At 37.9% G+C, this 236,093-nt stretch overlaps 11 protein-coding genes across 18 annotated transcripts; 5 read left to right on the top strand and 6 right to left on the bottom strand.

Annotated features, from left to right (window-relative positions):
- Positions 1-9,114: 9,114 nt before the first annotated feature.
- LOC119784956 (rasGAP-activating-like protein 1) lies at positions 9,115-42,501 on the bottom strand. 4 transcript variants are annotated; one of them, XM_038287279.1, is made up of 22 exons: positions 42,261-42,501; positions 41,965-42,021; positions 35,697-35,810; positions 35,396-35,457; positions 30,907-31,036; positions 30,381-30,462; positions 28,800-28,940; positions 25,611-25,702; positions 25,280-25,303; positions 25,051-25,150; positions 24,722-24,875; positions 20,610-20,674; positions 19,818-19,930; positions 19,078-19,270; positions 18,858-18,995; positions 17,249-17,393; positions 16,605-16,777; positions 13,220-13,357; positions 12,908-13,043; positions 10,522-10,642; positions 10,258-10,337; positions 9,115-10,099 (listed from the first exon to the last, which is right to left on the bottom strand). In XM_038287279.1, the coding sequence occupies exons 1-22, from the start codon at positions 42,338-42,340 to the stop codon at positions 9,951-9,953; spliced, it is 2,487 nt and encodes an 828-aa protein (XP_038143207.1). In that variant the 5' UTR covers positions 42,341-42,501; the 3' UTR covers positions 9,115-9,950. The 4 variants fall into 4 exon arrangements, with proteins under 4 accessions (XP_038143207.1, XP_038143206.1, XP_038143210.1 ...); XM_038287278.1 differs by having other exon boundaries at positions 25,033-25,150; XM_038287282.1 differs by lacking the exon at positions 25,280-25,303 and having other exon boundaries at positions 42,261-42,500.
- Positions 42,502-48,267: 5,766 nt separating this feature from the next.
- Positions 48,268-50,818, top strand: dgcr6 (DiGeorge syndrome critical region gene 6). Its single transcript, XM_038287287.1, has 6 exons — positions 48,268-48,286; positions 48,521-48,632; positions 49,540-49,700; positions 49,858-49,958; positions 50,034-50,174; positions 50,304-50,818. Exons 2-6 carry the CDS (start codon positions 48,529-48,531, stop codon positions 50,379-50,381), a joined length of 585 nt encoding a protein of 194 aa, XP_038143215.1. The 5' UTR covers positions 48,268-48,286; positions 48,521-48,528; the 3' UTR covers positions 50,382-50,818.
- A 3,466-nt stretch (positions 50,819-54,284) lies between these two features.
- On the top strand, positions 54,285-64,908 carry LOC119784961 (E3 ubiquitin-protein ligase RNF34-like). Of its 3 annotated transcripts, XM_038287289.1 has the most exons (7): positions 54,285-54,461; positions 54,857-55,075; positions 57,012-57,443; positions 60,051-60,116; positions 60,320-60,521; positions 60,932-60,973; positions 63,319-64,908. In XM_038287289.1, exons 1-7 carry the CDS (start codon positions 54,456-54,458, stop codon positions 63,504-63,506), a joined length of 1,155 nt encoding a protein of 384 aa, XP_038143217.1. In that variant the 5' UTR covers positions 54,285-54,455; the 3' UTR covers positions 63,507-64,908. The 3 variants fall into 3 exon arrangements, with proteins under 3 accessions (XP_038143217.1, XP_038143216.1, XP_038143218.1); XM_038287288.1 differs by lacking the exon at positions 54,285-54,461 and having other exon boundaries at positions 54,848-55,075; XM_038287290.1 differs by lacking the exons at positions 54,285-54,461; positions 60,932-60,973 and having other exon boundaries at positions 54,848-55,075.
- Positions 64,909-70,404: 5,496 nt separating this feature from the next.
- On the bottom strand, positions 70,405-83,834 carry kdm2ba (lysine (K)-specific demethylase 2Ba). Of its 3 annotated transcripts, none has more exons than XM_038287271.1 (10): positions 83,727-83,834; positions 78,501-78,722; positions 78,162-78,305; positions 77,105-77,191; positions 76,478-76,765; positions 75,367-76,178; positions 73,969-74,132; positions 73,712-73,873; positions 73,301-73,519; positions 70,405-71,523 (listed from the first exon to the last, which is right to left on the bottom strand). In XM_038287271.1, exons 1-10 carry the CDS (start codon positions 83,778-83,780, stop codon positions 71,342-71,344), a joined length of 2,334 nt encoding a protein of 777 aa, XP_038143199.1. In that variant the 5' UTR covers positions 83,781-83,834; the 3' UTR covers positions 70,405-71,341. The 3 variants fall into 3 exon arrangements, with proteins under 3 accessions (XP_038143199.1, XP_038143200.1, XP_038143198.1); XM_038287272.1 differs by having other exon boundaries at positions 76,478-76,756; positions 78,501-78,725; XM_038287270.1 differs by having other exon boundaries at positions 78,501-78,725.
- Positions 83,835-93,318: 9,484 nt separating this feature from the next.
- LOC119784951 (calcium release-activated calcium channel protein 1-like) lies at positions 93,319-95,787 on the top strand. The gene is made up of 2 exons (XM_038287269.1): positions 93,319-93,623; positions 94,822-95,787. The coding sequence occupies exons 1-2, from the start codon at positions 93,510-93,512 to the stop codon at positions 95,374-95,376; spliced, it is 669 nt and encodes a 222-aa protein (XP_038143197.1). The 5' UTR covers positions 93,319-93,509; the 3' UTR covers positions 95,377-95,787.
- Positions 95,788-103,497: 7,710 nt separating this feature from the next.
- Positions 103,498-118,614, top strand: LOC119784954 (histone-lysine N-methyltransferase SETD1B-A-like). Its single transcript, XM_038287274.1, has 16 exons — positions 103,498-103,698; positions 103,820-103,924; positions 104,737-105,007; positions 105,097-105,209; positions 105,303-106,289; positions 108,041-108,724; positions 108,812-108,928; positions 109,015-109,075; positions 109,162-109,260; positions 110,852-111,235; positions 111,346-112,325; positions 115,796-115,942; positions 116,015-116,140; positions 116,973-117,092; positions 117,285-117,422; positions 117,542-118,614. The coding sequence occupies exons 1-16, from the start codon at positions 103,519-103,521 to the stop codon at positions 117,713-117,715; spliced, it is 4,686 nt and encodes a 1,561-aa protein (XP_038143202.1). The 5' UTR covers positions 103,498-103,518; the 3' UTR covers positions 117,716-118,614.
- Positions 117,982-122,690, bottom strand: hpdb (4-hydroxyphenylpyruvate dioxygenase b). The gene is made up of 14 exons (XM_038287268.1): positions 122,560-122,690; positions 122,418-122,444; positions 122,192-122,254; positions 121,786-121,890; positions 121,519-121,561; positions 120,399-120,481; positions 120,223-120,312; positions 120,021-120,124; positions 119,857-119,934; positions 119,194-119,356; positions 119,049-119,120; positions 118,844-118,966; positions 118,641-118,757; positions 117,982-118,565 (listed from the first exon to the last, which is right to left on the bottom strand). Exons 1-14 carry the CDS (start codon positions 122,560-122,562, stop codon positions 118,455-118,457), a joined length of 1,182 nt encoding a protein of 393 aa, XP_038143196.1. The 5' UTR covers positions 122,563-122,690; the 3' UTR covers positions 117,982-118,454.
- A 20,718-nt stretch (positions 122,691-143,408) lies between these two features.
- aplnra (apelin receptor a) lies at positions 143,409-145,173 on the bottom strand. The gene has a single exon (XM_038287299.1). It carries the CDS (start codon positions 145,039-145,041, stop codon positions 143,953-143,955), a length of 1,089 nt encoding a protein of 362 aa, XP_038143227.1. The 5' UTR covers positions 145,042-145,173; the 3' UTR covers positions 143,409-143,952.
- Positions 145,174-198,325: 53,152 nt separating this feature from the next.
- On the bottom strand, positions 198,326-211,899 carry LOC119784953 (TBC1 domain family member 10A-like). The gene is made up of 9 exons (XM_038287273.1): positions 211,718-211,899; positions 208,123-208,222; positions 205,963-206,070; positions 205,595-205,701; positions 205,381-205,495; positions 203,637-203,702; positions 203,246-203,435; positions 203,014-203,168; positions 198,326-200,590 (listed from the first exon to the last, which is right to left on the bottom strand). The coding sequence occupies exons 1-9, from the start codon at positions 211,897-211,899 to the stop codon at positions 200,081-200,083; spliced, it is 1,533 nt and encodes a 510-aa protein (XP_038143201.1). The 3' UTR covers positions 198,326-200,080.
- A 4,574-nt stretch (positions 211,900-216,473) lies between these two features.
- On the bottom strand, positions 216,474-225,358 carry sf3a1 (splicing factor 3a, subunit 1). Its single transcript, XM_038287284.1, has 16 exons — positions 225,220-225,358; positions 225,023-225,104; positions 223,266-223,378; positions 222,958-223,165; positions 222,612-222,863; positions 222,444-222,518; positions 222,211-222,361; positions 221,925-222,121; positions 221,623-221,740; positions 220,205-220,512; positions 219,846-220,094; positions 218,913-219,117; positions 218,681-218,835; positions 217,077-217,178; positions 216,918-216,989; positions 216,474-216,832 (listed from the first exon to the last, which is right to left on the bottom strand). Exons 2-16 carry the CDS (start codon positions 225,068-225,070, stop codon positions 216,731-216,733), a joined length of 2,355 nt encoding a protein of 784 aa, XP_038143212.1. The 5' UTR covers positions 225,071-225,104; positions 225,220-225,358; the 3' UTR covers positions 216,474-216,730.
- A 745-nt stretch (positions 225,359-226,103) lies between these two features.
- ccdc157 (coiled-coil domain containing 157) lies at positions 226,104-234,847 on the top strand. The gene is made up of 9 exons (XM_038287245.1): positions 226,104-226,442; positions 228,711-228,861; positions 228,936-229,632; positions 231,030-231,107; positions 231,193-231,338; positions 231,409-231,585; positions 231,660-231,828; positions 232,283-232,422; positions 232,789-234,847. Exons 1-9 carry the CDS (start codon positions 226,195-226,197, stop codon positions 232,813-232,815), a joined length of 1,833 nt encoding a protein of 610 aa, XP_038143173.1. The 5' UTR covers positions 226,104-226,194; the 3' UTR covers positions 232,816-234,847.
- The last annotated feature ends 1,246 nt before the right edge of the window (positions 234,848-236,093 follow it).

Here is a 236,093-nt window from a genome sequence, read left to right on the forward strand (position 1 = left end):
TTAAATCTGTATAACGCAACAGGATGCTCAAAAAAGTCAATTAAAGCCATGGTCCACACCCAACAAGAAGTCAGCCATTTTGGATCAAAGTTACCATTTTCTTTTTTTAAGTCATGACATATCTGAGTGAAGGGCTCTTGGTTTTTTTTTAGTTAGAGACTTCAAATTAACTTTACATGGACTATAGTCATAGCAGTTTAAAAGTTATCAAAATTATTATTCTACATGGAAGCATGTGGGCGTGGCTAAGCATCAAACTGTTAACTCCAGTCATACAAAGCCATGCTTTTAGGAGGAGGAGAAGGATGATGAGGATGAGAAACAAACAGCAGTAGGAGACACAGTGAGAGCAGCAGCAGGAAGAGGAATATGAAGAGAAGGAGCACAGGGGGAGGAGGATGATTAGGATGATAATAAGGAGAAGTAGAAGGAAGGGGAGGATTTAGAAAAGCAGCAGAAGGAGGGGAAGGATGAAGATAGGCAGGAGCAACAGGAGGATGAGGAGAATGAGCAACACAAGGAGGAGGAGGGTGGTAAGGAAGAGAAACAGCAGAAGGAGAATGGGGGAGGATGAAAAGAAGCAGGATAAGGAGGATGAAGAGGATCAGGAGAAGCAGCAGCAGGCAGGGGATGAAGAGAAACAGCAGCAGCAGGATGAGGAGAAGGAGATGCAGCAAGAGCAGCAGCAGGATGAGGAGAAGGAGATACAGCAAGAGCAACAGCAGGAGGAGGAGAAGGAGACGCAGCAAGATAAGCAGCGGCAGGAGGATGATGAGGAGAAGCTGCATTAGCAGGAGGATGAGTAAGAGGAGGAGAGGCTGCAGGTGGAGGAGAAACAGTGGCAGCAGCAGAATAAGAAGGAGGGGGAGGATAAAGAGAAGCAGCAGCAGGTATAGGCTGAAGAGCAGGAGCACAGGCTGGGAAGGAGCATGGAGGTGGAGGTCGCTTGGTTCCAGCGATCGCAACATACCAGGCGGTGCGAGCTGCGAGGGCCGCACAATGCCACTTGTGGCTTTAATTTTACTTGTATTCTCTAATTGGTAAGAATCCAGCAATTATTTAGATTCCCACCAACTAAAGACTTGAATGTATATTTTGGATGTTGATTTTGGGCGGAAGGGTGACGCAGAAAGGGGGCTGGGAGCCCAGAAGCTGAGAGGGAGCAGCAGGATTTGCTCGAAGGTTAAACTCATTCGTTTTGTTGGCATGTCGACCAGACTGACCTCTGCGAACAGAAAGCCTGCTTTATTATTCTCCACTGTTGAAAGTTTCTAAGCCTTTGGCTCAATCCATCATACCAACCATGCAGGAGCGAGTGCCTGATCCCTTGCTTGAGGTGTTGCAGGGCTAGTTTTAAGTCTCAGAAAGGAACAGCTGAGTGCCCAGATGGACATTTCTGTCTCTGACACCAATTTATTTATTTTTTTTCCAGCACTTGTGAACCCTGTTTGCTGTTGGGCAGCTTACGTAGCTCATCAGCCTGTACAGTGAGCAGTGAAACATTTTATCTCCTGATTGGGCTCCTACAGAGTTCTTGAGCCTGATCCTGACAAATGGCCTCACTTCCTCTCAGCTGTAGTGCTTTATTCAAAGAGAGGAGCAACATTTCATCTTGAATATTGGCAGAAAAGGCATTTTTTCCTCAGATTTAAATTCTGTGAGCTTGAGATTTTCAAGGTCCTTTAAAGCTTTCCCTCAGCCTATTGGTTGATGAATACCGTGACTACATCTGATCAATTTTAATGAGTGGGGCCACTAGTAAGAGTTTTTTTAAGAGGGGGGTTTGGAGTGAGGTGCATCAAGCTGTGGGCTGAATCATAGTCTTCCATAGCACCTTGAGGCAACTTTTCTGTTCTGTTGAGTCTGTTTATTTTTTCTAGAAGATGTCAACACTTGCTATTAATTGTCTTTTTTATGTTGATGTTTATAAACTGGCTTGCAATGCTTTAAAAAAAATATATAGGTATATATGATATATAATTGCAGATGTTATATACCTTTAACTTTAAGCTGAATTTGAGTCGGTGGTGTGAGTTTAGTTTATTTTTATACTCTTCTATATTATATATACATATAATATACAAAAAAAGATTGTCCTGCATATTTATACAGAGGCACATGTCAACATGGATTCTGGCAAAGTTAGTCAGGGACTGAACGTGTGACGTGTCATGAATGTTGTATATTACTTTTTTTTTTTTTTTTTGTATATTACAAGTATTGTTGAGGTGAGGCTATGTTTACCCTCGTATAGAATCTGCGTTTCCAATTGCCTGTTGGACATCAGTAATTTTGCTAAATGGATTTTTGTTATGGGTGACGGAAAAGTAGCAGCATGGAAATGAGTCTTCTTTCAAGCATATAGGCCAATTTCTATTTTATTTTATTTTTAACCATCTGTCCAAAACTTGATAACACCCTTTGTGAAGTTTAAAAGTAAAAAAAAAAATCCTGGGTTAAACTAGATTCCAGGTCTATATTGAAGAGTTCTTTTCTTTCTTTCTTTTTCTTTTTTTTTTTTAGCAAGGGAAAATATAACATAGGTAGATTCAATACCAAAACTTAATTAGATACCATTCAAAAATATATCACCACTTTTATCTGTCATTATATGCATTAAAGTGATAAGGAAATGAAATGCTTCTAAAAACACCTATAATCCAAAAGGATAACTTCGATAAAACATGCCTATTGTATATGTTACAACTCAATATATCAGGTTGTGTTAAGACAGAAATAAATATAGAAATCTTTGCATGGAAGCAGTAATATTTTCATAGTTTAAAATAATACTGAAATAACCAAACAAATGTTAATGGGGTAAAAAGCGAATTATGAAGTCAGTAATTTCTATTTTTTTTTTTTTTTTTTTTTTTTTTGCATATGCATACCGCATAATATTATTATTTTTTTCTTTTAGCTGATATAAAACTGTTTAGGAACTGTTTTTGTATTACAGTTATTGGCACTCCTTGCAGATGTTAAGCTAACTTTAATGCCTAAGACCTATTGTAATCCTTGACCTCTTGTTTTCCTGTTGTGACACAGAGACCAAGCCACTTTTCTAATTAGAACACGCCATTTCATTAATGCAGCAGTTTGTCAGATTTTTTTTTTTCCATTTACATTTCAAAGATAATGGGAACCCTGTTAGTGTGCATCTCATCATGATGCTGATGACATACCAGGAAATTTTAAATGAAAAAGTAATTGACACTGATAGAAATTAGACAATGAATCTCATTTGGATCAGTGATGCACCAAAGTAATATAATACAAATAAAATCATCTTCCATGTCAGTTTCACTCACTAGATCTAAATGATGGGAACCTTGTGCAAAGTGGAGTGGTAAATGATCCTTCCCTCTGCAGGCTCCCACTTTGGTAAATGTTAGCAGTGGATAATTTGACAAAAGGTTTGCGTATGTGTTTTTCTTCAAATTTACATTTTTGAAATTTACTCATTCTGAAATTAATCAAAGATGTAACTTTACCAAGGTCTCCAGTGAGTTGGTAGGGTTCTTCAGTGACACAAATGGTGGGTACTTTTTAATGCAAGTAATGCAAAGTTGCAACTTCTCTGCAAAAGTTTCAAGCAGCACTGAAAAACTTTTGCACCTGCATTGAGCATCAGTGCATCAGAGCATCAGTGCTCAATGCAGGTTGTTCTACTCAAAAGTTCGCCTATGTAACCTGAGAGAATTGGCTCCATTCATGAAGGAGTCATGTGACCCAGAATGCTACTTTACAGCAGCCTTGGCTAAAAGATGGGAGCCAATTAAGATTGGAGTTGCTTTTAGGAAAACAGGCATGATACCTGATCAGGCATCTTTTTGGTTTTCTTATGCAGGATTTAATCTGGTTGAGTAAATGTGGCTTTGAATTTACAATTAACTCCATGATTTTTTAATCTGCTGATCCAAAATTGTCATTTATCCAAAACATGGATGGAGACTGTGTAATTGCTGTGTTGCCTACAGGTAGCACCTAGTGGCTAAAGTTACAGTGTTGCTGTAAATGTTGGGATTTTTTTATCTGCATGACAAGAGGTTTGGTCATTTTGCACCTAATATTTTCCCTGTCATCGTGCAGGACCTAATAATAAATAAAACAAAATAACCTTCAAATTACAGAACAGAACAAAAATACACAGCAGCTGCAATCCTCTGTCAGTTTTCCGTACAATAAGACTCCCTTAAAATTGCTTTTAATAAGTTTAAGTGATTAATCTGGAAACACTTTGTTTTGTGTTAATTAGGGGCAAGCAAAAGACAAAACTTATTTCTTTTTTTGCAAAATAGTGGTCCTAATCGGTTCATCTATGTATTTTATTTAGCATTGCTTATATTCAACATTTCAGATTAAGTTCCCATGTGAGCAGAATAATCATTCATAAACATTGTTTTAGCATGCATATGTCGAATGCATAATAAACACTAATAAATTCATTCTAAAGTGTTTAGAGATAAATTAATGACATTTCCATGAATTATTTATTAGCCATCTAAAACAGGAGCCTTGTTGTTATCGCGGTACCCCTAAATCTGCAGCATTAGGCGTCAATTATCAGTGAATTCCTAGCAGTGACTGTACAACACACCTCTAATGTGGTCATAAGCAGGAGCTGAGACAGTTGCTTAAGTTTAAAGTTATGCTCCTGTGTGCAGATACAGCAGGATAAAGATCCCTCTTCCAAGTTATTAGCTAGAAAACATGCATACGGGCTCCTAGAGATCACATAATCTATAGGTCCTGCAATCAAACCAAAAACATTAACCATCAAACATTTATTTCCCTTCAGTCACTATTTTACTAAACTGTCTTATCATATTTGGTGTTATCTGTTTTTCTCTAATTATTCTTGACAGAAATGGTTAAAATAACTTCCAAATGATTAACATGTAATGTCTTACCCAAGCGTTAAATACAGTCACCACTGCGTCCGATCCAGGTGTGATTTTCACCTTTCTGACATCCGCTTTTAAAAATGGGACGGCGGTGGACAAAACTTTGAATCAGGGATTTTCTTTTTTAATGTTGGATAAAGTTTCAGGTAGAAAAGTGAATAAAGAAGAAAGAGAAGGCTTTTATGCAATTTCCTATTTTGAAGCTCTCGTACATGGCTTGTTTGTAGCAGGAAGGCAGATTTTTTTTTTTTGTTTGTTGTTTTTTTTTTATGACGGTAGATGTTTCCGTTATAGTTCGCCTACCTCCTTGTTAACGAGCAGAGGGGGGGTGCAGTTTGAGGATGTTAATATGCTATGTATTTGAAAACGTATATTTTTATGTATTTTTAATGATTGTCTTTGAAAAGAAAAGATGTAACATTACTGCTTCATGCTGTTTTTCCATTACATCGTTCTGCTTTTGTCTAGAGCTGGGATAAGTGATCAAATCTATTTGCTATGATATATATTTACAGCTGTACTCTCTTGTAGTGTCTGCTGCAAACTGTTGAGATATAGTTTCAGTCTTTCTATGTATGTGATGTGAGGGTTTGTGTGTGTATGAGAGAGATGTGAGTGTATGAGGATGACCAGTGGACAAAGCTTAGGTTCATGTCAAGATGCAGTAATGTTCTTCTAGAGGTGCATGCATAGCACTCTTTGTATGAAAACATCGTGTATTTTGAAAGAATACCACTTTTTTTTCTGGTGATTAATTTCTTTATTTAGAAAGATCCTATAGCCCATATTAGTATTTATTTTAGATTGAAATGTTATTAAAATTACATTTTATTTTATTAGCAAGTTAAACACATATATTGTTTCATTGCACTCTGTCTGGTATATTTTGAGTGTGAATATCTCTGTTACTTTTTCATCATTTTAGCTTATAATGGATGAAAATGTCACATTTGATTTCTCAGAGAGTAAATATTACACAAGACCCAATTAGAAATGGTATTTCGTATAGAAATAAAACAGGTTCTGGCCTACACAGTCATGGAGCGGACTGCTTGTTTTACGGTTGTCCAGCAGGTTGTCTTTAACACACAAAAAGCTCAGTGTAATCATCCCACTTTTTATGTCCTTTCAACTCTACATTAGCTCACATTGTAAACAGGCAGCATCTATAGCAATGATCTGTTGCTTATGCACTTTACAGGTTTTTTCCCCTAACTTTCCATTAGCTTTCCTTAGCTTATGTTATAGTTTTGTTGCTTATGAACCTTTCTTTTACAGTTTTCCTTCCATTTAACTTTCCAACAAAATACTTTCACACTGCACTCTTTGAAAAGCGTCTTTACCAATTATCCCTCTTCCGTTTTCTTGTTGTTGCTGTTTTTTTTTCCTTCCACCAAACTTTCCATTAAAATGCTTTACTACAGTACATTCTGAACAATAACCTCTTTCATTTGAAATGTGTCACTGATTTTCTAATATCAGTTGCTTATCCATGACTCTATGGGCCAAAACCTAAGATTTTCTGTTCAATGCAAGCTAAGGATTTTACTCTTGGATTTTATTACAAGTAATAGTGATTTATTGATTTATTGAGATGCTGAGACAGCATTGACATTCACTTCTCCACTCTACAAACCCCATAAAACATCAGATTTTCGTAAGGCATTTATGTGCGCCATTGTACTAAATATTTTTGGATGACTCTTAATTGTGGTTTAAATAAACTTTAAGCAGTGTGACAATAACAAAATGCAAGCTATAGAGAGACACTGATTAAACTATAAAGGGCTTCTTAATCAAACAGTCTTTATTGAATCGTGATGACCTTGTTGCATGTTTGTGTGTTCCTTGTGGAAAAAAATAAATAAATGTGCCCTTTGGGGCTCTGGGGATTTTCTCACCTCGACTCTGCCTCATTTTTTCCCCCCATTTCTGAATTACCACTGGGAGGTGTGAGGTGCTCTTGTTTGTACTGCTCCACAGACAGCTCTCTGCTCTGCTCCTCGTTCCATGGATCAAAATGAGCTTCGGGGGAGCTGCACGGAGGCTTTTCACTGGCAGTAAATCTGCTTTATGGTCATTTTTGTTACCGACTGTTGGAGCTGTGGTTGGGGGAAATAAAACTGAGCTCTGGGATCTGCTGGTGTCTGGATTCATTCAACCCACCCATCCAACACCGGCTTTCATTAGCACAGACCCAGAAGCTTCTGGATCAGCTCCTCCCTGGTTCATGGTTTTAACTGGTGGAGAAGTGTGGAATCTATAAATAAAGCATTCATGGGTTAGCATTACGGCAGCAACTTCACATTATTTGTTAATTCACAGATGAATAGATGTGGTTACATTTAATTAGATCAGTAGCCTGTGGACTAATTTCAGGGGCCGCTTTATTTCTTTTGTATCACAATGGGCGAAGTGATTAAATAAAAGTGTCATAGTTACAAATTCACCTAGCATGAATCAGTACTGCGTGCTTCAAAAAAAAAAAAAAAAAACATATCAAGCTAGGTGTTTTGTCCTTCCAGTAATGTTTTATTATGGTTTATTTTTTTTAAAAAGCATCAAGTGGCAAATAAATACTTTCATTTTTACAAAGGCAGACGATTCAGTCAAAGCAGGATAAATAAAAAAACGGAAAGAAAAAAGGTCTGTTATGTTTATTCGTTAAGAAAAGACAATCAACTGATCATCAAAAGGCATCATGTTTATGTCATTTTAAGTTCTTTTCTACTCTCCAGCCACAGGAATAAAAACCTCGGCATATGTGCTTGAATTTCTTTGAAAATATGGCTTTTTATGATATGCAAATCTGAAAATCTTGTTAAATCCATTTCCCAATGGACAGACTTTAAAAAAATCCAAGTAATACTTTATTTATGATACTCGGCTCTCTCTGTGTTCAAATGCAAAATAAAATAATTATCTTTAAAAAATCTTAAAATGTCACATAACCTCTATTTTTCTTATTGTTTTAGATAACGTGACCTAGAACATTTTATGCACTCTTGGAAATATGACAGTGTACGCATGATGTCCTGCAAAAACATTCGTGCCCAAAAACCTTTCCACATTTTTATCACAGTAAAACCACAAACTTCATTGTCAATTGTAACCTTAAAACCACAAACTAGATAGCAACTTGGATTCTGGAAATAGGCTTCATTGCAACAAAAGACAATCTATTCTCAGTTTAAAGCCAGTTATTTTTGAAGGCCTTAGAGATTTGTCAAAAAAAGGAACAGGAATATTGAGAGTTTGGCACGTCTGCCAACCTACAGAGACATGGCCATCTAAACTGACAGGTCAGACAAGGATCAAAGAAGCATCCAAGAGCTCCATGGTGTTAAAGAGCAGCAGAGATTCACAGTTTAGATGTGCGAATCTGTTGACAGGACAGCTATTAGTTGGCAATCTAACAAAGTTTTAATTTAATAGCCAAATTAAGTCCCATTTTGCCACATAAAGAACACAAAATTCAGGGGGAAAACGAAGGAGAACAGATTTCAAAATGCAATGTTATCCAGAAAGCCAACCCTGCATATCACCTCTTTTTAAAAGACGCCAATTGCTTACTGAAACATGGCAATGGCAGCATGATGCTGCAGGCGATGCTATTCTTAATCAATGAAAGAAAAGCTTCTTAGAGTGTTTGGCAAAATGGAGTTAAATCCTTGACTTTTGTGAAAGAAAATCAATAAAAGCTTGCAAAGAGTTTGAGACAGATGGAGGTTGACCTTCCAGCAGGAAAGCAGCTCAAAAAACGTAACCAGAGGTACAATGGAGTGGTTTAAATCAAAGCATGACTGTGTGGTAAAATGCCCCAGTGACAGTCCAGACCTGAAAACAACTGAAAATATGAGAATAGATTCTAAATCTGATGTTCACACATTATTCCCACAGAGCTTAAAGGCTTTTTGCAAAGAATGAACAAAAATGTTTGTGTCAATATAAAGCTAATAAAAGCAGAGATTCTGGGGGCTGGCAATCATGAGTCAACGTGTTGTTCAGCCTAAGAGAATCACAATCAAAAACAATAAGGTTTGTGCTTGTAATGAGGGAAAATTTCTTTTCTACATTTTTTTCTTGGTATAACCAGAAACTTCAATATATAAGGATATAAAAACTCAGACATGGTACCACCTGTTTGGCAGAAAATCAAATCAAATTGTAAATTTTCTAAAACCTGGTGAGTTTTTTTCCCAATCAAATATCTGATCATGGCTGCTCCTCAAACAGTAAATCTGCAGAAATCTTTTTCTCAGTTAAGCGGTTCAGGTTTGTCAAACCCAATTTGGCATCTCTAACATGTCTGAGCCTTGTCACTTCAATTATAACTCATGTAAATTTCAAAATGGCTACATCAAATGTACGGACAAGAAACTAAAAATGCAAATAAAAAAAAATACATCACGGCTCAATTTATATCATTAAATGGCTACAGCACCAAACAAAAGCTTGTTGTTTTGTAAAATGGGTCCAAGGTAACATGAAAGCAGTACTTATCCTGCTCCCTTTAGACTCAAAAATAAAATAATCTTGTAGTGGAATGACCTGTGATTGTAAATTAACTGCTACAGAGTTGCCTCGGCGATGAATCCCTCAGTCAGTGTACAAAACACAAGACATAAATCACCTTACATTTAGGTACTGTACATTACACTATAATGAGCCTTTTGCATAAAAATAAAAAGTCCTGTACAATATCTGGAAATATAAAGTTTTCCATATTTCACAAGTAGGGGGCAAGCCATGCAACAGAGTGCTTCTTATCTATAGAAACAATATCACATTAGATCATGCTGCAAAGTCCCCCTCCTGTTTATTATCGTGTGGCTTCATCTTCCTCATCTGTGACCTTGAGACAGAACAGACGATTAAAAAGCGTAAGACTCTCCACTGCTCCTTATAGCCGGGAAAAAGCTGGACAGGGCCGCGGCTTCTCCTCTGCGACAGTCTGGAGAGTGTTTAGCTAAAACTTCCTCCTCCTCCTCCACCCGCCCTACACTCCTTTCAGGCGTTAATAGATCAGAGGCCGCGTGCAGCCTAGGGATTGAGGATGACTCTAGTGGCGTCCTCTTTTTCTCTCAGTTGGAAGGTGGCATGAGCTTGCTCCAGATCCTCTATCACCACCAGCAGCCGAGCAGCGACACTCTGACCAGGCTTCATCTGCTGAGCGTTGCATTCAGCACCATCTAGGAGATGGAAAGTAATGCAATTAGCCTTCCTTAAGAATGCAAAAATAAAAAAACTCAAAAAGCTAAATATAGATTTTTTTCTATAAAAACAGTGAAAATAAACTATCGAAACACTCATCTCTAATCATTCTTTTGTCATTCAAGTCTAATGTTACCTGGGTGAATATCAGGGTTTATCCTCTTTTCCTTATTGCTTGATGTCTGATCTGCTTCTTCCTGCTCCAGGTATTTTTTCCTGCAAAATAATGGAGTTGTGTTACCTTATTTTCACCTCTGTAAAGTTCTGATATTCTTGGACAGACAGACATCTCCCTGCTAATCTCAATACAGTCAGCAGAGGCTGAGCAGTGCAATCCTGTGTTGCAACATAGACCTCTAGTGACCGGAATATGAGCTGCATCCATGCTGAAGAAACTGACCTGAGTTTGTCTCTGCCCTGGAGAAGCTGCTTGAATATCATCTGAGTCTCCACATCTGGGTCCAGCGGGTCGCTCCAGTCGCCCAGAGTTACGGCCGAGTGGGTTCTGCTGCAGCCTGTAACTAAAATGCCGCCTTTTATTAAAGAGCAGCTTCTCAGCAAGAAATCTAACCAGCAGTTCATCGTGGTGAAAATAACCTGTAGGAGAGTTGATGACGTGGCTTTAATTTTGTGAAGCGCTTTTAAATGTCCGTTAATAGATCTGAGCATATCTATGTAGAGTTAACAGGCAGGTAACAGACACTAACAGGTCATGTGACAAAAACGCTGCCAGAAATAGCTCAAGAATTAAGCAGCAAAACCACAAAGGCTATAAGTTGAGATGACTGATTTAGTAAATACAAAACTCACTGACCTCAGGGAGTAAGTGAAAATGGATTTTACCTTTCACCAAAATTACCAAAGACAGAACATGTCATTTCCTGACAGTGGGTGATACAGAGCTTTCCGTAGTATTCTTACTCCTTCGCCTTTTCAACCTTATATTACTACAAGCATAAATTGGGGGTTTAAGTTCAACACAAGGTGTATAAATGTAAAAGTGGAGGGAAATCTTTTATCAGTATTATCTTTTATAAAATAAACAGCTTAAAATTATAGATGGTATTCTTAATTAGATGTTTTGTTTTTTTGTTTTTTTTTTACAAAACGAGTAACATAATTTGAAAGACTTGTGTGTGATTTGTTCTGTTATGTGACAGCTTTCGCGAAAACTAAAGCAAACAAAACTCCAGAATCTTAAAGCAGAGTTAGGATAGACAATAATCCTGCAAGCTTTGGATTTCCCAGAGAGCACTAGTCAACCCATCATCAGGAAGTTGGAAGACAATGGCAAGAGGAGAGCTGGAGATCCTCAGCTCAAAAACAGAAGGAGAACTAGTAGTGAACGCATATTCAGTGTGAATTGAAAGGTAACAAGAAGGAGAAAGCAATTGCTAAAGGGAAGTCACAGAAAGAGCCCACAGCAAAGTTATTTTTAGGTTATTTAAGCTATTCAGGTTATTTTAAGTAATTTATTTTTTTATTTATTTAATAATTAATCTAAAAAGTAGTTTTAGTAAAACAAATATTTAAAATATAGAGAAAAAAAACTTTATTTTGCTTTATAAATGATTATAAATGGTTTTATATAGCATATATAATACGTATACATAGGGATGGGAATCGAAAACCGGTTCCTGTTCAGAACCGGTTCCGTATTTTCCGATTCCATGGCATCGTTTGGCAGCTCGCTGAACGATTCTTTTTTCGATTCCCGCAGCACCAGAGCCTAGAGCGCCGGCTCTGGGGAGCACGACTTACGTCACGTTTTTTAGGTACGTCACGTAAGTTACGTAAGTTACGCAAGTTACGCAAGTTACGCAAGTTGGAAGAACTATTCGAGGAGGAAGACAACGAGCTGCGGTCACTTTGTGAATCAAAGCCCCGTCTTTCCTTAGCCCAGAGGGTAGATCAGGAAATCCAGCTCTATAAAAGCTTGCCCTCCATCCCCTGCAGGGATAGCGCCACACTGTGGTGGTGGAACAAGCAAGATACGCTGCCCTTGCTATCTGGACTGGCTGAAAACTACCTCTGTGTGCAGGCTTCCTCCACCCCATCTGAGAGGGTGTCCTCCATGGCTGGAGACACCATAAGCCCTGAAAGATCCTGTATCCTTCCAGAAAAAGCAGATATGCTCATCTTTCTGCAAAATAACTGTTAATTTTCCCTACTACTGTTTTATAATTAGTATTTTTTGTTATTTAAAATAGGTTATCATCCCATCATTTGTTATTAGACATTGTTGGTTATTAAGTTTGTTCTTGTATTCATTTTTCATTTAAACACGGATGTTACTCCAGTTTCACATTTCCTGTGGACATCTTGATCTTGTTGATTTTGTAAGATTGTGCAATAGTTAAGTAAACAAAGTTGATTCTGATAATCAAACTGTTTGTTCTCCTTTTTTCCCCAAATTGGAATCGAAAAAAGAATCGATAAAGAATCGAATCGTTTCATAGAATCGAAAAGGGAATCGGAATCGTGAAAATCTTTTCAATTCCCAACCCTACGTATACATATATGTATGTATTAAAAATGATAAATGGTCAAAGATATAGTGCATATATATATATATATATATATATATATATATATATATATATATATATATATATGCACTATATCCTTGACCATATATCATTTTGAATCCACCTCAAAATAAGGTTACTTATTATAATCCTAATAAAATAAATGAAGTTCTGTGGTTGTAATGTGAACAAATGTGAAAACGGCTAAAGTAGTATGAATCCTTTGACAGCAATAGGAATTGAAATATTGGGATTCACCAGCGCGGTCCGCCTGCAGGCAGCAGGTCCACTTGCTGCTGCGATGAACGCCCGGGTGAAAAGAAGGCAGCATCCTCTCATTGTAGATGCTGACTTTCCTTATGGCAGACAGCCACTGGTTCAGCTCATTCACATTCTGTTAACACAAGGAAAAGCCATCTCTCAGTAAAAAGAAACAGATTGACTTAAATTCCTTTATGCTATAGAACAAGGCTGATTAATATTTGAACTGTCAACTAATAAGTGGATCACTGAGGTTAAAAAACATATAAAAGGTGATGAACTGGAAGGGGTGAACAATCACTAGCGCACCTTGCACTGGATGTACATGGTGTTCATCTTTCCTTCGTTGTCCTGTGTAATGACCTGCATTACATTCTGCTGCTGAAAGGCATTTTCATCCACCCTCTCCACGGCACACACACGCTGAATAGGTATTGAGGAGCGCACCTGCAACAGTTCAGCAACAACACCACTGCAACAATCAACACATGCCAATAATAACGTGTCACTCTTCTTCACATTTTTTTTTTTTTTTTGCTTTTTGTATGATAAAAAAAAAAAAAACCTAGAATCGGTTGTGTTTTGGAGAGCAGAAAAGCTCAGAGGAAGGCCGTGAAGACGAGATTGGCGTAAAAGCGAAGGCTACTTTTAAGTGTAAATCAGCCATTTCCAGCGGGAGCTCAGCTCACTGCGAATGGAGTGCTCCAACCATGGAGGAAAGGAGCTAGGACATTGTCTGCAATCTGATTTGCAATGTTAGCATGAATATCCAGAGCCTTCAATTAACCCTCGCCTTTTATTCCGATCACACAAAGCAGGAACTGGCTCAAAGAGAGGGCTTTTAAGGAGGCAGGCCGGGTTCTCCCCAGCCATGTTTCCCTCTCTCTCTTATAGCCTGTGGATAATAAATAAGAGGAGATCATTATTGCAAGATTAGACTCTGCATGGTAATTACTCTGATGATGATCTCACTAAAACATCAAAACACGAAGGGAATGACTAAAAGGTTTCTTCATTTTCTCGTTTCCTCAATACTGATAAATTTGCGTTCAAAGCTACAACCTGAAAGCATTTGATGATAAGACAGCGAGCCAGCTTCTGAAATCAATTACTCAGTCTCGCTTGACTTTGATCTGGCCGATGAATAACAGTTTTTTCATTGCTAATTCATCAAAGTGTCACAGTTAGAAACTTGAAGAAACTGTTCTCTATTCCAGCTGCTGTTCAGGGTGTCCCTGAAGGGAAACCCTTCAACAGAAAACAAAGGGAAAATAACAGCCTATGGTTGGATTCAAAAACAGTCAGCAACACAATCGCCTATTGTTTAACCCATATAGTCTAACAGAAGTATTCATACCCTTTCAACCTTTCCCCAATTTATCACGTTACAATATAAAACTTGTCTTTACATTTTTTTATGAAACTTATTGCCATTTTTTATATATATTTACTGCCACATTTTTCTTAGCAAATTACAAATCTGTTACAAAAAGTATATGGTGTCAATTTGTACTCTGCTCATTTTGATCAACATTTTGTAGAACCTCCTATCTTTGCTAATATATCTGCAAGTGCTTTGGGGTAAGTCTCTTTCAGTTTTGCACATCTAGAGATTAAACATTTTCCCAATGTTTTTTTTTCTGTAAAATAGCTCAGATTCAGTGCTAGTAGATGAAGATCATCTATGGACATCTATTTTTAAGTCCAGACACATATTCTCAGCAACTATGACTAAGCCAACATATAAATATTTACTTTGATCTAAATCCAGCTGTTAGCTTTATGTTAGGTTAACTCTTTAGAGCCTAGATCACAAAGTAATTGGCTGAACATTAATTTCTTTTAAACTAGAGTTTTCATTGAAAATGTGTCAATAGTTAGTTAAATTAGGTAAGTGATCTGCATCATTTATGATACATTTGGCATTTCTGTACAATTTGTCATATATTTTTCTGGATATTACAGAGTCCTTTCCAAGAGCAAAAATATCACTCATGATTTATTCTGTAAAAATTCAAAAAATATCCACTGGACTTGGTTTCCAAGATTTGAAGACGTTTCGCCACCTCTCCAGGAAGCTTTCTCTGAGATTGAGTCTTATATAGACAAAGCCTTGTATCGTTTGGAAACATGCAAATGGTAAACGATGAATGGGTCGTTTGGTTCCATCGTCAGCCTGTAATATCTGAAACCTGTCTATGATTCTAGGGGTCGGTCGTTAAAAGGGGGGGGGGGGGGGGGGGGGTTGCCGTTAAGGGGGGGATTGTCTGAAACCTGTCTATGATTGTTAAGAGTCGGTCGTTATTGTTCACCGGCTGGAGCGGGTAGGTCCCTCGTTCCTCTGTGATGGGGTGGGGGGTTTGGTGATATCTGGAAGGGATCATGTCTATGATTGAATTGTATGTTTTTGGAAGCTGGAATCTGAGTCCACCTCCTCTGTTTAAAGTTGGTTTTTCTCTCTTAACATAGATGGCTTCCTTCACGCCCCTCTCAAACCACCTATTTTCTTTATCCAGAATGTGAACATTCTGGTCCTCAAAAGAATATCCTTACTCACTCATGATTTAGAAGTCTAAAGAACTCTTGTATCAAATATGATACACTTTTTGTTTGAAGGTTAATCACAGCCTCCAGTCTTTGGCAAAGTCTTATAAGCTTTTATCAACTTGTCCAGCAGTTCGCTCTGCTGTCCCATCAATTCTGACCCATGTCCCTGAAAAAATGCACGTCCACAGTATGATGCTCCCACCACCAAGTCTCTGTTTTAGGACAGTATTTTCAGGGTTCAAGTGTTTCAGCACAAACTAAAGTTTGTATTATTAATTTAATCTGTTCAGAGGATGACCTTCCAAATGTTTTCTTTGTTCCCTATATGGTCTTTGGCTCACTGTAAAGCCTGTCTACAAGAAAGGACAGAGTAGACTTCACTTCCTGAAGAAGATTCAGTGTTTGTAGCAAAAGTCTGCATATCTTTTATAAGTCTATTGAGGAGAGTTTGAGCTCTTCTGCCATCAGAGAGGCAGGACAAACTCCTGAAAGAAGTTGTTCTGTTCTAGAAAGACCTCTTGAAACTCTGGAGATGATTTAACAAAGAAGAGTTTTCATAAAGTAAATGTTTCAAAATACCCTGAGCATCTTCTTCAGAAGCCTGTTAAACAACAGTGTGTTCTGTCAGAGGTTTCTCCAGACTCAGTACAATACAGATACTACAGAAGATCCTCCCTGCTTAGAACGATCAGAATATACAACAATATGTAGAAAAAATTCCAATGAGTTACTCCAACATTTAATTTCCCTTTAGGATAAATAATGGATTTAGGAATTGAATCATCCCTTTAGACTTTACAGTCTTTCAGCTTTAAACTTCTCCACAACTTTATCCCTGACTATCCTGTTTATTGGTCTTCATGATGCTGTTTGTTCACTAATGTTCTCTGTCAAACTAAGGTTTTTGATTATAGTGACCTTTATTTAAAGTCATCCAACTAAACAGGCTTGAATAACATATCTACACCATCTTTTCAGAATGCTTTTTTTTATATCCTTCCCTTTCACAATTAATGGCTACTTTATGTTGGTTTTAATGCAGAACATTGAAAGTTAGGACATCCTTTTTAATTTAGGAGTTGAACAGGACAAGATTGGTAATAATGGATACATTTGCAGTCAGTGTATGTTGATAGATTTCACCAACCTGCCAATCAGATGTCTTGGCGTAGGACAGGGTCTCGCTGGTCAGCCAGAAGTAGCGTTTCTTGAAGGCAAAGCGGGACAGCAGCTGTGGCCCCTCTGCTTTGTGTTTGTGTAGATATCCCTCCTTCACTGTCACTGAGGGCATGAACACAGCCCTCTGAGGCACTGCAGACACTGTGGAGAGGAGAGAGAAACAACATGCTCAACTCGACGGACACAAGGTGGTGCTAAGTCATTAAACAGATAAGAATCGGATTGCCTGGTGAATGTTAACGTCTACAAAAAGGATAACCTCATAAAAGGAGTGAGCACTTCCATCTGTTATATCTCCACATCTCCACCTAAGGAGCATTAAAAGTCAAACTGGCACTGGAAGAAAAAGAGGAGCTGTGAAAAATAACTTTCCTGTAGCATAACTGTAACAACAACCTTACCGCTTGGCAAAGAGCAGCCAAGACCTGGCAGGTATCGAGAATTGTGTATACAGGTAATATACCCTTTCCAGACTTCCAGCCAGTGATAAATATTTCACGACAACAGAGCAACAGTATAATGGTCATATCAGATGTGAGATGCACATCTGACAGCTGGCCTGCTGCTGGTTGGTTACAGGCATAGTGTGACACTCAGTTAGGCCTTCATTACCGATATCATGATCGATGTCGATCAGCTTATCCAGAAAGTCCTTGACGGAGGCCACGCTGCGGAGGATGATCGGATGAAGAGGTGCCATCCACTGCTCCTTCCCATGACCCAGCTGAAGGCCCAGGTTGCCCATACTCTGCAGTGCCTGAGGACCATAAACACATTCAATCTGCTTTCTACCAATATCTTTCATCCCATCAGAAACCTGCCCACTGGCAGCAGGTCTCAAAGTCAAAGATCAAAAGGGTCCCTGAGGCCCAACATGCTGTGAGGCCCTTTGTGTGGCCCACACCTTGCCTGGGGCCACAAGGAAGCCCCTCTCTAAGGCCCCCTCTGATGCTCGGCTTTGAACCGCAGACTGGTTGGTCGCAGACTGGTTGGAGGTAAATATAGCTCTCTGTAGCAGACTCATGGCAACAGCACTTCAGCACCACGGACAGCAACCACATTAGCCCATGTCGGAGAGAACATGAGGTTTCAACAACTAACAAGTGATCTTGACAGGGGGTCCCTATTTTTAAAGATATGGTGGGTGTTGAGTAAAGCGACGCTGGTTGGTCTCCTTCATTTAAAGGTGTGGTTAGCTCACTCTCACAGTCTGCTAATGGTTTTCTACGGCTGGGGGTTTGTCACAAAATCTATTAACAAAGCATGATGCGACGCTGCTTTATTTAAACCACTGCTGTCTTATCTGTAGTATTCTCACTCCTTTAAATTTTTCCAACTTTTTTCATATTATAGTCCAGAACTACAATAAATATTCTTGGGGTCATGGTTGACAGATGACCAAAAAAAGAAGTGTGCTTTTGGAATTTAGCTTGTTGTATCGGAGTGAAGCGGATTAATAAAAACGCGTTTGGTTTTTTTTTTTTTAGGAATCAATCCATCAAATTCATTTTCTGTGAAGCTTATCCCAAGCAGGGTCATGAGGGGTGCTGGTGCCTTTCTCCTCCGCTGTCTACGGGTGAGAGGCGGGGTACACCCTGGACAGGTCTGCAGTCCATCGCAGTGCAACAGAGAGACAAACAGGACAAACAACCATTCACACACACACTCACACCTAAGGAGAATTTAGAGAAGCCAATTAACCTAACAGTCATGTTTTTGGACTGTGGGAGGAAGCCAGAGTACCTGGAAAGAACCCATGCATGCTCAAGGAGAACATGCAAACTCCATGCAGAAAGACCGATCGAACCCGGAACCTTCTTGCAGCAAGGCAGCAGTGCTAACCACTGCGCCACTGAGCCGCCCGAAAAAGAAGGACTATTTTCACCATTTTACTTTCACTGCCCAGGCTTGTTGTTGGTCTATAACATAAATTTCCAATAAAATACATTCATTTTGTGATTTTATTGTGAGAAAATGGGAAAATGTTTGATTGATATGAATACTTTTCTAAAAGAATGGCTCTCGTGTCTCTCAGTTAAAAAGTTAAAAAGTGATACTACTCCAGATAATGTGCATTTTTTAGCCTCTCCTCCCTGCAGACGTCTAGGAAACCAACACTTTACTGTTTGCTTTTTTCTCACTTAAGTGTGATGTCTGGATATATTCTAAATATGCTACAAAATATTCATGTCCGTCCATATGTCAGTGCTCGCACTCCTACCTTGGCGAGTAGTAACAACGTTCTGCTTGTGCGTGTGTCAGCGTGCTGGTCTCTCAGCTGGAACAGCTTTGGCGTCAGGATAGCAGGAGCAAAGAAACGCAGGAAGAAGAACCCGCTGATGGCCAGGTATTTTACATCCTGGGTTTAGAAGAAAACATGTAGTGAGAATGATTTCCCAGAGGATCTCTCCCAGCGTTTCAATGCTTGGCTCCACACTGACCTCATTTTCAGGCTCTGTGAATTGTTCCTCGACTCTCTTGTGAAGTTGTTTGAAGGCCACTCTCATGACCGAAGGACACTGATCGACGGAGTTGACGATCGATTCGATGATGCTGCTTAAATAGGTCTGCAGCATCTCGACGCTGTAGTCCCGAACCTCTGCTTCTGACACTCCACTCTTAAATGAAATCCGTCTTCAGACCAAAAAGATTTGTTACAGAAAACAGACAGATTTATTTTTTATTAGAGTTGGTTGCAACACAAAGGAACTAAAGGCCTGTATCCCCTCTGTACACAAAACAGATGACCTCCTAGTTCTGGATAATTTCAACAGATGAAAGCAGCAGATATTAGAAAGATTCAGGAACACAGCTAGTTTGTGTCACACGGAAAATGTTAAACAGGATATAAATCAGGATGGAAAATGGGAAAAAAAGATTAGGGTAGGCATTCAATGCAGCCACAGAAGATGTTACATCCTGGATATCTCTCTCTCTCTCTCTCTCTTCAAATCAGAAATAGAGAGACATCTCTGGGGGATCATGGCTGTTGCCAAGCAACAATCCCTCCCTGTTTATAAAGTTCTTTTTTTAATTTAATGTATTTTAACTTTAATTTATACATCTTACTCATTAAAAACAACCTTTTAAACAGACGTTTGGCCCTATGAATCAGTTCCACAATTAGATTTTGGCATTAACAGTGTGATCCAGTATAATGTTTTACAGTAGATCTGTTTACCTTGTGCGGTTCAGGTCAATCTTACATGGGTCCAGCTCAATGTACTTCCTTTCATCAAAGATGCGATTGATGATGGGTTTCAACACTTCATGCAGATACAGCATGCCAACGGCCTGGCAGCAAGACAGTATAATTTACTCAGCGCTTTACATTTATATCACTGGAACAGGGTTCGTTCTAACTATGAGGAAGTCCTACAGATTCTCCAAAGTGCAGAAAGTTAACAGCATACATTGGGATGCAATAAATGTGCAATTACATTGCAGAGCCCAGCAAGAGCATTAAAACACCTTAAGCTTTTTTTTTATGGTCACAAAACAAAACAAACAAAAAAATATCTATATATATCTATATATATTATATATATATAGATATATATATAGATATATATCTATATATATCTATATATATATATATATTTTTATGTATGTGGTAGATAGACCAATGCAAATATGTTTTTTCAGGTTATGTACATTCCGCATCAATGGACAGAATTTTTACCAACTTCCAAATCTAAATAAACATTATGCAAACTTATTCAGCTTTGGATGGATGAACAATGGAGAGAAAACATGGTCTCATTGCAGTTCTGATGCAGTTCTGATTTTTCTCATTTTGAAAGTTTTAAGGTGTTATTAAGACTTTAAAAGGGCACTGCAATTTAGATAATAAATACCAAAACTGCAAACAGGGACTATAGTGTTGTTGTCATTAATCAAACACAAATATTGCATTCCAAACAAAATACAAAAGAAAAACTTTTGCATAAATAAAAAAAAAGGTTTTTCACACCTTCATGAATTGTTCCATGGCTTTGGAGGCAAGTGAGTTGGAGCGAAACAGGGTGTTTGGATCAGCTGTCAAAACAAAACAGAAAGGAAATTACTAAAGCAAAAATAGAAAGTATGTTGGACAGTTAATGAAGCAGTTGATTTGAGCCTAAAAAAATTAACAAAGGTTAGATTTGATTTTTGTTTCTCTTTTCCTCATCATTCACCTTTTTATACAAATCATGTTTTAGCTATTGGCTTGTATTTTTGCAAACTCGAAATTGTGTCCGTATAAAAAGAAAATCAGGTGTTCAGTGATACATTGAGGGACCATAGTGCAAGTAATAGCTGCACAATCTTTCAACAGGAACATGATAGAGCTGAAATAAAACCATCAAAAATAAAAAAAATTAAATCAAGAGCACAGCAAATTGCATGTCATTTCTAAATGTTTCTGTAGAAATAAAACCTCCTCATTCATTAATTGGCAAACAAAGAAAACAGCATGGTGTAATGAAGGACAGCAGCCTGACTTTGCTGCTTCATCTCTGTAAATCTTTTTAAGCTGCAGTAGTAAAACAGGAGTGACTGGAGTGTGTGTGGTCGTATAAAACATTTGAACCTACAAGAATGGCAGCACTGAATTTATTCCCACACCAAAGAGGTATAAAATATGCCTTTCTCACTTTGCCCCTAATTTTAATGTCTGCCTGTTTGCAGCATCTATTCCGGATCAAGCAGTGGCCAATTGAATCATGTGCAGTTGCTATGGAAACTTGGGTACTACACTTATTATCTTGAACTACACTGGCAGAGCTTGAAATCCAGAACACAACTCTGTGTGAAAATATCTCTGGGGTTTACAGTGCGGAGGCGAAAACATGACTAAACCAGACGTTGGACAAGCCACCAAAAGACTGTTGGGGTGTGTAAATGATTGCCATCAGGGTGGTAAATATAGTGCTGGTGGGCTTTTTACCGCCCACACGCAGACAATAACTGTGTTGTTCAGAGACCTTGATGTCAACCGGAGCAGCCTTTAGAGAGTCTGAGGAGCGAGAAGCACTAACAGTAAAAACACATTTTTCAGTCTGTGACCGAAAATGAAATACATTTAGAACAACAATTTGGAGGAGCATCGTTGAGATACAGTGCCAAGCTCGTTTCTTGGCACCATGGGAAAAAAACCTCACAATGAAATCATCTTTTATCTTAGTTGCATTAAACATTAAAAAATAATAAATCCTTTAAACACAACTACTTTTAGTTTAGTCTTTTCCCATAATGTTAAAGGCCCTTCTAGGGACGAGCATTTCAAATTAGCAACAGCTACAAATAGTCTTTGACATGTTAAATGTATATACTTGCTTCTATTAAATACATAAACAGAAGCACAGAGGGTGAAAAAATGAGAACTGAGTTTCAGAATACCGGTTGTTCAATACATTTCTTTTCTAAATCACCTGGTATTTCAGAAAGTTTATAACACCCTGCTCTTCAGCAAGGTGCCCAATGCTTTTGGAAAAGCAACAGGCTCACCAAATCACAGACCCTCCATCATACTTACAAGGGCCTAATCACCTATTTTGACCTTATAATTTTTTTAATCAGTAGTTCACTTATTAAATTATTGCGCCCTTTTGACAAATTGTACTTTATTAATATGTTTTGCACCTCGTTTTTCCCTAATATCTCCTAGACTAGAATAGCCAAGAGACTTAACAGCGAATCTATCTTGTGTGTTTTTTTCATAGTCATAGCATGTGATTAGGTCCCTTTAAAGTGGAATTTCCTGCCATGGTAACACTTATCTTTAATGCAAAATTAACCTTGTGTGTTTGTTAAATGTTCACTTCATCTGAAGAAAGCGTTGAGTCCCAGAAAAAAAAAAAAAAGATAAACTCAACATGTTTACATTAATGTGATGGTAGCAAAGGACAGGCTCTATTCCCGCCATCACTCCCATCCAGCAGGTTAGTGCGTCTGTCAAGTGTCAGGTTTCTCTTTTTAAGTTTGGCTGAGGGCCTGAGTGTGTCTGCCAGTTGTTGTTTGCTATGCTTATTTAATTAAAAAATACGACTATAGAAAACAGGCAGAAAAAACTGGAGGATATCAGAAAGGAACAGCAGGGATAAAGTGAAAGGAAAAGGGTGAGGGACAAGAGGACAAAGTGACACGGTGAGTAACCAAGGGAACAGATGGATGTTGGAGAAAACTGATTGGCTTAAAACTGCTGGGTAGGCGATCAACGACACAGGAACTCAAATAATAAAGAGCATTGCAGCTGGGTGAGGACCTGAAGTCAGGACCTGAGGGAACATCACTAATTAAGAAAGAAATGAACACACAGGGATCTAGACAGGACACCAGGGGAACAGTATTAGACAAAAGCTAATGACTGAAGCTAAAGAAGAATCTGAACCAATGATCTAAGAACGGAGCACAAGAACTAATAATCCGACATTAACATCTGAACAATGTACAATACACCATAGATTACAAGGAAAGTTTATAAAAACTTAAGATGATCTAAATTATATCAAGCTCTGCTGTCAGTCTAGTTCACTAACAAACAAAATGTTAGTTCCTGATTATCCTGGCACTTCTAATGGTTTTTATGGAAACTGATGGTACTCTTTGCTGCGCTTTTTTTCTATAAAGAAGCCATTGCCCAGAAATCTGACCTTTTATGTTAAAACGTGTGTGTTGGGATTTAGCTAAAACTAAAAGCTGCTGGGAAATCCGGTGTGAAAATTATCTTTTTTTCAGGTGTGTTTTTTGCCCGAACTAGAAAAGCCAACAAGAGTGAGCTCTTCCCAAAGCACTATCATCGTCGCCCTTTACACGTCGTTTGTAAAAGCCCACCTCATTTTTCCTTCCTCTTTTCCACCAAAAGAGGCGATTCCATCTATCATTCAAAAATAAATAAATAAATACTGCTGTTGAAAAATTTGCTAATAAATATTTTATTACATAAATAAATATCCCCATTAAATAAAACAAAATAAAAATGTTAAATTGTTTTTATCTTATTTTAATTACCGGTATATTATATTTCAAATAATTTTATTAATTCAAAGATTAATTAATTACATAATTTAATTCTTTATTTCATCATTTATCTCATAATGGAGTATTATTTTGTGACACTTTTTCTGTAAAGCTACTTTATGTATTCAGTGACTGTTATTTTTTAACTCCGTTTTTCATGTTAGGCTCCTGCAGGCCGTCAGTAAGTGTTGCTGCTTGTGTAACTTTTACCTTTTTTTAAGACACCAGGAACCAATGGTAAATGAACCACGGCCAACTGCTAATGTTGCTAAAGCTACAGCCACGTGAATGTGCAAATAAACATGTCAAATTCTTGAGTGTACACATAGGAGAAAAAAAAGAACTATGAAAAGGGGTCAGAATGATCTTTATATAGTTGATTTTTCTTCTAAAAATCATTTATTATCATTTCAAAGAAAATTTCAGAAGGACTGTATAAGTATATTACCAATTACTTCTCCTTTAAAAGTGACATTTTCTAGATTAAATTTTACCTCTACTAGACATTCTGCTCATTCTTCATGGTAAAATTCACTTGGCACCCCAAATCCAGCCTAGTGGCATTTGGATAAAAGCAAAGTGGGCCTCTGTTTACTGCATATTTTTACAACAGAAAAAAAAAAAGAAAGACATGGATCACTACGCAGAAGTGTCTAGAAACTACAATCCAGAGTAAACAGGGAAAAAATGCTTTATTTACATCAATTAAAGTCTTAGAGGTTCCAAAATTCTGCTAGTGGTCATTTAAAAACATTTAACATGTTTCTTTCCTTTCTAAATTAGTTGAAATTTGTTCTTGTGTAATATTTTTTTGCCGCTAAAAAAAATGTATGTATATATTGGCTTGAGGAACAAATAAATGTGACCAGTACATGTTATGTGTCTAAAGCCTAAATATGTATGTCTGAAAATACAGTTCAACCATAAAACAACAATCAAAAGACTGACTCATCCAAAGATTTTTCCAAAAATGAGTCAAAGCTGAGGATGTATAAAATATAACCCATTAATAGTGTTTGTTTGTGCTATTTCCCTGAAAACATATCCCTGACTATGAGATGTTTTCAACCAGTTTGTCCTTACTCGTATGGTTGACCTCTCTGGTATTTAGATAATCAAGGAACGGCACCACCAGTCCTTGTCCAAGGTAGATCTTCACCAGAGTCATTGCGACATCCTGCCTGCTCTCCACAGTGGTCACCTCCTCCAGCATGGTCAGGGCACTACTGTCTTCCACCTGATGAAAGGAAAACCTTCATTAAACACTGAGAAACACACCTTTGGGGGGAAAAAAACAGACGGAGGAACGAAATGCAACGCATGGAGAAGTGTCTTTGGTCATGATGGGGGTGAACGAATGAATATCCGTGATGAGGACGAGCTGCGATGCTGACCTCTGTGGGGGAGATTACCGACTCAACCAGCAGTTCAATGAGTGGCTGGTAGTATGTAGACGGCAGGATCCGGTCCTCCACCAGACGCACCTTCAGGCGCAGCGCTCCCAGCTTGCCGCTGAGAACAAATGAGAGCAAAAGATTTAACTCAACAACTGGGAATAATCTCTTGCACTTACCCCAAACTAAATCAAGTCTCTTTATTGAATATATTTAAATTCGTAGATGAATTTTCCTTTTATCATACCTGTACAGAGAACCGTAAGACACCCTAAACAAAGCCAAAGAAATCATGAGACAACTCTTAATAAGTCTGCAAATTTCACCTAATGTGACATCTCTTCTGCATTTTATTACGCCCTTTGTTCTTAAATGATCTTAAGGAACACATGCTGTCCGAGACCTGACCCTCCGCCTGTGACTCTTCATTTAAATGCATGAAAGAAAGCATGGAAGTGAGCAACCATCTGTCCTTCTGTGCATGTAAAATAAAAAAAAAAGCATACTAAAAGCTAAATACTTTAGGTGTGCACACATAAAATAGCCTCATTGCAATAAAACACGCCCATAATTCTCACCCAGCATCAGCCTCATTGTTTCCCAGGGGCAGCAAACGAAACCAGCCCTCCAGCAGAGGTGTCTTGTGCAAACAAGCAAAAGGGATTTCCACCTGTGAAGAGAGAGAGAACAAACAGGGATGCGACTTCTGCCTAGAACACAGGTTGCAGTGTTGTGATGAGAAATTTCTAAGATTTGACACGTTACAAAGACAAACTTCAGTGTGGGATCGACAGACCAATAGAAGTGCATACTGTAGTGGGAGGAAAAGAATATTTTAAAAAGTCTTTTGATTAAAAAGTTTTAATCAAAAAAATACAACAAAATACTGACCCAAGAGGATGTGGAGTACTTCAAGCAAAATGTGACTATAAGCTGCAAAATCTGATTCACATATTTTAGAGCCAATGAGAAAAGAAAAAAAAGCACATGAAACAGCTGCAAACCCATTAAGACATGACCTTGTTCCAAAACTAACAGATTAGGCAAGGAAAACATTATTTAGAGAAGTGACTCTTTGGTCCTAGTGAATAATGAAGCAGCTGCAGGGATTGAGAACTGAAGGAATCAGATGGGAGCGCACCCACAAGACTCACTATATAATTCTGATTATAAAAGCAAAGTGGCAAGTAGAAAGCTTTTAGTCAAATAAAGCTTTACACAGTCCATTTTGTAAAAACCTACCCATTGTGAAACATGGCGATAACAGCATTTTGCTGTGGAGATGCTTATTTGAACATGGACATTGAGTTGGTCAATGGGAAGAGGGAGAGAGCTAAAAAGTAGACATTTTAGAGCAGATATGTCAAGCTGGGGTCCGTTTCATAAAGCAGGTTTAACAAACTCAGACTCAAATCTTCAACTCTGAATTGGTTTAGCCTAAAGTCGGGAACTCTGAGTTTTCGATTTCACAAAAGCTGCTATAAGTTAGTTTAATCAACTGTGAGTAGGTCCACTCAGAGGTGAACACCTGCGTAACAAGTATGAAAAGCCATTATCAGTGGAGCACCAATTCAATTAGTCACCATGGCAACAGAAATTTGCAATTTCCAACCACTAGAACTAGAGGTTTTAGTGCAAAAATGAAAAAATAAATGGGGAATGTGTTAAAAAGAACAAGCAACAGTGCTACAGCTGCAAAGGAGAGGAAGATGGCGAAGAAGAATATTGTAGGTTTATATGAAGTTTACTATGGCAGGCCGTTTTTACATTTATTAAAAGCACTCTCCTCCCTGTTGTTCCATTTGTAGATCACTTAAAAGGAATTATTTCTGGTCAAAATGACATTCGTAGTCAGAACTAGAGGTGGATAGTTAATAATTACATTAATTCAGTTACATTTGTTGAGTTACTTTGAAAAAAAAAAATACTTTTAGGAGTAGTTTTACACCCTTGTACTTTTAACTCTTACTTGATAAAATATCAGTAAAATTTCTGGCTACCCCATCCATTGGCAGTAACTTTAGTTAATGAAAACAAGCTTGTTCTAAATAAATATGCACCATTAAAGGACAGATGTTCCTATTATTTTGTACTAAAGGCTTAATGATTTGTTTGTTTTTTATTTCATCTTCTGAATCTGCTGTTATGTGGAGCTTAAGTGAAAATACAGTAAACAGTATCCCTTTTGTTACATATTACAATTACTGATTTTTTTAAGTTTTATAACTAAAAAAATATAAAATCACTTTTTATGATCATGGTTATGAGTAGATCAGTTACTTTAGTAGCTTTTTATTAGGTTTTTGTTCTTACTTTTGTAATTTCTTCAAATGTTACTTTTTACTTTTACCTGAGTAAACATCTGATGAAGTCTTGATAGTCTTACCATTTTTGGTAAGTGTACTCACTGCTTGTCAGAACTGTGATAAAAGATTTTCTAAACTAGATTTTTCCCGGAAAAACTGAATTTCAGAAAGTAAAAGACAACATTCTATTAGTAAGAATTAAGTTTTATATATGTAGAAATGTTTACATATTTTAAGTGGCCATTTTGACATTTATCAGCTTGACTGTTTATGGAATAATTTATTATTTAAATGGCCCTTCCCAGTCAAATGCTACCAGAATGGCAGCCCACTTCCCTGCGACTCCCAGCAAAATCCCCTCCAACTTCTAGCCACTGGTCTTCTCCTTGCCGTGCATTTTTTTTCACTCTGACTGGACCCTTTCATTGAATTACAGGGTCTGACCAGGAGATGACGCTTCTCTTTAGATCTTAATATCCACAAATCATGACTGAAAGAATATTTTATTACAAAGATTGATGTTTAAAAATGAATTGTAGGGGACCAGCCAAGGGTCCATCAAGGAGAGTGGGGAAATTTTGAATGGCTACTAATGTATGATATCTGAAATACATTTCTTCCTAAATAAAATAATACAAGTTATGACCGGTACTCTGAGTTTACTGAAAGAAACTGTTATCTTGGGGGAGAATGTTACTATGGTAACAGAAACAGGTTGAAGAAACTCCCTTGGAAAAACTGAAAACTCAGAGTTTACCTGATTTCAGGTTTAAAAAACTGAGTTTTCAATAAACCTGTTTTGTGAAACAGACACCTGAAAGCCTGCAAAACCCAAGCAGCGGGCAAAATAATTTAATATTTCTGTTACCACTCTGGCTGGGTGAACCAGTAAACTACACAGCCCTCACATAAATGACAAAACATATCCTATTATCCAACGTAGCAGACGGTAGTGTTGATGTTTGCAGAAGTTGAATGCAGCAAACAAATTCATGGTGCTTTTGGTTAAATCATGTAGCACAGAGTCAGCCTTACAAGGTAACATAGTTTAATTTTGCTCCTAGAGTCCTCCAGAGCTTTGGTGATACAGACCTGAAGAAAAACCTATTTTGAGTGATGAAGATGAGTCAGACGATGCACAGAGGCTGTCTTGACTCATTGAGCTCCCATTGCTCAAGATATAACACCAAACTTTAATAAACATGTTGCCAGGAAACAATGGTAAGCATGCACCACAAATAAAACAGCATGAAGTGTAGGGTAAAAGAATAAAACTATATGTGTGATATATTCATTTTCTTCCATTATACAAGTATGCATTCTTTTTTCTTGGTCTAATCCAAAAAAATATATTACAACACACTGAGATTTGTGGTTGTAATACCTAAAAATGTAATAAGGTTCAGCCGTAATGGATTTAGTGACATAGTGGATTTTTTTTAAAAATCAACATATCCTAACCTTTCCCAGAAAGTCATTTTTTCCCACCATGTCCCAGTCCCAGACCTCCACAGTCACAGTCCCCTCCTCACTCAGCTCCTCTGCATCCAGCTCCAGCTCCAAGGTTTCTCCCCAGTGAGGGAAACGGGTCTTCTTGATAATCTATAACCAGGATTTGGAAAAACTGTAAGAAATCCCAGCGTGGAGGTTGATAGGAGAAAATCTACAAAATTGAAATGACAAATTTCAACAAACTGTTTGTATCAGTAGATATTTTAATTTTAATTTTTCTGACAGAGAGCAGATTTTTTTGTTCCATTTTCTTACAGCAAAGTCCTGAAGCAGCAAAGCAGCCCCTTGACCATCACACTACCACCAACATGTTTCATCTTGAATATGATGGGGGTATTTTTTAAATCCTATTTTTTTTTTTGTAAGGGACAAGATATTAACCAAAGTTCTGCTTCTGTCTTTTCAGTTCATAACAATTTCTTAAATGTTGAAAGAATCATCATGATCTGCAGTTGTTGTTTTTCATGCTTTTAGACACCATTTTTGCCCAGTCTTCTTAATTCTGGATTATAAATGTTCAAATTAACTTAAGTAAATAATTTGAAAATAAAACGTTAAACGTAATTTTATTTATAACTTAAATTAAATGCACATTCACAACCCTGTACCCATTTCTCCTCGTGCACACTCTGTTTAATAGTTGCTGTTTACATCACTCATAAAAGCTTACTTTCCCCCCCAACACATTTAACATTTTCCACCATGTCAGACTCTCCAGACTTAGTGAAAATGGGTATGAGCACGTAGGACGGCCTGACGTAAACATATCACCAGAATGATTGACAATTAGGAGGACCACTTATTTTGATGATTCACCCAGAAAAAGAACATCCTCCACTATATCTATATAGCAACAAAATGAGCAACCTCAGGTCCTTAATGTTATGTCAAAAAATCCAGTTCTGACTTTTAAATTAAAGTATTTTTGTGAATGCTTTTAATGTAGAAATCTGACATTGCAAAATTGATTTCAGAAGCTTTTACTAAAGTAAAAGAAAAAACAGTCTTGGAGATCTAATAGTAATTTTATTCATGAGTCAAAAGATGCAGCTGAGATCTCTCTCAAAACTACAATGTTAAACTTTATTTAATTTAACATTTAAAAAATTTACTAATTGAGCAAGTTTGGAAAAGAAAATGTAGTTTGACAGGTTTATTTTCAATATTATTGAAAAGTCAAAAATCAAGCTTTAACTGAATATAAAAAAAAAATATCAATCAATTTTGATAAGAAAAAAACTAGGACGCATTTGCTTCCATAGATGTGAGAATTTCTCTGTTAAACATTTAAATGTGATTGATTATCCATCTTATTATTGTGAAAAACTGGTGACAACTGTAATAAGGCAACTACTTGTTCAAAGGGGTCTGCTGTTGATCCTTTATCTATAACTTTAATCATGTATAAAAGTGTGTCATGTGATCCTTTACCATGTAAAAATAAAATTTCTAATGGATTATTAACCCGATATAAAACCTTTTGGTTTAGTGAATTTCATGTTTCATGTTCATGGCAGATGATGAGCTCACCGAGGTCTCTGCACTGTGGTTGTTGAATATAACTCTTCCAAAAGGATCCGATGTTCCAGAAATGTCTCTTGGAGCCAAGTCTCTGTGGATATCAGCATACCAGAACAGCACTAGTGAAGAAAACTCTCAATCTAAACCAATTATCCTTTTTTATTCTAATCATCTTGGTTCATTTAGTGGTAAGTTGTTTTTTCAGACTACACTAAGAGCTACTGTATCTGAGCTTGGTGGAAAACCAGTGTCAAATCCTGATTGACAGATTTATTAGCGTCTGAGAGATTGGGACGCAGATGGGGCAGTGAGTGGGGTGATGGTGGCAGAGTGATTCAGAATGAAGTGAGTGTGATGGTGAGAAGGTTTTATCACAAGATGAGTGGTGCTTTAGCAAGACACTTTGCCCCAGAAACCAACTATGGTGAAGATTATATGGCTTTTCTTTTACAAATTATTGCATAAAGTTACATTTTGTCAATTGAGATCCTTCTGCTGACATTAGCATCCTCACAATTAATAGTTTTTATTTTACCTGGCTTCGATGACCTGGCACCGTAAGCTGCTCTTCTTAGTGTCCCTGAGGAGCTCTAGACTCAGGTGGATCTCTCCTTGAACTTCCTCATCGGGATCAACCCTCGTCAGGTTCATCCAACTATCGAGCCCTGAAAAGAGCAAACAGACAGATGCTGATTTTTACAGAAATCTGCAGCAAGGCAGCAGACGGATGTAAAAAAATATCCATAAAGTCTTTTGCAAAAGTATGAATACTTTTTAAATATGTTACAGCTACACAGGAAATTGATATGCCAGAGCAACACAGAGTAATGTACAATTAGGTCTAAATTTGAACAAAGGAAAGAAAATGTTTGCTCGTTAATATTATATCATTAGTCTTAAGCAATTTCTTCCTTTCAAGCCTTGAAGATCTAGAGACATAACTGTTGCCCCTCTTTAACAAAACAGCTAAAACTTCACTGTAATTGTTGTACAGAAGTATTACCACAGGATCACACTGCTCTCACTATGTTTTACAGTGGGGAATGTGTCTCATGGGGAATCATATCCTGCCCCATATGGTGTATGTATACCTTTAACAATTCCAAATTAAGATTTTGTAAACAGAATAGCTTGCAAATAGCAAACATGGCATGTACAATCAGCAGGTGTGTTGTAGGTGATCTATAGTGGTTAAAACATGCACAACCGGATTGACCCGGTTGAATGAGGAAATTGCGCGTTCTACTGGCAGTTTGGAGGAGCAGTGTTGCTAAAAAAGAAAACTGTTGTTTGAAGCCAAGGAGTTGGAGCTAATTATGATCATTACAAACAAAACTAATAATAAAGTATAATATTTATAATAGGCTTAACATACAAAAATTGTTGCACAAAGTAAAAAAAAAGAAAAGATTTAAAACATTAAAACAAAAAAAAGTTTAAGTATGATTTACGTTAATGTATTATAAAACCTGGAAATGCTGATTTTATCAGCTTCCCCTCCAATCCCAGTCTGCAAAACAGCTCAGGAAGGAGTAACAGCTTAGGAGGTTAAGCTCTAAACAGCTGAAATTATCCTCACTAAATGCTCACAACAGCAGCTTCATCCGAAATATTGCAAACTAACATTCAATGCAATCCTTAGACTTGTATTCCAAATTACAAAAAAGTACCTTAACTTTTGATGCTGAACTTATCACTATTTAGGTATTGTCCAAAGCAGATCAAGTATTTTAGATATGAGGAAATAAAGTCACTGGTGGAGGTTACATTACATTGCTTTCTGTTTTGTTGAGCTGTTGACAGGTCTGATAATAGAACTATGATCCTGTAGCATCTCATACACACACACACACACACACACACACACACACACACACACACACATACATACATACATATATATATATTTTTTATTTTATTTTCTTCTGCTTTTCATTTGTTTTCATTTTAAATGCAAGTTTCATAAAAACAATGTTTCATTCTGGCACAAAATCTTGTTCCAGAACTTGTTTTACATGTTTCCTCAGAGAGCCATATCTGGGACATCAGCCAGACCAAGAGATAAAAGAACTTCCCCGACAGAGCACTAGTCTGTGTTTCACTGTGAAAACAAACAAATGCCTTCTGGCCTAAACAAAACTAGTGTTAGAATGAAAAAACATTTTCACAAACTGACATGCCTTCATTTTCACGTCATGGGGTTTAAAGGAAGCAACTTTCTTCTGTATAGTACTTCCCACTTCCTGTTGCAGAGCCAGGTCCCCTTTTACTGCTTTGCTTGTTTCTTTACATCTTAGCTAGGCTCCATTTACTACATCTGTAAAATAAAATATATTGTTTCATTATTCCAGTAGTGTGTTTTAAGACCTTGCTTTGTTCTTGTTGTTTGTCTAGACATTGTTTGCATTCATTTTTGTACCTTATCTTAAAATTGTGTGTTTTTTCTGCCACTGTAGCACCATGAGCTATGTTTTTGGTATCAGATCTCTATTTTCCTTTCAGTCTGTTATCTACCTGCGAACTATAAATTCCAGACTGGAGCTGCTTTAAGTAATGATGTTGGTGAATATCGCCACATGCTTGACTCCACATTATCAATGTCATTCTACCGTGTTTGTTGCAAACAAATGGTAAGTTTCTATACAGCTGTCATGCTAATTTTGAGCAAACTTTTAAAATGTTTTTAAAAGAAAAAAAATAGGGCCTTTCCAATCTACTGTTGTTTAAGTGAATAAACTAAGCTACGCAAACCGTAATCCCTTCAGAAGTTGCGTTTGCACATGGGAGGAATAAACTGGAAGCACAGGTTGAAAACAAGCATTATTAGGACATCTGGGAAAAACTGAGAGAGGTTTTCAGGAATGTGCATTGTTAAATGTTTTGTCATTTCAACTAGCACTAGCAATGTTGCATGGTGTCAGGAGACATACAGAATATCAAGAAATATGCTGACAGCGGAAACAGTTTATTAGGCATTTCAGGAACACCTTCGCGACTTCTGTTTCCATGTCCCATTTCAAGCTTTAACTATTTTTTGGAAGAGCAAAACAAGACAAAAAAATCCACCTTAAGCTAGTATAAAGACTTTATTAAGGAAGTTATTTAACATCTGCCATTTTAATCAACATTTTCGAATGTTTTTCCTCAAAGTGTGCAGAAAAAAACCTTAATAGAAATATAATTAGGGATGTTTGAATCTGATTTCAATATCAGATATCAGTCTGATATCAGGCAAAAAAGGAATATCGAAATATATCAGTCTTGCCCTAAAAGCTCCAATATTGGCAGACTGATAAAAACACAATGCTTCTGTCTAAGGTTTGTAGCCTGTTGGATTACAAAAATTGAAAAGGCTTGTGGGGACATCTCTGAACAACTGTTGATGCCAACTATCTATCCGTCTACTGGAAGTATAGCCAGTTTTGAAACAATGGTATTTTTATACTGAAGTTGAACTGACACCCTCGACTGGACTGTAAACACCTCCTCACTGAAAAGGGCACAGAAGCTCATCTACTTCCTGCGGAGGATGAGGAGAGCCCACCTGCCCCCACCCATCCTCACCACCTTCTACAGAAGCACCATAGAGAGCTTTCTGACCAGCTGTCTCACTGTGTGGTGTGGAGGCTGTAGCGCCTCAGACTGGAAGAAGGTGAGAAGAGTGGTGAGAACAGCAGAGAGGATCATGGGGGCTCCTCTTCCCTCCATTAAAGACATTTCATCCCATCACTGCGTATTCCGAGCCGTTAACATCATCAATGACCCCTCACCCCCCACTATGGACTGTTCTCCCTGCTGCCTTCAGGGAAGAAACTTCAAAGCATCCGATGCAGGTCCAGCAGATTCCAGAATAGTTTCTTCCCTGCTGCCATTAGACTGCTGAATGTTGTATAAATTAGGTTATAAAAGAAAAAAAAAAGGTGGGGGTTGCAATGATAGCGTTTTCAAAGTTGGAAAGAAAGTCCTGTGGATTGTTTTTTAACTTTTTCGGAAAATCTTGGAATTTGCTCCATACCGTGCATCAGGGAAACCATGACACTGTAGGTTTATCATTGATCCTTAAAGAACAACTAAGACAGACACCAACTGCTGCAGAATATAAAAAAAAAATTCAAACTGTCTATGCATGCCTTGTCTTTACTTTTCTTCATTTATTTTGTATAAAGCAGGTGATGCATGAATAAATAGTGATATACCAACAGTGGCCATCATGCTGACTCAAATTCTACCAACTTCCTCATTTCCTTGCTTCTGATACATCTTTGTTCACATTGGTTTCACCTGTCAGTGGTCATAATGCTTCGCCTGATTGATGTTTGTGGGGTGATGGATGGAAACAAAATTATGAAGCGGCTCTAGCAGCTACCCTATCACCTGTCAGGTTAGTTGGTTGTGTTGAGATTGATTTTCAATTATTCGGAAACATAAAAACAAGAGAAAAACCAATGAAATCAAGGCCAGGCTGTGAGAAAAATCCAGCGAGGGAGTCAGTGACTCACAGCCGCCATGTAGCAATGACTCACTGGAACGAAGGCCATGCCAGGTGGCTCTCAACAGCACCGTTTCTGTATGCAGCAAACATAACATGATAAACTAAAGCATTACAGAGAAACTACTGCGCTATCAAAGGGTTTCATGTTTATATGCCATATGGTTAGCCAAGACGTTACAGAAGGTGCAAGAGTTGACGCTGGGTAAACCCTGGGACTTCAAAGGGAAGATTTTCTGACAGGGAACCAGGCCTTTTACGGCATAAGGCGGTTTGAATGCAATTGCTGGTCTATTGGTTTATGATGCAAAAAAATAAATAAAACCCAACGGCTGCAGAGGCCATATATTAGAGTGATTAATCAACATGAATAAATGAAATTAACTGTGGGAGGGTACACCAATAAACATTCCCAGACTAAAAACCGACATTTGACTCCTCAGTATCTTGGGAAATCCATGTATGTTTAACCTTTGACCTCTAATCATGTTCTACACTGATTCCAGGATGAGGCTTATTATGTTATCAGTCATACCTTTAGCTTGAGATCCGATAGCTTCTTTGCTCAGTGTGATTTTTCCAATAACATCATCGTGTCTGCAAAGCAGGAATAAAAATTACATAATGAAATAAAATTACAATTAATCAAAGCTGTAAGGTAAATAAAAATCCCAGCCCTAATAGTCCAAAAGAAATGATTACAAAAACATAAGCTTGATCTACAAAACCTTTGCCTGATGTTTAATCATTCAGAAGTTTATCTAAACTTGCATTTCATGATTAAACCCTGCCTGACATGAGGATACTTAAGAATGAACTATATCTAAAGCTGTTACCCAATAGTGTCTTCGTCCATTACAAGAAACGACAGTGAATGAAAGCCCATTGGGAGGTGCAACGTGTACTCTTCACCCCAGAAAGGATTGAGATTCTTCCACACTGTTGCCGTCCTGCAAAGAGAGGTTCAAAACATCTGCTGAGAAATTAACACTGAAATCTTTTACATTAATGTCTGAATATTGTAACTCTAACTTCTAAAGTACTGTTCAAATATATTCACATTCCTTAAACCACGATCTTGGATGTATTTGATTGTATTGTTGAAGCAGAAGGAAAATAACATATGGCCTTCTATGCTTTACAAAAATGAAATCTGCAACCTAGCTTTCTTGGGCTGTGATTGCAGCTACAAGTCATTTGGATCATTTGCAAATTTTCACATTTAGAGCTTAATTTATTTGCCAATTATTAAAAAAATTATATAATCATTACTAAGATTTTGAGGATTTGATGGAGAGGATCTGAGGACATCAAGTTCCAAGGCACATTTTCTCAGCTGGTTTTAGATCAAGACTTTGTCGTTTAAATCTTAGAGGAACTAAAAGTAGATGTAATAATAATTTATTTAGCATATTATTTTTAAATAATTTATACCATCAAACTGTACAATTGATAATTAAATCATATATTGTCTATGTAGCTTCAAGAATGGCTCTTAATAGTGACAAATATCACTTTTAGAAGCTTTTGAGTAGTTTTTTTAATGTGTATTTGATGGAATTTAAAGAACAATAGAAATGTTTTTTGTATCCACTTTTTTATCATTAGCTTAGAAATTATTCTTTTATTTTTTCGTTATTTTTTTTTTTACATCAAATAATATCCTATGGAAGAAAATGTATGCTTCATCTTTATTAAATATTTTATGTTTTTCTTTAGCTTAAAATACAAAACCTGTTGCTTGTTTGAAACGGCAACAGATTTCAGCTCTAAATGACCTTTTCTCAGCCAGACATGGGGCAAAATGGATGTTTGGATTTTAAAGGTTGCAGACCCCCGGTTTAGATAAAAGAATATGGATATTAGATTTCCTCCATTCCATAAAAAAGAGAACCTCCATCTTAGTCTTATGTCTTCTTGAACCTATATAAGCTTGTCTTTCAAGATTGCTCTCTGTGCAGCTCAACTCTTACCAACTTCCTTATATATTGAAGAAAAGCATCCATGCAGTGACAGCATGATGCTGCCACCACCATGTTTCACTGGGGAGTGAGTATGTTCAGGTTAATGTACAGTGTTATTTATACACCATACAGACCATTTAGGATGTGAAGTTAAATAATATTCTCATCTGACCAGAGTAATTTTTAAACATGTTTTCAGTGTCCTCCACATAGCTTGTAGCAAACAGCACACTAGATCTCTCCTAGCTTTCTTTGAAAAAGCTCTTTGTTTAGGCCACACTTCAAAATTAGTTTTGCTGTCATCAGCTTAAGCTGTAGATCTCTACAGTTTCTTCAGACTTACCCACGACCTCTTGGCTACTTCTCTGAGTAATGTTCTCTTTACTGAGCCTTTCAGTTCAGGTTAAAGGTCATGTCTTGGTATATTTGCACTCCATTTTTTCATTTATCAGATGATAGATTGAACAACGCTCTATCATGAGATTTTCAAAGTTAAGAATATTGTTTTTTTAGCCAAACCCTGACATAATAATGATCCAAGAGAAGCCAACAGCAGAAATTATGTAGAGGAAAAATACAAAAAAGGCTTTACGAGAGAACTGAAGTAACAATTTCAAGAAACACAATATCCCGTTAAAGATGAAATAACAGGTTAAAATCAGCCGCAAGCAGGAACTTGACAAAGCTGGATGGAATGATCTGACAAAGAGCACTTAAGAGTATAGACAGGAGTCTTTGCAGAATAAGAACCATGTGGGAGGTGTGAGAAGCAAAAAAATTACTGGCTGAGAGACACTGAATTATAAACACAATAAATATATAAGGATCTAGGGAAGAAAAGTTACAGATGCAGGGAAAGTCTACAAACTGAAAACAGAACAAAACATAATGAAACTAAATACTGTACAACTAGTGGGTTGTAAAAAAAAAAAAAAAAAAAAAAAAAACAGGAACAACATAAAGCAAACAGAACACAGACCTCAATGAAAGATTGATTTTCTCTATAAAATACATTTTTTTAAAGCCTGCACACTAAAAACGGCACCTGAAGATTGCAGCTAAGAACCAAATTCAAATGCATGAAAATGAAATGAAAAAATTTCCAAAAAGGGACTAAATATGGAATTCCCAAAGCGACAAAATCACAAATCAAAAGAACAAAATAACCAATTACCAGGCCAATGGAGAGTCATCTCTCTGCTGTGTTCCTTGGTCTCAATAATGCTGATTACATTTTTTTTGTCAATTTTCCCTAATAAACCTTTGAGACCAACTACATCCGTACTGAGACTAAATTAAACACAGGTCTATTTATTACTAGAGATATTCTGATGCCATGTTGGTATGAGAAATATTTTTGAAAACAGCTAAAAATGATTACCAGTCTAAAATCCCTGCTTTAAGCACACTGATAGAATCACTTCAATCCAACATTTAATCCACTTTTCCCTCACATAGAGCTCAAGTGGTCACAGCAACAGCAGCTGACTGCAAAAACTCATCAAACACAAGGTTCCAGTTTTTTTATTTATAATTTAGTTTAAATATATAATATGTAATATGTAATATGTATGTAATATGTATATAATATTATGTGTAAGAATACTTAGACGTTTAGCTTAATGAACTAAATGTCTAAGTAAACCACTGGTTACTAATAAATGGCTCAGTTGTTCTTATACCTATTGTTGCCAACTATGGTTCTGTGTTTAACCAATGCTACCTAAAAACAAGCCTTTCCTAATATTACACTGTGCAAAATAGGAATTTAAAATAATAATGATTTTTGCGTATATATTTTATCACGTAAATGTTAATATAAGTAAATATTCAAATCCTGGCATTGTGTCAGATAAAGGAAAATGTTTTGGTACACCCCAAAAATTAATTAATAAATTTGTCAAATTGTTTCCCTTCTGAAGGCAGATAAATACACTGGATTTAATAATGGGTTGTGGAGGTGAGGAGGTGTGGCATATACTGATTAGCCTGACGTAGTCCTACTCAATTCTAGTCAGAATATGAGTCTGATGCTGCTCCATAGAGCTGTGATTATGGGGCGTGTTTTGAACAAACCAGGAAAAAAAATGCCTCTGCACTCAATTGGACAGACATACAACCAATAAGAGCAACGGAGTGCGTGACGTATGTTAAGCAACGCATAGTTGTTGTCAACAAAAATCAAAGCGTGCAGTTTCACGCCTAGAATAAGAAGATGAGCCTTGATCGCGTTTCTCTGTTCCTCTTTTAAAATTAAATTGCTGTCGATATCTTCTAGAACAGACCTAATAGCAGAATCTACTCACCTCAACTCTCCGGCGGCAGCCATTGTTGTTGTCACCCAAGCGCGCATTGGTCACGTGGTTGATTATGTTACTGTTGATCATCTGTCCATCATAGTATAAAGCCCGCCCTGACAATTTGATTGGATCGCCTGACAGTGGGCGATAATACTCGCGCTACTATGGAGCAGAGCCAGACCGAACTTCCCGACCTCAAACCTTGTGGGCGGGACTAAGTTGGGAATGGCACCCAGGCTATATACTGATGGCAAATGAAAGAAAAATGTCCTTTCAATGCTGCTTGGTGGTCTGTAGTAAGAATCCCAACATAATACTATGCAATTTTGAATAATTTGATATAACGTACAACATTTCTCAAGTTATGAATATTTATTTTTAAATGTTACCTGGTAATGTGGAACAGATATATATATAAAAATTACAATAGTTATTTATGACAGCAATACATATACATGTATCATATTTTAAGTCTAGATCAACAATATTATGTGATCTTCTGTGCATTTTTTATACTAATTATGAAAATGTATGAGTGGGAGCCCAGATATATAAACAGCTTTCAAAATAACCTCCCAAACATGATTGAGAGCGCACTGAGGCATGCATAAAGAGGTGATCTAGTATGTTCAAAGAAGCAGTTTCAGATGCTTTTTAGAGGCTGACAAATGTCTCTGTAAGACACATTGCTGCATATCTGCAGTTTGATAGACACGCATGAACGAAGGCTATATTTAATTAGACCAAAAGGTAATTTCAGGTTTCCAAGTAGAGTATATAAAAAGAAGTATCTATTTTTCTTCTATCAGTCAAATATGCCCCCTGAGTGTGTGGTGGTAGGGGGGATGGTTTAAGGGGCTGGTGTTTATCACCATTACAGAGACACACAGGACAAACAGCCATCCACAACCTTAAAGACCTGAAGGTGATACAGAGAGACAGATTTTTGCGACACTAAATAGTTTTGGACTGTGGTAAAAAGCTGAATTATGTGGAGGGAAACCTGCAACGTCCTTGCAGAAAAACCACAGCTTCAGATTATAGCCCAGCACCTTCTTTCTGCTCAGTAATGGTGCTAACGATCACATCACCGTGCAGTCTACAGCATAACTATGCAGCTTATTTATTTATTTTATTTTTTTAATACAAGAGGTCATCTATCACTATGAAAGCAATCTGCTACTCTGCAAACAGTGTAATTCATGTAAACCTGTTTAATTCCACAATAATCAACCTATAATTGTCTTAGTGCTGCCCAGTATGGGTTCAAAACTGTCTTTTGCAGCTGAATTTTCCAATACGGTAAGTTTAAACCAGGGTTCCCACAGTAGTGGTCAGTAGCCCCTCTGCGAATGGGGGAGTTACAATATGGTTTTCACAATCATTGAAATATTATGATCTTGGCGCAGACTGAACTATAAAACCAGGTTAGTGACTCACGTTCAAAATCATCCTCTGTCAGATTAACGTGGTCACTAACCTGACTTTTCCTCCTGGAGAGGTTCCTGCCTTAGAAGCCCTCGCTGTTATTGCAGATCCAGTGTTTTTTAAATAAACGCTTTTGAATCATCTGACTGTCTGTCTTGAATACTTGGTCCCCTGTTCTGAGCCTTGACAGGAAATGTGATCTCTGACATATACGGTGAGCAAAAATATATCTTGTAAAAGGGCCCATTAAATAAATGAATGCACTATGAAATAAATAGATGTAACATCTTTTTATTTATTTGTCTAACACATTTGAATATTAAATATACCATTAAATTGCAAAATGCACAAATTAATAATATAATGCCCTATTAAATACTTAAACTTAAAATAATAGAGACATTTCCCAAAATAAGGTGACATGAGGATAAAAAATATAGAGTAAAATATATTTCTACAATATAGCTCTGTGTTTGGGGATAACTGGGCCTTGGATTTACTGCCGTATCTAGGGTAACGTAATTTGTCCAGTGGTGAGGGTTATGCTTTCACAGATAAAGAAAATAAAAAGCATGTGTTTTAATGGCCTCAAAATTTCAGACTTAATTATTTTAGTTTGATTGTCAGGATTTCAGTTTTTAGAATTTAACTTTACTCTGATTGCGTCTATTGTTTATTGACAACAATTTCATTAACTTCAATGTTTTAAACATCTTATTTATATTTAATGCAAAGGGATCAAATATAGTAGTTTTTGATATATTATCATTGTTAATCCCCAATAAATAAACACAAAACAATACAAAGGGTTAACAGAAATGTCATCCCCTGACTCTGTCATGATGAGTGCATTAAAAGCCTTGTGTACTCATAATTTCTCAGCACAACCGATCAGACTCATCATCATCCATGAACATCACACTCAAAAGGCAACTGACAATAACACAGCAAGTGAGGAGTAAAACAGTGAGAGTGCCTGCAGTGAAACACTAAGCAGTTTTACACACTCCAGATGGAACAACTCAACTCATACTTCCTTTATTCTTTCTAAGATTTCTGCATTTTTTTTTATGTATTCATCTTTTAAGATTTTGAGAGCAATCAACCTCAGAGACATCTATGAACAGATATAATTCTCCTCACCTCACTAGAAAGCTCTTTTCTTACAGGTGCTCCCTGCAATAATTGATGCATGTTCACCATGGTTACCTGAGGGTGTTTAAATGCCAGACCAGTATCAGGTTCTTGGTGTTGAGGGGGCCATGATGTGGGCGTTTGAGCACACCTTCCAGATGTGTAGAATACTGTATAATAATCAGAGCCTATCTCTAATAAACTGAACATCTGGACTAGGTTGCTGCTGTTTGTAACCCTCAATGATTTAAATACTGATTGAAAAAAACATAACTCACCTGACTACAACTTCATTGTCAACTTTAACGATGCAGTAAGGATCACTCGTCCCAGACCTAAAAATTGGAGAATAAAATATGGTAGAATAAAGACATGTTAATTTATTGAAATATAGCCTATTTCCTTCTTTTTTTATGATGATGTTGGGCTCAGTTCCTGCAGGTTTCTCACGTGGATTTAGAATTATTCAAATGAGAAACAAAAATAGAGTTAAAAATAAAGGCAGATATCAGACGCAGGTTGTTATCAGGTGGGGCTGCAACACAGAAGCGCATGCCATTCAGAAATTACTTACACGTCTTTGGCCGGGAGGTTCCTACCCTCGACAATCCGAAAATAAAGAGACGTGTTTTGGGCCATTTTCGCGACAATCATTTATTTATCCAGCGGGTGTCTGTTATGTTGCCATGCGAGCTGGTATAAATAGCCCTCTGCTTTCCTGGGAGTGAGTTTTCTCCGTTTCATTACACCTTCAGCTCGTGACGGCGCTCTGCCCACCAGCAGCGCGCGACCCAGGCGCGCGTCACAGTCCAGTCAGCGGAGCGGAGCGGAGCGCGTTAAAGCCGCGAGCCCAATGCAGAGGCGTAGCCAGAACATTTTTAGAAGGGTGGCCAGGCAATAACCAATGTACACTGAGGGGTGTCCGAAAGCGCATAGGTGCCAGAACCTCAGGGTCAACCTATGCTGTTCCTACAGGGAAATTAACAACACAATATCCATATTTTCTAAATAAAGACCACCTACACTTTCCTACAGCCTTGCTAACAAATAAAGGCATATATCTAAACATCCGTGCTTTCTAGATAAAAGGTATAGTGGAAATAATTCTTTAAGGTTTGAGTTCTGGGGCGAACATCTTTTCCATTGTCATTACCCACCTACTTTTATCAACAATCATTCTGCATATTATTGATATTTAAAAGCACTAATATCTACATAAATTGATTATTTAATAAGTTTTTATCAAAATAGTTTTTATCTATGATTTCACTGAAGATCCTGGATGACTTACAGAGACATAATTTTCTCTTTACCCCATACAACACAAAATCTAGTTCTGAAAATTGTCAGGATTTGGTGTTGGATTGAGGACCCAAATGCAGAGGCAAGTAGGTAGAGGTGAATATAGGTGGGTTTAATGAGGTTTACAGGAACTGAGGCAGGAATCAAAAATCCAACAGAAATAACAGACGAACCAGAACCAGAGAGACATCAGGGGAAAACCAAACTCTAGGAGCCAGGGAGAGACGAGGTACGCAGACAGATGTTAGACGAGGATCCAGCAAACAGGAACTGAAGAGGGAGGCTTTTAAAGGGGACAGAGACAAAGAGAGGGCTAACGAGGGGATTGAAAACAGTTGAGGGCAGAGCAGAAAACAGAGCTAGGGAAAAGAGGACACAAGAGGGCAGCAGAGGACAACAAATGGAAAACCAAGACTGTGACAAAAATAGCATGATTTCTGTACTTATCATCTTTAATTAACCACAGAGTTTTTGTTGTCAAGTAACTGTTGATATGTGAAAATTTAAATGTCTGAATATTCCACTTGAGAGTAGTACTGCTGCCACCATCTGTATCAGAGGGAAGAAAATGGTAGGGGTGGCAATGGGATGGCCAATAAGTGCCCAAGAGTGGCCATGGCCACCCCTGGCCCCCCATCTAGCTCCGCCACTGGCCCAATGTAAACACACCATCATATGGTCGCCTCTACAAACACTTGTTTTATACCAAATCATTTCGTCTCAAAAGGGTAAACACTCTAACCATCTTTCTTGTTTGGTTTTTAATTTAATGTTGATGAGGAGGGAAAAAATAAAGATAAAAAAAACAATAAATTAAACTGTAATGGCTGCATGTTTACAAAACAACAATGCTAGGTTCTTCGTCTTTTTCAATTTAAAAACTATTTAATGTCTTCTGAATAGAAATGTAGCTTTATTGAGAAAACACTTGTAGTAGTATAGATCAGAGGTCTTCAACAGGGAGTCTGTGACCACTGGGGGGTCCAAGGAGGTGCTGGATGGTTGATTAGACTTTTTTTTATATATATTCCCCCCTGCAATCTTTTTTTTTCCACTAAGTGAAATGTCTTTAAATACACATTAACATGAATTCAACACACTGTAGTAAGATAAATTGAGGCAGAAGATGTCTTTCAGTCATCAATGCAGATCTGTGTTTCTGAGCAAATATAAGTCAAAAATCTGACAAGAGTGGAAATGAGAAGATATAAAAAAACATTTCTTGTCATTGTTGTTCCAATAAGTTTAATAGTAAGAACAGAAACTGACTAGATTTTTTTAGTTCTTCAAAATTTCAAAGAAAGAATATCAAGATTTGAAGCATAAAATATCTAATCTTAAAAAGTTTTTTTCTTCTTTTTGGAAATATGAATGAACAATATAACATTGTTTAAAGTTCTAAAAAAATATGTTATATTTTCAGATAGTCTTCAACATAAATGACAAATTAGCCAGAGAAAAGATGTCAAACAGGTATAGGATAGGTGTAACCTAAAATATTTTTTTATATATTCCCCCCTTCAATTTTTCCACTTATTGAAATGTCTTTAAATACCGGTATACATGAACATGAATTCAACACACTGTAGTAAACAGATAAAAGGAGGCAGAAGATGTCTTTCAGTCATCAATGCACACATTCAGCGACACACAGGAGCTCTTTCAAGCTGGACACCGTTTCATTCACAACACGTGTCCCATCAACCAGGAATCAGAATCAGAAATACTTTAATAATCCCAGGGAGAAATGACTTTCGTTATTATTCCATCTATAATACAGTGACTATAGGACCAGTTTGATATAAAATAATTTTAAACAATATATATAATTAGGGGGGCCCCACTCCATTTGGCTATCAGTTTGGGGGTCCTTGCCCTGGAAAACATTGAAAACTCCTGTTATAGATGTTTCATTTTGTCACTCCCTTATTTTGGTATACAGCGCCATCTGTCTGTGATATGTATTAAGTACCAAAGCAGACAAAAGTATCTTTAACTGCTAAAGTGCACTGTTAGGAAGCCAGCAAAAATGAAATATAAATGGTCCCATATCTTGGAAGCTGTAGTAAGAAAATGTGACTTTTCTTCAGCTTAAATGTATAGATACTCTTTATCCTATAGTGTAATAATTTACTGTGACTACACTCACAAATATATTTCTTCCTAATTTCAAGATGTATGTACCATAATTCACAAATTCCCTTTTACCTTTTTTCCAACATTTTAACACACACTTATTTTATAAACCTTACACGATGCAAATGTATTCATTTGATATGGTTTATCTATTTAAAATACATACAACTGTCAGGATATGTATTTAGAATAAATAAAGTAGCCTATACTTAGTCAAAATTAATAATGATTAGTTACTTATTTCAAATATATAGAGTTTATTTGTTTGAATTGCATAATAATCAAGTTAATTCTATCCAATTCAAACAATAAATTTAAAATAAATACAAACTATAGTATTACTTTTGAGTAAACATGTTTTATTAGTACTGAATACATAAACCTGATGATACTATTTTTTAAATACATAAGCTTTATTATACAAATAAATATGCATCATATAAGGTTTATTTAATAGGTTTGAGTTTAAATCTTCTAAAAAAATTTAATTTGTTATGTAATAAATTTACATAAATCTTAAAATTTGAATGAAATATTTCTGTAAGTGCTCACTTTCATCTCTTTGACATGGAAACCAACTCAGAGTTTATCTAGTTTACTATTCTAGTTTATCGTTACATGTTCTAGCATAGAAAGGTTTTATAGATCAGTGCTTCTATGTTCCCTCTCTATGTCTTCTTCTGTCTCCTTGAACCCTGAGTCGACCTGTGCAGAAGGTCGTTTAACTGGGCCTGGTTCTGCTCCTGACTAGAAATTCTAAATATGCCATAAATGAAGCGGTCAAATAGGTTAAAAAAATAATAATAATAATAAATAAAAGAGAAAAAGGATCAACATTAATAGATTTGGATGATACAAGATGTGTAGGATTCACCATAAATCTTTAATTCTATACTGTCATAATACAACTATTAGTTTAGACATTTTACTATAAACTCATTACCTTCAACTTTGATAAATATGGACATTACTAATAAGTAAGATCAACATTTCTTAAAAGGGACTGGAGCCATCAAATTTTCTATATTCCATTCCTTATTTTGAAAACCGATTGCCTTGATACCACTTCTATAATTTTTTTTAAATAAAACTTTTTTCCAAATATAGTGAAGCTAATTTTTCCAAATGAGATTTAAATAGATCTTGTTAATCTCCTCAACATCTCTTAGGGGCAGCTAGTGATTGGCAGGATATGTCAGCCTGGATAAAGATTCCGTTTTTAACAAACAATGTCAGTATTTTAGAAACTTTTTATTCATTGTCTTCATCAAAATTGTAATCATATCAAGAAACCTTTTACCAAATCCAAAATGTCTCATGAGTGGAAAGTACATATTTGTTTTGCAGTATTAAATGAGTTATGAAAATCTAAAAAATGAAATAATGCCAGCATTCTGTCTTAGATGGCTTTAATCATGAAGGCCCTTAACCTTTAATCTTTGTTATGGATGGAAGTCCCTGTTAAAAAACACAGATTGTGTGGAAATAATCAGTTAAGAAGAGCCAGATTTGAACATTTTTGCCAAAACTGTTGGGAGGATCTTGAAGTTTGTATTTCGAAAGTGTAATACATCTGAAGTTAAGGTTTTTCTAATACTTTCTAGGTTTTGGATTAGTTTTATAAGGCCTTGTTTAATTTAGGGTTGAAACAATTAATTGGATTAATAGTGATTAATTGTAATTGAAATAGTGGTCAACTAATTACGTAATCGATTAATCGTTAACTCGAGTTTAGAGACTCTAAAACATGCCTTTAGCTGACAGAATAAATCCACCTTGAGCAGCAATTATACCAAAGTTGTAAAAAAAGATATGCAAACATTTTGCATTTAAGATAAAAATCTTTTTCTTCTGTCAATACGCTCTATCCAGAACTCCCCAAGTGGAAAAGATTTATTTTCACCTGGTTTCATTTTGCAAAAAGAATGTTCTTTAGAGAACATTTTGCTATCCAATTATTATTTGAAAAAACAATCCGCAGATTAATCGATTTGCAAAATAATCGTTAGTTGCAGCCCTAGTTTCATGTTTCCTTCCTGGTAACATGTTTAGGTCATAAATCCACCTGAAATATCTATAGAAGTGAGCTTTTCATACATTCAACCCAGGTGAGCTTTCACACACCTCATTTCTCACTGCAAAGTCAGTAATTCTTAACTTTTCCTCTGTTTTTTTTTTTCTAATCTAAAAAAAATTATAATTTTTTTCTCTATCTGTGGAGATATGTAAAGAGGATTGTTAAATTTGAATACATCTTTTGTAAATTTAAGTCCATTGAATCCCAATCCTTTCTAGGTTTTTCTAATGTACAAAAGAAAGCCATATTTCCTCTGCTCTTCAATCCGACTGACTCTAGATCGTACATAGGTATCTTTTGCCTTATCCATGTACACCGCATCTCTCTTATAAAATATCATAAAGTATCATAAGACTACCATTGTTTCTTCTGCTTTTGTTTTTTTCTTTCAATTAAAATAAACTAGTATGGGTCAGGTTTTATTTCACATTAGGTTTATAGATCAGAAAAAATGTAGTAAAAAGCATTGATGTGGAATTAAATGTAAAAGTTTGTAAAACTGAAGTTAAGAGTGGGCAGAGAGTTAAGCTTTAGGTTACGAAATGGTGAGAGAAATAGGAAAACGCGGGAATGCAAAGTTAAATATAAAAGTATCTAAAGTAAAAAGGGTAAATATATAATACAATATATTAATAAATATAATATAATAAAGAAACAAGAAAACATTTTAAATTTGAGTTTTTTTTCATATGGGGTTAAATAGTACACCCAAATAAAATAACGACAGGAAACATTTGTGCATATCTTTTTTAGAATATACCAATATGGATACAGTAAGAATATGTTTTATTTATAGTTATAGGAAAAAATGTATTACTTTAAAGATTTTATAGAGATATAGTTTGTGTTTAAATACATATATTTAAGTTTTCTTATTATAACTAGAATTTTTAAAGTAATAAAATTTATAACTTAAATCCTGATCAGTACTCCAGTCAATAGGTGACGGTAATGCACCTTTAGGTTTTTTGTCAACTGGCTTTAAAAACACAGAAGAAGAAAATCTCAACATTACAGACAGGCAGGTTATTAGTCCGCTACTTTGGGGTCCTTTTAGCTTGAGCAGAACACGAACGAATCCCCGGGTAAAGCTATCAGTCTGTTGTGGTGTTTAGTTTTATGGGTTTTATAGCAAGTGTTCAATTTTGGTCACGTAAGAAATTAATAATTCGTTTTAAACGTTGCTTAAATTCCCTCAGCGACGTTTCTTTAAAAAAAAAAAATTAAGACTAACTCAGTTAAATGAGGCTAACTGAATATGTAACGTTTGGTAACTGAATGTTTTGACCAACATCTGACACCGGGGGTGACACTTTCAGTGGGAGACATGGACGATTATCCCGGAGTCACCGACAGTGATCCAACAAAACTGCAGGAAAGACATTATTACCTCCTATCTGAACTGCAAACTTTAGTCAAAGACTTGCCGAGGTATGGTCACCCCTTCAGAACATCTCTTCCTCACTTCTGAGTCATGTCAACAGCTGATATAGTGTTCTTTGTTACTTTCACATATTGTTCATTCAATCACATTGGAAATGGTCATTTATAAGTAAGCACATCAGTAATTTCCATATAGTTTTTTTTTATTTTGTTTATACATGTGTTACCTTTGACTTAAATTCAAACTGTTTGCATTCCTTAAAGCTGCAGCAACAACATTAAAAATACCAGTGAAATATAAACATAACTGTCTACATGCAGAAGATAATGCAATAGAAGTGTCTTATAACAAGGGAGAAAGCTGTGCAAAGTAGTAAATGCAAGCTGAGATAGTAGATATATAGTCTGCAGCAATGTTTTAATTTGTTGGGCACATCCAACTAATTTTAAATTTACTCTCCCACGGCACAATTTTCCTGATCAGCATCTTTAAACATGAATTCCTATTGAAGAATTTAGATTGAGAAAGCCAGTTGGAATTGAAAACTTGTATTAAATAGTGTTGCACTGATAGCAGTATCGGGCAGGGCCTGATCCACCTTCACAAAGGTAGGCAGCAGCTTGACAAAGCCATGATGGTAATTATTTTACTTCCAAGTAGTATGCAGTTCTTCATATATACACACACATCAATTTCAAACAGATGGTATCGGACGATACTGCATAGCCAGGTATAGGGGCCAAAAAATGGCATTGGCGCAACACTAGTTTTAAACACTCTTTTTTTGTGAAAGCTGCAAATCTGTTAATAACTTTTGTACTATTAACAGATCACATTTATCAATAGTAGAAAATATGACAGCTACGTTTCTTTAAAGCTCCTCATGTTTAAAATTGAATATCAGTTATCAGGTTGTTTGTTTTTCTTATTTGCTCTTTTTGTTTCCACGATCAGCTCCTTCCAGCAGCGCCTGTCCTACAACACGCTGAGCGACCTGGCGTTGGCCCTCATTGATGGGACAGTCTATGAAATTGTGCAGGGCCTTCTGGATATTCAACATCTCACGGAAAAAAATCTATACAACCAAAGGCAGAAGCTGCACTGCGAACATCAAGGTCTGTGGCAGTCCTACCTAAAAACAGAATATCCTCGAATCTGCATATGAATCGTCTTCATGCCTGTGTGTTTATAAAGATCTGCGCTCTTCTTAAATGAAGCTTAGTGCTTAGAATTTAGCATTACCAATGAAATATCATTCTTTGTATTCTTTAGCTCTAAAGCAAGATCTGGTCCGAAAACACAAGGAGGCTATACAGTCATGCAAGTCGCACAACCTTGCACTTCTCAAATCAACCCAGCAATCTGAAGTTGAGGTAAGAAATATCACCTCTTTTTAGGATGTTTACACAGAGGGAAGTCGGGCTGCCTTCATTGCTGGTGTGTTGCAGGCTTTGGAAGCTCGGGTTCGCGAGGAGCAAAAGATGATGGACAAGAAGATTGTATCAGAAATCGATCAAAAAGTGACTGACCAGCAGAACACGTTGGAGAAGGCAGGCGTTCCAGGCTTTTACATCACCACTAATCCTCAGGTTAATGTTCTCATGTCTATTCATCTTTACAGGCCACAATGGAAAACATTACTTTTTAAGGAGTCAGTCATTCATCAGATTCACAGATCTATCCTCTCTAACTGCTCTTTAATCAATTGTGTAATGCAGGAGCTGACGATGCAGATGAACCTGCTTGAACTGATTCTCAAGCTTCAACAGAAGGATCCGCAGGCTGGACTGCTGTGAGAAGGATTACAGGGTCATGGCTGTTCATAAAGAGCCGATATTTATTTTTCACACACAGAGGATTTAAAGAAAGCTTATTGTTTTTCCTTCCATGGCCAATGCTGCTGTTCCACACCTGAAAGAAATCCTTAACGCCTGAAGGAGAACATTGAGCCCACTCCCAGCTGATATACTGTAAACTTTCTTTGGGACTATTTGCCTGTTCCAATTTTTTTTGTGACTTTACAGCCAGCGGTATTGTTCAAAAGGTATTTATTATTTTCATTTTGAGAGATAAGGAGAATGTTTGACTTTTTATTTTAAAATTCTTTCTTTCTGTCACATTCCCTGTGCGCATAAAGTAAAATCTGTTTTTTAATTTATAGTCTGATTATATTGAGTTTACTGAAAGATATGATACTGTATTAGTTCATTAAAAAAATTTGGTTTAAAACTTATTTCTGGTGTGTTACTCTATTAAAACTGACTAATACCGGTACGTCTTTCTGTTAAAAGTATTTTTTTCCTTATTGTGTTAGTTAAGAGGGGTCTGTGAAAGGCAATAAAAGGAAACACCCTGAAGAAAAAGGGTCTACCTAAAATCAACATGTTGCATGAAGCCATAAATTACACAACTTAAGGTATATAAATTAATTCCATTCCCTGTATAAGAGTTGCACAAGAATCTGCCTGAATCAGAATAATTTTATTAATCCTTTGCAGGAAATTATTTTCTTGCAGTGCAACTGTTAACAGAAGAGAGGTGAAAATAAGATTATACATACAATAGAGCAAAAATAAAATATGACTGAATAAAATAAATAAAATTACAACCCACATAGTACAATTAAACCCTTCAAATATAAGCAGTGTAAAATACACTATATTGCCAAAAGTATTTGCTCACCCATCCAAATTATTGGAATCAGGTGTTCCAATCACTTCCATGGCCACAGGTGTATAAATTCAAGCACCTAGGCATGCAGACTGTTTTTACAAACATTTGTGAAAGAATGGGTCGCTCTCAGGAGCTCAGTGAATCCCAGCGTGGAACTGTGATAGGATGCCACCTGTGCAACAAATCCAGTCGTGAAATTTCCTCGCTCCTAAATATTCCACAGTCAACTGTCAGCTGTATTATAAGAAAATGGAAGTGTTTGGGAACGACAGCAACTCAGCCACGAAGTGGTAGGCCACGTAAACTGACGGAGCGGGGTCAGCGGATGCTGACGCGCATAGTGCGAAGAGGTCGCCAACTTTCTGCAGAGTCAATCACTACAGACCTCCAAACTTCATGTGGCCTTCAGATTAGCTCAAGAACAGTGCGCAGAGAGCTTCATGGAATGGGTTTCCATGGTCGAGCAGCTGCATCCAAGCCATACATCACCAAGTGCAATGCAAAGCGTCGGATGCGGTGGTGTAAAGCACGCCGCCACTGGACTCTAGAGCAGTGGAGACGCGTTCTCTGGAGTGACGAATCGCGCTTCTCCATCTGGCAATCTGATGGACGGGTCTGGGTTTGGCGGTTGCCAGGAGAACGGTACTTGTCTGACTGCATTGTGCCAAGTGTAAAGTTTGGTGGAGGGGGGATTATGGTGTGGGGTTGTTTTTCAGGAGCTGGGCTTGGCCCCTTAGTTCCAGTGAAAGGAACTCTGAATGCTTCAGCATACCAAGACATTTTGGACAATTCCATGCTCCCAACTTTGTGGGAACAGTTTGGAGCTGGCCCCTTCCTCTTCCAACATGACTGTGCACCAGTGCACAAAGCAAGGTCCATAAAGACATGGATGACAGAGTCTGGTGTGGATGAACTTGACTGGCCTGCACAGAGTCCTGACCTCAACCCGATAGAACACCTTTGGGATGAATTAGAGCGGAGACTGAGAGCCAGGCCTTCTCGTCCAACATCAGTGTGCGACCTCACAAATGCGCTTCTGGAAGAATGGTCAAAAATTCCCATAAACACACTCCTAAACCTTGTGGACAGCCTTCCCAGAAGAGTTGAAGCTGTTCTAGCTGCAAAGGGTGGACCGACGTCATATTGAACCCTATGGATTAGGAACGGGATGTCACTTAAGCTCATATGTGAGTCAAGGCAGGTGAGCAAATACTTTTGGCAATATAGTGTAAGATATAAGGATACAAATAAACTATACATATAACTGAAATATACAGTTAAGCCTTAAATTCATACTAGTGATGCGTTTCTTTTGATTAGAGAGGAGATGTCTCACATGATATGACGTCAGCAAGAGATTTCACATTATTTGGACTCTGCTACTTTAGCTTTTAAAGGTCTTCTAAGTAAAATGTTTTTTTTTTTTTTTTTTATTGACCTGTATTCTCCAACCATTCATACCATGCTAGTCTGTCAGGGGTGTTTAAAAAGGGATGGGAGGAACCTCTTCATTGTTTTCTACATTTCCTGTTATACATTTTTGTAAATATCGCCATACTCTTTAGGGTTTGTTTTGGTTTTCACCCTGCATAGGCAGGGGCAGTTCCAGACAAAAATTGAAATGTAAGTAAATAATTTTCTTTATAGTTGAGTCTATTTTCCCTTGATCTGAGTTACTGGGTAAGGCAACTTTCCAATGGAAAAGCTGATGTATGATTAAGATAAAAAAAATTAAAAAAACTTCACTGACACAAGCTATCAATAATCACTGCTGCCACCCTCTGGTTTAGAGGGACCTGCTTGTTTCCTCATTAAATCACCATCTCAATGGTAAAAATTCATTTTAAAAAGTCCTTTATCCAGATTATAAACTGGACTCTCACCTAAATGTCATAGATTGTTTCTTGGCATGAAGCGCACCTCTGGTAAAGATTTCATTAAAATCGTTAACTTTTTGAAGTTATCTTGTACACAGACAGATGGACAAACACACAAACTCATCCCTTGGTCAGATCATTGTATTTCCCTACTCAAATTAACGGCACTTATTTCAAAAAATGTTTTACTTACCTGGATCAGTTTTTGCAGTCTAATGCTAAATCAATTTTATAATGACATGGGCTGACAGAGGGAACCATAACAGATTGTCCCTTGGAGCAATGCAATATTTGGCCTTTATAATTTACATTATCAGTTATTTTTAAATTACAGTCAACTTTAAGATTCAACCGTATTAAGATCACATTTGTCATCTGGTAGATGCAAAGGGGTACTCAACCTTAGCTTTGTGGCTTGCCTAATATTCAAAACAATGTGCTCTTGCCCTTTTTTGTTTGTTTTTGTGTGTTTTTTATACTTTTATTCTATGAAAAAACACTTGCGCCACCTTATTTTTGCACCACTCTTGTAAATCTAGAATCGCCACAGCCCTTGGGATTAATAATCTGAGGTTATCAATTTATGCAGGGGTCTTCAACGTTTCCCAGTCCAAGAACCCCCAAACTAATGGCGAGATGAAGAGGGGAACCCCTAATTATATATATTTAATGAAATTGTGTTATATCAAACTGGTCCTATAGTCCCTCTGTTACATATGGAGTAATGTAACGACAGTAATTTCTCCCTAGGATAATTAAAGTATTTCTGTTTCTGGTTCTGTTTCCTGGTTGATGGGACAGGTGTTGTGAATGAAACGGTGTCCAGCTTAAAAGAGCTCCTGTGTGTCGCTGAATGTTTGCATTGATGACTGAAAGACATCTTCTTCCTCCATTTATCTGTTTACTGCAGTGTGTTGAACCATAATTTCAATTAGTGGAAAAATTATAATATATAAATGTATAAAATATAATATAAAATATATATTTTTTTAAAGTCTAATCAACCAAAACTTTCGCGACCCCCATGCAGTACTACCGTGGATCCCCTAGGGGTCGCTGACCCCTGTTGAAGACCTCCAAACTAACGTATTCGAGGGAATCTTGCGTGTTTCCTTTCTTCCGGATGGTGGCGCTAATGCGCTACTCAGCTGGTTTTACAGCAGCTAAAGCCGCCCCAAGCAGCTGCAGTAGCGGCATCATAGCAGCTGTACTGAGTAGTTTTCTGCCATTGAAAGTGCTGGATTGTTTTGCTTAAAAAGTGACATACCTCTTTGCGATGAAAACACCGGGTGAAGGGTCTGTTACCGAACCGGAGCTGCAATGAAGGTGCATTGTTTTAAAATGTGTCTGTTTTCCATAGTAACAACTAGCTAATCCTGGCTAACATAATGGTGCTAACGGGATATTAGCCATTAAAATGCTTCGCTGGTTTATGGATACGTTTTTGGTGATTTTTTTTATTAATACTTGTTATCATTTTTGTTGTGTTATTATAACAATACGCAATTGTTTCGGCTATCTTTGGCGTTTTACTAAAAAAAAATGTCACTATAATTTATAATAATAATTTTCTTTTTTGTTGTTATTGTGATTGCTCTGTTTAGAAATCATCGTATTTTAATAGCCGCTCATTTTTGACGGTGTTGCTTACATTTAGGAAGATTATGTTCAACGTGGACTTGAGTTGACACCTTTATAATAAGTCTGCTGTCATGTTTCAGGCCGAGGCTTCTTCATTGTGGGCTTCATGCTGTGGTCTGCTGAATGAAGTCATGGGTACAGGGGCCGTCAGGGGCCAGCAGCCAGGGTTTGGGGCAGGTGCAGGGCCCTTCAGGTTCGCCCCCAGTGCGGGATATTCCACCTACCCGCCCAACAGCTCAGGGAACCCCAGCCTTGTTTGCAAAGCTTGTGGACAGACCTTCTCAGTCTTCAGGAGGAAGGTGAGTCTTCTGGGTTAATTTAAGGACATGGTGTAGATATATTCCAACTTTTTATCAACATATAAAAAATAAAACTGAACTCTTTAAACTTAAAGAGTCGGAGGGGGGGGGGGGGGGGGGGGGGGTTCTAGGTACATGTATACAATATATCAAAAAGAGTTGTCAAGCATTCAATAGGAAATAGAAATATCTTAAAATAAGATCATAGGTGTAAGAAAGGTAGTTTGTTTTTTCTTGATCTACATTAATAATTTTGGAAATTGTGACAAAGAGATTTGTTGCTTCAGATTTCTCCATTAAACACATCATTTTGTCTTACTTGATATATTAAATACTGTTAATATATTTGTAACTGCCCCTTTTTGCATCAAAACTGTCAAGTTCTTTTACTATGGAAATGTTTATTACCAAAAATGCAAAACAGAGATCATTTAACTTCAGGCAGAAATATACTCTGCTTAAAGTCGTAGGGATGTCATATTTAAATGTCGAATCATTCTGGCTTAAACATGTATATAAATGTACTCTTTATCAGATGATATTGTCCCGAAAGTTAGAAAATTCATATAAAAAAAAAAATCCTGTCCTAAAATATGTGTTTTTTTCCCATTATTTTATGCAGACCAGTTAGTTATACGTCAGTCTGTAAACCTAAATTCGGCCAATCATATATCAACGGTCATCTGTCGGTCTATTTTTTCGGTCATAGCATCTTGATTCATATGTCGCAGCTAATATACGCAACGGTTGAAAAAAGAAATACGAATAATTTCCTTTCCCATGGAGTTCCATCCCAGACGTCTGTGTCTCCGGCAGGCGTAGAGCTAACAGATGTGGCAGCGTTGCGAGGCAAGGGCTCAAACATGTACGGCTGTAAGCCTTCTACACCAAACCAAGCTTCTGCCACCCTGGCATCCTTTTCCACAACATCTTCGTCCCCACTTTCCTCCTTTTAATAAAAAATGTAGAACGGATGAGACACATCTACTGCCTCCGACACTAAACTCTGCTCCTCTTGCATATTTCTGCTGTCCATAGCGTTCCTTCACAGTGTCGTTGCTAAGTCAGCAATTTAGTGCTACTTGGTCCCAATGTAATTTCCCATTGGGAACCTACTAGCACTAAGTTGCTAACTGGTTAGCAAGATGCTTCCGACAAACTGGCTATAATCAAAATGCTTGGCAACCTCCCACCCCCTTGATAAATGACCAATGACATTCACTTTATTCACTCTTGTAAAGTCGGGCACCACTCGGGAGAATTTGGAACTGCAACGGTTGGAACAGCCGCTTCCCTACGACATTAAACCATTTTAAGAAGTAAACAGAGTAAATTTTGAATTTTAGATCAAAGTTATTACCCATTTTAAATAAAATCAGGATGTTTTATCTTCTCTTTCTTCAAATTTGGATTTTTCTAATATAGACATTGGAATATAATAACTACCCGACTATTTTTCTCATTTCACTAGCTACGTCGACATGCACAAAATTTCTCGGATCCGATCTAAATCTTGGGTTGATACCAAAATTTCTGCACTGTTTAGAACGATCCGAGATGTAACGTTTGTTTAACATGAAAATGTTTGTGTGGCAGAAGAGTAACACTTGACATCATTATCTTGAACCTACCATCCCTACTGCCTAACTCGGTGGTGGCAGTATTATGTTGTGTTGAAACTCTTCTTCAGCAATATAGCGGTGCTTTATTCTGTTGAACCACATCAACCGTCAATAAAGTTTGCAAAGTATTGTATTCCTCAGTAGGTTCAGGTAAAGTTGTTCTAAAATTGCTGAATGGTCTTTCCCCCCGGTTCTTTTTTTTTTTTTTTCTTTTTTTTTACCTGGTATTGATGTACAGGCTGTATCCCATTGAATGCAGAAGGTCTGTGTCGTCTACGTCCCCTCAGATTGTCTTCATTTTCTTTCCATTCCAGTACAACTGCTCTGACTGCAAGAAGAGCTTCTGCTCTCTGTGCTCCGTGGTCCAGGAGAACCTACGCGTTTGTACCACCTGCCATCTGCTGAAGGCCACAGCGTTCCACCGGCCGCGGCTCATGCGCCTACGAGTGAGGGACCTGCGTCAGTACCTGATGCTGCGCAACATCTCCACTGACACCTGCAGGGAAAAGGACGACCTGGTCGATCTGGTTCTTTGTCATCGGGGCATCGAGGAGGATGACGAAGATGATGGGGAGGAGGAGGAGGAAGAAGAGGATGAGGAGGATATGGAGGACCCTAACACAGCCAGCCTCCTCTTTCATACCCATCGCGCATCAGCCGCTTTCAATGAACAGCCTGCCTCTGAGCGGCCTGCTGCCTCTCAGGAGGAATCCCACAGCAGGAGCGAAAGCTCCGATACCAGCCAGGTTAGAATCTGAAGCTTCTCACATTATTCCAGCTCTATCACATTATGATCTTTACAACTGGTTATGGTAATGGAAAAGCTTGGAAACTGACATTGAAAGTACTTGAGTTTCACCACTAAAAAGGTGTTTGAACCCAGTATATTTTATATGCAATTAATTTGTCTGCTCTAGATTCAATATTGATGGATGAAATCATTCCGACATCAGCCAAACAATCTAAGCAAGCTGATAAAAAGACTTCTTCTATTTAAAGTTTAATAAACAGTTGGTTAATAATAGATAGGTGAGTTGTTCTAATTTTCTGTTTGAGTAATATCACTTGATTAAGCCTTTTCTATTACGCCACGCTAAAAATCAGTGATAGAGTAATTCGTGCAGATATAGCATCGGGTCGTATCAGCTGCAGTGGCGTCATGACAACATAATGTTTTTATAAGGACACCCATAATAAAAAAGACAGGACTATGTATGGCTCCAGTGGCAGTTCCAGACCAAATGTACCAGGGGGCCAGGAGGGGGCCATCGTGTTTTCATGGGGGACACAGAAAAGCATGAAATAAAAAACAGAGCAAAGGATTCAAATATATTAAGATAGCTGCATGAAGTGACATTTTATTCAATTAGGTTCAATTAAAGTTCTATGTCTTATTAGGTCAATATATATATTCAGAATTTAGGAATTTTACATATTTTTGAGTTGATGTAAGTTTAGGGCTGCAACTAACGATTATTTTAAAAATCGATGAATCGGCCGATTATTTTTTCGATTAATCGATGAATCGGACAAAAAATATTTTTTATACTAACCTCTTTATTCCAAAATAAACATTTTAGCAGAACAAACAAGCACACAAGTACAGGTTGCTCATTAACTGTCCTGGTGCAATATGAAAAATAAATGTTTGTGTTAAAACTACGCAAATTTACATGAGAAATGTGGCTGTACATCCACAAAATATAGGCTACTTTGTTTCATAAAGCGCAAAAAAAGACATTTTTGTTTTTAAAAGCCCCTAAGGGGTTCAAACAATAGGTCCCCCCATTTCATCAAATGAGTTTTTTTAGACTAGAAAAGTTCTGCCTTTTAAGACAGGAAAGTATAGCAGTTAAAGTTGCTACTTGAGAAAATACTGAACCATAGAGATAAAAATAGCCCTGTGATTCAAATTATAAATTGTATTTGGAATAAAAATGAGAGAACTAGGGGTGGAAAAAAACACATCCACCAAAGACAGATATTTACATGGGAATGTGGCGTATAATTAATTGACATATTACTGATCTTGCTGGATTTTATGCTTTACTTCCATAAATTGCAGGATCTTCTTTATCTTTGCCAGAAGATTTAAACTTCAAAAGCCTTGCCCTCATAATTTGCAAGCTAATTTATTTATAAAGGCTATTTTAATTATTGTGATCAATTTGCGCCGTCAATCCCGGTGCATGCGCGCTTCATTTGCAGTCTGGACGCTGAAACATCCTGCAGCTCTGACTGCAGCGCTGAGAGGGATTCCTGCGGGAGAACGGGGTTGGGATGAGGGAGGCGCCTCACGGCAGCAGCTGCTGCTGCAGGATAAGAGTAGGAACGATGCATGCTTTCACGTAAGAGTCTCCAAAAGCCGCCAGTGACACCGTAAAAAGTCGCCAGATTTGTCGCTAGTCGCTTTTTAAAAAAAATAGTCGCTGGAGGGGTCTGAAAAGTCGCTAAATATAGCGACAAAGTCGCTGAGTTGGCAACACTGCGCACCTGCAGCGCTGGTTCGCTCTGCCGTAATTTTTTTTCTTCCCCCGTTTCAGTCAAGTGGCAGTGATGACGGCGGATGACGCATTAATCGCGCGACACAACTAATCGATGATGAAATTCGTTGCCAACGCTTTTAAAAGTCGATTTTTATCGATTCGTTGTTGCAGCCCTATGTAAGTTAAAATAACCCTTTTCTAAAAAAAATCTGTATTAGAACTCAAGAAAAACTGATAAATTAAGCTGTAAAATTTTATATATATTTTTTTTGGTTTTGAAAAAAAAATTTATCAGAAGAAAACTGGGATTCTATCTCGATACCACTGAAGTCATCACCTTATTGTTTTTAAATAATTAGAAGAACAGAATTTACAAAGAAAAAAATTAAATAGATCCAAAGGGCCTATCGGTAACCGTGTCTGTTCATATCATCGTTAGAACTTCTTTGAGTATTATGTCTTCAGTACAGGGGCCAGGACATGATCTACTGGGTCACTGGCCCCCGTTGGCCTTGTCTAGAACCGCCCATGTATGGCTCTGTACCTCATCACCTAATAGGACACTTGAACTCTTGCAAGATGTCGACGTTGTGACATTTCTGACCCTTAACGGTGCTCCTCAGCTGTTTGTAATTCTTTTAGCGCATCAGTAGATGGGATTACATTTTAAAGCCATGTGAAATGGCTTTAGAAACGAGGCCAAACAAAGCTTACCTCTGACCTGTCAGGATACCCTGTAAAAACCTCACATGACCTGTTTATGTTGTCATGACTTTTTCTGTTAATGGAAAGTTCACATTTCAACAACGACTCTACCAAATCAACTGTAATCTGTCATATTCCTCACAAACTATTGTTTTCCCGCAGGATTCGAGCGATTTCACACCGGCGTCTCTCCTTAACTCGGATTCCAGTGAACAATCTGGTGATCAGGTGATCCACATCCTGCTGTTTTTCCGTGTCAAAGTTTAGGTAGCTACGGCTTTTTACAGTGGTAAAAAAATAGCCTGGATATTTTTTTATCTAAATTGAAACTTGGATGAACTAGAAAATGTCTTTGTTTGTCCATTAAGCAGAATTTAACTTGCATTTAATCTTTTTTATTCATGTAAATATGTATGTTTTTGTTGTTGTAGATGAGTCCTCAGACTGGGCATGCAGCCAGAGCATCCCTCTCTGACATCTCCAGTGTGAGGGACATTAAGGGCCTGTCCGTCAGGCAGCTGAAGGAGATCCTGGCGAGGAATTTTGTCAATTACTCCGGTTGTTGTGAGAAGTGGGAGCTTGTGGAGCGTGTCAACAGGCTGTACAGAGAGAAGGAGAAGAACACTAAATCATGTATGTACTTATATCTCTGGTATCGGAAACAAAACAGCCCATTTTCATTTTACCATCATGACTTCAATAACATCTAATTTAAACCAGAAAGCAACACTTGATAATATGAATCGGCTTTTGTTTTGTTCTAAATAACATTCATGTTTAAAGAGTTGATGAGTTACTGAGTTTTAAATTTACCAAATAGGGGAGGAAATGATGTCAAATCTAAATTAAAAATGTTCAGTGTTTATATTAAACCAATAGGGGATCCTGTTTTTAACAGAAACTAAATCACTTTTATTTTCCTTACTTTATATCCTGTAGGTAATGATATTAATTTATTATAAGTTAATCAGATGCCATAAAAGGTTATTATTTTGAAATGATGATGAAGTATCTCATGCCTGCTTTACTCCTCCTCTATAAAGTGATGGCCTTCCCCTCTTCTATCTGCAACGGTTCCATCAGAGGTAAGGTTCTGGATTCTTACCGTGGTCAGATCTTCTCCCATCATATGAGCAAAACCCCTAACTCAGCAAACATGTGTCCATTGTGAGCCAGTTGTGATCCTGTTCTCATCTGCTATATCATCTATGCTTTTAGAAAATGACTGTGCCTCGTTCTGTATTTACTAAGTTCAACGTTTCATTGTGGATGAAAGCCATTATTCATTTGTCTTTTATTATAAAGGCAAATATAGATGCAAACAGGTCATTTTTGTTAGCTGCATGTTTTTTTTTGTTTTTTTGTCTTGATTTTTAGGCATTAGTAGAATAAATGATTTGCAGAAGATTTTGACATGACTGTACATGAAAGTATAGACATGCAGAACTTTGGAAAATATTCATAGCTCTTATATTTTAGCCGGGTTTCAACTTCAACTATAAATGTTTTTGAAGATTTTACTCAATGAACAAAGTATTGCACAATTTTTAAGTAGAAGCGAAATAATAGATTTAATCCGTCTTTCTAAATGTTGGGACTTTTTGGTGACCAATTTTATCCATATAATTCTCAGAGAGCTTATTTAGTTATTTATTTCAAACAGCATAAAAAAGACACTGACTTATAAGGGAAAAACACGGAGCAGGTAATCCTTTCAGACATAAAGCTCCTGTGGATCTGGTTGTGCACAGATTGCTAATCGTGCCTGCAGGTTGAATTCTTGTGGCATTTGTGAGTTTACAAAAACATGAGATTTATGTACAGTTTGAGGCAGACCCGAAGCGGGTCAGGCAATCACATTGCATTATGGTCAAAGGAGACGTATGCTGTGATGAAACCAAGAGCTACCAAGCCCTCAGCCTTACCAAGATAAACATGGCAGCGCAGAAGGACGCACGCGCAGCTGCTGCTACCACATCTGTTTTATCAGGATCTGCGATTTCAATCTTTGAAAGCGGAACAGCGAGATAACTCCAAGCATACATCTTCTCATGCCTTCTGCTGCTTTAGATATTTTATTTGCTACCTTGATTGGCTAAAACCAAACTGAAAGGCGAACACTAGATGTCTTTTTGCAGAATCAGCTGGAAAGTTCTGCTTTTCCCAAACAGATTCAATGAGAGCAGTCTTGGATTGATAATGTGTAGAAGTAAACCGAGGGTACCAGAGATTATCAATCTGGCTCAGCGGGCGGCATGAGGTCCAGAGTGACAGGCATGCAAAAATTTCACACAAATACATTTCTTCTTCAGTTTTAGTTTGTTGTTAGTTTTAATCTTTGCAAGAAAGAGTTTCAGGTTGATGAGAATTATTTTTGATGGTGCACACATCAGTGGGGTTATTGTACTACAGTTAGTGGAGGCTCTACTTTTTGTTTCTGAAAATTCTGAACAAACGTCAGCATGAAGTTCAGGTTTGTGTGCCGTCCAACTATAACTGAGCCTTAATCCTGTGTGCCAAACATCTTTTGGAGGAGGTAGTGTGATGGTATAAGGAAGAATATCCATTACCATTAAAGGTGACATGGAGCCTGTTAATTCTCGCTACTAAACGCCTGGGGTTGATCCAAGACGACCTCTAAAGGTTCAGCATTAAAAAAGTGTGAATTCCTGCAGTCTTGAACAAAAAGGAACCACACTGGCTGACTTACAACTGGTGGTATAAATGGGTTCAGCAGCAGTATGTGAACAACTACTGACAAACGTGTCTACAGTTCCTCCAGGTGCTACCTCTATTTGTTTTACTAAACTGTTAAAGAGCTATTTGGTGTCGTTCTTTAGACTCCAAGCATCCAGTCCAGGAAGTGGCTCCAAATAAGAGAAAGCTCTTAGGAATTGGTAGACAGGATCTTCATGGGCACTACTACTGAAACCAAACTTGTGTTTGCCTTAGAGATGTGTGTTAAAAATAAAGGGTAAATAAGCAGACTTTGCAACAAGAGCGACCACACATTTATTAATTTTTTTTTTTTTTTTTGTGGCGTTATGATCCAGTTGAGTCTTAGTCGCTTTCAGATTCCAATGCATGCAGAACAGTTCATCATAACTATCTAATTTACCATAGATGGAAAAACTTTGAACCAATCTGCCTGATCTAGTTGAACTGTCTCTGTAAAGTGCCTTGAGATGACATGCTGTGAATTGGCGCTATATACGGTAAGTAAACTGAGTTAAAATAGAATTCACACATAATGACTTTTGCCCAAAAAAAGGTGATGCTTGCGATGCTAAAAGAAGTGGAAAACTACTTCTGCAGGTTACTGAAACACAGTTCTCTGCATGAGACGCTTCCTGTAACTTGAAGGTATTTTATGTGCTTTTGGTTGTTGGCTTTGGCCTCACATTTACCCTCCTCTGTCTCCACCTTGCAGATGGGGAGAAATGTCCGCTAAAGCTTCAGGACGACAACCTCTGCAGGATCTGTATGGACGCCGTGATCGACTGCGTTCTGTTGGAGTGTGGTCACCTGGTCACCTGCACCAACTGCGGCAAGAGGATGAACCACTGTCCAATATGCAGGCAGTTCGTCGTGAGGGCCGTGCACGTTTTTAAATGCTAACGCACCACTTGGCCTGAATCAAGAGCTTCTCTCCAAGGAAGCTCATACATTTACAAATCTTACAATCCTCACTTTCAGATGTTTGGATTTACTGGGTCTTTGTATCATTTGCACACAAAAATATTTTTAAGACTGAAGGGTTAACAGATGAGGACAATGCTTTTGTTTCAGATATTCCTTCTCTTTGTCTTGGTTTTCTACTGTTTCTCAAAGCAAAGAATGTCAGGTCCACTCGGACGCAAACTGGTTAACACACAATCTTCATCTCTGCCTGTAAACTGTAGCTCTTCTTCAGATCTACTCTCCTTGCCTACTTCTGCAAGTCAATACATATCTTAGTAAAGACCTTGCACTGAAATCTCAGCAGATGTGGAAAATGTAGGTGCCAAACGGTCACTGTCTTGCTTAATGCTCATATTCTTCCCTCAGCTGGAGGAGGACAGCATCACGTCCGCCTTTCAGCAGGTTGGATCACAAAGCACTTTGTTCATCTTCCACGTTAATGCAGCACCACTCACAACCCACCGCACCTCATGACAGTTAATAATGGCTAAGATAATGTGCGCTTCTTCCTGAATGCTTGATGAGAGATGCTAATTAGGATTTGTTGAGCTTTGCTGTGTAAATGTTGTGCTGCACATAGGAGCAGATGCTCTGCAGTTATCTTACATGCAACTGATTGATGGTTCTGTATTACGAGATGCATTATTAATTATATTGATTTAGTTTTTCATAAAATAAGTGCTTGTTTTAATGTGTTTCATTTAGGTCACAGCAATAGTCGGGTCTTCGCACCAAACAGGAGGCTCGAATTAAACCGGTGCTAACTCATCCAATCTTCCCTGTTTCTTTTGGGAGTTTTTTTTTTACTGAATTTTGATGTAAAACTTACATTTTATTAGGTTGTTGGATCAAAAATGTCATGCTTTTTTAAGTTGGTGATATATAAGACATGATAAATGAAACTATTTACTCAAAGATGTTAATGTGAGGTTACAGACAGCTGAGTGAAGTGAAAGTATATTACCATAATGACTAACTGTACATATATCAGCCTGTATAGGATGTATATAGCTATATTTTTCCATTTGATTTGAATCGTGTGTTTATTGATTGCAAAAATGTTTATTTTTTAAATATTGTTTTATTTTTTTTTATGTGGCTTGAATCTATGTTCATCGCTTGCCGTTCCACTGGACCACAGCAAAACAGGTAGTTTTACATCATTCCCTCGGTACGAAGCATGCTGCAGTCACGGTACTGATGTCCTCTACCATCACAAAGAGCAGCAGAGCAAACCAGACTTTTCATTTAGAGAGGGTGGATTCGTGTGCAACATGTGGTCTTTGTATTTGCAGATGTTGAACTTTGTATTATGGGTTAAATTAAAGATTTTAATTAATGTTTCTCTTTTTACTGTCATACATATTCCAAATTGATGCTAAAGAAAGATCTTAATATACAGTATGCCCCCCACCCACCACTTTTTCTTACAAAATAGAGAAATCTCTAACGCTTTCTTTTACAGTACATCATTAACCATGTAATAAATAATATGGTAACACACTATTTTACTTGATTTGGTAATCACCCCAAAATTAAGTAATTACTGGCATTTTTCTATTACAAATGTATGTCACTATGAAACAATGGAGACATTTGGTGGGTAATTACCATTAGGTTACAACATAACGGTTTCTATTATTGGCCACTAACTACTACCAGATTACGCACTAAATTGTAACTCATGATCAGGTAAATAAAGCATAACACATAAAACTGATCTCGAGTTACATATAAATAAGAGTTTAGTTTTCAAGTTTGGCTTGCTGTCTTCTAGGTTTGTTTTTTTTCTGTTATATGCCAAGTAATAAACTGCATTTTACTACATAACTGATTTATTGCTGTAGGTGAAATGAAAGGAAAATTAGTTACTTGGTAATAAAAGTCTGAAATCTAAGTAGCCTGAGCTTGTTTGCCAAAAATTTGAATTTCAGTACTTACTAAAATTCTACATAAAGTTTTTCTTGTTACCTAGTAATATAGTATAACTTGCGATGTGATTACCATCTCATTACATGTTATTGAAGTACTGTAAAAGAGAGCGTTACCAAAAAATCATGTGTGATGAAGAACTAGGAAAATTAGGCAAGGCAAGGCAAATTTATTTGTATAGCACAATTCAGTACAAAGACAATGCAAAGTGCTTTACATGATTAAAATAGAGGAAGATAAAACAGAATCAAAGCAAGTAGGAAAAAATAAAAAAATAAAATAAAGGCAGAAACAAAAAAAGAATATTAAAAACTGTTGGATTAAAGAAAACATGTTTTTGTTGAACCGTTTAACTAGAATAGTCGAAGGCAATCCTAAACAAATGTGTTTTTAGTCTTGATTTAAAGGATCTCAGGCTTTCCGCACTTTTACAGTTTTCTGGAAGTTTGTTCCAGATTAGTGGAGCATAGGAACTAAATGCTGCTTCTCCATGTTTAGTTCTGGTTCTAGGTATGCAGAGCAGGCTGGAGCAAGAAGACCTGAGTGGTCTGGAGGGTTGATACACTGATAGCAAGTCTGTGATGTATTTAGGTGCTAAGCCATTCAGAGATTTATAGACTAACAGAAGTATTTTGAAGTCTATTCTCTGAGATACAGGGAGCCAGTGTAAGGACTTTAGAACTGGGGTGATGTGTTCTACTTTCTTAGTCTTAGTGAGGACATGGGCAGCAGCGTGCTGGATCAGCTGCAGCTGTCTGATCCACTTTTTAGGCAGACCTGTGAAAACACCGTTGCAGTAATCAATTTGACTAAAAATAAACGCATGGATTAGTTTTTCCAGATCATGCTGAGACATTAGTCCTTTAATCCTGGAAATGTTCTTCAGGTGATAGAAAGCCGACCTTGTAATTGTCTTTAAATGCTTTTGGAGGTTCAAGTCTGAATCCAGCACTACACCTAGACTTCGGGCCTGATCAGTGGTTACTAGCTGAAGCGACTGAAGCTGTGTGCTAACTTTAGATCTCTCCTCTATTGGTCCAAAGATTATTACTTCCGTTTTGTTTTTATTCAGTTGAAGAAAATTATGGCACATCCAGGCATTGATTTCTTCTAAGCATTTACTCACTGCTTGAATTGGTTCATGGTCACCTGGTGACAATTAGAGCACAGTTCTGGGATGAATCAGTTCTATCACCTTAAAGCCAGATTGTACAAAAAAAAAAAAAAAAAAATCCGCTACTGAGCTGATGGAGGCATGAAAGGAGAAAAAACAGACACTTTAGGAAAAGAATTACAGTAATTAAAAAAAGTCATTGCAACCAATCAAGCTTTTTTTATGAGAAAAGAACTGGGAATCATGTTTTTTGATCAAAAACCTTATTAGAGTAATTTACTTACAAATGAAAAATGAAGTTTGATGTCTGGGAAAATGCTGAAGAATAATGATAAATGCTGATTTTTTAACAGATGAAAAATAAAGTTCCAACACACTGATTTCGAAACAGATGTTGGAATAGATACAGGTCACAATTAAACCGATGAAAATACCCCAAAATAAACCAGAAGTGGGTAGTAACTAGATCTGCAAATAACGATTAATTTTACAAATCCATTAATCTGTCGATAATTTTTTCGATTGATAATCAGATAGCCAAAGATTCCTTAAAGAAAATTGTTTACTAAATTAAAGTGAAACTCAAACTTTTCCAGTTGATAGACCATATTGACAAAAAAAATTATTTTTCTTCATTTTAAATGCAAAATTTTAATAAACATTTTTCAACCATTTTGATATAATTAGTGCTCTAAGAGGGTTGTTCTGTAAACTTAAGGCTTGTTTTAGAGCCTCTATAATCCAGTGAATTGATTGGTTACAAAATTTGTTGACGACTATTTATATAATGAATTAATCGCGATTAATCGTTTCAACACTAATAGTAACTAATTTAACTTGTTATAATTAGTTGAGTAATATCTTGACAAGTAAATTTTTACAAGTAGATTTACAGCAGCATATATAATAATACGTTTGAGTACTATTTTAAAATATCATTACTCTTACTTGAATAAAATGTTTGTCCATTTTTAATAGTGTCACTTATTTTTATTTTGAGTGATTTAGACAAAGATACACAGCTGAATATTATGTTAAATTTAGTCAGGGGGGTTGTATGCAGGCATATTTAAACCTACAATGACATTTAAGTTAATATTCAAGAAGTAGTAAATATTAGAGCTACTGGAAAATGTATTCAGAAAATGTGTTTTCAACAGTGTGGGCTTATTTTTCTATTATTATTTTATTATAGTTGTTAAAATGCTGGAATTTCTACAGACCTTCACATTTTGGTCTGTCTCTTTTAATGATTTGTAATATCACATGTTATGAGTAACTCAGTAACAGAGCAGCCTTTTTACAGAGTACTTTTCCCTCCTGAATAATTAATCGGGCTGATACTTTTTACTCTATGATAGTGTTGCACTTAATCAGGTATATTTTTGGGCATTCTACCAACCTCTGGAAGGAGGTGATTAAAAGGTCAGATCAGGGATCTCGAAAGCCACTTTAAATAGTTCTGCCAAAAACTGCCAGAAGATGGTTGCAGACTGCTGTAACAGATTTTAGCCTATATACACTCACCGGACACTTTATTAGGTACACCTGTCCAACTGCTCGTTAACACTTAATTTCTAAGCAGCCAATCACATGGCGGCAACTCAGTGCATTTAGGCATGTAGACATGGTCAAGACAATCTCCTGCAGTTCAAACCGAGCATCAGTATGGGGAAGAAAGGTGATTTGAGTGACTTTGAACGTGGCATGATTGTTGGTGCCAGAAGGGCTGGTCTGAGTATTTCAGAAACTGCTGATCTACTGGGATTTTCACGCACAACCATCTCTAGGGTTTACAGAGAATGGTCCAAAAAAGAAAAAAACATCCAGTGAGCGGCAGTTCTGTGGGTGGAAGTGCCTTGTTGATGCCAGAGGTCAGAGGAGAATGGCCAGACTGGTTCGAGCTGATAGAAGGGCAACAGTGACTCAAATAACCACCCGTTACAACCAAGGTGGGCAGAAGAGCATCTCTGAACGCACAGTACGTGGAACTTTGAGGCAGATGGGCTACAGCAGCAGAAGACCACACCGGGTGCCACTCATTTCAGCTAAGAACAGGAAACTGAGGCTACAATTTGCAAAAACTCATCGAAATTGGACAATAGAAGATTGGAAAAACATTGCCTGGTCTGATGAGTCTCGATTTCTGCTGCGACATTCGGATGGTAGGGTCAGAATTTGGCGTCTACAACATGAAAGCATGGATCCATCCTGCCGTGTATCAACGGTTCAGGCTGGTGGTGGTGGTGTCATGGTGTGGGGAATATTTTCTTGGCACTCTTTGGGCCCCTTGGTACCAATTGAGCATCGTTGCAACGCCACAGCCTACCTGAGTATTGTTGCTGACCATGTCCATCCCTTTATGACCACAATGTACCCAACTTCTGATGGCTACTTTCAGCAGGATAATGCGCCATGTCATAAAGCTGGAATCATCTCAGACTGGTTTCTTGAACATGACAATGAGTTCACTGTACTCAAATGGCCTCCCCAGTCACCAGATCTCAATCCAATAGAGCATCTTTGGGATGTGGTGGAACGGGAGATTCGCATCATGGATGTGCAGCCGACAAATCTGCGGCAACTGTGTGATGCCATCATGTCAATATGGACCAAACTCCCTGAGGAATGCTTCCAGCACCTTGTTGAATCTATGCTACGAAGAATTGAGGCAGTTCTGAAGGCAAAAGGGGGTCCAACCCGTTACTAGCATGGGGTACCTAATAAAGTGGCCGGTGAGTGTATAACATTAAGGACAGTCAATAAATACTATGAGGATCCATGCTGAGGAGTGTGTAGTACTGTATAGTATAGTGAATGGTAGTAGAAAGCATATCGTAGACTCTTAGTCATCCAGGTCACAGTCATGAGGTTCTGAGTCTGAGCCCCACTTCCACAGACTGCCACTCTGAGCAAGACCTTTAACCCCTAAATGTGCTCCGAGAGCGCCGCAAGATGGCAGCTCACTGCTCCCTGAGGACATGGGTTAAATGCAGAGGTAAATTTCTCCAATGTGGGATCAATAAAGTTCAATTATCAATTAATTATTCCAACAAAGTTAAAAAAGTCTTGGTGAAAAAAAAAGTAAAAAACAAAGTGTTTTTTTTTCTTTTACTCTAACTAGGTGAATTTTCAAATCCCTTTAAATAGAACTCAGCTAAGTGTTCGACTGCATTCTGCACCATATTTTTTTTCACTGCTATAAACCTTTCTACAATTAGTGCCTTTTGCACTATGACTTTAAACTGTTTTTCCTTTTCTCTTCTACACAGTTTAGATTTAATCATTGCTGTACTTTATAAATGGAAATTTCACTGCTAAGCTGCTCATTCACTGCTGAAAAGCTGTACGCATTACAAATTTCGTTTTATATGCACCATGTTTTTTCTCCCAAACTGTTTACATTTGATCACTGCTGCGCTTTATGGAATGGAAATGTTCATTTACTGTCTGAAAAGCTGTACTGAATAAAATTTCATTTTTTTTAATATACATTCCATGTTTACAAAATGACAATAAAAGTTGTCCAAGTGTACACTAAATGACAAGTTTGTCTAAGTTCTCTCAAAATTATAACGGTAAAAACTTTGAACACGTCCCCATTAAACACAGATCTGGAGCTGAAAAACTACGAAGCTTTTGAAGTAAAAAAAAAAATATATTTTAGTTAAAAGCTGTGATTCTGCTCCTGATGACCAAGAAAGGGTCAAAAACCCACAGTGAAAGCAGCAGTAATTGTTTACATATAGACAGACAACGTGCATTTAAAGGAATTAAAAAAAGTCTGACTGATGGTACAAATTAAAGTTCTTTTAATGCAAATGAGCACTTTTTTTGATTTACATGTATAAACATAATCACATTCACCTGAGGCGAGAAATTTACAGCACAAAGAAAAAAAACCCTACTGTATGAAGTATAATTTTAAATGAATGCAAATACTTGCAGAGGTCATAATTAGTTGCCCATATAGTTGTGTGAGGTTATCTGCCTTAAAGTCGTTAATCGATTCGCTGTAAATGACTTTTAGACAAAAACACACAAACTGGAGGGTTGGGACAAAACACACCAACCACCCTGATAAATTACTCACACACACCATTTGAACCAAGCATGTAAGACACCTATGTCAAGTCACTGAATAAACCAATAAATACAAACTGTAATAAAAAAATATAAAATAAAAAAAAAATCAATAAATTAATATTGAAATATTGCTGAAAAACCTGTGGAAAGCCCTCAGCAGTTTGACATGGTTCGTGTAAAACATGAGGGTGTAACAGAAATTTCTAATTTATCCATTTAATGTAGATATGGTCATTTAAAAACACAGCACATGCATGTTTTTTTTCTTTTCGATATACTGAAGCTTTAACGTCAAACAGAATTTGGCACACGGGGAAAAAAAATAAAAAGAAGCAGTTTTGTTTATAACGACGGAAGAGTCTACTATATTTTAGCTCCAGAAACAGAAAACCTTTTCAATGCTCGTACAAAAATATGCTGGAAATGAAAACAAAACCGATAAAATAACTCAAATACAACCACATATTTATAAAAGTAAGAATACAAAAAGAAATACATGCAGTCTTTTCCCCTCTTCTTCTGTCCAGTGAATATCACCTCACAGAAACTTCCCTCTGTTTATTCCATGACAACAGTGATTCAGAGACTTAAGTGCAATTTAAGTGCAGTCTGAAAACGTTGGTTTTTGTCCCGTTAGAAGCTAGCTTATCTTCTGCAGCAGCTTGTCCTCTTTCAGTTTGAACGGGACGCTCACGGACATCTCTGCGATGAAGTGCTCGCAGGCCGTCTTCGTCACCTGCTTACAGAAGCGGAGGTCGATCTGACAGATGCTGCCGCAGCGCTTGAAATAGTTCAACGAATGATCCGTGACTCTGTTACAAACTAAAACATGATGAGAAAAAAGAGAAGTTTTCAGTTTTACATTGATTTAGGGAATTTTTTTTTGCACATTTTGCATCTCAGAATTCACTATAAACACAGGAGTTGTTTTCTTTCTCCAGACATTCAATACAATTTATGTCAGTTTTTAAATGTCAGTCTTGTATATTTGTATATTGTAGAGAGTAAATGTAATTTCATTTCCCTTGTATGTCTTGTACATATGAAGAAAGTGACAATAAAAGCTGACTTGACTTGACAATACATCTTTTTTTAGAAAGTAGGATAGCAGATATGCCTTCAGTCTTTTCCAGACTTCTTTTATTTTTTTATGATCAAATGAAAATATTTAGTTATGCTACAGTTTAGCGGAGTCCTAAAATAACAGCTTCTTTTTAAACATTTGTAATGCTCCTAATGAGGAATAAATTCCAGCAGTCAGAATAGCAAACAGCAATGAAGAGGTTCTGTTTATTTATTATTTGAAAACATCTTCAAAGTTTCACTAACTTAAGAGGTGAAAATTTAAATGATGAGTCAAACAAATCGCTGATTTGAATCATTAGGCCTAATTGAAACTACTCGCAGCAAATTGAAAATTGCTGCTCTCAATGTCAACGTGGAACCTGAAGTTTAATTTAAAAAAATTAAGGTCCATTTCCCATCTTGATTTTGTTTTCATTCCTTTTTTTTTTTAAACAAAAGAGTTAACGTTCTCATACAGTAATTCTATTTAAAGCAACACTCTGCAACTTTTGTTCAGTGTAACTTCCAAGTTTAGCTGCTCTGAAACTAACAGCAGACTGAGAAGTCACAGCAACATTCACCCTAGATTAAATCCTGTATCACAAAACCAAAGAGGTGTCTGATCAAAGATCATACCTGTTTTGTTGCCTGGAAACAGCTTTTAGCTTAGTTAGCTCTGTGGTTAAGAGGAGCTCAGACTGCAATAAAGCGGAGCTCTGGATCCACTGACTCATTCAGGGACGGTTCAGACCCTCTTAAATAGCAGATTTGAGTTTTAGAGAAGAGCAGCCCACAAGTAGCATTGGTATGCTCAAAGTGTTGCATATTGACATGCAAAATCATTAAATCTATCTTAAATTAAGCTAAAACTTGGGTTAAAACTTAAACTGATGCTTGAATTTAAGAATCCAGAGAAACAAAAATTTGTGATTTTTTTAGCTACAAAATAAATACTGCTGATAAGACAGTGCTGTTGCAGAACTGTTGGATCACATGAGGTCAAAATCTGCAGAAAATGATTCACTTCCCAGCTTTCTACAAGTGATAAACCAAAGACAGATGACCATTTCTGGCTACTTTCAGCCAGGCTAACTGTGTGCATTTGTTTAAGAGATACTGTGGTATCCCAGAAGAACTGATTCTTAACCAAAACAGGGTCTGGTTTCCTGTTACTAGCAAACATATTTGAGATTTAGCAAAGTTGTACCAGTAATCAATGGTAAAGTGTATCAGAAAGGTTAAGAACCATCTTGATTAGAGGGTTTTATAGTCGGTTTTCTAAAACATCTGGTTTTCTTTTAACCAGATTCAAACCAATGTTCTCAATGGGATGAAGCTGTGTTATTCTGGCTAAAAACGATAAATAATCCATCACTTTTAATCTGCAAATTTGTGTAAGAAACCTTCAGTCCAGAGATTATTGGTCACAAATTCTCCTAAACGTGTTGCCAACGGCTTACTTTTCTACAAATAACAGAACAGCAAGAATGTGTGATGCCTGCAGCTCCTTTCGGTCTTTACATGCAGGTCTCACCTGATAGGTTAATTTCTGTGAGGGAGTCCCTGGTGGTGGTTCCTGCGGCGGTGAGCAGATTCACAGACTGGTCGTTGATGTGGTTGCAGTAGCTCAGGTCTAGCTTGGACAGCAGGGGCATCTGTCTGCTGATGAGACGCAGGGATGCGTCCGTGATGTCGAGCCCCGCCAGCCGCAGGTCCTCCACGTTCCGCAGCTTGCAGCGATTATCCAGCTGACCTTTTAAATGCAGCGGGGCTTATTAGTTTACATTTAATACTAAACCTACTCTTAAAAATAAAGCTGATATCTGCCTTTAAAACTAAAACTGTTTGCAAACACTTCTACCCTCAAAGCCAAAAAAACAACCCAAACTTTCTATCATTATGTCTGAGGTTAAATCTTCCCTTCCAGTCGTTTCAAGCATCCTACCTGGTCTGTTGTCAGTGGGAGGTGAAAGGAGGTCCCTCATCTGTGCGTCTTTGAGTCCCTCCACCCACTGGACGTCCAGAGTGCGCAGAAGGGGGCAGCTGGAGGTGCAGAGAGCAGAGACGGCGGCCCAGGAACAACCCGACAGCTTTAACACCCGCAGACCTGAAAGTTACAGCCATGTTGTTGTTTTTTTTAATCCCCCATCACTAATGCACGACAAGGCAACAAATTATGAGAATGAACTCTTATCCAAGTACCTGGTAATCTATTGATAAGCCAGCTCAACTGTTTTTTGGAAATGTTGGTCCAGCTGAGGTCTAAGGACATTGGCTGCCTGCGGATAATCCCACTCAGCATAAGCGGCGTGACCGAGGTGCAGCGGTTCAGATCGATGTTTGTCCAAAGTCTCTTGTCACAACACCTGCTCGCAGCAGAAAGCAAAGGAATAGAGAAAAAGAAATCAGCTAAAGGGCACATAATCCACATCCCTGCTGCAGGATGCTTCACACAGACATTTCATAACCAATGTTAAACACAGGCTGAGCTTTTCTACTCATCTAATCTTCACACTTGTGTTTCATTTACAATAAAGGCATCAGATTTCCCGTAAAATATAAAACTGTTGATGCTTATCTGGTGGACCCATTTTTCATCAATCTGTCTCTATTCTCGCACTCTGCAGAATTTATTAGTTCAATGTCTAATGTTCTGCTCTCTCTGCTTTTTCTTCATAGTAGCTTCACCTGGCCTGTCCCTGTTTGGCTGTGACGCCTTTGTGGAGAGAAATATCAGCTGTGCTGCTGCCATCAACACCTTTGTCTATAGATGTTGGATCGGCCTGTTTTTCAGTGTAGTCCAGTTTCTCTGGCTGGTTATCCTCTGACCTGTGAGCTGGCTCTGAGATCGTCTGCCTTGCTGTGTATTTCCTAGACGGGGCAGCGTGTGGAGCTGGTTGACAGTTGCCTTTTGCATCTCTGCTTGTGTCTCCTTGAACCCCAGTCGGCCTCGGTAGATGGCCGCTCACACCGAACCTGATTCTGCTGGAGGTTTCTTCCTGTTAAAAGGAAGTTTTTCCTCTCCACTGTCGCTACAAGCATGCTTAGTGTCAGGGATTGCCTTCAAGTCAGTGCGTCGATGCAATCAACTGGTTTTCCTTAGAAAACTTTGAATCAATTTGACTGGATGATCTGGTTGAACTGTCTCTATAAATTTCCTTGAGATGACATGTGTTGTGAATTGGCACTATATAAACAAACTGAATTGAATTAAATTGGTGAACAGTAGTGCAAAAGATAAACATGGCTAATGGTAATGACCTGAGGAGCAAATGTTTTTTTTGTAGCTGGTGGATCTAGGAAGCGACCCGAGGGCATCAATCAGTGATTCATTCATTCAAAGTTTAGTAACATGGTTGGATGCGTATGAGGGCGATTTCACACACCCTTCATTTCCTGATTCAAAACGGTGCCGCTATCAACTATTCAACAGCTCATTTCCTCTTTGTGAGCTTTGCTGTTTTATAAGTCAATAAAACCATAGAGGTTAATGTGGGCTTCTATCTAGGCAAAAATCAGTAGACCAGAGCAAAAGAAATAAAATAATCAGCTTGAGCTGCTGAAAGCTTCTTTTTCATGATCTGCATACGGTATATTTACCATCGGTTCCATGTCTTGCAAATTCTCATGCAGACGCAGAGCTCCTTGTGAGAGAGATAGCCAAATATCTTCATCCACACCTCACGCTGCAGGACGTGTGCTTTCCCATCTTTCAGCGGCAGTCTGTCAGGAGGCGGGCTGATGGGGGGAGGCCGGATTACATGCCGTTCCATTTGGACGCACTTGGGAGGGGAGCGGGGGGGCACTGGCCGGGTCGTCGGGGTGCTCCGGTTGAAGCCCAGAGGGGTGATCTGACTCGGGTAAAAGTGGCGCAGGTCCCAGGTGTTCCCGTTCATCTCTTTGGTCTTCAGATGAGACCGCTGGTCGCCGAGATCGTTACCGTTGCGGAACAGCTTCTTTGGTTCCTCGTTCTCCATCTCTGGTTCTACCTTTAGTGGTTGCCGGTTCTCATTGGCCAGGCAGTCCTCGGTCTTCTGGATTTCCTGGTTCAAAGCTTTGCTCAGTTCTCGGCTCAGTTCCCTGTTGGGTAGGCGACGTTTGCGCCGAGCCTTCGGACGAGGCCCCTTTTCTTGCGTCTCGCTCCCGCCCTCGCTGCTGGGGCCGGCCTGCGGAGAGCTGCAGTGAGAGTGGTCGCTGTCTCCAAGTGGTGTTTTAATGGAAGAATTCAGAGAGTCGTTCCTCGAGTCCCTGTAATCCGCTTCCTCTTCTGCCTCTCCAAAGCGGCCTTTCCTGTCTACACTGCTCCGGAAGTGATGCTCCCTTCCTGCGTCATCATCTTCATCGTCTTCCTCCTCTTTTTCTGTCTTGAATTGGGGAAGAAGCTTAGAGAAATACGAGTCCTCCGTCTTCTCCTGCAGAAGAGACATTTAGCAACAATTACTTAACATGACTCGGTCTTCAGTTTGAATCTTGAAGTCTGGACTTTGACTAGAATGATTTATCTCTCACTTCTTTTGCATATGTCTTGATTTTAGATTCACAAATCAGTAGCATTCATTTCAACTGTGTGTGTACAGGATGCTAGAAGTCCACCTGAATGGAAAAACATTAAAAACTTGGCGCTAAAAACAGCTTCTTAAGAATTCTCGCAGTTGTTATGATGTAGATGTGATGCGTCGTTGCTGTGTTTTGCTGCTGTAGGTATACCAACCTTCTTCCTCACATTGAAGTCATCTTCTTCGTCATCATCAAAAAGCTTCCTCTTCTTCCTCAGCTTGTCCTCGGGTCTGGGCCTCGGCAGGCCGCTGGGGGAGAGCAGCGGCGGCTGTCGATGGAGAGCCTCCTCGGTTCTGTACCTGGGTGTCTCGTCCCTGTCCGGCTTCCTCTTCGTCCCAGAAGAAATGTCCCCCTCCTCCTTCACAGGCTTCTGTTCCCTCAGCAAAGAGCCGGGAAGGTTGGAGGCGTACTTGAACCCGGGGCCCCTTTTTTGCTTCAATACCAGAGGGGACAAAAAACAGGGGAGACGACTTTATACCTTTAGCCTACTATGACCGGACAGTCTGATTGGTTATGTAAGGAAGCCTGTTTAAAGTTTTTAGTAGTCAGGGGTTTCCTGCCTCTGTCCTGATACAGTCATGTGAGGGACTTTCATTAACAGCAGTGTTAACAGGAAGCGTCCGGCAGATCCTCACATATAGAGCCGATTCGCTGAAAGCCTCAATAATAGAGGAAAACAGCAGCAGCTCTTCTCCTCATCACCAAGGTTACGTCACAAGAACGCTTTTTAACCTTTGCAAGATAAGATTAAAGTGCAAGGCCTTTGTATGATTCTACTCACTTTTCCGCTTTTGCCAGCGTGGTTGCATTTGGGGCATTCCCAGCAGTTAGGCAGTTCATCGTTCACCACACCTGAGGCATCGCTCACCTGATGAAGGAACGGAGGAAAAAAAAAAAAAAAAGAAAGTAGGAATTTTAACAACAACAAGCCTTAACAGAGTCCTGCATGTCACAGCTCCAATACAAACAAGGCAAGTGAAAGTGACTGTTGCGAGCTGCGCTCGTCTGTCCGGTCGGCGCAGTCCAACCTGACGTATTAAGGAACAACAAAACAAGCAGGGAAGTAATAACAGTTGGATCTCTGCTCGACTTTAATAGTATTTTTTATTGTGAAAAATAATTTACTGAATTAACAATTAATTCAATGCAATTGCATCATTCTAGATGGGTAAAAAAAAAAGTCCATCAATAGAAATGGGTGTTCAGATTAATCTGAACTTCTCCTCCAGGGAAGATCTAACTCGTCCATTTTGCTCCATCAATACTGACCAGCTTCCCCGTCTCTGGCACAGCATGATGCTGCCACCAACGTGAAAATGCAGCGAAATCAATAAATCAAAAAAAAAAAAATAGTCCAAGAGTGGTGGTTGTCCAAACAGATGTCAACACAATTGAATTGTTTTTAGTTCATAACGAGGAAGTGGCTTTTAGATGCCAAGAGGAAGTAGCTCAACTTATGCGGTGTGCATGGTGTGTTGTTTTTTTTTTATAATAGCTTTCTCTTAACTGTGATGGTTTCATAAAACATTGATGACATTCTGGTTCTTTGGTACCAACTAAAGAGGTAGCAGAGTCTTATAAAGCGGGTCTGATCACGCCTACCGCAGCAAAAGCATGTTTCTAACTTGACAAGCAGGGTTTCTGTTCCTTGGAAGTCTACTTAACAACTGCAGCTTTAGTCTTTTATTAATAACATTTAAACTCTGGAAGTCACATCCTTCTTCATAACAGCGTCGGGCTTTAGCGGTTATAATCCTAGAGCAACATGAGCAGTGAAGTCATTGAAAAACAATTTCCAGAACAAATAACCGCCGTGTTCCAGCTGCAGCTCTGCGTACCTTCAGGCAGTTGGGATGGACAATCTCGTTGCAGATGGAGCACTCCATCAGCATGAAGTTGAATTTTTCCTCTTCGTCCTCAAGCGTATCCTCTTTTCCCGCCTCTTTACACACCACACACACCGCTGTGTGGGGCAGGACAGGCTGCAGAGAACAAGACAAACAAGACAAGCAGGATTTAACGATGCTCCACTTCTGAGAGGTTTACAATTCTTCAGAAAAGAAAAGCATAAACAAAATAAAAATGCTTATTTATATCAGATGTATTCCAACCACTTTCTAGACAAACAAGCCCTTGTGTCGTTTGCTAGCTTGCGAGTCCTCTCAACAATGGCTCACCGCGATGCACTGCCTCATGATGCAGGACTGCTTCATGCGCCCCGGCCCTCCAAACTTCTTCATATCCTTACAGAAGTGACACTCTCCACATTCTGTGCGGAGACACGCTTCGCATTTCCGGCAGCGTGTTCTCCTGCGCCTGGCTCCTGATGCGCTGCGGTTGGATGGCAGCTTGACGGCCGACGTCGTTCCCATCTTTGGCTTTGGCCGGTTGACTGCTTTCTGCTGGAAGACAAACAGTTACGGTGGTTTATTGGAAAAGTCTGTCAATGTTGAACGAGCGTCGCATGTTCTCTTCATTTCAGCTCTACGGGAAGTTCTGATATTTTCTGCTTCTGAATGAATAAAACCCAAACAGATATGACCTTTAGATGCAGGTCAAATACTAAAAAAAGTTTTTTTTTTCTTCCATTCATGCCTGCTCTATAAATCCAAACAGCTAAGTACTCCCTCTGTTTTAAGTCTTTATACAGAAACAACGGTTTAGAACAGGAACATACATCTTGATGCAGTTTCATCGAGTTTAAATTTGAAGTTTATCATTTAATAGAATACAAAATCTAGTTATCTGATATAAATATATAACTGATAAGGGCTAAAACTAATAAATGAATAAACTGATTATTAAAATAATATTCAACTAATTTCTTAACTAAATGGTTACCTAGAGTAATATTCATAAAAATGTCTATTTGCTAAAAGAATAACCTACTGACAGCAGTAATTAAGACAAAACTCTCCATACCATTTAATCACATGTATATTTACGGATATGTTTTACGTGTTTTTGCCATTTACAGTTAATTTAAAATGTGCAATAAAGTTTGCTTTTTTTAAACGCCAAACATTTGTTTGTTTAAAAATTTTAAAAGCAATAAAAAATAAAAGATAGCTGTAGCTGTATAATATATAAATGCTACTGGATATTACATAAATTAAAGATGTATTGTGCAAGTTTAAAATGTAAATATTGTTTTTTTCCCCACCAAGCCTGTACAATGGCTCTAGATGTAAAATCAACCTTCCTCTATTTACCACAGCTGCCTCTATTGTAGGCAGATGGACACAGACAAACAGACAATATTTTTGGCTGATGTTAGCACCTTTTTTTTTTTTTTTTTTTTTTGCGATCATCTTGTATAAGTGCATGCATTTGCCAAATTAGTGTATTCAGCAGTCATGTCTTGAGATCATTAGGCACCTGCATTGCTGCTTCCTGCATTTTCTCTTCATTAATGTTTAATCTTTATTTCATTTATCATTTTTATTTGTCGATTAAATTTAGATTTGTGTAACAACTGTTATAATGATCATATCAAAGGAGGCAGAAAACAGAATAACGTCTTTAAATAATGCTGGTCCACCACAAAAAAAAAGTATCAGTCGCTCGTTTGAAAGAATAAAGTGTAGTTCAAGCCTTAGTATGGAGAACCTGGATATTTTTTATATTTTTGTTTATATATTTTTTTTTATTTTAAGGTTTTTCATGATTTTTCAAGAGTCTTAAGAAACCCTGTTCTGACTTTATGGGGAAGAACTAAAAGAAAAGAGAAAAGACTTCAAAGCAGCTCTTAAGAAAAATCAAAAACTACCACTACAGCCTGAGGATGATGGTGTTTATATAACTATGTTAAAATTGTTTAATCACCCAGTTAAAAAAATAAATCCTATCTCCAACGTCTCCTTCTCTAAAGAACCCAGGAAAAAAATGAGGCCAAAGTATGATTAAATTAGATCTAAATAGAGGAAGTGATGGATCTGTTTAACCTGTTAAAGCATTCCAGCACACAGAATCATACAGTAGCTGTAATTTAAACATATAAGCTTCCTGATGCGATTTAACTGAATGATGTGAATCTGATTATCACATTCTCATCATATTGAAATTTCAGTATCAGCCTTTTAAAAAGAAAAGAAAGAAAAAAAGCATCTTCCTTGTTTCTGAAAATAAACCATCTCAGTTCCTTTCATCTTTGCAGGAGACGTTACCTAGGCAACAGTTCGCCTTGCTGGTGGCAAATGTTTAAATAGGGGAGAGACAGATGGATAAAAATAAACTCACTGGAGGTGGTTATGATTTCCTTTGAGGCAGGGAACATCTTTCTGATTTATTCTTAAAGTGTTACATTTACAGGTGCTCGTTCCCCACACTGCTGACTTACTACTGCTGCTTAAAAGCTCAGCTCCGCCTTCATTGTGATTGTGACAACCAGAAGTGGAATTCAATTTTGTTAAAAAGAAAGACGCTTTCACACAAAGGACGGGTCTAACAGGTAATCTGTGATGGGAAAGACAACAGGCCAATCCGGGTTCAGAACAATGATGACTGCAGCTTTATCTAGAAGGAAGGGTGAAACCTGTCCTGGATGACTTCAACTGAAAACATTCAGAGTAGATCATTAATAGTAACATGACTAAATCCCTGTGCCTAATCCTTTTGTTTCTGGCTTTGATATGGTTGTTAAATTCCAGAATATTTTCCACTGATCTTTGCCACCTTATAGGAGACATAAAAAGTAAAGATCCCCACTGAGTTGATGGTATCCCTACATTAGGTAAGTTTAAAATACGGAACTGGAAAATAAAGACCTGGCAAAGACCCAAATGCTGCTAAACAAAATATTATGCTAAAACCTGCTCTCAATGTGGGAGGGAAACACTGAGGGATGAGCAGCTGCTCCAGGGACGTCTGACCGCAAGCATCACTCGGAGCGTTTTAGTCGAGCCGTTTCATCATTTGCCTGGCCTGTGTTATCACAACCGTTTACTACTGTTTTACAGGACGAGAGATAGCGCCCCTTCGTCGAGCCGACTTGAAAGAAGAACACCAAACCATGACCTATGATCAAACCAAAAACATAACAAAGCAGCATGGTGTGGGTGGAGATTATCAGAGACACACATCAAAATTTTCTTTAGAGCAGACCATCAGCAGATGATAGCAATCGGCTGAGAAAGCGGTTATGTGCTGAATTTAAGTCAGCAAAACATGAGAATATAGTTGCTTTTAGTGGCAGAGGAAGTGGGCACAAGCAGTGGAACAAATATGTTTGACTTTTCACAGAGGTGAATATAAGATTTGTTTTCCTTAGAAGTTTACAAATTTACATCTAAATGTCTGAAGGTTAAGGGCTGGTGAAACCAAGGTCAAATTCAGTGCTTGTGTCATAAGGTTAACATTGAATTGTAATAATCTATTCAAAATATCTATGATTAATTATTGATATTAAAAACACATCTGTTTAATTGGATTGGCTCTTTATCATTTTTATTTCCACACCTGATATGGATCTAAGCAACCAAATTACAAACGCTTCTTTATAGAGAGGCAGCCTTTGCATCTTGTTGAAGAACAAGTAAGGGGTATTTATTTAAGTTTGTCCTTTCTGAATATCAGACAGCCGTTGTTTTCACATGTAAACACAACAGTGAGGGGATTTTACTAAAACACAAGCTTTTAAGCTGGGAAAATGTCATCAAGTATGCAAACCTCTGTCTGTTTTACAGAATAATCCCCGGTCTGTCATCTCCTCCGCTCAGTCCGGACAGCAACATGAGGGTCGGATAGAGGAGACGGTGTTGTTACTCTGCATAAAAGTGCTTTTAGTCAAAGAGCCTTTGCAGTCACAGCAGCTCAGGAATGGAACTCGGTCCCTCAAAACATCACTTACAACATAAACTGTTTTCAAAAAGCATCTAAAAAACTGGCTCATAACACATCAGTAATTTCAGCATTAGTTGAATGTTTATCATTAACAAACAATGCTTCCACTAGTGTCTCTGCAGTATTTTTTTTTTCCATTTTATTAACCTAAAATCTGTAGTCCAGCAAACATTTATTCTATATTTTAAAATCATTTTTAAAGAGCCATAGCTGTTTGTGAAATGCTGACTGTTGTTTTTTTTTTTTTTTTTTTTTAGATAGACAATTTTAAGATCTATCCAGGGAAAATTGAAAAAAAAATAGCCTTTTGGTTAATTTTGGTGCATTTGCAGGAATGCTTATAAATGTACACTGTCCCTGTCAAATATATAAATAAATCTAAATTAAAAAACAAAAGTGAATATTAATCTAAACACCTCACTTTACATTAATGCTTTGCTTTAAATAGTTAAAAAAATGCACACATTTGGTGAAGATGACCCCTACAGCAAAAGCTGCATCAGCTGATTTTGACTCCCAACTCTGCAGTAATATGACAGGAATTTGAATCCAGCTAGAGAGAGATCTGCTGTGAACTCTGACTCAGCTTCAGTCTGGACTTCAGTAGGAGAAAGTCACAAGGCTCATCATCTGCTGGAACAAGTCCTCATAACAACAAGTGCTGTTGTGGAGAACCACGTGTCAGACTGGAAACACTTGAAAATATCACCGTTGATGTCCTGATAATGGAACTTGTTGTGGGTACAAATATTATGCAAGCACAATGATGTGGATCTTACATAAGCACTTTTAATGTTCCTCATGAACTGTAACCAGCATACTTAAGTACTTGCCATAAAACAACTTTTGAGAGCAGAGCTACTGGACATTGTTTTGTTTCTTTTTTGGATAAACATCCATTTTTTAGGGGGGGATCTGTACCCCCAGTTTGAGGGGCAGGGGTCCACTAAGCACCAGGAGTGAAGCCACTTCATTGTTCCCTCTCCCCATCCCCCTCCCCGCTCCCTGCCTTTACAACATTTCGCCTAAAGCTTTCTTAAAGGCGTAGAGTGGTGGGACAAGTTTAGGAAGAGTGAGGAAATGAATCAAAAGCAAAACTATGTCCAACGTGGCCTGTTGGTGTTCGCCAGCAACCAAGAGGTTGAGTCAAGGTTAAGGTTTGAGATCCTAAAGCCGAGCTGGTGTCTGCTGGAGGTTTCTGCTCACAGGAAATCATTTAAATCATGACTGGACCGAAGCTGCGCTGTATTAATGGGCAGCTCAAAATGGGTCAGCTAACATCAAAGGAACACGGTGTGTCCCGGACAGCTACACTATCACAGCTAATAAACATATAGACAAATGTACCCGATACTTAGCTTCATGTCTGTCTTTACATGTGATTAATTTTATATAAAACCATTTTCCCATCTTTTACTGAACAGGAGAGCGGGGTTATCGTTAACCATAAGCAGCCACATTAAAAAACAAACAAAAAAAATAAACCGCCATTTTTCTAACAATTCGTTAAACTTGAAGTGAAGAAAAACTGAATCGACAGGATGGAGTGTAGCGGGGGGTACCTGCTCGGACTCTGACTCATATTCTTCATCGTCTCCGCTCATTGACAAGGCCATGATTCTCCTCTCATCGTTTGTGAATAGCAGAAGGAAACCAACATGGCTGAACAAGCCTCCTATGGCCTCCAGCTAAGCTCGTTCCCTCCTCCTCCTCTCACGCAGCTACACGGACAGCCCAGCAGCTGCTATGCTATGCTTCCGTATCTCTTAAAGGTACAGCGCTGAATTCTGACCTTTTTTTTGACACTTTATTTACACAATTCAAAAAACTAGTGTCAGTTAAAAATAGCTATTAAGGTAAAAACACGTGTCAGCTAAAAATCATTAAATGAAGAGCTTGTTAACATGTAGTTCAATCATCTGACACAGTACATAAAATTTTGTTAAAGACCAAAAACTGACTAAAATTCATTTTCAGAAATGGGTCCTTGTTAAGTAAGAAGTAAAAGAAAACGTTGAACTATACAAATACCAATACAGCTGGAGATGAAATAATAATGATAGCAATAGACAGAAAATACAATGTATAACTGAAGAATAAAATAGCAACATGACTTATACTATGTGAGATAATAGTTTGTTTTCCATTCATTGTGGAAAAAATATCTATGTTTCATTATAATCAAGTCAGCATGGGGGCCCACTGTGAAAATGTTTGTGGTTATGCAAATACAGCAGTTTTACATGTGTAGGGTCCTGACTCTAAGTCTTTCATCTCGACACCTGAGATATTTAATTCCCCTTTGGGGTCAATCAAGAATTGAGTTGGAATCATCTTGAGGACAAAAATATAAATTAAAGAGTGAAAAAAATGTCGCTATAAACATTGTAAGTGCATTATCATATGATAATAGGCCTACTACAATTTCTTTTTTTCAATTTTTTGTCCCTCTACTTTTACGGGGTAGATGAAACAAATTTGAGGAAAGAAAGACAAAGTGATTGATATTTTTCAATATGGTGTTACATTCAAGCTAATTTTTGCACAGTTTCTTTCTTAGTCATCTAAATAACATGCTGCTATACTTTTTGCACATCTCTGGTGTTGCTTCTATTTTTACACATCCACTACTGTAAAAATGTCCACAACTGTATATTGATTATCTATTCTTCAGAAGCACAATATTTATATTTGTAAAAACACTGTGCAGTACAATATTTCAGTTTTTCATTTTTATTTATTCTATTTTTTTTTACTCTGTCACTCTTTCTGTTGTCCTTATATACTTTTTAAGGTCCACATTTGTGTGACCACTTTTGCTGTAATCTTTTGCTGCTGTAACACCTCAATTTCCTTATTGTGAAACACTAAAGTGATTTGCTATTCTATTCTAAAAGCAAATCCCACTTCACCTTAATCCTTTAGTCAAAACAACGACAGAGAGGGAAAAAAATAATGCACGGTGTAGTCCACCAAAATTGTGACAAAAAAAAAAAATAGAACTTGAACACTTTTGGGGACAAAAACCCTAAAGAAATAGATGAACCCAAATGAACCATAAAGAAGAGATTTACTGTGGAATTTTTTCTTTAAATGTAAAACTAGTTTATGAATATTTCCAGCCTTTAGAAATATCCAACTTAAAAACAACATAAAAAGGTTTAAGGAAATATGACATAACAAGGAGTACAGGTGTATATGTATTTTAATCTAGAGAATACATTAGTTATATACATTGATTAGTAATCAATTTAACTAATACATTTAGTGCCTTAACAGATTTTAATTTAGAATTTCTAAAAACGGGCTGAAAGTTGTAACAATGCAGCAAGTTTGTTACAGGAAGTAAAGAGTGACACATACAAGAGAACTCTCCCCCATTATCAGAAAATAAGAAAGCAATCAAAACTCGAGAAGCCTTTGTCCTTTTCGATATTATTTAGAGTGCTGTTTCCCCCTAGCGTTAACTTTTGTTTAATAGATGTAAGATCTTAGTTTATTTTTATTTGTTCTTGTCTTTTTTCCTTATTGTTTCTTGTTTTGCACATAACGAGGTTATTTACTTGACTGGTAAAAATATGAACTTATACTTGTTGAAAATGTCTGTAAATAATGGTTGTGTATTCCTATAGTGCAATATGGTTGCTCTGTATTGTTATTTGCAGAAACAAATAAAGTTGTATGAAAAAAAAAAAGAGAGAACTCTCCCCCACACATTTCTGTATTTGTTTCCTTGACTTACTTAAGGTTCTAATCTACAATTTTAATAAACTATTGGCTATTGAATTTTTACAGACGGGTTGTAAGCATTTTCCTAATCTTTATTTCATTGTTTTAGTTTTGTGACCTAAGTGCTTATCTTTATCTATTGGGTTCATGAAAACTACCAAAGAGTCAAATTCAAAAAATTTTTTTACTTTTCAAATAGACATATTAGTCTATTTTCTTTTTTTTTTTTTTATGTATACAAGGAATGTATTGATAATTTAACACGTGCAAAAGGGAAGACAGGAGGACATGCAGATAACTGTGAAGGGAACTGAATGTTTTACAGACATATTTTCTAGCAATAAACAGTTTCTGGTTGAAACCATACTGTAAATTTTTGAGAAACAAAATGTTTCTTACACGATAATATACAGTATTTTTAACATCTATATTTGAGATGCTAGTTAGCATTTTATTAAATCTCCTCAGTTCATAGAGTTTATCTGTCTTTTCATGTCATAATCATTTATTTCAACCAAACTCAAACTTACATTTATTTTTGTATTCATACGGAATCTATCTGTTTAAAGAGAATTAGGACTCTATTTGTTTAAATTAAATGAGCATATATTTTATTCAAATTGATGTACATTTTTGTTTGTTTTGCACTTTATGAGATCATTGACAGGTGAAATTAATCTAGAGGAGAAAAATCTGCTTTATTATTCTATATAATACTTAGAATAATAAAGAATATAATATATAATATTAATGCTATTATTCATTACTTTTCTTCTCCAATGTTCCATTCAGGCAGCTCGTCAGACATCCGAACTATAAAAAGTCTCCTGACATGTCCTCCCACTAACCTGAGGTTTTAAAATGCACCTAAATTTCAGATTATGATGAATATCTCTTAAACTGAAAATAACTTTTTCTCTTCCTGAAAAAATGCTTTGCTCTTTGCATAAATAAATATACTTTTCTTTGGCTTCATAAACTCTTCACAGCTTTTCTATGGATTTTTTCCACTTCTGCTCTGAGCCAAATAAAACCACATTAGAAAAAGTACTGCATACCTTTCTACCTCAAGCTGTTGGAATTCAGAATTGTGTAATTTATAGTATTGCACTTGTTTTATCTCATTTGTGTTTTTTTTAAAGTTTGGTTTATTATTTAACTATTTAATTCATACTAGTCCACAGAAAAAAAAAACTACTCTATTGGAATTAAATTAAAAGAGAAGAAAATTAAATTGAGGTAAGCTCATATACATATATAAGCATGTATTGAGTACAAATACCACCCTTACAATTGGGCTTTGTTTGATTACAGCAACAGAACTACTATGTAACGGTGAATCACAGAGCAATTATGTGTACTATGTGGACATACAAGAAAAGTTAATTAAACAAAGTAGTGGGACACTATCCTGAAAGATGTGCAATACATATAAAACAACTGCATATTTATCACTAAACTGTACACTTACCAGCTCCTTTTACATTTTGCTTCTACACTTTGATAGACTCACAAAAATATTAAACCACAAATTTAAGGTTTAATTTATTTTATTCCATAAGAAAACCCATTTTATTTTTTTTTAGATAACATTAACACAACATATTCATAGCTTATTTATTTAAAGACACAACTCTTAAGTTTATGTATTTAGTATTAATAAAATATACTTACTCATATTTAATGCTAACAAGTATATTCATTTCAAATACATTGCGTTTATTTGTTGAATTGCATTATAATCAGGTTACCTGTATGTTAATACAATACATTTAATTTTCTGCAAATAAATAGTCTTTTTTATTTGCAAAAATATGGATCATGTAAGGTTTATTTAATAGGTTTATGTTACAATTATCTTTTAAAAATAAATAAATAATCAACAAAGCACCTTTACACAGATGCTGCTTAATGGTTGTCTTCCCAAATAGTAAAATAATAAACCAAACATTCTTCACTGTGTGAAAATCCCAGACATTTAGTAGTTTCTGAAATATTCATTCGAGCAATTCTAGCACCAACAACATCTAAGGTTATCTAGATACATTTTCTTCCTCATTATAATGATCAGTTTGAAGGCAGCAAGTAATCTATTTCACATATTGATAGTTATAAAATTTAATTTCTAGAATTTGATTGGCTGCTCTGCTATTTCTGTTAAAAAGCAGTGAAATGGGTGTAACTAAATCATTGCACAGATATATTTTACACGTGCATCTGAAAATATATGAATATCATGAAAAAGGTTCAATTTTTATTGTAAAAGATGAAATTCACATGTTGGAGCTACATTTTCAAAACTTACTCTCCTGTAATTTGACAATAAATATATATAATGGGTGAGATCAGTTAAACTCTTTACCGAAACTTGCTGCAAGGAGGGGCGTTAACACAGAGACGGTCCAGCTGCCCCTGCTGGTCAGGACTCAAACATACCCTAATTGTTTACCATGTGTGGTTTCTGCTTGTTAAACAAAGGCTTTTGTTAATTATTATATAAGGTTGGGAGTGACCACCCAACTAGAAAATTTTGTTTCCAAAAAAGAGGTGAAACTTTCTTCTGTCAAACTTGCTCTGCAACAGAAAAGAAACCAGCATCATGCTTTAAAACAGTAGGCTGATTGCTTTCAGACACACAAGCAGAACAAGAACAACTTTATACAAACAGTCAGTAGGTAACACAATCATTAGGAAGACTGCTGAGTTGATAAATTTTCAGAAGAAAGTCCCTGACCCCTCTATACAAGGAGCGTATGCTGCAAAAGGTTGCTGCTAAAAAAGTATCTACTTACAGTTATGTATCCAATATGTGCGGAAAGAAAAGTGATATGAAAAGGTCAACCAGTAACTTTGAAAGGACTGCAAAAAAAAAAAAAAAATCGCTTTAAGAAGTCAGGGGGAGCTTGATGAGGAGTGGACAGAGGCTGGGTGGCTGCAAATAAAGAGCTGCTATTCACAGATCAAGCATCTTTTCTATGGAGAGAAAGAACTGGAGCGTTGCTCTGTGGTCCAAAGTCCTTTTTCATCCAAGTATCGTTTGCATTTCATATGGAAATCATTGTCCCGGAGCCTCGAGGAAGAGTGGAGAGACAGAAATCCATGCTGTTTGAAGTCCAGCGTGTTGGTGTTGCTCCACTGTGCAAGGGCGGTCCTAGATAGGGGTCATCGGGGAGCCAGGGCTCCTGTAAAACTGGTCCTGGCCCCAGTAAAGGCCTTGTAGTAAAGACATAATACTAAATCAATTGATGATAAATAAATGATATGTGCTTCCACAGAAACCCTGAATGATAGGTCCCTCAGTAAAACTTTATTTCATAACATCGAAAATTGTGTTGAGGGACTTTTAGCTAAAGTCATATTGAGATCTGATTATGGTTTTGATATGCTATATTTGAGGTTTTCATTTAATATTTCAAACCGCCTTGTTGTTACAAGGAATTTGACTTGGTGTTGATGGTGCAGACAAAATAGATTTATATATACAGAATACAGACTCTATAGCTATATGCAATACATAGTACATAGCTACAGTGGGGCAAAAAAGTATTTAGTCAGCCACCAATAGTGCAAGTTCTCCCACTTAAAAAGATGAGAGAGGCCAGTAATTTTCATCATAGATATACCTCAACTATGAGAGACAAAATGAGAAAAAAGAAATCCAGAAAATCACATTGTCTGGTTTTTAAAGAATTTATTTGCAAAATATGGTGGAAAATAAGTATTTGGTCAATAACAAAAGTTAATCTCAATACTTTGTTATATACCCTTTGTTGGCAATGACAGAGATCAAACGTTTTCTGTAAGTCTTCACAAGGTTTTCACACACTGTTGCTGGTATATTGGCCCATTCCTCCATGCAGATCTCCTCTAGAGCAGTGATGTCCTCGGGCTGTCGCTGGGCAACACGGACTTTCAACTCCCTCCAAAGATTTTCTTTGGGGTTGAGATCTGGAGACTGGCTAGGCCACTCCAGGACCTTGAAATGCTTCTTACGAAGCCACTCCTTCGTTACCCGGGCGGTGTGTTTGGGATCATTGTCATGCTGAAAGACCCAGCCACGTTTCATCTTCAATGCCCTTGCTGATGGAAGGAGGTTTTCACTCAAAATTTGACGATACATGCCCCATTCATTCTTTCCTTCACACGGATCAGTCGTCCTGGTCCCTTAGCAGAAAAACAGCCCCAAAGCATGATGTTTCCACCCCCATGCTTCACTGTAGGTATGGTGTTCTTTGGATGCAACTCAGCATTCTCTCTCCTCCAAACACGACAAGTAGAGTTTTTACCAAAAAGTTCTATTTTGGTTTCATCTGACCATATGATATTCTCCGTCATCGTCTGGATCATCCAAATGCTCTCTAGCAAACTTGAGATGGGCCTTGACATGTACAGGCTTAAGCAGGGGGATCGAAGAAGATTATCAGTGGTCTTGTATGTTTTCCATTGTCTAATAATTGATCCCACAGTTGATTTCTTCATACCAAGCTGTTTACCTATTGCAGATCCAGACTTCCCAGCCTGGTGCAGGTATATAATTTTGTTTCGGGTGTCCTTTGACAGCTCTCTAGTTTTGGCCATGGTGGAGTTTAGAGTGTGACTGTTTGAGGTTGTGGACAGGTGTCTTTTATACTGATAACGGGTTCAAACAGGTGCCATTAATGAAGGTAACGAGTGGAGGACAGAGGAGCCTCTTACAGAAGAAGTTGCAGGTCTGTGAGAGCCAGAAATCTTGCTTGTTTGTAAATGACCAAATACTTATTTTTCACCATATTTTGCAAATAAATTCTTAAAAAATCAGACAATGTGATTTTCTGGATTTTTTTTTCTCATTTTGTCTCTCATAGTTGAGGTATATCTATTATGAAAATTACCGGCCTCTCTCATCTTTTTGAGTGGGAGAACTTGCACTATTGGTGGCTGACTAAATAATTTTTTGCCTCACTGTATATACTATATACACAGTAGACTGTCCGTTAATGTAAGGCAGAAGTTATGGATATGCTATGTTAAGTGTCAATGGCTGGTTATACTTCCGCAGCAGTGTGTCGCAGATATTTTTGATTTATGCCAAATTTTGAAGCTATGTTATTCCAAACCACAAATAAATGAGGAACTAGCTGTGGGTCTAGATATAGCTGAGGCGGCGAGGAAGTTGAAAAACGCAAGGGCCAAGTTTGTGCAACAATAGAGAGACATGAGGGTGAAAAAGAGCGGTACTAGCGTTCTCGCGGCTCCTCGCTCTTCTAGCTGGTCCAACTTCACGAGTCGTTTTCCACAACGGCGGTCATACAAACAAAACAAGCCGGTAAATTACGAAACAGGAAGTACGCATAGTGTAGAGAGGATGTAGATTAGACCAATCAGAGGCCTCCTGTTTGCGGTACTGTCTGTGTCACCTACAATTTTGGAGAGGTGCATTTGGACAGGCTCGTGCCAGATATGAAGAAAATGTTCTTGTGACGTGAGGTTTTGGTCCTGATGGACCGCAGCCTCCTGCCAGAGGTGTGAGGGATCAGCAACAATCTTCCCTGCATGCCTCAGAGTCCTGGAGGCGTACAGATCCTAGAGACTGCAGCCAATCACCTTCTCTGCAGAACGGATGACAAAAACAACCCCAACCTGGCCCCCCCCCAAAAAAATGTAGGGCATAGAAATGAATACAATTTTAACTACCCATTTTTTTTAATTAATCTTATAACTTATTCAAATTTTTTGAAAAAAATATCCATTTCAGAATCTCATTTGTTTTATGTCTCTTTTTATTTAATAAAATGAGAGAAGTAATTAATATGCTGGTGAAGGTTCTCAGTCATCCAGGTCATAGTCATTCCGAAAAATGAAAATGAAAAACAATCCACTGGACTTTGTTTCCTAGTTTGAAGACGTTTCGCTTCCCATCCAGGAAGCTTTTTCAATTCAAAATGTCAGAAATAGCATTGAGTTCAAGGCCTTATACAGTAGCCCAGAAAAGCCTTGTTTTTGTTTTGGTAACAGTGAGGAATGCTTTGGTCTTTATATCGGAGAAACCAAACAACCTCTCCACAGACGCATGGCTGAAAACAGAAGAGCGGTCTCCTCTGGAAAAGACTGCTGTACATCTACACCTTATGGACAAAGGAAATTCTTTTGAGGACCAGAATGTTCACATTTTGGATAAAGAAAACAGGTGGTTTAAGAGGGGCGTGAAGGAAACCAATGCAGCAATTGAGTTAATGCATTCCCGCTATCATTGCAGCTCCCTGTAGCGGAGGACCTCGCCTATGCAGCAGGCCAACAATCCCCTGTGAAAATCGGAAAATTTTGAAACATCCCAACCTGGCAACAATGCACGTAAGAAGGGAAACGTAAGCCTTCAGATGCAAAACCCCATCATGCACCCACTGAGATAACAACACAACAATAGGCCCGTAAGCAACATTATCTGGGTGGGCCCCATATGTTTACAACACACCAATATACACTGCATGCATCATTTAATTAGTTAACATCAAATTACTTCTTGAGCTCCTTGAGTTATTTACTGTTACAGGTTCCTGAATTTAGGATTAATAGTCCAAACCTGGTATGGAGCATTGCAGGCTAAGAAAAGAAGCCAAATGACCCCCATTCCAAAGAAATGGACGCTTTCGTCTGTTACAATTTGCCTGTTTTTAATAACAAAAACAAGGTTTTGATGGGCTACTGTATGAAACCTCAAACTCAACGCTATTCCTGACATTTTGAATTTAAAAAGCTTCCTGGATGGGAAGGGAAACGTCTTCAAACTTGGAAACAAAGTCCATTGTTTTTCATTTTCTTTTTTTGCAATTAATTAATCAAACTTTTGCTTGGTGTCCATTTCTTTGAAAATAGTAAATGCTAAAGATCAATAGTTTTAAGCAGGCCCGTTACCAACATTTAGAACACCGAGGTCATGTCCTCGGTATTTTCCTGTTTTTATTATTATTAGTATTTCTTTTTTTCATTATTCAGAGAAATGTCAAACTATATGATTTGTTTAAAAAAAAAAATCCACAAATGTCATATATTATTGCAAGTCATTTGATACATTTAGTGGGCCAAGCACATGCATGATGATGATGGTGACAATAATAATAATAGTAGTAATACTAATTCAATATTAATAATAACAACAACAATAATAATATGGTATAATGCTGATAATAATAATAATAATAATAATAATGATAACACTCACTCACATTCATTCTCACACTCACATAAGTGTGAGTACTTGAAAAATCCCGGTGTTAAGCATTTTTCTTAATGGTGTTGATGTTTAATTGTTGCAAAGCAGAAGGCAGTCCTAGCGCTCAGAAACAGAGAGGGGAGAGGGGAGAGGGGAGGGGGAGGACCTGACAGTTGCAGCGGCTGTGAGGAGTGTTGGATTGTGGGTATCTTGAGTTTCCTCTTCATAGTTTCCAACAGTCAGCTGTTGGAGAGAAGGTTTTTTTTTTTACTGATTTTAGGATCTTTTTCATAGAAGTTTTATTTTTTTGTTTCCGTTTGGAGTCAAAGTTCCTCCGCGGACGCGGAACCTGCTGCAGAGCGCCGTCCTGGGAACATTTGTGTCTCCTAAAGAAAAGTTTTCGGTCTGTCCTGGAACAGCTGTCAGAATGAGCCTGAACGAGCACTCCATGCAGGCGCTCTCCTGGAGAAAGTTGTACTTGAGCCGAGCTAAGCTGAAAGCCACCAGCCGCACCTCGGCTCTCCTGTCCGGTTTCGCAATGGTGAGTAAAAGTGGGTCCATTTTCTCCCTGATCGGACTCGCAACTCCACGCGGACAGCCGCAGTTCGTGTGTGACGCAGATTATTGTTTTCAAATGTGCCCACCCGACGAGCGCAAAAGTATTCACACCCTTTCCACAGCTTCTCTGGGTGAAATCTCGATATTTACTGTTTTCTATTGAGATTTAATGTGGTAAAGCAGTGGATAAGAAATTGTGTTTCATTTTTAGTAAACGTTTAGTTATTCAGCTTCCTTTAATCTGATAGGCTACCTCTAACGGGGGGGGGGGGGGGGGGGGGGGGGGATTTACCATTAGGCAATACTAGGCAGTTGTCTAGGGCCCCAAGTTCCTGGGGGCCCCATAAATATTAATTAATTATGTTTTTGATGAAACTATAATATTAAGTGTGTCTCCGCCCCTCTTCAGTGTCCACCAAATTGGATCTGTCCATTTGCTGCAAATATTCAGAAAGGTCCAAACAGACAGCAGCAAACCAGTTGAAAACAAACAATGCAAAGAGCAGTGTTGCCAACTTAGTGCTTTTGTTGCTATATTTAGCAACTTTTCAGACCCCTCTAGTGCTTTTATTCCAGAAAAACACCTAGTGCCAAATCTAGCGACTTTTTTCTGTTAGTGGAGACTTTGGCGACAACATATAAAAGCAGCGAACTCTGCTCTCCAGAGCAAGTAGATTGGTAACCCCGCCTCCTGCTCTCCTCTATCTTGTCTGCTGTCATGATTCTATACTATTATTTCATCTAAATGAAAAATGGAGAACAGATAAGCAAATCATTGCTTGTCTACAGTGCCTCTTTGGAAACACAGGAAGGAGCAGTTGGCTACGTGAGCTTAGTGAGTTGAAAAAAATCTTCCATTCCTTTTGAGACCGCATGAAAAGTGAGCTCAGTACAAAACATAGAGAGGAAAACAACAAGAAAAGGGACAAGAAGAGAGGGGCGAAACCTGCAGAATGGACGTCTATTCTATTAACATCTCTGTATCTCTATAATGGGTCAATTCAGCGGGCCCCATGCCTGTTTTTGCCTAGGGCCCCAAATTTCCTAAACCCGCCCCTGCCCCGTAAATAAAATCCAGTGAAACCTGCTGCTCGTCTTTAATCAGTTAAGGCTCCACCTGTGTGTAATTTAATTTCTGTATGATCTGTATGAATGAATGTTTTCCTGATTATCCCTCCCAGGTTGCCATGGTGGAGGTACAGCTGGAGCAGGAGGATACGTATAAGTATCCCCCAGGGCTGCTGGTCGCCTTCAGCGCCTGCACCACCGTTCTGGTCGCCGTCCATTTGTTTGCCCTCATGATCAGCACCTGCATCCTCCCCAATCTGGAGGCTGTCAGTAACGTTCACAACCTCAACTCAGTCAACGAGTCTCCCCATGAGCGCATGCACCGCTACATAGAACTGGCCTGGGCCTTCTCCACAGTCATCGGCACCCTGCTCTTCCTGACTGAGGTTATGCTCCTGTGCTGGGTGAAGTTCCTGCCGCTCGATAGCAACAAAGGGGGAAAAAATGCCACCATCAGCTCCGGCAAGGCGGCGGCCATCGCGTCCACCTGCATAATGGTGCCGTTCGGAATTGTCTTCATCATCTTTGCTGTCCACTTCTACCGCACACTTGTTAGCCACAAAACAGACCGGCAGATCCGAGAGCTGGACCAAGTCATTCAGCTCCAGAAACTGCTGAATCACAGGGCTGAGAACGACGAGCTGAAGACTGCCCAAGATTTTGCCTAACTGTTACCCACTCATCTAGAGTTCCCTTTTAAAGGCTTCATTTCTGTGTTGGTAGAATGTGTCAGAAGTGTTTGAATGTAGGAGCACCACCCGAGGAACGCTGCATGTCACGGCTCCGACTTTCGCTATTTATTTGCATGTTTACGAAACTTGCTTTACTTTTATATGGCAGGGAATTGATATCAGTCGGCAACATCCTTGACCTTTGAGTTCAGACCTCAAAAGCACTGCTGTATTCGGGTGAATAGTCCACTTTATTGCTTTAATATAAAGACCTCTGCTTTATTATTATTATTCTAGCAGCCATTTTGTTTATTTATAAGTGACTGTATCTTCTACTTTGAGTGTCTAATAGTTGATGAGGGAAAGCTCAATGTCGGATTTTAATGTGAACATGTGCTCTTTTGAATAGATTCAAAAAGGCCAGATGTTCTTAGATGAAGACAGTGATAAGGCATATCAGTATCTACACAAATTCAGTACCTCAGGCTGTACTAGGCCTCCAGTACATTTTTTATACCTCTGTTAAAGCACCCAATGCTGTTTACTTCTTAGATAGCAGCAGCATACTGTATGCCGATATTGTAGCATTCAGTTGTAGCTTGGGCTGGATGATATGACTTAAAGGGGTCATAGAACGTAAAACCGAGTTAACATTGTCATAGATGAATAACGATAGTAAAGTGGGTGAAATGAACGAAGTTCAAACCCCATCGACACCTCCTTTCTGTGCAAATCTCACAATTCTAAACTTCCACCATAAAATGGGCGAATCCAAACGAAGCTCCGAGTTGACGTAAACTCGGTGATGTTGCCTTATTCGGTTCTGGCCTGTACTTTTGTCACGCCCAGAAATTGACATACAGATCAGCCCACAAGGCTGCCTGTGACCAGGCTACCGTCACCGGGTCGGGTTTGGTCACTCTGTCCCCTTCTGGCTCCCTGCCCCCATCCCAAAATCCCAGACGATTTTGAAATTCCCCCAAAACATTTTTTTTAGGTATGAAAAGTAGGAGGACATATCCAGGAAAAGGAGGACGTCTGGTCACCCTACCATATCAACAATCTCGATGTTTCAGAGTGAGTGCTTGTTGCTATGATGCGTCTTTGCTCAGCAGCTTTGCTCGTTGTAAACCAACCAATCAGCGCACAGCTCATCTAAATATTCATGATCATACCATAACAGTAAGAAAACCTGTTTCATTCTAGGGCTTTTAACCAGGCTTGCATTAGGGCTCATAGAACAGCAAACATGCCATTTTCAGCCCAACCAAATGTTACACACCCTATTCAGAGACCTTAAGGACCAGCACCATATACCCTATAGAATCATTCTATGACCCCTTTAAAAATATAGTCTCCTTTATTTTCTTACAAAATCAAATTCATCTTTTTTTCCCCCTTAAGTTAATAAAAAATGCCAAACCTTATTTCCAAAGCTAGAATCTATTTCAATCTTCCTCAAAAATAATAATAACAGTGAGCTAATTCATCAGTTATGTGAACTAATTTAAAAACAAATATGGATGAACTGATTCCCAGCTGAGCTATGGGAGCGCAAGAAGTGCATTGATGAAAAAATTGCATCTTCATAAACAGAGCACAACCCTACTTGTACATTTTTCACAGTTAATCACATGATTTAAAAAAAGAAATCAAGATTGAGGTATAAAGCAGTTAACCTTCAGTTTCTCAGTTTCATACTGTTGCTTTTTTCTTTTCTTTAACCAAATCTACTGTAAAACCAAGGACTTAGTTTTGAACAACTTTTTCATGACATAAAAGTATTGAAAGTGTTATTTGCCAGTTTGTCTGTTTTGTACATAGTGTGGGGTAGTTTACAAGCTTGAGCATGGTTACACCTTTGTTTTCCCTTTTTTAAATGTTGCAGGTAGTTGTTGTTTCCAGAATGTAGCTCTTGCTCTTTTGTCCTGCTGTCACGCTGTAACAAAGCTGCATGAGATACTGTCGTTACAAAGTATATTGTTGCACTTTGAATTTTAAAGGTGACACCACTGTTGATATATATTGTTACACTTTTTCTGTTGATATCAAGATTGTGCTGTTATTGCATTGTTATATTATCAGTTTGGATGTTTGCTTACAGTTTCCCCCAAATCTGTCCTGCTTATAATTGTGAGCATTTAAATGTTCTTGATCAGATCTAATTTAAAAGAAAAATCTTTTTTGTCAACAACAACTGGCAGGAAAAGAACTGTGACTCACCATATGTCTATTTTTAAGGTTATTTCTGAACATAAAAACAACACATAAGTCATGATCAAATCATAATGCATTTTTCCATAACACTCTTTAGAAAAAAAGAAGAAGCAAAGTTTAGAATCAGTTTTTTTTTTTTGTGGTTCTTTCTTGTCCTCATTTAAGGAATCAACTGTATACTTTAAGCACAGCTTAAAGGTATGTCCATTAAATCAAACATTTCCAGTTTTGTTTCTGTGTTTTTCTAGCATCCTTTGAAACAAAAATGTCTGCTTACAATCTGTTTTAAAATTGCACGACATTCTCAAATGCATTTCAGCAAAATGAAACACTGCAGAGAGTAGCTTGTGCTAAAATTGGGTCAAGATATGATAAACCACACAGGAAATGTGTTGACATGGTGGTTAAAGTAAGTTTTTGCTCTGCCATGAGCATGCATTACAAAAACTCTCTAAGTCACTGCTGATGAAAGCAGAAATTCTTGATTTAACTGTTTGTTAAAGGTTTATTTTTGTTTGCCAGAAATGCATTTATTTTGGTTTAGTGGACAGAGTTGCTTGATCCTGATGCCTTTCTTGTTTGCAGCAGTAGTTATGAAAAGCTCACTACACCCATGCTGTTGGCACACAAGTTATTTCTTCAAATGATTACAAAGTAAATGAGATTGTGCTGGAACATTGAAAGAAACATAGTCATAAAATGTAGAGGAGTAGCCACCCATGGGTTAATAAAACCATCCAATTTATGATGAACCTATTCCTGGGTCAGATTTGGACAGGTCCAGCTTTGGGTTCATTTAACACAACAAAGAGAGTTATAAATATCACGCAGCAAACTGGTTTAGGTTAAAAAAAAAGACTCATTTGTCAGTCAAGAAATCTTAATTACAAAAGAAGCAAGATTTTTGCTTAATTAATGGAACTCAAACCCAGTTGAAAAGGTTTACCTGGAGTTCTGTAAGAATATGTCCAGAGTTCACAGAAACTGTCCCAACACCTATAGCAGAACTGGGGCAATTTCCATTCCTTATCCAAATAAAAAAGAGAACTTTTAGATTTACCACAATTCAGCAAGTAGGATCTGTCTTTCAAATTAACGTTATATCCAAATAAGAAAACAACCAAAATAATGACAAACATTATCATCAGTGGAAACTGGAAACCAAATCAATAAATCAACTAAATATAACTTTAATTGGCATATTAGTAACAGTCTTTAAATGTCCCTTTAAAAGGCAGATACTCTTAGTACCGCAGAAGTTGTGATATCTATGGATGCCGAAAAGGCCTTTGACAGAGTTGAGTGGCCATATTTATTCTACTCGATTGAGAAATTTGGTTTCGGAAGAAAGTTTCTGTCTTGGATTAAATTACTTTATTCTGACCCTCATGCATCAATTAGGACAAATAATAGTCAGTCTGACTACTTTCGCCTCAATCGCTCTACGCGCCAGGGCTGCCCGCTGAGTCCCTTACTATTTGCTTTGGCAAAAGAACCCCTTGCAATTGCGCTTAGATGTAATGCAAGTATCATAGGTATTAAGAGGAATGGTATTGGAACAAAGGTCTCTTTATATGCTGATGATCTTCTCCTGTATATTTCAAATTTGAGTACATCTATTCCTGCTATACTTGCCACACTTGTCAAATTTGGGCTATAAATTAAATCTCAGCAAAAGCGAATTATTCCCAATTAAGGTTTTGGCTAAGAACTACCCACTGCGTACATTACCTTTTAAGGTAATAGATCAGAGTTTTACCTATTTAGGAATCCAGATTACATCTAAATATAAGGATCTCTTTAAAGCTAACTTTTCCCCCTTATTATTGCGTGTTAAGGAAGATTTTGATCGTTGGTCAATGCTTGGCCTCTCTTTGGTTGCTCGGGTTAATTCAATCAAAATGAACATCCTCCCACGTTTTTCCCACCTATTTCAGTGCATACCTATTTTTCTTTCACGGTCCTTTTTCAATAAACTCAATAGTATAATTATTACATTTCTTTGGAATGGGAAGGCCTCTCGTATACGCACTGAACTCTTACAAAGACCTAAAAAGCTTGGGGGGATGGCCTTGCCAAACTTTAGATATTACTATTGGGCTTCAAACATTAGACTTTTTAGATACTGGCTCCGGTCAGATAGCCCTTCATCTCCGGCTTGGCTTAATATAGAGGCAAATTCTGTAAAACCTGTGTCCTTGGCAGCCTTACTACATTCACCATTGCAATCTTCAACTAATCCTTATACCTCTAATAAAATAGTTGACGCATCCTTAAGACTGTGGAGGCAATTTAGGCGGCATTTTGGTCTGCAATCTCTTTCTGTCTATGCCCCTATAGCCCTGAATCATACCTTCTCGCCGTCCCTCGCAGATGATACTTTCTTGTCATGGCGGAGAAAAGGAATTTCAACCTTTTACGATCTGTACATTGATAATACTTTCGCCTCATTCCAACAAATCTCCGAGAAATTTGATATCCCGCGATGTCAGTTTTTTAGATATTTACAAGTGCGCAGTTTTGTCCGCTCTACTTATTCAAATTTTCCGAACCTTCCTGGGGATTCACCTTTAGACACTTTTCTGAAACCTATTGTCAAACTGAAGGGGGCCGTTTCTCTTATTTACAATCAAATTACGCTTTTGCGTCCACACACCCTGAACTCCCTTAGATCACTTTGGGAGGAAGATCTTGGACGGGAAATTTCAGAGGATCTCTGGACACTTATCTTGTCATTGGTGCACAGGTCCTCTATTTGTGCCAGACGTAATCTAATTCAGTGCAAACTTGTGTATCGCACTTATTATACTAAAGCACGTCTAGCCAAGTTCTACCCCAGCGTTACTCCAGCCTGTGATAGATGCCAACATTCTCCAGCCAATTTGATCCACACCATCTGGCTCTGTCCTCAGCTTTCTAGTTATTGGTCTAAAGTTTTTGTTGTTCTATCGTACGTTTTTGGCGTAAAATTTGAGCTTTGTCCCTTGATTGCGTTGTTTGGGGTTGCACCTCCACAGCCCATCTTGTCCTCTCTTCAGAGGTCCTCCTTGACTTTCCTGACCTATCTGGCTCGGAGAGTGATTATAATGAAATGGAAGTTGCCTGAACCCCCATCATACATCCACTGGCTTCGAGACACATTGTATTTTATTAAACGTGAGAAGATCCGTCTTACCTTAAGAGGCTCTTCCGCAAGATTTTTGGGTTTGTGGAGTCCCTTGTTAAAAGCCCTTAGGAAGATTGATTTCCCTAATATTCCAGACTGATAAAGTTGCATGTATGTAGCTGATGTTTATTATTCTTATCTATTTTTTCTTTTGTCTTCTTCTTTGAGTTAAGTCTGTCTGATTTATTAAGAGCAGGGTCCCCTGGCACCTGAGAAGTTTTTCTTTTCTTTTTTTTTTTTTTTTTTTTAGTATGTACGGACTGAGGGAAAACATTTATATAATTTTAATACTGTGGACCTTTCTACTTCTACCTATTTATTTTATTTATTTTTTTATATATATATCTGTCCCCGGTATCTCGTTGTGCTTGCCTTGACTTGATCATTTGCTTATTTCTTTATCTATTCTTTTTTTTTTTTTTTTTTTTTTTTGTATTGAGTGTGTGTTTGTATGTGGGTTTATTTGGGTTTGTTCTAGCCCAATTATGTTTGTATGCTAAAGGTACATTATTAACTGTATAACTGTTGCTCCATCTGTACATTGTGCCACATGTTAAAGCATAAATAAAAGTGGGAAGAAAAAAAAAAAAAGGCAGATACTCACCAAATATAGACTATCTGATCATCAATTTACCGTTAAAGTTGGTTAATTTAGAAATCAATGGTTAAAATGATCAGAAAGAATCTGTAGGTTCTGTCACAAATGGTAGGTAGAAAATGAAACCTATTTGGACTGTTATGCTGATGATACTCAGCTATATCTATCTACAAATTACAAGCATGTCTTGAAGACATAAAAACCTAGATTACGCTTAACTTTCTGCTCCTGAATGCAGACAAAACAGAAGTTATAGTCTTTGGACCAGAGTCTTTGAAAAAGAAGCTGATTACTCGGTCACTTCAATTGAATGGGATTAAACTGAATTCAGATAATAAAGTAAAAAATCTTGGTGTTATTTTTGATCAGGACTTGTCATTTAAATCCCATATCAAAGAGGTTTCTAGAATTTCCTTCTTTCATCTGAGGAACATTGCAAAAATTAGAAATATCCTGTCCAGGGGTGATGTGGAGAAACTAGTTCATGCATTTGTTATCTCAAGGCTGGACTATTTTAATTCTTTACTATCAGGAAGTCCACAAACTGTAGTTAAAAGCCTTCAGCTGATCCAAAATGCTGCAGCCAGAGTTCTGATGAAAATCAAAAAGAGAGATCATATCTCTCTCCTATCCTATCTGCTCTTCATTGGCTTTCTGCTAAATCAAGAATAGAATTTAAAATCCTCCTTCTCACATATAAAGCCTTAAATGGCCAAGCTCCATCTTATATCAGAGATCTGATTGTTCCTTATGTTCCTAACAGAGCACTTCGCTCTCAATCTTCAGGTTTACTAGTGGTTCCTAGAATTTCTAAAAGTAGAATAGGAGGCAGATCTTTTAGTTAGATGGCCGCTCACCCTGAGCCTGGTTCTGCTGGAGGTTTCTTCCTGTTAAAAGGGAGTTTTTCCTCTCCACTGTCGCTACAAGCATGCTTAGGGTGAGGGACTGCCTTCGAGTCAATGAGTCGATGCAATCAACTGGTTTTCCTTAAATAGAAAACTTTGAATCAATTTGACTGTATGATCTGGTGAACTGTAAAGTGCCTTGAGATGACATGTGTTGTGAAATGGCGCTATATAACTATAATTCATTTAATTGAATTTCCTTATTTCCTGTCCAAATGACATGAATATAAGAAATTTGTTTTTCCCCAAATGTACTAATGTAATCCCTCCATTTATTACCATCCTCTCAGAGTAACAGATACAAAAGATTCTGGGTGAAGAGAGCCAGAGTGTTAAACTAGAGGCCGGATATGTACAGGTTGTCACACAAAAAGACAGGCTCATAAGGTCTAAATGGTATATATATATATAAACCTTTCTTACATTACAAATATTGCTATATTGTGATGACTCTATATATTACAGGATTACTATTTTAATTTCATGAGATTCAATTTGAATTTGGAAAAAAATATAGTATTTGTTTGTGTGTACTTTTGCTTCGGTAAATTTGTTTAAAAACTATCATGCCAATAAAGGTAAGTTCTCTTGATTTTAAGTAGGTAATCAGACTTAACATGGTTGAATCTAATTAACAAAATGTGCATACTCAATGTAAACGATCAAATATTGTGTGCCTGTATTGACTTTGCCCATCTGATTGGCCATAGTAAAAGTTGAACTCTGTCAGTGATTATGACAGAGGTCTTAAGATATTGTAAAAGTGACATAGACTTAGAGACAGACTTAGACTTAGACATATTTTATTTTGGCATTTTGTACACACAAGTATATATATATATATATATATTTTTTTTTTTTTTCTTTTTTTTTTTCTCCAATTGTATTTACAGTTACCTCATGGTGTTCTTCCGCCCAGCCTGAGGATCTACATTAGATTCGTCCCTGCCTCCTGGCGGATGAATACATGATCCTACCAGAGCGACGACCTGTAAAAAAATAAATAAAAGAAAACACGCAGGAAACTCAACAGCTTTGCAACAATGTTGACCGATCAAAAGGGAGAACTTCGGTGAAAGTAAGCGAGACAAGAAGTGTTCGATTAGACACTGGTTCGGGTATTTAGGTAGGTATCTTTATATTTCGGATAAGGACACAGGTGATGCTCTCCATCACCTGTTGGGGTGTGTTAACCTCAGCTGGAGGACTCATTTCTGCTAGCTTCCATTGACCGTGGTACAAAATGACACCATATGGGATTGATTTGGACGTTTTTACAGGTTTTGTTTAATGTAATGGAAAGCGAAAACCAAGATTTAGAGACAGATACACCTCCTCTGGACTGGAAAAGTTGCAAATTGATCATAGACCCTGCAATTACTAAAGGATTATACAAAGTCTGCCGCTTTGATGGACAACATTTCAACATCCCCGTGAGTAATGATATCCTATTAATACTCCTACCCTCCTCCTTAGCTGTTAAATTTCTGATTAAAATGTGAAAATCTTTTTTTTTTATCCTCCATTGTAATTACAACGTGTTTTCTTTGTAAGGTTGAGGATTTAGGTCTTTTTCCTGTGGAGACCGTCAGAGATCCCAGAGTCTGCCGTCTGTGGAGTAAACACAACATAACTGATCTACTGCTTCCTAAATTCAAGGTACTTTTTATGATCACCATCAAACTTGCAGTCAGGAGCAAATCAGTTAGTTGAAATGACAAACATGGATGTTTATCAGCAGTTTTCTGCAAACAATTAAAGGATTTTGGTCTTTTAATAGAAAGATTTAAGCATATGTTTATCCTAATTTTATATTTATCAGCCCCTATCAGGACATAAGCAAAAAATTAATAAATAGATAAATAATAACTGTTGTGGGTACTAGATAATTACTTACGCCCCCTAGAGGAGGCACCAAGTCATTACCTCCCAAATCACAAGTAAGTCTCTAATTCTTAGTATAGGATCAAGATAAGTAAATAAATAAATAAAACTTTTTCATTTTTGGTTTCAAATGGAAAAAAAATTCTGAATAACTGAATAAGTATACACTGACCTTTCTAATAAAACACACCAGTACATTTCTCCAACACACTGTCTAACTAACTGCATTATTGAAGTGTAAATTCCTTCCTGTCATATTGGGACATTGCTGCGCTATTCGCCAGAAGTTACATTTATATTGTTTCAAAACAACACTTGTTAGACTGAGTTTTAACGCAAGGTGCTCTTGTAAATATCTGGTTTTCAAATAAAGGTTTCTTTCTTTTTTCCTCCTTCAATGTCCGTCTATGGGCTTTGCAAATTATAGCTTACAATTAATGACTTTTTTGAAATTAACTTCCTTAAACTTTTTGTTACAGATCAATAAATATATATTTTTTAATCATAGACAAATTAAACAGTTATTAAAGGTATAACTTTACAGTGGTGCAAATAAAAAAATAATAATTAAATGTGTTTCTTTCCAGATTGATGAGTGGTATATCGGGCCTGTCCCTCCCAAGGAATTGACATTTTGCAGGTTAAATGATAATGTGAGAGAAACATTTCTCACCAATATGTGCCAGAAATATGGTAAAGTGGAAGAAGTGGAAATATTTTACAATCCAAACAACAAGAAACACCTGGGAGTTGCGAAGGTCATCTTTGACTCGGTGAGAGCAGCAAAGAACGCAATGGAGCACCTTCATCAAACATCCGTGATGGGAAATATTATACATGTGGAAATAGATCCCAAAGGTAAAATTGGATTTTTTTTTTTTTAATCAGTTTTCAGTCGCCACATTTGTTTTTGATTAAGTGACTAATTCTCAGATGAATCTTCTCAGGTCAGAAAAGAACGAAATATCTTCAGCTGTTGCTTAACGGCCTGTATACTCCCTGGACGTTACCATTGGGGAGCAGTGAGCGCGTTCTTCAAAGCTTAGTCGACACCCTGGTGGTAAACATTAAAGCATCCTTTCAACACTGATCCTGAAATTTCAGATCAGATAGTGAAAAATCTTTTCTTTTCATGTTGTTGTTTTTCACTCAGCCCAGCGCTGCTGCTCAACAGTTAGGAGCTGCCTCCAGTCCTACCAGCATCGCTACACCCCTCTCCTTGGACACAGCCTACTCCAGCATTTGGCAAGACACTCCTTGCAGCTTTGGCCTAACACCACAATCTCAGGGAACCCCCCGGACTCCCTCCTTTTCTGCGACTCCTCTCTCCCAGGACTCCTGCTACTCCAGCCTTCAGGCGACGCCTGTCCTCCAGGGGGAGCCATCTAGCTTCAGCCTTCACAAACATTTAAGACGAGCGCTCTGTCGTCAAAAACAGGCGAAGCATCAGAGGGTATCTAACCCAGCTTCAAATGTCAGTTTCATTTTAAAGTCTAACCACCTCCCCCTTCTGAATCCAACTTTAAATCAGCAACAAATCAGTAACCAGCAGCTCACAATGTGGAGCCACAACACCAGATACTCTGCCTACAAGGAGCCTTCCTGTAGTCCCGTTTCCTCCTTTCAGGAGTCTGCAGACATGGGTAGCTCTTCTTCTGTGACTTCACCTCACACCCGTGACCCTGTCGACGTCCACAGCAATAGTTTCACAGCTGATGGTCGACACGTCAGCAATGAGGGTCACCCAGAGGTGGGGAGTTTGGACTCGCGCATTGAACATCTGCTGATAAACAGTCAGATTTCTGAAAGTTTATATTTTAAATGCAAAACTCAAAAGCCTGAAGGAGACTCTCCAGACAGCCCTTCTTCACCTCAATACACTCCTAAGGTTCCTCTCTCAGATGATTCCCCTTCTTGCTCCCCATCACCTAGTGAATCCTTTACCAGCGGCCATCGCCGTCCAAAGGATTTCAGTTCATCGCTCCCCGAAAACGAGGAGGATGAAACTAATCAAGCTGTTTTGTTTCTTAAAGCAAACTCCCAGTCTCCCACATCCTCTGAGCTGGAACATTCAGAAAGCAGAGTGCATCAAACACATGAGGAAGATGTCAACATAACGCAGTGGATTTCTTCCTCAAAGGTAGATTTTGTAATTTCTTGCTTTAGCGTTGTCAATATGACGTCCTTCAAATATTTTTATTCTCTTTGATCTGGTTCACAATTCACAACTCCCAAACAGTTATATATGTTGTTAGATTTTATGTGTAGTTAGACTTAAAAAGAAAACAATACCACATGAGTCAAAACCATCTATTTTGATGCAGTATTCTTAAATAGGATAACATGACATTTTAATTCATTTAATTCCTGTTGGACATGAATCTAAATTTTTAAAAAGAAAAAAAAAAATGGAGAACACACCAAATCACAAATATCAGATTACCAGATGTGCCAAATTGTTTCAGTGGGATAAATATGCATAAAACCAACACTAACTAGTCCATAATGGTTAGCTGGAAGAAAAGACAAATATACTTATGTTTATTTGTATTTTGTTTTTAAATTAAAATCCTAAAAGTCTTCCATGCATTTGCATTAAGGGCCCCTGAAAATAGTAAAAAAAAAAAATAAAAAATTTCACTGTGTTTATGTGACTTCTCACACTACAAAAAATTGAAATCTAAATAAGTCATTTTTTTCTTGCAGTAAGTGCATTTTTTCTTGAATTGAGGAGGTAATTGAGACACTTTGCAAATGGAACAAGACAATTTACATTGAAAATAAGAAAAAACGATTACATTGTCTTATTTCAGGTGCATATTATTTAATTATCTTATTTTAAGACTAAAAATACTCCTTCAATTGGCAAATTATCTTATTTACCTACTCAAATTAATGGTAAATACACTTAATTTAAGATATTTTTTCACATTTTTAGATGATTTTTGCAATGCAAGTCTTTTGGAGCCTGTTTATCACTCTAATGCTTCTAGAAACCATAGTTTAGTTTACTCTTTTTGTCTTTCCTTAAAGAGCTTAAAGAAATCTATCGCTTTAAACTTTGCCTTTCATTTATTGAATTTTTTTTTTACAGGATTCTAGGCCATAATGTTGGCTTTCTGGTTCTATTTTTATGACCTGTTCTGTTTAATAGGCAAACACCCTGCAACATTTCCTTCCATTGACCAGTGCTAGAGAAAATAATTCCCACAGCATGATGCTGTCAGCACCATGTTTTGTAGTGTGGATGGGGCTCAGGAAGTATGGATCTAATCACTGCAGCACCTCCCACATGTTTGCCATGGCCTCATGAGAGTTTGTTTTGATAGCAGGTTTATTAATCAGGCTCATGTAGAGCCTGCAGCTGACTTTCCCAGGAGGTTTGTCAAACATAATTAGTCTTTTGGAAAAATTAAAGAGGGACTTCAGATGTTCTATTTTTTTTAATTATTATTTGTTTTACCCTCTTCCATAAAGGCCATATTTATGGATTTGTGCAGCGCCTCCACAGTTACAACATGCCATACCTGTTCCCATATTCATTTTAAGATAATTGATTAAACAGAGCCCTCTATCTCCGAGGTTTTCAATATTTTGTAATCAGAAACTTCCCTCCAACTTTTCCCTGACATGTTTTATCTGTTCGGTGGTTTAATCAAACCTGTTTATGATGCTGTTTGTTCTCTAATGTTCTTTTTAGTCAGAGCTGGAAGCCATTTCTGCTGAACACAGATTATTGCATTGGCTTTTTTAGAGATGTCTCAGTAAATGGGACTGAATGCAGATGTAGAGCAGATATTACTTTTTCTTTGCTATTATGTCACAATGTTAGTCTGCTACAAAATTGATAAAATAAAGTTTAGAATGTTTACATTGCATGTTTTATTTTAGGAACATTATGCCGTGGACTCAAATATAACCAGGTGTCGACCTCTGCCACTTGTAGAAGACAGATCATCACTTCTTAAATCTCCATCTACCTCTGCCATGTACACCAACATTCCCATAGCTCCTCCTCCAGATCCAGTCAGATGTTCTCATCCTCCACAAGCCTCTTTTCCGACCCCCCCTTTCCTTCCACCTATTCCTCCTGTCCCTCCCCGCCTGCCGAATGGCACCATCCCCATCCCTCCTCCAGGCTGGATCCCACCTCGGGGTATCCCCATCCCACCTCCCCCTATCCCACCTCCTCCCTCCCTTCCTCCCCCACCAACTTTCTCGGTACCTCCTCCACCTTTACCTGGGTCACGACCTGTTCCTCCTCCTTTACCCATATACCCTGTAGCTGTACCACCTTTACTCAGAGGGGAACCTCCACGGCATGGCAGTGCATCTTTCCCATTCCCTCGCCCGCCCTGGCTCGTCCCGCCTTTTCCCTCCTTTAATCCCTTTGTGCCGCCACCAAACTTCACTCCTGTTCAGGAAAAGTGCTATAAGGTAACCGTGGAAAAGGTTTTAGAAATTCTTATGGAGGAGTTGAAATCTGTCATTCGGAAAGACATCATGCGAAGAGCGATTGAAGGAGTGGCTTTTAAGGCGTTTGAGGACTGGTGGGACTGCCAAGAAAAGAAAAAGGTTAGTTTGTTGTTTTCAAGTTCTTTTTATTTTGTTTCATCAAAGCATATTTTTGCAACGTGAAGGTTGTTTATTTCCTTGTTCAAGATGCAAGTTTCTCCATTGAAAAGTGGAGCTCCAGCTGTTGATGGAAGGAAAACACAAACAAATCTTCACAGCGGTATTAGCGAGAGGGGGAAAAAGCCTGCTCTGCCATCGTTCAGAGTAAAATATGCCTCTAATATTCAACACACAGGTTTCCGTCTGCACAGTGATTGAATTATTGATTCTAAAACACTCTTTCCCTACAGGTAAAACGAAAACGATCAGAAGAAATAGAAAACAAGTCAAATTCCGCTCATGAAAGCTGTGGTAAGGTTTAGTTTTTATATTTTAATATTTTATAGCAGACCTTAAAAAAATCCTTTAACAGAAATGCTTCCAAATCTTCCATTCAGCTTTAAAGTTGCAGCAGGAGGATAACATTGAGAAATCTGCAGCTGAGGGAGCCAAACGAAGACACGCTAGACCCTTAGAGCTGGACAGTGATGATGAAGGTGAAGAAGACAAAACACATCATGATAGCAACCAGACATCAGAGCAAATAGATGTTATCAAGCCTGCGGAGGATCCTCAGATTATGGTAAATGCTTGTAAACTTGTTATTGCAGCACAATAACATTCATTTATTATAACTGGAGTTGCACTGAGACATTGATGGGAGGAAACAGCCAATCGGTGATGCTGGTGGGTTAAGGGTTGCGAAATCAATAGATTAGTAAACTCTATTAATGGTAGCGAGTTAATTGATCAGAAAATAGTAACAAAATCCAAAACAGGTCCCAGATAGAGGTTGAACTCTCAGAAAATATGGAATTCACTCATCTGTACAAATGAACTGTCTCTGTAAGAAGGCAAAAAAACCCCCAAAAAAACTGAATCATGTCCCCTTAGATTATCCCTCATAAAGGGAAATCAAATTGAATTAATCAAAAAACTGATCAGAATCCAAATTCAAAACTTTGATTGGTGCTGTCATGATTTTATTCAAAGATCTGACCAACATGCAGAAAACCAATCAGAGATGCCAGGGGAAGGTTTAACAGGCTTATTGAGAACTGGTAGAGATGGGTCCAGTGCTGCTCTGAACACTGGCGAACCAGGACTGAAAAAAGAAGGGGAAGTTTCTGTAGTTAGTTTGGGCTCAGTGGGAAATTTGAGCTTCGATTTTCAAAAGGGAGTAAAGGCAACAGGACTTAAGTTTCCAGAAAAGCTGTCTTTCTTTGAATCCAGTCGGTGCAGGTTGTTCCAGAAATTGGTTTGCTAGTTGGAGGGTGGACAGGGTTTACCCAGGTTAAGTTGTTTCCTTGAGGAACGTAGGAGTTGACTACCACTTAGATTTCCTTCGGTACTTGAACGGATCTTGTGGAGATGAATCCCCTGCTCAGTGTGAAGCTCAAACAATCCTTTGGGGAAAAGTAGATCCAAACCTCCAGTTTGAATTCCCAGCTCAGTTTGAAGCTTAGATGATCCTTTCAGGGGGAGAAGGGCCAAAACATCCACTTTGCAGGATGACTTCCTGCTGAGAGGCAGAGACAAAAACAACAGGATTAAGACTCAGGTTGACAAAAACTCAGTTTGACTCAGCAAAACTCAGCTTGGCAAGAGTACCCAAAACTGGCAAACACTCTGGCGTCGAGGTAGTGGCAGTCAGCAGTTTAAGAGTCCTCAGGTAAGGAGGCAACCATCCACATTTGTGTGAAAGAGCGCCACCTGGTGGTGGAGGGAAAACACACAAAAACACAACCCACACAAACTGGATTCCTAACAGGTGCATCTTGTGTTAGAATCTATCTACAATAGAAATGAATGTTTATCAATGTTTGTATCATGAACTGTCAAGTTTTAATTTTGTGAGGAGGCATTAAAGGGGATGCTTTCATTAGTCTGACAGAGATGATGAAGAGGATGTTGACCAGGGATGTAAAGAAAAGACGTCAGAACTGGAAAGGTCTGAAGAGGATCCTGCTGTCTGTCTAGCTAGAGATGAAGATCGGTGCCTAAAAAGTGGTATGTTTAAGGGCTGCATCGCAGAAAATGTCAGAATAACTAGTCGATAGATAATACTTTATCTTTATTTCCCTGCAGACAGATTACCAGTGAGCAGCACCTCAGAAGAAAGTGATTACTCATCGGACTCCTCTGACTCGTTTTCTTCAGAGAGGTTTGATGACTCGTCTTCTGACCTCAGCTCTGAACATGAGGACATGGAGGAGGAGGATAACAGCAGGGAAGAATGCATAGTGATATCGTCTGATGAAGACTCACTGGAGCCAGAGCTTAGTGGGACCCCCACTGCTCCTCTAACTCCTGGAGCTAAGCTGGATCTAGACTTGGAGGAGGCTTTAGAGTCCTTCCATGCGGATGAAGAAGAGGAGAACTATACAGGCTGCCTCAAAGACAGCAGTGGTGTGGATCTTCAGCACCAAGAACCTCCAGACATAGAGCTCATTTCATCTTTAGGACTAGAAGGTAATTCTTTCTTTGTGATTTCAGGTCAATTTTTTTATCAAAAGTTTAGTAATTTCTCCATAATAACTATTAAAATGAATAAGTACATTTTTTTATGTTTTATTAACCAGTGGAGTCTGGTCCTGGATGGAGCACAGAGTGTCTGGAGATCCTAGACAACCTGAGGCCTCTCACCCCCACTGGCAGCTTGGTGGACAGTGACCCTGACAATCTGATAAAAAGCAAACCAGCATCTCCAGCTCTGGATGAGGAGGAGAGACCACCCACACCAGGGAAGGGGATTGTTGCTGGACTGGTGAATATAGACTCAGACGAAGCCCATGAAATCATTTCCCTCTCCCCTGCAAGTAGCAATGTTTTTGTGGCTACCTCTGATTTCCTACCCACCTCCTACCTGTACGAGGAGAAACCCAAAACTCCAGGGAGGGAGGAAAGCGGCGTATGGAATCTTCACAGCTCCATTCCAGCAACGGCTGGTCACATAGCAGAAACGTTTGAAGGAAACACAGTGTTTTCCCCTCTGTGCAGTCCCCCAGATGTTCTACCACTTTCAAGCAATCCGTATATCACCCCCCCTAAAACGCCGGGAAGAGACATTTTCTTACCTCGAAGAGATGTAGTCCATAAGAGGAAAACAGAAACGCTCCCTCCTCTACCTCTGCTGCATGACAGCCCTCTTAGTGTTTCTCCCATCCCATTGTCCTCTCCATCCAGTCTCTCTGAATCTTCATTCAGCTTCGCAGATGGAAACGATGAAAGCATAAGTTCAGGTGTGAGAATGAAACCTTTGCAGGGACTTGAGAACACGCCTGGACTTTATAACGACGACAAAGTTATATGGAGGAAAAAACTGAGGAGGAGCCTGAAGCGCAGAAAGAGGGCCCACCTTCATCGAAGATTATTAAAAGGAGTGAACTGGTCGTGTTCCTTTCAGCAGCACTTTCTCAGGAGGCGTTCGTCATGTGAGGAGTTTAATATCCTTCATAATATCTGGAAGGAGGGTTTGGATGAAGAGGATGCCAGACATCTTCAGAGTGTCTATGAAAGGCTACAAGAGCAGGATGACGGTGCTGGGTGGCTGAGTGAAACTGTCTGGAGCCCTCATCCTCATATCCTTTTATTCTCTATTCAGAATCAGAATCAGAAATACTTTAATAATCCCAGAGGGAAATTACTTTTGTTACACGCTCCAGTTACAGTTTTACGTATATATATATATATATATATATATATATATATATATATATATATATATATATATATATATATATGTACGTATATCCATGCATATGTAAAGACTAAATCCAAATGAAGTGAAAATCCAAGTAAAAAGCAAAAATAGTGCATTCTGCTGGATCGTGAATGCATTGTTTAGATGATTAAAAAAATTATTACTTAGGTAGATATATACAAATGGTCAGTGTTTGGGGGTAATGGCATTACATAGTAACAGAGTTATTTAACTAATTGCTTCTCATAAATGTATAACACACTGATGTTGAGACTTGAGACTGGGATGGAAGGTAAAACTATGGAGGGAGAAAAAGATTCCTGATCAAGCAGCCAGAGCTATATTGGAATAATCATATTTTAGAGTCAAAGTCCAGACTTAAATCTGGTTCATTGTCTGTGACATTTTAAAATGGAAGCTCAGGGATGCTATGTTTGCAGCCTGAGTGAGGTTGAGCAATTTAGCAAAAAATAAATGAGCTAAAGATGTTGAAAGCCATAGACGTAGCGTTACAGTTTCAGCTCCAGCAAAAACCAAAAAATTGTTAAATAAATGTATTCACACCTGTGGATGAGTCATTTATGTGTTTTATTTTTTTCTAAGATATTATTAAGAATTATTAAGCATAATTCGCTTTCTGTACACATTTCTTTACTTAGTTCCAGTGATCCAAAGCTGGAAATATTATTGCAAATATGTAAAATCTTTATTGATGTGAAGTTAGAAAAAGTCTAAAAATAATGAAGGGTTATAAACTATGGAAGCCCGTTTCCGCCACTCTGTAAAAAAAAAAAAAAAACTATCTCAATATAATGAGATAGTAACTCAATATAATGAGATAGTATCTCATTATAATGAGATAGTTTTTTTTTTTTTTTTTACCATTTTTTTAAGTTAAAATTGAGTATTTTTGGTCAATAGCTCCCAGGTCATGTGACCTATTGATGCAAAATCAGTGTGAAATTGTTCTACTAGTCTCTGTAGATGGGGCACACTCATTTGTTTTTCATTTTAACTCTTTTTTTATTTTTTAGCAATTTTTTAAGTTAAATTTGAGTATTTTTGGTCAATAGCTCCCAGGTCATGTGACCTATTGACCCAAAATCAGTGTGAATTGTTGGGTCCCCACTTACATGGGCCCACCACCCGTGAGAGGGGCCATAAGGGTCGTATGCAATGTGTGTTGGCCGGGGGAGGGGACCCTGGTGGTCCGATCCTCGGCTGCAGAAGCTGGCTCTTGGGATGTGGAATGTCACCTCGCTGGTGGGAAGGGACCGGAGCTAGTGTGTGAGGCTGAGAGGTTCCAGCTAGAAATAGTCTGTCTCACCTGACGTATGGTTCTGGTTCTGGAACCAGTCTCCTTGAGAGGGGCTGGACATACTTCCACTCTGGAGTTGCCCACAGTGAGAGGCGCTGGGCAGGAGTGGGCATACTTGTTGCCCCCCATCTCGGCGCCTGTACGTTGGGGTTCATCCCGGTGAACGAGAGGGCTCCGCCTAAGGGTGGGGGGACGGGTTCTGACTGTTGTCTGTGCTAACGGGCCGAACAACAGTTAAGATTACCCACCCTTCTTGGAGTCCTTAGAGGGAGAACTGGAGGGTGCCCCTCCTGGGGACTCCCTTGTTCTGCTGGGAGACTTCAACGCTCACGTGGGCAATGACAGTGAGACCTGGAAGGGCATGGTTGGGAGGAATGGTCGCCCCGATCTGAACTCGAGTGGTGTTCTGTTGTTGGACTTCTGTGCTCGTCATGGATTGTCCATAACGAACACCATGTTCAAGCATAAGGGTGTCCATATGTGGTAAAAAATAGAAAAAGAGTTAAAATGAAAAACAAATAAGTGTGCCCCATCTACAGAGACTAGTAGAACAATTTCACACTGATTTTGGGTCAATAGGTCACATGACCTGGGAGCTATTGACCAAAAATACTCAATTTTAACTAAAAAAATTGGTAAAAAAATAAAAAAGAGTTAAAATGAAAAACAAATGAGTGTGCCCCATCTACAGAGACTAGTAGAACAATTTCACACTGATTTTGGGTCAATAGGTCACATGACCTGGGAGCTATTGACCAAAAATACTCAATTTTAACTAAAAAAATTGGTAAAAAAAAACAAAAAAGAGTTAAAATGAAAAACAAATAAGTGTGCCCCATCTACAGAGACTAGTAGAACAATTTCACACTGATTTTGGGTCAATAGGTCACATGACCTGGGAGCTATTGACCAAAAATACTCAATTTTAACTAAGAAAATTGGTAAAAAAATAAAAAAAGAGTTAAAATGAAAAACAAATGAGTGTGCCCCATTTACAGAGACTAGTAGAACAATTTCACACTGATTTGGGGTCAATAGGTCACATGACCTGGGAGCTATTGACCAAAAATACTCAATTTTGACTTAAAAAATTGGTAAAAAATAAAAAAAGAGTTAAAATGAAAAACAAATGAGTGTGCCCCATTTACAGAGACTAGTAGAACAATTTCACACTGATTTGGGGTCAATAGGTCACATGACCTGGGAGCTATTGACCAAAAATACTCAATTTTAACTTAAAAAATTGGTAAAAAAAGCAAAAAAAAACTATATCAATATAATGAGATACTATCTCATTATATTGAGTTACTATCTCAATATAATGAGATACTATCTCATTATAATGAGATACTATCTCATTATATTGAGTTACTATCTCATTATAATGAGATACTATCTCATTATATTGAGTTACTATCTCATTATAATGAGATACTATCTCATTATATTGAGATACTATCTCATTATAATGAGATACTATCTCATTATATTGAGTTACTATCTCATTATAATGAGATACTATCTCATTATATTGAGTTACTATCTCATTATAATGAGATACTATCTCATTATATTGAGTTACTATCTCATTATAATGAGATACTATCTCATTATATTGAGTTACTATCTCATTATAATGAGATACTATCTCATTATATTGAGATACTATCTCATTATAATGAGATACTATCTCATTATATTGAGTTACTATCTCATTATAATGAGATACTATCTCATTATATTGAGTTACTATCTCATTATATTGAGATAGTTTTTTTTTTTTTTTTTTTTTTTTACAGAGTGGCGGAAACGGGCTTCCATAATAAACACCTCTTAAATCCACTGCAGTATTGAAAAATATTTTCTTAAATTCTTTTTTTTTTTTTTTTTGCAAATGCTTAAAATATACGGTATCAAAAAGGAATATTTTTTGATGCTCCTTGTGTTCACATTCTTTATATTTGTGTCACAATCTGTTACCTTCCTCCTTAACTCCTGTTTACTGACTAAGATCCCAGCAGAGAGCAGTGAAGAAAACCAGCCTGTCCACAGCACGGGTTCTGCTCGCAGTGAAGGTTTCTACAAAATTAGCAGGAAGGATAAAATAAAGTACCTCATTGGTGCAAAGCCTGCTGATCTTCACCCTACAGGGACTCAGGTACTGAGAGGAATATAGTAAATGCTTAGAGCCTAATGTAGAGTTTATTTGATCAAATGTGTGTTTTTCCAGGGCTCATGTATCCCTGTCCAGCACCCCACATCACTTCGTTCTGGATCTGACTTCAGGTCCGAACAGCGCCGCCTGCTGTCCTCATTCAGCTGTGACAGTGACCTGGTTAAATTTAACCAGCTTAAGGTAAACAAAGTTTTTAACTGGTGGAAATTAGCATTCATCTTTGAATTGTTAAAAAAATTTTTATTTATAAGGATTTCTTAAACATAGATCTTTTTACAACTTCTCTTACAACTACCTTAGTCATTTTCATTTTAATTATGGTGTTTTGTTCATTTGATTATTTATTTAAAATAGGGCTGGGTAATAAATCAATATTTATATATAATGCAATAGATATCTGATCAATATCAGCAGAAAACATGTTGAATAAAATTCTCAATAATTCCTTTGAGCTCCGATTGAGAACCACATGGTATTCTGAGGGATATAGACAAAGGAGATGATTTAGCCTTGCAACCTCCCATATTCAAACTAACCAAGGTTGATAGTAGTGCTGCAGGTTAAAGCTTACATTAAGATAGAGTTAATGTAAATTCAGTCTTTTCTCCCTGGTCCTTATTTCAAGTAGGTAAACAAAACATTAATCAATAATAATCCATATCGTCTGAAATGAAAGGCCAGCGTCGGGATACGTTTTTGAGCCTCATCTCACACCCCTAATTTATAATGTCGTGTTAAATATCCTTTAGAAATTGAAGGTTATTGCTTTTTGAGAAGACGGACATAGACTCAGACTAAACTTCCTGTGTTGAGTTCCCTCATTACTGTATTAGACCAGCTTGAAACCTCAGGAGAACATCATCATTATTTGTCTTTAAACTCTATTTCAATGTTTTACTTTGAGTCTGTTTCTCTTTGTTACATCAGATAATGCAAACACACAAAATCTGATCTTATCGAACCCAGCTGGCATCTGTAAATAAAGCTTCAATCGTTTCATATCTCCCATCAGTTTCGAAAGAAGAAGATTTATTTCAGTCGGAGTCTGATCCATGAGTGGGGCCTGTTTGCCTTGGAGCCCATAGCAGCAGATGAGATGGTGATTGAGTATGTGGGACAGCTCGTCAGACAGGTAAAACTATCCGAGATAAATTCAACTCTCAAAAAAATACCACAGATAGGATTTAGAAAAATAATCCCCAAGGAATGTTTCTCTAAGTTGTTCCTAAGGCAGCCTGTGGTTGTTCTTGGTAGTTTCCTGAAGACTGAATATAGCAGGAGTGACAAACTCTGCTCTTTCACTACAAACGCTCTTTATCTGTAGGTCATTGCAGACATGAGAGAGCAGAGATATGAAGAGGAGGGCATCGGAAGCAGCTATTTATTCCGTGTTGATCAGGACACCATCATTGATGCCACAAAATGTGGAAACTTAGCCAGGTTTATCAACCACAGCTGCAACGTGAGTACAAACCTAGACTCTTTCATTCTGAACACAACCAATCAGCATTAAAACCCTCTTTATTTTACTATGAATTTAAGCATTTCTCTTGCTGGATTTTTTTTTTTTTAATCTTTCAGCCTAACTGTTACGCAAAGGTCATCACAGTGGAGTCTCAGAAGAAGATAGTGATTTACTCCCGGCAGCCGATAGGCGTCGATGAAGAAATCACCTACGACTACAAGTTTCCCATCGAGGAAACAAAGATTCCTTGTCTGTGTGGAGCGGATACCTGCAGAGGATCCCTGAACTGATCTCTTATTAGCTGAAATCCTCTGTGGCCTTCAATGCTCCCTATCTGGATCATGTTTACAACTCAAAATTGCTATAAAAGCTGCAGACAGTTTGAGTTCGTACAGTGAAATATGACTTAAAAATCTCTTTAGACAATGGAAAAACAAAGAAAAACTGTTCGGACATTGATTTGTCTGTGCCGGCTCGGAGAAGCTTATCTAAAACGAACCATGTATAAAATCTTTCAAAATACATCATGAAACTGCTGAAAAAAGTAAACAAGAACCAGAGAGCACATGGAAAGTATTTAATTCAAGAGGATGTACAAAGATATACATTTCTAGACTCAGAACATTTAAATGTCTGCTAAGCTCAGAGTTGAAATGATAGTTGAATGTTTTCATTTACGAGAGCTTTAATGGTGTTTGGCTTGAGTCAAGCCTGTACTGTACATATTTAGTAGAAATAGGAATCCACTTTAGAGCCCTTCACTCTTTATTTTTTAATGAATGCTTTGGGAGATTTGCCAAGTAGGATTTTCTCAACATCAAAATGGATTATAGCATTTAAATGTTTTTATTAAATGTAAAGGAAAAAAGAAATAAAGAAGCTGAGAAATACTTACATGGTGCTATGTGCATTTTATTATTAAAGTTGGATGCAGTAAATCAATGAGAACCTGAGCAGTTTTTAACCTTAACAATGAATAAATCTTGAGTTTTAAAAGTCATAAAGAGGAAGAAAAAAAAAGGTTTTGCTTCACATGATCTCTGTATTTCCATTTGGTGTCAGGATGGTGAGATTTCCTCGAGCCCGCTGGTCCGCTTCAATAGCTTCAAAAAGAGACTTGAAGTTTCCTGCACCAAAGCCCTGTGAATATAAAATCAACAAGAGATAAGTATTTGGTAAACAGAAAATCTGTTAAGAATCTGGGGCTGTCTTCACCTGGTGATTGTGTCTCTGAATGACCTCCAGGAAAACCGTGGGACGGTCTTGAACTGGCTTGGTGAAGATCTGAAGTAAATACCCTTTGTCATCATAGTCCACCAAGATCTTCAGTTCCTGTAAACGATAGGATCAAAGAGGAGAGATAGACATAAGTGGATGTAGACACACGTCAGCTAGTTGTGTTCTGGTGAAGGTCTGACCTGCAGGACATCCAGGCTCTCAGTAATCTGGACCTTAGAGTGTTTCAGGTTCTCCCTCAGCTGCTCGTAGTAAGTGTCTGGCACTGTCATAAACTCAGTGCCTCGCTCCTTCAGGTTACGGATCTGCCAGAAGGGGATTCATCAGTTAATTGTTTAGGTTTTCCTGCCTAATAGGGCTTAAAAAAACTCAGTTTTAAAGTCTTACTGATGTTATGATGTCTGATGTGTTCATGGCGATGTGCTGAACCCCTGGACCTCCATAGTACTCCACATATTCCTGTAAGAGAACTACTTTTTTATTGTCATAAGTCCATGTATTTAAGTTCTGTTTTTTTTTTCAGTAAACATGCCTGGATCTGAGACTTTCTCTTCCCCATTGCCGGCTCGTTGATCGGCATCTTCACAGTCTCCTCATAGTTGGCCACTACGATGGAACGTAGGGCGCTAAATTCTGTCTGCAGCTGTTTGTCGTCCACCGACCAGAAGCGGTGAAAGAGGAGGTTCTTCTGATACCTGATGAACCATCAACCAACCAGATAGTGAGATCCAAGGGAATAAATCTTCAGGCTTAGTCTTGCTTCAGTACACAACAAGTCAGAAACAGTTTATTTCTAGCTTCTCACTTTATACATTTTGTTTTTCAGTTTATACATTTTGATTGATTTCAAATGAGTAATTTCTGTTTTCTGCTGGGATATGGATAAAAACAAGTTCTTTAAAACATGGATTGGCCAATGAGATCAGTCCTTTAGAGCCCTGCCTCATTTCAGGCTTGGTATGTCTTTTTCAGACTAATAGGGATGAAACCAGTTCCATATGTGCAGAACCACTTAAGGCTTTTCTTAAAACTGCAAAGTCATCCTGATTTCTGTCTCCTGCCAGAGAAGCAGAGTTATGTAAGAGTCCCACAGCTTGTAATTTCTCCCCATATTCTCCTCCCTCTAATGTAAAGTTCTGCAGCGGAATGGTTTGAATTTATCACGAGTGCAAATGAAGAGAGATCCAATAATTACCATTCTACAACTGGAACCATCTCATTGTCTGGCTGGTTTCCCACAACGTGATCGATGAAATTCAGTTTTCCACTTGGTCTGAAACAATATCAGAAGCAGGCAGTCGCAAAAAAAGTTCTAATTGATGAAGGTTTCTCATATTTCAAAGCAAAGTGTTCGCTAACAGTTTGGCCAGTAAAGGGTCTGTGAACAGAGGCGGCTGGAAACCAGGCAGAAACAAGCCTTTGTATCCCGTCCTCTCCACAAACGTGTGGGTAGTGTCGCCATACTGCAAAAAAATTAAAGGATTGTTTTATTTTTGTTTTTGTTTTTTTAAGGAACTGTCATAGATAAAATATTAGGTTTGAATTAAGAGCCCTGACATACCGTCTGCAGCACAGCCAGCCGGACCTTCCCATGCTTGTCCTCCAGGGTGTGGGGCTCTTTGATAGTCATTGCCCCTCGCTCACGAGCTTTCTGTTGAAAATAAAATTGGAGGCTTATAATTTTATTAAAAGCCTTTACCTTAATGGGAAACATTGGTTTAAAAGTTGCTGCATTACCTGAACCAGGAAGTCACAATCCTCCACTGTAAACGCTATGTCTTTCACTCCATCTCCATGTTTCACCAGATGATCCCCCATCTCTGAGAAAACACACTTTATTTAGCCGCATAGATTCAGACTTTGTTTTCCTACCCATCTTTAAATAATCTAGAAATGCATATTATATATATTGAATAATACAATTGTTCTTTCGAACTTTTTCTTTTGCCCATTTTGTAAATGGGCAAAAAAATAAAATCTAACAAGCATTAAGTTATTCTGTTGGTTCATATGTCGTCACTTTTGATATTTTCCACATAGTAAATGTTTCCTATTTATACCAACAACAAAAAACGCAAACTGTTGCATAGCTTGGAGAAACGGTGTCTAAATCATTCCAAATAAAACTATTCACTACTTGCTAAACTCTATCCATGATTCTTAAAGTTTAGAATGTTAAGCAGAGCTTAAATAAAGCTTTTTTATGTTTCTTCACAAAATGTCATGTTTTGAAAACCGCTCTCTTACAAATCTGCACTTAGTCAAGGAGGCTCAACTATTTGTTGAGTCTGATCTGAATCTAGATGTAAATAATCCACCACATAGCCCTATAGGACTGAAAACCAAGAGTTAGTTTCAAGATTGTTGTTTCAAAACCTGTAGAATCTCCAGCTAAGATCCAACTTCTGTTTGCAATGCTTAATTTTTTTTGGTAATTAAATGCTCCGAGCGCTAAAAACAAAACTAAATACCTTTTTTTAAAAGCTGCTGTAAGATAACTCAGGCATTTTGGTAGAGTTTGGTGATTTGAAATAAGTAAAGTGTTGGAACCCTATGATAATATAAGGTTAACATTTCCCTTGTATTGTTGCTTATTGTAAAGTCAAAAAAATGTAGATTTTCATAAATATATTATTAATAAGAAATTTTTCCACTTTTATGATAAAATAACATATTTGTTATTCAAAATACCAGGAAAATTCCAGTTTAGCATCTGGTCAGATGGGAATATATTGGTCTGCATCATGAGAACTGAAACCATCTTTAGTTGATCATTTCTGGGCCAACTTGAAAAATTATTCTTCAGGACAGAATTTGTCTTTAAGCATGCAGTGGCTGCTGCTGATCAGTACTTTACCTTTGTTACCAGGATTGAGAGCAGAGGAGAAGACATAAATGATCTGTAAAACGCAGAGAAAACAGAAACTACATGAAAGAAGCTGCTACCTCTGAAGGTTTGCAAAAGAAGATCTATGAAAGTTGTCTGAAGAAAGATGCTGTTGATTTTAATAATCCCCAGCAGTCATTCCCTCACTAAATCACCTGTCAATCATTCTCCAAACATTTGTTTTTAAGTTTACATCATTTTTTTCTGATATTCCTCCAGGTTCTGCAGGGTTCTTACCTTCCCTTGTTTCACTGCATGGGACACCACATCACGACTGCCTGTCTCCAAGCCTTTGTAAGCCAGCGGCTCAAATCCAAGCTTGTTGCAGTAAAACGATGCAGCCTGGTGGACACAATAATCATTGAACCATTCCATGTTCTTTATGCCTAAAAGCTGACTTTATTTCAAACAAGTAAAAAGCTTTGAATCTGTGTGTTATTGCTCCATCTTCTGGTGCCTGCTTCTTCTGCAGTTTTTTTTTTTTTTTTTACATAGAGGAGGGTGGGGGGGGATCAGTGTGTGGTCTAGTGAGAACTGCTTTTGCTTGACCACTGAGAAGAACTGATACCAATGCCAAGAATGACAATACTGTCAGCTGTGATTATTATGGAACAGAAATATGAACGTTTATGGGGTAGATTACCTGCTTTGCATTTCCAACCCAGAAGGTCAGATGATCGAAGCAGAGGAACCTGCCCTGCTCATGCTAAAAGACACCAATAGAAACCTTGTAAGCTTAGATTATACTGATCAGTTGTTGAATAAACCTGATAAAAGCACATCTTAGAATAGAAAACATATTAACACTCTTATTTATTCTCCTACATTAGCATATAAAAATAATATGTTAAAAAAATCTGATTATTTACCTTGTCGCCTTTGTCTGTGTATGTTGTCTGTTATATAGAAAAAAACATACATTTTCAATAAGTAGGTTTAAGAAAGTATAAAAGATTCAATGTAAACATCACAAACGAGAGTGATAAAGAGTCACCAGTGAATATAACTCACCATCTTGCCTGCGTTGACCTGACCCGGCTTCCAGAAGGAAACTTTCAGGAATGCCTGAATTTAAAAGGGGAGCAGAAGGTTTTTGAACCCACTCCCACCAATGAGGAGCTGGTATTGGTGGAGGAGAGAGAACTACGTTTGCTGTTATACAATAATCACTTTGCAGACATGTCAGCCTATCACAACTCTGACAAAACTTCAGCATCTCTCAGTTCCCTGCAAGAGAAGTTGTTGTTTTGCTGCATAATGTTTGTGTTACATCAAGCCTTATATCAGTCAAAAGATAATGTTGTTGTTTTTTTAACCCTTTATAAATTATCTCTGTTTTGCATCCAAATGCATAAAAAAACAACAGATGACACATTAATGAATCATAACTTAAATGGCCAGTAGATATACAGATTCTTTCATTGTTCACAGGTTTAGAGTTGCAGCGTGATGTTTCTAGCACAATATGAGGCCCATATGTTAGTGTTTAGTGGCAAGAGGAGGCTCTCGCATCCTGGACTCTCATTGGCTCTCTGGGGTGAGACTGAGAGAGAACCCACATTCCCCCCCCCCCAATTTCTATGAAGTCTAGTGTCTGGAAAAACTATACTGGTATCATTAAACACATCTCCAAAGTATTCAAAGTATTAGCACCAAATAAGCTGTTTACATTGGACTGAAGTTAATATGAAAAAAACTGAGAATTTAGTGTATAATCAAATCAAACTACAGGGTTTTAATACTAAAGCATTTACTCTCTGACAAATTTTAAATAATTTAAAAACGTCTACAAAACCCTGGAAGAAAAACAAAGACCTAATGGTTTTCATTCAGTCTGTAGGAAAAGCTGATAAATAAATGTGTTTAATGCAATCCTGTTTCATTTCAGTTTTCAACAAGTTATCAGTTAGCAGTTGTTTAAAGTGAAACAAAATTGTGGACAAGAATGCAAAGCATCTCATGTTTTTAGGAAAACAGCTTTTCATTTATCAGCGAAATGAAATAGTTCTCTTTATGATCAGAATATGACCCTGCAACATATTGCAAGACATTCAGCTTTTACATAAAATATAGATGCTCAATGATCCTCTTATAAATATATACCTAATTTTCCCTGTCCTGTTTGTGAAGAATCCACACATAAAAGATTTGTGATCTTTTTTCCATGTAGCACTACTTTTACAAAGAAGTAGCACTGATTTCTAATGTGAATCATTTACATAGGAAAGCATAAAATATGCACAACAGAAAATTGAACAAATTTCATTGTACAATATTACGACTAAAGAGAAAACTGTGACAGATTTGGAACACTATCATATGAACATTAATTGTTAGATGTTAAAACAAGTTATCCTTTAAATTCAGATATACAGATGCATCAACATGTGATGGGATGGTTGGAAAAATACCAGCGTCTCTATTGCACTGAGCCGCAGTCACCCCCCAGTTTGCCTCCATCAGTGAAGAGAAAGGAGCCTCCAGTGATGTAACTGCATAGGATTTTACTTATTACTGTACTAAAATACTTTTTTTTGAGTATCTTTACATGAGCAATTCTTTTGGTGGGGTACTTTCACTAACTTTCACTTCACTACGTTTCAAAGTAAACTATTGTACTTTCTACTCTACTTTCTAGTTACTTGCTCCTTTTGGCTCAGCTTAGCTTTGTAATCATCTGTTGCTGTTTTTCCTTTTTTTAATTGCAATTTCAACATGGCAGATATCAGTACTTATTCGGATGCCACTGTTTTAGAGATTTGCATGACGCTCCACACATTAGAAAGTCAGGGTAGATATTCTCAGTTTATACATTTTATTGAGGTGTTATTGAGGCCAAGTTGTGCAGTAGGATGAGTTTTCAAAGCAGGGTTATATTTTCTTATTAGATTCAACCTTAAACCTCTATTCCATTGTGAAAGTCTATGGAGAATCAATTCACTCCTGTTTTCTTTTTAGTTTGTCTTTAAATAAGAAATAATCAAAATTGCTGTTCTTATTTTTTGAGGCATTTACAAGTTCTTTACATATGGTCTATTTTTGGAAGCAGAGCAATTATATGCAACAATACATCAGATCGTCTCTGAAAGTTACAAGGTTCTTTAAAATTACTCTGAAAATTGCACAGAAATGTATACTGATATTGCAAAATAAAATTTGTATTTTTGAATAATTAAATACTTTTAATTGAATGTACTTTTAAACACTAAAGCATTTTCAAAAGTGAGTACTTCAATACATTAACTTGAGTAGATGTTAAAACCAGTCACTTTTACTAGTACTTGAGTAAGATTTGACTATGAGTACCAATACTTTCACTCAAGTACTTCTGCTGAGTACTTCATCCACCACTGATTTTTGGTTCTTCATACCTTTTTTCAGTCATAAGCACTAAATTACCATTAACCACATTAACAATATCTTAAATTTTAATCTGTATCTTGAAAGTTAATCATTAAAATAAGATGATTGTAAATAAAAATGACATGACTGATTAAAATAAAAGATAAAATGATTAGAAAAATTAAATAAAATTTGGGCTTAAACTTAAATAACGATGTTTAGATTCTCAGTAAAATGCCACTTAAATATATATATATATGTTCTGTTTTCTGGGAAGTTATTCCAGAATTTTGGTGCATAAGAAATGAAAGCTGCTACTCCAGGATCTGTTTCTGGGTCTACAAAGTAGATTTAAGCCTGAGGACCTGAGAGATCTGGAAAGTTGATCCACTGACAGCAAATCTTTATGTATTTTGGAGCTAAATGATTCACTGCTTCATAGACTAAAATAAGTATTTTAAAGTCTATTCTCTAAAAGAAAGAGAACCAGTATAACAATTTCAGTAGTGGGGTGATGTCCTCCACTTTCTTCATTTATGTGAGGACGCAGGCAGCAGTATTCTGAATCAGCTGCAGCTGCATGATCCACTTTTTATGCAGACCTGTGAAAACATTACTTCAGTATTAAATTCTACTAAAGATGAACGCATTCATTACTTTTTCAAGATCTAGTTGAGACATTAGTCTGTTAATCCTGGAGACGATTTTTTGGTGATAAAAAGCTGACTGTGTTACGGCTATAACCCCTTAAAGGTTCACATCTGAGTCCATCGCTACATACAGTGTTGGAGCCTGATTGGTGGATTTTAGCTGTATTAACTAAAACCGCCTGCTAACTATTGAACGCTGTTCCTTTCTTCCAAAATAAGCATTGCTTTAGTTTTGTTTTAATTCACCTCCAAAAAATGTTGCCACATTCATGCAATGTATTCTTCCATGCATTTACCCAGCACTTGAATGGGTTCATAGTCGATCATAGTTGTTTGTGAATGTATAGCTGCATAGTTACATAACCAATGTTTTCTTATTAAGATCTGAGCTTGGAAGAGCGTGTTGATATTGAACATGCAAAGTATCATGCCTCAGTCAGGTTTAGATATTATTCAAGCAATTTCCAACATGCGCTTGACATTTTAACATGCATTTTATCATATGGATTTTATTTACTTTTTCCTAATGTTAAAAAAAATGGGTTGATCAAAGATTAGCGCAACAAACAGCAGATCTTTCTCTGCTGTGTACCACCAACAACTTATTACCAAGAAATGAGGTTTTCCCTTCAAGAGCAGCCGCTCTTAGCGTCCCTGAAGGGCTTTGTTATTGATGCTGTTGCCAGGCACCTCAGTGTTGTCATCAGTTACAGCTACACACATTCAGACAGAAGAACACGATGTTCTAGATAGAATAATTATACACCTTATGCCCTTTTATTCAGAGAATAATTTCATACAAACATTCGACAAATGTAAAAAAAAAAAGAGCTGCATCAAAAAACAAAAAGGTTGACCCCACATAAACTCTGCTACTGTTTTTTAGATGTGATGTTGGACTGAACTCTGTCTTATTTCACAGTGGGACTCAATCCCACAAGCATTAAGACTCTCTGAGGACAGGAACCAGTGTCTATTATGTTCTTCCAAAGCTTACATTTCTCATCTCATCTCAGTAGCTCCCTGAAAGCTGACTAAAAGTGAAAATGAGCGAAGCAGTATCAGAGACGGATCCAGAAATGCTTGTAAAGGGTGAACAAGAGGACGGCGCTGCTGCAGAAGAAGAGCAGATCTGCTCTGACAGTCTCCAAGAGAAAAGTGCAGGAAAGAGCGGCGCTATGGAAAAAGAGGCACAAGGGAAGATGATGTCTGTTTTCGAGCAGGTGCGTAACCAGATCAGATCACAGGGGGGGTTAAAAGCCCCAAAGAGCAGCATACTGGAGCTGGTGTCAAAAATCAAAGAGATAGAGACAGGGAGTGAGCAGGAGAGCAGCCAGTCTGATAGCAACAGTGCTGAAGCAGAGGGTGAAAAAGAAGCTAAAATAATAAAAGATGGCTGCAAGGAGGAAATAGATCCAAGCTTGGAGAAGATGAGTAAAGTACTTGAGGAAAAGCTGGAGGCCAGTAAGAAGGTCTTAAGGGATGAGTTTAAAATCCAGTTGTCTGCAGTGCGTCAGGAAATGCAGGCCTACATGGATCAGACTCTGAAAGACCTTGAATTAAAGCTAACAAGCAGGCTTCCTCACAGTCTCCAGAAGACACACTCCAAACCCCTGCAAGAGAGTGCTGATGCTGTAATAAAACGGAGGGCTTCTGCAGCTCCATCTCTGGCATCCAGGAAAGGAAAGGTTCTGACTCGGAAACTGACCACAACCATCATCCCCTCTGCTCCAGTCATCAGTGGCCCACAATCCAAAGTCAAAAGCTCCTCAAAGGGTCAAAGTTTACAGGTGAAAGATCAGTTGCTCTGCTTGTCAGAGAAGTCCCACCAGGGTCGCAGTCCACTCCCTCCAGCTCAGCCCCTGTTGCATCAGCGCAGGAAGCCCGTCCAGGCAAGATGTAAAACCGGAAATTGACTTTAATGAGACAATTTGTGAGAAAAAGAGGAAAAATGAACATAATTATGACACTTTTAATTTAAGTTGATTGTTTTTGGGGCCTGTTTTGTACTAAATCATACTTGCTGTGTGTGTGTGGGGGGGGTGATGGGGACTATAAAAAACATTTAGTTAACCCCTTCCTCATGACACCCTCTACCTTGATTTAAGACCTCTAAGAAGTTGAAATGCAGATTCAACCTTGAACATCAAGGAGTTTTTTTTTTCTTTTTTTCTTTTTACATTTATTGCAATGTTTCTGTTTTTATTTTTATATATATATATATATATATATATATATATATATATATATATATATATATATATATATATATATATATAAAAGAATGTTTGTCTAAGGCCAATTTTCAATACTTCTTGAAAATCAGAAAAAATAAATAAATAAATAAAAAATTGAGAATCTTGTTTCTATGTCTTGAAGGTAATCTGTTTATAATTTAGCAGCTCTCTGCTGTACTGTATGTTTGCAATGCACAATAAAATATAGCTGAAAAACAGTTACGAGTCATTTATCCTTTTACCAATTATTTCAGTATCAATGGGAGTTGGGCTAAAAAAAAACAAAAAACAACAATTATAATGTAATTCTGTGAGAAACATTTTTTTTTTTTTTATAGCCTTAAACCCTTTACTTATGTGGTTATTGTACATGTATAATGTTGTGATTATTCACTCTCCCAGACACCAGAACCACAGGGTGACAGTGGCATCGGATTTAGGAGTTTGCCCTGATGGTTCAAGTCCCGGCTCCAGTTTTCAGTGTCGTTGTGTCCTTGGGCAGGACACACCCGCATTGCCTACTGATGGTGGTCAGAGGGCTCCAGTGTACGGCAGCCTGGCTTCACTCAGTGAGCCCCAGGGCAGCTGTGGCTACAATGTAGCTTGCCACCATCAGTGTGTAAAGTAAAATGCTTTGCAGTCTCCTAACTTGAAATAGCGCTATATAAGTACAGGTATATAAGTACAGGCCATTTACTTTATTTGTTTTGTTGATGTTTCACTGCACATTGAAATTGTTCTTATTTGGTCTGATTCTGAAAAAAAAGAAAGAAAAAACTGTAATTTCCCAATTGTCTGATTCTGACACTGGACGTGCTTTTATCTGATTTTATCTGTTTTACATTTTCCTTAGTAGCACCTCTTTACTATTTATATGTTCCCAATTGGTAGAATTGTTAGATAGCATGGGATTAAATGGGATTAAACTGATATGCTCTGAAAGAAGTCAGCAGATGATGCAGTCAGTTTGGGACTTGACTTCATCCAAGCAGAGTTTGTTATTTTGACGGCAACTAAAGGAGCCACTGTTCGTCTTCTATGCTACTATTATTCACTCTGTTTTGTGCATATCTAACATTGTATGGCTTGGGTTTGTCTACAAAACAGACCAGGGCTAAACTTCCTACCAGTGCAGCTAACATCTCTGCAGATCCCACACATCCTGGAGACAAGCTGATTTGAAAAACAGCCATCACAGAGACAGTTTCTTCCCCAAGCTGTCCTTCTGATAAATCATCAATCGCTACAGCCAGATTGATACCATTAATACTCTCATTTAATTTCTGTCTTTTATAAAAACACAGTTATGTGTGTACTTAAAAAAACAAAACAATTATTCTTATTTCTGTTTGTATTTATTTGAGCTATTTTTATTTCAGAACAAAGTGGAACCGATGTCAAATTCAAATTTAACAAATCAAGCTGACTGTATCATGAAATAAATCTGTAAATATGGTTTATAAAAGTTAAAAAATGTATAGTCTTTCAATTTGTAGAATTCCCCATTTTATTTTATCACTGACAACATACCTATCATACTAAACCAAAAAACAAAAAAAACCAAAAAAAATCTAGCATCTGTTCGTTCTATTTAACCATCTGTAGTTACTTTACTTTTGTTTCATGTTTTGAAAATAACATGAAATATTTTGAAAATTCTATTAATGAAGACAAAAACAGCTTACAGCATATCTCGCTGATTCAACATTTGCTGATTCAACAGTACTTTCCTGTACTTGATTAAAATTGAATAAATCGGTTTAAGTTTCCTTTTTTATAGCAGGTATCCTAAAATTGAAAAAAGAGCCATGAAGGCACAAAGATAACTAACCAAAAACATGCAATATTTGTGTTATGTTCTGCACTGAGATACAGATAGAACTTCATATTTGAGAAAAGGTTAAAGAAAAAATAAAAATGAATGCGTTGGGAAAATATTTTTTTTCCATTCTGTTCCCCTGGTTACGAAGAATGAGATGTTTGTTTATGTGGGTTTGGTGCTCGCCGGACACAAGCGCATTCTCCTCAGCCATCGCCTGTCATCTAAACTTCTAAGCTTTGCAGTATGTAAACCTAAAGAAGCCAGGAGAACAGGTGGTTAGTTCAGGAGAAATATATCGCATAGAGTGAGATGAGCTATTTTCTTTAGTTAACCTGCCGGGTTAGAGCCTGGGAATTTTTAATTGGTCAAATATCTTAGGAGAGAATTGATATAGTTGTGTTGAAGTAAAGTGGCTAATTTGTTCTGAATTAACACAACATTGTAAAACGTCCACTATGAATTACTATAAGTACATCCAATACATTTTTTGTGTACTAGCTGTGTAAAATCTTCAAAGAAGCTGTTGTAGTTTAATAGGAGAGAGGAAGGGAGCACCCTGGACAGGTTACCAGTCTATTACTTAGATGCACAACATCTCCCCCTTTGAAGTAGGTTTTCGGACTAGAGGATGAAAAAGATTAACCGGAGAGATGCTGTTCATGCAAGGGGAGAACATCCAAACCTCTGGCTGTGATTTGAGCCATGGACTTCTACCACGGATTTTATTCAGTTTCATTTAATTCAGTTCAACTCATTTCTATTTAGTGTAGTTCAGGATTAGTCATTCTATAATGCTTCAGTTTAATTTAATTTCAATTCAAGACAGTTTGATTGCAAGGGGTTGCTGCTCATCAAATGGAATGTTTTAAAGGAGGATGTGAATGTATGTTCTCCTTAGAAGACGTCACGCACAAAGAAAACAAAAGTTTACAACGCGAGATAAAAAGTGGTTTGTAAATACTTAAACTTAATACTAGACTTAAAGAGAAAAGGTTCAGGTTCAGATTATCTGTTTTTCTTATTATTGTTCTCTGTCTTCCCATTGTAAATTTTCTCTACATTCAAATATTATTGAATAAATTTGTGGTAATCTTTTTATGAGAGTGTCTTTCTGTCTGTTTATTTTTATGAGATTTTTACCATGCCAAGGAACAATCCATTACATTTTGGTGACGATCTAGATCATAATCTGGATAAAGGATTTTTTTTAAAGATTCTCTAACATTGTGAGATTGGGATATTTTGCTGAACAAGCAGTTCCTCCCTAAACCAGAGGGTGGCAGCAGTGAGTATTGACAGCCTCAGCATCAGACTAAAAAGTTTGGAGGTATTTTACTGGACAAAAACACAAGAAAAGGGAACTTTGTGGGTTTGTTAGCAGGATTAATAAAAAATTATGAACGGATATTAAGGAGGAAAATTTTTTTACAAAGGTGCGCCTCATGCCAAGGAATAGTCCACTTCAATGTGTTGTTTGGTGGAATAAAAAATTGGGGCAAAATCTGTTGCTCTCTGTGCTTTTCTTGTGAATTATTTGTTCTTATTATTTGTTTATAGTGCCCTGCATCTTAACAGAATGGGTTTTTGTGTCCACATTAAAAAATGGTTAAAGATCCAGATCAAAATTCTTTGTTAAGCTGCTTCAGTCATCTCTTTAGTTTACCAATTGCTGTTTATATATCAGTTTTACTTATCATATAATCATTTAGAAATCTTTAATGTGACATATATTATATCATACTCAGCTGGAAAACAAAAAATAAAAACAGCTGTTCAACTAAATAGAATAAATGACCAAATTATCTAAGAATGTTGTTTTATAAGTGAAAACAATAAAATGACTTGGTTTATTTACACTTTGATTCCAAATCTTTTTTTTTTTATAATTTAATTTTTACTCCAGTTTTCCTAAAGCTTTCTAATCCTGTTAGATTGTGAGGACATTGATTAGATCTAAATCACAGAAAAACTTGAATAATCTGTATCTTTACACTCAACGTGAAGAAAAAAAAAAAACGTATCTTCATCTTCCACCTCCAACCAGACTGCAGGATGTTTTTCAGAGGGAAGCATTTAAACTTCCCATCATATATACAGTAATCCACATTGAGACCAAATGTTGTTTCTCTTAAAAAAAGTGATCCCAGTGCACAATGTTGGCGCCATCATGTGGGGGATCATGTTCCTGTGTTCATCTGCTTTGCTGAACATTAAACCATAACAATTTTTTTAACATCATTGGACATATGAGTTCTATGTCATATGTTCTATTTCTTAAAACTATGTCTTAATTGTTTTAAGTTCTTTTTAGAAGCCAACTAGTAGTAATGGTGAAAAGTTCTGCAGCTTAATTGTTTTGTTTTTTTAAGCTGCTGGCAGCTCTTTGTCCAGTTTCTGTCCTATCTCTATTGGAGACACACTTAATTTAATAAAGTCACTGCTGTTCTATTTTCACCACTTAATAATAAGTTTCTTTACTCTGCCTTGTAATATAAATAATGCAGTTGCTAATATACAGTTTGATCTTTTTGATCCTTTGTATCCTCTTAGAAAACTAAAGCTTCTGTCAAAAGATGAAAATGAGCAAATATCAAGAGACTCTTACCAAAACAATTAAAGATCTCCTAACCTTAAATTTTGAGGGAAATGCATTGAATAAAGAGAAAGGTTTTAAATATATAAATTAAATATATTAAATATATAATGGTCTTCCTACCTGTTGTTCTTCAGGCTGATTTAGCCTGAATCATTTAACAGTCCCTTCAAAGGCACAAGGAAGGATGTTTATCACATCATCCTGTTGCTTTATCAAATAAAATCCCCAGAATATATGGTGACATTTGGGGTTTTAACTGACAAAATGTAAATAGAAATAGATAATAAAAACATTCTTATTACATTTTACAAGACATCTGGTAAAAAAGAGGAGGATGAACAGACAGATTAATATGGAAGAGGATTAGGGACACTGAAAAAATAAAAAAAAAGGTGACTGATTTCTTAATTTTATTTCAGTTTAAAATGGGAAAAAATTCAGAATTCTGACTTTAATCTCAGAATTCTAACTTTAATTTCAGAATTGTGGATCTAAATGTAGATATAATATAACAAAAAAAATATAATAATAATTGTAGTTTTCTGACTGTATGCCATACACTGAGGGAAAAGCACATAAATTTGTAAGGTAAAGGGGACACAGCGTATGTATGGTGCTCTAGCAAGATGTTGCCAAAATTAGGCTATTTGGAAAACAAGCAAAGGACTATGTGTGGAGGAAAACTGAGACTTCACGTTGGCATTAAAAAACTATCTGCTTAATGAAGCTTAAAGATTCTTTATAGATTGTTTTCTTCCTCAGGGATGGATGATGGGAGACTAAACAGATATGTTGAAGGCATGTTATAGACTTCAAAAGAATTTAAACTGGGTTGGATTTCGGAGTTCCAACAACAATTGTAAATATAAGATGAAATGGTCAAAATTTAAAATATATTTATGCATATAAATGGCCCAGTCAAAGTACTAAATCAATGTGAGCTTCGATGGTGAGACTAAATTACTAATTTTAACAGAAATCCTGTCCTGCCCCATTTTGCAAAAACCTAAAGGCAAAAATTTGAATCCCCGAACATGCATATGGTGGAAACAGAACCTGAAAGATTTACAGTTTGCAGAAAATGGTGGTTTTCTGCAAAGAATTACATATATGTTGGACTTCAGTACAAATATACACCAAGACCTTCAGATTTTTAGACTTTTATTGTCATTTTCTATACATAGAATGTATACAAAACGAAATTTCATTTTGTACAGCTTTCATGAGATATTTTTTTCATGACATTTTTATTTGTAAACAATTAATAAACCTTTTACTATTTTCTTCCACTTCACATGTGTGCTACCACTTCTTGGTCTGTCACATAAAACAACATATTGATGTTTTTGGTTATAAGTTATAAAATGAAAATAAGAAAAAGACATTTGGATAGCAGAGGAGGATCAGCTGAACGATCAGAGATTGTAATCTGTTTTAAAATATTCCCTTTTCCTGTTTTTGTCATTGTTCTTCCACTAATTTAGCCCTATTCTACAGTAGAGGATTAAGGCCACTGAAACAATAAAATAAAGTTAACTGATTTATAAATTTTATTTCAGTTTAATATGGGAAAAAAGTCAGAATTCTGAGATTAAATTTAGAATTTTGATAGAAAAAGTCGTTTTTTTCCTCAGAATTCTGACTTTTTTTCTCCATATTAAACTAAAATAAAATTAAAAAATTAGTTACCTTTTTTCAAAGTCAGAATCCTGAGAAAAAGTCAGAACTTTTTTCCTCAGAAAAAAAGTCAGAATTCTGAGATTGAAGTCAGAATTGTGAGAAAAGTCATAATTCTGAGTAAAAATTCATAATTGTGAGATTAAAGTCAGAATTCAAAATTTTTTCCCCCATATTAAACAAAAATAAAATTTTAAAATCAGTTAACTTTTTTTTCAGTGGCCCTAATCCTCTTCTGTACTATTCAATAAGATTGGAATGTTTATTAATATAAAGCAGAGTAAAGGCCCCCAGTAAATAACAGCTGTCCCTAACCCTTGAAGAGAGTGTAAAAAAACATGTTGTGAAAACAAAATGTTAATTTTATCTAACAGACTTACAGTGAACTTTCTCACTGAAGAACTAAAACTACTTACATTCCCTTTCATCTGTTTCTATTTAAGAAAAAAAACAGAATAAAGCAAGTTTAAATACATTTTAATATTGATTATCATGCTGCTTGTTCTTTTTTTCTGATTTTAAGAAGTGTGTTTTTCCCACATCTACAAGTTGTCCCTTTCAGTTTGGTAAAGGTGTAAACTTGTTTGGTGGTGAACTGAACACTGAGGTGCTTCCAGCAGCTGAACTGGCACTGGGACCAGACCAGTGACAGGAGATGCATTTAGCCTCTGAGGCGGGATCAGGAGCCGTGCGCCTCAAAGCAGGCCTCTCACAATGAGCGGGATAGAGAAGGATGTTAAGAGGATCTTTGTGCCTGAGGAATGGCGAGACCCCCCCCCCCCCGGGCGACCATATCCGGAATGGGGAGGTGGAGAGGGCTTGTGCTGCTCATTCAGGTCTGGCCAAGCCAAGCCTATCACGGAAGCAGCATCTCCCGCCTAACGATGTTCAGCAGCAGCAGGGATCATTAGTATGGAGCAGGCAGAGAGATACTGGTCTCTCCTGGTAATGGAGGATGGATGGATGGATGGACGGACGGATGCACAGATGGATGGATAGAGGGATGGTTGGATGGATGGATGGATGGATGGATGGATGGACGGACGGATGCACAGATGGATGGATAGAGGGATGGTTGGATGGATGGATGGATGCATAGCATACTTAAATGCACCAAAGGATAACAGCCTCAGCCTGCGCCGTTTTTTCTCAAGGTCTGCACAATTACTCAGAGGGGCCACTTCCAGGTTAAAGCAGACAGATTACAAAGACAAGCTGATTTCATGGGTATCCCTAACATGGTTGCAATTTACAGTCATCATATGAAGGGGGGTGGTGGGGCGAGCAAAGAGGGAGACTACAGGGTGTGTATTGGAACTCTTCAACGGCTCTTGTGAGGTTATGATTAAACGCATTTTCCCCCACTGCATGTGAAACACGTTTTTGATAAGGCGTGTGGTAATCTGAGTGTTTTTCCAAGGTCTGTGGAAAACCAGTTTATGTTGCCAACTGAGGGAAACGGATATGAAGATAACTGAGTGGGAATGAGACTGGAACTCTGGAAATCAACTTTTTTTTTTTTTGGTTTTGGGGCAGGGAGGGGGTCTGACTGGCACAAGGCAGTAAATAATAATCCTCTCTGAAACTTTTTTGAGTAAATAATAATCCTAAGAAATGTATGTATCATATTTTCCCTCTTTACTCTGATACCCCAAAAATAAAAGTACATTTCCACCAATTACCAAGTTAATTAACGGAATCCACCTTTGTGTAATTTGATCTCCGTATAAATGAAACAGTGAATGCCTTTGAGGTATGTTAGAGAACAACATAAAAGTACAAACAGCCTCATAAAGAACAAGGAAATAAACAGACTTTTAGGGGATAATGCTGTATACAACCTTTAACCAGAGTTAGGTTGTAAAACAAAAACCCAAATACAGACTTGATCAAACTGCCTGAGAAGGGAGAGAATTATATAAGATTTAAAAAATATATATTAATTCTATAATTGAAACTGACAGCAAGGAGAACATTAATCAGATAAGCAGACAAGACTCCCAAAATGACTCTGGAGGAGTTGCAGAGGTTTACTGTTCAGGCGAATCTCCACATGGTAGGAAGGTAAGAAGAAAGCATCATTGGAAGCAAGCTTTAAGCTGTTGTTTTTTTAAAACCAACTTAAAAGCTGGTCAGACTTGTTGGGAAGTTGCATACATCTAGATAAAGGACTTAACTAATAGCAAACAGTGTGTGAAGGTTCCTCTATGTTCTGATCTAAATGCATTTCAAACTCTTTCAAACTTGAAAATAGATGATAAAAGGTGTTTTCTTCTGTCCTGGATGATCTGTGGAAGTAAAACTGCACAGTGCTCGGTTCATTTAAAATGAAGCTCTAGCGAAAGTTCAATTGAAGAAACTCTGACTTACCTCCATCAATCAGAAGCCGATCCGTCTCTGAAGCGAGCCAATCAGCTTCGAACTACTCCACCACGAAGCCCAATCAGCGTCCTGCTTCCACTTTATAAACTCCCTCAAATCTCACCACAGCTGCTATCCTGCAATCGCTGTCGGATTTCGATTCAGACGACAATTCACCCACCTCCATCCCCTTCTCCGCCATCGCAGCTGAATCGTCCTCCATGACACGACTTCACCTCAACCTCATCAGAGAGTATTAATCCCAGTTGTCACCATCCCTCGCCTCATCGCATTGGTCCGGCAGAAGACCACCATGTTGAGCCCGGTTCTGCCAGAGGTTTCTTCCCAAAGGGGAGTTTTTCCTCTCCACTGTCGCTTCATGCTTGCTCATCATGGACACTTCACGGTGCCTGCATCACCGAGCAGGACCTCTATATCCCGAGTCTGAGTGAAGCCCCGACGTCAGCTCCCTCAGTCTTCTAGTCCCACAATTCTGCCCAGCAGATCACCTTGTCAACCAGCTCGGATTAAACCACCACCAGTTTCAGGCCCGGGGGGAACATCCCTATTCACATTCATCTACTCATGCATGTTAAAGCATAATTCAGCATGAATGTTCCTGCCGAGGTCTGAGCGCCAAAGACTATACTTTCTTATCAATAAATTATTCTAATTATCTTTTCTCTCTGTGTGAGTTTTTCAGATTGAAATGTTTGCATATTATCAAATAAAGTCCTAATAAAATACACTGAACTGTGCTGTGCTTGTAAAAATTACTAAAAGTTAAAAGAATACATATATGTGCTTTTTCTAAACTTGTGTTACAGACTTTGCTCTGTTGTAAATTTAAATAAAGGCTTAGACAACAACTTAACCTTTATCAATAATAAGTTTTTAAGTTGCAGAGAGCGTTTTTAATTTTGATTTTGTTTTGACAGTATGGATGTTATTGTGAATTGCATTCCATGGGGGAGCAGGACATTTTGGAAAAATAAGAAAGCAAAGACTTACAGCTGAAAAATGTCTGTGTTTCCTGAAACATGACGTATCTGATGGGGGGGAGGGAAGCTGGGCTGGGAAGTTTTGGCAGAGGGAAACTTTTCAGGGTTTCTGTGTCAGGGTGGATTGACTTGTTTTGGTTCTATCAGAGGCTCTGCTGTCTAGACTGACCCAGGATCATGCTTAGACTCAGACACCCCATGTCATTAAACAGTATGGTACAGTATTACCAGCACAATGTAAGCCTTAATCCTGTGTACAGTTTGTCATCGCAGAGCTGTCAGGTTCTTTGTGAGCATTAAAGGCAAGGGGGTTTCCATGAAATCTGACATGTTTACTCTGAGTTTCTTAGATTTCAGCAAGAAAAGTAGCTTTGACAGTAATGATGACAAAATACAGTAAATGTGTAAGAAATCCAGATACTCCAGATACCTAAGCTAAACAAATACCTTAAAAGATTTGCAGGGTTATAACACACGAGCCAACCCACCAAGGCCAGACTGAACAATACTGGAAAAGTATCTGGGAATAAGAAGCATCACATGACAATGATGCACAGCGGCTGAAAGACATGAGAGCTGACTATGCTATCCTCCCTGAACAAGATGGAGAGAACATCAAACAAAGGCTCTAAGGTAAGAATAACTGGACAGCACCAGGCCCAGTCAGTGTTTACACCTACTAGCTGAAGAAACTGACTTCTGTCCATGAACGCCTAGCAGTACAAATTACCTAGCTGTTAAAGAGCTGGACCCAACCTGAATGGCTGACCGAGGACCGAACACTCCTGAGAAAGAAAGACCCCTGGAAGAGGACAGTCCCAACCAACTATCGCCCAATAACCTGTTTCTCTGCAACATGGAAGCATATAAAAACATGACAGAGGCACACATTGGTAAAAACACCAACTACTGTTTGACAAAACAGCCGTCCGAGACCGTAAAGCCACACAAACAAACCTGTGCACAGTCTGGGTTGATAACAAGAAAGCACAATGATGGCATCTAGCTGTAGGCTACGAGTGAACAAGAGATCGACTCGCTGAGCTGCACCACCAGGCTCTACAGCAGGGACGATGGAAAAATATGAAAGGATGGTGACAAGGAGAGGAAAGATAATCCACACAGATACAGACAAAATGGTTTTGGCCAACCAACGGAACATTGTTAGCATTGATAAGCGGCAGAGGACCGCCGAAGTGTCATCCCAAATAATGGTAATATTAGGAAAAAAGAACATGACTAACTGGAAAAAAAATACCAAGGGCTCGGGGAAGAACTAGAAAAAGCCTGGAAGGTGAAGGCAACTGTAGTGCCGGTAGTCATTGGAGCACTGGGGGCAGTAACCCCCACACTGGAGAGGCGACGGTTCCAACACATACCTGGAGAAACATCAGAGATCTCAGTCCAGAAAAACGCAGTTCTGGGGACAGCTAGATGAACAATCAGCCCTCAAGGAGCCACCCATCCCGCCCAGGACTACAAGGGGTGGGTGAGAAAGCAATTATTTATATACCACTCATAAAAATAATATCTTTGTGGCATTTTAGTAGTTTTCTTTTTCTGTTTAACCTGTCAAAGTAAAGTAAATCAGTTATTTCTCATAATTTACCACGGGCTTGTGAGGACCAGCAAAATGTCCTCACTTTGCAACAACTGGTCCTCACTCTGGCTAGACAGGTACACGCGCACACAAACACACACACACTGACTGTGTTTATGTGTTATTTTATATTCTCTGTGTGTTATCGTTAAGAAACAGGTGGATGAATGCAGAGAAAGTAGGGCCAGTGTTGACAGTCCAAGGAATGTGTTGCATCTTTGTTTACATGTTCATGGTAACACACACACACACACACACACACACACACACACACACACACACACACACACACACACACACACACACACACACACACACACACACACACACACACACACACACACACACAGTGAGGTGCATTTGTTGCAGCCTGGGTGGGATGGAACAGCAGGGAGATCTAAGCACAGGACAGCAGTTGTATTTTGGTTCAGATGTCCCATGTGGGTGTGGCAGATCACAGACTGAAGCAGGCTGGTTATGCTGGACAATTCAAGTATTTTTACACAGTATGAAAAGAAACCCAAAATTTAAAGGATCTTGCAAATAAAATGAATGGAAAACACACCACAATTACCAAATAGCTAAACTATTGAATTTTAGTAAAAGAAAGGTGAAGGTGGAATAGCTATTTCATTAGTGTATATACCAATATTAAAGGGATGTTTTAGGATTTTAAAATTAAGGTCCTTTCTAGACAGCGTTACTATGACAGAAGGTTAGCTGATCTGCAAAGCAGCATTAAGTTCACATAAATCAGTTTGTTTTGACCAAAAACCAGTTACAGATTTTCAGTATTCGTTTCACATAGCAAGATCAATGATGGGCTAACTTCCTTGTTTGTGTGCATCATTTTGACCAAAAAAGCTGATTTAGAAACTGATTTTCTCACAGGGATGAATTCTATCTGGCTCAGGTTGTTTGATATAGTGGAAATCTTTTGATTAGCTTATAACAAGAAATATTAACAGCTCAAAGATTTATTACAGAATATTTTTAGATTTTTAAAAAAACTCAACATAGTTCAGGCTATATTGTTATGTAATTTGCTTTTTTTTTGCCTAGATTTGGTTTACTTTTCATCCAACACTTTTTTTGTTGTTACTTTTTCAAAGATTTGAGGAGAAAATATTCTCTGTATTGGGGAATTTGGATATACAGTTAGAAGTAATACAAAAACATTTAGTACACCTTTAATGTAGCCTGCAGTCTACTTTTCTTCCTAAGGGAAATAGAGCTGTGCTAACCAATAAAAGAAAAGGAAAGTGTGGATTTACTAAACAAGAATAAAACATTTGCATGAAAATGACGTCAACATTAAAGCTTCTCAGCTTTGTATAAAATTAAGTGCACCGGTGGGCCTTTTTCAAAAGACAACTTACCATCAATATAAGTTCCACGTTACATGTGATGGTTGACCCGTCCCAATACTTTTTCTCAATCCCAACAGGAAAGATGATTTTTCAGAAAATCAAAGAGCATGTTTTTAGTTTTTGCCATATTCATTTGTAGTAAAGATTCACACCAGTCCTTTAAGTATTTTCCTACAGGAACATGCTCATGATCATCACTGCTCAGCAATTTCTGTTTATTATTACTGAAAATAAACTGTGGATGCAAAAAAAAGGCTCTTGTTTGAAAAAATGTAGACTATCCATTTGAAAAACTGTTTGCCACATGCTCATGATTAAAGTAGCCCCGTACAACGAGCCACACAACAACAAATAACTTTAAAACAACATGTAACCCTGACTTTATTAACTAGGAAGTTGTGGGTGGTAATTATTTACACTCTTTTTGATATAAAAAAACAACTTTTGAGAGTAGTTGTAATGTACAACACTTTTACCTGAGTAATCTCTTAATAAAATAACACTACTATTACTTGAGTAAAATTGCTACTAAATCTATCATAAGTAACTTTACTGAAACAGGTTTGTTTTAAGAAAAAAAGACACAAAGTTAATGTTTATGTCAAAATGCGTCTTGTTTAATGTTCACTGTTTTTACCTGCCTTAGGACAGCGGATGCAATTTAGCTGTTGTGCTAATTCTGGCATATTTACATTGATGCTTAATGCTGACATGTTGATGAATGTGCATTGCCCTAATTCAAATAAAAAAAATAAATAAATAAAAAAATGAGGGTCATTTTTGTATACCAGCTTACTTGAACCAACTTGAACCTACCATGACATTTGGAGGTCAAGCTAATATAGAGTAAGAGTTAAATATTGTTACTGGAGGTACTGGTTTAATATGTTTTATGTAAAAAAAAAATGGCTTTGAAAACGGTTTCTTCTACTTGCAATTCTTATTTTTCCTTTACATCATTTTTTTGTTTTAACAATAATCTTTAAATTTCCAGAATTTTTGACATAACTTTACATTTGCAGTCCATCCTTATTACATAATTTTATATATCAGATGTTATGATGAGTTACTCTGTACTTGAGTACTTTTATCCAAAATACTTTTTTTTTAATTTTGAATAATTTCTTGGATAGCAACTTTTTACACTTACTTGAATAAAAATATGTTGCAATGGTGACACTCTGGTAAAGTATTGGGTGCTCTACCAACCTCTGACAGGAGGACAGAAGTAAAGTTCATTCTGCCTTCCGTTCAGGGCTCTGAACACACTCCAGATTTAGAAAGTAAAACAAATTCATGTTTGTATGTTGGTTGATTATGTTTGTTGGTAAACAATCTAACTTAGCTTGCCAGTAGTGACCACTCTTAGAAACATAAATTCAATTTCAAGTTATATTTAAACAAGTAAACAGATATAACTACTACTAAAAATAATAATAATTTTAAAAAATAAAGAATTAGAAATTTTGATGAACCATGGACCCCAAACATCAGGCCAAAGAGGGGCCAACCAGGCGCAGACAATATTTAGATGAACCCAGTGACCTAAAACAACCGTTGTATCTGTGATGTCGTAGTTCTCCAAGGACCCCCTGTGTTTTGGTCAGCTGGTACTTTGAGTGGATTTTCCCAAAGCAAACTGGTTTGCTAACTACTTCAGACAAGCTGTCAGGCTGGGTCACCTCATCTGCATCAACATGTTCAACCAGTTCAACATCCAAGATGAACTCCTCGATAATTTAGTATGTTTTATATCTATAAGTATTGCCAGGTGAAAGATTATATATATATATATATATATATATATATATATATATATATATATATATATATATTTTTTTTTTTTTTTTTTTTTTTTTTTTAAGTGGCATAAAAGCATTATAAAACCTGCTAAAAAGGATCTGGGTTCAGATTTAGTTCCCTGACTGCATGAAAATTTCCATCAGTCAGAAAAGAGCACTAAGAGGCTTCTAACTGAACTATATGAAGAAGAAGTGTGTCCCAGAGCAGTCCAGATTCTTTACATAAATGTGATAAATACACTGCAGCTCCGGGCATCCATCACTATAACCCACATGTGGTCTACCTGGAGATCAAATCTGCTCCAGTCTCTCCAAGATGGAGAACAAGTAACACATGATCTGAGGCCTCTAAATTTTTTTCTGCTTCACACATGCCGATACTAGATCTCTGGAGCTTAATATCTTTTTATTTTTTTTGCCCAGGTTTCTCCACCCTGCCTCAGTTCAAGTTTTTGTCTAGTTTTATACGTTGAGGCATCTGCAGCCTGACCCCCACCACCTCTGTTTCCCTCTTTCTAACCGCACACTACTGTCAGCAAGGACAAATATTGACTTGTTCCCCTACCCAGCTTTTGCCAAGATCAGAGCCCCCACACCTCCCCTCCGCCTTCGCCATATCCTAAACTGTGATTATGCTCAACAAATGGTGATTATGTCCAACATGACGCATCGCTGTCAAATCAACTGACAACCTACATGTGGGTCTTAGATGTTCCAGACATGTTTAGACTTTCAGTGATGGTAAAAACAGTTTTTTTCAAAAAAAAATTTTTCATCCTTTTTATTTTTGTCATTTGTAATTGAGAACACATGAATCCCCTGCTCCTTCTGGTTTTTTTAGAGCTATAGACAGCCTTAAAGGGGACCCACATGACTGAACCATCAAGCAGTTAAAGCCCCACAGAGGGTGGAAATCACAACTGAGTGTCAAATACACAAAACTGAAGGATGGGTGCCACTTTGCATAATCCGGTTACAGTCTGGATACTGGCTGTGAATCAATAGAGATTAGAGATCTATTAGTCTGAAGGTGTGAACCCAATTCATAACAAAGCTTTGACCCTTTAGTGGGATACTTGACACTGAAATATCAGGCAGGGTGATGAAACTGATGTGAAACTGCAGGTTAAATATTTGTGTTTGGTATCAAAACTTTCCCTTGTGGTTCTTTAGAAATCTTCACACTCATAAAAGACACAAACTCATTGAGTCTAAGGAATCCAGGCTTGGAGCACGCGTCTTTAATGCAGTAGTTAGTTACAGTGGTGTCATAAAATACAGCATATACATCATTTTGAAACACGTTTAAAGTTGCATAGTGCCGCAACTACCAAAAAAATACCTCTTAGCCCTCCCCACCCTCAACCCTCTCCAGTTCTACAACATTTGTCAACTGCCATATGCCCCCCAACCCCCCCGCTTTTACTCCACAAACTATATAATTAAGCTGCAACACCTTTTCTCCTCTTACACCTCCCTCCCTCTTCCATCAGGCTTTCTGTTTGATCCTTCTGCTCACTAAGTCTTTACAAGTGCTTAGAAAACAAAACAACAAGGGTTGTAGACAAAAGAAGGGTATGAAAATACTGTACAGCCATATGTTTCATCCAGTGTATGTGAGTTTCAGTTTACAAATCATAAACACAAAAAAATATAGACTTTTTTTTCTATGAGAATCTGAGGACCAGAGAAGCCAAAGAGCTCAGCCAGCTGGCTCTAGCTTGTCAAGTCCGCACAATACATAGAGCTTCAGCTTCTCTTGCAAAATAGGAGGGATATACATCGGACATCAAGACTGAAGGCAGTGAAAGTTCAAAGTTCATCATGTCTCCTTACCAGCTTTTAACATCTGACTCATAAAGTTTTTATTCTAGGAAGTGTTCCAGTGGTTGGAGTTTGGACTGTCCTGCAGCCATGATTTCATGCTTCACTCCTTCTCTTGGACTTTAAACCTTGGTAGCTAGAGACTGAATCTCTGACTTCTGAGTCTGGGCGCTGAGAGTGGAAGACATGGAGCTCATCTGGCCGTGCATGGCCTTCTTCAGGTTGAGCAGGCACAAGCACTGGGAGCGAAAGCGCAGGTCAAAGAAGGCGTACAGGAAGGGATTGAGGCAGCTGTTGATGTAGGCCAGGCAGGTGGCGTAGGGGTGAGCCAGAAGCACAAAACGCAGGACTCCGCAGGAGTTCGGGGCCAGATTCAGGTAGGAGAGGGCATCCAGGCTCTTTAGCACATGGAAAGGAGTCCAGCAGATTGCGAAAACCACCACGAGTGTGGTGATGATTTTCAGCAGACGCTTCTTCTTTTGGTCCTCCTTGCGCAGGTTGTTGAAGTGGCGGGTGACAGTGCAGCCGATGAAGCAGTAGAAGATGGTCATGGCCAAAAAGGGTAGGAGAAACCCCAAGGCAGAGGAGGACAGGCTGAGCCCGGCGATCCACAGGTTCTCATGACCCTGGTTTATGGTCACCAGGCTAAAGTCCATGGCGCATGTGGTCTGATTGTTGTTGAGGTCATGCACTGTGGTTCTGAAGAGCAGCGTGGGCACAGACAGGAGCCCAGACAGCAACCAAATAGCACCCAGGGATGCCAGCATGGTGCCTCTGGAGCGCAGCTTGTTGCTGGACAGAGAGTGCACGATGGCCAGATAGCGGTCAAAACTCAGGCAGGTGAGGCAGAAGACACTAGCGTACATGTTGACCAGAACAATATAGCTGCTTATCTTACACAGGGCCACACCAAACGGCCAGTGGTAGCCCAAAGCAGTGTACACAGCCCACAGAGGTAGGGTTACAACGAAAGTGAGGTCGGCAAGGGCCAGGTTCCCAATGTAGACGTCTGCAGCCCGGCGCTTAGACTTGGATCGCCACACGGTGAAGATGACCACACCATTACCCGACAGGCCCAGGATGAAAATCAGCATGTAGAGCACTGGAATCAGCGAGTAAGAGGGCTCCCACTCTGAGTAGTCACAGGCAGTTTCATTGTCATCATAATACGCATAACCGTCACCATATTCCGCAGTAGTGGCCTCCATCATGCAGTGGCAAAACAAAACAAAAGTCCTCAGCAGAGATAAGCTTCCCTTGCAGTTCCCAGTGAAGAGAGTCAAAGCAAAAAAAATAAAGTTCTGCTTCTTGTGGAGCAACGGGCAACTAAGAATGAAGGGCTGCCTGCGCTGTCTGCCTTTTTAAACTCGGCCCTCTACACCCCTGGTTCCCTCCCAGAACGACCCCCTGCCCTCCCCCTCCTCCTTATCCTCCCCCAACAGTGAAACATCTATCAGCTCTCCCCCTCCTCCTCCTCCCTCTGCCCCTCTCTCTCACCTCTTCTGGCACAGCCCTTCCCTCTGCCTGCAGGACAAGGAGCCTCACTGCAGACCCCTGCAGATGCAGACAGGCCTAATGTTGACAGCGTTTCCAGATCTGCAAAGCAACACTCCGCTGAAGAGGGAAAATTAAGACATTTCATTTAAAGCTTCTTATTATTGAGAGGGGGACAGCATATGACTAAGTTCTAAGCCATTTTTTACTGATGCATTTAACATCCACACATTTTTTTGTCTTCTTACAGAACCAATGTTTGGTGTCAATATAAAATTAATCAAACAGCATCAGAAATAAGAGTTCATTAACACTCTACCACACTCAGATTCCTTCACATTTACAGATACTGTCAGCTTTATTTTGGTGTCAGTGGGTGTATCAGTTCAAACAAATCATCATCCAAAGCAACAGAAATGCAAGAAAAAAAGTGAATAGACCGAGTCACTTCCTCTTCTAGTTTTTCTTTTAATTTTGAACTAATAAAGATTTAGATTGGTAAGCACTTCTTAATTGTTTTCAGATGCTATAGCAAAAAGTAGAAGTCCCCCATGTCAGCAGAAAATCCAGCTGATTAACTGCCAAGTTTTGGGTTTCCTCTTAAATCATTGCAGGAAACAAGGTTTCAGCAAAGGTTAAAAATTAATCTAAAAGTGGCATCCTTATCTTTTATTTAATATCTTCCATAAATTTAAGGATTTATTTAATGTTTTACCTGAGAAACACAGTGACAGAGCTAGCTTTTTTATTCAAACTGTTAAAACCTGGAAATTAGACTTAGAGAGATCTTATTTGTCTTTTTTTTATTACACAAGTATAAAAAGAAAAAGAAATTTCATTTGATAACAGCTCTCTGGACAATTTCATCTTTTTTTAAAGTGCAGCATTGAAAAATAGAAAGAAATGACTGTAAATTTACAGTTCTAACATTTTTTTATTTTATATAATGATAAAATATAATAAATATAACAAAATACAATACAATAACCCATTTCACAAAACATTCAGCAGTCTAATGGCAGTGGGGGAAAAAATTCAAGGGAAACAGTCTAAATGCACAAATATCTGCTTTTATTAATGTATGTATTCTGTTACTGTCATTAAAACAGACAGATTAGAGATTTTAATGAGACTAAATTTTAAACCATCTCAATAATCGGAAACATTCTTGTGGAAAATTACTGAATTTGCCACAAATAAAATAATAAACTAAACAGAAATGTCTGAAAATGCATTTCTTTAATTAAAAAACTCTAAAGGGGGTTACATTAATTACAATTAGGAACTGATCCATGGTAACGTGGGTAAATTGCTTTATTTGCAGCATCAGTTACAATTGTCATGTTTTTAAAGATGCTATCTAATCTAATTCAATGGAAATGTAGCCTTTACAGAGTTAGTTACTGCGTGATTTCGTTAGAAAAGGCGTCTCTGGTCCTGGAACAGGTCTGGACATCTTTACCTGCTCGTTTTCCATCACAATCGGTGCCGTTAAAGGGCTGTTAAAGGCGCAAACTGCAAGTTGTTCCACATTTTGCAAATATCACCTGTTGCTTTATTTGCGTTTGATCTTTAACGCGCGCGCGCAAAAAAAAAGAAAAAGAAAACATAAATAGGATATATGGTTGGAGTTGAGAAGGACGTGTAGTAATTAGATCGGTGTCTATTTCCCTGGAGATTAGATTAATAATCTGCGGCAGCAGCGCAAAGAGAGGAGGGTGAATTTAATTCTCAAGTCTGCAAAGACATTTGCACAACAAGAGGAGAAGCAAGCACACAGGTCTGCAACAAAAACAAAAGGAAACTTCGCATTGACACCGCCTTTGGGTTTTCTCTTTTATTTCTGCATGTCTTTACACTGGATCTGCCGGTACACATGCCCACTGCTGGTTGCATCATAGCAGGAAAAGGCAGCGAATGAGAGGAATTTATGTTAAAAGGCGAGAAGATGTCGGTGGGAGTTATATAAATTTGAAAATTATATATATATATATATATATATATATATATATATATATATATATATATCAGTGGTGGCTGGTGAAAAATATTTTTGGTGGGGCTGATATAGCCTAGTGTATGTCTCCAACTAACCCGGAATAAGAATTCAAATAAACAATTGGACAATACATACAATTTAACAGTAATGATTTAATTTACTATATAATAACAGTAACAGTGATGATTTGGGTCACTGTGACGGGGTTCTTTGGCCTCCAAGAATCCAGTCTCAGTCGGGTTACCGGTGTTGGTGATTTATTGAGCTCAAAAACTCAAAACAGGGTGCAAAAGAAACTAAACATATACAAGATACTCTGGGCCTCAGCCTCCCTCCAGTTACCAGCAATGTAACAAAGAAACAGAAAACAAAAATTGCCGCTTTTCTTCCCACAGCCCTCATTAAATAGTTTAAGCCCCTCACCTCAGGCTCTCTTATTTCTGATTTCTTCTCATTAATCAGTTTTGTCCATATATTACCTCCACAAACAATTGATGTACAAAAACAAATAATTTTTACAACTTAATTCTTTTACACAGATTCATTGACTTATTCAATTACACCAAACTGGGTTTGAACCCAGCAAAGACGCAGCCAGACTGAAGATGACAAGTCCCCATAGCATAAACAAGTACACACCCACACCCCCCACATACACACACACACACACACACACACACACACACACACACACACACACACACACACACACACACACACACACACACACACACAAACACACACACGGCTAACCCCACTGAAATATTAAGTGTGCACCCTCAATACGCCAGCAGGTAACCAGGACAGCTTGTGTGTTTTAAGTTAATAGAGCTACTGATCTCAGCGCGAGTGTATTGGTCCTCACAAACACAGTATAACAGGAATGTGTGTGTGGCGCGCAAAGTTAGAGAGGTTGTTTTAAGCGACGAGGTGGATTCGTCACAGTCACAATAACCATGAAATGAAATGTTCATATCATACAACAGGGATGTTCTTCTGGCAAACGGGTAGATAAATAAGGATCTCACCGAATTTAGTGGAAGCTGCATCTCGCTCGTTACATTCGCCATCTTCCCTCTAATTGTCTGCACCTGCGCTTGGGTTCAGAAGCCTGTTAAAGCGCAGTATTTTCAGCGCCCCAATACCATGAAGTTCCGAGACGCTGATTGGCCATTAAATTCACCTAGCAATAGTACATGATTGACAGATTCTCTGCAAATGTGGGTCAGTCTGATCACAGCCCCCAGAACAGAGACGGTAGGAGTCTGTCTGTGGAAATCCACAAATTAATGACAGTAGATAGGGAAATGTAGTTTATATAATTTGTTTTGCTTATAGTTACACAGTCTAGAGAGTAAAACAGACATTTATGAGTTAATTTCTAAAAATATATTTTACGTTTCTCTCTTCTTATCAGGGAGGGCGGTGCCCCAGCGCCCCCTATGGGCCGGCCGCCACTGATATATATATATATATATATATATATATATATATATATATATATATATATATAGGCGCAACAGTACGGAAGAGGATTATGGCCACCTAAAAATCAAAAAAAGTTGTGGACTTTTATGGACCTTTCTGTCTCGGGCACCATAGACCTCCATTATTTGAATGTCAGCAGACAGCAAGAAGCCTCCCAGATCTCCAGATGCATTTGAGATATCAAAAAAGTACTCCAGAGTGTTGTTCAGCATGGGGGTGAGTAGAAAATGAAGGCTAATCATGTTTTGGGTGTACTATTCCTTTAATTCAGATGGGCACCATGAAGGAAGAGATGCACTCAGCTTCACTGACAAAGATGTGAGTTGTGGGAGGGCCAGTAACACATTGGTGAAAAATTATGAAATTAGGCAACTTTTTACGTGCCAAGGGGTCCCCATGCTATTTCATGAATGGAAGAGCAGAAGATCATTAAAAGTCACGATTCTGAGAAAAAAGTAAGAATTCTGATAAAGAAGCCAGAATTCTGATATTAAAGTCAGAATTCTGACTTTTTTCCCATATTAAACTCAAATAATATATAAAAATCAGTTAAGTTTTTTTTTATTTTTTGAGTGGCCCTAATCCTCTTCCATACAATAGTTATTATAAAACCAAACAAAAAGAAACTGAGATGATCATTTTGAAAAATCTATTTAACTTAAAACTGTCTCAAACTTCAGAAAATTCTGGAAATATTCACTATTCGTATTCATTCTTAATAGATCTTTTATTAAAATGTTAGATTTGAACATGAAATTTACAAATTATGGATTAACTTTTATGGTTAACTACTTTTGTTACATATACCTTCTTTTTTTAATTTTTAATAGAAAACTAGATAATTTTATTTTCCACATACAGAATTGTAAAGAGCTTTCCAAAATATTATCATAGCCTTTGAATCTTCTGGCTTGTCCTGTGGCTAAAACTTCAGCGTTTTGATGTGATAGGCTACTAAATGTGGCTACAAACAGAAGAGGATTAGGGCCACTGAAAAAAAAAGTAAACTGATTTTTAAATTTTATTTCCGTAGAATATGAGAAAATAAAAAAACAGAATTCTGACTTTAATCTTAGAATTCTGACTTTAATCTCAGAATTCTGAGATTCTAATTCTAATCCTTTTCTGTAGGAAACAGTTGCATAATTCTTTGAATTTTTGCATATAATAATAAAAAAAAAATGGAGTTCATTTTCATAATATTACTTCATACTCTAATTTCCTGGAGTATGACGCAGTTCAAACGATTGCTTTCAGGAGACATCAGATGTCATCTGCATAGCATGCTACTTCAAACATATGAAAAAAAAGTGATAAGAGAGCAAATTGTAACTTTGGTCTACATTCAGTCCCACAGTGAAACATGACAGAGGATGCATCATACTGTGGGATGCTTACCCAAAGCAGGCTACAGCTGGACAATGACCGAACATGTACAGCTATATTTAAACTGGAATTTTTTATATCAAAGCATGTTCCTATGACAGACAGTGAGGTGAAATAGTTCTTAGTGTTTTGCTTCTCAGCAAGAAATCTCTGGGTTTGAAACCAACCCAGGGAATATTTCTGCTTTAAGTTTTACCTTGAACTACTCTGGCTTCCTCCTTTCTCCAAAAACATGCATGAAAGATTGATTTGGAAATCTATATCACCCTTAGTGAGTGTTGGAATACGTTTTTTTGTCTTGTGATCGACTAGTAAGGTAACACAAGTTTATTTATACCGAACAACTCATACATGAGGCAATCTAGAGTGCTTTACTGAGCACCAAAACAAAACTAAAGCGTAAGTGTAGAAAGCATTGCACAAAACTATTTAGGGTACACCCGCTTGCTTCCTGCTGATCCTAAAAGCATGAAAGAAGGTATATAACACAGATAGAAAGATGGATATTCAAGTGTTATAATGGCCTAGCCAAAGTTCCATGCAAAAACTTTATTTCTAAATGTTTTATTAATAAAGCATTTTGAATCTGTTTCTTTGGTTCATTTTTACATAAAGAATAACATAATTTGTCACCTTTTTTTACATAAATGCTAAAGACATCTCAAAGCATTTGCACAGATTTCTACAACATTAAATCTAAATGCTTTAAAAATGTTTTATTTATTATTTATCTAAGTGCTTTATTTAGATAAATAAGACAAAAGCACAGTACATATGATAACAAAAATAAAAATTGTGAAACACAAGTATGTACATAAAACAGAAATATAGCTAAATAGAATTAACATAAGTTTATCATAAAATAAGAACATGCCTCTTAGTAACCCTGATATTATTTAGTGAAACCCTAAGGTTACTTAGTGGTTATTTTTGATTACCCTAAGGTTAGTTAATGGCAATTATAGCAATTTAAAGTAACAAAAGGATCTTAAAATGCATCCCTCAGTGGATGGAATAGGGGAACTTAAACCGGTGAATTTTGCTCAACTTTCATGCAGCAATACTTGGATACACTGTTCAGCAATAGCTTTATTCAAGTTTAAAGTTTAAGCTTTGAGAAAAAAAGGCTTGCATTTATTTTTGGCAGAAAAGGTGGTAACTACTTGCCACTGACTTTTAGGGCCTTGATACCTCACCAACCCCTTCTTATAGATGTATAGCTGTTAAATCATCATCCTTCACTTTTATCTGTGTTGATCTTCTACATAACCCCCCCCCCCCCCAAAAAAAAAAAATTGTTAAAACATAAAAAAGTTCAAAGAAAGTGTTTTTTTTGTTTTTTTTTTGCACTCTAACTGCAATCAGATTCCTAAACAGCTGAGAAGAATTATTCTCAGTGGATAAAAGAAAAAAGGGTTGAGCGGATTTCTTAATTATTTACAGAACATTTGGGAAGGATAATCACTGCAAATGCTGCTGTTAAAGTGTTGATAGCAAGGAGCTGTTTCACAGGTACTCAGTGTGGATTATTCCTAAATGCGCTGGAAGTATGCTTGATGAAAGAAGGGGCTCCATGCATCACATCTTATCAGCCCACGGTGAGTGACTGCTCATTTCTGTTGTACATGGAGATCTCAGTGGGGGCTTTTGGGAGTCTAGCCTTACAGATACTTAATCTTTATTCTAACAGGGCTCAGCCCAAACCGTATTTCTTTTATTCACTTCATTTGTTTTTTCTTTCTATATCTATTTTTTCTATATCTATTAAGTACTTTCCTATCATGTACAATAAGGTTGGATTTTTAATTGAAAAGGACACGTCCTCCTTGAAGAACCTTTACTGACATTTTATGACTCCTCTGCTCTTACCCGATCCACGGAAACCCAGCTGTAGGGTCCCACCTCTGCTTCATCCCCCAGGGGACAGGATTGACGCCTGGTGCTTGCAAGCCCAGAATCCTTTTCCCAAATAAATTTGCAAATTAAATAAAAATAAAGGAGGCAGATAAGAAACAGATGGTCAGATTATACCATCATCTCGGATATCTACAGAGCACCCCCACCACACACACACACACACACACCCCCACACACATTCACCCTGACCCCAGCCTCACTTGCTAATTGCAGCATTTAAAAGGTGCCTAGATAAAGTCTTGCTGCTGATTCTGAGGAGGAGGATTGAGGTCTTCCTCGGTCTACATGGCTGCCCACATGTAATTCATTTAAAACTAAACATGATTCCCTTTTGTTTCACATTCAGCTACATCAGCCCTGCAACAGACGTAGTTGCTATGAGCTGCAGAGTTTTCTGTTCTCAGCGTTGGACCACATGTGTCCCCTTCCACAGCTGTGGCTGCTTTTGATCTGCTGCTGAAATGACCCTGCTGTTCGCACCAGGAGAAAATGTGGCCGTCCAGACAGAAATCGTAACTGTCTCGGGTTTTGCAAGAACTGCAGTGTGGGATATTTATCTTAGTGTAGCTGAGTGAACATAGAGAAAGGAAAGCGTGGTGACATCTGCAGTGGGCATGTGCCATCTTCGGTCTGAAGGAGATAAGTCACTTTAGGTTTAATCTGTGACATCTGGGTTTATTTGAAGTGGGATAGAGGTGTGAACGTTGGTGAAAAACAGCATGGTGAAGACAAAGGCACAGAATTTGAAAGCTGTGTTCGTTTAGGACAAAATGTCAGGCTCTGAAGTTCATCTTAGAAAAATGGGAAGATAAAGCACAACTCTAATCTTACAAGACAAGGCTGTTCCCTTTATTTCGACTGGTTTGACAAAAAGAGCCATAATAATAAATGCTATGAACTTTGTGCTTTTGTCTTAACTCTTACCACTTCGGAAGATCAGAGTAGCTCAGGAGGAGAGCTTTATGAGCTGAAAATGTTGGAGTCAGGTGCCCAAGCCAATGAAAAAGGTGGTCATTGCTAAATCAAGGTATAGGACAACAATAATTATAATAAAAAAACACAGCTGGATAATTAACTTGTATTTTCATCTCTGTTAATACAATCAATACACCTCTAATACACAATGATTAAACAGGGTAGCTCAAATGATTAAAATGGAAAGACGAGAAGAGGGTCATATTTGGCATGATATTCAAACAATATATTAAACTATCCTCAAAAAGAAAAATTAACTTATAACATATCAAGCCCACCCCTAAATAAATGAAATAAAAGGGGCTTAAAGAAACGCTGTAACTTTTAGCCACTAGGGGCACTGTAACTTCTAGGTTCTAAAAGCAACAGGCCACGCTACACTGCACCTCAACCGCTTTGGACCAGCAGATTACACATTTGAAACAATAAAGACTTTCAGTACAATGAAATGAGTGAACTGATTTAGTTTTTTAAAACAGTAAAAGGCATCAATGAAGGCCAGTCCTGGAGTTAAACTAGACTAAAGCATAGAAGAAAAAAGAGAGCAGGGTAGTTATGACATCCAGCAGGAGAGCAGCTCTAAACATACAGCCAGAGCTACAAAAAAAAAAAAAAAAAAGAATATGTGGCCTGGCTAAAAATAGAAATTCAAAATTGAACTGATAAAAATAACTTTTTACGAAGTAAAGATTCAGCCGTTAGCTGAACAAATCAGGGAGAGACATATTCTTGACTTTCAGATGACACACTATTTTACTGCTGGATTAAAATGGTAAATGGCATGTACTTATATAGCACCTTTATTCAAGTTAGGAGACTTGACCAAAGCGCTTTACACTACATTCATTCACCCACACACTGATGGTGGCAAGCTACATTGTAGCCACAGCTGCCCTGGGGCTCACTGATAGAAGCGGGGCTGCCGTTCACTGGCGCCACCGGGCCCTCTGACCACCATCAGTAGACAATGCAGGTGAAGTGTCTTGACCAAGGACACAACGACACTGAAAGTCGGAGTTGGGGCTTTAACCGTCAACCCTTCAATTTCAGGGCAAACTCCTACATCCAACGCCACTGTCGCTCACAAAAACTGCAGTGAATTCTGTTTGTGTGATAGTAGCATGACAAAATGAAATGGTTCAGCACGTCCAAATGCTTTAGCAAAGCACAGTGTGCTGATTCCCTGAGGGCAGTGTCTGCTGTTAAGACAAACCATTTTTTGCTCATGATTACACTTTGCAAAATGGCAGTGCATCTTTTCATATTGCAGACTTTCAGCAGGGCTATGACCAGAAATCTAAAAAAAACTACAAAAGCACTTGGAAAGCACAAACCTTCACACAGCAAATTTTGCACCAAATTGTAACTTAGACCTATAGCTTAAACTCACTCATGATGTGGATCATTACCATTTGTTTCTGTGGTAAAAAAAAATCCATGCCTAACTTTTCAAGTTGTACTATACACTGAAAGAAAAACAGAAACTCCCGAAAAACCTAACCTCCTTGGCAGAGGTAATAAACTGGGAACCAAAACACTACACTTTCAATTAATGTCTAATGAGTTATATCAGGGGTCTGCAACCTGTGGCTCTGGAGCTGCAAAGTGGCTCTTTAGAAACTTCCTCAATTTGGCTAAATGTGATGAAGTGCAATCTAGTTTTTTGAAATATAGATATAACAACAAATGCATGTTTTAGCATTTCTCTATCACTGAATTTCCACAAAAAACTCTAAATTTAACAAAAATCTATAATTGGATTTTAAGTGGGAATCTTTTTAACACAACTCTCTGAAAATATTAGAAACCTGTTTTAAATTTAGTTAAATATAGGTTTTGTGTTGTTTGCAGTTATAAACTAGTGTAATAATTAGGACCGGCAATTATATGTTTCAAATTCACAAAATAAATTGACTCTAATTTTAACCAAAACTCTTTTTTAGCATTTTAGGGAGGACAATTTTTGGTTTTTAAAATGACATTTTCCAAAAATATTAGCAACCAAAATAATGGACCTGTGGTTATTTTAAAATGACAAATCTCCTATGGTAAATATTTATTTGATAATTTTATTTAAAAAATAGGTCATGGGGGCGTGCAGGTGACGCAGCGGTCAGCACGCACGACCCATGTACGAAGGCCATAGTCCTCGACGTGGCTGACCCAGACCCACTCAAGTGAGCTTCATTAAGAAATTAAGTTAGGGGTCACAAACAGCCAAAATTTCTCTAAAGAGACCCTTCACCCGATCATAAAAAATGTTTGTCTTGAGAAGGCTGCTCCATTGTTTCATTTTGGCATTGGAAGCCCTCACTTCCCAGCTAATGAGTAACCCACTGTCATATAGTCTTTGTCTATATGTTTCCTCTAGATCCAAATGAGTAATCCAGGACTGCTCTGAGGTGAGGTAAGTGGATTTATTAAAGGAAGAGACTTCTGATACTATAATGAAGGTGAAGGGGCAGCAGTTTTACTCTTGCTGAGATCACGCTGGAGTGCTAGGCCCAAGTCACACAATAAAAATAAGAAACTGACACAGCTGAAAAGGAAAACTCCACTTAAACCTGGAGTCTAATGTCAAACTGGACCTATTTATATAGTTGGCATTGACATTGTATCGAAATTGTATTGTTTTAGTGAAGAAGGCGTATCATCTATCTATCTATCTATCTATCTATCTATCTATCTATCTATCTATCTATCTATCTATCTATCTATCTATCTATCTATCTATCTATCTATCTATCTATCTATCTATCTATCTATCTATCTATCTATCTATCTATCTATCTATCTATCTATCTATCTATCTATCTATCTATCTATCTATCTATCTATCTATCTATCTATCTATCTATCTATCTATAAAAAATGTCCTTCTGATGGTTTGTTGGAACAGAGTTTATCTCCAGCTATCAGACTGTCTCCTCCTCTGAGATAGCTGGGCTTTTACATTCATATCACAACCTAAACATGGCCTTGTCAACCTCTGTTTGAAGCCTAACAATAATAACTATCATTACAGACTAATGCTATGTTCACAGCGAACGCGTTTCGAACAGCAGAAGCAGCCGAATTACATGCAAAGTCTATGGTTGACGGGCATCAAGGCGCATCAAAAGGTCCTCGCCACATCAACCAGTCAGAGAAGCTGATCTGAGAGCTGGCAGGGAGATAGAAAGTGCTCTTGATGCAGATGATCACTCCCCTTAAACTGTTTATTAACGTCTCAATTAACTTATAATGTCTAAACATGCCATAAAAATGCTTTTATTATTCTGGTGCCTGTAGTTTGTACCACATACATGAAAACGCTAATATAAACTTTCAGCCGCCATTACTGCTAGCAGAAAACTTTCAAGAGGCGACCTGGTCTGAGGCAGCTGTTGTTGGATTCCCAGTGCTGGTATGTGGGGGTGTGCGCTGCTCCGACAGTGAAATAATATTTTAAGGCAGTTTCGTAATCTTGACGAACCTACTGTACAAACAAAATTTTGAGGTGGACATTCTCCCTTAACGATGTATTAAAACTGTTTTTTAACCACTTAACACAGCAAATATAGCAAAGCCACTGTCTGCCATTGAACACAGGAGCAGCAGAAGCATCAGATGCATCTGTACACACTTTACTGAACGTGCCTCAACCTTAGTGTGTACAAACATGAAAAAAATTTTTATTAATCTCTACCAGAGGTTTCAAGTAACAAAGTACAAATAGTTCATTACCTTACTTAAGTAGAAAAATTTTGGCTATCTATACTTTACTGGAGTTATCATTTTTTAGACAACTTTTACTTCTACTTTCTACTACTGGTATTTAAAAAAACACAAAAGATCAAAATAATTTGTTTTCATTCAGACGATGAATTTCTTTGGGGTTAGACCTGGTGAGGCACCAATTTATTGGTCGCCAAATACCAAATGAAATAGTCCATCAAGATGATGCAAAGTTAAATTGTCAGCGTGGGGGTAGAGGTTTGTTAAAGAACCAAATGCAAAGATGAGGGAGGCAGAGATGAGTTCTTATAGGTTTTTTTTAATTAAAAAAGATAACAGAAACAAAATCCAAGAATCAAACAGAGACGCCAGGAGAAAACACACATTGAAAACCAAGAAACTACAAGAAACCAGACCTGAAGAACTGCATAGGGGGAGTATATATGGGAGGCAGAACAAAGACTGGGATAATCAGTTGATATGGAGCAGGTGTGGATGGAAGTGACTTGAAGGGAGCTAGGAGAAAGGAGACAGGGACAAGGGGGGCAACAGAGAATAACTCAAGACTGCTTAAATAAAAATGGAAAATAAACCCAAGATCAACAAAACAGAACTTAGACTTAGATAACCCAAAAGGGGTGAACCATAACATAAATTTGACACTGTTGCCATTAGTTATAAAATTAAGAAAATTACGATAAGGAAGTTATCATCCAGAATTGTAGAAAATGTTTCTCCAAAAGAGTAATGTAAGACATTCATAAAAATATAAAGTTTAAAGCATCTTTCCATAACATTTTTATCCTGTATTACTTTTACTTTTATACTCAAAGTATATAGTTTTAAAAATGGTACTTTTACACTTTTACTAGAGTAAAAAGCTTAAGCTGATGCTCTTAACTTCTACAAAAGTGTTTTTAAACAGTAGGATTTATACTATTAATAAACATTAATACTTTTGACACCTCTGGTGGAATCACATCTCTTGCCCCAGCTGTTTTGGCAAAAGTAAAGGAGGAAAAAAACAATAAAGTATTTATGTCCTTGGTTTGCCACATTAGGTTTATTTCTGAGTGGCACTGTAAACTGATTAAACACTTAGGGATAAAGTGGAAGAAGGCAGGTAAGCCAGAAGCAAGCAAATGAATCTCCCTAAAACAGCTGCCCAGTGGTTTCCTTCTGCTTGTCCTTCCCTTGGACAAGGAGTTCGCAAGGTGTTTCCCCTCCTTTCTTCTTCACCACCCTCATACCCATCAAAGACTGTTATTTGTGTCTGTTTGGGTCAGTGGCCAAAACAGCATGCACGACAGGATGTTCTACAATGGGACATTACAGCGAAGATGCTTCACTGAGACTTTTTTATGAACTTGTATAATATAAGCTATTTATTTATCAGACAACCTGGATTCAAACGTGACACTTGGGAGATTTGACAGTCACCTGCATGCATCAGGAAGCTCAAAAAGGAAACCTATTGGAAGATTTAGGAAACAATAACACAACAGGAAGCAAAGAAGACAGATGTGGTAAATGAAAGAGAGGACATTGTGGAAGACATTAGGGGACAATGGAAAGGGATGATGACAGGGTAGTGGTTGACTGGTTAGTGGGTTTTCTTAGTACAGCTGAGTTAATGACAGGGATTAGGAACCTGTGTGGCGAAGCTCCTGGGATCTCCAGGCTCCCATGGTCCCAAGAGACTGGAAGGGATCGGTCTTTATGGCTTAAAATCTCATTTAAAAAAAAAGCAAGAACCCCATGACTCAATTAGTAGATAATAGTGCCTTTTTACCTTCCCTGTAACGACAGCTTTTGTTTATTCAGTGCAAGTAATCTTCTAAATATTTCGGGTCAGTCTCAATGTGATATTCTAAATCAACATTCTGGCATACATCTTAAATTGCATCCTTATTTCCCTTAAGTTCCCCTCACTATAAGAATCTAGCTGAATCTCACAGTAAAAGAGTAAAGCAACAGAAGCCTGAAGCTTGACCATGTTTTAACAAGTTAAAGTAAAAACACAGACGTAATCCATTCAAGAGCCAGGTGCTTTACAGACTTTCTGCTGAAAATTCTACCAATCTCTAAAGCAGGTTTAATGCTTTTCTGTGCATAATTGTCTTCAGGACTTAAATGAGAGAGCTGCCAACTAACCTGATTAGCACTGAGAAGGAGCAGAGCACTAACCTAACAAATATGCTTGGTGAGCAAGATGCTTTATCTCAAAATGTTTTAGCATTACATCCCCAAATTACTCTTTGCAAGAGTAAAATGCCTGAAAATGTCGTTACTGGTTTTTTTTGCTGCTTGGTACAAAAAGCAGGTCTGAAACAAAACTGGAGCTGTTCCAGGGAAAACCAAAAGCCTCTTTTTTTTAATTCGGCCTATACTAGGAGCTGGTCAGGAATATTACAATAGACAATAAAGGGATTTACATAAAGGAGAGATCCTAAGCGTAAGTGGGATTGCAGACATCTAAAAGAACTCCATAAAGCAGAGATCAAATCGTCCAACAACAAATCACCTACAATAGTTTAGATCAAAACTAGAATAAAGTAGAATAGAAAATCACAAATCTGGACCTTAAAAAGTGTATAAAACATAATAAGTGACAGTTAAATAACATTAACAAATACAAAAATGTACTGTACAGTGATTTACAATATTAATACTGTGCATCTGGAGAATAGCTAATCAACAAACCGTTGTTGGTATTTTTACAGTAATGAATATGCGAAAATAGCAGCAACACCAGAGATGTGCAAAATGACAGCATCATGTTATTTAACTGACTAAGACAGAAACTGTGCAAATATCAGCATGAATGTAACTTATTATTATAAAGGCCATACCCTAAAAACCTATGTTAATCCTGAATCTGGGCTATTTTGCAAAGAAGTAGGCCAAAAGTTTAAGTTTTTAAAAGTGCAACATTAGTACAGAGATGCCTAAAAAGAATCGGAGTTGAAATTGCAGCAAAATACTGTCCCACAAAGTATAAACTCACTGGATGAACACATATATAACGTGTTTAAGATTTATATATTAAAAAATAGAAAATGGATTAATTAAAGCATAGTATTACCTTCTGCACTATTTGTGTTGGTCTGTCACATAAAGATCCCAATAAAAATGTAGAGGTTACTGGCTTTGACATCATGAGCTAAAATGCTTTAAAGGGTATGAACACTTAATTAATTCGGAACCTCAACAATAAGAAAAAAGTAATTTTGGTTCTTAAAATTATGTTGTCTCAGCTACTGTAGCAGCCAGAAGGCCCGATTCCTTTAAAACCTGACAACTGCTTTTATGGAGTCAAACAGTATACCCAGCTTTTACACTCTGTCGACATCTTTGAAGTGCAATCATGAAACGGGGGAGGAGAGGAGGTTACGGAGAAAAACATCCTCCGACATGCCCTAATTGCTTCAGCATCTGTTCTGCTGTCATTATCACCAAGACTGGCTGAAAACACAACTGAAAACACACATGCAAAGTTTCCACTCTGTCCATTTCCTCTAATCAAGCTACCCTCTTTGTGACTGATTATCACACCAGGCTGTGGCCTTGCCGCGAATGTCCCTCCATCTCTGCTGACTGCACAACTTATGCCGCTTGGATAATGTAGCAGTTTTTCACAAGACACAGCTGACAAACACATTAGCCCCAACACATAATGATTATTATCATTCAGCACGATTGAAGGAGGAAGAAAAGTGTGCATCCAGGGCTAGAATAACCCTGCAGGGACAGGCTTTTAATAAGCTCCCCATCCCAGGCGTGCTAATGAAATGGGTCCAACTGGCTGCGAAACGGGGCTCTTTCATTATATACGTACTTTAAGGTTCTAAAAGAGGAAGAGGGACGCTGTTAAAACACAAAAGGTCCAGATGCGAGGCCACTTGAGACTCATCTCTGTGTCTGGCCCTTGCTGAACAATGACAAATTATTCCTCAATGACCCCAAAGCAAGTCCAAAGTCAATGTCAACATCATATGTCACTCTTCAGAGCTTTGTGTGGGAAGACATACTGCCTTCTAAAAGAAGAATGGACTCTAAGAAAATATTTGGACAAAGCACTGTAGTATCTAAGCCTCTGTGATGTGCTGATTTTAATGTTCTTTTTTTTTATGACTTAGTGATACAGTTAGTATTTTCTTTTCCAAAATCATCTCAGAAAAGTAGGGGGAAAAAATCGATTTTTTATTCTTTATATTCAAAAATGAAGTGCAACCAATCGCCCACAGAGACCCCCCATGAGGTAAGTGTGTCTGTCTTTGATCTGAGAAGGAATTAGAGACTTGTTGGAGAACATTAATGAATACATAACATTAACAAAGACACACTGCAAGGACAAAATTGTGGAAATGTTTAAGATTTGGTTTATCCTTAGCTTTTGAGCATTAGATCACTGTTAAGTACTTCAGAATGGAGAGAGTAAATTACAACTTACCAAGACATAGAAAAATTTTAATAAATAAATTATATAGATACGTATATGAGTATCATCTACGATTTATTTTATTGTTTTGATATATTAATATTTATTAATTACTTAAAATGAGTGCTGTTGTTTATCTTAACGTTTCTTTACGTAATATAACTTATGTTGCATAATTTACATTACATTAAGGCCTGGCAGTTCAGTCTGAATGGAGGTCAGGAGTCACAACTAGGCACAAGAGTTAGCTAGCTGGCTAACCAGCTTTTTAATGTTGGTGAAATATCACTTTATGATCAAGATATTTTTCTTTTTTTTCTTGCTTTTGCTTTTTACTTTTTTTACTTTTTACTCATATTTTTTTCTATTCAATTACCCCATCTGTTTATACTGCTCATAGCCCTGATGGCTTACAGTGTTGATTTTCTTATTTTAGGTTGTTTACTTAACCTGCAGAAGGGACTACAGATGGAAATTAGCCATGGGCTATAATCTGGCATATTTATATGCACTTGTATATGCAATGTCCTTAAATTAATAAATAAAGTCAAACTCATTTGTGTTTGTGTTTTGTTCATCCCCCTCAGCCTTTTTGATTTGTTTATTTTTCTCTTACTATGAAGCTTTTAACTTTTTATATTAGATCAGATAATGGTAAATAAAACACAGCCATTTGTTTTACATTTGGGATAAAAAAATTATCTTTTAATTGAATTGAATTGAAGCTTTAACATATCTAGTCCCTCAAATTAATCATGAAAACAGAAAAACAAATCATTTGGTCAACTACAGTAACCTCTGGCCTGTTATTTCTAAATATTTAAGAAAACAGTTTTCGCCCATCTTCTCTCCCTTCATCTTCTAATTGATAATAATCTTTCTAAACATTTGCTATCCAGTTTCTTCCCCATAACAGCAAATAATCTTCTAATGAAAACTGACTTAGGTCTGTCCTACGTCAATAGGTCAATGCATCATCTGGTTTTCTTTAAATAGAAAACCAAGCTGACCGTATGACCTGGTTGAATTGTCTCTTTAAATTACCTGGAGATGAAATGTGCTGTGAATTGGTTCTATATAAGTAAATCGAAATTGAAGTGAAATATAATTTTTGCAGAATTTATTAATTTAATGTGATCTGCAATATTAGAATCAGCAGATACTGATTTTGTTGATGGACCAGACCAGTATTGTACCAGTGTTGCTTGGCTGCAATTACTGGAGATGATCTTGCAAAAAGCCTTATTCCTTGCAAGATCTTGGATCTAAGTGTGGGTTATACTGTATTTTGCAAGGAACAGGGTGGAATCGCAGCTCAGCCCATTACATATGAATGTCTTATCAGCATTTTTTAATAATGTTAAAATTAATCTCTTTTATTAACATCACTCATCTCGCATTAAATGAAATTGTCCAGAGAGCTGTTCCAAAAGAAATTTCTATTTGCTTTACACTGGGCAAAAAAAAAAAGACAAATAAATCTGTCTAAGTCTAAGTCACTCTGGGCTGATTGACAAGGTGTTTTACGGTCCTTTTATTGGCTATTGGTTACTGTGAACCAGACAAAAGACAACAAGACCCTAGAGCTTCATGACATCATAGTTTGTATGGTTTTTGTTGTTTGTTTGTTTTTTTGTCAATGTTTTTTTTACTTTTTTGACTGCAGAGACTATATCTGCAGTTTGCAGCAGCTTTCAAGACAGTAATTTGAAAGGGCACCTTTCGCCAAGTGCACTACAATGACAATTATTTTGCACCTAACGTGCATTAGCTAACCATTTCAAAGGAAGATGTTGTTTTTTTTCATAAAGGCTTGAAACCTATTAATTATCAAGACAAAAAACACTTCAACACAGGAGATAAATAAAGCTATAAAAATAGCAAACTCAGTAACAGCTTTCAACTGGAGCAGTCTCTCACAAAAATAAGTTGTACCGTATTTTCACGACCATAAGGCGCACCGTACTAAAAGGCGCATTTTTTATATACAGGTACATGTCCTCTACTACCTTTAAATACCTCTACTGCGTATTTAAAAATACAGCGGGGGCAAAACTGAGTATGACTGTGCTTTATTCATGTATTTATTACTAAGTATTAATCAAACCTGGCAGCTGGCCGTGAAACAGACACATCGCAGATGACACAGCGCTGTGGTCACTCCTAAATTAACTTAAAATCCTGAAACCTGCCGACGGAATATGTTCGCTTTTATTACCGGTATCCTGGTGCCTGCAGCTAAAATTATTTAGATGAAAAACACCTGCCAGCCACCGCGTGAACCCGGAGGCTGCCCAGCCTAGAGGCTGCTGATGAAGGGATTTCTACTGTCGGTGCACCGCTGGTATGTGGGGGTCTGAGCGCCTCTGACAGAAATAGATAATCTGGATTAACTGACTGCAATTATTAAGTTTTCAGGTGGACTTTCTCACTTAAAAACATATTAAAACTACTTTATTCCCACTGATCACAGCAAAAATAGCTGCAAGATTTAAATTATTTAGATGAAAAAACACCTGCCAGCCACCGCAGTGAAGAGGAGGAGACCCGGCCCAGAGGCTGCTGTTGAATTAAGTTTTCAGGTAGAAAAATAGAGCGGGAGCAAAACTGAGTATGATTGTGCTTTATTCATGTATTTATTACAAAGTATTAATCAAACCCATCAAAGTCATCATCCTCTGTTTCTGAATTAAACAGCTGCGCTAAATCAGACATGCCAGTTTCCCCTTCTTCGCTGTAAGAGTCACTTTCCGTGCAGCGCAGCTCCTCAGAAATAATGCCGGCTTTTGCAAAAGCTTGAACAACAGAGCCAGCAGACACTTTAGTCCAAGCATCTACAATCCATCCGCAAACGGTGGCGTAACTTGCCCGGCGCTGCCTTCCACTTATCCTGAAACTGTGGTCTCCATCTGTCATCCATCGCTCCCACGCCGCTCGCAGCCTTACTTTGAACGGCCGCTTCACACCGATGTCGAGCGGTTGAAGTTCCTTTGTCAGACCCCCCGGGATAACGGCGAGCACTGTGTTCATTTGATTCACCTTTTTTTCACATCGGCTGTGAGATGGGCACACAGCGATGGTGATGCGTGGAAAAAAGCACCTGTTCTCCTCACATACACCTCCCTCAGCCACGCTTTCATCATCTCCTCATCCATCCAGCCTTTTTCATTTGCGTTCATATGTCATCAGAGCGCTGTGTCTGTCTCGCTGTCAGCTCCCAGATCAGCTTCTCTGATTGGTTGATGCGGCGCCTCCAGCAGCAAAACTTCAATTTTTCCATCTCGAGCAGCAGCAGCGCGTTGGCGGTGCGTCAGATGCTTAAACGCTCCCGACGTGCTGCACCTGCAGCAAAAACGCGCTGCGGGACCTTTTGCTGCGCCTATACGAGCGTCAACCATTGACTTTGCATGTAAACTCTCGCTGCTTCTGCTGCACCTGCTGGGTCCGGTTCACACCGATGTCGAGCGGTTGAACAGCGAGCACAGGGTTAATTTGTTTCCCCATGTTTTTCACATCAGCTGTGAGATGGGCACGCATGGAGTTACATATTAACAGCGATGGTGATGAGTGGAAAAAAAAACACCTGGTCTCCTTACATTCAGCCACTCTTTCATCATCTCCTCAATGAGGTGGTCTCAAAAGTCGCAGTTACAACACACATAGGGCGCACCGCACCATAGGGCGCACCGCACATTTTGAGGGAAAAAAAAGACGTTTAGGTGCGCCTTATAGTCGTGAAAATACGGTATTTTTCGTGAAAAACGCAAATTGTATCAACTTTTTAAACCCAAAAGAGAATTTTAATGCTAAAAAGGTTACCTTGAAGGGCTTTAACTGGAACACATAACATACCATTAATCTTTTTAGGTCTTGTTTAAATCCTTGTTTATTTTTTTCTCCAGCTTTTATAGAGAGACACTTTCAGATACAGTCCTCAGCAAATATTTTAACTTCATCCTCAATTAAATAGTTTTGAAACATTGAAACTATTGAAACTTTAGAACAAGGATATGTAAAGACTGCAAGACAGTCAGACTGCTTGATCAATAAAACATGGTGATTTGATGATCTAGTACAGAAAACAGTCATATAGTGGAATATACAATTCAATCAGTTCTGCTCACAGTATTCATTTCACATAAGTTCAGCTATTAGGTGGGGTTTCTTAAAAAGTTTCAGGAGCAATTATTTAACTTGCAGGCATAAAAGGCTCTTGGTATCTTTCTTTTATATAAACCCACTATTAATTGGTCTCTAAAGCTAATAATTAATCACACAGAATGTTTGCTTTGAGACATCTTATCAGGGGCATTTAAGCCCCTGACAACATAGCCTCTGAGATCATCCGAGCATTGAAACGTCTATACCATGTTAAGTTTGCAGTTCAAGGAGGGGATGCACAAGCAAGTACTGAAGGTCTGCAAGGAATTGTTGATCTAGCGGCTCGCAGTGTGGCCACAAGGTCTGCAGTGCCTGTGAGAAGTTTGGAAATGTCTTAGAGTGGGGCAGAGCTAGAAATTCTCATCATCAGGGGCAAAGCCCACAAAATATTTCATTATATTGAAGGTGATTTGGTACAACAAAAAGTACAAAGTTATTCTTGCATGCCCCCTATTTGTTAAGATTTATTCTACATTTAATTATTAACAACTCAATATTTCTAGGGGAATAATTAATCATCTGAGAGGATGTAACTAAAAAGTAGGCCCTAATCTTATGTAGAACAAGTTTAATACCATAGTTGCAGGACCTGGAAACACAAAAAAACAACACAACAAAACACCCTAACACATTGTATATAAAGAACTATTGAACTACCATTTCTTAACAGCTTCTTCTTCCATCTTTGTCACCTCATCCTGGCCTGTCCCTCTGTCTCTGCTGTCCCTCCCTGTTTTTGCTGCATTCATGCATAAACCAAAGCCAATTACTATTTATCCAATTTGACGTATAATAATGTAAAACTGTCTTTAGATGTTCTGTCACCTGAACTGTTCTCCTGCCTTTGGAAAAAAATAACCATGTCCATGGTTGGCAAATAACAAAAAAGTGAACATATGTTTCTATATTAAGCAAGACTGGAATTAATTGTACCGGTAAGAGGTTTTGTGGTGTAACCTGAGTTACACACTACAGAGTTGCGATGTAAAGACATCAGTGCAGACCACAGGTTAATGGGGAACACATGTTCAATAATGGCATGTCTACATTCAGGCGGACTAACGCTTATTTTAATAATGCGACATCATGTCAGACGTTCTGTAGTTTGCTTGAAGTGATGAAGCTCATCAGGGTGGGTTGAATATACCTGCTTGGGAAGGAAAGAGCCCCAGCACCTCAAGTCATTGTGGTTCTGAATCCATGTAGGGTGTTGGTCATTGTACATGGCTCTGGCACCACACCAGAGTCCTTCGACTTTTCTAAACTGTAAGCGTGAGACAAATGGATGCAAAGATTTGAAAGATTCCCCTGACAAGTAACTCTGATGAAAGCTCTGAAGAGAACCATGTATATATGCTAATTTATTGCATGGGGACGAGACAGATGCCATTTTAAGAGGGCTAACTCTGACTGATGCAGCAACAACTACATACACGGGGGTTTGTAATGGCTTTATACGTTTCTTTATTGTGAAGTAATATTATCTACCAGCATGCTAAGTTCAATATGCATAGCGAGAAAGAAGGTGAGCCAGTGGACTAATTTGTTGCTGCATTATATATGCTTGCAGAACACTGCATTTATGGATCGCTACATGATTAGAGACAGACTGGTTGTGGGAATGCTGGACAAGGGCTTATCAGAACGCCTGTAGCTGGATGCAAACCTTTCCTTGGATAAAGCAGTCATTACAAATGCAGTTTTCTAAATGTGGCACTTCCCTATCACACCCAAAGCATGATTGTCCTGCAAATAACACATTCAGAAAAAAGGGACATTTATAGGTTTGTGTGTAGGGTGCCTAAATCTCTGCATGAAATTCCAGAAGAGGATTCAATCTTCCTTACCCTCTCGACTGATGGTGATCCCTGTTTGGTAAAAATCAACATTCATGACAAAAGAGTAACATTTAAAACGGATACCAGTGTCACAGTCCTGCCATATGCCGTATTAAAATGGTTATACAAGCACAACCCATGCTGCACAAAGCTTCAAAGCCACTTCTGGGACCAGGGAGGAGACCACTTGATGTTGTGGGTGTTGCAAGGATGTTACTTTAAATATCAAAAATATCACCCAGATTATTTTATTTTATTATCTGAGATTAATTTAATCTCATCCAAATGAAGTGGCTGACCACTCTTTTTTTCCCCAGAGCCTCTGGTCCAAAGACAATAACTTCTGTTTTGTCCGCATTCAGGTGCAGAAAGTTAACCAGAGTTATCCAGGTTTTTATGTCTTAATCTGGATTTATAAAGAGATATAGTTGAGTATCATCAGCATAACATTGGAAATTATCCCATGCTGTCTAATGATTCTACCGATTGGGAGCATATATATTGTAAAGAGAATTGGTCCTTGCACCGATCCCTGTGGTACTCCACAGGTGACCGTGGAGCATGAGGAAGATTTATCATCAACGAGAACAAACTGAAATCTGTCAGATAAATGAGGTTTAAACCAGCCTAGTGCTGTTCCTTTAATTCCTACGAAATATTCAAGCCTTTCTAAAAGAATATTATGATCAGCTGTGTCAAATGCGGCACTGAAATCTAACAGGATAAGTACAGATACAAGTCCATTATCTGAGACCATGAGAATATCATTGGTGACTTTCACCAGAGTTGTTTCCGTGCTATGATGAGCTCTGAAACTCTTCAAAAAGTTAATAATGGTGTAAGTGGTCACACACCTTTTTAGCAACTATTTTCTCAAGAATCATAGATAAGAAAGGAAGATTAGATCATGCAGGTCTATTTTTGTTTTGGTTTTAAACAAGTGATGAGTTCTCCCTCACTGAGCTGCAGCCCACTGAGACAATAGTCTCCCATTTGACATCTAGCAGTGTTTACTATAGGTGCTTCATTTAGAGCTGGATACTGAAGAAGGAAAAACAGTCCACTGTCGCCGCTATACTCCGCCGACACTTTAAGTATGTGATGGATGCAAATGTTTGGCCTTGCTGCACGGTTCACCAGCCCAGCCCTTCCTGCCTTTGTTGGATTTTGTTTAGGGTGTTGGCACCTTTATCATCTGGGGCCAAGCTTGTACCCGAGCCCCTGCTCCACAGACCCATGCTGTAAAAATCTGTCATGACGCTGAGACTCCATTGATTTTTCAAATGGGTAAAACACAGTAAAATGTATATGGCTGTTGACGAAAAGTGTTTAATGAAACTGGAATGAGAACAATCCTGGGAGCCTTTAGGTTTATGGTTGAGAGGACACATCTGAATATGCTTGAATGCTCTCTTTCCATTCATGCAGAATAAACATTACTCCTGAAAAGACCTCTTAATAAACACCTAATATTTTAAATTATTAAAAGTCGCATGATGTCTGACTGAATGAAGGCAAAATCAAGGTCAGAGATTCTGTGAAGACGCTATAGACACTGGGGACAGTCAATTTTAGGGGGAACTTATATAGCTTAAAAGACTAAGTGACAAGCTTCCACATGCCCAAAACGCAAACAGCTTTCAGCATTCCAGCACAGCAGACACACACAGAGCAAAGGCGACTCGCCACCTTGCTCATCTAGACATGCATAAGAACAGAGGAGCAGTGGAGGCTTTAGGAGAGATACATCACCTTTCAGAGATAGAAAAGCTCTTTGGGAAAGAAACAAAGAAAAACATGTATTCTGATGGGACAGATGCTTTCTATCAAGGCGCATGAAAAAAGAAAAACATGAGCATGAAAATCAACTAATATAGAAAACATATGTCTGCTAAGGTGATAAAATTCTTCCTTAAGCAATCTAACATTACCAAGAAACATCAAGTAATTAAGATAAAACACTGACTGTTTTTACAGGAGAAAACAACTGATCCTTATCATAGCCTCTGCCTCCTTCCTCAATGAAGAAAAATAGCGTCCGTTTTCCTGCTTGATTTGAAATTACGGCTACATCAGACCTTTGTCCTTAATAATCTTAGTATTACAAGTACTTGGCTCCAGGTACTTAAGAGATTCACTTCCATACAGAAAGCCCAAATTCTTATCTTCAGCAACCACAGTATACAGTATATAATACTACTTATACTTCAGCGATAGTATCAACGTGCCACTTTATTGTATGTCTTATACTATATATCCGTTGGTTGCGCTGTTCTTTTTACATATCTTTGCAGGTGAAGCAGATAGAAGATGTTTTATTGTTGTTTCCCTTTTATCTCCTCTTTCTTTCATCTTTTCTTCTTTTTCCTGTTTTTCCTTTCCTGTTTTGCTTACATTGCAGTCCATATCATCTGTAACACTCCCTGCATAATTAAAATAAAGCTATTTACATGCATAAATCAAGTGGAACACTATGGCGATAGCCGTCCTGCTCCACTTGTGAGAGCAATATCTGTTGGGCCCTTTTTTGGCATCAAAACAATTATTCTTATTGCCACATTGCCAGACAGGACACTTTTAAAAAAGAAAAAAAATAATAATAAAACATATATATATATACAACAATATATAGTCTTAGTATTTGCTCTCAATAATCCTCGCCGTCTGAATGAGAAAATCAATCCATTCAGCTTTTCTGCTAACATCACGACCAGAACTGGTCTTATATCTTTCTAATGAATGTGCAGCTGAAGCCAGTGGAGTCTGTTCTTGTCTCAGTATAACTTTAAAGATCCAGATAAGTCCACCAGCTATGTGGCTCTTCCAAAACAGCCCGCAGGATTAAGAGAACCCACTGAACTCCAAGATCTATAAGAGGGTTCAAACTTAAAACAAAAAATAAATAAATAAATCGATTTTGCACACAGTGAAGCATGAAACTTCTGTGTTCTAAAAACCAAGGTACAGAGGTTGCCTCTAGTTTTTTTTAGACCTTACTATGAAATTGATACTATCACATTTATCAGTCCTGCATGCTTTGCATGCATTCTCTGTCAGCTTCTGCTTCTCTGTGTAAAAGGCATCTGAATCAGTGTTTTCATCAGCCTGTATGATACTTTTGATTTTGTTGAAAATTTTGTACTAAATTATTATATTAAATTTAATAATTTATTTCGTTAATAAAGTAGATGAGGTAATGTTTACATCTTAAAATTAATCTAATAACCAAGTAGTTATTAAATTATTCTATTAGTAAATTAATAACATTATATATCATGGCAAATTGTTTTAAATAATAACCAAACCTTTATGTGTTTTACTTTATGTGTTAGGAATATCCAAGTAAAAGTTAAGTTTTTTTTAAATTGTTGCCTAACAGAAGCCTGTTTTTCCATTTACCTTGACCAGAATATTTGATCTATTCAGCCATATAATTTAGATTTCAAATTCAATCAGTCATTCTCTCTATTACAGTGTTGCTCTAACCTGGCTAAATTGGAAGAAGTAAAGCTTATGTGCCAGAAAAAAAATAATTAAATAATTAAATATTAAAAATGTTTACATTAGGAAAAAAAAAACAACGGTTTGTTTCAATCATACCCAATCGAAACACATTTCAGTTGAAAAATCGACCTGAATTTACCAATTAGACTAGAACCCTTTACTGTTTACTAGTTATGTAACTCTCAAATATATTGTGGCTAGATAGATATTGATAGATAGATATAGATATAGGTAGATATTGACTAAATGATATATCTGTTTTAGCCTTATTCCATAGTAAAATTTAGCTCTTGTTCTTTTATTCATGTTATTTTCTTTATTGTCAGTGCCATACAATTCGCAGTGTCTCCTAATTTATATGTAGTCCCTAAAGGGGACAAGTATGTTTGGATTGGCTCAGGCAGTTTAGCTTTATGCATAAACTGTATTATTATATTTCCGCACTGATATGTGGTATGAAAATAATCACTATTAACTAATAAATAATTGTTATTTGTTAAGGTCTGAAAGGAGAACAGACATTAATACTATAAACTCTTCTCAGAACTGGACCTTGGATGGTCTCTTCACTGCATAGCATGTACTAAAATATTAGAAAACTATTAAAATATTAGAAAATGACTAAATGAGTGTAATGCATCTAATTATTTAACTCTGGCTTTAATAACTGTTCAAATTCTTAAACAACACACAGTGGGAAATCAATGAGATGCTTTTCCCAAAACAAGTCTTGTGCAGTGATTGCAAACGCAGTCAAGCTCCCTACATCTGTTTGTTCAAATTAGCTCTTCGGCAGCAGGCCAATAAATCATATTCTTTTTAGTAAAGAGCTGAAAGTCTGCTAATTTTCTCGGCAGAAAAAAAGCGAGAATCCAATTGTTTTTCACCTCCTTCCCCCTTCTCCCTCTGCGGCTATCAGCCAGTCTCTGGAGAAGAGCTGGTTTCCGTGAACGTGATGGGAGATGTTTCCTGTTGCAGGTCTGTCTGCTGCTGATTAGAGCCCATCCATCAGCCAGACCTCCTTCAAGCAGAGGACAGAGCAGTGGTCAGATCTGTCAGAGCAAGCAGGCAGATCTCAACAGGCCCACACCCCTGCCTCTGTGCCCTATCCATCCAGCATAGCCGAAAAGAACCCTTGGGCTTATTTTTGGTGAGATGATTCATGGAAACAAATGTAAGTGTTACTGTAAGAGAACACAATAAAGAATGAGGGAGTCCCAGCCAAGGTTTCTTTTGTTACGTTCAATTTGAAGTTTCTTGATGGTTATCTGCTCTTATTATAACACTTGAACTAGTAAACTTGGTCACATTCAAGCTAACCTTCATTTCCCCTCTTCATCTTATAACACAAGATATATATAAATGGTTGCTATGGACACTTGGTGACCCCAAGACGCCGCCCTGTCCTGCAGATCTCCAATCTCTCATATTGTCCAGCCTCCCTGTTTTTGGCTGTAAGATGAATTTGTCGCCTCGCTGAGACTGATTTATCACATTCACAAATGAATTCATCTCTTTAACCATTGCTCTAACTGTAGATTTGAGCTGATTTAAACTGTAAATGAATTAAAACGTTCTCTTATAATACCCCTTCAAAGAGAAATGGTCCTCTCTATTGGACGATAGAGGACATGGTCATGATGTTCATTACCATTAAAAGTGTTCAGATTTTATCACTTTACAACCACACTTGTAACGGCTCTCAAAAACTTTGGATAAAAATGTTTCAGCATCTTAAAAGACATTTTATGGAATATTTGAATATTTTTTTCTCACAGGAGAAGGACTCTAAAGTACCAGTAGTAGTGTTTTAGATCTAATTTTCTTACCATTAATTCAAAAACTGTGTGCTTTTTACATATTTGTTTCCACATTATCAACTTTAAAGAATCATTTTATGTCTTTCTTTACCTTAAAGTGACATTATGTACGTTTTCACGGAAAAATAGCTTTAAAATAGCATTTTTATTTGACCGTTTATGAGTAAAACATCGTTTGATGAGCAGACTGAAATCTCATTAGTTTAGAGCCGATGCATCTACAAGCCTGTAACCTATTTTCCTGAAATGTTTCTTTCAGCATTTTATTTTCATTACACTATTACAAGTACAGGGCAACAGAATGAATGCTGCATTTAACCCATCCCCTTGGCAGCAGTGGGCTGCCATTGTGAGGCGCCTGGGGGGAATTTAAAATGGCAAGTCTCTAAAATGACATAAAATTGGTTATAGTCTGTATTCCTCAAGAGCAACTCTAACTACACTGCAAAATTTTTTTATCTAAATAAGTCATTTTTTCTTAAAACAAGTGCATTTTTTCTTGAATTAAATATTTAAGTGAGACACTTTGCCAATGGAACAAGACAATTTACACTTAAAATAAGAAAAAAACAATTGCATTGTCTTATTTCAAGTGCATAATATCTAGATACCTTATTTTAAGAGTAAAAATACTCATTCCATTGGCAAATCATCTTATTTACTTGCTCAAATTAAGGGTAAATACTCTTAATTTAAGACATTTTTACTAATTTTGAGGTCGTTTTTGCAGTGTATTATTTTTTTACCCCATGTCAAATCTGTGGCCCTCAAGTGTTTTTTTGACTGGAATTAGAGCAAATATGGGTCTTTGGGTTGAAAAAGTTTCTTTAGCCTACACTAAATGGAAAGAAACAGTGCTCACCTTTTTGTGATTCTTGTTTTTAGGTTGAAATTTGAGTGGAAAGTTCTAATGGCTCTAATCTAAAATCAATCAGGTTCTCACTTAATCACATAAAGAATCCAAGGTAAATCTTCACCCTAGCATCTAGTCTTTTGCTGCCTCTTAAAAGTTCTCTCCCAGCATTTCCCTGAATTCAGCTCAATCAATGTTTTTATCAAATTATAAAAGCTCAGTATTATATGAAATGTTAGCTTTACGACACAGATAATTTTGTATGTAAGCCAAAAACGTATATTTTTGAATGACTCTTCCCTGATATGTTTTCATTGTCCCCTACATCAGTTAAAGTCATTTTTCACTTTTACATAGAGCTGTATTTGGAGCCTAGGAAAGAAAAAGAAGAATATGGAACCAATAAATACAAAATTTTAAGTTGTCTGATAAAAGTGTTCAAAAGTTTAAGCAGAGATAATTTGTCCTTAGACTACCGTGCGGATTTCTCGTTTGTCCGTCTAATCATCAACAATAGCAGGATGACCCCAGTTTACAAAAACGTTGGATGCGTGTGTCCTTGTGCTTAATCCAGGCATTTTTTCTCCTCCATCTCTCTCTCTTTCATCAACCTTCAGTGCACAACAAATAGTAGGCGGGTGAAGGGTCCTCCAAAGGCACGCAGAGGAGACTAAACAGCGCCTGGAAGTTGAACTCTCCAGTGTTCAGATCGTCTTCAGCAAGGAACCACTGTGAAGCTGTTGAGATTAGAGAGGATACAGTGCTGATGGTTTCTAAAAGATGTCAAAAAGCAAAACAGCTAGCATAATTACGGGATATTTTTTACCTGATTTGGAACTTCCTGAAGAGCTGTTAATTAAACTTTATTAATCTCACACTGGAGAAACTTACCTCTGCGTTTCACTCATCCCCTTGGGGAGCAGTGGGCTGCCACTGTGCAGTGCCTGTAGAGCAATGTGGGGTTAAGGGTCTTGCACAGGGACCCAGACTGCAGGCTGTGGGGATCGAATGCTGGTACTTGCAAACCTTCTCAGAGTACAAGCCCACTAATTACCACTAGGCCAACACTCCCCCAAGTAAAACCATTTTATCTGGGTGCAATGAAACCCTGACCTAGTTGGAAGCTTATATGTGTTGTGTTAAAGGTCCTACTTTTCTGGGAAAAATAGCCTCTCACAATTTGTATGTGAAATAAATATCAGGGCTTTTTGTTCTATGTTTAGTCTTCCAACACAACAAATAGTTGTCTTTTGTCAAATACAAACTGAGTGTATCTCAACTGTGTCACAACACGTTTTCACACTCATTTATTTTGCTTCAGGTAGAGTTAAAGCCCTGCTTCTTCAGAGCTTTTGGCTTTTAGGGGCCCTTCGAGCTGTGCATTAAGGGTGTAACATTCCCCAGAAAGCTGTAGAAGGAAGCCCAGATTGTCCTCACCTGAAGCTGTCAGGCTGATGAACCTGTGGCTGACAGGACAATGGTCGGGTCAAAGGGTCTTTGCTGCAGTCACTACAGGCTACAGATTCCATTACTCAGAGCTGATCTTTGACCTTTCAAGCTGTGCCTGAAAGGGATCAATAAAGAAATGGAAACGGAAACTTAACGTCAGTCAAAGAAGCTTTTCAAAGGAAAAAAAACTTTTGTAAGGTTACAACAGTACATTTTTAACCTATTCCAGCATCTAAGATCATAACTGGAACGTACAGGCTCTCTCCATTTTATTTTCTAACATGCTCCACTTCCATTCAAACATTTTCTCAATGTTTGTGTCAAAGCTGCAAGAAATTAAAATTTATTTTTCCTTTTTGCTAAAAAAAAAAAAAAAATATATATATATATATATATATATATATATATATATATATATATATATATATATATATATATATATATATATATATATATTGCATAAAAAAAGACACACACTGTTATTTTTTTTTAATTCAAAATTGAAAAACAGATTTCAGTAGTTACATTGTGGTTAAATTATATATATAACATCATATTGATGACCATATTGATGAACGCCTGCAAATTGGGTCAAATTCTCTGAGAAATTATACAGTGTCTTTAAAAATAAATTTTCTAAACTTTGACTCTATCCTAATAACCTTTGAACGTATTTTCCTCTCACCCAGTTTAGTTCAGACTGTATGTTTAGCGTTTATTGCCTTCCTGAAAGGTGAACCTCCAGCCACATCTTTTGCCCCATTTCACAGATTTTTTTGCAGCTTATTTGTTCAGAGAAGCATCCGGCGTTTGTTTTCCTCCTCACATAGTGTGCTGCATGCTGTCCAGCAGTTCACATTTGTGTTGCATACTCTGGGTCCCCCTATATCCCTAATAGTAAACCACAAGCAGACTTTTAAAGGCTTTACTTCAAATTTTTCTTTTCAGTTGCTGTTCTTCGAATGAAATCAGTTTTGTTGAATGCAGAACCAACAGGTTGAGTTGATAGATTATCTGACCTGAGCTATAAAAATTCCTAACTTCTACCAAAGGCCTCTTTTTTCTTTTCTCTGGTTTTTATCAAATGGTTTGGTGTGTTCAGGGTCATGTGCAGGGTTAGTTTTAAGTCAGATCATGCACAAAACCTACAGAAGTGTTATGCTTCTTAAACAAGTGTAAACATGTTTCTAAATGCAAAGCAGATCTTCAAAGAAGGCTCAAAGTGATTTGAATTTGCAATTCTGCAGACAGTTTATGCAATACCGTCTTTACTTTCCCGATTTCTGTCGCACTGGTGGCATCATCAACGCTAACCCACTAATTTCAATGGAAAAGAGGCTCAACAGAGCTTTGCTGAAGCCTATGAAAGCACAAACCAGACTTTTTTTTACCCTTCATATTCTTTATTAAAAAAAATTTCTCTGGCAGTATCACAACAAAATGAGGGTTAAAAGAACAATTTATTAGACTTGGGGAAGTGCTATATTTATCCTTAGAAGAACTGACAAAATGGCTCCCAGAACCACTCTGCTTTTCTAACAGAAAAACAAAAACTTGGAGCAGAACTGGTCTTCTCAGCTGCACCACTCTGAGGTAGGAAATTAGAGGCAGGCATTAATAGATTTATCTTCCACATTATAAATTTCACAGGAAAGATTACAGCATTACATTGTGAAGTGAGGATATGGTAGCAGCATAAGTTCAAGCTGGGGACACTTGTCATAATAGCCTGTTATTGTTAGGAAGACACTAAACCAGGCCGGGTCCTCTTTAAATCAGATACAGGTCTCAGAGGCAGACACTGAGATTCTCTATGTGCTTTCCAGCTGCTGCCTGTCATTACCCAGATCCTCTAAATCACAGCCAGCTGCCCTTACATATGAGATCAGATCTCTGTATACTTACTGTAGATCCATGTATGCTTCCCAACCTCCTGAAAAAACGGGGGGGAAAAAGCATCAATGTGTAAGAATTTCTCTGCCATCGCATCAAATTTTAGCCATAACCTTATGTTTCAAGTTAATTGGCCTACAAATTTCTTGCCTAACTTTAAGGAGTTTGTCTCCCTATCTCACATACCATGTCAGGATCTATCTCTCTTGGTTGATCTGTGGACAGGCACACTGAATTCCTCAGCTAACAAGCACCACAGGGTGGGGAAGGAAGGAGGCCCACAAATTTTTCACAGTGGAGCATCTTATCATGCAAAATAACAGAAGGGATGTTTAATTACAAAATTAGCTTTTAATAGAGTTGATTCAAATTGATAAACAGTAAGTAGTGCTTCGACACTCAGCTGTGGTATTTTGTCCAGTGGTGCTGAGGAATTTTTTTTGCCGGAATCTGTAAGATGTTCCATCCCTGTGGTTGACATTGAGAAGGAGGTCAGGCAGGCTCTTTTCAACCAACCTTCCTCCACTGACTGCCATAGAGGATGTGTGTTCATTCCTGATGCCCTCAGGAAGAGGGTTTTAGAGTTTTGTCATGCTTCTCGTTTGTTCTGTCATCCTGGTGTGTCCAAAACCATCCGTTTTGTCCGGTCTCAGATATGCAGAAAAAAAATCTCATTTACTGCTTTAACAAGGGTTGTCACATTGTGTGGACTCAGTCACAAATGATGCATAGATGGTGCATGATGAGGGTAAATTTGGTAAATGCTGCGGAAGCTGCAAACCTGACCGAAAGCTGGCCTCTGACTAATGCTCAACAGGAGAGAGGCTTTGTGGAAGGACGAAACAGTCCTTGTGATGGCTCCCGCTCAGATTGAACAGACAAGGCACTCTTGATTCCCTTTGTAGAGATGGAGTGGGTGGGGTTATGCAGCCCCATAAAATAAATCACAATATTTGTGGAATCCATTTGATAGACCACCATCATGTAACATGAAACTAAGTTAAAATGAAAAGTATGGTGTGTAAAGAATATCCATTTAAATATATCTAATCTCTTTCAAGCTGAAACCTCTAAATAAAATCAATGGTAACCATCTGCCTTCGGCAGCAATAGACCCTAGCTCAAAACCAACCAAGAAAAGGAGAATTTTAATCAAAAGACCAAGGCAACGACAGGGGGAAGCTTATGAGAGATGTAGCTCATGCTTAAGAATCTGTTAACATGATAACTATTAGCCTTGGACATTGCAGATATGTTTTCTTGTTGTTGTTGTTTTTTTTTAATGGAAAATTGGTAGAAAGAAGACAATTACTGAAAAGGTGAGACCAAAATAAACCTGAACAAACATCCTGAAGGTGACACTGTTTAGGTGGCAGCATTATCATAGGTGTTACATGAAAAAGATCCTCCACTTATTTTTTAACCCCTTTGTTTTGGTCTATCTACTACAGTTGTGAAAAAATAAATGAAATGCTTTTGTTTTTAACATAACAAAATGTGAAATGTTTAATCAAGAAACATGAATACTTGTGCAAGGGCAACTCCAAACACTGTGGAGTCTCATCTCAAGACAAATTTTGGTAAAGATAAATGTCTAGACAAACATGAGGACATTTACCTACACTTCGTTGTGTGTGCCAGATGAACAGGCAGCAACACGCCTCGGGTAGCATGCCACGTGCATAAAACTTAAGATGTTGTGTTTGGGGCACAATGCCCAAAGCAAACACCACTGATCCCTCGAGAGATGAGGAAACAAGAGCTAGGCATTCAGTGGGGCCCCCCTGTAGGCAATTACTCTGGCAGGCATGTACACACACACATGCAGAGAGGATACAGACAGTCCGTGAGTGGTGAACGGCATGACTCCTCAGGCTCTGGGTCTTCAAACACACCCTCTTCCTGTTTTTTTTAAGGACAAAAAACAGAAGTGAGGCTGAAAAGCAGGCGAAGAGAGACACAGCAGGGCACAAGTACCTTAGTATGCAGAAAAAAGCCATAAATCTGTGTAGTTTAGGTAACTTGGGGTAATGACTTCTTGTGATCTAAGAATCTAATCATATATAGCGAGGGTGTAACCAATTAAAAATCAGCAGGTCCGAATAGAGAAAATCAACAACCATTAAAAGTACGGAGACATTTTTTATTATAATCTGTTACTTTAAAGAGAATTTAACACTGAAATAAAATGAGATGTTTATGCATCCATGGTATACATTGAATTTTTAAATAAAAAATATTTAAAAACACAATCTAAAGTGTTTTTTTAGTAGAGAACAACAATTGTTCAGTTTGGTATATAGACAATTTCCTGATTCACATATTTTATAAAACACCTAAACTGACAGTTTTTTTTTTCCTTTCTTTTTTTATGGCTTAATGAAACCTGGGTTTGAATGGCAACAAAACCATTCTCAAGCACATATCAAGTACATATCAAACCTGGATCCATATTTATTTTTGATTCTGTTCATGGTGGAGAATCCTGCTTCACAGCAGCAGGTTGAGCCAAACATACTCCAAATGTGCAGGGTCATCTTTGAGCACGCCATTTCACTTTTCTGTCACCTGTTTACTGCAGTTCTTCCAGCAGTCCACACTTTCTCGGCTTGTTGAAAAAAAGATGATCACAAGCAGTTTTTTTTTAATATCCAACCCTTGCAAAATACAAACCACTAACGAATTACCATTTTTGACAGTAGGATTTTCCTTAGGATTTCAGAACCATGTAATATTCTGTTTTTATTTTTGCTCCTTGAACTTTTTTTTTATATTTGGTGACAAAATTTTAAAGGTATAGAGGATGATCTTTTTTTTTCCAGGTGGATCGTGTAAATAAGTGGTGCTCTTAATTGTCAAACATTCTGGCGATATGTTTATCTAAAGCCATCCTACGCGCTCGTCCCATTAGCTATATTTTTCTGCGCATGCATACTTTCAGGGTCATATCTGTGGTGAGCTATGGTTTCAGACAGTCACCTTTCTCACCGCGGTTATTTGAAAATAGTAGACAGGGCATGCAGGTGGCGCAGTGGTTAGCACTCACGACCCATGTACGGAGGCCTTAGCCCTCGACACGGCCGACCTGGGTTCGGAGCCGACCTGTGGTCCTGTGTCTCTCCCCCTCTCTCATACCCCCTTTCCTGTCAGCTTACTGTCAAAAAAAAAAGCCACTAGTGCCATAAAAACTCAAAAAGAAAAAAAAAGATGGGTCGTAAGAGAAAAAGTGTCTACGAAGTGTATGAGAAGAAAAGAAAGGCATCAGAAGAGGCAGATTTTTCCAGAAATGTTGTGCATGGAGAGCTCTCCTCACAAAGTATTATGGGATTTGCTGCCACCCCTGCCTTCTGTTGCCATCTAATAACAAAGATGGGATAGGCACCACTTGGTGGAGGAGGATTTACATGATCAACGGGTAGCAAAAAGCAGTGATTATCTGTCCGAACATTAAGTTACCTGAGTTCGCTAAAATGTCCACTATATAGTCCCAGCTCTATATAGTGAACTAGGGATTTAGGGGTTAGAGCACACGTTCAGGAACCATAACCCTTATATGAGCTATGAGAACAGCAACTTTTAAACAGAGCGTGCATGAGCAGAAATGGATTTGTGCATGCTCTTGCACGCATTTAATATGCGAGGCTCTGGGATGATCGAGGGTGTGGCCCCATCTTTGCGAGGGGCCTGGCAGGCTGGCATGGCTGCATGGTAGGTGGAATACAACCCCCATGCCTGGATGCATCTCAGCCTTTGGTGTGGGTCTGCCTGCCCTGATGTTGTGTGTGGCTTGTGCCTGCAGTCAAGTGACGGGATGCTGGGGGGTATCTGGCTACTGGGCTTGGGTGGCTGGCATGCTGTAATTGGCCCATTAAAGGGGTAGAAGCAGACTTCTAGGAGTTAGGGTATATATTCTGTATTTTCTATTTTGTGTTGTATCTTTCCTGACTCTATCTTTCTCCCCTTAGTTCTTATACCCTCTTTCTATCTCACCTCCCTTTGCATCTCCATCTCCGTTGTATATGATTTTACTCCCTAAATAACTTTCAATAAAGTTTCATGCACAAATACTAAGAGAAACCTTATGGAAACAGTAATAATGGTCTACCTGTAAAAACTATAATCTAGCTCTGGGACATCTATCCCCATGGCCATATTGGTAAAACAGGACACACACAAAAAAAAAAACTGATTTCAGAGGGATAATATTTTTTAAGTTGGATGAATGGAAAGCAAGTGCATATTACAATAAGACAGAATCCATTTATCTGAACGAAAATCCAGCAGAGTTGAGTAATGGTCCCAATTCACCAAAGTAAAAAAAAAAATTATTTCTTGAGTACTTAACGTTTCTCACATAATATCACAGAAAATATGAACACTCTCTTTACCCGCTTTTATCCTCATGCAGAAGGCAGGCAGAGGGCACGTCAACAGCGGTTAACAAAGCAAGGGACGGACTGTGAGGTAATTACATCAACATAAAAGCTCTGGAGGTTCAGCTATACTTTTTAGAGGCGTTGCCGTGAATGGTGTTTAAAGCTCCACAGAGGGTCAATCTCCAGAGCAGGAGCGACACGCTCTGTGATCTCGAACCTTTATAAATGGCTTCATTCTGTGAATGATTATTTCCTTTGTAAATTACACAAAGCTTCACGGAAAAGTCTTCACAATCTGCTACCTTTTTCACATTAATTCTAGTTACAACCACAAAACTCAACATATTTTATATGAAAGACCAAAAGAAAGTAGAACACATTTGGAAAAGCTGAAGACAAAGTTTAGTCAGACTGTATGGAATGTGGGCAGAAACGCCCGTTTCCAAGTTTCCAAGTCACCAATTGTAGCCAATCTTTACATGGAAGAAATAGAGAAGAGAGCTTTGGCCACTGTCAGAGGAACCCCACTGAGCCACTTTTTTAGATATGTGGATGACACATTGGTCAAAATCCAGCTAAAAGATACACATTAGCTTGGTTCATCAGAGAGGATGCCAACAACAACAAACTACCATTTCTGGACTATTTGGTGAGCATGGAAGGAGATGGAAACCTCAACACTGAATAAATGTTGACATTTTGGACAGGGAAGACAGGTGGTTTGAAAGGGGTGTGAAGAAAGCCATTTATGTTAAGAGAGAAAAAACAACCTTAAACAGAGGGGGTGGTCTCAGGTTCCAGATCTCAAAAACCTACAATGCAGCGATAGAGTTGATTCATTCCTGTTATCATCTCAATCCTCATCGCCATGCAGGGGACCAAGACAACTCGCCTGTTCAGCCAGGCCAACGACCCTAACCTAGGCCTTTGTTTGGGCCACTCTATAAGCCAGACATTTTGAATTAAACAAGTTTCCTGGATGGGAAGCAAAATGTCTTCATACTGGGAAATCAAAGTCTAGTGGTTTGTTTTTTTTACTTTTTTGGAATGACTACGACCTGGATGACTGAGAATCTTCACCAGCATGTTTCCAAAGATTTCCAAAAGGATTTTGGCCTGTATTTTCAGGCTTAACAATTCAACAATTCAAGCGCAGGTCTGGCTGTTGGTTTGTTATATTACTTTTTCCACTTTTAACTTTTTTTTGTGATCAGTTATTGCTCTGTTTTTAGGTTTGTCCATCTTTGTACCAACATTAACCAGCTTTCCTGTTTGTGCTACAAAGAATTCCCACGGCATGAGGCAGCCTTCCAATTTTCAATCTTTGTGATGATATGTGATATGCCATATTGGTTATCAATCATATTTTCATGGCCCCCCAAATAATTAAAACAAAATTGTTTGCGCTTGTCAACAGACCGGGAGACAGTGCAAATTGCTATTGTTTTGCCCTTCGTTCTTGAAGGGCAGATTTGCAGAGTGAATAAATCATATTCTTCCTGTCATTTAATGCAAGAACCTGAACTACAATTACTCCATTTTGCATAACCCTCTTTGTTGTTCTTTTTTTTTTTGGCTTCATGAAGCTGCTTTTTACCAACTTCACTCTAGGGTGAACCTCCAAGGCCTTCACAAAACAGCTGCATTTATGCAGATATTAATACCCCTGCCAGATAGACCATGTTTATTATTAATTTGACTTCTTTAGGTAGTTTATGTGAAGATTTTCAAGGGGATAAAAGAGGTCAATAAAATATAAAAGAAAACTGTCATAATCCTAATATTGGGTCCAGATTTCAGTGCCCGTTACAAAAACAGCAACCATTTTTCTTTTTCTTCATCATAAATCATCCTCTACTTTGTGTCTGTCCATCACATAAAATGAGTTTGTGTTTGGAGGTTGTAACTTTAACAACAGATTAGTGATGACTGATCTTTGGCAGGACATTTGGTAAATGTTTTCAGTTATCTCTTGCTAGTATGTCCTGATATTTAATTTTCTAAATAACCTTCCTTCACAGGAGGCAGCTGCAGTGCCAAGCTGTCAGCTGAAGCTCTTAACTGGAGAGTAATCATGAAAGTACAAGACCATTATTCACAAAGCAGGACAGGCCTCTCCTCTGTTTACATGAGCACATTTCTTGTTAATTTGACTTGCCAAGGGGGTCCTTGATGCCTCACTTGTAGTTTGAGTTACTCTTTCTGCAATAAGAGCAACACTCCTGTCTAAAGGCCAGCCAGATGCTCAGTCTCAGCTCGTCACAGACGAGAAGCAATAACAGATAGCATATGAGCTGAGTTGCAATATTCTAGGAATGAACCCTAAACATTTATGATCTGGACCCACGTGTTTTTTGATGCTGAATAAAAAGGTTAGAAAAAGTTTCAAGGTTTAAATAAATACCTGGAGGGAACATTTCAGCCACTTCCCAACTCACTATCTATACTTTGTGACATTTTCCTCTCTGCTCCGAGGTGAAGGGGGCCTCCTGGTTTGACCACATCAACCTCTCCCATGACATCAGAGGAATATCTGCAGTATGCGGAGCCCGGGGAGGCAAAAAACTGAGCCCACATTGGACGGCAGCCACTCCACCATCTGGTCCCGCGCCTCGCTGAGACACACGTGTGCAGCAGCAGCTCGTGGATGCGTCCCAAAAGAACCAGAGTCTTCAGCAGACTTGAAAGAGCTACTGTATTTCAGACCTTTTGGGCTGTGTTTTAGTATAGAACAGGATTTGAAGGGGGTAAGTCTGCTAAAAAGGTCAGAGTTTATGTTGATGTAACTCTAAGGGGGATTTATACTCTAGTTTATGCTAACGTAAACATACTTAAGCCCTGTCAATTTGCTAAATCCCTTAAAGTTTCAGGAAACACACAGCTCAATATATAGTTACGTCTTCAAACTTTACATTGAATTAATCAAACCTCTAATGCGCCACGATTAACAAGTAGAACAGGTCTTTGTTTGACTGAATCTGCATCATCAGTTCCATATAAGAACTTACAAAGACCATTGCAGTTGGACAAATTTCCTCCAGCATATGGTCTCTTGTGGGTGGCAACCCTATGCCTGCAGGATGTGCGTCACCTGTTGTTCATGCAGCCAAGCATCTACAGCACGCCTGTTGCTCCACTCTCCTCTTCCTGTTCCTGCGTCTTTGATCAATAATTCTGTGGTCATCATTATGTTCAGCAGAGAGGGGCCCATTGTCATCTAATTACAGGCCTGCTGCTCTTTGACTGAGCCAGTGGTTGGGTGAGGATCATTAAAAGTCAGATGGTTTCCTACCAGTTCTATCAGCCAAACAGAGCTGCCTTTAAAGAAGCTGCCATAAGGAGTTACTGTTTTTGATCACTTGCATACCCCTTACAAATGGAGTCCCCCACATCCATTAGTGAGGTCTAGATTCACAAGATCTATATCCAGCCATTCAGTAAAGATACTGATAAGCGGCCGTACATTGACCAATGTTCCTTTGACCAATTAGATGAGCCACAGGCGTAACTTTCTGAAGGACTGGTGGGGACATGCCAATCATTTCAATACATACACTTTGGCTCTCAACAAAATGTGGGACAAATTTTTAAATTAGATTTTGTTGCTTTTGAAGGAGGATAATCACTGATGTAGCTGAAAGTGAAAACATCCATCAATCCATCCACATTTTTTTTAATGGATTGATGGAGAATTGAAACTGAAATTGTGTCCATACTAGAGAGGCATCATATATTGCTGTTGCCTTCAGAAGTGGCTGTTATTCATCCTTTTTTTTTACATACATTAATGTCTAACTACCTATAAATATTAATATCAGTGTATTTTGGTTCTTTTGTGTTCTCAACAGTAGGAAAGCATTCAATTAATATATGTTTGAGCTAATTTTTGGAAAATACAAACCCTATTGAAAGCATTTGTGTGGTGTAACTATAGGTCCACCAGCCCCCACCCTTAGAGTATCTCCACCAACTTTCATTACAAATTATATATTACCTTCTGTAAATTAAGTGGAAAAAAATTAACAAGTTAAGAAAAAAGGTTAAAAGCTAACTGAAAAGTTAAAAGGTAAAGTAGAAAAGTTAATAAGCTAGGTTGAAAAAATATAAGTGTCAGCATTAATGGTCTAAGGCAGGCATCCTCAAAGTCGGTCCTCGAGGCCCGCTGTCCTGCAGATTTTAGAGTTTTCCTGCTCCACCACAGTTTATTTTAATTGAAAACTGATTAACAGGCTTTTGCTGAACTGCAATCATTATAATCAGCTTTGCTAAAGCAGGGAAACCTATAAAACCTGCAGGACAGCGGCCCTAGAGGACCGACTTTGAGGATGCCTGGTCTAAGGTTATGCTGTAATAAAAAATAAAAAAAATCTTTCTTTTTGTAACTGTTTTTTTTATGAATTCCTTATAGAAACACGTTTGTTAATTTTCTTAATATATTAAGGCAAGTGACAGTTTATTTTTCCATCAAAATATGCATATTCTTTGATGTAGCTTAAAGTATGCTTTTGTTTCTCAATATATTTGCTAATGATAACGACCTACACCTTTTTGTAGGTATGTGTGATGTATGCGCTCATCAAACAGCTGTGGAACAGCGTAAAGAAAACAACTCCTACTTGGAGACTGCTTTAAATCCTACACATAGAGGTAAAGGAAGTGTTCTCCTGAGGAAGCATAGAGGATCCTCCTTTCCTTCATCATCTTTCCTGAAGAATCAGCTTGCTCTCTTCTCATTCCTAATCTCCATGGTCAGCGCCTGCACGTCACTGCAGTATAACTGCTCTCTCTTAGGGCCCCATTCCCTCATACATCTCCCTCCCTCCAAGCACACCCTCCTTATATTACACTGTAATTCATTTAAAAGCATCAGATAGCACTTATTGAGGACTTGCTTTGTTTAGAGAGACGACTCACATTTGACCTATTTGGGGCAGCTGAGTTTATAAAAGTGATAAATGTTACATGTGTCTCGTAGTGCTCCTCATAATTGCAGTAAAGTGGAAAGGGCATACTCAGTTAAACATCTCGGACCTGCCCGTGTGTTCCCGAGTCTCTCGGCGATTGAGAATTAATGCCTTCCTCTCATCTGCGGCAATCACGTTTTATCCGTCTTTCAGGACCTTAGGCCTGCAGCAGATGTAAGTTTGTGGTTCAGTGCAGGTGAGAGCAGCGCACACACACACTCATGGTCACCAAAAGATTGATGACACGCCGCCTTGGGTTCATATTAGTATGGGAGCTAAACTGGAGCTGAAAGTTCACATGTGTTCCTGTACTGCTTCATGGATTCCAGATCTAATAAGGCCGTGTTCCCCAAATAAGTAGTTTATTTTCACTACAGGGGGAAAAAACATGCGGTAATATAGGATTAAATTGATGAAGAAGAAAACTGATTTTATAGAAATTATTTAGCCTCGCAAAAGAATTCACATCGTTTATGAATGTCTTCACGTTTCAACAAGGAGAAGCCACAAACTTTCATATAGTTTATGGGAATGTAATGTAATAGCAAACACAAAGTAAAGCATGAATGTAAAGCAGAAGGAAAGTGTAAAAAGGTTTTAACAAATAAATAATAGTCTAAGAATGTTGAAATACATTTATAGTAGCAAATTAGTAAATAGTGCACCTAAACTGAAAGAGGAGCATTTATCAGAGCAGAGAACAGGTGGAGATAGGTTACCCTGGAGGAGCTGCAGGGATCCACAGCTCAGGTAGGAGAACGTACAGCCAGGGTGTCTTCAAATCTGGCTTTTACAAAACAAATATGAGAAAAAAAAAATAATAAAGCATTGTTAAAGATACACTGTGTAAATTTTAGCCACTAGAGGTGCTAGACTTGTAGATCGTAATATTTATCCCCCCTGAAAGCATTTGGTAACATGTTTCTGTTGCAAAATTCAACAAGCTCCCTCCATCTTTAGAAATAACATAGCAGACCGCTTTGGACCAGCAGGTCATGGAGTTACCTCTAAAGACAATGAAACATTCACCCCTCAAGATTAGAGTACAACCAAAACTCCATATGATCAGGTAAGTGTCATAGCTGTTTCATTGCCAAACGACAACTATAAGAAAAAATAACTATCATCATGTCTAAGACGAGCTCTAAATGCCATAAAGTGGTATTCGGGGTCACATGACTAATTTGGTGACAAATTTTACCCTCTAAATTTGCATAATAGAGCTTTTTAGAAAAGCATACCTCACAGAGCATCAATACGTGCCAAGTGCTGTATGTTCACTTCTTAAATGAAGCTAAAACTTGGGTTGAAATGTATTCAATGTTGCTTTAAAATAAATTAATTAAACCTTTACTGTCCAGTTTCCCCTGGGCCATCAAGGGAATCTGCAAATGTAAAAAAAAAAGATCTCTGCTGGAAGCGAACCAGTGTTTGTAGACAGTTAAGCACAGAGGTGCAATCATCATACTGTGGGATACTTTTGCTGTTTTCTCCAGCAAAGACAAAGGGACGTTTTTCAGGATTACATGGAAGATGGATACAGCTAAATATTGACTAATTCTAGAGGAAAACCCTGTTTATGAGGGATCATCATCCAGCAGGACAATGATCTAAAGCATACAGCTAGGGCTATGACTGACTGGTTTAAATAGGAATCCCCATTTCCAATCATCAGTGGCTGCTGTCCTGCATCCTGTTTTGATCTGTTTGCCTGACCTGTCTTTGGACTCCTGCTTGTTCTCTGGTGCTGCAGCATCTTGGACAGTCTTGGTGGTGTCTGCCACATCTTGTTTGCAGCCAACCAGCTGAATCCAGAAGCTGGACCCTACCTTGACCAGATTATCGTGGTCACTAACCTGTGTTTGTCCCCTGCAGAGTTTCCTGCCTTAGATGCCCTAGCCACTGCAGATCTGAAGCCGTTTTATAATAAACACTTTTTAGGTAATCTCACTGTCTGTCTTGCCTGAATACTGGGTCATTATTCATGTCATTACATATATCATGTAATTTGTTTTATATATATCATGTAATTTATTTTAACTTTATTAATCTCCCACTGGAAAAATTCATCTCTGCATTTAACCCATCTGTCATGATTGGCTTAAGAGACTTAACCCACATGCAGAACACCACTGGAAGCTGAGTAAAAGTTTAACAGAGTTTATTGAAAAGTTCACAGAGAAAACATGAACTGGTTCTGGCACAGGTCCGGGACTGGAATCACTGATGTCTGCAGAGATGGATAGTTTGATTAGCCAGGCAGTCAGATGGCTTATCGAGTGAGTTAATTCTGAATGTACCTTGAAGAGGTTCTGACAGGTCCTTTGTGAGGGAGGGAACCGGTTGGGTCCAGAGATTGTAGATTCAGCAGAGAGCTCAGCAGCAGCAGCGTCTAGCTTCTGGCTTGTGAGTTTCAGACCTTTACTTGAGTTTCTAGCTCTCCCTTGAGAGCAGTTGGGGAAGTCCAGACTGAAATCTTCAGGTTTGGCTTCCTTGGGCAGGCAGGCAGGTTTACAGGCAAAGCTCATCCAGAGTTTCAGACTTCAGTCGGGTTTTCTGTGAACAAGAAGACAGAGGCAGGTGAGAATCAAATTTCTCTCTAGAGGCAACTAAGATTCTCAAATTAACAGAGGCTCAGGTTTGCTAACCAAACTTGGTCAACACTGCGGCGTTGAAGGAAGGTCTGACTGCTGCTTATGAAGGAGGTCTCCTGATGGGCTGATGATCCTCAGGTGTGCTGAGGGCTCCAGCCCAGGAGACCCACAGCGCTCTCTGCTGGAGACAGGTGGCAGATCTCCAGATCCCAACACCATCCCCTTGGGGAGCAGTGGGCTGCCATTGTGCGTGAACATCTGGATTCCAAGCGCAGTGTACAATAGGTGTTGGAAATCAGCCTGTCTTCCAGTGTAGTCCTGTTTCTCTGACTGTGACTGGCTGGATGTGCTCTCTTCATCTTCTAACATGGGAGTTGGCTTGGACCTCATCTGCCTGGCTGAGCGTTTCCTGGATGGGGCCGCCTTTTACAGTTGATGTTTGTATGTCTGCTTCTGTCTCCTTGAACCCCAGTCGGCCTCAGCAGATGGCTGCTCACACTGAGCCTGGTTCTGCTGGATGTTTCTTCCTGTTAAGAGGGAGCTTTTCCTCTCCACTGTCGCTACGAGCATGCTTAGTGTGAGGGATTGTGAGTCAATCCCTCACATCGAGTCTATGAGTTGATGCAATCAACTGGTTTTCCTTAGATAAAAAACTTTGAATCAATTTGACTGTATGATCTGGTTGAACTGTAAAGTGCCTTGAGATGACATGTGTTGTGAATTTGGTGCTATATAAATAAACTGAATTGAATTGAATTGAATGCCTCAACCACTAGGCCGCCAATCCCCAATATATTTTGTGGGTGGAGGGGATGGATATTTCTGACCTCTCTCCACTCCCTTTCAAGCACTACATAGAAATTATATCTGCTGTTGTGAATTTAGAGTTCAATTATGAGTTTTTCTTTAAGATCACAGTTTAATCTGCGCTCTGTTAACATTCCTGCTTGAAATAAAATGAATGAATGAATGAATGAATGAATGAATGAATGAATGAATGAATGAATGAATGAATGAATGATGCTCTCCGTGAACAGGGATAAGCAGAAACCCTGTTTTTGTGTGTTGATGTGTAAGAGGTTAAATGACAGATATATTTTCATGAAAACAATTATTGGAAACTAATAACAACATTGAATTTCGGGGCTCTAATTTGAAAAAGTGTGGGAAAAGTTCATTAATATGTAAGAAAGCTTTTGCAAAGCTCTGTAAAAATATTTGATTTGTAAGAAAAATATGTGTTCCACATTGGAATTCAAACCAGGTTTCAGGCAAAACAACAATGTGCTGAAGTTTGTCTGAAGTCTAATGTGTTGACAAAGACCCATCAGTCTAGCTTAGAGATGACAGTTTGGGTCATCATAGAGACAATCGTCACAAAAACCCAAAACAATGGAAGGAAGCGGCTGCAAGTCTTCAGGAGACGAACCACACACAAACATCTTCAGGAGAGAGACCTAAGACTGGCGCTGAGGGTGGCGGGGATGCATCGATTTCCTGTTTTTTCCCAGCTAAGAGGGGTTGAGGGCCTGCGTGTGCCAACTCCACTAATGACTCAAAAACTTGTCAGCCATTGCTAATGCTATCATTCAATACTCTATTACAGTCAGAATGGAAGTGGGGCAGACAGCACATCCTTGTATTCACATGCGTGTGTGGTTGGCAGCAACATCAACTCATCATTAGTGGTGACCAGAAATGATGCCAAACAATGGTTTGTTAAGAGCCTATAACACAGAGGACTTCCTCTCCATATGGCCGAGGGAGTCTGGCTCCAAAACTAATCTGCTCTGTGTTTGTAAAATAAACACCAACCCACAGGCTGCCCAGTCCTCTTGACTCCCGCACCCACATCTCCGCATCTGGCTGACCTTTGACCTGGACTTTTTGAACTGGGCTTCCTTTCCAGTGGAACATGAATGAAGCAATGAAGCATGATGCAAAAAGCTGCACTGTAAGCAGGTTTTATGCATCAGAGGATGGGATAACTGACACATCCTTAGGGAGGTGGCACATACGGCAGCCACAAAACAAGGCGTGGGCTCACAAAGGGGCTGGGCCCCATGTTTATAGAAATTGCATGAAGTCACAGAGCTTAAAAGTGGATGGATTACATCACGGTTATATACAGGTGCAAATGTGGAAGCATTTAGAGAAGACTTTCTTTGCTCGCCTCGAGTTACCTCTAATTTGCCAATATCAGGCAACAGAATTACTCTTTCAAAACATGGCTGCTAACGCAGACATTCCCATCAGACACCCCCCACCCCTTCTCTCTGGGAGCCCACTGGGCCCACTGGTGTTGGAATGAGACGAGATAAGCCCATGGTTGGCCTCCATCAACACATGAGGCTTTCAGAGGCGAGTAGAGTTACAGACAGGCGCTCCTATGGGGCTCAGTGGGAGTGGGAGCGGGCTGGGTCCAGGGGGGGGGGGGGGGGGGGGGGGGGGGGGCACTCAGACATTGGTAGGCTGCTAATCTACCCCCAGCCAGCCTGCTGATGCCCACCATCTGTGTCTGTAACTCATCACCCACTAACCAGGAGCCTCGACAGGCAGGCATAGGAGTAAACAGTCTGATGAAGCAATCCTACAAACCTGCTCTGGTTAATTATCTTATGAGTTCTGTCTGAGCAGGAGCAGAAAGCAGCCTGCAAAGATAGAAGAAAGACTGAAGCCAGCTGTGAAAAGGAGGATTTCATATTTTATATCATATATCATACTTTTTAGGAATTAAAACAGCAAAGTTTTATTCTGTTTTATTCCAATTAAAGCTGCAGATTTAATAAAGTTTAGTTTCAATGTTATATTTCCCTACTATTCCAGTCTGTGCAGGAACCCTTTTTCAACATCCTCATTCCTTTTTTAGATAAAGTTCAAACAGAACACAATTATGTTGCGGAAAAAGCAACATGACAGCTTTAATCACCTCCAGCAGATACCGACGACAGAGGAAAGTCAACTGAAGTCAGCCAGTGTCAGGAAAAATGTGGCCGCTGGTTATGCTCCATTTACTTGATGAGACTTTACAGTCATAATTGCACGTGTCTCTGGCACTGCTGAGCCAGGGGAAGCAGAGGGTCGAGAGGTCGGGAGGATGGGTGCAATAGCGATGAGGGGGTGTGGGCTGGACAAGTCATTGAGATTAGATGGAAACTTTTCAAGTGGTGTGACAGCCACACAGGTGTGCTACATTTACCCCCACATAACCCAAACATGCCCATCATTGGGAGCACAAACACCCCTTGGGCTCAGTGGGTCCAGGCAGGTGATTTGCTGATCCATTTAGTACGCCTCACTTACCTTTTATTCACCACACGCCCGCATGTTTGAACATGGCTTGACAGAGATACGCTTGTTACCTCTAAGATTGAAAGCAGTGGTTTAAGGCCGGTGTTGGACTACTATTTTGAAACCATTAGTGGGTTCAGTTAAGTGATTAAGCAGGGAACTCTGAGGAGGGCTGCCCATTACGCACAAACTCCTGAACAGATTGTAAAAAGTTAATTGGGGCTAACAAAGTTTTTTTTAGGTTAAATGGTTATAAAGCTGTAAACTGTTTAGTTTATTGCATGGAGGTTGGGATAAAGGGGTGTAGCCTAGTGCTTAAAGTGCCTGTACACTACTTAACACTATACAATAATAAGAATAAAAATAATGATAATAGCAGAAACTTGAATAATATGTTATTCAGCTCTATATATTAATCTATAGATCAATATTTTTGCTATATATATATAAAAAACTAAAGAACAAAGCCAGTTCTATATCAGATCTTTACGAGCCAAATTTAAAGTGTGATAATGCCTCTTTTATTAACTATTAAGGCTCATGGTGTTAACATGGAAATAAAGAAAAACACATAATTCATTTAAGTTTGCTTGAGAATAATAAAGAGAACCCTGATTATGTTTTTCGTCTGTAAAATATAATTTTTCTTAGTATTAGGACTGGTCTCGTCATTCCACTTAAGCCATATTATTTTATCCAGATTTTAGACTCCGCCCAATTTGGTCATGCCCTCTGCCAAGGGCACTAAGTACTGGGGGAGGCCCCAAATAAATTCTACTTGTAAAAAAAAAAAATCATAATTATAGTAGTAGTCATAATAACAAAATATTTAAAATAAAGATGTGCATGGTATATGAGCAATAAATATTTTCCTAAGAAAAATATGGAAGGAAAAAGACTGTTCTTACACCACTTTATGGAATGAGTCCTTGTTCTGTATTACACTCCACTATGATGCATTTAAATTCATTGTACTTATTTCCTCATTAAAACCCTCTTAAAATCAGTTATATTGGTTAATTCCTTCTATAATAGGTAAAACACAATTATCTTGTGCAACGGTTTGTTAAAAATAAAAAAAACTCCAATAATCGAATAACTCCTCATATCCATTGCAGATGTTTTCAAAGCTTTAATGTTGAAAAATTATTTGAAAAATGAAGAGAATCAAACTAAAAATTACTGCATTATTGTTCCTTTCCAGTTGGGGGGCACCAGATCACCATAATGGCTTCAGCTGCCCCTGATCGTACCTTTTACCTGAAAAAAATGTCTAAAACTTTTTGCAGCATCAGATTCCTCGGTGGATTTACTAATTCTAGTTTTCGGAGCCCGACCTTTATGTCTCTGTGTGATGAAGGACTGTTCAGAGTACTGCTGTTATCATTCAGCTGTGGTCCTGCTTGTTTTATTCATTTTGGAACCAGTTAAGCAGCACAGCTGGGATCATTTTGCTTTCTTTCTCCTTGCTTATCAGCCATATTAATATAAAGCAAGCCAGGAGTTTCATTTACCACTATTTTTAAAGAAGAAATAGGCTACAAATAGGAATGGATTTTATTTGCTTGAATTTGTTATTTTATAATAATATAATTTATTTGTATTTTTGGGGGGTTTTGTTTTATACTTCTGAATACCAGAATTTGATCATCTGATTATCTAAGTTTTAACATTAAATCAAAGTTACCGGTACCAGCCAACACTTACTTAGTACCTGAGAAGGCATTTTACCAATTACTGTTTAACTCTTACTTTAGTAAACTTTTGGAAGACTACTTTCTGATTTTATTTGGTTTATAAAATATTAAAGTAGTGCTACTGTCAAGCAAAATGATGGATACTCCTCTACTCCACCTCTATGCATACCTTTGCATACCAACCCACTTAAAGATCTGGATGTAGGGTGTAAAGTTAGCAATAAAAATAAAAAACTAAAAATTGAAAAAAAAAAAAAAAAAACAAGCTAAGCATTGTGTTTTATTCCTTAAAAACCAAGACCCTAAAAGAGGAAGCAGTTATTACTTTACCTGCTGTTGATAACGTTAATAGCATTTTTTATTTACTTTAAACCCAGGTCAGCTGGTTACAGAAGTTTGAGCTAACTTTAAGTCAAACCATCCTAAAGGAAACCTCAGAAGCCCATAAATGCAGAGGTTTCGGCATTTGTTATTTCCTGAGCATACATTACGTTGTGATGTTTGGATTGGATAGTTGTTTACAGAGAAGGGTTTGCATTTGGGTTTTGGCGGGGGGGTGAACCACCAATGATCTTCCTGTCAGAAACACGTACTGTAAAGGGAACATTTTTCATGTCTGTAGTTGCAATAAAAACAGAAAATATAACTTTTGTTTCAAAAACTAAAAGCAATACTTTGGATTTTTATTTGTTTTAATTGTTTCATACAGGAAGATCGTTGATGGCGAATTGCGTCAAACCTCTGTTTCCTGTCTTAATAATCATGGATAGATTTAGTCTTATTTCTTCTCCTTATGAAGCAGCCCTGCCCCCAAAAAATAATCAGAAAGGAAATCCAGCAAATACACACTGCAAGTCTTAGATACTTTGATATCATGGCAGCGTCTGTGGTGGCAGGCAGGCTGAGGATGGAGGATGTCAATAAACTTGAAAATCAAAAGCAGCTTCCTTTTATCGTTTAACCATCTGCCATAAAAACAAATTTTATTTGACATTTTTTCTGATCCTAAAATTGCATTGACTCTCATTGAAACTATAGTTTCTGCTTTCCCACATAAGGAAGCTGGGTTTAAAAAGCTCGACATCTGAATCCATCAACTGGATTCTGTGTGAACCACCTCCTAATACATGACAAAGGTTCAAAGAGTCATACAGAAGCTTTTAATTAGACCCAATGTTTTTAAGACTGGAGTGAGGACAGATGAAGCCCATTTTTATACTGAATGTTAAGAGATATGTATTGCAGTTAAGGTATGAGCTGCGTATAACCTTTTGAAAATACTTCATATAAAAAACTCCTCAACTACTCCTTTAGGATCTTGCCTTTTAAGAACTTCAGCATCTCCCCCTCTTCATGTGGTTCATTTTCATACTTTTCTTAAAAGAGTATGCCCACTGGGAGTGGCTGGAATGAGAACTGTGATGACATTTAAAACACCAAATGCACCCATGAGAGTTTTCTGGTGTTATTCTGCGATATATTTACAAGCTAAGTAATATGTGAAGCCAACTGTAGAGCCCTAGTGGAAACTAAATTCTATGATGGAAACTACGTGGATGCCAAATGGCCTCTTCTAAAAGCAGCCTGACCCCTCTATGTTAAAAAGCCTCTGCCTTCATTGCTTTAAATTTGAAACATTACCAAACATTTATTCAACAGTAGTCTCTGTTTACATTGGTCTAATATGGCTCACAGGGACCGCAGGATGGAAAAACATTTACAGAGCTGTCACGGCTCCATCAAGAAGGCTACTTCAAGGCCAGAGACCAGACCCAAACTCAATTAATTCCAAAAAATCTATTTTGGGGAAAAGGGAGCTAAGAGTATAAAAGAACTCATTCATGGTAATGGGTAATGCAGTTATTCAACAATATTAGCACAGTATTGGCGCTCTTAATGTGGCCTGCACAAAGACTGATGTTTTCCCTTGGTGCAATAAATAACTTTTTATTCTCCCTGCTGCAGAGAGATCACCTGCACAAATTATCCCTCCACAATATTTATAACAATGGCCTTCTAATCTGACCTGAGACAACCTGTCATGCTCCATCAAACGTGGGAATCAGATACTTCAGGGACACATGCTCACTTCTATGTTCCTCCAGCACACCTCCTCCCCTGTGCTTTTTTACACTGAGCCTGGGAGCAGAAGGAGAAAGTCACCCGAATCACATGAATCAAGCGCTGTGACATGGGGGTCCGTTGGGTCTGTGATCACACGAAGGATCACAAGTCCCTCTTTTTCCTGCTCTCGTTTCCATTAGCTGTGGATAAGAGCGGCGGAGTGGCCCTCCGAAGGCATATATTTCCGTTGATGAAGAGATAAATCAGATCATTTCTTGAGTGAGGAAGGGAGCACAGAGAAAGCCCTCTTGGTCACCCTCTTTTGAGATGTAAATGGAACGGTGGCACTGAAAGAGGGCCAGGTGTCCGATGCAAAGAGGCAAAGCGTGACGGTGCATGCATTCCTCGGGGACCTCAAACATTAACTGTTGATGTTCCTGATGTGGGAAATCATCAGCAGACAGTTTAATATCCCCTATTGGCTCAGCTAAAGCCAGGCTTTAGGGGTTTTTACATGGTTATAAGCTCTCTGTGATGTAGTTCATGCTTAGAGAACTCTGTCTTATGATTCTTTGTATAATGACTCAAGCTCAGCCAGTTTTAATGGATCATTTTTTAACTTAGGTTTATACTTTTGGTCTTTCTAATGCAGAGGCATGCATTGACTAAACCGTTCCATTGAAGTTTGTTGTTTATGGAGGTGGTTGTCCCACTGAAAGGTAAACCCCCTCTCTTATATCAGGTTTTAGCTTCACTCATCTTCCCCTCTGTGACCATTTTCCCATCCCTCTTGCAAAAACCCTCACCAGAGCATCCTAACAAACTGTTTTTTAGTTTGTTTGTTTTTTAACAATTAGGGTGCTGTGTTCAGTATGGTGTGCACAGTGAGTTTTAAACCTACGCTGTCTTACATTAAGACGATAAAGTTTAAATTTGGTTACATATAATGCACTATTCTTGTGGAAACAATTCCAGAAAAGATTTGTGAAGTTTACGCCCAAATAGTGGTGGTCAAACGGCCCGGTGGCGCCAGTGTACTGCAGCCTCTCTTCTGTCAGTGAGCCCCATCACAGCTGTGGCTACAACGTAGGTTGCCTGTGAGTGTGTGTTTGAATGACTGTAAAGCACTTTGGTCAAGTCTCCTGACTTGAAAAAAGCACTATATAAGTATAGGCTATTTAATGTTTTTAACTAAATAGCAACATCTTGCAAAATCTTTAAATTAAAAACAATCCTTCACAGAACAGCTGGATTTATACTGAGATTAAACTGAATGTAGGTTGAAAGACATAGTTGTGAAAATAAATTCCATAAATGTTTAGATTTCTATTCAGATTAAATATTTTGTCTTTCCTCTTTACTTTCTTCCCAGATTGACATTACTTTTGATCTATGACTCGAAATCATACAATCAATATATTGGAAATTCAGAAAAAGATGGGACCAAATGTGGGAACTTTTACACACCTGAAATGCTGCTCCCCTCAGAAACTCAGACATTCGCCACTTCTACGTTTCCTACAAGTTGCTGCCTGTGTTAATCCCTTTGCTCGCCTCCTGCTGACCACGGGTCAACAGCTGCAGCTCACACCTTGCTGGACGATTAGGAATGAGTTAACAGGCTTTTTGAGGTCATCAAGGCTGCAATTTGCACTGAACTCTTTGAAGCCTGAGGCAAACTATTAAATATCTGACACCTCAATGAGGAGAAAAGGAGCATTTGGGGGCTCAAAGAGTGAATCAACAAAAGAAAAGCCACCTGTCATTTGTCTAAACAACCTTTTCGGACACAAAAAGCTGTTTGGTCTCGCTCCAGGTAAATGGGATTTGTGAAAACCCTTCAAAAAACTACCTGGTTTTTATTTCTAAAAGTCCTAAATGTAAGACAGTTAAAGATATTTGCTTCCTAAATATACATAAGATCAAATGTTTGTTAGAATCAAACTATATTTTATAATCAGTTCTGTTTTTATTTGTGTCCAAGAAGTCCTGTTCGTCTCATTTTTTTTAAAACAAAAAACCCCAAATAAACTAATAAATCAGACTACTGCTTATTTAAATATTGTCTTCTTTAGCAGAGTTTATATTCATGAATTAAACCAAACCAATAATTTCAGTTAGACAGCTGGTCTAAACAAAAGTAAAGGTGAAGCAGTGCTTTAGCTGCTGTGTCAAATGAACAAGCAACAACCGAAACATGGATTCATAGGCAATAAAATGCTATAATGTATCTGCCATAAAATGACAGCCTTAGCATAATGCAGATAGTTATTTCATTAGTGCAAGTAAATCCAACTACAGTCACAGGTATATAGTTTTAACTAATAACTGTACAGGTATTTAAATAATGTTGCCAGTTTGCCTTAACTGCTCTGCCTCCTGTTCTAATTTTCTTATCCTTGCATGTTTCCACTATTGACTATAAAGGATATTTCCTTTATAAAATGTAATGACTAATCCTAGCACTAAGAGATACTAAAATATTCAATGCATGCAAATGAAATATAATCTATGGAAGAAGAAAAGGATCAGCTTTGAGAAATGTGTCTGTAACAAGTAAACACAAATACAAGGTTAATGTAGATTTATAGTTTATTCAAAATGGGAGCTGTAGCATGTGTACAAATGTCATGGAAATATGAAGTTATATTTATTTAGTCTAAGTATAAATGGTGCAAAAATATGTTAACGCATCCCACAGTAGAGGACAGTTCAAAGCAGTGAGTGCGCCCTCTACTGGTCAACAGGGCACATTGCATTACTGGCAGATGGCAATCAAAAGTGCAAAAAGAAAGGTTTCGAGCGAGAAATACCAAAAACATGTATCGTAACTTAATAACTCCTGTATTAACCTAGTGTAAGTAAAAAAAATTCCAATTTTCTTTTTAAAGTGAGTAAAGTGGAAAGTTTCCTGCAAACTCTACATTTTTACCATTTTTTTCTCCTAGTGTTACAAATTGGCCTGTTCTGATTGAAAGATGGCACTTTCTTCAACCTCTAATCAAACATTTAGCATTAAGCTTCTTTTTTTTTTTTTAAGAAAAAATGTACATGTCATATCTACACAATAGGCATTTAAACATTAAAAAGGAACAATGTCAGAAAGATAAATTGCAAACAATATACAGCTGTCAACCTTTTATTCCTCACTGCTTTCTCATCTTTTTAGTTAATTTTTTTTTACAGATATCTATATGTATATATATATATTTTTTTCTTACTCACTCTCACATTTACAAGTGGGTTTTTATATTTAGTGATAAAGAACTGGAATGACACCGATTTTGTGTTTTAAAAAAAAGGCTAAAAAAACCCTCAATAGACCTGAAGTTCTCCATATAAGTAATTACAAAGAAAACTGCTACAAATCTCCCATATGGAAATCCCATTAACCCCATTAGCTGTACACACAGCAAAGGCCTGTAGATGTAACATTGATAGTCTCAGAACAGTCATTTTTCTTTGGAAGATCTAGCCGCCCAAAAAAAAAAAAAAAAAGTGACCTAGGAATGCACGAACTCTCAAGTAACGCAGAGGAAAAGTCAGCACCGATAGGTGATCCGCAGTCATTTAATGTTCTTATTTAACAAATACCTAAAGGACTTAAAAGTAAATGGCATTTAAGGAGATAGGGACGTGTCAAACAGGAATGTCCAGTGTCCTCCGTCCCAACAATGCAGAACCCTGTTGGTGGAAGACAGCTGCAGGAAGATTTAACTGAATAAATAATCGCAGCACAAGAGTCCAACTGAGAAAAAAAAAGTATCTGTGATGGACAAAAAAAAAAAAAAAAAAGGGCACATTTAGTGACTCATTACCGTGGACAGGTTTAGAAATTGTAACATGACACACAGCTCAGGGCAGTGTGATGGTGCCCTCTAGTGGACCAAACAAGTAGTATTTTCAAAAATTGAAAGCAGTGGTGATTTTCAGCACCATATTAACTGCTAGTGTTAGCAATGAGTCAAAGCTGCATTACCTTTGGCACGTTCTTGTTCTTTAAGTTCTATATTATATAATCCAAAAACACTTTGCAAAAAAAGACATGCATTAAGGAACATATTTTAAGCATCTAATGGCACCTGCAGCTTAATGTGGCCAACTAAATGGAAGATTTAAGTAGTTGTACACTTTGCACTTAAGTTTCCAGACTATGTGAATATTATAGGCAAACTTGTGTTTTAAAATGAATACAAACCAAAAAAGTCCAGCGTGTGAACAGCATAAAAAATCTGAACAGATCTTGGCAAGGCTGGCTTTTGATTGTAGGGTGCTGGTGCTTTTAACAGACACGCAAACAAACACACGTACAAAAACGCCGCTGTACAGCTACAGGTACGTATCCTGCTCTGAGCTGCTAAGGCTTTGTGTGGATTCCTGGAGAGCAGGTTCGTTGGCAGCAGGAGGGTCTGTAGGGGGCGCTGTCTGCTGGTTATTGGAGTCCATTTTAGTTTCAGGTGGGGTCTCCGACGCCACGCTGCTGCTGTCTGGAGGTGGTGCGGGTGGATTTGAGGATGGAGGAGATGGATCAGTGGGGAGAGGGTACGGGTTTGGGATCTCCTCAATGGTGGGGGGTTTCTTTATGCTCTTTTTCTTCTTGCTCTTTCGCTCCTCTTTGCCTTTGTTGAGCTGCTGGGGAGGCTCCGGCACCTCGAGCACGATGGTGGGGTTCTGCTTCAGGTCCTGACGCCTGGGTGGTTCGGCCAACATGATGATGCGGGCACCGTGCATCCTCGGAGCTGGCTTAAAGTTAAGCTCTCCGCGGTTTTTCTTCCAGCGTTTGATCTGGGTGTGGTGCTCCCTCTCGATGTCTCGCGCTGTCACCGGCACTTCGAGAATCTGAAAAATGGGAGGAGGGGAGGGAAGGGGGGCGTCATTAGGAAACTGTGAGGCAACAGGACTTTAAAGAGCCCACACTGGAAAATGAATCCCTTCCATGTTAGACCATGTGTGTTTGAGCTTCTTCTTTGTCAGTAAATGCCAAAGGAGACTCGTTCACCCACAGCAGAGGCAGCCCTACAGATGAGAGGGTTTATTGTTTGAGGAGACAGAGGCTCTTACTCAGCTTAGCACATGAGCAGAAACTGCCCAAGTGGAACTCTGCTCAATAGGTCTGTTTCTTGTCAATTTAATTGACTCTCATGCTCCTCTTCTTTTCCCCTAAATCTATAATATCCTCTTGTTCTCCTCAGCTTTACCCCCACAAGACAAAACTCTTTTCAAAGTTAGAACATTAGAAAGTTAGAGCTGGTTTGTGTCCTAAGCTCCCAGCGTGCTGAAGGGTGCAGAACGACCCACCAAAGGCATTTAAAAACCTGCATTAAATGAGCTGCTGTTCAGTATGAATTTACAGCTGTAAGTCTTTCTAATTCAGAACTGAAATGGTCCTGCCACGTCCTTTCTGTCCAACGGGAGCAACGATCATCACACTCATCTGTTAGCCTGATAAACCAGACTAAATGTGAGATTAAATGTGTCATTTAGTCTGGCCCCGATGAATGAGACATCGGAAGATTGTTGATGAGAGCAACCGCTGTCTTTCAAACCGTATTGACCAACGCTCTGAACAATGAGCGCAACTGACTGTGACGTAGTAAGTGCGACAGAAAGCTGGTTGGGGAGTGTAAACAAAAAGCCTGTTGGTAAAATGGTGAAAACGTCCTACTTAAAAATGAATGAGCGTAGAGCCTCTTTTTGCTCACGTTTCAACGAAAACCCAAAGTCTAATCCTTGCAAAACTGAGTCAAAAGAGAACTGTTCAATAGTTGTTGCCATCTTCCTTGTTGTGCTTTCTCCAACGTTGCGCAGCTTTGTCGTCACGCCCTCAAAATCCCGCCCACTTTGAATCCAAAAATTCAAAACACTAACCCTATCTCTGCGTTGTGATTGGCCGCCAGTTCTAGGGCCTGGGGCATTGATCGAGGTTAGAGCACTCGCAGGCAAAAATAATTTTGGCCGCTGGTGGGTGGGGCTAGTTTACGACGCTACTCATTTGTTACAATTTCTGTTAACTAAAGGCCAGTGTGAAAGCCCACGGCACCAAACAGGAAATGATGGTCTGCTCCAAGTCTGGGCCCAAACAAGTGAACCTAGCACGTTTCTTATTGTGAATGCATCCTCAGACATTTTTAAGATTATATGTTTCATTCTGATTACAGAGTGAGCAAAAACTTCATCTCAACTTCGAACAAAAGATTTGAGAAAAAAAACTCTATTCAATGAGTCATCACTCATATCGTGTTAAGAAGATTTGAGATCAGCCAAGAGTAGTAACAGCATGACTGCAAAGTGAAATATGTGTTTATCAGCATTAAAATCCTGCAGCCAATCCACTTCTCTAGCAGATTGGCATCAATGGAAACTGACATTTTACCCATTCCTCTCTAAATTAAACTCCCAGACAGAGAGTATCTGTAAAGGCTGCCCCTGAGCCTCATTTAATTTATGTCTGGACTTTAACTGGTCTATTCAGACATTTAAATAGACTTTGATCTTCAGCGCTCTACTACAGCTTTGGCTACGCCTTCACGTCATTGTCCTACTGAAAGGTGAAGCCCTTTATTTAGCTCCAGCCATCTTTCCATAAACTCTGGCCATCTTATGTTTTTTTTTTGCTAGCTGCACCACAACAAATGCTTAATTTTGGATATCACAAGCAGTTTTCTGTTGAGGGATTCTACCACCTGAGGATGTTACCACGGCCCTGTTGGCTGCTTCTGCTTCCTCGTTCTGTTGGATGGGATTTAATTATCAGCAGATGGATTCCCTTCGCTGATTAATTTACTTCTGAAGGTGATTAGCTGCACCAGAAATTATTTACAGGTGTTAGAGAAAATAGGGCTGAATTAGAGATGTCACATACATTCATAGTTTTACAAAACTTTGTGTTGATTTTATGTGTAAAAACTAGAAGTTTAGGCTTCATTAGACAAGTTTAAAAATGTGACACCGACTGTTGAAACCCCAAATTATTCGGTAGATAACAAGCGTTCTCTGAGCTTTTCTATTTTAGGAAAGCAAACACATAAACACATAAAAATAAAGGGTTTTATTCTCTAATATTTACTTTGGTTAAAATAATCCTGGACTTAGTGATTCCAATCAAGCAGATCCCATTTAAAGGTTTAAGACGTTTTTATCAAATGTAAAAGGAGGACAGGAAAACAAAATTCTTAGCTAAAACCAATAGTTATAACAAGCTCCGTGTTTGTGATAAATACCAGGCGCTACATTTCTGTGTTATTCCAGCTCTCTGCTCTTACCTCTCGGACGAGGAATCCCTCCTGCATGTACCGTGGGTCGATGGCCCGGAGGAGCTCCATGGTTTCATACAGACCCTGGCAGGTCTTCAGCTTCTCACGTGTTCCCAATGTGCACTTAAGCAGCACCAAACCCACACGGAAAATTATTTTGACTCCTACGCACAGAGAAGAGGGGGGCGATTCAGACATTGGGACGTTGTGATGTTGAGTTACAGTGAGATATGCTTATTACCATCGCAGAGAAACATGTCCCAGACACGCAGCACTGAAGCCCAGGGCAGGGTTCTGGAGAAGGCACACATAAACCACTCGGTCATGTACAGGACGGGGTCAATCTTATGTTTCTCCAGGTGCCTGAAGGCTATTGGGGAAACTCGTCGCAGCAGAGCAAACAAGATCTCTCCATCCAACTGGATTGCTTCCTGAAGTGACAAGAGTGAGAACTCAAAAAAAAAACATAAAAATTCTGAAATTTGATTCACATAGTTTCATCAGAGAGCTTCAATTGTTTACATATATTATATACAAGTTCTGTTAGAACTTGTCCATTTGTATTCAAATTACATCTTTTTTTTTATTTTTATTTCTAACCAATAGTGATGTCACAGTGAATGTCAACTCACCAAGCCAGGGCTGTAGTAGCCAGGAAGATATTTCTCACAGATTTGGACAAGCCCCCAGAAAGCATCCTGCAGAAACAAACACAAGATCCTCTTAGAAACACGTCTAAAGATCATCAGTTCATACAGCACACCTATAAGCCAGCACAGCATGCAGCAGTAATTCTTTGAGCACTGAAGTCAGGAATGGGACCGTGTCAGATTATCTTTGTACGTTATTCCCAAGTAAAAACAACAAATTAGCAAGGTCATTCTTTGAGCTAGCAACTAGCTCAACTACTAAGTAGCAGTGTGCTGCAACAGGCGGTATATTAGCCTGACTCATATGCATCAACTCTTTAGGTCACAAAGTTTGCGGTGTGCCTTGAAAAGTGTTGAAATATCGGAAATCTCTTGGTCTGTTCAGTCATTCGGAATTCCTTTCACTGGAAATAAGGGGCGTCAATCCACTAATCTTTACACTTTGCACAAAACAGACAACTACCATCCTCCTGGCAACCACCAAGCCTAGAGGGGACCATAAAACTTCCAGATAAAGAACCACAATTAATGCTCTCAGGGAATGCACCTCTACTGTTCTGAAGTCCAGTGGGGACGTGCTTTACACCACTGCATCCCATAATTTGCATAACACTTGGAGATGTACGGCTTGGCTGCACCTGCTTGCAAATAGAAAGCCGTTCTATGGAGCTCTCTACAAACTGTCCTGGAGCTAATGCCAGATTCCCATTCAGCATAACTTCTAACCAGGGAGAAAGCATCGATGGTGGGCAGGGGGAAGTGAGAGAACGAGGTCTCTGCTGGACCTAAGGGAGGACGACCAGCAGTCTTTGAAGGAATAAATAAAAAAAAATGTTTTAAGACACCTAAAAACCTCTTCAGATCATTACTTATTTCTACCTTTAACGTTTTAGCTGAGAAAAGCTTTGCTTCCGCTGCATTTCTTTAACCTATAGCACAACTACAACCAGTCCCTGATTGGTCGCCATGACGCGATTTCATGGAAAAGTTCAGATTTTTCAGCATCAACAGTCACAACTCCACACTCTACTTCGAGCGCTGCTGTTTGACAACACCTCAGCTCTATTACGGAGCATGAGGCGAGAGCAGCCGTCCACTTCACCATCCTTCCTTAACACAGTTTGTATAGGGATACTATGTACTGCGCTCTGTCATAATGCATCTTTAGATGAATCAGGCCAGAAACGATACCAACACTAAACAAAATCTATAATTTGTAGAATAGATTTTTGCACCATGTTTTTTCTCCCACACTGTTTACATTTGATTACTGCTACACTTTATGGAATGGAAATGTTAGTTTACTGTCTGAAAAGCTGTACTAAACAAAATTTCATTTTGTATACATTCTGTTTATACAAAATGACAATTAAATGTTGTCTAAGTCTAAATTGTCCTCTTTAAAAAGTACCACGAGTAGACGTGTTATTTACAACCAGACTGTCCTTTTGGTTTTTATAAGCCTAGAGTTCTGAACAAGGAACTGAAAACATATCAGTGTGTGAATACGTCAGTCAAACCAGATACAAGTACCCAGAATAAGGAATCAATAAGCCCTCATACCACTGAGGAAGCTGTCCAGAGTCTCGATTTTACTAAATAACACAGAAGCCTTAAAAGTAGTGAAATTTAAAGCTCTACCTGGGTGTCACGCCACTTTTACAGTTTATCTTCCCGCTACTAAACCTAAAAACAAAATGGATTCAGAACATGCAAAAATCAGTACCTCAGCAGGCATGTGCATTAATAAAACAGCAGCAATAGGGGCCTGGGCCTGGCAGTATCCCTCCTCAGGTTTGTAGAGAGTGTATGCCTTGAGAACACGAAACAGATCCTGCTGCCTGCATAGTGAGAAAATATAAACAGGGAGAGGATTTAATCATATTTACCATCAAACTGTACAATCACTACTTCGACTTGTAAGATCACAGAGAACTCACCCGTGTCCTCCTCGTGACACAAACATCTCATGAAAAGGAAACTGTCGATGGAGATCTTTTTCAATCACATCGAGCCATTTAGGGTCTCCTGGTTGACTGTCCAGCTCCTGTCAAAATACACAAAATAGACACATACCATGACTTACAAGAAATATATTAGTGATGCCATGAGTAAAATTAGAAACAAACTGAATCATCTTAGATACAAATTTAGATTTAGAAAAATAAGTCAGTGTTTTGTTGTTTGTTTTTAAACAGCCGATTCAGTTCAGTGAAATTTCCACTGAAATAAAAAAAAAATTAAATGAGCCTACAATAAAACAACTAGAGAGCCGAGGAGGAGGAAGTGAAAAGAGAAGCTGTCTGACCTGAAACTTTCCTTGGTTCTGTTCTCTCTTCACCTTCCCTCCTGATAGGTAGAGCCAGGCACGGCCTCTGAGGGCAGGAGGGATCCCTTTCTGACAACGGAGTCTCACCTGAACCAGAGGAAGCATTTTACTAATTAACCAGTGAACAAAGATAAACAAGGGTGTCAAAGTTACAAATGAAGCCAATGAAAATGTATGTAGTGCATATTAGAAAGATTACTATAACTGTAATTCATGAATGAAATCACAGTCAAAGCAAACTGGAGATACCAACAATAATATATGAGGATGTTCGTGTTTAACAGTGTTTTTACACCTTTTCCAGTTGAAGATGCCAGTTCCATGTTTAAATTTCTTCTTTTTTATTTTCTAACAGTATTAACCTCTGGAGATTTGAGTCGGCTTTATACGTTTAACACCGAACTTCTACAGATAGACTCCTCAATAACCTACCGGTAATTCCTCTAATTTGTTGATATACGTTTACAAGCTAACATAATAGATAATTAAACAAACAGGAAATGATGATTCTGGTATCATTTAATTGTGTAGTCAATCATTACATGAGATTACATTTTTTATTTTACATTATGAAACGGTGAGATAAAATGTTAAAAGATGGTCAATTTAAAGTTTATAAATCATTCAAATTCAGTCAAAACGTAAACACTTAAATCAGAGAATGTCTAATATAGAATTAGGGCTGCAGCTAATGATTGTTTTGCAATTTGATTAATGGATCAATAATTGGATACCCGAGGTGATTTTATACAGTATATAAACTAGGGGAAGCCAAAAATGTGTCATTTGAGAAGCTCTAGATAAATTATAAAATTATATAAATAATATTCAAGGACCAAAAAAGATTTTTTATCTTAAATGCAAAGTGTAATTTTTTTAACCTTTTCAACATATTTACTGCACTGTTGGGTTACCATTTCAGTTGATGTCAACAGTCAGAGTCTATAACCAATTATTAAATTGGAAGACAATTATTTCATACATGATTATTCACAATCCGATTAATTGTTTGAGCCGAGCATACAATAAAAGCCAGATAAACTCAGCAATAGATAAAAACAATATGGAAAAATATCTTTTTTCTTGAAACAGGAGTATTTTCCCTCGTTTTGCACAGGTAACTAAAGCAATTGAATAAGATTCACATTTAAAATTAAAATAAAAAATAGCAACAGTATTCTTATTTTAAGTGCATAATATGTAATTATCTTACATGGAATGATAAATATCTTCATGGAAAGAAATACTCATTCCATTAGAAGATCATCTTTTTTACCTGATCAAGTTCAGGCCAAATATGCTTATTATAGGTTTAACTCAGGTTTTTTCAGGCAAGCATGATAAAAGAAAACATATTTTATATTCAAAACAAACAGAGACAGTTTGGAGGAAGATTATGTTGACCTTAGTGGGATCAAAGTCTGCCATCATTCTACTTGGGAATGAAAACAAAGGCTTAAGGATTTCTTATTCTTATGTTAGTGCAAAAGCGATGATCATTCAATAACAACAACAAACCTCATGTGATGCAACTGACTCACCTGATGAATTCACTTCACATTGTGCTCTTATTCACAGTACTCCCTAAAATGATCCATCACTGTATGTTTCAAAACACAGATGGCTTTTCAATAGCTTAGCAAGAGACTTTCACAAAAGAAAAAAGCACAAAGGATCGTTAGAAACCCCTAATCATTATAAAAATAGAAAAAGGTCTGTTCTTCAGCTGCTGTGTACTACTGGAAAGCTCTCAATGCTTCCCCAAACTTTGGTGTATAAATAGTTTACATTTTCACCACCATTATTACATGGTTCTATCACAGAAACTAAGAGCAGCTCCACCCTGAATCTGAGACAGTCATTTTGTCACATAGTGTGATAGGAGACAACAACAGGGTTGTGTCCTGGCTTGCAGCTGACTCGAAGAAATGAGGTGAGGTTACAGCTCTTTGCTCAGCTGCAGAAATCTGTTCACACAGAACTTGTTAAACAAGTGGGTTTGCGAACAATAAGTCTATAAATTTCTAGCTTGCGCAATTAAAATCCTTGAAGCAACAGCGATGGAAGTTTAATCATGCATCGGCACGATTCAGAACATACAAACTATCAGCTTGAGTTGTTTTAATAGCCTTTGCTGACCTTATTGAACCTTTTCAGCATCCATTTGTCCCAATGGCTGAGCATATCCAGCCACTTCACCTCCCGTTGCCTGAGCACCTCTGGAGGAACATCCTGAGCTCTGGTGACAAAGCAGAGACAAGAGAGTGAAACTCAATGTTAAAAGTGAGTGAATATCTCAAATACACAAAATCACATCAAAATAAAATGAGTAAAACAGAAGACTTTCATGACTCCTGCACAAGTCATGTTTCAAAGAGAAGTATTAATGTAAACCAATGTTTCAAAAATGCATAATGATAATGCTAGTACCACTAGAAGCCCCTTCAACAAGCTACAGTAAGCTGGTGTATTTGCTTTGAACACTTTCCAGTGTTTACAAAAAAGGATCATTTAGGCCTATTGAGAAATGTTTCTGACCACAGGAAAAAAGCATTGATGGAACGTTTTGGAAAATAAAGGCAATCCTGCCTTTAGGAATAATGTAGCATTACAGAAATCACTAATGTTCTGTTCACTAACCACTTTAAAACTAATGCCTCTTTCCACTGAAATTAGTGGGTTAACGGGTTTTTCAAACACGGGGCGACACGTTAGAAATTGGCGTTTGGCTCCCTTTCCATTGGCGATAAAAGTCTTTGGCAATCTGCGTGTCCTCCATCCACACACCTCTGAGTGTCTGGTGACACCATCACGCTTGGTTAGCATTGATTATGTCACCAGTGTGACAGAAATAAGGAAAGTGAACAATGGATAGCAACATGTACGGAAGCCAGGGCGAAGTAAGTCTGCCTTATTCAATTCAGTTATGATATATACAGTTATGATATATATATATATATATATATATATATATATATATATATATATATATATATATATATATATATATAAACTGTTTTCTCACCCCTCGTGGGGTGGTATGTGTCATCCTCAAGCTCGGGTCCTCTACCAGAGGCCTGGGAGTTTGAGGGTTCTGCGCAGTATCTTAGCTGTTCCTAGGACTGCGCTCTTCTGGACAGAGACCTCTGATGTTTTACCTGGAATCTGCTGTAGCCACTCTCCCAGTTTGGGGGTCACAGCCCCCAGTGCTCCAATTACCACTGGCACCACTGCTGCTCTCACTTTCCACATCTTTTCTAGCTCCTCCTTCAGTCCTTGGTATTTCTCAAGCTTCTCGTGTTCTTTCTTCTTGATGTTGATGATATATATATATAATGACCAATGCAAAAAAAGTAATAATTTGATCAAATGGTCACCAATCAAATGGTGCATCTGCAACTTTATGCATCCAATCATTGCTTTTGAGATGTTAATCATTAAAATAGACATGATAAGATGAATAATGTGGACTAAATATGTTGATCCTGTAGTCGGGATTAGTGTAGTTCAAATGTATTGGTGAGGTGATTCTATGCAAAGAAAAAAGGGGGCGAAGCTCTACAACAGAACAGAAGATTTAACATGGTCAAAACTAACATTACATATCATTTCTGAAGCTTTACTGAGTTATGTTATTATCTCATCAGGTCAAGCCTGTAATAGCAGGGTAAAACTCCGTCACAGTTTCCTTTTTTAAACACAGGATAGCTCTCACTCAGCTGGGAGTGTAGACTTGATGTGGTGGGCAAGTATACGGTTTTATACTCCAGTTTAGGCTTTCAAAGCTCTTAACTAATTAAGATACTTTTATTGCCAAGCACTGCAAGCGAATGCTTAAGTATGAGCCCAACAAACTGAGCCAAAAGAGGCCCTTTGGTATAAGGGCACCAGAAGATGGGGTTCAACGCTTGCCAACATTACTGCAAAAAGAAACCTGGAGAGTGACTGAGATAGCTTTCACTCATTTCTTCAGCGTTGCAATGAAGGAAACAAAAAAGTGTCAATTCATCAATGCCCAGAAAGATGTGCAGAGATGAATTCAAAACATAATTTACAATGTGACCAGATAAAACTATGCAAATTGTAATTAGACCATCTCAATATGTGTTAACCATTATCAAGATGTTACTGGCTTGTATCTTTCTAGAGCGGAGGTCTTCAACAGGGGGTCCGCTACCCGTATGGGGTCCATGGAGGTGCTGCATGGGGGTTGCGAAAGTTTTGTTTAATTAGACTTTTTAATTTTTCTATTCCCCCCTATAATTTTTTCCACTAATTGAAATGTCTTTAAATACACATGAACATGAATTCAACACACTGTAGTGAATGGATAAATGGAGGCAGAAGATGTCTTTCAGCCATTAATGCACACATTCAGCGACACACAAGAGCTCTTTCAAGCTGGGCACCATTTTATTCACAACACCTGTCCCATCAACGAGGAATCAAAATCAGAAATATTCCCAGGGAGAAATAACTTTCGTTGCATGAGTCTATCTGTAATAGAGTGACCATAGGACTAGTTGGATATAACCCATTTTCACAATATATATACAGAGGTGTCAAGTAACGAAGTACAAATACTTTGTTACTGTACTTAAGTACACTTTCTAGGTATCTATACTTTACTCCATTACTTATTTTTCTTCCTACTTCTGACTTCTACTCATTACATTTTCACACAAGTATCTGTACTTTCTATTCCTTACATTTTTTAAAACAAATGTTACTCGTTACTCTTGGTTTCGGTTTAATGTTTTGGTTTTTATTTTTACGACTCTAGTGGCTTGTTTTTTTGAAAGTAGGTTGACAGGAACTCAGGTCGGCCACGTCGAGGACTAAGGCCTCCGTACATGGGTCGTGCACTTACCACTGCGCCACCTGCATGCCCCAGGTTTAATGTTTATAAATATTTATTTCATGTCATGTACGCCATCCAATGCAGATCATTGGCGCCATCCACATCTTGTCAAAACTAGTGTAATTGGATGAGTCATAGAACGCAAACACTCATTGGTTAGCTAAAGGAAATCATCAAAGCAAGCAGGTGTTCTTCAATCTGGAAACGTTTTCTATGCTATGCTACAACGTCGGATTCAGAAAAAGATGTTGAAATGTCTGAAAGAGGGTATCGGTAGATGGAGACCAACAAGACTTCCCTCTTCCTTGGCCCTATTTCAAAGAATTTTTAGAAATAGTGAGCTTCAATTCATATAGTGGCATCTGGCTGTTTTTTTGTTGTTTGTTTTTTTTTTAAGGTTACTTTATACTTCAAGTAGTTTTTGGAGCACATACTTTTTCACTTTTAATTGAGTAAAGAGGTCAAGTTGATACATCAACTTTTACCAGTGTTTTTAAACTGCAGTATCTATACTTCTACTTAAGTAATACATGTGTGTACTTTTGACACCACTGTATAAATAATAGGGGGTCCCCCTCCATCTCGCCATCAGTGAGGGGGTCCTTGGCCTGGAAAACGTTGAAGACCCCTGATCTAGAGGTAAAAGGGGCATCCAGTTAGTTAGAAGAAAACACAGGCTGTGCCACGCAGTTGGCTTTGCAGTTCATGCAACTCAACTGATCATCGCCCCGTTGGGATATTTTATCCTCTGTATCACAGAACATTTTCTGTTCAAATGGATTCCACCACTCCCATGTTATAGGTTGATTACAATAAGCCTGCAAAACAACATTGTGTGGGAATGAATCACTCTTCGAACTGAAACAAACTTACGACTCCTCGGAGTACTGCTGCGCCCCTCCGATGAAGCCATATCTGTCGGTTTGCCTCTCGCTGGTGAAGCCGTTGATCTCCGAGTCGGAACCCAGAGAGCTCTCGTCTTCTATGTGACTGCTGTTAAGCGTCCTGATGCTCCCCATGTCCACTGACGGGCGGCCATTCTCTATTTTGGCCATGGTGGCAGAGCTAGCTAGCTAGCCAGGGTTAGCTAACGTCAGCAACGAGCTTGTTGACAGCCCAAAACTCAGTCAAACTACATCGACGCCATGATTCCTAAATCCGAATCAAAGTTTTTCCATCAGCCAGCCTGGTTGCAAATTGTCCCAAATCCTCATTTAACGGACCGCATCCAATAGGTTATCCGTTAGCCTTGGTGGTTGACTTGTATTAAATTCATCATTAGCAAGCTAATTGTTAGTTAGCATTAACTGCTCGTACCAACACGATACTTAACTATTTTCGACCGTCCCTGCCTACGTCTCACCACCGTTACATCATATACAAGTATTTTCCCTGTGGTCTATGTAATTACACTTATTATGAGCTCAGATAATACTAGAATAATACGTTGTGCTGTCATCCCGAGTGTACAGCTGGACAGAATGCTTCGGTCGGGGAGCAGCCAAATCTAAAATCCTGGATGGACTTTTTCTTTTTTCTTTTTTCCCCTACCGTAATGAGAAGGTTGCCCCTAGTGGCCGAATACAAGAATACAACAGTTTTCAAACTCATAAACCGATGTGGGTAGAGTGCCATAAAACTGTGCTTAAAGCTACAGTGTGTAATAATTACAGGGATATACAGTCAGAAATGTAATATATTATACATAACTATGTTATTTTATCATCATCTACGAGCTCAGCCTCTTAACCTTAATATTTGCGTTACCTTAGAATTCGTTATTTATAATTACATAGGAGCGGGTCTTGCAGCCATGGAGGCAGACATCTTTGCGCTACGGCAGCGCAGAGCCAACAAACTAGTGATTGCGAGATCGCCAAAATGTCACAACCATGTAGAAAAAATAATGGGTATATTTATTATCTTAAGTCTACATGAAATCTATACCCTACACAGACTAATGAAATACTATCTGTAAAATTATCTATGTAAACAAACCTCATCACTTGTGAAGGTAGGTGATGCGGACGTCGTGGAAGACATTTTGTCCCGTAACGCTCGCCGTACTGTTGGGGGGGAGAAGCGGTGGGGGGGAGATGATCATGTTGCTGCAGTCTGCAGTCTGAGCGCTAGATGTCGCTAAAAGTTACACACTGTAGCTTTAAGAACAGCACAACTTCATATTTTTACTCAAGTAAAACTAAAATCTAGACTTTAATAAAGGTATTTGAGAGTAAGTATTTGGTTAAAGGCCACTAAAATACTAAGTAACCAATCTTAGGGTGAACAGATTTGGGTTTCTGAAAAGGAGGACGCTTGAATCTTTTTTTTTTTTTTCCCTGGGGTATGCTTCCCAAAAATATACAAAGGGTTGAAATTAAATAAAAATGTACAGAAGAGAATTAGGGCCACTGGGAAAAAAAAGTTAACTGATTTTTAAATATTATTTCGGTTTAATATGGGAAAAAAAGTCAGAATTCTGACTTTTTCTTATAATTCTGACTTTGATCTCAGAATTCTGACTTTTTTTCAGAGAATTCTGACTTTAATCTCAGAATTCTGACTTTTTTTCTTAGAATTCTCACTTTAATCTCAGAATTTTGGATCTTAATGTAGATGGGCACCATCAAGGAAGAGATGTGGGAGCACTCAGCTTCACTGAAAAAGATGTGAGTTGTTTAAGAGGGCCAGTAACACATTGGTGGAAAATGACGGCATTAGGCAACTTTTTACATGCCCGACGGTCCCCAGTGATGCTATTTCATTAATGGAAGAGCAGGTGATTAAAACAAGAGAGCTAGTTTTGTCTCTAAAACAGACATGGCTACAGCTTGATGCTTACATGTTTGTTAGCTGTCAGAATTCAGTCACAATTCTGAGATTAAAGTAAGAATTCTAAGAAAAAAAGTCAGAATTCCACGATTAAAATCAGAAGTCTGAGATTGAAGTTAGAATTCGGCCTTTTTTCTCATACTAAACTGAAATAAAATGTAAAAATCTGTTAAATTTTTTTAAATTTTTAAAAAAAAAATTTAGTGGCCCTAATCATCTTCCATAAAAATGAGTTTGCCCCATCTGGCTAAAGTACTTTGAACCAAGCAATCTGAAGAAACAAAAATCAATAAATTCCTTATCTTATGACCAGCTAAGACTAAACTAATATAAAATCATGCCAACAGATAACATATGTAAGGCACACTTGCTTTTATGCAATTTTAAACAATTTTCAATTTTTAAGATACTTTTAAAGACAAAAGTTGGGACTTTTCTTCAATAGCTTCCAGGTCATGTGACCCACCGACTCAAATTATTTGTGAAATTGTTTTACTGCATTAGCCTGATGATGCACACTCATCTTTATTCAATTTTAAGCATTTGCATATTTTTAAATTTTTTTTTATTATAAAAACAATTGATATTTCAATAGCTTCCAGGTCATGTGACCCACTGAATCCAAATCTACTTCCTATCCATGATGATAATTGGTATTTCAAAGAATAACTAAGATGGAAGTAATCATATAACACAGTAATTACACAATAAGAGAATTAAGGTATGATACACACTCTTCAAAATAATTTTTTGGGAGTTATATTTCCAGGAACACTTGTTACAGTATGTAAGAATAGTTTAAATAAAACTATACCGTTTACTTTAATTGCACTAAACCTCCAAATGAGTCGGCACACCCAGCAGCAGATAAAACAATAAGTCTCAAGTATGAAAAATAAGAAAGTGTCTCTCTCAATGGTTCAAATTTGTTTAAAACAATAAATGTAGTTACAATGATTGGAGTAGCCAGAAACTACTCCACAAAGAGTAGTGATATTTGGTCATATTTTTACTCAAGTAAAAGTAAAATGTTGTAAAACTACTAAAAGTACATCTTTTTTCCAAAAGTTACTCTAGTAAATTAAACTTACTAAACAACTTACTAACCCCTTAGTAAAGACAGTTTATAAGAGCACCGCTTGAATTTATGCAATCGATAGACAGATAAACAGATAGAGAAAAAAGAAAGAACCCAGCTTTTAAGTTGTAGGACATAAATAGGAAGTCTATTCAAGTCTAAGTTCCATCAGGGAAAGATGAAGGTCGCACCATCCTTGGCCTCAAAATCCAATATGGCTGCCATATGTCTAAATCAGTGGGTCCAAATTTTTATATGAAACTTTAGCTGTTTATCCATCATTAAAAAAATATTTTTTTGCATGTTTAAGAAATAATATCATGAACAGACACCATTACTTGAAAAAGTATCCATGTTTTGAAGTTTCACTTACACCCTATGTTAAAGGGATTTAGATCAACTTATGTTTATGAGATCGATTTGATCAAAGTCAAAACCTAAATTCTGTTCTGAATCGGTTGTACTTGATTTCAAAGATTCCCAAATCCAGTTTAAATATCTTGAATCATTTAAAGATGCATCCAGTCTCAATTTTAATCAAATAATTGGCTCATTGGGCAGTACACAACTATTTTGGACAAATGTCAAGCAGAATGTGGGAAAAAAAAACTACCTGACTGCAGAAGATCTGATATTGTGGCTGAATCTTTGCTCGGGCTTGGGAGTTTTTCCTAACTTTTCCCCAAAAGATCTCACATTGCCTATAATGATTGATAGAAACAGGTTAAGTTTTCTGCTCTTCTCTTGACTAGCTCCTGCTCTACATCCCCAAATCCTCCTTTTCAACTTAGCTGCTACTTGAAGTACTTGAAGCATTATTTCAGCTTTAATTATATTAATGAGGAGCTTTGAGGTGTGCTATGGCTACACATCAAAAGTGTTCAAAAAGGAAAAAACAACATTAGTAATACCAAAGGCAAAACACATCTTATGCACAAACAGAGGAACTAAAGTTCTCTTAAAGATCAGTCAAGCTAGCAGAGCTACTCCAAAGGATAAGTTGGAGCAGCGACTGTAAGCAGTGAAGTTCTGGAATAAAAAAGGTGGTTCAAACAAATCTTTGAGTGTATTTCATTTTTTTTTTATTTACTCAACAAAAAGTTTGACTGTATTAGATAAAATCTCACTGAAACAAATTAAAATGTTACAAAAAAGCTTGAGTGATCGTCGTTTCCCCCAATAAAACCAAATATTCAAATATTAAAAACCGTTGGTCTTAATAATGGGAATCCAAGACACAAATGTGAGTCCTTCCATGCTGATCATTTCAGGAGTGGACACAAGGACGACAGAGGTCCACATTCCATCTCGCAAGTAGTTGACTTCGTACGGTAAAGTACATTGGCTTGAAGTTATTTGCTCTGTGATTGCAACTAGAACACAGGATCCAATTTCTGATTACAAAGATAAATAAAAGCATAAGCAGGCAGCAGTACTTCTTGATTAACGACATGATTCAGGGGAGTATTCGCAGCTACACTTCCCTTTAGACTTTGCTTGAATCAAAAGACCCCTTTGCTTCAACCACTTATTTTAGCTTTTAAGACTTAGTAGTTGAAACTTCTACTAACTAGAAGTTTAAACTTCTACTAGGGTTGTAACAATACATTGATCCACACTGGTAAAACAAATGAAGAAGCAAAAAAAAGTTTCACAAAAAAATATCCCTAATACCAGAACCGTTGAAAAAAAAATGTAAATTCAAAACATACACAGCAGAAAAATATTAATAAGTATTTATTAATAAGTCTTTTATTGGAAATGAACAAACAAGGATTCCATATTTTGAGCAATCAGGATTAAGAACCAAAATCACTGCTAATTAAGAACAATATACCATTCAAGGACAGCATTAACTTTATAATAATGCTTGGGGGGAAAAACACAACTATATAGTTCCTAATTTTATCACTGAACTAAAATGACTTACAGAAAAGAATATTATATTGTTGGAAATTTTGCTCCAGAGGAACATCTCATTTCTTCCTTCCACCTCTCTCCTTCAGAGCCAAATGAATGATTGAACCATTGATCATGTTGTAATAAGCCAAAGAGTTTGAATCCTTGATGAAGATGCCCTGTAAATAAGAATTAAAACATAAATTAGTATTTTTGATCTATGCAGATAAAAAAAGTTCCTGTTAAGTTGTGAGACAGGTTTACCTCATACTGTAGCTTCTGTTTTCCAGCTGGCATGCCGGTTGCCTCGTGGATTTTGACTTTAATAACAGACACCTATAAACACATTTTATTTATTAATCTATAATAAAAAAAAGGCATATCTCAAATCACACATCTAAACTACAACAACCATTATCATACCTGGTCTGTAACTGGGACTGTGAAATTCAGAACTTGGCCATTTAGCTTCCATTCGCTCTTGTCCTGCATGTTGGGGACTTGTACTTTGACTGCCACAGGACCCTGCATGCAGCAGAAAAGGAGAGGAAAAAAAAAACAGGGTTTCTTAAACATGCAGTTATCTTTATTTTGGCTAAATCCGCATCCAAAACCATCAAAATTGTCTAAACGCAGTAATTAAAAGCATGACTAGAAATTTCCACATTCAAACATTTTACAATTTTATAACCTTCAGGACATTGGAGTATAAAAGGGTATAAACCACTTGTAGTTCAACTCCAATCATTCAACAATCCACATCGATACAACTATGAATCATTGAAGAGCTTTGATGCAAAAGAAAACATCTATCCACTTTGCCCCCTTTAAGATGTTGTTTAGAAATTCACAAGACAGAGGACCATTTGGCAGGTGAGCGACTATTATCGTTTTCATAATAAGAAGGATCTTTTTGATTTGCCTGTCAGAGCTTAGACATGAAACAGTCAAATATTTGAGATGTTTTTTTTTTGAGTTGATATCAATGTTGATGTCTAATCTGGGCTCTACTGATTACAAATCCTTTAAATCTGGGTTTGTGTTCGGCCATTTTCCTTTTCTATGGAATAATTGTAAACAGGAGAATGACCCTGGAGTGTGGCTGAAGCACATATCAAGAATAAAAAAAATGAGCTGAAAGGGGCCTTAAAAAAAACAATAACAGCAGTGCCATAAAATTTTGCTGTTGTGAGGTGACATCATGTGGGAGTGGTGGCCTAGTGGTTAGGGCATATAGCTTGGAATCCTAAGGTTTTGAGTTCGAGCCCCACTCCCACAGACTGCCTCTCTGAGCAAAAGACCCTTAACCCGACACTGCTCTTGGAGCAGCCCACTGGGGTGGGTTAAATGCAAAGAGTTCAATTTATTGCTCTGCTATTCTAAGAGTGTAATGATAATAAACAGGGGGTTGGGGAATATATATATATATATATATATATATATATATATATATATATAACAAATCACTAATTTAGCTAGGATTAGAGATAGACCGATCTATCAGGAGGCCAACAGTTGTTTCGTTTCCTTTTATCCATGGCCACCCATAGTGCATGCATTCACTGATAAATTAGTGCAATGAGCAGCCATGACTTGAGATCCTGCGATAAACTGATAATGTTGCATTTAATTTCTAAATGTTTCTTTTTCGTATAAATTATGCGAGTAACAATGACCACTGTCATGTTCATGATTAAATGGAGGTAGAACAAAAGCAACAAACATCAGATTCCAGAATAGCCCCCAAATATTTCAATTGGGATTAATAAACTTTTTAGGGCATAGAGCTTGGAATCCCAAGGTTCTGAGTTCGAAACCCACTCCCACCGACTGCCACTCTCAGTCCATGAGCCAAGACCCTTAACCCCACACTGCTCCCCAGGGGCCACAGTGGCAGCTCACTGCTCCATAAGGTGATGGGTAAATGCAGAGGTAAATTTCTCCAATGTGAGATCAATGAAGTTCAATTATTATTAATAATTAAACATAATACGGAATACTATGATTTACTTTTACTCTTAACAGACCTTGTTTCGACGCAGGAACTCTTCTTCTGGTATGAGGTTGTCCTCAGTCTTCATCTTCTTGTTGACTGGCTCATCCTCATGCGGCGGGGGTGGGTGGACGGGTGGTGCTGGGACAGCGCTAGGTGGCTGCGGCATGGGAGGAGCAGGGACAAAGGCTGGAAGAAGAGGAAGTTTGTTTCAGTTGCAAGAAGAGGAAGCTAAAGTGACTTAAACTGGGAAAACTTGCTCTTACCAGTTGGAACAACCATAGGAGGTGGTCTGGGGGCCATGAGATGGGGAGCTGGTGGCATGGGAACCACATTGACACGGGGAGCTGGAATCATGGGGGGCATCTGTGTTATGACTTGTCCTGGTGCAAGGCGTACAACAGGAGCCACGGGGGGCCTTGGAATCACAGGTACCGCAGACAACAGAGTGGTGCGGACTGGAGGAGCCACCTGTTTAAATAATTGAAGGGTGTTAAATCTAGCAGCATCCATGGATAGTTTTTATATTTTATTACATTACAAACAAAGCATATAAAAACTTCAGTAGGAGTAGAAATATACAGACTTTATAAAAGTTTTGCAGGCGTTTCGTTTCAGTCCCTCTGAAGAACTCGTTGTCTTTCACTGTGCTTGGAGCTGCAAATGCGCTACGTCTCTAAAAGTTTGCATATCTAGACACTGAATTTAGTCTGTTCTTTACAAAGTACTCCAAACTCAGTCAGAATGGATGAGGAGCAACGGGGAAGAGCAATTTCTAAGTCATAGATTCCTTTAAGTCTGAACTTTGACTGGGCCATTTCAGCACAAGAATAATCTCCAAATCTAACCTGGGATTTTAAAATCCAGTCCGCAAAGACTAGTGACCTCGTCATTTAGATATGCCTCAGGTCCAACACACATACATCAAATTTCTGAGTTAGCTCATTGGGTAAATGATGGAATAACTTAACTCGAGAATGTTCAAACAGTAGCAGACTGTAAGCATTTCAGAGTGGAGTTTTACAACACTTATATAAACCATTACAGTGTTAAGCTTGCAGTTCTTATCCAGGATTAAAATCAATCCATACACCAGTGTTTAAGTAAAAAAAAAAAAGTTTCTAAGATTCCATCTACTATTGCTAACTTCTGCAGACCATCAACTAAACACTACTTAATAATGGCACCATTAAACTTACAGAGACAGGTGGGCGTGACACAGCTGTGACTGGAGGACTAGGTTTAGGCAGATTGGGTGCAGATGAGTGGATGGGAGGAGGCTGATGAATTTCACTTGGCTTGCTTGGACCAATTTTCTCCTTTGTTTCATCCTCTCCCACCAATCCTTTGGCCTTGTGAATGGCTTCAATCTGCTCTTGCAGGGTGATGTTGGCCTGCGCTGCCTGCTGTGTGCGAGCCATGCTTCCTGAATGGCCATCCCAGGTAACCTAATGCAAACAGCAGCAAATTAATCAATTTCTTATTTAATCTTTGAGGATTAAGAAAAATTTAGCCTTTACGCCAACTTTAAGAGGTTTAAATCAGTAACTATTCCTACCTTTTCTTCAGGCTTCTGAATTTCCTCTTCACCAATCTTCTTACCAATGGCTGTCTCCTCCACACCAAAGATATCAGTACGCCTCTCAGCCAGCTGTTTCAAGCTGCTCTCAATATCCAAACCAGGGGCATAGACCTCATCCTCAGTCTGTCTGTCCTGAATGGTTCGGCTTCTCTGTTCCAGCCAGCGCGGATCCAGCAGGCCAATACGCATGTGCTCCTGCATCTTACTGGCTGGAATCTTCTCACCAGTGATTGGTGAAATAAGGTACTCATCCGGGGCGGCAACTGAAGGCGGAGGCTTGGAAGCTGTGAGAACAAGATTACATAATGAGCTTGATCTATTTGCAATTCTTTTATGATTTTTCTATAATCTTAATAAGTGCGTCATTTATTCTAGCCTCTGAGAACTTAATGTGTTGCTTCAACATCTGAAAAACACAGATTTCAAGCTTCCAGTGGTCAACACTCCATACTGCTAAGATTGAGGGTCCAAACACAGATTCCCAGAAATCTTGATTGATTATCCCCTCGTTCAAAAGTCTCAAATGAAGCAGTTGGTTAGCAAATTGGGAGTTTTTGTCCCCCAGAATGAATTCATCCCTTCCTTTAGCAAAGGGAAGGCCGAATATTGTGACATGTTTAACTGTTATTGTCAAATGCTTTATTGTCTAAAGAATTTTCATTCAATATGATTAATATAAATAACTAAATAATGCAGGATGTTTACAAACTTTATAAACTAGAATTACATTGGTATCTTTTATCGTTCCCGTTTTATCCATGAGAGCAGAAAAATATCAGCATAAAAGCTTTCAAAAATATGTATTGAAGCTGCATTTGTGTCTGTGGGGCTTTAAATTATAGCCGCACGATTACATAAATGACTAATGTGCTTTAATCATTTTTAAACATCACAACGAATAACTATGTTCATGTTTCCAATCCTTATTTTTCAGGCTGATAAAATAAAAGATGTCTAACTCGAATGCCTTTAAAGCTGCTTGAATGCTCTTCACACAGTCTACTGTAAAGCTTTCCTCAAACACATTATTTATAAAAGTTTAATAAATGTTAATTAAAATATATTTAATTTTCTGTTTGACCTGTTTTTAATTTAAAAGTTACATTTTATGACTCACTCTAGATCTCAACTCCCATATCATCCACAATTAAAGACCAATTCACAGAAAAGGTCAATGTGTATAAAGACACAAATATCTGCAAGTAAATGTTTTGATCAATGTTATGTTTGATTAAGCCATTTCTCACGTCATAAGACCTTTTAGTTTTCTACTTGTTTTATTAAGGATGTGTAACTTATTAAAAGTATTGGGTTTGTTTGATATAGTGACGTTTTACGCTGCTGCCAACTGAATGAGTCAAAAACCTTGTATAACTGAGTGAATAAAAGTTTACCTTTAGGGTCATAGTCCTTGCGAATAATAACCTGTTCTGGAGCTGGAGGAAGCGGGGGAGGCATTGGGTTGTCTGGTGGCAATGGAGCCTTCCCACCATCCTCTTCCTCATCAGATCCCTGAAGCAGCACAAATAAAATACTGTTAAAGACACGCTTTAAGGTTTACGCTCGTTTCCAGTAATTATTTGAAATCATGTATCATCTATGGAAAGATTAAACAAAAACTAAAAAGCTTTTTTTTTTATATATATCAAAAACTGCGTTGTATGTGAATAGCCCAATTCCTCCGCTAAGGTCTAACCTCATCCATGTCTTGGATTTGAGTATCTTGATCAGGTTGTGAAGGTTGGCCGTCAGCACGTTTCTCTCTTTCATCATCTTCATCCTCACTCTCAACCTCCATTTCAACCTCCTCACTTTCTCCAAATTTCTCGTAGCGCTCCTGGATCAGGATGCGAGCGCCCAGCTCCTCTGGGGTTGTAGGCGGAGGGAAGTGGCCTGGAGGTAACAGAGAAAAAAAAAAAAATCTATTTGTTAAAATCATCCATTTGCCTGATAGTCAAAAAGACAAATGGTAAAGATAATACCTTGTTCATTAGGCTGGAAATCCACAGTCTCCACAACAACAAAATCATGCCAGTCTATCTGGGCATATGCTACCCTTTCTTTCTCCCTTTCCTCTTCCTCCTTCTTTCTCTCACGTTCCTGGTATTTAGCCCACTCAACACGGTATCTCACCTGATATTTGGATCCAAATACACATAATTAGTTGCTGTAAACTGCTATGATTAGCTTTTCTTTTGACGCTTAAATAAATTACCTGGTCCATAACTTCCTTTGGATTCACGGCCTCTTTCTTAAGTTTGATTAGCAGGCCTTTTGGAGGGATCAGAATCTAAAAGATGTAGAGTTTAAAAAGCAGTTAACATTGGTCAATTAACACAGACCAACCATGAAGATCAGATCCAGGCTGAAGCTTTTAGGATACCTTTGTGTACTGCTCCACCAGTTTGGTGAAGTAATTGAAAAGGCTGTGCTGTGGGCGCAGAAAATCAAACTGGTAATTCCTCTGCTCCTTCTGCATGAGCTGGGTGAGAAACTGACGGCCGTTGCGAGCAACAAACTGTGCAGTTAGCTTCACGACATCCAGGTCAAATGCAGAGATTGATGGAGGATCAGCAATGAACTCGAACTCTGGAGGTGGTTCTTTTGGGACCACGGCCTCTTGAATCACCTGCACCTAAAATAAACAAAGATTCACTTATTAATAAAAAAAAAATTATAATAATTTACAAGCAACATAAGAGCAAATATTGTGCAGGTGAGTGCAATACCTTTTGAGGAAGCTGCTGGGTCTGCTGCATGGCTTGCTGTTGCATGACCTTAGGGATTGCTGCAGAGGGTTCTTGTGCTTTGCCCTCCTTAAATTCATTGACCTTGTGGCGGTAATAAGCATGATAGGGATCGTTGGGATTAAGGAAATTAAATTTAGGGTTGTTGATCTCATTCTGACGGATTCTTGCTTCGAACTCTGGTCCATTCCTTTAAAGTCACAAGAAACGGACAAACAAAAAATTTAAATGAAAGCTAATTTAAGACAGTTGCTTAAGTGTGTAAGTACATCACATGCAGGATAACTAACCTGGCTACAAAACTAGCCGTCTTGTCAACAATGTTCCGGACCTCTGGAGGAGGGTATATGATGCCAACAATGGGTTTAGTGGCTGGGGTCTCTTCTGCAGGACCATCATTTGGCTGAAAGGATTTACAAATATCAAATGTTTTAAGATCTACAACTGTAGATAACAAACATGCACACTTTATAAAACTATTATAAAATAATACCAATGGTTTGTGCTTTCTATTTAATGCAAAGCAACTATTAAACAGAAAAATTACCCATACCAAAAATGCCAACAATTGTATTAATTGTAACTGTACTGAACAACTAAAAGTAAATGTGTTTTATGGTATTTTGTTAGTGTGTTTTTATTAGGATTTGTGTTTTAACATCAGCCTCAAGAATCTTCCATTTTAAAAGCTTCAAAACTGCATAAAACCCATTTTTTAACTGAGCTTCAGCAACCCATTACATACATCAAACTGCAGCCTATTTGAGTTAGCGCTCAAAAATTCAGTTTTATTTTGTAAGATAAGTCCCTTTGGCTGCTTCCGAATTCAACTCGCTCACAGATTTGAGAGGTTTTATAATAGAAAATCCCTTTATTTTCCCACAATGGGCAAATTGTGAAATTGTTTAATCACTGATACCATTGCAGGATTCAAATCCAGGTCCCTTGCACTGAAGTCAAATACTTATACCACAGCTAATGAAAATCTTAAGCTTTTTATTATTATGTTAGGAAAAGAATTGGTGTATTTCATTTTTTAGGAGTTTCACTATCTGAATAAAGCACCATTTTATATCTATATTATTTTCTTAAAGGATTGGAATGACAGTTCAGATATGGATTGGTTAGATTTCTTTTTCAAACAACAAAACTAGATATAATTGAAAATAGGTGCAGGCTCTTTCATTAAGAGACTGGTTTTGAATACAACACAAAGGATTTGAAATATGTGCCTAATTGTTATCTAATTGCTGTTTCATTCAGATAGCTAAATGGGGGAGAGCCGGCCTAGTGATTAGGGCATAGTGGGTCTCGCTGGGTCTCTGAGCAAGACCGTTAACCCCTGATTGCTCCCTGGGTGCTGCACGGTGGCAGCCCACTGCTCCCCAAAGGGGATGGGTTAAATGCATAGAGTTAATTTCTCCATTGTGAGATCAATAAAGTTAATAATTTCTCTATTTTATCAAACTACATAGTACTGGTTGGTGCATTTTCAGACTGGTAGTAGGTTTCCTTTGCTGTTGTATGCAATGCAATGGATTTTGTTTTAAAAAAATTAACCAGGCCAATTCAAATCTCTTCAATCTATTTGTACATCTCACGATTTTTAGCTTTTTTTTTTTTTTAGCTTTCTGTTACATGGAAGTTTCAGTACTGGGTGTAATACAATAATAATTTGTTTGGCACCTGTATCACTTTGTTCTAACTTATCTTTTATTGTGTATTTCTTTCTCAAAACTATAAAAAGAAATAAGATTATTTGTCTTAAGATCAAGTCATCTCATATTCAATAAATCAATTAATCCAAATCAACATATAATATGCTGATTAGGACTACAGAGACAAACACTTTACTTTTGTTTTCCAACTTAGCCTCCATGCTAACAAGCTCATTCATTTAGCATGTTTTACAAACCCCGGGTCTTTTTTAAAACGTAAAAAAAATACCCAGACGGATAGCAAAACATTGTAATATAAAAAAAGGGAGGTTATACTCCACACTGTTCTCCAGTCGATAACGTTAAAGCCAGCTAAGCTGCGCTGTTACCTTGTTGTTGGGCTCCGGCTGAACTATCTGAACGGGCCCGGGCGGCATGGCTGCGTCTTCACTGCTGAAAATGGAAAGCTACCTGAAAGGCGCCGAGCACAAGCACAATTACACATACAATAAAAGCTATTCAACAGCCAAAGTGATCTTTAAATGAAATCAATTTCAGTTAAAATTGTCAAACTCGTAATACTCACGGCGGTTCAACGTTGTCTTCTTCTTCTTCTTTAAATTTTAATGGCGGATGGCAAAAACGTTAGCTGAGCGTTACCGCCACCAACCGGTAAGGAGTGTGGACCACAGGGCAAAAAACAAAAACAATATCCTGTTATACAATTTAAACTGTTTCAAAAACTCAAATATAACCCGATATCCTCTGATTCCTTTTGCAGTAAATTAGCCATGTCAAATTTAATTTTCATATCACTAGGTTTCCTAATTAACTTGTTTCTCTGAATCAAAAATTTCCTTCAACTCAAAATAACATGTTCCACTGTCTCATCTTCCCCACTGTCTGATGTTTCCCCATTAAAAATAATGACCTATTCAATAATGTGTGTCCTATTCTAAGTCGTGAGTTTTTTTTCAATACAATTTTATGTTTCTCCAAAGAACATTACAGAGCAACCATATTGCACTATAGGTATTCTTAACAACCATTTTTTTTTTTTACAGATATTTTCAACAGGTGTAAATTTAGATGTTTACCAGTCAAGTAACTGTCCTCGTTTTGTGCAAAACAAGAAACAGTAAGGAAGAAAGACAAGAAAAAAAAAATAGTAGCTACATCTATTGAATAAAAGTAAACGCTAGGGGGAAACAGCTGTCCAAATAAGACGATTAAAAAGGACTCGAGTTTTGATTGCTTTCTTATTTTCTGATAATTGTATGGTGTCAATGTATTGTTTGAGTTCATGATTAAAAGCAGTAATGCTCGGTTTGTAGCCTCTATATTTACATTTATGTATAAAGAACTTGGTCATGATAATAAAAATAATTATCTCTTCTTTCCTCTCGGTTTAATGGATGCGTATTGCTTCCGGAGAAAGACGCAATGCATTGTGGATCTTGGAGTGTTGCTCTTGCCGTTGTCGGGGAAACACCATGTCAACATGTCAGCTGGTTTCTTATTAGTGTGTAAAACAGATGATATTTAAAAATAATAGTGAGATATGACTGAGCTGTTGGGCCGTGAGAACTGCATCAAGAACCTCCGGAAAGACCTGGTCGATATTCAGGTTGCGATTGAGGACGTGCTTTCCAGAACCGGACCGGTCCATTACACCTCCTGGAAGTTCCCAGACAAACTGGCCTGCAGTTTGGACATGGTGGCTTTGCTGGAGGAGTATGATTTTGTGAATGGAGAGGACGCATACAATCAGCACTCGCATGTTGTTTTGTTGGAGTTGGTGGTTGACAGGTATTACCATAAACACTTTAAACATTTAAAACATTTATTTGGTTTCAACCATGGGCGGTTGAAAGTGAAATTTCACCAGTTTATGCTAAATTCATTTCTAAAATTAGGCTTATCCAATCTGGAGTTGGATGAGTTGCATAAAGCTGGTGGTCACTCTACCCAGCAGCCATGGGAAGTTCAAGAGTGGGGCCAAGAGGGGCCAGTCCCCCTTACACTACAAGAAATTAAACTCTACATAGGTCATATTTTCTTAAAATAAGTGCATTGGTTCTTGGATTGAGGAGATAAGAGAGACATCTTGCCAATGGAACGAGACAATTTACACTTAAAATAAGAAAACACAATTGCATTGTCTTATTTCAAGTGCATATTATCTAATTATCTTATTTTAAGAGTAAAAATATGAATCCCATCGGCAAACTATCTCATTTATCTACTCAAATTAAGGATAAATACACTTAATTTAAGAAATTTGTTCTTATTTCTATATAATTTTTCCAGTGTAGAGCTGGTATTGGGCCCTGGTATAGCCCCTGTCAGGCTCGGACTGGGAACGATTTTCGCTCCTGGGGTTTTTCCATCTACACAGGCCCACTTATGGACCCCGGTTTTATGCAGTTGTACTAGCTTTGGTTATTAACACGGACGCGACAGTGACTGCTGCTGCTTAACGTCCACACTTGCATGAAGCCAGCCAGCCAGACACCCACTCACACATACAGCACTGTCATTGACTCATGTTTTCCGGTTCAAAAAATGTTCATAAACCGCCTGGATATGCAACATTTTACCCAATTTGAACCAAAGTCCATTGGTCTCTTAGGCAATAAATCTAGAGAAAAACATTTTTTTACCCATAGACGGCCATCCTAAACTGCCAGATTGGGAAACATCACAACCCGGCAACAATACAAAACCCCATCATGCACTACATCTTATTTTTGCAAAATATTTGAACATAAATTCGCCAAATATAAGAGGAATATCATAGTTTGGTTTAAAGAATGCATTTTATTTTTATTATAATTTAGTTTGTTGCAAGGTTTTAACAGTTTGAAGAAAAATAAAATTACACCATTTGCCAACAATTCTTGCGCTCCTTGAGTTAGTTACTGTCACAGGTAGATGCTGTGGTCGGAGAGTAAGTGTTGGGGCCGATATGATTTAAGGAGCGCCGGCCCTTGCACGCTGAAACCGTGCAAATGTCCACAGATTAACTGTCCGAGCCTGGCCTCTGTGCTGTTGATATAATAAAATAAAAATAATTCTACTGATGAATATGGATTGGAACAGACATGATGTGCATTTCCATCAGCTTTTTCTGATGCAAATTTTAAAGTAGGTTATTGCATCAGAAAATCTTGACATAGCTTGTACTGTAGTCCTCTCCTAGCCCCCACAGCTGAAAATAGCTTAATATAAAATGTGCTGTGTCTAATTCAGCAACACTTCTTCACTGAAGAGGAAGCAAGGCTTTTAACTCTTTAAAAAGGGGGGGAGATACAGGTAAAATCTCCCTTCTTTTAATAAAATAAACACAATATACTTGTCATGAGAGATATTTTTAAAGAAAAAAACAACATATTTTATTTCAACAATAAATAATGTGAATTTATGTTGATCAAACAAGAAAGCTGTACAAAAGGTAACTTTAAAAAAAATTCTTTAATATTTTTAAAAGTGTCTAACAGATAAAAAAGGATTCGACTGAAGATCAACAAGCTTCTGTGTTATTTAGAAAGACCTTTATCTGAATATTTGATCCTTCTAATGAACACAAATTAACAACTTGCACTGCTTGTAATTAGTCTCAATAATTGGGCATTTGTGTGTAGTTTTTCAGCTATACTGTGTGCTTTTCCATGTATGAATGACTGGCAGTGCTCTGTTAGATGGTAATTTAAGAATATTTTAAATTTCTATGACTTGTCTGGTGTGTTCAGATGAAGTTTTGACTAATTAGGTGACTTCTGAAGGCTGCTGGTTTTATTGTGGGAAATCGGATAAAGAATATTGAACACAAACAGATTTCTAAAAACTTCAAGTTTTTGTTTGGGAAAAGCATTTTCCTTCCATTTCACAATTATTTACTACTTTGTGATGCTGTACCACACTCAATCCTGATTAAATCTGTTATATTATTTTTGGCTCTAAAGTATCACCATGTAAAAATATTCAAGGGGTATTAAAACCTACGCAAGACATTTTCTGTGACAGAACGCTTAAAGATTTCATTTAACATGCTGCTTTCTCTTTTGCTTTATCTAGACTCCTGCTCCTCCTACAAAGCGTCGGGGCTTTTACAGAGTTACAGAAGGGCAGATACAGAAGAGATCAAAGCCAGCAGAAAGGATGCCTCTCAGTGGGCCTTGTGGTCAGGAACTATTGGGGTAACTTACTTCAGTATGCAAACACGAAGGTATGCATAAAGGTAAACATTTGACATTGTAATTTGACCTTTCATTGATTTTTAACTGTTTCTTTGTTTTATAGGAGAACTCCAAAGACATAAAACAGATCAAAACAAAGGCATTAGACACTAATCAGAAGAAGGTCTCCTCTCCATCTTCCCCAACCAGCTCAGGGTCTGATTTCTGCAGAAATTGTGCCTCTACCTTGTTTTGTCCAACCTCATTCAAATTCCCCCCTGAGAATCACACAAGTTCAGGTCCAGATCTCAATGCCTCATCCTGTTCTAAAATTCAACGGCACAGTGCTGGCTGTCAGACAGTGGAGTCCTTGCTTATACCCTGTGATGCATGTTATCGAGTCCAATCCCTTTTGAGAAACACAGGAGATGCTTTGATCGATCTTTTCCAGAGTGAGGGTCTTCCCTCTGCTCTACAGCCTCTCTTAGATGCCATGCAAGACACAGTGGATCCAGGAAAAATTACGGCGGATGATGTTGCCCTGTGGGCCAAAGAGCAACTCAGGGACATGCACCGCCTCGGAAAACATCTTCAGGATGTGCGGAGTACAGTGGAGCCTCTTAGAGAAGCCCTCAGAAAAGCTGAATCAGAGCGAGACGGATTTAGTTCTCAGCTGGTAAGCGTGAAGAAGGAGTTTAAAGAAGAGGTGGAAAAACACCAGGCCAATATAGTCCAGCTGGAGTTAGCTCTTCAGAAAGCACAGAGATCCTCAAAGGAAACCGAGCAAAGGCTGCAAGAAGAACATAAGCAACTAAAGAGAGGTAGTTAAAGGATTATTTTCACTTTCTCCAAAAATGGTTTAGATTTAATCATTTAACCTAAAACACATTTTTTTTTTCACCTTTAGCCTATTTTAGTCATTAATACTTGCAGAATCACAACAGGATGGTTTTTATCACCTGTTTATGTGGGGGGATCAGACCTTCACTGCAAAAAAGATCTAGAAATAAGTAAAAAAAAATTTAAATTAAGTGTATTTACCCTTAATTTGAGAAGGTAAATAAGATGATTTGCCAATAAAAATAGTATCTTTAAAATAAGATAATTAGAAAATATGAACTTGAAATAAGACAATGCAATAGTTTTTTCTTATTTAAAATGTAAATTGCCTTGTTCCATTGGCAAAGTGTCTCACTTTCATCCTCAATTCGAGAAAAAACGCACTTATTTTAAGAAAATAATGACTTACTTAGATTTCCATTGCAGTGTTTGTTTACCCATCTTATCAGGGTTTTTTTTTTCAATTCGATCACTAGAAGCTACTTTTAATCACTGGGTTCCTTGTAAATATGTGCCAAAAAACAAATTTTACATTCATAACAGAAAAATTACCACTCCCACTGTTACAATACCTAAAAAAAGGTGGCCATCTACTTCAGGAGACAGAAAAGAGTCCATGTTCTGCTTACCGTCAATGGAGTATTTGTGTTGAGTGAAATACCTCAAGTTTCTGTGGGTACACACACACACACAGGACCCCACCTGGATCACAACTACAGCTCTACTGGTTCAAAGAGTTTGCAAAGAGTTCACCTTTGTGTTGCTGCATAGCCGCCTGTAGGAGAAACAACTGAGTCAGTCTGTTTGCATTGCATCACCATGTGATTGGCTGCTTGCTGTGCTCAGTCGCCACAGCTGTTAAAAGAATAACATCAAGGAGGGGTTATCTAGTAGTTGCTTTGCACCTTTTATTGAGTTCCCCATGGGCAAAAGCCGTAATGGATTTTTATTTTACTTTTTGTTGTTATTGTTACTGTAGGAATAGTAAAAATGAAAATGCCTACAAGTATCCTTTTTTGCTTTCTTTTTATGATTTAGTGAAAATAAGGGCAAACACACTTTCCAACAATTAGAACTAGGTCTGTAAAGCTTCAAATCTAAGCATATTTATTGATTAGAACTATTCAGTCAAAGTCCAGATCTTAATTCAACCGAGAAGCTAAAAAGAAAAAAGAAACATCTCATTGCTCTATCACCCCACTCATTTATGGTCACTTGGTTCGTCACCAAAAATCCCAGTGTGATGCATTGAAAAATGTGGCTTTAGTGGTATAAAAAGAAAGATGGAAATATAAAACAGGGGATGTGAATACTTTTGCAGGGACCATAGCATTAAGTTGATTATTTTTATGATTTTTCTTTTATGTATTTGTGATAGAAATGTTGTCCTTGGAGGAGAACAATACCAGACTCAAGGAGAAGGTGGAACTCCAGCTAAACATGTGGCAAGCACTGAGTAAAGCACACACTGAACCTCTTTCAACCAGCTCTTCTAATGTTTCTCTGTAAGAAGGAATCATTTCCAAACTCTTTCCAAACAGAAGACGAAAAGGAGATGCAAAGAGATGAAGAGGCGTACAGTAAACTCCAGCAAAGGATCCTGGAGCTTGAAACTCATCTCAGTGACACTAAACTTCTCCTCGACAAGGAGAAGGCCAAGTATCAGAGCGCTTGTTGTCGACAGGAGGTCAGCTTTGCAGTTAAAACGACAATTTTACCTGATATAAACAATTATTATTTGATGGTTGTGGATCTAGTCAATGCAGGCAAAGCAGCAGTCCTTATCAGAAAGAGTTGATGCTCTGGATGAAGAGTGTGACGAGCTACAGAAGCAATTGGAAGAGAAGGAAGATGCTCAGAGCAGTTTAAACAAACGGCTGCAAGATATTTATAAGTTGAAGGAGCAACAAGAGGCTCAGCTCTCTCAACAGCAGGTAAACGAGAGCGCCTGCACATCCATGACTCAAAGAATACAATCAATGTTCACCTGTTTGTTTTCTTCCATCAGGATATCTATAGAGAGCTCCAAAGAGAGAAGCAAACACTACAGACACATGCAGATGAGCTGGAAAAACGTGTGGCACAATTAACAGAGCATGTGAATACACTGAGGGAGCGGGAGAGACTTCTGGTGCTTTTTCCAGAGCTAAATGACTGGGCTCAAACCCAACCGCAAAGTAAGAAATTCCCACTTTCATTTTAAGTCATGCACATATTAGTTTCTGATAAAGATGTCAGGAAAGGTCTTAGAACATACGCAACTTTTAATTAGCTAACCACAAATAAATAACATTGAGAAATGCAGCCATTCATTGAAGCACACGATAAATAAATAAATAAATAAATAAATAAAAGCCCTTATAGTTCCTTTTAAAATAAAATGTATTTTCTTTTTTCAATCCATATTCCCCTTTTTGTTGATCAGTTACCTTCCACGAGTTATTATTTCTTTAGAGGATCATTCTTCCTGCCAAATATCTCCTGGGCTGGTCAACAAACATGTACATATAAACATATGTCCATGACAGAAATTGCACAGAAAACTCTATTTCGGGGTTGAAATTTTAAATTTTATCTAAAAAGTTAAACTCTTTTTATTTATTGCATGTTCTTCCTTTTCCTTTTTGCAAGGTACCGGAAACTTGATTTTAGATATGGAGCAACAACAGCAGGCAAACAGCCTTCGTATAAAACTTCTGGAACAGGAAAATGCTACTCTCCAAAAAAGTCTTGAGAAACTACGACAAAGACAAATATTTAACTCCACCAGGGTAAGAATATGGGACAATAACTTAAGATATGATTTAGTGGGACGAAAAGTGATATTTGATGTAACCTAGACTCCACTTGCAATTGGATCATAGAAATCTGTCCAAAAAAGTAAAAAAAAAAAAAAGAAAAAAAAAGATCCACTGGACTTTGTTTTCAAGTTTGAAGACGTTTGGCTCCCATCCAGGAATATTTTTCTATTCAAAATGTCAGAAATGCTTTATAGAGTGGGCCAAAATCAAAGCCTTGTTTTGGCTTAGAAAACATGCAAATTCTAAGTCTAAATTTTTTACTTTTTTGGAATGACCATGACCTGGATGTCTGAATCTTCACCAGCATCATGGAAATCTGTTTTTGTGCCTTAACAGGTGGATCCACCTCGACACACAAAGTGAAGACCAAAGCGGATCAGCTGTTTGCCTGGAAAGTTCAAGCCCAACCCAGAGACCAGACTGGTTCTTTATCATTTGGAAGAAGTTTAGCAAACAAAAGCACTGTGATGTTAATGGTAAAATAAGTAAAATAAAGTTTGAGAGGCTTTCACGGATCTAACTGATGGTGGGGAGCACTGAGATTAATATACTGTAGATGTAACAAATAATTGAGGAAAAAACAAAAGGTGGCTCTGATCCCTCCCACTGGATTAGCTTGGAGGTCACCTTGATGGTGTTAATGGTTGTTAGGGGGTTGTGACTCCCTCATCAGAGTGGTTTCATTCACATGCCTGATTGAAACTCAGAAAACCCTGCGGGGTCTGGGAGACCCCTCTGGGACCATGGAAGCTACAGCCGGGTCCAGGAGAGCCCTCTTATACGTGGTTTGGGGGGAACCCATGCGGGGTCAGGGACACCCCTCTAAGAATGCATGAAGTTTAATCAATTCAGACTAACATACCTTATAGGCAAAATAAGCATTTTGAACATTAGTTATGTTAAATGCATATTAAGCAGTTATAAACAGTCTAGATATTAATACATCTATAAATGATTTATTAACCATTAGATATGGACTGTAATACACATACAAGCATTTGACCAAAGAGAAAGCAATGGAGGAAGAATTTAAGGGAATTAAGAAAACATTAAAATAACTACCAGAGACACTAAATACACTAGAAGAAAGGCCTGATCAACAATGGTATTTCTAAACAAAAGATTTTAAAAAATAGGCTTGTCAAAGCAAATTGCGGCGCTAAATGGGGACGATGAAACAAAGAACAAGAAAATCAAGACCTCAGAGAGCCACAAAGATTTTAAACATATTCTAGGAGCAATAACTTTATTATCACTGGATTAGATAATAAACCACAAAGCTACTAAGAGCCGTGGCTTCTGAAGGAAAGTCGACAGAAAAAGATCGGTAGAACAACAGGTTATCACATTTATGAAAATGAAAGGAATGGAGATAAGAACTCAGGACACTGAAGCCTGCCATCCATTAATTACCACAGTGGTGTCAGACTCCACTCATCTTATCAAGTGAGTCTAATCTGAACTCTTGATGAGATGACTGGAGTCTGGTGTGCTATTGCTTGGTTAGAAAGCAAACCTGCAGCCACACGGCCCTTTCTGGAACCACTTTGACACCCCTGCATTACCACGAAGTCAACAACTCAGTCACCCTATTGGGGTCTGTAAGCAGAAAACTAAAAAATACTGTATAAAAAACAAGGAAGGAAACTGAAAGGCACAAATGTGTACCTACATGTTAACTTGACAAAGAAAAATGCAGACATTTTACAAAAAGTTTACTTCTTGAAAAGAAAACTTATAACTGTAAATTAGTTAAACTAAATCTGACTCCTGAAGAGGCGAATGTGTTGTGTATTTGAGGTGATCCATTGCTGGAAAGTTGCCTACGCAGGGGGGAAACAGGTGCCGCAATAACCTGCGACACAAACAACTACTGACTCCATACAATACAACTTGTTTCCAGATAATGGAGATGATCTCACCAACCAAGTGACACATACTTGATAAGGGAAAGTATAACAAGCACATGTATCTATAATTTTTCTTTTTCTAAAGTTCAAATTTCAACCACCATTGTTTCTTTAAACAATTTTTTTGTGACTGCTGTTATAAGTTCATCCCACTCCAAAAAAAAGGGGAGGAAATTAATAATATTAACTGCAATGATTATACAGAAACCGAAGATAGACCATTACATCTCCCAGCTGATATTTTGCCTGATATAATTTTTTTGAATCGGTATTGGCCAATTAGGGCATGCGTCGGCTGATTTATAACTGCATTCAGCAGCCAAGTCTTGTAAATATGTGGAGTTCATGCACCTCCCTTCCCTATAAATTGTTAATGTTTTTGTTTGATTTGCCAATAAATGTTTTTGTATCGTTTGAATCTAGACAACATTTGTTCTCATTGTCTTACTTTTATCATGATGGAGAACATAATCGGCTCCAAGAATAGACCCTCTCCTATTACTTTTGATTCAGTTTGCAATACTAATTGCTAGGTAACAGAATTCCACTATTGACTGCAAAAGACTAAACAAAAAAAAACAAAAAAAATACTGTGTGTCTTTTCTGTTAACATAATTTTGCATCATACATATTTGTGCTTTGTAACTGGGAATTTAAAACTGCAGAAGGAAACAAAACTGAAGTTTTTTGTTTTCTAAGTTTTACAATTACCGTACAAAAAAACTCTTTAAATTGTGGAGCACAAACTGTGTTCTATGAGTCGCAGATCTAATCTTACATTTGCACCTTTGCTTTAGTTGATCCAAAATGTTTGTAAAACTATTTGCGCATTGTAATTTTTGAGCTACAACACAACAAATTCTTAAATACAGGTACGCAAATTGTGCAGAGTCACATAAAAATCGTATGTCTTCTCAGTTCGGCTTCAGTTTCTCTGAAACAAAGGGTACAAAATTCAATTAATTTTATTTCTTTAGCGCCAATTAACAACACATGTCATCTCAAGGCACTTACAGTTCATGAGATCATTCAGTCAAATTGATTCAAAGTTTTCTATCTAAGAAATTGACTAGAAGGCAATTCCTCACACTAAGCATGCTTGTAGCGACAGTAGAGAAGAAAAACTCCCTTTTAACAGAATGAAACCTCCAGCAGAACCAGGCTAAGTGTGATTGGCTTTCTGCCAAGGCCGACTGGAGTTCAAGGAGATAGATGCAGGTGTACAGAAAGAAGCAGAGATACAAAGGGAAAGTGTCAACCAGCTCCACAGGCGGCCCCGTCCAGGAAACACACAGCAAGGCAGATGACTTCCGAGCCATCTCCCATGTCAGTGGATGAAAGAGAGCACATCCAGCCAGTCACAGTCAGAGAAACATGACTACACTGAAAAACAGGCAGAGCCCAAACATCTGTAAACAAAGGTGTTGATGGCAGCAGCACAGGTGATATTTCTCTCCAGGACGGTGTCACAGCCAAACAGGAACAGACCAGATTGAAAACAAATGTAAACAGTTGTATAAATATCCTCCCACATTACTTTTGTAGTGTCATACATTTTTTCTTTATCACAGCTACAATCGCCAAATTCAACTGAACAAATATGCTGCTGTACCACAAATTCACCTTCACTAGTTACACCTTCACGTATTTTCCTACTAAATGATTTGTGACTTGTGGGTAGTTCATGTAGTTGTACAGCAGAGGGCGCTGCCTGTTCCCCATTCGACTGTA

This window comes from Cyprinodon tularosa, unplaced genomic scaffold, assembly GCF_016077235.1.
Source record: "Cyprinodon tularosa strain WSP-4 unplaced genomic scaffold, ASM1607723v1 ctg238, whole genome shotgun sequence".
In the NCBI taxonomy this organism is placed as follows: Eukaryota; Metazoa; Chordata; class Actinopteri; order Cyprinodontiformes; family Cyprinodontidae; genus Cyprinodon; species Cyprinodon tularosa.

Coding starts and splice junctions, on each gene's coding strand:
- LOC119784956 (XM_038287278.1), bottom strand. CDS start 42,340: ATGATTGTCGCGAAAATGGCCCAAAACACGTCTCTTTATTTTCGGATT. Junction 16,778..17,248: donor CGACATCGATCATGATATCG/GTAATGAAGGCC, acceptor TCCTCTCCACAG/TGTCTGCAGTGCCTCAGAGG. Junction 13,044..13,219: donor CCATGTACATCCAGTGCAAG/GTGCGCTAGTGA, acceptor TTGTGTTAACAG/AATGTGAATGAGCTGAACCA.
- dgcr6 (XM_038287287.1), top strand. CDS start 48,529: ATGGACGATTATCCCGGAGTCACCGACAGTGATCCAACAAAACTGCAG. Junction 48,633..49,539: donor TTAGTCAAAGACTTGCCGAG/GTATGGTCACCC, acceptor TTCCACGATCAG/CTCCTTCCAGCAGCGCCTGT. Junction 49,959..50,033: donor CCCAGCAATCTGAAGTTGAG/GTAAGAAATATC, acceptor GGTGTGTTGCAG/GCTTTGGAAGCTCGGGTTCG.
- LOC119784961 (XM_038287288.1), top strand. CDS start 54,848: ATGTTTCAGGCCGAGGCTTCTTCATTGTGGGCTTCATGCTGTGGTCTG. Junction 55,076..57,011: donor TCTCAGTCTTCAGGAGGAAG/GTGAGTCTTCTG, acceptor TTTCCATTCCAG/TACAACTGCTCTGACTGCAA. Junction 60,117..60,319: donor GTGAACAATCTGGTGATCAG/GTGATCCACATC, acceptor TTGTTGTTGTAG/ATGAGTCCTCAGACTGGGCA.
- kdm2ba (XM_038287270.1), bottom strand. CDS start 83,780: ATGGCCTTGTCAATGAGCGGAGACGATGAAGAATATGAGTCAGAGTCC. Junction 76,766..77,104: donor ACGCTGGCAAAAGCGGAAAA/GTGAGTAGAATC, acceptor TTGTCCCCTCTG/GTATTGAAGCAAAAAAGGGG. Junction 76,179..76,477: donor ACTTCAATGTGAGGAAGAAG/GTTGGTATACCT, acceptor TCTCTTCTGCAG/GAGAAGACGGAGGACTCGTA.
- LOC119784951 (XM_038287269.1), top strand. CDS start 93,510: ATGAGCCTGAACGAGCACTCCATGCAGGCGCTCTCCTGGAGAAAGTTG. Junction 93,624..94,821: donor TCCTGTCCGGTTTCGCAATG/GTGAGTAAAAGT, acceptor TATCCCTCCCAG/GTTGCCATGGTGGAGGTACA.
- LOC119784954 (XM_038287274.1), top strand. CDS start 103,519: ATGGGATTGATTTGGACGTTTTTACAGGTTTTGTTTAATGTAATGGAA. Junction 108,725..108,811: donor ACTGCCAAGAAAAGAAAAAG/GTTAGTTTGTTG, acceptor TCCTTGTTCAAG/ATGCAAGTTTCTCCATTGAA. Junction 117,423..117,541: donor TTATCAACCACAGCTGCAAC/GTGAGTACAAAC, acceptor TTAATCTTTCAG/CCTAACTGTTACGCAAAGGT.
- hpdb (XM_038287268.1), bottom strand. Junction 121,891..122,191: donor GGGTTGGAAATGCAAAGCAG/GTAATCTACCCC, acceptor TGTGTCCACCAG/GCTGCATCGTTTTACTGCAA. Junction 120,125..120,222: donor GGCTGGCTGTGCTGCAGACG/GTATGTCAGGGC, acceptor ATTTTTTTGCAG/TATGGCGACACTACCCACAC.
- aplnra (XM_038287299.1), bottom strand. CDS start 145,041: ATGATGGAGGCCACTACTGCGGAATATGGTGACGGTTATGCGTATTAT.
- LOC119784953 (XM_038287273.1), bottom strand. CDS start 211,899: ATGGCCAAAATAGAGAATGGCCGCCCGTCAGTGGACATGGGGAGCATC. Junction 206,071..208,122: donor TGCTGAAAAGGTTCAATAAG/GTCAGCAAAGGC, acceptor CCTCTGGTTCAG/GTGAGACTCCGTTGTCAGAA. Junction 205,496..205,594: donor GTGTCACGAGGAGGACACGG/GTGAGTTCTCTG, acceptor CTCACTATGCAG/GCAGCAGGATCTGTTTCGTG.
- sf3a1 (XM_038287284.1), bottom strand. CDS start 225,070: ATGCCGCCCGGGCCCGTTCAGATAGTTCAGCCGGAGCCCAACAACAAG. Junction 223,379..225,022: donor AGCCGGAGCCCAACAACAAG/GTAACAGCGCAG, acceptor AAATCCTTTCAG/CCAAATGATGGTCCTGCAGA. Junction 217,179..218,680: donor AGTTCCTGCGTCGAAACAAG/GTCTGTTAAGAG, acceptor TGCTGCATGCAG/GGTCCTGTGGCAGTCAAAGT.
- ccdc157 (XM_038287245.1), top strand. CDS start 226,195: ATGACTGAGCTGTTGGGCCGTGAGAACTGCATCAAGAACCTCCGGAAA. Junction 231,108..231,192: donor AAACATGTGGCAAGCACTGA/GTAAAGCACACA, acceptor CTTTCCAAACAG/AAGACGAAAAGGAGATGCAA. Junction 232,423..232,788: donor AAATATTTAACTCCACCAGG/GTAAGAATATGG, acceptor GTGCCTTAACAG/GTGGATCCACCTCGACACAC.